Source organism: Ovis aries, chromosome 19, assembly GCF_016772045.2.
Source record: "Ovis aries strain OAR_USU_Benz2616 breed Rambouillet chromosome 19, ARS-UI_Ramb_v3.0, whole genome shotgun sequence".
NCBI classification, from domain to species: domain Eukaryota; kingdom Metazoa; phylum Chordata; class Mammalia; order Artiodactyla; family Bovidae; genus Ovis; species Ovis aries.
The window spans coordinates 12,926,956-13,215,313 of record NC_056072.1 but is presented as its reverse complement, the minus strand read 5'-3'; the positions used below and the strand labels follow the sequence as shown (position 1 = coordinate 13,215,313).

Below are 288,358 nucleotides of genomic sequence, written 5' to 3'. Positions count from 1 at the left end.
AGGAAGTGAGAGAAGCCCAGTCCTTATAACTCTGTGACCATCGCATCGTTTACCACATCCACAACAAAGCAAGCTCCAGATAGTCTGTTAAAATCCTGTGTGTTCTTTTATTAATCCATTCAAACATCACCTTGTATTCATTGCCTCAGTTCAGTTCAGTTCAGTGCCTCAGTCATGTCCGACTCTTTGTGACCCCACGAACCGCAGCACGCCAGTCCTCCCTGTCCAACACCAACTGCCGGAGTTTACCCAAACCCATGTCCATTGAGTGGGTGATGCCATCCAACCATCTCATCCTCTGTTGTCCCCTCTCTTCCTGCCCTGAGTCTTCCCCAGCATCAGGGACTTTTCAGATGAGTCAGCTCTTTGCATCAGGTGTTCAAAGTATTCGAGTTTCAGCTTCAACATCAGTCCTTCCGGTGAACACCCAGGACTGATCTTCTTTAGGATGAACTGGTTGGATCTACATGCAGTCCAAGGGACTCTCAAGACTCTTCTCCAGCACCACAGTTCAAAAGCATCAATTCCTCGGCACTCAGCTTTCTTTTTAGTCCAACTCTCATCATTCATACTTGACTACTGGAAAAACCTTAGCCTTGACTAGACAGACGTTTGTTGACAAAGTGAAGTCTCTGCTTTCTAATATGCTGTCTAGGTTGGTCATAACTTTCCTTCCAAGGAGTAAATGTCTTTTAATTTCACAGCTGCAATCACTATCAGCAGTGATTTTGGAGCCCAAGAAAATAGCCACTGTTTTCACTGTTTCCCATGAAGTGATGGGACCGGATGCCGTGATCTTAGTTTTCTGAATGTTGAGCTTTAAGCCAACTTTTTCACTCTCCTCTTTCACTTTCATCAAGAGGCTTTTTAGTTCTTCTTCACTTTTTGCCATAAAGGTGGTGTCATCTGTATACCTGAGGTTATTGATATTTCTCCCAGCAATCTTGATTCCAGCTTGGGCTTCTTCCAGCCCAGCGTTTCTCATGATGTACTCTGCGTATAAGTTAAATAAGCAGGGTGACAATATACAGCCTTGACGTACTCCTTTTCCTACTTGGAACCAGTCTGTTGTTCCATGTCCAGTTCTAACTGTTGCTTCCTGACCTGCATATAGGTTTCTCAAGATGCAAGTCAGGTGGTCTGGTATTCCCATCTCCTTCAGAATTTTCCAGTTTATTGTGATCCACACAGTCAAAGGCTTTGGCATAGTCAATAAAGCAAAAGTAGATTTTTTTTGGAACTCTCTTGCTTTTTTGATGATCCAGCGGATGTTGGCAATTTGATCTCTGATTCCCCTGCCTTTTCTAAAACCAGCTTGAACATCTGGAAGTTCACAGTTCATGTATTGCTGAAGCCTGGCTTGGAGAATTTTGAGCATTAGTTTACTAGTGTGTGAGATGAGTGCAATTGTGCGGTAGTTTGAGCATTCCTTGGCATTGCCTTTCTTTAGGATTGGAATGAAAACTGACCTTTTCCAGTCCTGTGGCCACTGCTGAGTTTTCCAAATTTGCTAGCATATTGAGTGCAGCACTTTCACAGCATCATCTTTCAGGATTTGAAATAGCTCAACTGGAATTCCATCACTTCCATTAGCTTTGTTCATAGTGATCCTTCCTAAGGCCCAATTGACTTCACACTCCAAGATATCTGGCTCTAGGTGAGTGATCACACCATTGTGATTATCTGGGTCGTGAAGATCTTTTTTGTACAGTTCTACTGTGTATTCTTGCCACCTCTTCTTAATATCTTCTGCTTCTGTTAGGTCCAGACCATTTCTGTCCTTAATCAAGCCCATCTTTGCATGAAATGTTCCCTTGATATCTCTAATTTTCTTGAAGAGATCTCTACTCTTTCCCATTCTGTTGTTTTCCTCTATTTCTTTGCACTGATCGCTGAGGAAGGCTTTCTTATCTCTCCTTGCTATTCTTTGGAACTCTGCATTCAGATGCTTATATCTTTCCTTCTCTCCTTTGCTTTTCACTTCTCTTCTTTTCACAGATGTTTGTAAGGCCTCCCCAGACAGCCATTTTGCTTTTTTGCACTTTTTTTCCATGGGGATGGTCTTGATCCCTGTCTCTTGTACAATGTCACGAACCTCCATCCATAGTTCATCAGGCACTCTATCTATCAGATCTAGTCCCTTAAATCTTTTTCTCACTTCCACTGTATAATCATAAGGGATTTGATTTAGGTCATACCTGAATGGTCTAGTGGTTTTCCCTACTTTCTTCATTTAAGTCTGAATTTGGCAGTAAGGAGTTCATGATCTGAGCCACAGTCAGCTCCCGGTCTTGTTTTGCTGACTGTGTAGAGCTTCTTCATCTTTGGCTGCAAAAAATATAATCAATCTGATTTCGGTGTTGACCATCTGGTGATGTCCATGTGTAGAGTCTTCTCTTGTGTTGTTGGAACAGGGTGTTTGCTATAACCAGTGCATTCTTTTGGCAGAACTCTATTAGTCTTTGCCCTGCTTCATTCCTCATTCCAAGGCCAAATTTGCCTGATACTCCAGGTGTTTCTTGACTTCCTACTTTTGCATTCCAGTCCGCTATAATGAAAAGGACATCTTTTGGGGATGTTAGTTCTAGAAAGTCTTGTAGGTCTTCATAGAACCATTCAACTTCAGCTTCTTCAGCATTACTGGTCAGGGCATAGACTTGGATTACTGTGATATTGAATTGTTAGCCTTGGAAATGAACAGAAATTATTTTGTCATTTTTGAGATTGCATCCAAGTACTGCATTTTGGACTCTTTTGTTGACTATGATGGCTACTCCATTTCTTCTAAGGGATTCTTGCCCACAGTAATAGATATAATGGTCATCTGAGTTAAATTCACCCATTTCAGTCCATGTTAGTTTGCTGATTCCTAGAATGTCAATGTTCACTCTTGCCATCTCCTGTTTGACCACTTACAATTTGCCTTGATTCATGGACCTAACATTCCAGGTTCCTATGCAATATTCCTCTTTACAGCATCAGACCTTGCTTCTATCACCAGTCCCATCCACAAGTGGGTATTTGTTTTTTGTTTTTGGGTTTTTTTTTTTTTTTGCTTTGGCTCCATCCCTTCATTCTTTCTGGAGTTATTTCTCTACTGATCTCCAGTAGCATATTGGGCACATAGCAACCTGGGGAGTTCCTACCTTGTGCCAGTGCTGGGTTACATTTAGGAACTAGACAGAGGAGGAGAGGCAGACAAGGTCTGGTTGGCAAGATATTCTTTATTTTTTGTGATGCCAGCTAACCAAAGGACTTGATGAAGTCATAAATTCTGGAGTGGGAAGCTTCTTCAGACATTATCTTTCCAGCTGGGGCCCAGTAAAATTAAACAGCTGGCCCAGAGCCTCACTGGTATTTGCTGAACTGAGATGAAAACCACCTTCCAACCTGGTTGGCTCCATGTGATAGATTATTAAAGGTGCGAAAGATCTGTAGACAATGACATTCTATAGGTCTCTTCATAGTAAGTTTCTGGAAACATGACTGCATGGGCTTCTTGACTTTTTCAGACTGAACAACTCACTGAACATCTATGTCAAGGGGAAGGGAATTACTCTCAGGGATCAGGAACCTCCCTGACCCTCTAGGCCAGCTGCATAGCCATGGCAGTAAGAGCCCCAGAAAGTGGTGGCTGGACAGCAGAAACTGTGAAGGGAGAATCTGGAAGTGCAAAAACCAGAGATAAAAGTCTCTAGTAACACCCATGGAATGTGGAGGAAAGAAGGAAAAGCAGCGGAAAGAAGGGATGGGAGCCCTTAAGTTTGTCACGCACTAAGGAGGAACTCTATTGGAACTACTGTGTTCACAGGTCCATGAGAAAGGAAGACATTGTTCCCAAAGGAAAAGCGTATCATTTTATATACTATAGATGAGGATGAGAAGCTTTCTCCTACCTCCTCAAGAGCTTCTGATCCACAGGGAATAAAGCAAGCGTGGACCTTTCAGAAGTAAATGGTAGACAGATTACATTTTTGAAAGAGAGAGAAAGTACATCTCACTCAATTTTCAGAAGTAAGGATTAGGAACCTGAGACTCTAGCATGTGCCGTTGACAGAAGAACACAGTCATTTGTTTGGCACTATTGCTAGTTCAGCCGCTGGAATGAACCAGCGTGGGAGCAGTGTGAGGGGGGTCAAAAGGAAGAGAAGCAAATCTGAAGGGAGAAGGATAGGGTTAAGACATAAAGAAATGGGAAGAACCAGGGTGGTGGATGGAGACCCAAAGAGAAAGAGAAGGAAGGAAAGGAACACACTCTCAAGAGAGACAAGTGAGATTTCAAAGGAAGAGCATGAAGATTCCTCATCTGCTGCGAAACCTCCCTGCCCCATCCCCAATAGCTGGCGAGTCCAAGAATTCTGGTTCTGCCGTTTCCCACTCAGATGAATCAAGCTCTCCAACCTAGCATCCACCCCACCACCACCTCCACCCCCATGAAATCATTAAAATCTCTATTTTCTTTAGCTGGTGTCCACATTACCAGACTTCTGCTGAAGCTTTCCTTTAGCTCTTGTGCCCAGAGAATATTGTAAAACTGTCTACCCTTCACACATTTCTAAGTTAACACCTATTCTTTTTCATCTTAAGATTAAATAACTGCAAAGGATAAAGTCTCCCAACATACATGTGTGAGCCTTAAATATATTTTTATCAAAGTGTTCTTGTTGCAGACTTATCTTTTTTAAAAAAAACTTATGTATTTATTTTGACTGCACTGGGTCTTTGCTGTTGCGTACATGCTTTCTGTAGTTGCAGTGAGTGGGAGCTACTCTCTAGAGGCGGCATGTGGCCTTCTCACTGTGCTGGTCTCTCTTGTTGCGGCGCGTGGGCTCTAGGCGTGTGGGCTTCAGTAGTAGGAACGTCTTTGTTTAGAGTGGAGGCTGGCCACATCCAACAGTCCTAGGGTAGGGCTGGCCACGCCAGAAAGACTAACCTTATGGGTCTTGCATTACCAGTTGACCTGGGGACTAAGTTCAACCATACAGGCTATGACACAATCAAGCATGCCTGTGTAAACTAACAAGAACTTTGAACAGTGGGCTTCCCTAGTTGATGATACTTCAAGTGTATTGTCACACAGCGATGTTCGGAGGGGAGCGTGCCCTAACTCCAGGCGGGATAGGATGGTGGAAGCTCATGTCTGTAGCCCTCCTGGGCTCTGCCCTATGCTTCTCTTCCTTTGGCTCATCTTAATCCGCATCCTTTCACTGCAGTAAACTGTAACCATGTGCATAATGACTTTCAATGAATTCTGTGAGTCTTTCTAGTCAATTATCAAGCTCCCTGGTGGTTTGGGAAACCTCTGAACTTGCAGTTGGTGTCAGAAGAGAGGATGGTCTTTGTGGAGACTATATCCTGTAAGCTTGTAGTTGGCCCTAAACTACTCACAAATATAAGACCCTGTAAGTAGAATTTCTGGGACTTTTGTGCATTTGCAAATTTGGTCAAGATGAATAAGATGGCCCCATAGAGATTGTCCCACATTATATTCCCACCAAGAACAGAGCAGAATTTTTTTGTTAAGAGGATGGGGAGAAAAAAATAACCCTACCATGGATTGTGAGAGAATAAAAAGTTATGGCGGGGCGCACCCTGGTAGACACCAGGGGGTTAAAGGCAAGGAAGTGGGGAGAGTATTCTCAGAGGTGTTTGAGGCAAGAGATGCGCAGGGGTTGAGGAAGTGGAGACAAATGGTGGCCGCATCAAGAGCAAAGCTGAACAGGACGTGATAGAGTCATGGGGCAGTAGAGTGTCATCTTCAGAACCGGGCACTCATGCTCCTGGGCGGAACCAGGGATTCCTGAGAGATGAAAGGATTCAAGATCCTCCGCTTCTGTATGTGTTGCTTCCTGATGTAAACTTGTCTGAAGAGGGAGCTTGCGATCTTCCACTTCTCCTTCTCCTAACTTACCATGAAACGTCTCACCTCTCACACATCCCAAACCCTCCAGAAGCTGAAGGCAAAAGCCACACCATCTCTTTGGACAGAGGCAAATTTTTTAGTACACAGCCCTACACACACATTCACACCTGTACAAAATGACACACTTACAAAGCTTATTAACCACAGCATGTTTGTCATCGCAAAGGTTTGGAACAACCTAGCTATTTCTCAGCAGAGTGCTAGTTGAACACATTTAAGATATATTTACCCAAGGTACAGGATGCTTGGGGCTGGTGCATGGGGATGATCCAGAGAGATGATATGGGGTGGGAGGTGGGAGAGGGGTTCAGGATTGGGAACTCATGTACACCCGTGGCTGATTCATGTCAATGTATGGCAAAACCAATACAGTATTGTAAAGCAAAATAAAGTAAAAATAAAAATTAAAAAAAAAGATTTTTTAGTCAGAAAAAAAGCGTGAAGAAGCATTTTATGTATTTATATGAAACCATCTATATACTGCTAAAGAGAACTGGTGTTTTCTGTCAATGTATAAAAAGTACTTACACTTTTTTTTTTTTTTGCAAATGCACAGAAAGATATCTCTGGAAAGATAACCAAGAATGTACTAATAGAGAGGGTAAATGGGTGACTGGAGAATGGGCTGGGAGAGAAGTTTTGACTCTATACCCTCTAATGCCTTTTGAATTTTAAGCATGAGACATTATCTACTAATAAATAATTTAACTTAAAATTTAAAAATAAAAACCAAAAATCCTTCTTCTTTGCATTCAGCTGTGGCTGACTCCTCCTCCCTTTTTTGGCTGGCTGCAAATGTCTGGAAGATATCCATCATCAAGTTAAGGAAGTTTCCTTTAATATCTGTTTTGCTAGGAGATGCTTTTTAAAAAATTAATGTAAGAATAGTATTGAATTTTGTCAGCATATAGTGAGGTAATGATATTTCCCCCCTTTAATCTCTGTACTGAATTGCAGTAATAGATATCTTACTGTTCAATCATCTATTTCTAGAATAAACCCACAATATATTATCCTTTCAATCCACTGCTGAGTTTAATTTGCTACTATTTTATTAGGATACTTTTTCATCCATATTCCTAAGTAAAATCAACCCATCTCCTTCTAATTCACTGATTTGGTATCAGATTTATGCAAGGTTCATAAATGCAGAGATGTCCATCTTTTTCTGTGCTGTAGAATAATTTATGTAATATGAAAATTCGCTGGTTCTGTTTAATTATTTAGCCCCAATTGCCTTGTTTAGGGTAGATCTTTGACTGCTTTTTCTTTTCAGGTTGTTTCATTTTTTCTTAAATCACTGTTATCATCTATATTGTTGTTGTTTAGTTGTTAAGTCATGTCTGACACTTTTGTGACCCCGTGGGCTGTAGCCCTCCAGGCTTCTCTGTCCATGGGATTTTCCAGGCAAGAATACTGGAGTGAGTTGCCATTTCCTTCTCCAGGGGATCTTTCCAACCCAGGGATCAAACCCTGGTCTCCTGTACTGGCAGGTTCTTTACTACTGAACCACCGGGGTGGAGGGGAGCCCGTTTATCATCCATACTGCCCTATAAACTATTCATGTGCTCTAGTTTTCCTTATTTATTCACATGAAGTTTCACATCATTGATGCATCCTTTAGGAAACTCTTCAAAAGGGTTTCCTTGGTGGCTCGGTGATAAAGAATCTGCCTGTCTATACAGGAGACACAGGTTCAATCTCTGATCTGGGAAGATCCCATAGGCCACAGAGCAGCTAAGCTGTGAGCCATAACTATTGAGCCTGTGCTCCAGAGCCTGGAAACTGCAACTCCTGAGTCCATGTGAAACCCACATGCCCTAGAGCCCTTGCTCTACAAGGAGGGAAGCCACCCAGATGAAAGGCCCGCTCTCTGCAGCTAGGGAAAAGCCCTCGCAGAAACGGAGACCCAGCACAGACAATAAATAAATAAATAAAATTATAAAGAAGAATACATTAAAAAAGAAAACTCTTCCATGTTTATAATTGTTTCTCTGTTGCTAATCCTAATGTGTGTGTGTGCGCTTTTCTTTCTAATATAATAATTTATAGTTTCCCTTTTTTTTTTTTTGGTACTTAGAGTAGGAATTATTTAGAAAAATGGACTTTAATCCCTATATGGTTCTGTTTATTTAAAAACCCCAAATAGGCAAAACTGATCTATGATGTTAGACATTAGTATATTGGCTAACTTTTGGAAGGAAGAGGATTGGGAGGGGAGATAATGAAGGCTTCTGGATCCTTGCTTGCATGCGTGCTGAGTTGCTTCAGTCATGTTCAACTGTTTGTGAGTCTATGGATGGTAGCCCACCAGGTTCCTCGGTCCATGGGATTCTCCAGGCAAGTATACTGGAGTGGGTTGCCATGCCCTCCTCCAGGAGATCTTCCCAACCAAGGGATCAAACCCACATCTCTTATGTCTCCTACATCGGTGGGTTCTTTACCACTAGCGCCGCCTGGGAAGCCCTTCTGGGTCCTTATTAGTTATCTATTTTATGTCTAATAGTGTGTATATGTCAGTGCCAATCTCCCAGTTTATTCCTTCCCCCGTACTCCCTGGTAACCATAAGTTTGTTTTCTACATCTGTGACTCAATTTCTGTTTTGTAAATAATTTCATTGGTACCATTTTTTTTAAGATTCCGCATACAAGTAATATCATATATTTGTCTTTCTCTGTCTGACTTACTTCATTTAGTATGATAACCTCTGGGTCCGTCCGTGTTGCTGCAGATGGGATTCCATTCTTGCTTGTGGCTGAGTAATATTTCATTGTATATGTGTACCACATCTTCTTTATCCGTTCCTCCTGTCAACGGACATTCAGGTTGCTTCCCTGTCTTGACTATTGTAAACAGTGCTTCAGTGACTACTGGGGAGCATGTATCCTTTTAGATGATGGTTTTCTCCGGATACATGCCCAGGGCTTCCCTGGGAGCTCAACTGGTAAAGAATCCACCTACAATGTGGGAAACCTAGGTTCAATCCCTGGGTTCAGAAGATCCCCTGGAGAAGGGAACGGCTACCCACTCCAGTATTCTAGCCTAGAGAATTCCATGGACTGTGTAGTCCATGAGGTCACCAAGAGTCAGACACAATTGAGCAACTTTCACTCATTCCCTCTGGATAGATGCCCAGGTCTTCCCCTTCTTATAAGGATGCCAGTCCTATAGGATTAGGGCCCCACCCTTATGACTTCATTGAACCTTTATCATCTCCTCATAGGCCCTATGTCCAAATACAGTCACATTGGAAATTAGGGATTCAAGATATGAATTTTCTGTGAGACTACAACTTGGTCCATGGCAGAGCTATCTGTTTTATGATTCGTACATTTCTCTTAATGTATGTTATACTTTAATTTTAAAAGTGTATTCAGTAAAGTGAAATGAATGAGAACATGATGAGGATTGGAAGTCCCATGCTCACAGCTGCTCTTGGAGACACAGGGACCACATAACCATCTTACACAGAGATGGGCCAGTGCTCATGGGCCATTGTGAAAAGCCCAGTCCAGTCTCCAGGTGTGGGCTCTTTGCCTGACTCCCTGCTGCAGGAAACATCACATCTTCAGTTCAGTTCAGTTCAGTCTCTCAGTCGTGTCCGACTCTTTGCGACCCCATGAATCGCAGCACACCAGGCCTCCTTGTCCATCACCAGCTCCCAGAGTTCACTCAGACTCATGTGCATTGAGTCAGTGATGCCATCCAGCCATCTCATCCTCTGTCGTCCCCTTCTCCTCCTGCCCACAATTCCTCCCAGCATCAGAGTCTTTTCCAATGAGTCAACTCTTCACATGAGGTGGCCAAAGTACTGGAGTTTCAGCTTTAGCATCATTCCTTCCAAAGAAATCCCAGGGCTAATCTCCTTCAGAATGGACTGGTTGGATCTCCTTGCAGTCCAAGGGACTCTCAGGAGTCTTCTCCAACACCACAGTTCAAAAGCATCAATTCTTTGGCACTTAGCCTTCTTCACAGTCCAACTCTCACATCCATACATGACCACAGGAAAAACCATAGCCTTGACTAGACGGACCTTAGTCGGCAAAGTAATGTCTCTGCTTTTCAATATGCTATCTAGATTGGTCATAATTTTTCTTCCAAGGAGTAAGCGTCTTTTAATTTCATGGCTGCAATCACCATCTGCAGTGATTTTGGAGCCCAAAAATATAAAGTCTGACACTGTTTCCACTGTTTCCCATCTATTTCCCATGAAGTGATGGGACCAGATGCCATGATCTTCGTTTTCTGAATGTTGAGCTTTAAGCCAACTTTTTCACTCTCCTCTTTCACTTTCATCAAGAGGCTTTTAGCTCCTCTTCACTTTTTGCCATAAGGGTGGTGTCATCTGTATATCTGAGGTTATTGATATTTCTCCCGGCAATCTTGATTCCAGCTTGTGTTTCTTCCAGTCCAGTGTTTCTCATGATGTACTCTGCATAGCAGTTAAATAGGCAGGGTGACAATATACAGCCTTGGCGTACTCCTTTTCCTATTTGGAACCAGTCTGTTGTTCCATGTCCAGTTCGAACTGTTGCTTCCTGACCTGCATACAGATTTCTCAAGAGGCAAGTCAGGTGGTCTGGTATTCCCATCTCTTTTAGAACCTTCCACAGTTTATTGTGATCCACACAGTCAAAGGCTTTGGCATAGTCAATAAAGCAGAAATAGATGTTTTTCTGAAACTCTCTTGCTTTTTCAATGATCCAGTGGATGTTGGCAATTTGATCTCTGATTCCTCTGCCTTTTCTAAAACCAGCTTGAACATCAGGAAGTTCATGGTTCACGTATTGCTGAAGCCTGGCTAGGAGAATTTTGAGCATTACTTTACTAGCATGTGAGACGAGTGCAATTGTGCTGTAGTTTGAGTATTCTTTGGCATTGCCTTTCTTTGGGATTGGAATGAAAACTGACCTTTTCCAGTTCTGTGGCCACTGCTGAGTTTTCCAAATTTGCTAGCATATTGAGTGCAGCACTTTCATAGCATCATCTTTCAGGATTTGAAAAAGCTCAACTGGAATTCCATCACCTTCATTAGCTTTGTTCGTAGTGATGCTTTCTAAGGCCCACTTGACTTCACATTCCAGGATGTCTGGCTGTAGATGAGTGATCACACCATCGTGATTATCTGGGTCGTGAAGATCTTTTTTGTACAGTTCTACTGTGTATTCTTGCCACCTCTTCTTAATATCTTCTGCTTCTGTTAGGTCCATACCATTTCTGTCCTTTATCGAGCCCATCTTTGCATGAAATGTTCCCTTAGTATCTCTAATTTTCTTGAAGAGATCTCTACTCTTTCCCATTCTGTTGTTTTCCTCTATTTCTTTGCACTGATCGCTCAAGAAGGCTTTCTTATGTCTTCTTGCTATTCTTTGGAACTCTGCATTCAGATGCTTATATCTTTCCTTTTCTCTCTCTTTTTTTTTTTTTGTCTCTCTTCTTTTCACAGCTGTTTGTAAGGCCTCCCCAGACAGCCATTTTGCATTTTTGCATGGGGATGGTCTTGATCCCTGTCTCCTGTACAATGTCACGAACCTCATTCCATAGTTCATCAGGCATTCTATCTTTCAGATCTAGTCCCTTAAACCTTTTTCTCACTTCTACTGTATAATCACAAGGGATTTGATTTAGGTCATTCCTGAATGGTCTAGCGGTTTTCCCTACTTTCTTCAATTTAAGTCTGAATTTGGTAATAAGGAGTTCATGATCTGAGCCACAGTCAGCTCCTGGTCTTGTTTTTGTTGACTGTATAGAGCTTCTCCATCTTTGGCTGCAAAGAATAGAATCAATCTGATTTCGGTGTTGACCATCTGGTGATGTCCATGTGTAGAGTCTTCTCTTGTGTTGTTGGAAGAGGGTGTTTGCTATGACCAGTGCATTTTCTTGGCAAAACTCTATTAGTCTTTGCCCTGCTTCATTCCTCATTCCAAGGCCAAATTTACCTGATACTCCAGGTGTTTCTTGACTTCCTACTTTTGCATTCCAGTCTCCTATAATGAAAAGGACATCTTTTTTGGATGTTAGTTCTAAAAGGTCTTATAGGTCTTCATAGAACCATTCAACTTCAGCTTCTTCAGCGTTACTGGTTGGGGCATAGACTTGGATTACTGTGATATTGAATGGTTTGCCTTGGAAACGAACAGAGATCATTCTGTCGTTTTTGAGATTGCATCACATCTTAGATTGTATCAAAATACTCACTGTCTGTGTGCAGAACCTGTGCATCACCTCCTCGGCAATTTCCTTGATCATTGAGCTGATGAGTCCATGAACAGGCTATGGTCTGTATTAGGGTGCGAGTGGCTGTTGGTAGAACAAAACACAGAGTATCCTTGGGGAGTCACAAATTTGTTAGGAGGTCACAAGGCAGCTAAAGTAGGGAGAGAGAAAGGAAAAAGAAAAAAAGACATCAGAAGTATTGTAAAATATCCAAGGGGAAAGATTTTTAAAGCACTATTTAGTTAATAACCTATGATTATATTGCACTTTGGTCATTATAATTTCCACTTTTTGAAATTTGTCAACATTCCCTCTGTGACCTAATGGTCAAAATTTGGGAATGTTTCATCCTAGCAGGAAAAAAGTGCATATTCACTCAGCAAATATTTAGTGAGAGCCTAAGCGGCCACTCACTGTTTCAGATTCTTAGGATGTTATCAGTGAACAAAATAAAGAGCCTTACCCTTGTGGAGCTTTCATTTAAGTGAGAAGACACAAGTGATAAGCAATACTCACGTAGAATAAACAAGTTATAAAGTCATATTACGTGTGCTATGGAAAGTGACCAATAGTTTCCAAAATAGTAGGATGGGGAATACAGGGTCGGGGCACAGATCACAATCTAATGTAGGGTGGTCAAGGCCCACTTGAAGCGTGAGGGTAGAGGAGGTGTGCATGTATGTGTGTGTGTGTGGGTGTGCACACTTCCTGAAAGGCTTTGTAGGGCTTTGCAGGACTTGGACCTTTAGTGAAGTGGGTTTGGATAGAAAGATGCCACAATCTCAGTTTTTCAGAAGTGACATTGATTACTTTATGTAGATTTGACTGTAGGGGAACAAGAGTGGAGGCCAGGAGGTGGTTAGGAGGTTATTGTTATTGTTCAGATGAGAAACGATGGTGGCTTGGATCAGGGTGGCAGCAGTAGAGATGAAGAGAACTAGTTGGATTGAGAATATGTTTTGGAAGTAGAGTCAATGGGGTTTCCTGACAGTTTGGTGCTAGAGAATCGCAGAGAGAAGTCCAGGACTGTGCCAGGGTTTCGGCTTGAGTGGCTTTCTAGAGCTGCCATTCACTGAGATGCGGAAGACTGTAGATGGATCGAGTTGGGAGCTGGAGATCCGGAACTCAATTTCTGAAATGCTAAATTTGAGATGTTTTGAGTAGCTAATCGGATCCATGAATATGGGATTTGGGAGAGAGGGCTGGGAATGAGATATAAATTTAGGAACTCTCAGTGAAGTGAAAGTGAAAGTGTTAGTCGCTCAGTCGTGTCTGACTCCTCATGACCCCGTGGACCATAGCCTACCAGGCTCCTCTGTCCATGGAATTCTCTGGGCAAGAATACTGGAGTGGGTTGCCATTTCCTTCTCCAGGGGAGCTTCCCTACTCAGGGAGTGAACCCAGGTCTCCCGCATTGCAGGCAGACTCCTTAGGGTCTGAGCCACCAGGGAAGCCCTCGGAACTGTCAGTAGGTGATTGGTATTTACAGCCGAGAGACTAGATACGGGTGCTTAGGGAACGAGTGTGGCTGGAGGGAAGAAGAGCCCAGGGAGTAAGCCGTGGGACACACACGTGGTAAATCTGGGAGGTGGAGGAACAGGCAAAGGACTGAGAAAGAGGTGCCAGTGGCATGTGAGGAATCAGAGGCAGGGGCCACGGAGGCCAAGAGTGGAAAGTGAAGCAAGGGGAGGCAATGTATTGCTTGTTTTGAGGTTATAATATTTACTGTATATTATTCATTGTTATTCAGATATTCTATATTCTTCATTTGTGTCTACTCTGTCAATTTCTGATATTTTAAATTTTGTCATAGAGACTGTGGGTTTGTCCATTTGCCCATGTATAGCTACCATCTTTGTTTTATATATTTCAGAACTTTAATGCTAGATGCAGAATGACTCACTTCTATAATTTTTCTACCTATTATTATTTTTTTGGTTTAAAATTTACAAAATCTCTATAGGTTTGATCTCCATTTAAAAGGTGTGTTGGAGCATGTCGTTGATTTACCGTGCTGCGTCAGTCTCAGTGAGCAGCATAGCGATTCAGTTACACAGATGCACATGTTCACCCCTTTTGAATTCTTCTCCCATGTAGATTCCTACAGAATATTGAGTAGAGTGCCCTGTGCTGTACAGTAGGTCCTTGCTGACTATCTCTTTCTATGCTGTCTAGTCGTGTGTGTGTGTTAGTCCCAGACTCCTAATTTATACCTCTCTCCATGTTTTCCCTTTGGTAATCATCAGTTTGTTTTCAAAATCTGTGAGTCTGTTTCTGTTTGGTAAATAAGTTGCCTTATGTAATTAAAAAAAAATTAAATTCCACATCTGAATGCTAGCATATGACATTTGTCTTTCTCTGTCCTCTACTTTTAAAATTTATTTAAAAGTAAATAAATTTTACTCTCTGTGTTGTTTTCGTTGAGGGGACTTAGAGTAAAATAGAAAATGCCACAATACTAAGGTCAGGGGAAGAAATGGGAGTAAGAGACGGAAGATGAGAGACAAGCAAAGAATAGATTTACGCCTGAGAAAAGCTGTAGTGATTAAAAGCCATCAGATGCAAGCTCCCCAAATATCGCCAGCACAGCCTGTTGCTAAGACAGTGCTAAACTGATTGCTCACTGTGGAAGGGAGAACACCAGCCCCACTGCAACGGGACTTTAGCTCTGACTCCAAGGGGCAAAGGCAAAGCTGGATCTCAATGAGAACTGAAAGTTTAATCAAAGCGGGTCTTCAAGTGTGATGCTTGATCAGGATTGGGTAAAAATCATGACTAATGGTTTATTTTTTTAATTTATTTATTTTAATTGGAGACTAATTAATTTACAATATTGTGAAGTTTTGTCACATAAATATTGACATGAGTCAGCCACGGGTGTACATGTGTTCCCCAACCTGAACCCCCTCCTACCTCCCTCCCCATCTACCCTCAGGGTCATCCCAGTGCACCAGCCCTGAGCACCCTGTCTCATGCATCGAAGCTGGACTGGAGATCTGTTTCACACATGACTAATGGTTTAGAATTGGTGGCAACAGTAAGGTGAGGACTTTGAGGTGAGAGATTCAAAGAATCTTAGGGAGTAAGCGGTCTGTTGATGGTTCTTATAGAGGCATTGCTGTGTCTTTTGAGAGGTTCATGTAATGAATGAACTTTCATGTTCCTTTCCTGAGAACCCTCCTGGCATAGCAGTTATACTAATGCATATGATGGAATACTAAAGTCATGTTGAAGAAGACAGAGAGCTCTGTGTGCATAGGGGACATGGGTGTGTGTTTGTTTCAGCTCCTGGACACAAAACCGAGCTGGGTCATTTCTCACAGTGGTGCAGACCTCCAACCCTCTGCCCTGACCACAGTAGGACTGCTCACTCTGGGCTCCCAAGGCTTTGAGTTGTCTTTCTAAGTAAGAAGTTAATGGTTCAACATCTCCTTAATGCTTGTAAAGTTTTTGCAGTCAATGGGACTGTGATTCCTAATGAGCAAAGTCAATTTAAATTGAAGAAAGCATAAGATTTGGACCAATAGTGCTCGTTGTTTATCTGCAATGGCTGTCCCAAAGGACATAATCTTTTGTCCATTACTGACAAATTAGATTTGGAATTTTCAACTCCCATTTTGTTCTCTTATGAGCTTAATGGCTGTGATTGTCCTGACATTCCATTTTTAGGAAGCAAAGATTTCCTGGTAAATGTGTCACTCTTCAGCTACCAAGCACAATTTACAGTATTCAACCTCATTCCCTTAGATTGCCTCACTACCCTGGGCATTGCTGAGAAAGACTCAGCTTAACAATGTGGATTTAATTTTCTTATTATGTTCTCTAAAAGAATCACCAAGGTCCTACAAAAGGCTTAAAGATGGTTTTAATTTGTCTCCCCATATTATATTAATCTTGATATTATTTTGCTCTTCGGCCTTATCATTTAACTAATTGAATAATTAAATACTAATTGAATAAAATGTACTGTCCAACGCATAGATAGGCATGACGCTTTTCATAATGAAAACTGTAGTCAGCATCATCCTCTCTGTAGTGGACATTGTCCCGGTCACACCCAGATGCCTCCACCTAGCCACTAGACACAACCCCAGAAGCTGGGAGTGTTGATGATTAATTGTTCACAACTGCTCCCTTCAGAGAGTCGCTCTGGCAGACAGGAGCTGTCTGGCCTGTGCTATTATACCCCCAGCCTGCCCAGGGCAGCCCACAGCCAATGAGTGATTGACATGGGTACAAAAGGCCAGCCCTCTTGCCTCAAGCTGGGACTAACTGCAATACAATTCATGCTTCATCTGGGCAGAAAAAGCCTCTGGTCTGTAGTGTGATCAGCCTTGACAGCCCCTGGGACCCTTTGTTCTGAGCAAAGCTGCTGGCCCCCAGGTTCCCACCACCAGCAGTTCCCATCCACTCCTGGACTTGAGCAACTCCCAAGATGGCATCCAGTAATTTGTTTCTGAACCCCAGAATTATAGACTTAAAAATGTGACCAACAGAGGTTGGGGATGTCAGTCTGAGGAAAAGAAATGTGAAGTTGCCAGAGGATGGTGACTAAGAATAACTCACTGCCTGCTCTCACATATTCTCGTGTACAGCTGGTGGGAGAGTAAACTGACTCAGTCATTGCTTCCTGGTGAAATGATCATAGCTTTTGACCTGGTTATTGCACGTCTCTAAATTTATTTTTAAGGTACTAGATGATTAATTAGGCAAAAAATCAGCTATATGGAGACCCATTTCAGTGTTATTTATAACAACAACAAAAAATTGGAGACAATCAGGAGCCCAAAAAAGGGGAATTATTGTGTATTCATGCAACACAACAGTATTTAGTTATCTAACCATATCCTTTATCATCACTCATGGTTTTTTGTGGACAGAGTGGAGACGGCTCATCTCTGCTCCGTGTCCATGTCTGGGCCCTCAGCTGGATAACTTAAAGGCTGGAATGATACGAAGTTCTGTTTGCTCTCACATTGGCGGATGCTGATAATCAGCTAGAGCCCAAGTGGGTATGTCAGCTGGAACAGTCACGTGTGGTTTTTCCATGCAGCTTGGACTTCCTCACAATGTGGAGTCTTGGTTCCAAGGTTGAAAAGAAAGGAGGAGAGCCAGGCAGCAGCCATATTGCATTTTATGACCTGCTGTGCAAATCACACAGCGTCATCTATGACACATTCTACTTACACAGCGATTACAAAAGCCTGGTGGGGTTGAGAAGAAGGAAACACAGGCCCCACCTCTTGATAGAGTCATGTCAGTGTCACACTGTAGAAGGAGCACGTGGGATGGGATATATAATATGCTGGTGCTGGCATCTATGGAAAGTACACTGTGACTGTAACCAATCACATCTTAATGTCTAATGGCATAGGGAAATGGTCACGATATGCTATGAAGTTAAAAAGATCAGATTCCAAGACAGTATGCACAGCATAATCCCACTGTGAAGGAAATCTGTATAGATGCAAGGTATTAACAATGGCTCCCACCAGAGATGAGATGAATTTAAATGGGTAACTGCATAAGCCGTTTGTTCAAGTGTGTGTGTGTGTGTGTGTGTGTGTCGGGGTAGGGTTGTTTACTGAAAGCATCTGTCCGTAGGCAGCTCCAGGGGCTTCCTTTGGAAGAGTTCTCTTTGGCCCCCAGAGTAGATCATTGGATTTGATAGTCAGGAAAAGCTATTTTTACTCAGTGATGCCTCTGGGTGTTCTTCCAGGAGGCCCTGGCCTGAGTCCAGTTTACTTGGCATTGATTCCCAGCAGCATGTGGCCCCAAGGACAAGGCATGAGTGAATTAAAGTTTAATTAAAGGTAAAAGTCCACTGTAGATGGGGCTGCCTGTTTCCTCTTGGGTCGTTAGTGCAGGCAGGTAATAATGAACCTCCCTCCTGGGCTTGTGTGTAATCAGTTTCCCCTGCACTTCTGTGGGACACCTTTCTTTTTCTCTTGCAAAGGGGATGAAAAGATGTTGAAAATATGGTAACGAAAACACAGAGAACCAGCGTGGACAGAGTCTGGGGTAGCAAATGCAAAATAGTTCCCAGGTTTATAATCAAATTTGTCCCCATGCCTTGCAGACTCCCTGTCCTGGGCCCCTCAAACAGCCATCTTTGAAAGACCAGATGGAAGGGGTTTCTTGGGGCCAGACCTGCCTCTCTTGGGTATCAAGAAGCACTTATCCAGATAACACCCCTGCTGCGGGTGTGGGCACAGAGAGGAGGGGGTGCACCCAGTTCGGTGGCTTTGGGTTTCCATGCAGAGCAGAGACAGTGTGGACTGGTCCAGGTCTCACAAACCCCCTAAAGTTGACTTAGTAAGAGGACCAGCAGGAGGGGCTACCTCATTGGGAAACAAAATCAAGAAAGAAGGAAAGGCACTTTGATAGGTACGTGGAACCCGGTATGGAAGGCGCCACAGAGATGCCATTCCAACTGCTGGGTGGTTGTTAGGCCCACTGCCAAGCTGAACTAACTGCTCAGAAAGGTCGCTGGACCCTCAGAAAGGCACCTTTTAGGTCAAGGGTTGTTCTGGTCACACTGGCTCTGGAACTCTCCGTGAGGCCCAGCAGCTCCTGGAGCCACAGTCTCCTCACCTGTGAAATGGGGCTCAGCTCACCTGCCTTACCTTGCTGGAGGCACCAGTGAGATGACGCCTGCCAGTTAGTCCTTGTCCTCGGAAAGGTGGGAGTTTATTGTGAGAATACGATAGAGCAATGAAGGAGACAGACTTTAATGGAAATTAGAAAAAGAAACCTTCATTGTACCAGGACTTAGAAGTGACTGAAACCGGACCCACGGAAGCTTCAGGGACCCCAACAAATGGAGTTAGCAGGCCTTCACCATGGCATTGTAATGATGCAAATAATCCATGATTACACTGGTGATAAAAATAGTGAAGTTCAGCAGCCATCAACTCTGCAGAGCACATGCGCGGACCTTTATGGAATCATCTCATTTACTCATTTGCTCCCTGTCACAACCCCGGGAGACATGTTCACCTTCCCTGTAGCCCCCCTGCCTAATGAGACTCATCATTTCTGTGCAGACAAAGCTTTGCTTGCCCGTTGCTCCTGCCCCTCTCAGGACTGCTAACCTGACTCCTTTCAGAAAGCCACAGTGCCTGATACTCACTGCTTGATCATTTCCCAGTTTCCCAACTCACGTTTCTCAGAGCAGGAACATCCCCAGTCTGCAGGGACCCGATGCTTGTACAGGTTTAGAGACATTCTTCGAGACAGGAAAAATTAAGCACACACATGCAGATCTGGGCTCAGGGGCCTAGAGGAGGCCTGGACAGGTGAGGGCCCGAGGCTTCAGTGCATGTGTTTCAGGGGGACTCAGCCTCTGCTCTAGCCTAGTGATGTTTTTTTGGTGGTTGGGTGGAGGGTGACATTCCATGGTACCAAACATGGCTGTTAAAAGGTGATGCCTTTGAGCACGGCCTCTCTCCCCAGCGGTTTCATCTCAATCAGAGAAAACTGGTCTTGGGGGCACCTGGCCATCTCTTCGTCTCATGTGCCCCTCTGTTCTTCATTCAGAAGTTGGACCTGAGAGAAGGAAATTGGGGCTAGGAACTAAGAGCCAGGCTCCCTGGAGACCTACAAGGGGAGATGCAGGCCTGGGTGCAGGGACCAAGCAGTAATTACATGTGCCTTGTGCTTTAGGTACGTGGCTTTCAGAGATCTCATGGGGATAAGAAATGGCTAGATCCACAAATGTGGGGGCACTTACGGGGCTCATGGGCCCATTGCCATATCACCTTTTTAAAACACGACCAAAACCTTTCCATTGTTCCTAACACTTCCCTCTGGTGATTTCCTTTAAAAAAGTACCTGAAGGTGGAAGATCTGAACAATTTAAAGCCCTCAACATGTAATTTTGTTAAAATGAAATTCATTCGCGTTTCATTCCAGAAAGTTATAGTGATTTACGCTTGCTCCAAGGAGGATACATCTCCCTCAGAAATCATGACTCCTATGTTCAATTTCACTCTGGTGGGAAATTATTCCCAACTAAAGCCTCTTTTTTAATCCTTGAAAGTGAGTTCCAGGAGGCCTGCTCATCTGCAGTCCAAAACAAGCCAGCCAGGTGACTGTGCCAAGGGAGGCATCTCCAGTGAATGGCCGAGCAGGTCACGTAGACATCACGACAAAGGGGAGTCAGTCCCAGGAGGGATATTTTCCTGTAGTTTTTAAACCAAAGTGTTTTTTTTTTTCCCCCTTGAGTGCCTGGAGCATTTGAGAGTTTAGCCAGTTTTGTATAACCTCTCCATTTCTTCTGACTTTCAGGTCTTTTCTCTAAAACAAACTCAAAGACAAGCAAAGGGATTCCCTTGTGTTAGATGGTGAAGAATCCACCTGCAATGCAGGAAACCCAGGTTCCATCCCTAGGTCAGGAAGATCCCCTGGAGAAGGGCATGGCCACCCACTCCAGGATTCTTGCCTGGGAAATCCCACAGACCAGGGAGCCTGGTGGGCTATAGTCCGTGGGGTTACACAGAGTCAGACACGACTGAGCAGCTGACACTACCACTGATGCGTGCTACGTGTGCTGAGTCGTGTCAGTCATGTCCCACTCTTTGCGATTCCATGGGCTGTTGCCCACCAGGTTCCCCTGTCCATGAGATTCTCTAGGCAAGAATCCTGGAGTGGGTGGCCATGCCCTTCTCCAGGGGCTGCAAGGGCTGGATTTAAATAGGCCAATAGCGTCATCTATTGGCCAAATGCAGGTACTGCAGCTACTATTCTTTTCCAACTTTACAAAGGGTTATCCCTGCCACACTGTAACAGAGAATTAGAAAGTGAAAAGCAGCGCTGTCTTCAGAGAATTACATTAACACCTGATTGTCTCCAAATACACTAGTTGAGGAGAGTGACGCATGGAGTGACAGGGATGTAGCTTGCGGAGGATGCCATCGTATACATATTTATCACATCTTCTTTACGCTGTCTGGAGAAGGAAAGGGCAACCCGCTGCAGTATTCTTGCTTGGGAAATCCCACGGACAGAGGAGCCTGGCAGGCGACAGTCCATGAGGTTGCAAAGAGTCGGACTCGACTTAGCGACTAAAAAGCAGCAGCTTTGTTCGTTCATCTATTGACGAACACTTAGAGTGCTTCCATATCTTGGCTGTTGTAAACTAAGCTGCAGCAAACATAGGTGTGCATATATCTTTTCAAATTAGTATTTTCATTTTCTTTGGATAAATATCCAGGAGTGAAATGGCTAGATTGAATGGTAGCTCTATTTTTAATTTTTTGAGGAAACTGCATACTGTTTTCCCTAGTGCCTGTACAAATTTACATTCCCACAGTGTATGAGGGTTCCCTTTTCTCCATACCCTCTCCAACACTGTTATTTCTTGTCTTTATGATAATAGCCATTCTAACAGGTATGAGGTGATATCCCACTGTGATTTTGATTTGCATTTCCCTGATAATTAGTGGTGCTAAACATCTTTGCATGTGTCTGTTGACCATCTCTGTGTCTATGGGAAAATATCTGGATCCTCTGCCCATTTCACAAATTCCATTGTTTGCTTTTGCTATTAAGTGGTTTAAATTCTTAACATATTTTGGATGTTAACTCCTTATTTGATATATGATTTGCAGATATCTTCTCTCACTCAGTAGGTTGCCTTTTCATTTTGTAGATGGCTTTCTTTTCTGCACAGAAGCTTTTTAATTTGGTGTAGTCCCACTTGTTTATATTCAATTTTGTTGCCTTTGCTTTTGGGGACAGATCCAAAAATTCTGTGAGTCTGTTTCTGTTTCATAAATAGATTTATCTGCATTGTATTTTAGATTCCATGTATAAGTGATATCAAATGGTGTTTTTCTCTGACTTCACTTAGTATGATCATCTCCATCCATGTTGCTGAAAATGGCATTATTTCATTCCTTTTATAACCAGCTAATATTCCATTGTGTATGTTAACCATCACATCTTTATCCACTTATCTGCTGATGGATGTGTGGGTTGTTTCCATGTCTTGGCTGTTGTAAATAGTGCTGCTATGAACTTAGAGGTGCGTGTATCTTTTTGAATTAGTTTTGTCTGGATATTTGCCCCAGAGTGGGATTGCTGGATCATATGGCAACCCTAGTTTTAGCTTTTTGAGGAACCTCCATACTGTTTTTCATAGTGGCTGCATGGTGATGCTCTCTTTATTACAGTATTCACTTTATTGCTGTGGGCTGGAACAGAACCACAATATCTCTGGAGGTATGCCTGCATTTGAAAGATGGGAAATATTAGGGGATATTTGTATCTGATGAAAAGGATACAGTTGGGTGGTACATATTTACAATGGAATATTACTCAGGCATTAAAAGGGACACATTTGAGTCAGTTCTAATGAGGTGGATGAATCTAGAGCCTACTATACAGAATGAAGTAAGTCAGAAAGAGGAAAACAAATATCACGTATTAACGCATCTCGGTGGAATCTGGAAACATGGCACTGATGAACATATTTGCAGGGCAGGGATAGAGAGGCAGACAGAGAGCAGACTTGTGAACACAGTTGGGGAAGGAGACAGTGGGGTAAACTGAGACAGCAGCATGGAAATTTAATTGCCATGTATAAAATAGCCAGTGGGAGTTTGCTGTATGATGTGGGATGGGGTGGGAGGTGGGAGGGAGGTTCAAGAGAGAGGGGACATACATATGCCTGTGGCTGATTCATGTTGATGTGTGGCAGAAACTAACACAATATTTTAAAGCAATTATCCTCCAATTAAAAATAAACGTTTTGTTTTAAAAGCAAAAAAAAAAAAAAGAGAGAGAGAGAGAGAAAAGGATCAAGTAGGGAGGGAGAAATTGATGATTCAGAAAAAGGAGGGTAATGACAGTGATAATTCATTGAGAAGAGGATGCAAATTGAGGGCTTAGTTTTAATGGGAGCAAGTACCCTTCATCCATTATAAACAGAAAAGAAGACAGAGAGTATACACCATTGCCTTAGATGAGAAAATTTGAAGATGGAAAAATGCAGGAGCTTCAGACACCTCAGTGAAGGACGAGGCAAAGCCTTCAGCTGTGTAAGATGGAGGGTGCGGATGAAGGGAAAGGGCGCGGAACCACTGTTTCCCTCCCACCGCCCCCAGCTGTCCTGTGTAGGTACGGAGCCAGGAGGGGAGTTTAATAAGGGTTGCATTTTGACAAATGAGTACAAAGGCAGGAGACAAGATCAAAGTATACAAGGGTATTTGCGAGGAGATAATTATAATGGTAAGCCAGGGAAGCTATGCTGCGTCATGAAGTCTGTGGGAATTACATGAGCGGATGTACAGAAGGTACTCAGAACTCTAGGTTACAAGTGTTGAAAAGAGGTTGGCCATTTTTCACTTTTGTTGCAAGGGAAGTGAGAGAATGAGGGACAATGCTTGGTTAAAATGTAGAAGTGCCGAAGGGTTTTTTGTTAGAGATGGTACATTTTCTGAAGTTATACCTCCCAACACCTCCCTGGGGAGATTCTCTGGTCAGATGCCCTCTTGTGATGCCATCCTCAACTCACCTAGAATCAAATCCCTGAACAAATTCCAGGCTGCCAATGAGCTCCCATTAGGCTTCCCTCGCTTGTGGAGGTGAGATCTGCCAGAGGCTCTCCAAGCGAGCATATTACTGATGGCTGATCTACCAAGTGAGTCGTGTTCTGGGTTCTTTAGGCCTAAGGCAGTGGCATCATTGAGGATGTCAGGGCTTTAAGGGAGCCCAGTCACTACTTTTCCCAGAGAAAGGTTGCTAGTGTTCAAGAGACCCTCTAAGTGGGTGTGACTCCAGTGGCCAGAGAGTCACACTCACCTGTGTGTTGGTCCAAGACAGAGGTTTAAACTGAGGGCACTATGTATTTATGGTGTGTGTGTTTGTGTGAAGTAGATGTAATGGTCATCTGAGTTAAATTCACCCCTTCCAGTCCATTTTAGTTCACTGATTCCTAAAATGTCGATGTTCACTCTTGCCATCTCCTGTTTGACCACTTCCAATTTGCCTTGACTCATGGACCTAACCCTGGAGAAGGAAAATGGCAACCCACTCCAGTACTCTTGCCTGGAAAATTCCATGGACGAAGGAGCCTGGTAGGCTACAGTCGATGGGATCGCAAAGAGTTGGACACGACTGAGCAACTTCACTTAGCTTCACTTCACTCTTGCCATCTCCTGTTTGACCACTTCCAATTTGCCTTGATTCATGGACCTAGCATTCCAGGTTCCTATGCAGTATTGGTGTTTACAGCATTAGACTTTACTTCCATCACCAGTCACATCCATAACTGGGTGTTGCTTCTGCTTTGGCTCCGTCTCTTCTTTCTCCACTGATCTCCAGTAGCATATTGGGCACCTACCCACCTGGGGAGTTCCTCTTTCAGTATCCTATCTTTTTGCCTTTTCATACTGTTAGTGGGGTTCTCAAGGCAAGAATACTGAAGTGGTTTGCCATTCCCTTCTCCAGTTTTGTCAGAACTCTCCACCACAACCCGTCCATCTTGGGTGGCCCTATATGGCATGGCTCAGAGTTACATTGAGCTAGACAAGGCTGTGGTCCATGTGATCAGGTTGGTTAGTTTTCTGTGATTGTGGTTTTCATTCTGTCTGCCCTCTGATGGAGAAGGATAAGAGGCTTATGGAAGCTTCCTGATGGGAGAGACTGACTGAGGGGGAAACTGGGTCTTGTTCTGATGGTTGGGGCCATGCTCAGTAAATCTTTAATCTGATTTTCTGTTGATGGGCAAGACTATGTTTCCTCCCTGTTGTTTGACCTGAGGCCAAACTGTGGTGGAGGTGATGAAGAGAATGGCGACCTCCTTCAAAAGGTCCCACGCAGGCACTGCACTCAGTGCCCCCGACCCTGCAGCAGGCCACCGCGGACCCACGCCTCTGCTGGAGACTCCTGCGTGCTCACGAGCAAGTCTGGGTCAGTCTCTTGTGTGTGTAAAACTCCAGATTGTTTCCCAACAGGTGACAATTTAGCAGAAGCCTTGGTTGTTTTCTAGCTTAATCATCCATTCTCTGGAGGCTATAAACAGATGTCTCTGTTTACATTTGAATTAAATTCCTTCTATTAACACTGGGATAGATAATAGGTGAGGTGGCTTTATACATCCCCAGGGCAAGACTATGAAAGCATTTTCTTATCTCTCCCAGGTAAAAGCAAACCAAAATATATTTCTATGGATTGCAATGATAAAAGATTGTTGGCTAGATCAATTTTTGCATAACATTTGAGGGATGACAAAATTAAACCTATCAGCTGATGCTTTAGTGATGCCTGCAACAACTTAAATCTTCTGTAATTTACAAACCGTCAAGAGTAAACAAGTTTTTTAAGTGGCCACAAGGGGGTGGTAAAGGACTGCATACTTGCTCTTACCATCTTCCTCTTGAAAGAGGAAGTTCAGTTCAGTTCAGTCACTCAGTTGTGTCCAACTCTTTGTGACCCTATGGACTGCAGCACGTCAGGCCTCCCTGTCCATCACCAACTCCCAGAGTTTACCCAAACTCATGTCCATCGGTGATGCCATCCAACTATCTCATCCTCTGTTGTCCCCTTCTTCTCCTGCCTTCAATCTTTCCCAGCATCAGGGTCCTTCCCAATGAGTCAGTTCTTTGCATCAGGTGGCCAAAGTATTGGAGTTTCAGCTTCAGCATCAGTCTTTCCAGTGAATATTCAGGACTGATTTCCTTTAGGATGGACTAGTTTGATCTTGCAGTCCAAGGGACTCTCAAGTCTTCTCCAACACCACAGTTCAAAAGCATCAATTCGTCAGCACTCAGCTTTCTTTATAGTCCACCTCTTACATCCATACATGACTACAGGAAAAACCAAAGCTTTGACTAGACAGACCTTTGTTGGCAAAGTAATGTCTCTGCTTTTTAACATGCTAAGTTGGTCATAGCTTTTCTTCCAAGGGGCAAGTAATTTCATGGCTGCAGTCACCATCTGCAGTGATTTTGGAGGCCCCTCAAAATAAAGTCTGTCACTGTTTCCCCATCTATTTGCCATGAAGTGATGGGACCGGATGCCGTGATCTTTGTTTTCTGCATGTTGAGCTTTAAGCCAACGTTTTCACTCTCCTCTTTCACTTTCATCAAGAGGCTTTTTAGCTCTTCTTCGCTTTCTGCTGTAAGTGTGGTGTCATCTGCATGTCTGAGGTTATTGATATTTTTCCCGGCAATCTTGATTCCAGTTTGGGCTTCTTCCAGCCCAGCATTTCTCATGATGTACTCTGCATAGCAGTTAAATAAGCAGGGTGACAGCATACAGCCTTGACGTACTCCTTTCCCAGTTTGGAACCAGTCTGTTGCTCCATGTCCTTACTTACGTAAAATCATTCCCTTGGTGCCCTATGGTGTTTCATTTCAACAGTCTTAATCCATCGAGTAGGCTGCTAGTGGTTCTCGTGGCTCTGAGTACCAGGTTAATGTTTTCTGCATTTTAACAAGTTAATAGCAGCTGGGCACTTGGAGTAGATGTCAGTGGCCAGGGAGTGGATGGCCCTTTCCCTGCTTCAAGCGTTAGGTGTGTGCTCAGTTGCATTCAGCTTGACTCTCTGCGACCCCAGGGACTGTAACCCGCCAGGCTGCTCGGTCCATGGGATTTCCCAGGCAAGAATGCTTGAGTGGGTTGCCATTTCCTCCTCCGGGGGAATCAACCCAGAATCCCTCAAGAGATTATACCATTCTTTAAATCCTTGGTGATGTTTTCCCCATGGAATCTGTCATGGGTGATGTGGATTAAAGTACTTTCTGATGTATCTCCACTCTCCAGACTGTATGCGGTTCCTTGCCCAGTAACTGAGGAGGTGGGCCTGGGGTCCTGATGATGGATGAAAGACACGTGGAGACAAACATAGTGGTTACAGCTAGCTTCCTTCCGGACCATCCTGTAGGCCCAGAGACCCTCCAGGCTAGAGCGGAGGGCTGCAGCAGAAGCCCAGCTTAGAGGACCAAGATTACTTAGATTTCTAGGAGGGGAATTTAGCTTTGAACTTTAGTCCCCTTTGTGCAAGGCTTCCCTGGTGGCTCAGATGGTAAAGTGTCTGCCTTCAGTGCAGGAGACTCAGGTTCAATTCCTGGGTCGGGAAGATCCTCTGGAGAAGGAAATGGCAACCCACTCCAGCACTCTTGCCTGGGTCACAAAGTTGGACACGACTGAGCGACTTCACTTTCACTTTCCCCTTTGTGCACTGAATGGTGTTTATCTCTATGTAATTGTTTTTTGCATGAAAAGAAGTCTGCAGGTTGTTCACTGGTTTGAGATGAAAGCACCACGATTCAGATCCTGCCCTCAGTTCACTGACAGATCTACTGCTCCCCCTGCTAGATTCAAAATCAGGCTGATGAGCTAACAGGCCACCTCACACTGGCATCCTCACTGCCAATGCCCAGTTTAAACTGCCCTTTAAGTTCTCCACAGAGACAGAGAGGGCTTCCCTTGTGGCTCAGTGGTAAAGAACCTGCCTGCCAATGCAGGAGATGCAGGAGACGTGGGTTTGATCCCTGGGTCAGGAAGAGCTCCTGGAGAAGGAAATGGCAAACCACTCAAAGGAGCCCGGCAGGCTACAGACCATGGGGTCACAAGAGTTGGATGACTTAAGTGACTAAACAGTAGACCAGAGAATCCCACAGGCCACCTGTCATCTGACACAACATGCCTGGATTGGGAACATCCAGGGACGGCGTGGTGTTCCCTCCTCTGCTGGCACTCGTGCCCCCATGAATGGTTTTCCAGGAGTGAAGAAATACGGCCTTCCTCCGGCTTAGGGCTTTTCTTTTTCCAAGCTTCCACTATCCAGATGAAAAGGGAGTTAAATGCCCATGTAGCCATGTGAAAGGAGCCATCAGTACTGAAGGCACCTTTACATGGGTTTACTCCTGCTTGACTCACTAGCCGATTCACTTGGCCCCCGTGATCCCAGACAGGCACAATGTGGCTTGTCAAGCAAGGGCAGCTGGTTGCTGTCCACCGTGAGTGAGAATTTTCTTAGGTTTTAGATACAGCAGGGCCTTGCCTGCCCCATTTCCTTCCCACGCCCAATTCTGCTTGGTGTGGGGAAACCTCACAGGCCCACTGAACAAGTCTGTGTAGGCAATCTAATGAGCTTGATTCTGCCTAAGCCCTAACTGCCCATTCCTTTCGCTGGAGCCCAGCTGGCGACAGAAGGCACACAGACGGCTGTTACCATTCTGTGCGTCTCAAGTTATTTTGGTTAAGTGTATCTGATCGGGACTAGGACTGTTCCTTCCCTAAGTTGAGAGCCACCCTCTTTCTAGGGTGGTTCAGAGAACAAACAGCTCTTGAGTTCCTGAACAGGAAGGGGGCACCCCCAACCCCCAGGTTTTCCTCTGCCTCCTGTGGGGCCAGGATCGAAGGGCAGAGGGCATTGTTGCTATAGCAGCAGTCTACTCAGGCTGTGCCTCAATCAACCAAAGGTCAATTTCCCATTGGCTTCACCGAAACCTCTACCGAGCGTAGAGGTTCAGGAACAAATCTATTAGTCCTCTATTCTCGATAGTTCAAAGTACAGACCACTAAAAATCTACAGATCACAACCTTCCCACAGAGGCACAAGGAGATGTCACTTGGCTTGGTATTTTAGCTGCATAGCCACGTCTGTAGGATGCACTCTCCCACCTGTTCCACAATACCACCTCGTCACTTTTGCAGACAAGTGTTGCAGCCCCTGAAGCAGACAAGAACACCGAGCTTTGCTCTTAGGTATCTCTAAGGCTCCCTGTCAGACAGCTTCCCCACTTCAGGCGACTTTGACTGCTTTCAGTAAAATTGTAGACGTGTAGCTATTCTATTGTATTGCTCAAAGACAAGGGTACACGATACTGTTCTTGCTCTAAGGATGAGGACTGCCCTATAGGTGACAAGTGCAAGCATGTATCTGGGGCTCACAGGCCAGAGGATCAGGCCAAGAGCTTATTTCTGGGCAAACAGTTTAATAAGCTTTCCCTGATCCGCCTGTGTTCCTGTTCAATCTCAACAGACAGTTCTTTTCCCTGCACCGCCTCAGACCTCCCTAGATGAAGCGATGCTTCAATGTGTTAATGTGTCTACTGTATTTTCTGTTTCCCCAGCACATCTCAATGTGAGATGGAATGGTTATAAATGTTACAGGTAGAAAAGCGAAGATTTCTCAAATTAGAAGATTCTCCCATGCCTCTGACCTTCCTGGTCAAATTGCTGTTTTTCAGGAATGAGCTTACCAAGTTTGGCACCGTTTCCTGGTGTACTTACTTCTCAATATTCCCAGTCTCTCCTGCTTAGAGGTAGGATGGGGTGAGAAAGTCACAAAACCTATCAAGTATCCTCCAGAGGTAAACTGTGGGGGCTGATTTTATTTTCCAAAAGCAGTACCATCAAAACAGGAGCAAGAATTCAGCGGGAATGGAATGTAGTGACATCTTCCACATCATTATCCCACTGCATGTAGCTTAAAAGCATGCGTCCATCCAACAGTTCCCTCCTTATCTGAGATTTCTCTTTCTGCACTTTGTTACCTGTGGTCCAAAACAAAATTAGATGGAAAATTCTAGGGATAAACAACTCATAGGTTTAATACTGGGCACCATTCTGGGCAGCAGGAGATGGAATCTCAACCTGCTCCGTCTGGGCAAGACCAGATTCCTCCCTTTCTCCAGCATACTCACATAGTATATGCTGTTTACCGGGTTTGATACTGTCTGCAGTTTCAGATATCCACTCAGGGTCTTGGAATAGATACTCCTTGGATAAAGGGGTGACTACTGTAGATGCATTTTTCTGTCTGGGCTAAATGGTTTTAAGGACACAACTTGTGAAAGTGTTAGTTGCTCAGTCCTTCCAACTCTTTGCGACTCTCTGGACTGCCTGCTAGGCTGTCTGTCTGTTGAATTCTCCAGGCAAGAATACTGGAGTGGGTAGCCATTCCCTTCTCCAGGGAATCTTCACAACCCAGGGATTGAAGCCGGGTCTCCTGCATTGCAGGTGGATTCTTTACCATCTGAGCCACAAGGTACGCCTCGTATAATTGAGCAAATGATGGCGGCTCAATAAAAAAGCAGAATTCTGGAACTCAAAGAGGATAAGCAGCAGCAACCTCCTAAGTAACAACCGTTAACTCTCTAATTTCTCACACTACTCCCAGTCCCCATGCACCGTCACCTATGGTTCTTCCTTCTGGTGAAACAAATACCAAACCAGGATTTAGTGAAAGAATATGACTTCTCTGGTTGGAAGCCCTTGGCTGCCACCCCAACTGTCACTTTCTGGCACTCTAGGCAAGTTAACCCCAACCCCAAACAATGTCTTTCTTCCATCTGTAGAGCAGTAGCACCACCCACCCACCCACACTTGCAAGGCAGCACCTCTGACTAAATTTATGTCAGGAACCTACTTTATTGTCTGGCAGTTAACAGACTTATGTTGGCATCCCAGTAATATAACCAATAAAAGAACCAAAAGAATTCTATGTGCCAATAAAGTTCAAACTATGTTTCTTCTCAACAATTTAACAGTACTTTCTGATAAATTCTTGGTTTTGACTGAGCTTATATTGTTTCTTCTCTTATTCTTAAGTCAGTTAGTAAAGAACAAAAATTACATATAACAAAGGTTCTCCTCTAGCTTTAAAAGCATCTGAAATTAATCAGAAAGAATAAACAAAATGAGAACGCCAATTATGAAAGACAAACTATAGGTGTACATTACTTGCATGGATGTGGGAGCCTAACTGACCACAAAAGGACTCATAGATATTTTTTTTATTGTTAAGCTGCAACATACATGGTTTAATACAACAAAAAATTTAATCAAGTGAAAAGTAATAAACTGAATAGACAAATAAACACTCAAAACAAAATCTTTTCCATTGGAAACATGTTAAGATGAATACGGGGTTTCATTACCATCTTACTGCAATTTTCTTATGTGTTACTAGCCTACATACCCCATGTTTTCTGTAATCATGCAGATGTGAATGGAAGCTTGAATGATTAAATAAATGAAAAGTCCATTTACTGCAGAGAATCATTTCACAAGGCAGCCAAACTGGGTCAGAGAACAAAATTATTCAAGAAATCCTCCACGTGTTTAGGTTCATTTTAGAATCCATGAACCTTAAGCTGTTCCTCCTTGACAATGCCAACCTGCAAAATAAAATTTAGCAGCATCACTAACATATAAATTCATTCCTAAGAAGACAGAGCAGTCATTAAAAAGTATCATTGTTAACAGGTCATTGCAACACTATTATTTGTGGCATGAACTGTTAATAAAAACTGAACACACATTTGAATATCATGACATGCCACAAAACATCCTCAGTGGACCCAGGAATGACCAGGTCATTCTAATGACAAAAAAAACCAGTACTCCTGTCTTCAAAATAAGCAGAATTAATGTGCTTCATCCACATGATTTTTTACTACAGAGAATAAAGTTATAATCCATGTCACCCTTAAATACAATGTCAGAAGCAATCTCAAGTCTGTACAGAAAGCACCCAATCACTCACCTCCAAGAGAAACTGGCAAATGTTTTTCCTTTGGTCACCTTGAAGCTGAATAACCTCTCCGTATTCCGGATGTTCAATCACAGTACCATTACAGGCAAATTTCTGAAGAAGTAGATTCAACATAACTGAATCAGATAACAGTGATATTTTATTTCCACCCTAAGATTACCTAGATGTTAATTAACAGTATGAACAGTTTCCTTGGGTCAAATCATTTTCATCCACACTGACAGTCAAGTAAAGGTGTGGACCATAATCCTACTTAGAGGTGTGCTTCAATAACTACATTTTAATCTCTTCTTCCTAACACCTTTACCTTTTTGAAAGCTTTCACAAGTTTCTTTTTGTCATAATCATCCGCAATGCCCTGGACAGTGGTCAGCGTCTTCCTGCCGTTCCGTTGCTGGATTCTTATATGAATGTAATCCTCAGTCCCTGCCGGGAGTAAGTCGTCACCCTTAGTTGCATCAGCAAAGGGGTCTGCAAAGGGAATACAGAAAAATCCAAAGCAGGAAAATATCTTTTAGTTAGTAATTTCCAGATATATGGTTCGCTACAATCTAGACACTCAGCAAAGAAGGTTCTAGTGCCTCTGCTTTTTTTCTGCAGGTGGGGATGCGGGGCGGGGGGAGGGGGCAGTCATAAGCGTAGGTCATTGCTGAAACCGCTAAGGTACTCTCACAAAACGAGATTTTTAAACAGGTATGCCCACCAATACCGGAAGAGAAAAACGCTTACAGGTGGATAATGTTATCGTTGAACATAATCCTGAGATTTTAAGACCTTAATTTTATAGCCACTATAAAAAATGTGCGTCATCTCGATTACATTCTGATGACAACAGAAAGATTCACAGATACTTCCTAGTCATTTAACAGTAACTCTGCCTGGGAAAAGATGCACATATCTCAATCAAGAGTGCTACACGAAGAGAACTGGACCACTACCCTGTAACAGATCAGAGGCCTGATCGGCCGCGTCTTCTACTAAATGCCCCCGAGAGCCGCTCACACAACAGCCCCGACCGCTAATGGACGCCGACACCCCGGCCCGGGCCGGCGTCCCCCTGGCCAGCAGCAGGGCAGGTCTGGGGGCGGCACAGGGTCGCAGAGGTGGCAGGAGGCAGAAGCGAGGCGCAGGCCGGGCCAGGAGCGGGCAGCGGGCGGCACAGGGTCCGCGGCCGGGGCTCCGGGGGCCGTCTTCAGGGAGGGGGTCGCCCGGGGCCCAGTCGCCATCTTCTGGGCGCCGAGACAAAGCCCCACTCGGGGTGCGGGGAGGGCGACCGGGGGCCCTGCGAGGCGGGGAGCGGGGGAGCGGCCCCGCCGGGGGCGGGCAGCGGCGGCTGGACAGCCGAGAGGCGCACGGAGGACGCGGCGGGCGGGAGGAGGCGGCGGGGCGACCCGCTCTTACCGAAAGATTGGAGGTTCTGGATAGTGGACATGCGATACTAGTGTGAGGCCGGTGTGGGGATAAAATTCCTGCGGGGCCCGCCCGGATCACCGTGTCAGGAGGCTGTAGTGGCGAAAAAACGGAAATAAATACGGAGACGCTTGGCCCCGGGGCTGGGATGCGGCTTGAGCGGCGGCGGCGGCGGCGGAAGCCGGGAGGAGGCAGGAAGAGGCGAAGGAGGAGGCGGAGGAAGAGGCGGCGGCAACGGATGCGAAGACGCGAAAGAAGAGGCGGCGCTGCAGCTTCTCCCACAAAATGGCCGACGGAGACTATTTAGCCGCGCCCGCCGCCCCTCCCACGTGACCCGCCCGCGCCGAGCACTCTGGGACTTGTAGTTTTCTCGAGGCAAGACAGTCCGGAAAGCCTGGAATGGGTGGGCTTCCGGGACCTCAATTCCCAGCAGGGTGTGCGCCCCCCAGCACCGGGTGGCTTGGGCAGGGAAGGGTTTAGCGAGCTGCCGATCTGTCTGGCTAGAACCCTCTTGTCTAGAGCTGTCCTCTCCGCTCTCTCGCACACTCTCCCTTGACTCGTCTTTTCTAGCCGTAGGGTGGCAGCCCGGAGGGGTCGGTGCTGGCGGGGCCAGGGGAGGGGAGGCGGATAATCTCCCATCAGTCACCCTCGAGGCCCTGGGTAATCTAAGTAAAATCGGGGTACAGGAGCCGAACAAGGCCCAAAGTCCCGGCTTTCGCTCATTACCTCCCTTCCCCATCTCCTGCCCCGTCCGGTTGTAGGAACCCTGTTAGTTCCTACCAAGGGTCGAGGTGGGGGCCTCCTACCCAGGATTGTGCTGTCCTCCGAGTGTCTACCACGGTGGTTCTCAAACTCTAGCGTACATCTCCCCCAGGGCTTAAAATACAGACTGATAGACACCCCGCAGCTTCAGTTTTAGGACGTCTGGGGAGTGACCCGAGAATTTGCGTATCTAACAAGCTGCCAGGATACGCTAATTCTACTGATCTGGAACCGCGCTTCAAAACCACTGCCCAGCTTCATTGAAGGCCTGGCATCCAGTGGGAGTCACATATATTCCCCAAGTCGACCGAATGCACCAGAAAATCAACCTGTCAGCTTAACACAGAACCTTGAACACGAAGGTTAATTGACAGAGTCAGACACCAGAACAGTAATATCTTCCTATCAAGCTATAAACAGAAAACAAACCTGAGACTATGGGAATGGGCTCACCCAGTCAGGTGCTTGATTGTAAAACTTGGTTGGCCTTCTGGAAGCAAAGAGATAGACTGAAAGTCAGGGATTCTTAACTTTGTTTTGTGCCATGGCAGTCTTGTGAAACCTACGGACCCATTCTCAGAATAATCCTTTTAAGTGCGTGAAATAAAAAATGTTGGATTACAAAGGAAATAATGTATTGAAATTAAAACCAATAGGTTGATAACATAGTATTGCTTCTTTACTAATGCCTTAATTGAGAAGATCTAGCAGCAGATCTCACAAAGCCTGGAATTTCGAAAAGGTGACAAATATTTTGAGATGTCTGTAGGCATCAGAAATGTAATATGAAAACAGTGACTTCTGCTAGTGCAGAGTTACAGATCCTTCAGATACTACGTTGATGTTGCCAGCATTCATAATGAAACAAAGGCTAACTTTTGTTTAGAGATTAGTGAAAATGTAGGTGGAGTCTTATTTTCCCTCTGGTTTTAGGAATCTACTCTCCACAGTTTTAGCTGTGGATGGACAATCTGCAGACCCCAGTTTTGGAACATGGATTTAATAATCTTTTGTGGTTAACTATGATAATAGTAAGTGGATAGTTTACTATCATAAAAAATAGTAGTGAGTGGATAATTTATTGAGTACATACTGTTTGCCTGTTGTGAGGTTTATACACAGTATATTAATCTTCATAGCCATTCTATAAAATAGTTGCTGCTGCTGCTGCTAAGTTGCTTCAGTCATGTTGGACTCTGTGCGATCCCAGAGATGGCAGCCCACCAGGCTCCCCCATCCCTGGGATTCTCCAGGGAAGAACACTGAAGTGGGTTGCCATTTCCTTCTCCAATGCATGAAAGTGAAAAGTGAAAGTGAAGTCACTCAGTCATGTCCGACTCTTAGCGACCCCATGGACTGCAGCCTACCAGACACCTCTGTCCATGGGATTTTCCAGGCAAGAGTACTGGAGTGGGTTGCCATTGCCTTCTCCATAATATAGTTATTCCTCTGGTTATACTCATGTAGAAATGGAGGCTTTCATGGGTTACATTATTTGCCTGAAGAATCAAATTGGCCACTCTCAGAAATCTGAACTACATTTTGGGGCGTTTAGTCCTGACTTAAATGAATGACACTTTTATTATCCAAACTAAAGTGTAAAGTGTTAAAACTGGTTCAAAAACAAGGAGAAGCAAACATTTTTTGTTGTTCATTTGTTGATTATTCCTACAGTGGCTTTCTAGTTTTGAACCTTTATCAGTGTGCTTTAAAGTAATTTTTAATACTTATTTGGATGAACTTTAAGAATAAACAAAATGTATAACCATTTCTGTTACTAGACATCTCAAACCATTTTATATTATGTTTTTTCTTAGAAGGAGCCAAAAGTGGTTCAGTCAAGGAAAAAAAAAAAACAAACATAGAGAAGTTAAAAAAGATCCAGAAATCTTGGGGTATTCATGGTCATTACCTGTGTCAGGAGAGCACATACTTTCTTGGACCTACTGTTTATATCAGAGATCCCCAGGAGGTCAGAAATCAAAGCCAACTATGAAAACAGGTCAAATACAATCGTGATGATAGTCACGATTCTGACTCTAGTCATCATTCTGACTTTGATTTTAGACCTGACCCGTCCAATACAGGAACCACTAACCACATGTGGCTATTGAACCCTTGCAGTGTAGCTACTGCAAATTGTGATGTGCTCTCGCTCTCTAAAGTACACATTTGGAAGACTTAAACTGTCTCAGTTTCACCTGTTTCTTTTTAGAATGTGGCTATTAGAAAATGTAATACTATATACGGCTCACATACTATTTCTATTGGACAGCACTGGTTTAGAGTGAAAGGATTTGACCTATATGTAAAGTTATAAAAGGGACAAATTAAAGCACTTAAAATCTATTATTTTTATTAATATCTCTAAACAACGTCAGCCTAGTTTAAGGTGATTAGTTTCTGCCTTATTTCCAAAGGGAGTTTAGATCAATTGCAGAAAACAGTAGTAGTGACTAAAGGAATCAGGGAAGATTTTTTTAAAAAAAATGTTAGACTAGTTGAGAATTAAAAGCCCCCAAAGCTAGTGAGAAACCTCAGATCTGGCTTTTAACTTCCTAATGGTTAAGACAAAGAGAAAATCAGCTAGAAAATCCGTACGCCTACAGGATGAAACCATACCAGCTGTGCAGGAGGAATGACTTTGTCTGGCTCTGAGCCACAGGCGGTGCTTTTCGTGGACTCTCATAAAGGGGACACTGTGAGGTGGTGGACAGGATCCCCAGTAGTCTGCCTACCAGGAAGACAATGGTGGATTTTATGCAGCCGCTTCTAACGTCAGCCAGTCATGAAGAGATGCTAACAGGTGAGGACCTCGGGTCCTTGTCCATCCAGAGGTCACTGATTGCAGCGGCCTCGTGATGATACGGCGCTCAGGTTTTCTGCTTCCGTGAGTGTAGCTCACCATCTGTCTCAGTTGCTGTGCTCTGAATTCAGCATCGCTGAGGTCACCCCTCCCACCAGCTGTTCCTGGCGACTCAACAAGAATCCTAATCCAGGCCGGTTCTTGAGAGATGTGGGACTCCTTATGTAGGAGGACCTAGACCTAGTGTCTAGGTCAGAAAAAGTCACTTTACAACCTCAGCTTATTATCGTGAACACTCGATTGTTATATTAGCAATGTGTGATACAAAGGAAATGCTTGAAAACATTATCAGTTAAGACATCTAATTCTTTTTTTTGTCACTGAAGATAGTAGGTTTGTGTTAGAGCAGAACTCACTATTATGAGTATTTGCATAGGCCAGAAATAAAATCACATCTCCAGAAACCTGCTTAACCTGCCGTGGGAACTTGAATGATAGATCATTGAAATTAATAGTAATAATCAAGGGCTATGCTATCATTAAAGAGAAGGGAATAGTAATTCGCTCAAAATGGCTAGCTTGTTATCTTCACTATTAAAAGATCCCTAATAATGTCAGAAAATACGTGTTTTGGGGAAGAATGAATTCAGCACTGAACAATACGTGTATGTCATCAACAGATTAGACATGAAAAATCAGTTAATGAAGGAAATGCTGAAACACTAGCGTCACTGGATTATTAAAGATTATGAAACATCTTTAAAATTCTGATATTATGGGCCTGAAATCCTATATTTTGGCAAAATAATATGCAAGAAGAAGACAGGCGTTTTTCAAAATGTTTAAAAACTCAGAAAGTTTACTCCCCTGGACAGTATTGATGACACACTCCAGAAATATTAAAACTCAAAGAAGAGAAAGATATAAATAAAAGAGCTCAGGTACAGAGGGAAATCAGTAAAGATTATGGTTATGTCTAAATCACATTGGTGTGTAATGAGGGTGAAATATTTTATGGGTGACTTTTAGAAGAATAGAAATGTCATGCTTTTTTCAATCCAACAAAAGGTAAGAAAATGTAGAAAAGAGCAGCAAGAAATCATATAGTAAATTTAAAAGACTAAATCATAATAAAGATGATAAAAGTAAATAATTACCGGCAATCACAAGCATGAATGTTATATTTTTCTGTTAACTAAGAATGGTTGCAAAAGTTTACCTAGTTGCTACTTATGATACATTTAAGGTCGAATGACAGAGACCGAAAAAGTTATTGCAAGCAACTGCTAGTTGAAAAGCAGCGTATAACAATATTACTATTGGGAAAAATGAATTCAAGAATTACATTAAGCAGGACAAAGAAGAATGGTTTATCTGGATCATAGTTATATTGGACCAAGAATATGAGTCACAAGCTTTTATATTCCTTACAACTTGGCAAAATGCATATGAGGCAAAAAAAAGAAAAATATTGAGAAATTGACGAACTTGCAGTCATAATGGAATACAGTAACATTTGTTTCAGAAACATATGTACGGTAAACAAAAATTAAGATATAGATGCATTTAGTATAGATATTATAATATATTATTATAATTATAATATTGGCACAATAGATAACATGTAAAACTTTGTACCCAGTGCAAAGCATACCAATTGTGTTAAAACCCCCAGGACACCCAAATGTCCATCAACTGATGAATGAATAAGCAACATTTGCTATATCCATAAATGGAATATATTCATCCAAAAAAGGAATGATACATGCTACAGTATGGATGAACTTTGAAAACATGAGGCCAAATGAAAGAAGCCAGTCACAGAAGACCACTTCCTGTGTGACCCCTCTTAGGTGAATTATCTAACATTGGCCAAGCTATGGAGACAGAAAGTGGATTAGTTGTTGCCTAGGACTGGGGATGTGTTTGAGGGGAAATGGGTAGTTGCAGCTACTGAATATGTAGTTCCTTTTCTGAGTTAACTAGAATCTTCTAAAATTGATTATTGTTGTTTGGTCACTGAGTCGTGTCTGACTCTGCAACCCATGGACTGCAGCGCACCCGGTTTCCTTGTCTTTCACTGTCTCCCGGAGTTTGCTCAAACTCCTATCCATTGAGTCAGTGATGCTATCCAACCATCTCATCCTCTGCTGCCTGCCTTCTCTTCCTACCCTTAATCTTTCCCAGAATTAGAGTGTTTTACAATGAATCGGCTCTTTGAATCAGGTGGCCAAAGTATTGGAGCTTCAGCATCAGTCCTTCCAATGAATATTCAGGGTTGATTTCCTTTAGAATTGACTGGTTTGATCTTCTTGTCGTCTAAGGGACTCTCGAGTCTTCTCCAGCACCACAGATCAAAAGCATCCGTTCTTCAGCGCCCAACTGATTATGATGATGGGTAACTTGTATGGGATGTGAATTATATCTCAATAAAATAGTGGTAGAAAAATAGGATAAAAACAAGTAAAAAAAGTTTCACTGATTCATTGTCAACGTAGTAAATAAAATATCAAATCAAGTCAGCACTATACCCAAAAGAATAGTATTAATCCAGATATGCCAAGATGACCAATCATAAGTAAGTATATTTTAATAATATACTTCAGAATTTAATATACAAACCTTTCTAAATAGAGAGTTTTGGCATCCTGTAGGAGCACAGAGAAATGTTCACCAGCCAGGAGCTGAGGAATTCTCCATACCTCAAGTCATTAACAAATCGAAATGACAGACTTACAAAACAGACTCAACCAAGACCATTCCCAAGAGTTGCCTTTTAGTCAGTAGGGTCAGAGGGACCTTGGGACATGGAGAAGGGGATTGGAGATCTGGTGATACTCAAATAGAATTGATGGAGACTTCCTGTCTCTCAGAGGAGATGAAACCCCTTAACAGCATGGGAAAGAAAAATGGACACCATAGTGGTAAGTCAGCTAGCTTTAAAAGAGCCTCTTTGGAAAGGTGCACGGTATCATTTCATTGAGCTTTAACTTGTGGGTACAGGCCCGATCTGAACTACCACACTGTGAAGAGACTGATCTCTCCCTTTCTCAATACATTGACCAAAGAAAGGACATGAGCTCAATGGTCATGTGAAGATGAAACAAACAAAAAAGATTTTAGTTGATTACCTGGCTCTGTTCTCCAAAGACACTGCCCCCTCCTGCCACTTAATGAGGGGAAAGCCAGGACCACAGCGTGGGAGTTAAGGCTGCATGTTATATGAGCTCATACAATTTCTGGAAGTGGCATAACACAGGTTATTGCTTCTTCTTTCAAGGATAGACCAGTGACCTTTCCAAGTCTCAAATTTATGCTGATGCTTTCACTGTAATAATAGCTTGCATGAATTCTTTTCTTAGTTCACTTTAATATGAGGGCAACTTAATCGATTGTATTACTCTTTTAACTGAGCCATTATATTTTTTTAATATTCAATATTCCCATATCATAATCTGCCCATCATGGTATGTAATCCTAGAACAACCATGTCCTTATGTCACGGGGCTCCCTAAAGCTCTGGTAACAGCTACACTGAGATATCAACCTGTGGCACCATGTCCTTATAAAATCTTATTTAATTGATATCATGCTGTTCATATTTTGTCAGTTTCTCAGGTCTAGGGTTTCAAGACTTTTGAGCTTAATCACCTTTATTGGAAACGTTTTCTTTCTTTAGTGAATTTACAAGGCTGGTGAAACAATCTCAGCCAAGATTCAGTTTCTTTCTTTATTCCTTTTTCTTTTTTGATAGGATTGTACCTCATCTAAGCAAAGAGAAAAGAAATATTCATGTGGCAATATAGTAATAGCTTGCGCCTACTAAGTGTGCAGTATGTACCAGGTTAGGGCTAAGTGCTTTCCACACAGTACTGTATTTTCCTTAGCCTCATTTTAAATTCTGGACCACAAGTCCCAAATGGGCATTCAGCGTCACAGTTCTTACGGCACTTACTCAGATGTTTTCCTCTTTCTCACTCTCTCCAGTGATGATTTCATACATCGGTCTTCTCAAACCTAAATTCCTTCCCCCATGTTCCTTTTCGTGCTTCCCTGGTGGCCCAGATGGTAACGTGTCTGTCTGCAGCTGACGACCTTGCTTGTATTTTACTAAGACTATAGAAGCAATCATATGGAAACAAACTCCAGCCACCAAATCTCCAAATCTCACTGCATTTGTCCCTGTGCTCTTTGCCTTGCCAGCTTGTTACACTGGTTGAGCATCCCTGTTTTCCTCTTTTGCACTTTCAAGGATGTTGCTCCTAGAAGTATCCACCTCTCCCTCTTGCATCTATAATGTCTCTCTCTATAGACTTAGTTCCACCAGGATGCAAATATGCTCTAGAATCATACGTCTTAATAGACGAAAACAAAAATTCCTTTGGCACATGTTCTTTTCTTGCCAGGACCCATTTCTCTCCTCTTCCAAAGAGTTGTCTAAGGTCACTGCCTCTGCTTGTTCATGATTCATCTCTCCTTAACTCCTCCGTACAGGCTTCCATCTCCACTGCTATGCTGAGATCATCCATGCCCAAGTGTGCTTGACCCCATATTGCCAACCCAGTGCTGTCTCACTGTTTCTGACTTGGTCCTCTTTGCAGCATTTGACAGCATGAACTACTCTTTTCTTCTCTTGGCTGCTAAGACTTCATCGTCTCTTGCTTTTCTTCCATATCATTATGCTATTTTCAACTGCTTTGCTGACTCCTTCTTTGCTCAAACTGTGTCAGTGTGTTTATTAAGATAAGAGGAAAAATCAGGAGATGGTATGTTGGGAGTCAAGGAAAGGGAGTGTGCATCCCAAAGGCTGGGTTATGGGTGGTTGTCACCCGCTGAGGACAGCTGAGCCCAGTAGACTGGCAACCTTCTAGCTGCATTCAGTGGCATCATGGTGTCAGGATGAGGGGACAGAACTGAAGTAGACGAGCTGACTATTTCCAAACAGTCATGTGACCAGGGAGGATCTCAGATCCCCTCCACTTAGGTTACACTGGTTATCATAAGCAACTGGCAAGGAGGGAATGCATTAGAACTTCCCCTTGAGCTCAAGAAAAACAGACATGGAGAGGAAGTTATTCTGCATCAAAAGCATCTGTAAAGAAGGGAAGCAAACATGGACAGTTATGTAAACAAAGCCATTCAGCTTTGAGAAGTGGATAGGACATGGAGAGGGGGTGAGGAAACAGATTAAATGAAATAAAATCTACTCAAGTTCAGCTCACCTCAATTCACTTTGAATATTAGGCATCTTTAATAATAATTCTTTTTTACAGAAACTTGAGCATTTGCAGAGCTGTCAGTGAAGCAATGAGTTGGGAGGGCAGTGTCATTGTTTCTTGGAGTGTAATTCCAAAATAAATAAAGGACCCCAGGCAGTGTAACAGACAGCATCCTCAATAGCATTTTTTTTCCTGGTAATTGACAAAAGGGGTTCCATGTGGCTTTTGCTTACAGATGAAAAAGAGTGAAGACCTTCACCCTCTTAGAAACAGCTGTGCATCTGTCAGAGATACCCAGTCGCAAACACTAAGTCTGGCTTTCCAAAGTAAACATGTTATTTTGTATGTAATTGCTATAATTAGCTGTAGGGACATCACTGACCCATTAGCAGGAAAAACAGATGGGATGAGATTTGTCTTCATGCCTGGGCTAGGATGTTGTGGAAATATTAGACATTGTTAGCCATAAACTCAGTCACCATGTTGCAGAGCTAGAATGCTCAGTTTAAACAGTGGAGGAAGTGGCTCAAGCAGTCCATGAAGGACCTCTCTCAGTTACTCGGGATGATCATTTCAGATGTCTTTCATGGTGGCTGACTGCAAAATGCAGAGACTGCAAAATCAGTTCATGTGAACATGTGGGCAAACTCCCCAAATCGATTCCCACATTTTCAGCTCCTGAAACTGCCACTGACCCAGCGGCCTTGGCGGGAAACCTGGGGACCTCGCCACTCCTTCCCTTCTCTCCACTCTGCTTGGTCTCTGAGTTGGCCTCCCGACGCAGGAACACCTGCTTTGAGCATCGTCTAGTGTCTTGGGCCACAGTGGGGCTAGAATTTTGATTAGGGACTAGAATTTTGTGAAATATTTGGATTTTGTAAGGGGAGTGGGGATTGGCATATGTATTCTTCACTTTTTTTAATTGAAGTACAGTTGATTTACAATGCTATGTTAGATTCAGGTGTACAACAAAGTAATTCAGTGATTCAAAGTGATTCACACACACATATATGTGTGTGTACAATATATATATTCTTTTTCAGATTCTTCTCCCTTATATATTATTATAAGAAATTGAGTATAGTTCCCTGTGCTATACAGTAGGTCCTTGTCGGTTAACTAGATTATATATACTAGTATAATCCCATACTCCTGCTAATTTATCCCTCTCCTCCTTTCCTCTTTGGTAACCATGATGTTGTTTTCTGTGAGTCTATCTCTATTTTGTAAATAAGTTGATTTGCATCATTTCTTTTAGATTCCACGTGTAAGTGATATCATATGAAAATAGTCTCTCTCTGTCTGACTTAGTATCATCATCTCTAGGTACATCCCTTTTGCTGCAAATGGTACTATTTCATTCTTTTTAGTGGCTGAGTAGTATTGTATATCTGTAGCATATTTTGTTTATTCGTCTCTCTGTCTGGGGACATTTAGGTTGCTCCCATGCCTTGGCTATTGTGAATAGTACTGCTATGAACATTGGGGTGCATATATATTTTCAAATTAGAGTCTTCTCCAGATATATGGCGTGTGTATTCTTAAAAAGGCACCTCAGGGGTCTCTGAGTCTCCTTTCCCCCATGTAGTTCAGAGCCTCAGGGTATAATACAGAGGCTCAAGATCATGGGGAATACAAGTTCTTTTGCTGCAGGAACAGGTTTTCCAAACCCCACATGCATCATTCAGTCAAAATAAAGGGACAAAAGGCACCATGAAGGAGCTTCGAGAGAACAAAAAAGAAAGAATGCAGACCAAGCCAGACCCATGGATCTGAGATGTTGCAGACACAGCTTTGACCCCTCTCCCTCCTGTCTCTGGGCAGTACAACTCTGCCCACTTCTGACTGTGCATCCTCCTCTAAAGGGCCCACCAACGTCATTAATTCTGTGTCTCATTTCCCTTCCTAGACTGCAAGCTTCCAGAGGGCAGGACTGTATCTTTTCTTTTCACCTGTCTAGTGCCACATTATCAGCCTGGCATGTTGCTGAATTCAGGGAGGGATGTGTGTTTATAATCTTCACACGGATATCTCCATCAGGATGCCCCAGAAGCACCTTAAACTCAAGGTGACTTGACTTGATCCTTGAATCAGGATTCTGCTCAACCTTGCGCTTCCATTTCTATATTGGTTGGTGGAATTCAGACACACAATCAGGGAGCTGATGTTTTCCAGCCTTCATAATACTTGACTGCTCAGTAGCCACAAACTCACATCTTCCTTTTTGATGTCCTTATTTCCTGGGTCAGGAGTTTCCTTCCACCTTTCTGACTGCTCTTCCTCTGCCAGTCCAATTCCACAGGGCCAGTTCCCTCAGTCCTAACCCATCCACAAGGGATGACGGCTTCCAGCTCCATTAAGGTCTCAACGGCTCTCTGATCTCTACCAGCCTGAGCTCTCCAGTTGTGGCTCCACTCACCTCTCAGACCTCACCACTTGGCCAACATCTGTCATCAAACATATCCACAAAGGAGCCTTCCTTCCCCATCCTCAGCTCAATGAATAGAACTTACTCTTCCAGCCAGAGGTCCGCGTGCATTGTTCACACTTCCATCTGTTTCACTACCCATATCCAGCCAATTCATAAATCCCGTTTTTGCTTCCAAAAACTTCTCCCTCACTGTCTTAATCTAATCTGTCTTGGTTCCTTCCTGAACTCTGTAGGAAGTCTCCTAATTTGTCTGTCTATAATCTCCTTGCCCTATACAATATATTCCTTACACTAAAAAAAAAAGCTATTAAACTCACAGATCTGCTCAGGTCACTTCCCACCTGAACTTTTCAGTGTCTCACCACAAATCATGGTTTAAAGACAAAATGCACCACATCAATCCAGACATGCAGATAAGTGATGTATATCTGAGTGGGATGACCTTAGGGAAGCACGCAGAATGCTCTGTATACAGATGAAGGAGTGGATCCTGTAACTAGGAGGGAAATGATACCGAACAGTGAGTCCCATGCTCTGTGCAGGTAGAGAATGGTCTCTGGGTGAGTTCCTTGGTCAGAACTTAGGACACTGAAACCCTGAGTTTTCAGTGCGGCCAAGGCATCAGAGAGGCCCTAAGAGTTGGCCAAGCAATTCTCTAGTCAAAGACAAGAAGTCAGGGCACAGTAGGAGACTGGTGCCATGTGGAGAGACTGCTATTAGTTGGAAAAAAGGCTTTTGAGGAACAGGAGCGTCTGAATTAGATTGCCACGTATGAAGTGATATACTGTGTGCCCCTGGCCCCTGACTTCTCCCCCATCCCCTGTCCTTGTCCTTCAGCGAGGTCTACTACAGGGCTGGTTGATCTCTTTGTTTTTGCTGTTGTTTCAAGTGTGAATGGTTGGGGGGGGGGGGGTTACATTTCCCTTCTGGGTCAACGCAGTATAAAACAGAGGCTTCTTTTCTCTTTCTGACTTCTTCACTCTGTACAAAATGCTCTGGGTTTATCCTCCTCGTTAGAATTGTCTCAAATGTGTTCCTTTTCATTGCTGAGTAATATTCCATTGTGTATATGTACCACAATTTCTTTATCCATTCATCTATTGATGGAGATGTGAGGGAGGTTCAAGAGAGAGGGGACATATGTATACCTATGGCTGATTCATATTGATGTATGGCAGAAACCAACACAGTATTGTAAAGCAATTGTCCTCTAATTAAAAATAAACAAATTAAGGAAAAAACAGAGGCTGCAACAGGGATGCAAGACCATTTTGATCTCCATAAGGCCAATTTCACAGGCTTTTGGGAAAGAGTTTGGGCTTTAAGGGAAATAAAATTGGGGGTTTGAAGCAGTATCGACTGGAACATAAATTTTTCCTGGCATGGAGCTTAGTCTTACCTCCAAACATCTGGGCTACACTAGGCTTCTCCTGGGCTGGGGAGGGGTCAGGACCCATCAGAGAGGACTTTTGAACCGAGCCTTCTCAAAGGATAGGTGAGGGTTTTCAAAGTCAGAGGGAGGCATTTCAGAGGATTGAATGTAATGTGGGAAGATGCAGAGTTGACAAGGGTCCTAGCTTGAGTGGTTTGTGAGCCACAGAGGGTAAATAGGGCCCTACCAGGCGCTGTGGTCCAGAGTTATGCACTATTACAGTCCAACTCTGACAATGCCTGGAACAGACTTTCCAACCACACTTAGATCTGTCTTTTAACATTAGCCAAGACAACCATTTTCCCCTGCAATCAAAGACAGAGTGGAGGCCAGGGGAGCAGAATCATAACTGCCTCAAATCAAGAAGTGGTAACTTATTCCTTTGTCATCAGACAGTTTAACAGTCGATGGGCACCAAGCTGACATCTGGCCAAGTGGCATCAGCAGAGCTGTTGTACCACAGACAGTCAGCGTTTCAACAGACCAGGGTCACTAAGAAGAATTGCTACTGGGCACAGAGAAAACAATAACAGTGTCATTTAAAGACAAAGAAGAACCTCAGTTCTGCCAGACCGATGACAGGAACTCATTCATTGCCAGGATGGTTCTACAAAGACCCAAATTACAAACAGGGTGGAAGCGCTGATTCACAGTCTGTTTTCAGCGGCAGAGCATTCATGACACATGGTCTGCATTTATCAGGACAAAGAATACTTGTCCAGATTTTCCCTTTTAAAGATAAAAAAATCTTTTTTTTTTTTTTTTCTGACTTCCCAGTGGGTTTGTTACGAAATGAATGAAATAACAGGGAAGAATAAATCAGAAGGGACAGGTTTGAAAGTGCAAATTATTGTCATTACCAGGAAGCAGGAAAGGGCATTTTGAAGGTAGCAGTGCGATAGAAAACACTGACCACCACCACTGCCTGCAGATAGCCCTTTCATCTTCAGTTAGGTAATTACCACATTGCTCAGTGAATGAGGACAGCAGTTACATACCGTTTCACCCTGTCACCTTGGCACCCAGCACCTCATGGTTGGGGCGCATCCTGTCTCTGGGCCAGCGTTGCTTCTTGTCTTTTTGATACATAGCACATGGAGGAGACGATCCCCAGGCGCCCAGCCCTGTCTGCCCCGAGCAAGTACAAAGCTGAGAACTTGCAAACTTGGTGGTACTGTGTAAGAGTCGCCAAAGGCATACTCCCCAGATTGCTCCAATGACAGCAGAGGACAGCGTCTCCTGGACTCATGGAAGATCTTGAGAGTAGGCAGGTGGGCAGAGGATGTTTCATGCACAAGCAGACTTCCTGGAGGCGCTCAGGTTGCTGGACTTGTAAACTCTGCTGCCCTTGCCTGGCTGGCTGGCTCTGGGCACTATGATATAAAGCAAGGCAGGGCTGCGTAGAGGAGGGGGCTGTTACCTGGTCCATCTGGCTCCATCCCAGCTCACCTGGCCCTCCAAGCAGAGATTTAACTTTGTCCACTTCAAAGAGCCCCAGGGATATGTGACTGGAAATCCCACTTCCTCAAGGCTGCCCACTGGGTTGTTTTCAGGCAACAGTAATCCAGTGTCTCCAGGAAGTTCAGTTAAGATGGCCGGATAGTGAATTGACATTTTCTTCCTTGGCTGGGGAGAGCAAAGGAAACAGATGAGACAGACAGAAAGCTTTTCCCCAGAGGGATGGAACAGCACTCATCCCAGGACTCAACCCATAGACTGGGGTTGTCTGTATTACCCCCTCCCCTCTGCCCTTCTTTCAGCTGCTCTTTAAGCACTGGGTTGCATTTTGAGCATAGCACTGTCCTTGACAGGGGACTGGTGATTTCCCCGGTTGGAAGGGAAATTTGAGTCATCAGAAGTTTACAAGGGGGACTTCCCTGGCAGTCCAGTGTTTAAGATTCTACGCTCCCAATGTAGGGGGCACAGGTTCGATCCCTGGTTGGGTAAGTAAGATCCCGCAAACTGCACAAAGGTTTTCTAACTAGTGGGTGGTCTCCAAACTTTTTGGGCCACACATCCCATCAGTAAAAACTGTTTGACAGTGCGTCCCCGAAGTATGTATGTTCATTTATAAATTATTACATGCACTTGCATCTATCCATGTATTTAACATTGGTAAAACTTCCACATAAAAATTGAGCTCAAGGATGAATATGTTCTTTCACCTGACTCCAGTGTGCCATCTCCTGTACCCCTTGTGCAATCTGTACCCCACTTTGGAAACTGCTTTCTAACGTTAGAATTCTCCCCAAGTTCTGTTTTTTTATGGGCAAAGGATGAAGGAGAGACATCCACTCAGAGAAAAGATGAGTCATGGCTGGGAACAGGGGTTTTGTTCAGAAGTCAGTGAAAAAAATGTCTTTTCAATGTCTTCCCTGCCTCATCATTGATGGCAGGAAGGAGTGAGTGATGGCACCCAAGAACTCTGTGGCAGCTCTTGACCAGCTTAGAGACAGTGCTTTAAGAGGCCAACTCAGAGTTACTGGTGTCTCACTGGGGCCTGCAGATTGTGAGCATCTGTGGATGCAGGAGCTTGTGCTTTTGGATTCTGGGCAGCCTGGGCCGTTTCACTGCCCCCTGAAGTTGCTCCACAGTCTTTAGAAAAGGGAGGCGAGTGAAGCAGAGGTTAGGGGGAGCCTCTTGCTCCTCCATCTTGGTGTTGAGATCCCTTCTGTACACTTCAGTGTCGGAAGGATGCTCACCCCCAGCCTTAGATGGGCATGAAGGTGCCTGTGGGGCACCATCTTCAGTTGAGTCGATTGGCTCAACCACAGACTGGAGGCAGGACCACCGTGGCCACAATAGGCGAACCAAATTTGTTTCAAGCACTGGCTCTGTGCCAAGCTCTGTGTGATTATGAACAGAACCCACTTCCTCAAGGGGCTTTCAGGTCAGTGCAGGAGAAAGATAATCACATATGTATATGCAGTGCAGGGAATGTCTTAGTTTGAGGCTTCCTCAAGGGAGATTCTGCATTGAGTAGTTAATCTGGGAGGTGACCCCAGGGTATATGCTGAGGGAGGGAGAAAGTGAGAGCGTGAAGGGAGAAAAAGTCACAAGAAAGCATCAATGAACAGGTTACCACTGTGGGGACCTGGACCTCAACCCTGCAGGGCACTCTCTGAGGGACTCTGTTGAGCAATGCTACTCAAAGTGTGGCCACAGGACTGAAAAAGGTCACTTTTCATTCCAGTCTCAAAGAAGGGCAATGCCAAAGAATGTGAACGGAGAACTTCCACATGTACAAACTGGGTTTAGAAAAGTCAGAAGAACCAGGGATCAAACTGCCAACTTTTGCTGGATCATGGGAAAAACAAGGGGATTCCAGAAAAACGTTTACTTCTGCTTCACTGACTACCCTAAATAAAGCCTTTGACTGTGTGGATCATAACAAACTGTGGAAAATTCTTAAAGAGATGGGAATACCAGACCACCTTACCTGTCTCCTGAGCGACCTGTATGAAGGTCAAGAAGCAACAGTTAGAACTGAATATGAAACAACTGACTGGTTCAAAATTGGGAAGGAGTACATCAAGGCTGTATATCGCCACCTTGCTTATTTAACTTACATGCAGAGTACATCATGCAAAATGCCAGGCTAGATGAATCACAAGCTAGAATCAAGATTTCTGGGAGAAATATCAACAACCTCAGATATGCAGATAATACCACTCTAATGGCAGAAAGTGAAGAGGAACTAAAGAGTCTCTTGATGAGGGTGAAAGAGGAGAGTGAAAAAGCTGACTTAAAACTCAACATTCAAAAACTAAGATCATGGCATCCATTCCCATCACTTCGCGGCAAATATATGGAGAAAAGGTGGAATCAGTGACAGGTTTTCTTTTCTTGGACTCTAGAATCACTGTGGACAGTGACTGCAGCCATGGAATTTTTAAAAGACGCTTGCTCTTTGGAAGAAAAGCTATGACAAACCTAGACAGCATATCAAAAAGCGGAGACATCACTTTGCTGACAAAGGTCTGTATAGTCAAAACTACGGTTTTTCCAGTAGTTATGTATGGACGTGAGAGCTGGTCTATAAAGAAGGCTGAGTGCTGAAGAATTGATGCTTTTGAATTGTGGTGCTGGAGAAGATTTTTGAGAGTCCTTTGGACTGCAAGGAGATCAAACCAATTAATCCTAAAGGAAATCAACCCTGAATATTCATCTGAAGGACTGGTGCTGAAGCTGAAGTAACTCAAAGTATGACCAGCAGCAGCAGCATTACTCAGGAGCTTATTAGAAATGTAGCATCATGGGTCCCGCCAGGCCTGCTGAATCAGAATTTGCACATTAAAGTTTGAGAAGCACTGCCTTTAATCTTTTATCTTTATCAAACATGATAACTTTGATATAAAACATATTTTTCTGTATTTCAGGACCTGATTCTACCAAACCTGATCCTTCTGAATAACTTCTTTGGGATTTTCAATGTTTGAAGTGCATATTAAAGTTTTTCCAGTCTCTTGAAAGCTCTTTAAAATGCAACACCATTTACCTGCACATTATCATAATTACAACTCAATTGCAGTGACAGAAGGCTCACGAAACCTACTGTTCTGTAAAATGCAAATTTTGTATGGGAAATACTTCCCCTGGGAGAAAATAAAGTGGCTGTCATTTGAAAACTTATTTTTAAAGGAATGTACCTAGTGCCTCCTGTACTTTAAAGTTTTGTCAAAAATTTCAAGGAATTAGAGGACCCTTTGTGAAAGATCAACATGTACACAGAAAGATACTTCAAAAATGTAACAGAAGTTCCATATTTAACAAAATGTCAAAGACAAGTAGTTCAGTAGTTGCTTATATACCCTTTATATTGGCCTGTGATTTTACTTTTGATATCCACTCGTCTTCATTTCATCACTAACACAAGGATTAACCTAAGGTTATAAAACTAACTTTTCACATAGTGTATCAGTTAGCTATTACTCCATAATAAACAACTCCCAAGCTCAGTGCTTTAAAGGAGCAATGATTTATTCTTGTTCTTATGTCTACATGTTGGCTGGGGTGGCTTTGATGACCTCCTGGGCTCAATAGGCTTGGCTAAAGGTTGGATCTGAATCTGTTCCTCGGGTCAGTGGGCTGCCTATGGCTTGTTCTCATTCAGTTCAGTTCAGTTCAGTTCAGTTCAGTTGCTTAGTCGTGTCCGACTCTTTGCGACCCCGTGAATCGCAGCACGCCAGGCCTCCCTGTCCATCACCAATTCCCGAAGTTCACTCAGACTCACGTCCATCGAGTCAGTGATGCCATCCAGCCATCTCATCCTCTGTCATCCCCTTCTCCTCCTGCCCTCAATCCCTCCCAGCATCAGGGTCTTTTCCAATGAGTCAACTCTTCACATGAGGTGGCCAAAGTACTGGAGTTTCAGCTTCAGCATCAGTCCTTCCAATGAACACCCAGGACTGATCTCCTTTAGGATGGACTGGTTGGATCTCCTTGCAGTCCAAGGCACTCTCAAGAGTCTTCTCCAACACCACAGTTCAAAAGCATCAATTCTTCAGTGCTCAGCTTTCTTCACAGTCCAACTCTCACATCTATACATGACCACTGGAAAAACCATAGCCTTGACTAGACAGACCTCTGTTGGCAAAGTAATGTCTCTGCTTTTCAATATGCTATCTAGGTTGGTCATAACTTTTCTTCCAAGGAGTAAGCGTCTTTTAATTTCATGGCTGCAATCACCATCTGCCGTGATTTTGGAGCCCCAAAAAATAAAGTCTGACACTGTTTCCACTGTTTCCCCATCTATTTCCTATGAAGTGATGGGACCAGATGCCATGATCTTAGTTTTCTGAATATTGAGCTGTAAGCCAACTTTTTCACTCTCCTCTTTCACTTTCATCAAGAGGCTTTTTAGTTCCTCATCACTTTCTGCCATAAGGGTGGTGTCATCTGCATATCTGAGGTTATTGATATTTCTCCCGGCAATCTTGATTCTGGCTTGTGCTTCTTCCAGCCCAACGTTTCTCATTATGTACTCTGCATATAAGTTAAATAAGCAATGTGACAATATACAGCCTTGACATACTCCTTTTCCTATTTGGAACCAGTCTGTTGTTCCATGTCATGTTCTCATAGTGAATGGCGAATATAAATGGACCAACCCAACTCCATAAACATATTTCAAGTCCCTTATGTAGCTCTTCTTCTATTAATAACATCTCATAAGCCAAAGCAAGTCACATGACCAAGTCCAAACCAAGGGTTCAATAATGCTATTGTCTGGATGTTTGTGTCCTCTCAAAATTCACATGTTGAAACCTAACCCCTGAGATGTGATATGAGGAGGTAAGGCCTCTGGGAGGTAATTAGCTCGGCTCCACTCTTTTGGCTGGGATTAGTGCCCTTTTAAAGGAGGCTCCAGTGAGAACCCTCTCCATGTGAGGACACATGAGAAGTCTGCGGCAGCCTTTCCCCACAACCAAATATGCTGGCACTCTGATCTTGGACTCTCGGCCTCCAGAGCTGTGGGAAATACATTTCTGTTGTTTATGAACTTCCCAGTCTTCGGTATTTTTGTTATAGCAGCCAGAGACGGAGAAGTGTGCTCCACCAACCAGAAGGCAAGTGACGTGGCCAAGCCCAGCTCCAGTGGGGTGAGGCAGTGCACTCCTCCCAGAGTTAGGGGGATAAGGGAGTGAATATTTGCAGAAAAATAATCTCTTCTACGATGAGTAGAGAAATTGAGGCACAGAATTTTGCAAAATAAAGCATTGGTGCTGATATGCAAATGTATTTCGTATTCCAAGAGAAAAAGGAGGACATTGAGGACCTATAGTTACCAAGCATTCTGCTGAGAATTTCCTTGTGTGTTACTTCATTGGACCTTTTATCTTTTAAAAAATATCTGTTTACTTATTTGTCTTGGTGGGTCTTCGTGGCCGCACACCAGCCTTCTCTAGGTGCAGTGAGAGGGGGCTATTCTTTGCTGCGGTGCACGGGCTTCTCACTGCGGTGGTTTTGCTTGTTGCGGAGCACGGGCTGTGGGCGTGGGCTCAGCGGTTGTGGTGCATAGCCGGCTTAGTTGCTCCATGGCACGCGGGATCTTCCTGGAGCAGGGATCAAACCAGTGTTGCCAGGTGGATTCTGAACCACTGGACCACCGGGGAAGCCCTTCACTGAACCTTTTAACAATGCCACGAGGAAGCTGTTTTAACTCCATTTTACAGATGAGGTGATAGGTCACCGGGCTGGTTTGTGGGATGTCAGAGAGTGGAGCTGTGTTTTCTGGCAGCCTTCAAATACTATGAATACTGGGTCACTTTTTTCTTTTTTTCCGGCATGGCAAATCAAGGTCTTCTTTCTTAGGGGAAAATACTATCTTTACTCTGTTCGTATTTATCCTGGATACAAGAAGAGCCGTAAATTTTCTATAAGTTTAGTTGCCTATCAAATTGTTGATTCAAACTGGTTCTCTTGAATACTTGGAGAATCAACACACATTGGCTGCTCAATACAAATTTTCTGGGCTTCTGGGTTAGGGTAGCCAAATGCTTGGGTAACAGGAGTGTGTCTGAACCCTCTTAGCTGTTTCCATGTCTTGCTGTCCTATGGGAATGTGGTTGGGGATGGGAGGCAGTGTAGAGAAGTCAGGAATTTTGGTCTGGAAATGCTGCCCAGAGAATATCTCAGAGGGTCTCCTGGTGTTGTTCTCCCTGCCGGCCCCATCTGAAATGCCCCACCAACCTAAGTGTTAACTTGTTGTGAATGTTTAGCAAATATTGTGCCAGGCACATTAATGGGAGCGTCGTTGTTGTTGTTCACTCACCTAGTCGTGTCCATTCTTTGCGACCCCATGGACTACAGCATGCCAGCCCTCCCTGTTGCTCACCTTTTCCTGATGTTTGCCCAAGTCCATGTCCATTGCATCAGTGATGGCATCCAGCCATCCCATCCTCTGATGCCCTCCTCTCCGTCTGCCCCCAATCCTTCCCAGCATCAGGGACTTTTCCAGTGAGTCATCTGTTCACATCAGATGACCAAAATACTGGAGTTTCAGCTTCAGCATCAGTCCTTCCAACACGTATTCAGGGTTGATTTCCTTTAGGATTGACTGGTTTGATGTCCTTGCTGTCCGTGGGAGCATAGAGGAAGTTAAACTGAGGATGGGAGGTGACTGGATTTATTCCCTGAATCTGTGTTTTTGCAGGGGATTGTGATGCCCACTCAAGCTTGAATACTGTTGTGTCAGCCTCTCGGGCAGAGAAGGCTCTCAGCTGCTGCTTTTTGTTTAAACCATAGTTGATTTGCAGTATTATGTTAGTGTCAGGTGAGTAGCTTCAGATCCTTTTCCATTATAGATTATTGCAAGATATTGAGTATAGTTCCCTGTGCTATACAACAAGTCCTTGTTGTTTATTTTATGTACAGTGATTTGCATCTGTTAATCCCAAACTCCTAATGTATCCCTCCCCACCTTCCCCCTCGGTAACCATAAATTTGGCTTCTATGTCTGTGAATCTGTTTCGTTGCTTAGCTGATTTGCATCATTTTCTTTGGACTCCACGTGTAAGTGACATCATATGACATTTGTGTCTCTTTGTCTGATTTACTTCACTCAGTGCGACCGTCTCTAGGTCCATCTGCTCTTTGCTGCTGTTTTATCCCCTCATTCATTGCAGTTTTGTTGTGGGCTCCTACGCCCATCCGGGGATAGGGGAGGCCAGCGTGTGCGCAGGCCAGCCTCAGAGGACCAACAGCTGCCTCTGAGCCTGTGAAAGGCTCTGAGAGAGTCCTGCCCTGCTTCCCACCCAGCCACACAGTCCCCGTGGAGGTGGGAGCGGCTTTTCCACAGGCGTCCAGGCTTCCCTCCAGGGTCTAACCCAGGGTTCTCAGACGCGGCACCACTGGCCTCTTGACTTGGATGACTCTTTGTTTGGGGAGCTCCGATCCTGTGCGCCGGAGGGTGTTTAGCAGCATCCCTGACCGCTGTTTACTGTGTGCATGTCCTGCCCCCAATAAGTTGTGACAATGTCCCCTGGGGCACAAGAATCACACTGCCCCTCCTCCTGCTTTGAGAACTGCTAGTCTTACTTGAGTGACCCCTCAGTAGAGGTGGTCCTGGGCAAGTCTGTTCTCAGGAAGACAAGCAGTGGAGAGGTGAGTGGTATAACCAGAAGGAACATGGGGTATGGGGCAACCATGGCTTTGAATCTTGGCCCTGCCAATGACTTGCCGTTGACTTCCCTACCCCTTCTTCATTCCCAGCCTTCTGTAACCCAAAACACCAAAACCCAAACAAAACCAAACAAAAATCACACACCCACAAACATTATTTTCATAAATGACTTTTACTTCTTTATCATTTTTCTTGACAGTATTTCTTGGCAATGTGCATATAACATGAAGGCAAGCATACTTTCAGAAGTCATCAAAGATATGGTCCTATTGGCCTGATTTTCTTAAACCTTTAAAATATTTTCATTTATAAAAATTAATCTAAATATAAATATTGACACTGAAGATCAAAATCACTTGATGACAAAATAATTCTTCTGGAACTATAACATATGCTTATGGATTTTAATAGTAAATTAAATCTTTGCACTTATTTGGCACAAGGAAACCTTTATAAAAATTCAAATGCCATAGAGCAGGCTTCTTCTTCTTCTTCTTTTTTTTTTTTGCAAGGCTTACACAGTACACATTTTTGTCAAGGAAAACTGAATATTTTAACACTGTAACACAACAGTAGTTGCTTTTCATGCCTCTTAAAGAAAACACTCTATTTGGAACTCAGATCTTTTTTGTTGTGTTTTAAAATTGTGTATTTGTTTGCTTTTAACCACACCAACAGAACAAAAAGCCAAAGATTTACTTTATTTCAAAGGACTCATTTCTGTTGGATAACACATACACAGCATCAGCAAGGAGTATTACTGGAAGATAGGTAGACCCCCATCAGGAATGGATCATAACACACATTTCAGCAGCAAGTCAGGTCTGGAAATGTGCACCGCAGCAAAAGAACATAGAAGTTGAAAACAACACAGAATGAGGTTTTGTCAGGCGTTCAAATTATACTTAGCTTAAAGGTCTGATTTTGGCAAATTAATCACTCTGGCCCTCAGTCTCCTCATCTGAAAAATGGGGATACCCACTGAATAGGGTTGCTATAAGGATTAGAATGAGAAGTCTATCACCTCCTTCAGAGCGGTCCCTTCATAAACATCAGTCATGCTATTCCTTTACTTCCCATCTTATACCTTCTTCCTCGGATTCAAATATACAAGGAGAAAATTTTTTAAAAGTTGCTAATACTCAATTAATTGAGTGAAATTCCAGTTCCATTAGCTTTTTAAACACACTCTGAACAGTCATGCGTTTGAGACCACACAAGGGGAGTTAGCTTCAACTCTTGCGTCTGTTGAATTCATAGCTTGTCCTTGCTTTATTCAGACATGCAAGTTTTCTCAGGGTGTTCCTTAACCATTTTTATCTTTAGGGTCATCTAACTACTTCAGCTGAATATTTACTGGGAGGTAAATTTTGGAGTACAGCATTTCCTTGTGTGGTTGTATTCTGCAATCATCCAGTTACCTAAAACCTCATTTAGACGTGGTCATTGCTAAACCACATCTTACTGATTCTGGACAATGCACTAAAGTTAAGCCAATGGTGGGCTTTCTCAGGCTCCTCTCTCCTTCAGAGCGGGGAGACTCTCAGCAAGTCCAAGGAAGAGCCCTGAACTCTTGATGAGACATTGTTTCAGACAGACCTGGGCATGGCACGGGTGAGTGAGAGCTTTCTGTCCTGTGGCTCCCGACTGTAAAGTGATGGGAGGAACTGGTGGTGTGGTGGGTGAGAAGCCAGCAGGAATGAGGCAGCTAGAGGGAGACTTTGACAGTTGAGGGCTCCCCAAGTTAGACAGTCCCTAGTGCTCACTACAGGGGCATTTCACTTTTCTCCTAAGCATTTGTGGGACAGACATGCCTGTGAGAGATGAATAAGAACTGATGACTTAAATGTTAATACCCTTCCCTTCGCTATCCCCTGACCCCAGCACTGTATTTTGGGACAAATTGTTGACATGTAATTCTAGTTGAATCAAAAGGGTAAAAATAAAATAAAGTCTTAAAGACAACACACAGTAGCAAAGTGAACAGGGAAAGGATGCATCTTGAGAACAGGGAGCTCTGCTGCTGGAAGCCAGCGTCTTGATTTTCTGTCTTGGGTTCCCCTGGGAGCCTAAGGCAGAGAGTAGGCAAGACCTTGGTGCTGACGTCTGGGTCTGCTTTCTGGCTGAGGTATCAGGACAGCCCTGTGCAGGGGTGCGCTGCGGCCTCCCCAGGCCCTCTCCTCAGGTGGAAATCCGTACAGTAATTAGATGGCTGTTGGGTCAAGGCACTGTCGTGTACGGCCGGAGGCAGTGGGTCACTGGCAGTGGAGTTCCATGGTGCTAATACATCACAGCAGACTCCAGGGTGGGCTCCTGAGGTGAGAAAATGAGCAGATGCAATCAGCCACTTGGTGAAAGCAAGGCGAGGCCATCAGCAACGTCGGCTGCTTTTTTATGTCATGAAAGGTATGCATGCCCATTGCCCAGTGGAACAGTTCACAGTACTCAAAAAGTGATGCATTTCTTACATGTACTTCTTAATCTATCTGAAATTCATTTTGGTATATGGAATAAGACAAACTGGTTCCCTTCCGACTACATCCCATTGGCTAATTTGCCAAGCACAGTTTTTTGTTTTTTGTTTTTTTTAAATTATCTATACCTTCTCTACTGGTTCCTAAGGTTTAAAAAAATCATAAAACAGATTTTCATATGTGCCTGTATCTATTTCTGAGCTTTCTAGTCTATTTCATTAATCATCAGTTTCTTTACAGTTTTTAATTTATTTAAAAATCTGGCAGAAAAACCATTTTAACGTTGCAAATTGCCCTTGTCTATTCATTCATATTTATTCCTAGATGAACTTTAGTTCCAAGAAAATCTCACTAAGAATTTTATGAGAATTGGATTAAACTATAAATTAATTTAGAAAGAAACGAATTTTTTGTGGGATTTTTAGTCATTATCTCAGTATTAAAGGTCTCGTTGCATTCCTGTAAAATTTATCTGGTAATTTATTATTTAAAGTACCCCTGCATTTAATTTGCTAATATTTTATTTAGCATGCCTCCCCTCTCTGAAGAAGCACTACTGGTGTGTGATTTGTATGTGTCTGTGTGTGTAAGTAAGCATGGAGATGTGTACACATTTACCAGCCCCATCAGGCTTTGGTTGTTGGGGTTTTAACAGTTTCAGAACGTGTGAGATTATTTTGAGGATTGGGGTCACAGAGGGTAGTTTTATACTTTCTACCTGTGGGAATTTATTGAGGCTTTCTTTGTAGTCGGTATAAAATCAGTTTTTATAAATGGCCCATTGATGTTTGTAAAGAAAGTGAAAGCTCTGTTAAGTATAAAGTTAGGTATGTTTTTTAGACATATTTATTAATTAAAGATTAATAATTACACTATTCCAAATTATCTAATTTGTACATATTTCTGGTGTACTGGGCTTCCAAGGGCTGATAAGAGAATTTTAAAGTCACTAACCATGGCACATTAAATTGCATTGTTTGCCAGTTCAAGAAAGGCTCGTGATTTCCTTTATTTTATCAATGTCTAAACATGCTCCCTCCCTGTTTCTTCTGTGTGCTTCCTGCCTTGGATACTACTTCGTTTGAAAGTAGCATTCCTGCCCTTTCTTTTTTGTTTCCATTTATTTAGCAAATATTGTCTATCCTTTCATTTTCAACCTTTCTGTGTTATTTAAAGTTAATTAATTAAAAAAAATAATTTATTGAGGTGAAATTCGCAAACATAAAATTAACCATTTAAAAATTAACAATTCAGGGGCATTTAGGACATTCTCAATGTTACATAGCCACCAGCTCAGTCAAGTTTCAAAACATACCCTCACTCTACAGTAAAACCTCTTATCCTTAAGCATTTCTTTCTATGCTCCCTCCTCAGAGCCCCAGCTGCTGCTGCTGCTGCTGCTGCTGCTAAGTCACTTCAGTCGTGTCCGACTCTGTGTGACCCCATAGACGGCAGCCCAACAGGCTCCCCCGCCCCTGGGATCCTCCAGGCAAGAACACGGGAGTGGGTTGCCATTTCCTTCTCAAGTGCGTGAAAGTGAAGCCACTCAGTCGTATCTGACTCTTAGCGACCCCATGGACTGCAGCCTACCAGGCTCCTCTGTCCATGGGATTTTCCAGGCAAGAGTACTGGAGTGGGGTGCCATTTCCTTCTCCAATGCATGAAAGTGAAAAGTGAAAGTGAAGTCACTCAGTTGTATCCGACTCTTTGCAACCCCATGGACTGCAGCCTACCAGGCTCCTCTGTCCATGGGATTTTCCAAGCAAGAGTACTGGAGTGGGGTGCCATTGCCTTCTCTGAGCCCCTGGCAACCACTTATCTATGGACGGTAATTTATTTATTGTTTTATTTTTAAAATAATTTTAAGAGAGGGGGACCTGGAGCTTTATTCTCTTTATTTTTTGTTTTATTGAACTATAGTTGATTTACAATGTTGTGTTAGTTTCAGGTGTAGAGCAAAGTGATTCAGGCATACAGGCGAGCTTCGGGCTCAGTCGCTCCAGTCGTGTCTGACTCTCTGCGACCCTATGGATTGTAGCTCGCCACGCTCCTCTGTCCATGGGATTCTCCAGGCAAGAATATTGGAGTGGGTTGCCATACCCTCCTCCAGGGGATCTTCCTGACCCAGGGATTGAACCCAAGTCATGTCTCCTGCGTTGGCAGGTGGGTTCTTTACCACTAGCACCGCCTCGGCAGCCCAGGTGCATGTATGTATATATATTTCAGGTTCTTTCCCCTTATAGGCTGAGTTCGGCTCCCTGTGCTCTACAGCAGGTCCCTCTTGGTTGTCTATTTTTATATAAACTAGTGTGTATATGTTAATCTCAAACTCCTAATTTATCCCTCTTCCCCACCTCTGACTTTCCCCTAAGGTAATTTATTTTTAACTGTCTTATTTATAACAGATTCCTCCCCTGGCCCTAGTGGTCTGCCCTTTTCGAGTAATAATGCATCTTTTTAGGTCTTTGCAGTAATGGCCAGGAGCCAGGTAATTGGACTTCGGAAGGTCGGGGTAATGGCTCGCCAGTGCAGTGAAGGCAGTGGGCAGCGCAGTTGCCATCTGGTGCCTAAGAGATGCAGTAACTTGTTATTCAAAAGAGCACGCCCTCCACTGTGCCATTTCCTGGTGTCCGTGTGCTCACGACACAGGGACAGTGCCGGGGGGGGGGGGGGCGGGGTGGATGGAAGGGAAGGGAGCAACGGGTGATGCATAAAAGGCGACCGAATAGGTTTGCCTGTGCTTCAGTCTTGTCACCAGCCATCTTCTGCCCCCTCAGCATCATCAGTATCCCAGGGACAGTTCAGCCGGATCTTTACCTCCCACGTAAGCAGCATCGAGCATTTGCAAAATTCTGAAGCGCGTGTTGGTATAATCCCTTAGCCCTCTTACATGATCTCCAGGTTTATGCAAAGTATCTATTATCCCTTCCTTTGCCACATTTATGGGCAGCTGCTGACTTTTTTGTAGGAACACAAGTATTTAATGGCTAACGAGAAATTTAAGGAAGAGTGAATATGAACCAAAAGCAGAATGAAAACTTGTACAGCTCAATCAGACCTTACATTTTGTCTACATGTTTTTATTTCTCTTATATTAAACCTGGTTCCGAAAAGGAGCTGGAGATATAGCTGAGAGAATGTATTCACATACCCAGGAGTTTAGCGATATAAGGAACCCTGTCATTTAACCAACAGACCATGAGATCATGCAGGAAGTTCTGACTGGGCATCTATAGAAAGAATGGCTGCAGAATGGAGGTGCCATCAATAGTGAAAGTAACTGGCATTAAGACAGAGATGACTTACTATCAAATCCTTGGGGGTGCTATTCCTTTCTTTAGTCCCGTTTGTTGAGGAGTCTTGGAGAATGAAGTTGCGGTTAAATGTTTTAATGGTGGTTGTTGAAGACGCCTCAATTTTTTCAGCTAAAAGGAAACACATAGGAATAAGTATCATCTGGAAGCTGGACTGATGGTTAAGGAAGAAGGAGCAGCTGTCCAGTCTACCAGATTTTTGTTCTAGACTTGGCATCTCATTCTGGGTCCATAGGTCTGACTGTGGAAACATTTTGTTCTGTTTATTTATTTTGGGGTAGATCAAATAAACCAAGGCATCATTCATTGGTGGCTTTCTGGCAAAAAGGTAGCTTGGAGATAATCCAATACAGTCTACTAACTCTTATTTGCAATTCTGAAATATAAAAGGCTCAAAAAAAAAAAAAAAAAAGGCAAATCTTTATCACTTTGGAGTCAAAACTGCCTAATGGCAAAACCTGACGTAAGCTGAGAAGTGGCCGTTTCAGGTCCTTGTCCCGCCCACAGAGCATGAGCATTCTCATACTTGGCTGCAGGGCTACTGATGTGTCTATCAGACGCTACGCGACACCACGGGGAGGGGGCTGTCAGGAAGCACACAGCACACAGACCGCATTACCTTTCTAATGTCCAAATGATTCTGAAACACATATAGACTCAAGGCTTTCAAAGTAAGAGCTAATGGATCTGCAGTACATTTTAATTGTTTGGGGCTCCGTGGAATATAAAGTAGGCATTCAGTAAATGTTTGTTAAACAATGAAGGGTAGAGCCAGGACTCAAACATGTATCCACCGACTTTCCACTCTTTTACTTTGTAGGTCTAAATTTTTAGTTTGGCATCCCCACTCTGTGGCTTCTGAATCCAGGGAGATGGTTGAAAACGACCAGTAGATAAGGGTGATGGGACTGGCATTACTGGAATCCCTCTAAGTTGGGTTAGATGCCCTGAGTTAGATGCTTTCGGTGTGTGCTCACATCTCCCTGATGGTCACCATCCCAGCCCACTCTGACAGCATCCTGCTGCAGGCACCACCACTCTCTCTTAGCCCATGAGTGATGGTCAGAAGTACCAGGGAGTCAATGTCCCTGCCTAAAATAACCTTCAAGCAAAGATGAGAGTTGAAAAACCTCATCTTCCTAATTCTTTGGGCAGGAAAGTATAAGATACAGTTAATACTGTCTCCCAGAAGTCCCCATCAGGGTTTAGCATCATTTGTACAAAGAAGCAAACTATTAATAGTAATCAAAGTACACTGTATTGGCTTAATTTCCTTCCCTGAATCATTTCTCTCTTCCCATATCCGTGTTTCTTGGAGTTACCTCCCACATCACATCCTTGTCCCAGGGTCTGCCTCTTGGAGGAATCCAGATCAAGACAGACTCTCCACAAGGCTAATTCAGGGTGAAAACACCTCATTAGATCTGGTCCTCAAACTCAGGTCTCTGAGTTACTCTAAGTGAATGAGTCAGGCTTGATTCTTGGGTGGCTCTGTGTTCTGATGTAAGCATACCTTTCACTGGCGGAGCAGGCAGTTTCCTCCTCTGCTGCCTCGATGTGTCTATGGTTTGTACCTATAAACAGAACACAGGCATCAGTACGCCTTTGTGAAGCCACAGGTGTTTTATCTTCTGCGTTTTCCAGGTCATGCGGTATTCCAGCAGATGGAGCGAGGGACAAACTCACCTGGTTCCTTTGCTTCTGGTTTCGTTTTCTGGTGAGGCGCCCACAGGGTGCTATGTTCAACCCTGCATTGGTCAGGGCTGAAATCCGGCTCTCAATATCAGAAATCTTAATGCAACAGAAAGACAGAATCAGTAGGCACAGTGTCCAGGAGGAGAGAATCTTTATTAGAAGTGTTATGAACCTATAGAAAACAAATCTGCTTTGATATGTGCTCATTCATTCATTCATTCAGCTTCTACCAGGCACGTCTCTACCTGGTACTGTAGTGAAGAAAATAAACCACGGATCCCTCTTTGTAAATTCAATTTTCCAGTTGTTAGCTCTAGAGCATGTCACCCCTGTCAGAGGTCCCTGAGGGATAAATGGAAGCCTGGGGCATGATGGGAACCCTGGCCCAGGGCCACCGGGCTCAGCATAGGGGTGGGGGTGCGGTCAAGGAGGGCTTCCCTGGGAGGCAACACGCTGTGAGTTTCGAAAGGCAAGTAGGAGCTGGAGATCCACCTTCCTTCTTCCATGACTCCGAGTTCAAAATCACAGTGCCAGGTCTTAGGTGGAGGCCCAGCAGCACCTGATTCAAGTCCGTTTCCTCTATGAAGAGGCCAAGTGGCTTTGAGAAACTCCCTCCAGTCTCTGGGCACCGGTTTCTTTCACTATAACATCGGAAGGTGAGAAGGAGCTCAGATTTCTTCTCCAACAATTTGTCTTAAGGTAGATACAGAGAACAAGAGTCCACTCAGTGCTAGGAAAGAATCCCCGTCCGTCCATGTCCCCAGGGGTGAAGAAGACATGGTCCCTGCTCTTAGAAAAGGGCATCACTGTGTGCCATCACCATGCCGAGTGCTTTAAATATGTGAACTCACTCATGCTTCGGTCATAATCCTGTGATGCAGGTACCGTCCTCTTGGTTTTACAGACGAGGAAACTGTGGCTCAGAGGGATGAGTGACACACCCAACATCTCACAGCAGCGCTCAGAATTAATGCCAGTGCCCACGCCCGCACCATGCTGCCCCATCCTCAGAGCCCTCTCGCCAAGACCTGGCATGGGGGACACTGGAGGAGGCAGGAGCAGGCCGGCAGACCTGAGGGAGGAGGCTATGGCGCAGCCTGAGTGTGCTGGGGCATCAGACCGGAGACCTGAAAGCAGGCCCAGCCCAATGTGTCGGCCTTCCACCCCGACGTCTTCACTGCCTTCCCTGTCAGTTGCTTAGTCGTGTCCAACTCTCTGTGACCCCATGGACTGTACCTGGCCAGGCTCCTCTGTCCATAGAATTCTCCAGGCAAGAGTACTGGAGTGATAGCTAGGACATGGAAGAAACCTAGATGTCCATCGGCAGATGAATGGATAAGAAAGCTGTGGTACCTATACACAATGGAATATTACTCAGCCATAAAAAAGAATGCATTTGAGTCAGTTCTTATGAGGTGGATGAAACTGGAGCCTATTATACAGAGTGAAGTAAGCCAGAAGAAAAAACACCAGTATAGTATATTAATGCATATGTATGGAATTTAGAAAGACGGTAACGATGATCCTATATGCGAGGCAGCAAAAGAGACACAGATGTAAAGAACAGACCGTTGGACTCTTTTGGGGAAGGCGAGGGTGGGATGATTTGAGAACAGCATTGAAACATGTATGTCACCACATGGGAAATAGATGACCAGTGCAAGTTCGATGCATGAAGCAGAGTGCTCAAAGCCAGTGCTCTGGGACAACCCTGGGGGATGGGCTGAGGAGGAAGGTGAGAGGGGAGTTCAGGATGGGGGGACACATGTGCACCCGTGGCTGATTCATGTCATTGTATGGCAAAAACCACCACAGTACTGTAAAGCAATTATCCTCCAATGTAAATAAATAAATAAATTAGGGAAAAAAAGAATATTGGAGTGGGTTGCCATTTCCTTCTCCAGGGGATCTTCCTAACCCAGGGACTGAACCTGGGAGTCTTGCATTGCAAGCAGATTCTACTATCTGAGCCACCTGGAAAGTCCATTGCCTCCCCTGTCCCTAAGCTATTTCATGCTGCGCAAGACAAATTCTAATTCCGTCATCATTTACGGAGGGCTTCTTTGGATGAAGCCTATGGGGAAAGCTGCTCTAGGAAATGCAGAGAGAAGGTCTGAAAGGGCGGCAGATATGGGAGATGCTTCCCCTATCCCGGCAGTCTTACTCAGAGAAGGAGGAGGAGGCAGCTAAAGGCCAGCACGGTGGCAGCTGGTCAAAGAGCACTAGTGAAGCTGCCCAGCAGCCAGTCCCCATCAGGGGCCACTGTGCAGCCCTTGTCCCTCCCTGCCCCCCAGATGCCTTCCTATTCTGATTCCTCAAATTTCACACTGAGGAGGGCATTCCCTTGGTTTAGAGACAAATAGATTGCTAATAAACTTGTCAGTCATTAGCAACTGGTGAGTGAGACGCCCACACTCTCTCCTGGAAGTGGTTTTGATGGAGAGATTTGCTCAGAGGGCTCTGCTCAGAGGGCTCCTCCCCTTGAAGACAGCAAGTTGCTGATCTCCTGATTTGCTGACTGCCAGGCTCTGGAATAAGAAGGGTTAATTTTTCCTGCTTTAGTCCATGGGCAAAGGATGAAGAAAGAGGAAATGAGATAGCTGAGGGTTGGTTTTGCCTGCATTTTATCTATCTATCTATCTGCCTATCTATCTATCATTTTCTGTCTAGTTGTGTTCCATTAATTCCTAAGACTGAATATCCAGGGACCCTTAACCTCACTCTTAACAGAAGGGGATGACCATTTCAGTTCTGAGTTTTCTGGGAGCCAAAGCAAAAAGATCAGTGTAGGACTCTGTATTCACAGATAAAGACCAAGTATTTAGGAGAACAGCTTTTCCTGGTATTAAGAGTTAAGAGAGACTTTTCCCAGGAATGCTTACAGAGGTGACCCTGCAGGACACAGTGGCCAGCTGTTCTTAGCACGCTGCCCCGTGGATGGTCCTGCAGTCTCCTTGAGCACCAGTCAAGCCTGTCCCAAAGGTAAACTCCAAGGTGAAAGCGTCCCCGGAATCTGACCTAATCTAAGAACATAATTCAGCATATCTACCCTCTAGGCCGGCTTCCCTGGTGGCTCAGAGGTTAAAGCGTCTGCCTGCAATGCGGGAGACCTGGGTTTAATCCCTGAGTTTGGGAAGATCCCCTGGAGAAGGAAATGGCTACCCACTCCAGTATTCTTGCCTGGAAAGCCCCAGGGACAGAGGAGCCTGGCAGGCTATAATCCATGGGGTTGCAAAGAGTCAGACACAACTGAGCTGCTAAACAACAACAAGGCACATTCAAACACATGGAAAATAGATATTTTGGATGCCAGGATTTTCTGCCATAAAACATGGCTCCAGTAATTTAAGCCTAGAAAAATTTGGAAGCACAAATAACTAATTATCCAATAAAACCCTCCCAGTCATCCATAAACAATATTACTTCCTGCCAAGCCATTTGAGAAATATTTGCTGCAAAATACACCCCCAGAAAACAAATGATTTGATTCTATTTTATATCACACTGACTATAAATTGATTAAATGTTGAGGGGCATTTGTGGGAAATGATTTTTGTTTGAGGTAATAAACAGTCAACAGGGTCATATGTGATGAGCCCATTCCCAGGCCATTCCTAGCACAGAACTGGTACCCTCCCATTCTCAAGAGTGCTTAATGGTATCAGCAGTTGTGATTTTTGACTCTTTAAAATAGAAATGTTTATTTAAAAATAATTATCACCCAAGACTGTTATCATCTCTGTCCAGAGATGGTTTCTACTGATGCCCATTCTCCAAAGGATGCAAGTTTTGAGATGCAGGGTCTACAGAAATATCAGTGAACCAGGGATCTACACTGAGCTTATGCTGCAGAGACCAGCATTTTTTGTGGGTCCCGGAATATGCATAGGTTCACAGACCCCAGTCTGAGAATCAGTTACTTAGTCCACAGTTGATTCTGATCCAGAATCAGAGGCCAAGAGGCTATCCATGAAAACTGCAAACAAGCATCTTCAGAAAGTTACAGATAATATAGTAGTTAGTTCTAAAACAGCCACATTGAAAATCATGCAAAATACTGGTCTAAGAATTCTACACTTCATTTTTAATTCATTTATTCCTCTCAATGTTATTGGGCCCCAAACCCATGTTAGGCACTAGACTTATGGTGTTAAGCTAGATAGCCAGAGTCTTGTTCTCAGGAAACTTTCAGTCTATCGTGGGGAACACTGGCATTAAATAGGTAATCAATAGTGTGATAAAGGTTAGGGAGGCTGGTCTTGGGGTGGGGTGGGAGCCTCTATAGCAAGGGTCAGAGGATTTGTCAAAGAGGAAGACGGCATAGGTTTGGAAGACAAATATTATCAAGGCTATAATTCAGGGAGAGGAGGGCTGTTCTTTGAAAAGGAGGATTTGGTGGCATCCTGGGAGGACCATCCTGCGAGGGCTTCCCTGGTGGCTCAGACGGTAAAGCACCTGTCTACAATGCGGGAGACCCTGGTTCGATCCCTGGGTTGGGAAGATCCCCTGGAGAGGGAAATGGCAATCCACTCCAAAACTATTGCCTGGAAGATCCTATGGACAGAGGAGCTGGGTAGGCTACAGGCCGTGGGGTCGCAAAGAGTTGGACATGACTGAGTGGCTTCACTTTCACTTCACTTTGAGAGGACCATGTCCACGAAGTCTGCTGGAGATGGCAGGAACGGACAGATACAAAGGCTTAGAGATGACTCTTGTGGGAGATGAGGCACGCCCTCTTTTTGCCTCTTTTTGGTGCAGAGGAGAGCTCTTACCTGGATCTCGGCGTGATGGACCTGGGCCGCTGCCGTGGCCACTTGGTCCTCCAGGTCCGCCAGCTCGGTCTCATCCGTGCCGCTGTGGATGCACCGGGCGGCATCCTCTAGCTCGCTCAGCTGGCCTTCAAGTCCGTACACAGTGCCTGCAGCCAGGTACACCTGCAGAGGAGGCATGGCCTTTGAGCTCAGGCCTGTGGGCCCGGGACTGGTGGGGCCCTTTCAGGGGATGCTACAATTCAGGGGAGTGAGAAAGAATTAGACTCAACGTTGGGAAAAAGAGACAGGGAATCCCCCATTTATAAACATTCTTTACACGTAAGTGGTAACATAAGGTCTTGCCACCCCCTCACTGTCAGCCACACCTCCTCTTCCCCCAACCTTTCCTGCAAGAAAAAATAGTTTGCAAATTCTAAAAATATGATAAAATTGTATAAAAATACATGATATAAGCTACATAAATGGTGAATTTGTCCAGCAACTGTAACAACCATAGTATCAAGACAGAGGAAACAAGGAGAAAAACTCATGATGCAGTTTTCCCAATAAAAATTTTGGTTCATTTTAGTAATTTAGTTTTCCCAATTTAGTAATTGGGAAAAATTCAGAGAACACAAAAGAGGTGAAATTAATTTAAAACAACCACAAATTTTGAGTGAATCCTCTCTGAACAGGTACTATTAGCCTGGTTGAATCAGGTTAAGGGAATGAAAAGGAACCTGAAATTTGTAATACTCTATTTCTGAGAAAATAGTATGATGTTGAGAAGCATGTACAATCTGTTTAATGTAAGACAGCTGGTAGCGAATCCGCCTGCAGTGCCGGAGACCTGGGTTTGATCTCTGGGTTGGGAAGATCCCCTGGAGAAGGGAAAGGCTGCCCACTCCAGTATTCTGGCCTGGAGAATTCCATGGATTGTATAGTCCATGAGGTCACAAAGAGTCGAACACGACTGAGTGATTTCCACTTTCACTTACACTGAAAATTAAAGAGAAAATAAGATAAAGTAATTTGAGGGAAAATTAAAGGAAAAATTACTTTGGCTTATGAGTTTATAACGTGATTCTCATAAAAGTGGGCAAAGACTCCAAGCTTCCGCTGCAGTGGGCATGGGATTGATTCTGGGCCAGGGGTCTAAGATCCTGGATCCTGCATACCACGTGGCGAGGCCAAAAAACAAAAACATAGGCAAACGGAAAAGAAATCGTTGGAATAATTCAGGCCAAGGGATGCCGGACAGGGTGAATGAAACAAATGCCCCTTCAGCCTACTTAACAAGGTGATGAAACAACGGACAACACAGGAACCAGATGTATCTAGAGAAGGTAATTAATTAAAGAGAGATTCATGAGGTTTAATCAATGCATATAAAGCTCTAAACATGGAGAAGGAAATGGCAGCCCACTCCAGTACTCTTGCCTGGAAAATCCCACGGATGGCAGAGCCTGGTAGGCTACTGTCCATGGGGTCGCAAAGAGTCGGACACGACTGAGCAACTTCACTTCACTTCACTTCAAACATGTAATCACAGTCATTTTGAGTTGATCTGAATGATATGCACCGCCCCGTCTTTAACGGTTCTTTTAACTTGAGGTAAAAATATAACAGAGTTAGGCAATCCGAGAGCCGTGCACGGGGATCACTTGCACTCAGTGATGCTGAGTGTTGACGAGGAGGGCAAAGAGCCCTGAGATAGTCCAGCTCAGTCAATTCCTTGGCATGATTCGTACATCTGTGTGAAAACTGGCAACTTGACAAAACTTTTCAGTGTGGAACGAAAGCAAGTGCAGGTGTGATGAAAGCAAATTTGACTGTGCACCGCCAGACACAACTAGCTGGGCTGTGGGAGCTTCCAGCGGTGACCGTCTGGCGTCACTCCGGGTGATTCCCCGCTCACACCGGGGTCATACACCGAATGTCTGCTGGCCACCGCCCTACTGCAGTGTTCCCTTCGTGTGATATTTCTTTATCACACGAGTATTAGAGAACTTCTGTTTCCAAGAGATCTTCACAGTTTAATACGGCCATATGTTCTTCATCTTCAAAATAAGAAAAACTTTATTTTTGTCCGAAGAAGAAAATGATGAATATTTCAAAGCTATTTGAGGGGAGAAAAAGCTGTGAGCTTGAAAAATTACAGACAGAGAGAGAGGAAAGAAGGAGGAGAAGAGGAAGAGGAGGAGGAGGGAGGGGGAGAGAGGAGAAAGATCAAAGAGAAGGCAACGACAGTTTGAGTTTGGATATTATATTTTTGGTACCCACACCCAATACGGTGAGTTTATTTTGATATGACCATTTAAAACATAAACTGAGAGCTTTTCACAATGAACCAAAATTTGTAATTATGATTTAAATAAAATGAAGAATTTCAGTGTCTCAGTGGTTAAACATGACTTGACATAAGGTCTCATAACCTTGATATTTCCAGAAACATGGAAAACTAAATGTCGTCATACCCTATGGCCATATCAAACTCAATAGCATCTTGTTGTTCTCTCGCCAACATAGTCATCCACCAACATTCCGTATTTTCTCTGCCAAGACAAAGCAATATGAAATTGCTCCAAGTCCACAGCAAGGCCAGGATGTTCATCTTTTACTCTGTGTTCCCTGAGAGCCTGCTTTCCCGGCACTAGTGGGGTGGGGAGGTTCCGCGGTTTGGCACTGACTTACAAGCACCTGAAGGATTAGAGGAGGGAGACGATGGTCATGATGGTGATGACGATCATCACAGGTATTTATTGAGCCAGGGGGCTGGTGCCAGATTTCATGCCTTTATCCACCCTGCCCTACAACGGTGTGCTCAGTCATGTCCAGCTCTTTGGGACCCCATGAACTGGAAGCCACCAGGCTCCGCTGTCCTTGGGATTTCCCAGGCAAGGATACTGGAGTGGGTTGCCATTTCCTCCTCTAGGGGATCTTCCCAACCCAGGGATCGATCCCCTGCTTCCCACATCTCCTGCATTGCAGGTGGATTCTTGACGACTGTGCCACTGGGGAATCTATGATTACCATGATACTTAATCTCTATTGGAATGTTATGACGATTTGCAGTTCAAACTTTGGCCTAATGGCACTAGGGTCACTGTGGTTACAGACAGACATGATACTGGCTCTGTGGCCAGGCTGAAATAACAAAAATTAGCATGCTATATAATGAAAATGTTATTCTACTCTTAAAAATAACCCATTTGAAAACTGTTAACTTGGTATTGCTTGCTTAATTATGGTGCACTTTTGGCAAGAAATATGGTTACCACATCTGAGCAATCTACATCCCCTCCAAACGCTAGTCACTGATGCCTGTGACCCCACTGACTGGCTCCTGGTTCAACAAGCCTTTCTTAAACCGTTCAATGGACAAGAATAAGTGTTTCATTAAGGAAGGACATTATGGTCAAAGCACCTAGGATATAGAACGTTAAACAGATTTCTTATTGTAGAACTTCTCAGAGTCTTTAATGTGCTAACATGTATCTCAATTTTCCTAGAAAGAGTTTATGGGTTTCTCAAGTCTGTTTGACCTTAGAGCATCTTGTTGGACTTGGCTTCCATGAAATACATGTTAGGGGACTAAGGTTAAACAGTAGCAGATAGGATTTCTTTTCTTGTTCTCTGAGAGCAGAGAGCTATGATCACTTCTAGAAGGTCTGCCTCACCTGTGCTGTGGGGGCTGTTCAAGGGCTTTGAGAAGGAAGATCAACCTCCTCTGCCTGGTCTTAGATTGTGGGGCAGAGTGGAGTACCCCATGGCTGCCCCACTGAGCCTGCTACCACTAATTGCATACTACAGAGTATTTGGTATTGCCAAAAGTTTTAGAGCAGAAGTAAAAAACTAAGATCATGGCACCCAGTCCCATCACGTCATGCCAAATAGATGGGGAAACACTGGAAACAATGACAGACTATTTTCTTGGGCTCCAAAATCACTGCAGATGGTTACTGTAGCCATGAAATTAAAAGATGGGTGCTCCTTGGAAGAAAAGCTATGCCCAACCTAGACAGCATATTAAAAAGCAGAGACATTACTTTGTCAACAAAAGTCCATCTAGTCAAGGCTATGGTTTTTCCAGTAGTCATGTATGGATGTGAGAGTTGGACTATAAAGAAAGCTGAGCACAGAAGAATTGATGCTTTTGAACTGTGGTGTTGGAGGAGACTCTTGAGAGTCCTTTGGACAGCCAGGAGATCAAGCCAGTCAATCCTAAAGGAAATCAACCCTGAATAGTCACTAGAAGGACTGAGGCTGAAGCTGAAGCTCCAATACTTTGGCCATCTGATGCAAAGAACTGACTTCATTGGAAAAGACCCTGATTCTGGGAAAGATTGAAGGCAGGAGGAGAAGGGGACAACAGAAGATGGCATCACCGACTCAATGGACATGAGTTTGAGCAAGCTCTGGGAGTTGCTGATGGACAAGGAAGTCTGGCATGCTGCAGTCCGTGGAGTCACAAAGAGCCCGACATGACTGAGCGACTGAACTGAACTGAAAAGGAAGTTGAGGCTGTTCCTCCACTGGGTCTGTGGCTGGGAATTATGGGGTACCCCCGGTGGTCTCTGTCAGAGGAAGATCTTTAGATGGGGGTGTAATGGTGAGGGAGCCCACTCACCCTGCCCCCTCACAGCCCTGCATAATCCCACAAGGTGGCCATGGTGGGTTCCCCCATTCACACCACAGGTTTGAGAATGGTCAAGCTGGTTATTCTCTGTTGATCCCTAGATCCATTTTCCATTCTTCTCTGCTCTGTTCTGTTCTCTGTGAGGCTGACTGATACAAACTTTACCATCAAGGATCCCTTGCTGGCAGGGATGGGTTTCGCCAATGAGAAGATCAAAGGCAGGAGGAGAAAGAAGTTGGAGCCTCCCCAGCCCCTTTCCTTCCTGGAGTCCATGGCAATAGCCCCCACTAGGGGGTGCTCTTCCAGGCTCCAGCTCTCCCGGGGCTATAATGGCCTGGGGGTGGTGGCTGCTTCCTCCTACTGCTACTCTCTGGGCACTGTAGCATCTCTTAACCTTACCCAGACCTGAGTCAATACTCTCTTCCTGAAACTCCTCTCCCAGCCAGAGCCCTACTGGTACAGTAGGACCCTGTGCTTCAGAGGTCCCCAGGCATTCAATCTGAGAAACTGAGTCTCCGCTGTGTGTGTGCAGGGAAGGCTGGCATTGGTCTGAGGTTCCGCCCACCTTTAGGTGAGACAGAGCTGACTTTAGAACCAGGCAGCAGGTTAGAAGTGTCAAAGTTAAGAGACAAAGGAAATTCTAAAATCTATGTGTTGTTGTTCAGTCATGTCCAGCTCTTTGCAACTTCATAGGCTGAAGCACGCTAGGCTCCCCTGTCTTTCACTACCTCCTGGAGTTTGCTCAGTCTCATGTCCATTGAGTTGGCGATGCCAGCTAACCATCTCATACTTTGCCACCCCCGTCTCCTTTTGCCTTTAATCTTTCCCAGCATCAGGGTCTTTTCCAATGAGCCCATGCCCTACTTCCCCCAATTAAGTGGATTAACAAGGCAGTTCATGAAACAGATTTCACATGTGGATGTGACATATTCCATTTTACGTAGCTCTGAAATCTTCCTAAGTCTACATAAAGGTGGACATTCTCTTGCAAATCTTCTCTTTTATCTCAGAGTCTTGGTCTGCAGAGGCCAGTGTTCAGAAAGCAGACCAAGTGTGGCCGTTTCTATTTCTGCTGGTCCCTGGGCTCCTTGGCACAAAGGAGAAAGGCAGCAGAGGATGAGAGCAGGAGCGCTCTTTAGAACACAGACAGACAGAAGCCCTGGCTTAATTAAATCAGCTGCACCCAGAGGCCAGCTTAAGAATCAGCTCTGCCCTTCTCCTGCTGCTCGACTGAATTCCATCCTGGAAACAGCAGAGCAAGCGACCTGCCCACAGCTCTGTGATCTGGGGAACTGAAGAGATAAAGAAAAAAATCATCCCTTCCATGACTCAAAGACCCACAGAATTCAAAGGAACACAGATGTAGTAATCTCTTTAGAGGTGAAATTTGAAAAGCTGGACGGGGTAGGGAAGGAGGCAGAAGTAGGCAGTTAACTCTTTGTGAACAAGAGAGGCATCTTAGAGGGTCCGTACAGGGAGCAGGGAGCTGTAACCCCCAGCCTTCCACTGTTGGCCTTTCTGACATCCTGAATCAGTGGCTAAGAGGATGAGTTTTGGACTCAAAGTGTTAATGCACCCACAAAAAGAAACATGATGTACAATAAAAGGATCTTACATATGAAAACTCTGCCAAGGCCATTGTATTTTTCAATACACTCCTTAGAGGAAAAGAACAAGGCATGCTGTCTTTGTTTTCAGTGTGCCATGGGGACTGGCCGTTGTCATTTAAATCTGGATTATTTCATGCATTGTAAGTTTTTTGACACCATACTTTGTAAAAAGAAAATTCATCCCTTCCTGGTTAACCACATCTTTAATCTTTTCAACTCTGTGTGTGCAGGATTAGGGCTACTTGAGGATGAACAGCACCTGAAAGCATTGTTACAGGCATGTTTAAAGAACAGAGACCTGCACATTAGAAGTAAAACAGTGCTTTTAAAAATGTACCATATTCATCTGATGTAGTCATGTATTGGGCTTCCCAGGTGGCGCTGGTGGTAAAGAGACCATGGGAGGGGCCAATGCAGGAAACATAAGAGCCTCAGGTTTGATCCCTGGGTTGGGAAGATCCCCTGGAGAAGGGCTTGGCAACCCACTCCAGTATTCTTGCCTGGAGCATCCCATGGATAGAGGAGCCTGGTGGGCCACAGTCCATAGGGTTGCCAAGAGTTGGACACGACTGAAGTGAATGAGCCCACAGGCATGCATGCAATCATGGATCAGATAAGCATTTCTCGGGCACCTCCTCTGTGTCAGGCGCAGGACCAAGGGCGAGGGCTACTGATAGGTAAGGCAGCAGGTCCAGTTCTGTGGGAATTTATATATCTGGTTTCCAACTTGGGCATGACCGTGCCATAGTCTTCTCTCATGCCCCCGCTAAGATTTGACAATGGCTGGAGACACTTTCGACTGTCAAATCTCGGAGGGTGCAGCTTCCAGCATTGGATGGGCAGAGACCATTGGATACTGCCAAACATCCTATCCTACAATGCACAGGACAGCCCCCACAACAAAGAATTATCTGACCCAGAATGTCATTGGTGCTGATCTAATGGAAGATATATGAGTGAACTGAAAGGGCCATGAAGTGAGGCAGACACATGCGTAGGTTTTATGGGAATCCAAAGGGAGAGAGTCTTCCACTTTTCAAGTAAAACTAATCTGGTTTTTATTTTTTTAACTTTGAGTCATTTAGATTTGTTGTTTCAACTTCTGGCAAAAAATCTTTCTAATAACATTTTCTGGTTTCTGAGAATGCCATTCATTACAGCATCTCCAAATTAGGGTTGATTCTGTGGGTGGAAAGATAGAATCACCTGACTGGCTTTGATATTGGGACTATGCCAATTGTGATGGTAATGGAAGGACAGAAAAATCCATTACAAGGAGACCTATCTGTGAAGCACAGCAGACCAGTTGCAGTAACCTAAGCCCTGTTGGCAACCACTGTTACTCTCTGCAGTGGCACTGGCAACATTCCACATGGATCCCCACGGATCCGTTATATAATTTCTGCTCACTGCCCTCCCCACTCTCAAGCTGGGGTGTGCTTTTTTTGTTCTAATAACTCAAACCTCTGCAGAAGACTACCTTTGAGCTACTTTGAAAGTGAAAGTGTTCGTCACTCAGTCGTGTCCTACTCTTTGGGGCCCTTTGGACGGTAGCCGGCCAGGCTCTGCTGTCCATGGGATTCTCCAGGCAAGAATACTGGAGTGGGTTGCCATGCCCTTCTCCAGGGGATCTTCTTGACCCAGGGATCGAACCTGGTCTCCCGCATTGCAGGAAGATTCTTTACTGTCTGAGTCACCAGGGAAGCAGACAGTTTGCCTGCATGCAGAGAGACTGAGGTGCCTGCTGGTTGTAGGAAGGGCGGGTTTCTTTGCCTTAGGTCAGGACAACTCTGAGATGCAACTCACACTCCCAGGTTTGGGCTTACTCGCTAAAGTCATAGCTTTGCTTGATTTCTTCCCTCTCTCTAGTCCCTTATAAATAAGTCTTCCCTGGGAGCACTTCCCTAATAAATCAGTTGCATAGGAATCCTCATCTCGGGGTCTGCTTGCGGGGAACCCAGTCTAAGACCCTTCTGAGAATATATATGCTACGGCAGTGGTGTGTCTGTGTCCTTGGCCTCTGCAGTGAGTTACGTCATCAGCTCCTCCTTCACACATGTGTGCCCTAAGCAGAGCACATCCACATTGCCTTACATTTTCCTCCAGGGAAGTCAGCTGCTCATCCAGTCTCGCTTGGTCTGTCCCAAGAGGAAATGTCCCCTTCTCTCCATCAGGAGGGACAGGCGGGAACTCCCAGGGCCCTGCAGACTCAGCGATCAACTCCTCCGTGGCGTTGATGACTTTCAGGACTTCTGTGGAGATGTTGCAGAGAGAAACAGCAGAATACTTCTGTTTGGTCCAATAACAGAAGGGGACAGAAGACAAGAGCAACATTAACAATGACATGGAAATTCTGCATCATCATGGTGCTCATCATGAGACTGATTCTGTCATAACACACACCAACATCAATGCGCTGAAGGAATGAGGATCTCTAAAATATCTATCCAGTCTGAGGGGACTGAGAGGAGGCCTGATGTGACTTGGCTGAGCTTCTGTGGCTCACAGTGAATTATTTCAGATTCTTAGGGAGAGAGGAAGGGGAGCCCAAGTGGAAGTTACTAGGTCCTTTGCCCACTGCTGATAGTTTCATATTCATCACCTCATTTTCTGGATAATATTCTCTTTCCTCAGCAGACCTTCAGTCACAGACTGTGTCAAACTACATTCATGATGTAGTCCAATGGGTCGCTTTGTGGACAGGGAGTGAGGAGGCCTGGGCTCTAGGTCTGGCTGCAGTCTCATCCAGAGATGGGACCTTGGTCAGGCTACTTCCCATTTCTGGAACTCAGCTGTGTCATCTGTTCACTGAGAGGATCGGAAAGAGTTTCTCTGCGGCCGCTTGGTAGCCACTGTGTTGTTAGCTCACCCACATCTATTCTCAAGCCCATTCCTCCTTGCCTTCCTTCACCACTGAGGCTGAACAAGAAATACACTCCATTTCCCAGCCTCCCCTGCAGCCAAGGGCAGTCATGTGACATGGTTCTGCCCAGTGAGCCTGCAGGGAAAGCCCATTGGGGTTTCTAGCAAAGCTTTTGTTTTCCTAATCAGGTGAACAGATGCAGATGCTTTCCTGCCCCTGCCTTGATCATAAGTGTGCAGTTAGGAAGTCAACATGAGTGAGGATGATATCAAAATGCTGAGTCAGGTGGATCAGAAAGACTGAAAGAGCCTGGCCCACATAGACCCTGGATCCGCTGTACTGCTGTGACTCTCCCTGCCTCTGAAAATGCATGAGAAAAATAATTCCCTGCCTGGTGGAACCCTTGTGGGCCAGATTTTCCATTATTTATGGTTGAACACATTTCTGACTGACACAATTCACTTCTAGTTTTTGTATTCATGACTCAAAGTTATAATCAGTCCAGATCTGGGCCAAGGTCTTTGATGGAGTGGAGGTGCTTCAGCCACAGAGAATCATCTGCATCTTTGAGTTCATCTGAACATATAGCACCAAGAAATAAGAAGGAGATCAATGTGGCTTGGCAGTTATGGTGTCCATCTATAATCAGTTTCACTTAGCCTATCACAGGGTTTGCAAACTGGAAATTCAAATACTGCCCATTTCCAGGAAAGCCTGGAATGTATTAATGCCTTTGGTACCTCTCAAGGTATCTATCTGATTCATATATCTGGACCAAATATTAATGATAGCTCTGGCTTGATCTTGCAAAGTTTGTTTTTCCAAGTAAATTCTACTACAGGTTTTATCTCACTAAAGGAGGTTTTCAGTGGTTCTGCAACTTCGCTAGGAAATCAAAGTGTCTAAGTGACAAGTCTGTGGCTGAGTTCACAGTCTAGAAGCTGGCTCTGGGCTCTGGCACATGGTCTCATACTAGAGTCTCACCCTGGCATCTATCAGCCACCCTAGGGTTAAGGCACATGTGCTCAGAGGGCAGCTCTCCAGTCAGTCTGTTCTATAATAGCTGCTTGACTCATCCAAGAGTTATGCTTCTTTTGGTTCAAGGGACTTCATTACATACCAAACAATCAGTCTGAGTTATCAGGAAAATGAGAGGGAGGGAAGGCAACGCAGATCCGCCAGACGAAGGGTAGGGTCCGAGGGAGACCAAGCCAACTTTTCACCTTAGGAAAGACTTGCAAAGGCTGTACTCCATTATCCAGAATCCTGTAACTCAATGTTTTAGAGATGACCTGGACCCACACTGTTTTGGCATGAAGTAACCACCATTGTTTGCTGAAGTCCATTTTAGAAAAGGCAACACTGTACATATGAAAACAGACTTGTTACCCTTCTCTGAATAGATAAAGCTTGTATTTAGAAAGCTTGCTCTTTATTTGGTGGAAGAGGTGCCTCTGTACATCTTTTGAGAAGAAAGACATGTAACTAAGGGATTCAGAAGAGAAGAGGTTAGATGGTAGCATGATGGAAGGGCAAGTAGGAACATTAACACACACCTCCCATTGGTCCTGGGTCATTAAAGGGCCAAGGACCTAAATGAGAAGGACATAAGAGGTGCTTAAACAGAGTTATCTGTGTCTTGACACCCACAGAATACACAATATCAAAGTGATGAGCTGGACATCAGGGTTGCGTGGTAGGCATTTTTCCTTTCCATCCATAAATAGCCTTGTTTATTCAATCATAGGAGTTGCCAGCTGGAAGCCAAATAGTGCCTAGAGGCATGTGGGTTTGTTTTTTTTTTCCCCTGATGAGAACGCTTTCTGTGAGATTTGCACCTCCCAGTTCTCTGCAGTCCCTGCCACTAACTCGTCTACATCTTTTATTGGGGGTTGGTGATGTGCTGACTCTACCCCAGGTGCTGGGAAGAAGCACTGAACAGTCGGTGAAGTCCCTGCCCCCATGGGGTGCCTTCAGCTCCACCCAGGTGACTTAACACGGTGACATACTTTCCTGACCCCCTGAAAGTATTTAGGTTTGTCATTAATTGAGAGTGAGCAGTCACTGGCAGTTGGTCTGTGGAGAGCACCAGAGTTTCGCTCACAAGGTCTGTGGTCCCATTCAGAAGGCAACTAGCCTCCAGCTCGGGAAGGGACTGAAAGAAAAAAATTACATGGAAACTGGACAAGATCACTCTGGTTGGTTGGTGTCCCAGTTCAGCTCTCTACTGGGAAACACAAACTGGAACCCATGAGCACTTGGAGGGAATTGATCCCATCTCTAGGAAATCGGATGTTTCTTGCCTGTTCTACAGGAGTGTTTCTGACTTGCTTAGACGTGAGCACAGGGCAACTACTGGGAGTGAAGATAAGCGGGATTTAATTAGCTGTGTGCTAGGAGCAGGGCACCCAGCCTCCTCATTCCTTAGTTAACTCACTAGCCCAAGAAGAGATTTGTCACAAGGCTCACACTGTCTTGTTATGTAAATGTCCTGTTCCCTGCTCAGTCTAGATTTAAAAGTCGAAAAGCACCGTCTACAATTGTGTGAAATAAAGCTATATTTAGCGCCGGACAGGGTTTTGTTCAGATGAAAAAGCTGGTGAGGATTCAGAGGTGCTGGCAGGGAGCCCTGTATGGGGGAGAAATGAAAATCTAAAGCAGCCTTCCTGCTTTATTGCTTACAGCCCCAGAGACACGAGCCGAATGGCACAAACAGAGCATGATCCCAGAGCCAGAGAGGGCTTTCTACGATGGCAGCTGACACTACTCCGCACTTTCATTGTAAGATGGATCAAATGTGACAGGTCCATGGTATCAGATAAGGGAGAGGGGAGAGTGTGAGAAAATCAGCTGACAGAATAGGGGCCACTGCAGAACAGGAAGGCTGGACTCAAAGACACTCATGGCCAAGGGCCCCACAGATGGCAGAATGAAAACGGCCAGTGTGGGAGAGTCGTAACCAAATTCAACCTTCTGGCGATCAAAGAAACACAAACAACAAATTTACTAAGTGCCAGGTAGATGCACGATTCCTTTCAAATGCTCCAGGTAGCCAATCCTGCTTTTCCAGGGTGCAACAGGGGCTTTCAGGTGTTGACCTGGCAGATATGTATTTCTTGTGAGGCACCGACACTCCCCAGTCTCTTGACCACATGCGGTCACCACTGAGAGCCTGGGTGTCCACCTCTAGGGTCCGGTTTGTGTCACAGCCCTTTGTGGAACACTGAATCCATAATATCAACTTCACAATCACCAGAGTATAACCAATAGTCGATGCTTGGGGTACAGAAGGTGATGAGAAACCTCCAGTGTTTCCTCCATCACTCACCAATGAGGCAATGAAACAAGTGTCCATCTCAACAAAGACTCAGCTTCCTGCTTGACCGTAACCAACAACAGGACCAGTTCAGACCTTTAAGGAGCCGATATACCACTCTGAGGTGGGAGCCCGCCCCAGTGGCCATGTCAATGGACTGGAGGAAGAAGACCATGTCAGGACCCAGTCTTAAATCCCACCTGGATCTTTTCTCTTCTCTCTGAGGACCGCAGGGCAGAGCAGACTCTGCCTTTACTTTTTGTCTCACTACCCACAAACTGATTTTTGCCTTTTCATACTGTTCATGGGGTTCTCAAGGCAAGAATACTGAAGTAGTTTGCCATTCCACTTCTCCAGTGGACCTCGTTTTGTCAGAGAAGACTCTTGGAGTGCGAGGGGAGCAAACCACTCAATCCTAAAGGAAATCAACCCTGAATATTCACTGGAAGGGCTGATGCTGAAGCTCATGCCCTTTTTCTTCCTATAAAAACATGTTTCTGGAACAAATTCTCCCTCCCTTCACTCTTCCTTATAAACAGTTTTCCAAAGACTCGCAGCATGTAAAGTGTCACCAGGCGGAGATTCTGAGTCTTTAGAATTCAAAAGAAGAAAATATCTCCATCCTAAACACTAGATATCCCTGCTTATTTGCAACCCTTGCAAATTCTCCTGAGAATGTTCCAGTATCGTCATTCATTTCAAAGCTTTGTGTTGGACAAAGAACTACAGACTCATTCCAAGCTGGGATAAGCATGCATGCTCCTTGCCAGAGTGGCCCAAGCTTGTGAACGTGTGGGCAGCAGGGGCTCCTTAGGTGCCTGGCTTAATAGAGAATAGGGTGGAATGTCGGAGGGCTAATCCCAGGTCCAGCTCCACCCTTGGGTGTGTGCGTGCACGTGTGTCTGCCAGTCTCAGCTGCACCAAATCAGATCCAGTGTCTGGCTGTGTGGTGAACTGGGATAGTGACAAAGGCCTGGGGCATCTATTCATGTGACCTGATGTAAGCCTTGATATGACAGCGCTTAATACAATGTGGGGAAAAAATGCTTTGAGGATTAAATGATATGTTCAGATTTCTGGGGCAGAAGAGGGAATTTCTTAGTTTCACTTCAGGGATGGTTCTGACATCTATCAGTTCAGTTCAGTCGCTCAGTTGTGTCCGACTCTTTGCCACCCGTGAATCACAGCACGCCAGGCCTCCCTGTCCATCACCAACTCCCGGAGTTCACTCAGACTCACATCCATCGAGTCGGTGATGCCATCCAGCCATCTCATCCTCTGTCATCCCCTTCTCCTCCTGCCCCCAATCCCTCCCAGCATCAGAGTCTTTTCCAATGAGTCAACTCTTCGCATGAGGTGGCCATAGTACTGGAGTTTCAGCTTTAAGATCAATCCTTCCAAAGACATCCCAGGGCTGATCTCCTTCAGAATGGACTGGTTGGATCTCCCTGCAGTCCAAGGGACTCAAGAGTTTTCTCCAACACCACAGTTCAAAAGCATCAATTCTTCATTGCTCAGCCTTCTTCACAGTCAAACTCTCACATCCATACATGACCACTGGAAAAACCATCTGACACCTATAATAAGCCCTAAACACGTAGAAGCTGAAGGGGCATTGATATTAGGGTTTTTGGGAGATTTAAAAGCGGGCAAAATGCTTTGAGGTCCATGGATCCATGACACATCAGCAAGGTCTTGCAACAGGCCTCCTTTATCCATTGGGCTCAGCAGGTGTGGCACTTAGGGCCCATCATTCTTTTAGGGGGCGCATGAAAATGTTTTACCTTCTTTGAAAATTGGAAGGAAAAATGAATTCTTAGGTCTCAGCATGTGTCTTAAATACATTTTGTTGTTGTTCAGTTGCTCAGTCGTGTCTGATTCCTTGCGACCCCATGGTGACTACAGCATGCCAGGCTTTCCTGTCCTTCACATCTCCTGGACTTTGCTCAAACTCATATCCATCGAGTCGGTGATGCCATCCAACCATCTCTTCCTCTGTAGTCCCCTTCTTTTCCTGCCTTCGATCTTGCCCAGCATCAGGGTCTTTTCCAGTGAAGTCAGTTCTTTGTATCAGGTGGCCAAAGTATTGGGGCTTCAGCTTCAGCATCAATCCTTCCCTTCCAGTGAATATTCAGGGTTGATTTCTTTTAGGATTGACTGGTTTGATCTCCTTGCTGCCCAAGGGACTCTCAAGCATTTTCTCCAACACCACAGTTTGAAGGTATCAACTCTTCAGTGCTAAGTGTTTTTTATTGTCCAGCTCTCACATCTGTACATGACCACTGGAAAAACCATAGCTTTGACTAGATGGCCCTTTGTTGGCAAAGCAATGTTTTTGCTTTTTAATATGCTATCTAGGTTTGTCATAGCTTTTCTTCTGAGGAGCAAGCGTCTTTTAATTTCATGGCTGCAATCACCATCTGCAGTGATTTTGGAGCCCCAGAAAATAAAGTCTGTCACTGTTTCCATTGTTTCCCCATCTATTTGCCATGAAGTGATGAGACTGGATGCCATGATCTTCGTTTTTTGAATGTTGAGTTTTAAGTCAGCTTTTTCACTCTCTTCTTTCACCTTCATCAAGAGGCTCTTTAATTCCTCTTAGCTTTCTGCCATAATGGTGGTATCATCTATATATCTGAGGTTATTAATATTTCTCCTGGCAATATTGATTCCAGTTTGTGATTCATCCAGCCCAGCATACGTAATACATAGTATTGATCTTTATACCAACATAGTTGTAAAATATGGTTTTCAATGTTTTTTTTGTGGAGGAAAGTGTTCACAAAGGCAGAAGTGCTCAGGCCCACAGAAGTCATCAGCTGGCTCTGGTCCTGCTGATCTGGAGCCTCTGTGGAGGCGTCTAGCAGGGCCGGTTCCTGGGGTGGATGTGGGCAGCAACAGCCTGGTGAAGGCCCTGAGCAGGCGGGCCCCTAGAGGAGGATCATGAACACGTGGGAGACCCTCGCCCTAGATTCCCGCACCTAATGGAGAGAGATAGTGGGAATGAGTGGGTGCGCTGGTCTTGTGGTTTCCTAGTGGAGATGGATCCTAAGGTGACCTCCTCACTGTGTACACACCAGGCCATGAGGCTTAGGAAATTCAGGTTACGCTGTATGACTTCGGGGATATAATCTCTCTGAGCCTCAGCTGTGAAATGGAGATAACACCATCCAGCTCAAGGGGTTTTCCAGAAGATGGAATCAGTCCGAACACAGAGCTGTCCACATCTACTCAAACCTCTCCCCCGTGCCCTGCTGGCTCAAGGTGGGCACATGACTGGTAAGGGCTAGTGGCTTAGACACCTTTTATTATGTACTGTGTTCTTGAAACAACTTTCCTTGCTTACTTGTCTTCTTTTTTTCTCAATACCTTTAAACATTATTTATTTGCTTATTTTAGCTGTGCTGGGTCTTCGTTGGTGCACGGGCTTTCTCTAGCTGTGGCGAGCGGGGGCTACTCTTTAGTTGTAGAGTGTTGGCTGCCCATTGTGCTGGCTTCTTTTGCTGTGGCTCCCAGGCTCTAGAGCACAGGCTCAGTGGTTGTGGCACACGGGCTTAGTTGCCCCGCAGCACCTGGCATCTTCCCAACCAGGCATCAAACTGGTGCCTCCCGCACTAGCATGCAGATTCTTAAGCACTGGACCACCACAGAAACCTTTACTTGGTGTTTCGAAAAAATGCTTTTTAAAACTTTTTTTTACCAAAAAAAAGTTATGCTTTGCTGCTGTTTCCCAATTTTTTTCTCTTGCTGAGTAAGAATATTTCTTTAAAAAGCTGCCATGCTGTAGCATTGTCTGCCCTCAGCATAATTTCATAAAGAAGAGATACCGTAACACCTGGAAGTGGAAGACGTAATATCAGAATACAGAACAGTCTGTCCTAAGAAGCAACAGGAGGCAACCTGCCACTGACACACACACGTGCGCAGGACCCTCTGTTTCCTGGTAGTGAGCACACGGAACCATGTGTGCTGACAGGCAAGAAAAACCAGGTACGCCATGGCCTAGCTGGGCAACTGAACAAGCCAGGCACTCAAACATCATCTGCTGTTTCCTATCATCACTAATTTAATTCAGGCCTTCAGGAGGCATCTGCTCTCTGCCAGGCACTGCCCTGGGCCCTGCAGGGGATGCAGAGTTGAGTAAGCATGGCCCCTGTCCTCAGGGGGGCAGAGACAGGAGATGGGTAGGAAGACCCCCAGCAGACAGCAGGAGATAAGTCCTATTCTACCCTGGGAGCCACAGGCTGAGACCTGTAGAGAGACAAGCAGGTTCCGTTAGCATGTGTCTTTGGAGTGTGTCTGGAAGCACTAGAAAGATGAGCAGGATACTTCCGGCTGAAGGGAGGAAAGACCTTGGAGATGAGGCGGCATGACGCGCACCGGGAATGGCACTGCAGTCCAGGGTGTGCAGAGGATGACTGATGGGAAAAGAGAGGGAGGCCTGGTCCCACAGCACCCTGAAGGCCAGGCTCAGCGGTTTGCATCTTGAACAGCTGGTGATTCGGCACCGTCGCAGGTTTCCGCTGCTGTTATCCAGAGCTGTCATTTTTGTTGTTTAGTCTCTCAGTCGTGTCCGACTCTGCGACCCTGTGGACTGCAGCACGCCAGGCTTCCCTGTCCTTCACCATCTCCTGGAGTTCACTCAAACTCATCCATTGAGGTGGTGATGCCATCTAACCATCTTGTCCTCTGTCATCCCCTTCTCCTCCTGCCTTCTATCGTTCCCAGCATCAGGCCCTTTTCCAATGAGTCAGCTCTTTGCATCAGAACTGAAGAATGAAGAGCTGTCATTTACTGAGTGCTTACTGCGTACCAGGCTCTGAGAGCCTCATTTAATCTAGGAACCTCCCTATGATGTAGGAACTATGACTACTCTGTCTTACAGATGAGGAACTGTGCTTAGAGAGGTGACGTGGTTTGCCCTGAAGGAGCCAAGACCCACACCCAGGTCTGCCCCATTTCAGAGCCTAAGTTTTTAACATGCCAACTTGAGAGGCTGAGGCTTTAGGAAGGTAATTCTGATTGCTAAAGGAAGGACAGACTTAGGGCCTGGGAGAATCAGAGGCAGAGATGAGCGTAGGACATGATTGCTGCAGCTTGACTCCCAGGTCGCAAGGGCTGAGGTGGGGCAGCTGCCGTGGGAAAAAATGGATGAAAGGTACGCTGTTCTGTCAGGAGAACGGGAAGAACGCTGTGGCCATGGAGCGAACAGGGACAGGGCGAGATGCTACTGCGCTTTCCAGCTGAGGGGTCTGGAAGAAACTCATGCCATTCAAGGAGATTTAAACATCGAGAGAGAGAAAATCTCATTAGACTTTTGAAATAAGGAAAAAAACATAATATTCCAAAGCTCCTTTCTCACAGCCCAGGAGACAGAGTGATTGCCAGGTGTCAAACTGGAATAACTCCCAAATCACTGATTCAGTCTATATTTTGAATCTAGCTATTTTTCTCTTTGCCTGTAGGGCATGCAGGATCCTAGTTCCCTGGCCAGGGATCAAACCCACAGCCCCTACATTGGAAGTGTAGAGTCTTAACCACTGAACCACCAGAGGGAAGTCCCTGAATCCAGTAATTCTGATGTCAAGACTTCTGTGCAGGTTTTTGGGGTAGGGGAACAGTCTTCGTAGTTGGCTTTAGTAAAAACAAGAACAGGGTACACAGGCGGGGCTCTCCAGTTTTCCTTTCAGCCCTGTGACAAATGGATGTTCTTTAAGGGGCGAGCAGGGGACTGTGGACATCTCAAATAACAGAAAAAAGCTTTAACAGAACCTTCTAAAGACATGTTGGCTCCCATGAAGGAATTACAGGCAGAGGAGAAAAGTCTTCAGTGTTCAGGTTGCGTAAAATGCATACAGGACCTCACCTTCTCTCCTGGGGTATCTTGCTCCTGAGAAAGCCCTTTGAGGGGAAGCGAGAATGAAGGAAGGATGCCAGCTCAGCGTTAATGTACGTCCCTGCTGTGCCGGGTCTGACCCCAGATTGTTCAAGGTTTCATGTAACCCTCACAACAACCTTACGTGGAGTTTGTTTTCATCCCATCTCGAGAGAGGAAGAAACCGCGGCTCAGGGAAGAAGACGCATGGCTGGGACTGGAGCCCAGAGACTCTGGTCTCTGAAGCCCACGCTCCTTCCCACCAGCCACACCACCTCCTCCACCAGCATAATTCCCGGGACGTAACAGACTGCAGAAAGTGACGGAAGAACAGAATCTAACTGAATAATGAAATCCATGAACAACAGAGAGACTGGCCTGCAGCCTCCACCAAGTGACACCAATCAGAATGAGCTTGTCGATTTGTATGTGCTGTGTGCTAAGTTGCTTCAGTTGTGTCCAACTCTTTGTGATCCTATTGTAGCCCACCAGGCTCCTCTATCCATGGGATTCTCCAGGCAAGCATACTGGAGTGGATTGTCATGCCTTCCTCCAGAGGATCTTCCTGACCCAGGGATCGAACCTGAGGTTCTTTACCACTAGCACCATCAGGAAAAAAATGAAAGTGATAGTCGCTCAGTGGTGTCTGACTCTTTGCGACACCATGGACTATACAGTCCATGGAGTTTCTCCAGGCCAGAATACTGGAGTGGGTAGCCTTTCCCTTCTCCAGGGATCTTCCCAATCCAGGGATCAGACCCAGGTGTCCCACACTGCAGGCAGATTCTTTACCAGCTGAGCCACAGGGAAGCCCATGTTGATTTGTACACCAGTGAGCAAGCCACACACCCAAACCTGAGATCTCCCGAGGGACCAGCTCCTGCTCTGAGCCTTGCTGAACCTACCTGAGGTGGAGCCTCCAGGGCAACCAGAGTGAACGAGAATGTGGTGTCTGAGGAAACCTGCTCCAAATGTGATCCAGACTTCGCAGCCTGCTCATTACTGTTCTGTCCCACGTCACAGGTGCTGCCTTGGCTCTCTGAAATGCTCCTATCAAACCACCAGAGCAAGCAAGGAAATTTGTCCAAATGCCCTGATTTCATGTATTTTTTTTCTTCCTCAAAGGTAAGAAAAGAAACTCCATATGTCATCCTAAATAGATGACAGAAATCTGTTAGAAAAATTCAGTGCAAATATGTTTCAGTTCTCATGAAACATAAGGCGCTCTGGCGATGCCTCTACCACCCGTCAAAATATATTCTCCATGAACAGACTCACGTCCCCAGAGAGTGACTTGATGAAAGAAGGTGACACAGAATTGTGGAAAGAAATTGGAGCACGGACCTAATAAATTAGCATGTGTAATCAACTTCGACATGAAATGTAACAGAGATTAGAGAATGGACCTCTAGGGGTGTTTGGGTTCTGAAATCATCTAGATTTTGATGGTCAAAGTTATATGTGAAAAAAGTAAGATTATTTTTGGTGGTGATGATTGAAATGAATTTTTAAAAGTCTGTTATTTGCACATTTAGTTTAGTTATGGAGCTAAACCCACTGGTCTGTATGTCTCTCCAAGTTATTTTCTCTCCCTTCCTGGGTGGAGTCCCTGTAGTCTGATGTAGGCACCTGAGCATGGCTGCTCCAGGACCTGGTGACGATGAGAGAGGAAGGGAACGCTGGGGCCACTGCCTTTGACCAAACCTGCCCGGGGCAAGTCTTCAGCAGCAGGACTCCCTCCCTGACTGTGGTACCCCTGGTCGTCGATCTCTTTCACTTTTTGCCCTCTGGCTGTTCTTCAGAAAATCAGTTCCTGATACTCACTGGAAACACTTCCCCGTGGCTATCGGTAAACAGGGTTCTGCCAGGGCGCGTGCTTGGCTCTGAAGTAGCCTGGTGACACAGGAAACCACCTTCCACGTTCACTTGGGAAGGAGGTGGCACCTGGCAACCAAGGGGATCTTCATAAATGATAGGATCCTCCTGCTGAAATCTTTCCAGGTTCTTCCTGTCTCACGCAGAACAGAAGCCGATATCCTCTGCACGGCCCACGTGGCTGGTTTGCTCTGGCCCCTACCTTCTCCTCATCTCTTTCCTTGGCTACGTTGCCCCAGCTACTCTTCATCTTTAGGCGGTTCCTTGAACTTGTCAAGGTCATTTCCACCTTAAGGCCTTGCACGTATTTGCCTGGAAAGCCTTTCCTTTAGATCTTTGCCTGACGTTTTTCTTCTTGTCCTTTGGGTTTCAGTGGAAAGCACAGTCAGTCAGAAAAGTCAGGACCTTCGAGGACACATCCTCCTCCCAGCTCTATTCACGACTGTCCTGCTGAATCTTCTCTTGGGCACCGGTAACTGTGCACAACATCCGCTGTGTGTGTTTACATACTTCTCAGCTGTCACCCCTCAACAGCAGGGAAATTCCACCAGAGCAGGGACCTTTCCTCGCCAGTCCCTACTGTATTATTCTAGCTCTTAGAATAGTTCAACAATTATTTGTTGAACAAATGGTAAATGAATAGGGATTCAAACTCTAGAACTTGTGCTACCGCTTCTCACGGGAAGTTGGCACCTTTTCCGTTGGTGTCTCCTGTACACAATGCTGGGCCTGCCAACCAGGGATGGCCATTCATTCCTTCGTTTGGGTGAACACTAAGGACCTTCCTCTCCTGCCACATCACGTCCTCCCAAAGAACAAGTGCACATATGTCTCAACACATTTATTAAAAATTGATCTCTGCCTGACCAGGGGTAAGAGGTGGGTGGGTGGTAAGTAGGAGATAAATCATGAGTTAAATTAAGAATATTCTAGACCATACTTCTGAACTAGTTCATTGCATCCTCTACTAATATCTCATAAGTTTAATTACTCTACCTTTAAAACAAAATGTACTATCGTAATAGGTCCTCTTTATTTTTCTAAAAATTTCTAAATTATTCTTTATTTTATCAGATGATTTTATGAATCCTTTTGAAAAGTTTAAAAACTTCTGGTTCAGATTTTTATTTGAATTACACTAAATGTCTATCCTCATTTTGGAAGAATTCTTCTTTGCATGGTCTTTCCTACCAGCAAACTGGTAGGTTTCTTAGAGATCTGCAGTTTTCTTGTGAAGTTTTAACTTCATTTTTTTTTCCTATTATGGATGGATTGTTGTTTAGTTGCTAAGTCATGTCCAATTCTTTTGTGACTCCATAGGCTGTAGCCCCCCCGGCTCCTCTGTCCAGGAGGATTTCCAAGCAAGAATACTGGAGTGGGTTGCCATTTCCTTCTCCAGGGGATCTTCCTAACCCAGGGATTAAACCTATGTCTCCTGCATTGGCAGGCGGATTCTTTACCATTGAGCCACCAGGGAATTTCTGTTTTATCTCCCCACCCCTCCAATCTAGTTTGAGATTCATATCTGTAAATCTTAGTTATGAAATGGGGAGTTCTCATGGAAACCCCAGAATCCCTTGAGCTGTGCTGTATATTGTGCTGAATGATCTGGATTCATGAATAGACCTGCTCCTACTAGAACCTTTTCTTTGAATAAGATGAATTTTTGTTTTGCATTCATTTGCATCAAATTTGCTATATTCTATTTTTTTAAATTGAAGTTGATTTACAATGTTGTGTGAGTTTCAGGTATACAGCACAGTGCTTCAGTTAAACATATCTATCTATCCTTTCTTGGGTTCTTTTTCATTATAGGTTATTACAAGATATTGAATATAGTTCCTTGTGCTATATCATAGGTCTGAATTGTTTGTCTATTTTATATTTAGAGCACAGAGTTGCTGTTTTCTTTTACAGGTTCTTTGTAACTCCGGTAAATGATTTTGATCTCTGATTTTACCCTGGGGATCCTTTATATTTCTCCACACAGTTTTCTCCCATTCTATGCAACAGCTATTTCAAACCCTCTCCACAATCCTGACAATCCAATTTCACCATCACCTCACTTTCAGAAGGCAAACTTGCCTTCCTAAGCCAAACCTGAGTTCTAAAGAGTAAATTTAATACATTTAGAAGTGAGAAAATGCAGAAACAAAGGAAAACAGTCAAGCAAGACAAAATAATAGTTTAGCCATTAAACAAAGTCAAAGACCTTTGGTTCCTCTCAAGGGCTATAGATAATTTTCTGAGCCATGTCCTTTGAGCTGTTTTGCAGACACTGAAACCCCCATCAGGTGGACCATGTTTTCTGCGTGCTGACCACCATCATGAAGGCCCCAGACAGGATGGAGTCAGAGGGTTGATGATGTTGATTCCCGATTACCTCACCAACAACCAATCAGAAGAACGTATATGAGCCAATCATGCACCCTGCAACCCTCTCCCTCACCTTGTCTTTGAAAACCTTTCCCTGAAAGCCAGCGGGAGTTCCCGCCTTTTGAGCATTAGCCATCCCCACTCTTGCTTAGAGCTCTGCAATAAACACTTTCTTTCACAACCCGGTGTCAGTGGGTTGGCTTTACTATGTATGTTGCTTCAATAAGTGGGGCAAGGGGTTTGGGGAGGCTTAGAACATAAAACAAATTTTGTTCATCTTCCTAAACATCAAATTTACCCACTTACTTATATCTGGACCATTCTGACTTTGCTGTTCCAATGCTGACACCCCGCCTGAGTTCTGGACCTCATCCCCTCCATTTTTCCAAAACTCCCTATTGTTGGACACTTAGGTTGCTCCAGAGTTTTCCTGATATAAAAGTATAACACTCAATGAACTGCACTGTGATATACCCTTGGCTGCTTGTCTAGTTATTCCTTAGGATAAATGATCGAAAGTCTATTTGCTGGATCAAAGGGTAAGCACACTTTGATTGCTTTGAGTTACCAAGTCAGCCGTGCTAATATGCGCTACTTTCTGTGCATTAGACTGCCAGGTCCTCTGAACTCTTACCAACATAACTTATCGTCCTTTTTAATCACTAATTTGTTAGGCAAGTGGCATTTCATTATTTCAATTTGCATTTTTATTGCTTGTCTGAACAAATGCTAAACTTTGCCCTGTTCGTGGCTGCCTTCCCATTGCCTCAGTGTGCTTCTGCTGAATGGGAAACATGAATGCATGTACAGAGCATATGCCAAGTTCTGGGCTGGGTGTTGCATTGAATACAGTTGAGATATAATGAAAATTGAATATTTTTTCATATGCTTATTGGTCATTTACCTTAATCTTTTTTGTTTTTGGTCAATTGTCTGCTTATGTAGACTGCCCTTTTATCTACTAGCATTATGAGACTATTAATTCTCAAGGGCTTAGCTCATCTTTTGCCTAGAAAGGAAGATGTTCTGCTGAAGTCCTCATGATCCAGGAGAGAACCCAGAACTCTCTTCCCAACCTCAAAGTCCCCTACCCCAAACACGGAGGACAAGAGTGTGGGGATGAAGGAGGCCAGTGACAACCCAGTGAGATGAAACTTCATCTGTTCAAGCACTGTGGATAAAAGCTGTAGCTCTAAGTGGTAAAGCTTCTATTTTTCCCTACAGCCAGTTGTTTAATAGAATCTTAGAAAAGAGGTGTTGATTCCTCAACAGGCATAAGGCCTACTGAGATCAGTGCAGCTTGTAAGATGCAAGTTAGGATTGAACCTTACATTCAAATTAGCACCAACTAAAGACGGAGACATGCTTCTCAAATCATGCTACCTCGAGTGAGAGACACTGAACCCTCATGTGGATGGTGAGCCGTTTTACAAGGATGAGACATGTGTGGACAGTTCTTGACTTTATGTCAACACTGTGATAGCCACAAGTGTTTCACAACACGTTAAGCTGCAGAGACCTTCAGCTCTGGGCTTTCTTAGACAACAGTCAATCTGTTTGCTTGACCACTGACCACGACTGTGTTTCTATGTGACTTGATATAATCAAGGAGGAGTGGCTGTGAGAAGATGTACAGATTTATCTCTTATTTGCAGAGAAAGGCACTTATTACTTTTTGCTCAGTACTTTGATGAGAACTATTTCATGAACCTGTGGATAGGGGAGATACCTGCTGGTCTGTGACTCCCTTGTGAAAATAAAACACAATGATTCAGTTACCTGTGATAATTAATAAACAAAGACATTTAAATAATGCCTTTAAGACATTGCGTGTATGGATTTGACTATAATGCAAGAAGTTACTAATCTGGGTCTTCAACACTCATTTTCCAAAAGTTTGACACACAGGACATCTTCTATCATATAAATAGTGTCATAAATGATGCTCATTTCAGGAAACAAAAATGTATTTAATTCATGACATGTCTAGAGCCATGACTCTTTGGAGCCAGAAGGGACCTTGGGGGTCTCTGCTCTAAGCCTGGGAGATAAGGGGTTTGTGGGAGATCCAGCCCCAGCAGGTAGCCTCCAAACTCCGGCCAGGAGTTCCTGGTCCTTCTTTGCATCCTGCCCTCAGGAACGTAGCACCTACATATCTAGAGGCAGATGGTTCTAGGAAGCACTTTAACCAGCCCTTTCTCCCATAACCACGGTTACCTGCCTAGTGGTGGAGGAGAGCAAATGCTCATTCCTGGGCTTGAAGGATCCCAAGGTATGGAAGGTTGACCACTGAGGTTCAATGGAACCAAGATGGCTTCAGTTAAAAATATAACCCCCTAGGAGTCCAGGTGTCTGGACTAACCCCAAGCTTTATAAGCTGGTTCTTCAGGTAGTTAAAACTCAGATGGCAGTGATCATCCTTAACTCATCCTCAGGCGTGGAACACCCAGCCAAACTGAATCATTTGTAGGGACCAGTTCTGTCTACAGCCAAGGGCTGACTCCCGTCCAGAAAAAGCCTATTTCTAAAATGGTTCCTCTGCTGCTGGACAAGACTGTGAAGCCCTAATTGCTACATGGGTTGTCATACTAAGGACACTGACCTGCCGCTGACGTCCCTGTGTTGATGGGAATATGCACATTATTCTGCTATGGACCCCATATTGCAGAATCCGCAGTAGAGGCAGGAGGGACGTGAAGTCTGGATGAGGCTCTGTCTGTGTGAGGGATGCTCTGGATCAGGCAGAGGCTGCTAGCCATCAGCTAGGCTTTTAGATTTCCCCACCGCTCAGTCACACACACTGCAGGGAGTGTTTGTGACCTGGGGGCTCCATGTGCTCTCTGGTTTGGTTACTGTCTCAGTCTGGTTTCCCCAGAAGCAGATCCCAAGACATGGCTTTGAGTGCTTGGAGTTTATTTGAGAAGGGGACCCAGGAGCAAGTGGAGGAGTGGAGAAGAGAGGGAGGGAAGGGAAGACAGCCCGCTTGAGCTGGTCCTCACTGCAGGTGCCCAGAGCAAGATCTACTGGGGAAGTCAGGCATTAGTGGGCAGCATACATCCCAGGGTCATTGCCCCAGTGGAGGCGAAGGAGCTGGAGGATCTATACTCTGTCAGTCACTGGATAGGGCTCTTTTCGGGGAGGGGAGCATGGCCTTGACTGTGCTTCTAGACCAGTGTCTAGAGTCTAGACGCTCCCAGCCTGCCTTCTGCACAGGAAGGGGCGCTCCTGCTGTGTCAGGGACCCCCACGCAGGTGGACCGTGGGCCAGTGCGCAGCAGCACGAGAAAGAGATGAGGCGAGCACTAACAGCTTCTGGAACAGTTTCTCTATCCCAGATCCACTCCCCAACCAAGCTGTGTGTGCGTCTGCATATGTGCACTGCGCAGACCAGCTGTGGTCGTATTACAAGGGAAGCCATATTTACTCTGATCCTGAAGGTGGGAGCCTGGGAGGTTCTGATGCAGTATTTCCCCATCCCATTCTTCAGAGCAAGACAAAGCACCGCATGTGGTTAGAGACCTCTGGCTTGACACAGCACGCACGGATGGGAAACAGGCACTAAGCTCTTCCTTCAGTGCTAGCACAGGGGTGTCATTTCACAGCAGTGAAGTTTCTTTTCCTTGAGGTTGTTAAAGGGGCTCTGAGGTTATTCCTGTTTGCTGGGCTCTGGCTTTGTCTTGCCCCTATGCTGTAAAATTCAGTTGTCTCAACTCTATAAGGGGGCATGGTTATACCCATTGTACAAATGAGGCCAACATGCATTTGACAGGGTCCTAGGGATAGATATAAAAACACATGGGCTTGTTGACATGCTGGGAGCAAGTTCAAGGGCCACAGGGCAGCTCCAGCCGCTGAGTGGAGAAAGGACTGGAGGGGCCACAGAGGGCAGCTAGGAGGCAGGTGTAGTGAGTAGACAAGAAAAGGCCTAGACGTAGAATCAAAGTCCAGGGTTTGAAAGCTGCATGGTTGCGTTTCACATGCTGTCTAACCCTGAAGCCTCTCTCTACACCCTTCTGATTCTAAACAACCTTCCATAGATGAACCTCTATTTCTGTTTTCCTTTAATTCTTGATGGAGAAAGATATATTAATTTTCTCTTTTGGTTTGCTATCTGTGTTTTTATATACACTGATTCGTGGTTGGTGGTGGGAAAGACTTTAACTTTGGGAAACTGAACCATTTGGGAGTTTGGATAAAAGCGACACCCCTAATTTCCTACTCAGCGAGGGCACAGGGCAAGGTGGAGGCAGGAAGGGTCAAAGTGCCCAGGACTTTCCTCTGTTTCCTATTCACATTCCGCCCAGAAGAGCCCAATACAGATGGGTGGCTGTGCCTCCAGAAGGTGAGGCTCGCAGTTGAATGGGGGCTGAATGTTCCGTACTCATCCCAGCCCAGCACCCCACTGGTACAGCGTGAGTTGGGGCCATGAGGCAGCAAAGTCAGTAGGATGTGGAGTCATCGTAAGAAATAACACACTATGCTTCAGTTGCCATCTGACTCTCAGCCCTAGCAGACAAAATGTGACTGTAATGGGGCATCGGTTCAAGCAACAGAGAGGATCAAAGCTCATAACCGTAGAGGAGGCAAGGGATTGGAGCCCACATCCCAGGGAAGGGCTGCTTGTGAAGGCCAGAATCTGCTCTCCACCCACAGAGAGGCCAGGGGAAAGACGGATACGCCATCCCCAGGCACAGGAACTGGCTGGTTTATGAGGGAGGATTCAGTGGTTATGGAGGATGGGCTGGGCATGAGTGAAAGGCAGAGTGTGAGGTGTTGGAAAGTTCAGGGGCTCAGCCACGAAGGACGGTGCAGACTGCTCTGTGGTGGTCCCTCCTGGGCTGGCCAGCCCCCTGCTTAGCACCCCAGCTTGGCTGCTGAGCAGATGAAGGGGGCTCATGGACTATATATATGGGTTACCGGCAGTCATTAGCTTAGAGAGCCTACTCTCAGAACAGGGTAAAAATGGATCCTAAGTACAAAGAATTCGAGATATTACCAGACAAGATCTAATCTGAGTTTCAGAAGCAGCAGCTTATGAAGGAAGGAGCCTGTGACTTGAGGCTCCAAGACTCACTAGCTGTGGGCCTCGAGTGAGGACCTTCACTAGTCTCAATTTCTCCCTCTGCAGCACCGGGCTGTGTCTGCCGCAAAGGTTTTACATTAAATGAACTAACACACGCAATGCACCAGACACATAGGAGACGCTGAACAAATGCTGGCTTCTCCCCTGCCACTGGAGGCAGCAGGGGTCAAGTCTAGGGTGGGCGACGGGAGGAGCTGTGGGGGGAACCCAGGCATGTCATGGAGGATGGTGGGAGAGAGGCTGGGATCCCCTTCTGCCAGAGGTAGGGTCTATTTTCTGTGGTTTTCACACCATGTCCCTTGGAACTCGGTGGCCTACTTGGGCTTGGAAGGAAGAGAGGACTGTGGGACTGAAGATCAAAGTGACTGGGGTTTTGGGGACCCCTCGGAGCAGCAGTGTTTGTATCTGATTAGAACCCTGGGGTTCCATATAAGGTTTGTTTGGGAAAGGTTCTAAGTAAGTCAAGCCCAGATCTGAAAACTACAGAGATAGTGACCTAGAAGGCAACTTTCAGTGCAAAGACTTTATACTATGACATGAAGCTTTAGCACTGGTAAAAGAGGGCTGGCTAGATGCCCTCATTCCACAGGAAACATTCCTTGGGGGGAGGGTGGTGTGAAATAACACGGCTCTTACCAGTAAGAGAGACTGTGGGTGCTACATTACAGACTCGAAAGACAGCAAGGGCTGTCTTGATGAAAGATGGGATATGAGAGGTCTTGGGAGATATCCAAGGACACGCGGGGCTGTTTTCCTGATTGAATAACTCTGCATTAATCAAGTCAAGTTTTCCTGGGCTCTCCCAAGTGCACAGGGATGGGCATTTTAGAGAGTGCTCTTTGGGTTCTCAGCAAATCTCAGCACAAATACAGAGCCTCACCCCAGCGGCAAGAGACCAGGCAGAGACTGGGCCATGTGCTGTGACTGCGCAGCCCTTACCTTCTTCAGCTCTTCCTGGACACTCTGGCTGTTGTCTTCAGAGGACAGACTTTCCTTCTGGTTCTCAGACTCAGTCTTGGGCTCGGATTCCTGATCCTCCCCAGAAGAAGTCTCCTTCTCACTCATTTTCCTTGCTAGCTCATACAGCCTGTTCCTCCGTTTCTCTTCTGTGGTGTCTGTGTCGGCCCGGGGATGCCGAGCCTCACTGCTGATGTCAATCTCTGGTAAATCACCCGGCACCTGAAGGAAAGCCAGAATCACGAGCTGAAGACCCTTTTTCTATAGCCATATTGTTCCCGATAATCTCCGGGTAAAGGTCAGTCCTTTACATCAGGCCTCCCTGATGGCTCAGCGGATAAAGAATCTGCCTGCAAGGCGGGAGACATAGGAAACGTGGGTTCAGTCCCTGAGTTGGGAAGATCCCCAGGAGAAAGAAATGACAACCCACTCCAGTATTCTTGCCTGGGAAATCCCATGAACAGAGGAGCCTTGTGGGCTCCAGTCCATGGGGTTGCAAGAGTCAGACATGATTTAGCGACTAAACCACCAAAGGTCAATGAAAATGAAGGTAAACTAAACCAGGAAAGTGAAGCTCTTGCTTGATCTGCTTTCCCTATGGATGAGCTCTTACTTTTTATTCTTACTTTCTCAAACATATGCATCTTAACACTTTGTTAAAACTTTAGGCAGAACCAATGCAATACTGTAAAGCAATTATCCTTCAATTAAAAAAAAAAAAAACTCTAGGCAGGTGAGCATCTGTAGTCAGAAAAGTGAATTCAGTGTTTTTCATTTGCAGAATACTTATCCAGTGGCTACTAGGGGCAACACTGTGCTGGTACTGAGGATGCAAGTCTGAGCAAACCTCCACCAGCTCCCAGTGGAAGAGACACTAAAACCCTGCTAAGTGCAGAGAAGCTGGGAGTTAGGGAAAGCTGGCTCGTGGAAGTGGCGTTTGAGTTGAGATTCAAAGTGCAGCAGTTACCCAGCTAAAAGGGAGAGAGGAAAGAACCGTATTCAGGACAGATCACAAAGATTTTGAGATGGTGTGAAGTTCTTGTGCACACGTAAGGAATACTATGCCACCTTCCCTTGATAGTCACACAATTACATCTCTGGCTCCTACCATCTCCTAGAGCTCCCTCCGTGAGCAGAGCCCTGACCGGGCCTGGGAAACTCCAGGAAGACATGGAAATCGTTAAGTCTCACTCTATTCTTCACCTCATGTTGGACAGACGTGTATGGAATTTTAACAAGATAACCCCCAGCATACCATCAGGGTCCACTGCACACAATATTAGCTTTTGAATTTCCTCTTTGAGTTGTTTTATCTGTTTAAAAGGCTTGGTGTTTCATGACTTTTATTCTTTATTGAAGAACTCCCCAAGAACAAAGAGAAAATGTACTAATTCTGTAAACAAAACTCCTTCCATCTTGCAATTATTATCTGGGTTCATTGGACCCTTTTATCAATCTAAGACACATGATGAGATTTTCATGATCTCATTTTACTTATCTTTGGAAATATTTTGCTGTTTTATCATCCCGGGAATTATCTTTCATCATTACTCATCAATTTTGCTTAAAAAGAGACTAGAATAACAAAAGAGAAAAATGGTATTACTTAGAAGGATGATTCAACATGGAAATAAATCATCACCATTTTGAGTCTGCTTTTAGCTCACTGTATACAGTTGGGAATTCAAAATTTTTCATAATGGCAAAGGAAAAAAACTGAGAGAACAACATTTCACAATTATTAGATGACTCATAAGATGAAGTTGGAGAGCAGCTCCACAGGCTCTAACGATGATGGAAGAAATTGGTTGTCTAAGTGAAATCTCAGACTAAGAGTCTTCAGATGACAGTGTCCTAAGTGAATTTTCTCAAACCCAAGAATCAATAAGTAAATAAAGAATCGATGAGTAAACAAAGAATCAATGCGTAAACAATGTATCTATCAGGATAAGAGAAAAGATGGTATTTTCATTCAGTTCATCATTTGACAGGAATGGCTTCATCACACAACATTTCGCAACAAGAATCTAGACCATCCTGTTCTGCTAAAAAGGTGTGGCAGATTCTTTATGAAATTCATGTATCAAATTTGCTTGATTCAGTTTATAATTGGACAAATGCTTAAGGGAGCTGTTTATATAAAGGCAATTAAAAGGAGACAGTTGAAGTGAAGTGAAGTCACTCAGTCGTGTCCGACTCTTAGCGACCTCATGGACTGTAGCCTACCAGGCTCCTCCCTCCATGGGATTCTCCAGGCAAGAGTACTGGTGTAGGTTGCCATTTCCTTCTCCAGGGGATCTTCCCGACCCAGGGATCAAACCCTGGTCTCCTGCATTCCAGGCAGACACTTTAACCTCTGAGCTGCCAGGGAAGTCCAGACAGATGATAGAAGTGGAAAAAAAAAATCACCGGACTGATAAACAGTGTCCCTTGGATGATGATTTTTTTTTCTGGCCCTGAGTAAGAATCAATGGTGAGGACTTCATGAGAGGTGGCTGATGCCCCCAGAATGCTTGAGAAGGAGGAATCCTATGGTCTTAGGACTTGGGGGGAGCTCCACGGGAAGAATGGTCTCTGAGCAGGTTCTTGAGAGATGAGGAGCATTTTAATATGTTGACATGGGATAGGCATTGTTGGTGAGGAAGCAGCAGGACGGTTAAGACCCAAGGTGCATGAAGCTGCTTGGCACAGTTAGAGGAATAAGGCTCAGAGGTGGAGAGCATGGGGAGCTTTGGGGTGTGGAGAAAACAGGCCTGGGTCAGACTGCAGAGGAGCAAGCGTCTGCCAGGTAGAGCTAGTGGTAAAGAACCCACCTGCCAGTGCAGGAGATGTAAGAGATGAGGGTTTGATCCCCGGGTTGGGAAGATCCCCTGGAGGAGGGCATGGCAACCCACTCCAGTATTCTTGCCTGGAGAATCCCATGGACAGAGGAGCCTGGCAGGCTACACTCCATGGGCTCACAGAGTTGGACACAAATGAAGCGACCTAGCACAGCACAGCAGGCGTCTAAGGAGTGAGCTTTACCTGTCAAGTATCTCCGGGCTCTTGGGTCTCCCCAGGCTGCTGGGTGGCACCAAGGGTACTCAGAAGCTGGCTCATGGAAGATCTTGGGTGTTCCTGGAAGGTGAGCACCCAGGAGCTCCCTAGAGTAGAAATGAGGTAGCTGACCAGGAGCTGCATGACAGGGTTGGAAGTGGGTGAAAGTGAGAGCCGAGGTGGGGTCTGAGGGAGAGATCCAGGGTTCTAACTGAGCACACAAGGGGCGGAGCCTTAGACACTGGCGGGATGCCCGGGCTGCGGGGGAGGGGGGGCAGTGCAGGGGATGACTTGATGAACAGGGGCCCCATCACTGAGAGATCTGCAATGACCAGGAACACTGCTCGGCTCTCAGAGGACACCAGAAGGCCCCTCACAACCCAAGATGGTGAAGGTGGAGAAAGTGGAGGGGTTGGATGACTGGTTATTTACTTTAAAAATACAGCTTTAAACAGAAAGTTGCAAGCAGCTAAGCGTCTGTTGGATTGGCTGGTTTTACGTTCCTGGCTCTTCAGAGTGGGGAGACTGATGAGGAAATTTAAGGGAAAAAGCTGCCTTTTCTTTGCACACTTATATTTAGTGTATGGAGTGCATGCGTACATGCTCAGTCGTGTCTGACGCTTTGTGACCTCATGCTCTGTAGCCCACCAGGCTCCCCCATCCCTGGGACTCTCCAGGCAAGAACACTGGAGTGGGTTGCCATTTCTTTCTCCAATGCATGAAAGTGAAAAGTGAAAGTGAAGTCGCTCAGTCGTGTCTGACTCTTCATGACCCCACAGACTGCAACCCATCAGGCTCCTCCGTCCATGGGATTTCCAGGCAAGAGTACTGGAGTAGGGTGCCATTGCCTTCTCCGCCTAATGTGGAGATTCTGGCTAAATAAGGATGATGTTATTGCTGTTCAGTTGCTAAGTTGTGTCTGACTCTTTTCGACCTCATGGACTGTAGCCAGGTTCCTTTGTCCTCCACTATCTCCCGGAGTTGGCTCAAATTTATGTTCATGGAGTTGGTGATGTTATCTAATCCTCTGCCACCCCCTTTTCCTTTTGCCATCAGTCTTCCCCTGCATCAGGGTCTTTTCCAGTGAGTTGGCTCTTCATATTAAATGGCCAAAGTACCAGAGCTTCAGCTTCAGCATCAGTCCTTCCAATAAATATTTGGGGTTGATTTCCTTTAATATTTGATCACTGGTTTGATTGCCTTGCAGTCCAAGGGAGTCTCGAGAGTCTTGTTCAGTACCACAATTCAAAAGCATCAGTTCTTCAGCACTCAGCCCTCTTTTTGGTCCAAATCTCACCTTCGTACATGACTACTGGGAAAATCATAGCTTTGACTGTATGGAACTTTGTTGGCAAAGTGATGTCTCTGCTTTTTAATATGCTGTCTAGGTTGGTCATAGCTTTTCTTCCAAGGAGCAAGCGTCTTTTAATTTTGTGGCTACAGTCACTGTCCCCAGTGATTTTGGAGCCCAAGAAAATAAAATCTGTCATTGCTTCCATATTTTCCCCTTCTATTTGCTGTGAAGTGATGGGACCAGATGCCATGATCTTAGTGTTTTGAATGTTGAGTTTCAAGCCATCTTTTCATTCTCCTCTTTCACCCTCATCAAGAGGCTCTTTAGTTCCCCTTCACTTTCTGCCATTAGATGGTATCATCTTCATATCTGAGATTATTGATATTTCTCCTGGAAATCTTGATTCCAGCTTGTGATTCATCCAGCCTGGCATTTCTCATAATGTTCTCTGCATACAAGTTAAATAAGCAGGGTGACAATATACAGCCTTGTTGTACTCCTTTCCCAATTTTGAATGAGTCAGTTGTTCTATGTCTGGTTCTAACTCTTGCTTCTTGACCTGCATACAGGCTTCTCAGGAGACAGGGAAGATGGGCTGGTACTCTCATCTCTTTAAGAATTCTCCACAGCTTGTTGTGATCCACACAGTCAAAGTGTAGTCAATGAAGCAGAAGTAGATGTTTCTCTGGAACTCTCTTGCTTTTTCTATTATCCAATGAATGTTTGCAATTTGATCTCTGTCTCTTCCAAACCCAGCTTGTTCGTCTAGAAGTTCTCGGTGCCTGTGCTAAGCCCAGCTTGAAAGATTTTGAGCATTACCTTGCTAGCATGTGAAATGAGTACAATTGTATGGTAAAATTTAAAATACCTGATGACAGAATACTCATTAAGATAGACTAGCATACCTTCTTTTCCAAGAGGTTCTCTGTGGTCTGCAAATTCTTTATACTAATCTTTAAATTTTTGTTTTTGTTTCATTGATACCCTAAAAAAAGCACATTGTGGGTTACCGGGCTAACCACCTTGCCACCGAGTGCTGCCAGGGGATTGCCATTCCTTTGATTTATGCTTCTGGTGGCGCTAACAGGTCTCTTACATTCACAGTATTTAAGTTTTAATGCAGCCATCCTCAAACCGGATACCCTCTGACAATTCTTGGGTAATCCATGAATTCCCAAGATCGAGAAACACAGAGGTGGACATAAATGGAGGCGATGGGGACGCGAGGGGTGGAGGAAGGAACTGGAGGGTTCCTGTGGCTGAGCACGGCCGTGTGGCGTGGGTGAACACTGCTCCGGGTGCTGCACTCACAGAAGCTCATTCCAGAGGCCCAGTCATTCCCTCTGTATCCCTGAGGACGCTAACATGAGTAGCCTGTCCAAGGTCACGTGGCTAGAGCGTGGCTGAGCTGAAGACGGCCTGACCCTAAAGGCCAAGCTCTTTGCATTCTTCCAGGATAAAGCTAGAAGCTCCACACTAACCCACACTCCTTGGAGGGAGACCAGATTGCAGAACCACAGAGCAGGGGAAGAACCCGAGATGCAAGGGATTTAACCTCTTGTTTCATAAGGGGAAATTATAAAGGGGTGAGGAGATCCTTTTTCTAGCGGCACTCTGGCGATGGGTACTCTCAGATTTTCTCAGTCCCCTTTCCTTCAGTCAGCCTAGTGGTCTGTCTTTATAGACCTTGGAATCCTGCCTGCCTTAGTTCAAAGCAGTTTTTCTCCACCTCAGCCTCATCACCATCATCATCCAGATTCCCCGCACGTTTTAAGGGAGGAAAGTCAATGTCTTCCAGGCTGGACAACCCCAGTCCTAGCATCACTTTCCCAGAGCTTGCCTTTCAACTGTCAGTCACTCGAGGTGGGGCGGTGGGAGCCTCTGGGTCTCCTCCCTCTTCTTCAAAGGAGCCCCGCTAAAGGATTACTCTCAGATGTCACATGTCCACACATCAGCCTTCACTGAAGATACCCGGGTGTCCTGGTGGCCCTCGTCAGCCCCTGACCTAAAAGTCAGAATTTCGGCAGCTTGCTTTTAGATATTATTTCGGTCAACTACAGAGGAAAGCCCCAACAGGCTAACTAACCCTAGAGACTCTTTACACAGCAAATGGCCGTGGTTCTACGTGCAAATTCCTTGGCATACACAGTGATCCCAAGTTCGAGAACAGCAGAAAGAGCCTGGGGCTGGCCGACTCCACCTATGTCCCGTTTCTTCTGCGGGTCTGGGAAAGCACTGTCTCTGGTGCCTTAAGGTGGAGGTTTATCCTCTCCCGATGTATTGATGTTAAGCCCAAAGTAGATTTATTCACATGCTGTACTCTGGTGAATAAGGCATTTTTAAAAATAACTGGTGTGATAAGAACAGTCATACCTACAAAAATATACGTCAAATCCTTGGTCAGCTTAAGAGGGTGGAAATGGGAAGGTAGAACCTGGAATTTTATCAGACTTAATACTGAAATACATCTGCCTGCCTCGAGGAGCACTCCTCCCCATGCAAGGGTCTGAGTTGGGCCAGTGGAGCCACACAGGGCGGCCCGGGCCTTGGGGACCAGTCTGGTGAAGGGGTTATGTGAGCTCAGCACCTGGATGTCAGCTGGAAGGCTCAATTTTAACTTTTATAGTTACAGGTCGGTTGTCCTGGTGTGATTCCCAAGCTGAGTCCTTCTTATTATAAAATTGACTTAAAAATAAACAAGAAAAATGAAAGTATTAGTCATCCAGTCGTGTCTGTCTCTGTGACCCCATGGACTGTAGCCCATCAGGCTCCTCTGTCCATGGAATTCTCCAGGCAAGAATACTGGAGTGAGTCATCATTTCCTCCTCCAGGAGAGTTTTCAGATGCAGGGATTGAACCCGAGTCTCCTGCATTACAGGCGGATTCTTTACCGTCAGAGGCACCAGGAAACCTCAATGAAATCTGGGACCCGGATCCCTCTTCCAGTGCCCAAATCCCTCTGATGGGTGGGCCATGCCCCTGGTCTGCTTTCCCTCTGGAATCTCCTGTCTGGCAGAATTAACTACGCCATTTGTTGAAATAGCAGCCATTTGCTCCCTGGAATTATGGCAATCCGTACAAAATACCCAGAAAACCATTAGCCTGGACTTCTCAGGTCAGTGTTTATATGAGGAATAGGCATGTAAGTCACAGTTATTTTCATACTGACTACATTGGCCTGTCACTTTGTGGAAACATCTTTTAGGAAGGAAGCAGCATTAACAGTGAACTTCATCTTTTTCTCTCTCTCTCTGACTCAGCATTGGAACTGGGTGTAGATTCAGTCACATGATCCTTGGATTTTGATAGCGATTCAGTACCTGGTTAGTAGTGCCAGCATGAGGGTCAGGATCTTAGAAGGGGCACGAAAGAGGCTCCTAAAGAACCATGTGCTGAACTTCAGGCCAGGGGTGGGGACAGTGGGGCTGAGGGCTGTTCCCGATCCCCGTCTTTTCATTGCCAAGGACCTGCTGCCTGCTGTGAGTGGGCTGGGTTCCAGCCCCCGCTGTATTGTTGATGCTTAGTCACTCATCACGTCTGACTCTTTGGGACCCCATAGACTGTAGCCCTCCAGGCTCCTCTGTCCATGGGATTCTCTAGGCAAGAACACTGGAGTGGGTTGCCATGCCCTCCTCCAGGGGATCTTCCCGACCCAGGGATAGAACTTGTGTCTCCTGCACTGGCAAGCAGATTTTTACCACTGAGCCACCTGGGAAGCAGTCCCCACTCTAGAGAGCGCTCAACATTTCCCTCATGGGGTGAGCACGCCTTTACTGCCACAAGGAAGTAAAGGCTTTAACTGACAGGGAGCCCCGCTATTTAATATCCACCCAAAGTAGGGCCATAATTTAACTACAGCAAAACAAAAGTCATCATTTTTGGTCCGTCCATCCTAAGTCCCTTCAGTTGTGTCCAACTCTTTGCGACCCCATGGACTGTAGCCCACCAGGCTCCTCTGTCCATGGGATTCTCCAGGCAAGAATACTGCAGTGGGTTGTCATTTCCTTAATATCCAACAGAGTCCTGGTTAAAAATGTAAAGCTTTGAGCACTTGTGTTCATGCACATTTCTCTTCCCCACTGAGGAGGAAACTTAATAATTCATCAGGGCCTGTGACACAAGAATGTTAAAGAAAAATCATTATATACAATAAATATCTCATTGCTTTCTAGACTTGTTCTCTGCAACCACCTAGTCATGGAGGCACCCAGAAATTCTCACTAACAAGGGGAATCACTTGACAGATCTTTGTCTAAGATTTTTCTTCTTTGCAGGGGGTATTTGATCATACAGTGCTCTGAACTGTTTCCAAGTTACGATCTGTACTTGCGGAGGCTGCTGTGGAGGTGGGAGTGAGAGGCATGAGGAACCGGCAGCCTTGTCTCAGAGCAGCTCTTTAAGTTTTCATGTAAAGGAAGGTTCCATGCTAACAAGCTATGAAAATCAACGGTGAAGAATTGGGGTGGAGAAGTGGGGACTCTCATCCTTTAGTCTGTGTATTGGAGGAAATTCAGATACAGTTTGAATTAGACCGAAGGGCTTGCTTGGGAGTGTTCTCTTAACACACCTCAGAGGTAGGTGGATCTGACAGGTGGCTCATTGTTCACAGGTGTGGGGGGTGCTGTCACTCCACAGCCAACATGCGTGGTCTTGCAAGATGTCTCAGAGTGCCTCTCTTTGAATTCAGAGCTGTACAGCACTCATGAACCAGGGCTCGGGGGAGGCAGCCATTCACTCCTTTACAGATCCCCCAACACGATCCAGGAGCAGCTCGGACCAGTAGAAGTCAGGTTATTCTGGCCCCTCATAGACCTGAGCTGACTGAGCTGTCCCTAGAGAGATGTACTGGCCCACACTGAGTGACACCGTGAGAAGCAGCCTCCAAAGTGTGTGTTCATTTGAAGCAGTTTATGGGGAGGGTGCTGTATTTATTCTGTGTTCTCTCCATAAGGACCCATGGGATAAATTTCTCTGGGATCTCAGCTCCAGGAGCAGCATCTTTTAAGGAATGGATTTATGATTCTAATATGACTTCCATGACTCAGAAAACTGCTCATAGTTTCCTGCAGATATAAGCTTAATTATCCAATAATGATCTGATGACAACAACGTTAGATCTTACCTCATGCTGTGTGCACGCTGTGCTTAGTTGCTAAGTTGTGTCCGACTCTTTTGCGACCCTTTGGACTATAGCCTGCCAGGCTCCTCTGGGATTTTTCAGGCAAAAACACTGGAGTGGGTTGACATGTTGTGACATTCCAACATGACACTTCCATGTTGGAATCTTCCCAACCCGGGGATCAAATGCACGTTTCTTGAGTCTCCTGCCTTGCAGGCAGACTCTTCACCACTGAGCCACCAGAGAAACACTTCTCACCTCCCATTATCCCCCAAAGTAAAGTACAGATGGACTAAAGAGCTAAATGTAAAATTCAAAACTATAAAGTATTAGAAAAAAAACAGGAAAACATTCTTGAAACCTTGGCGATTTAAAACTTTCTCAAACAAGACACAAAATTTAAAGGAAATGAAAATAACCGATAAGTTATTAGTAACAAAATGTTTTGCATGTAAAATATACTTAAAGTTAAGGTGAAAGTGATAGACAAGGGGAGAGTATTTTCAGTGTGTAACCATCAAAGAACAAAGATCTACAGTGCTTTAGAAAATAAAACTAATTTCTAAAAATCAAGAAGAAAAAGTCTGACAAAGTAATAGAAGAAACATATAAATGTGTCTTTCACAGAAGAAAAAAAATGCAAATAGCTGTAAATATAGGAAAAAATATTCAATTTCAGTAGTAACTATGTCAACTAAAAAGAAATACATTTTTTTCCTCACATAAAGTTGGCAACAATGTAACAGACTGACAACACCAAGTATTATTGACAGTATGAGAAAAATGTGCGCCACAGTGTGTGGCTCTGCAGACTGCTGGGAAGTTTGGAGAGTTTAATTTGGGGAGTACTCATTAAAATTAAAGATCCATTTCTCCCTCAAGTCAGCAAGTCTACTCCTGTACTTGTATAAAGAGGTTTGCACACTGGTGCTCTCTGCGGTAGTGTTTAAAACACCAAACACTGAAACAGTCTTGAATGTCCATCATTATAGGAACTATTGATTGTGGATTCCTCCCTGCCTTGGAACCCTGGGGAACTGGGGGGGTTGGGTGGGATGTTTGGAGCAACACTGGTAAAGCTCTTTTGTCATCAGCATGACTTACAAGTATCTGTGCCTGGTGCAAGGTGATCGGAGAAGGCAATGGCACCCCACTCCAGTCCTCTGGCCTGGAAAATCCCATGGACGGAGGAGCCTGGTGGGCTGCAGTCCATGGGGTCGCTAAGAGTCAGACACGACTGAGCGACTTCACTTTCACTTTTCACTTTCATGCATTGGAGAAGGAAATGGCAACCCACTCCAGTGTTCTTGCCTGAAGAATCCCAGGGACAGGGAAGCCTGGCGGGCTGCCGTCTATGGGGTCGCACAGAGTCGGACACGACTGAAGCGACTTAGCAGCAGCAGCAGCAGCAGCAGTGCAAGGTGATAACAAAAAGACTGACTTGGATTTGATTTATTATTGTTTTAAAATTCCCATCAGGCAATGCCCCCATATTGCTTGCATCCTGGACAAATTGCTCCCACTCCCGCACTCCCCGCTGGGGACCACTGGGATGCAGAGATCTGTGTGCTCCTACCTCTCCATCGCTTACTGTTAGGAAGAAGCGGTGGAAGAATAGAGGGAGTAGGATGCCGATTTTGCTGAAACACAGATACATTTACAGAATAATATTTCTAAATGTGCTATACATATATGATGCACAAAAACAACTGTAGCCATTTGGTGGGAGAGAGCAGGGATGTAGGGTTGTGGTCAAGGCAGACTATATCTGTGGTGGTGGTTTAGTCACTAAGCTGTGTCCCACTCTTGGAACCCCATGTGCTATAGCCCGCCACACTCCTCTGTCCATGGTATCTTCCAGGCAAGAATACTGGAGTGGGTTGCCATTTCCTTCTCCAGGGGATCCTCCCAACCCAGGGATCGAACTCAGGTCTCCTGCACTGCAGGCAGATTCTTTCCTGACTGAGCTGCCAGGGAAGCCCGCCTATATCTGTATGTTTTAATAACGTCTATGTTATTTATATATTTGCATATATACATATACTTATAAGTATGCGTGCGTACGTGCGTACTAAGTCACTTCAGTCGTGTCTGACTCTGCGACCCCATGGACTGTAGCCCGCCAGGCTCCTCTGTCCGTGGGGATTCTCCAGGCAAGAATACTGGAGTGGGTTGCCACGCCCTCCTCCAGGGACCTCCCCAACTCATGGATTGAACCTGCGTCTCGTGTGTCTCTGGCATCAGCAGGAGGGTTCTTTATCACTATGCCGTCTGGGAAGCCCTTATAAGTACACAAATAGTTAAAAAATATACATTTATATACCTTTTCTTTTTTAAGGGGCGAACTGCCTTAGTAAATTAAACAGAAGGGAGGACAGAGGAGGGCCAGGGTTTTGAAGTCCCCAGAAGTTCAATGCCATCGCCACCTAGTGGGGAGGAGAGGACACTGCCAGGGAGGCAGAGAGCGTCGGTCCTGCGTCCTTTCAGCGGGCCCTCGCCTTCTCCCTGTTGATGCCTCCTAAGACTTATCAGCAGAAGACAACTTACAAGTCACCTTAGAATAAATAGGGAACTTCAGGCACCTAGAGGTGATGGATAGGCTGCGTTTTATACCTGCATTTCAATCTCGCAGACAACCTCCAAGAATATCCCTTGAGGCAAGTCACCCAGAGTCCCTGGAAAACTGTCTCGACTTGAGCTAGATGATACTGAATCATAGTTGAACAGAATTTTATAAATTTTTCATTTATGATCATGACAAACTCACATGGCAGATTTGTAATGATCTTATTTCACAGGGGAGAAAGTGAGAGCCTGGACCAAATTTCTAAGTAATATATTAGGAGATCAGGCAGCACTGATGCTAAATTCTGTGACCTGAAGACCTCTGAGGTCACGACTACCTTAATGGGGGCCCCGGGATCAGGGACCTGGCTGACACATTTATAGAAGCTAATACATTTACTGTAGCAGATGCTGGTGATGTCCAGGGCTGTATCCCCTTGGACCTACATGAGTTGCCCACAGCTATGGGGGACAATTTCTGACCCACTGATGGTTTTCCACCTCAGATCCAATCTCTCTCTCCATCTGAGGGATTTCTCAGGCACCATTCATGCAAACCTGTGTATGACGTTTAGGCCCACCCTGGGTGGGGCCTGTCTCTACCGGTGGGAGATAGGAGACTGGGCAACTGCTGCCCATCTTCTGGAGGCAGAATTCTGAGCTGTGACCCACGTGGCTTCTCAGCAGGTCCCTGGTGGGATGGGGCCCCAGTGGCCTATGTTGTATCTTCACCGGCCTTTCTCATTTCTTGGTTTCACTCTTGGGTTTCCTGGGATTGCTTCTCTCAAAATCTACAACCAGATTTTTAACCCTAGACCTGCTTTTTGTGGAACCCCAACTGAGAATGCAAGATACGGTAGCTGGGTACTATTGGAGACGCAATGATGTTCAGAAAGTGGGTGTGGTTTCCCTAGGGGCCTAAAACACCGCGTTGGTAGTTATGTGAGTGGCAGTGATGCTGTGCCTACAGAAGACAGAGGCAGCCGGACAGACCTCTCATAGGCTCGCGGCTCCAAACGGCTCAAAAGGGCACGTGAACTTTCCAGGCTTCACCTGTGTCACTTTAGAAAACATGGCTATGGGGAGGCCTCCGTTGGCATCACAGAGTTTAATACTCAGTCCACGGTGATCCCTGTGGAAGAGATCACCATGGATGGCCAGGGAGAGGTGAGGGCAAGGTCACAGCATGATCTTAGACCCAGAGCTGGGGATGAGCGGGGTGTCTCCAGAGAATAGCAAGTTAATCTGGATGTGGGTCCACGAACTGCCTGACACTGTAAGTAAAAAAAGAGAGAGAGAGTGTGTGTGCAAAGAGGAGCGTTTTTCTAGAGAGAGACTCTGTAGCTTTAATCAGATTCTCTAAGGGGGTTCATGAGCTAAACCATGAGGGAGGAGGCACTGAGGACTCTCGAGATGGCTTATGATGGGAACCAAGAATCACAGAATGTTAGTAAACTGCACCCTCAGTTATGCAATCAAAACAACACTGACTGTGCCCTTGTTTGTGTTCTAGGAGAGAGCTCAGCTCTTTACAAACGTATCCACTCATCACAGCCATTCTCTGAAGTGGGTTGTAATATCCCCATTTGACAGATGAGGAAACTGAGACCGAAGAAGATGCCTTGTCCAAAGTCACACGGCTGGATTTGAACACAGGCAGGCTGATTCTAGATCCCATCCCCTTAACTCCATGCCAGGGGCCCTCAGACTTTAACACACAGCAGAATCACCAAGACAGCTTGGGCTCCATCCCCAGAATGTTGGATTCAGCAGCTCTGGGGCAGGGCCCAAGGATGTGCATTTCTAATAAGTTCCTAGGTGCTATGGTTGCGGCTGGTCTGTGGGCCACACTTTGCAAGCCCACTTTGAACTCTAAGCTCTCATCTCCAGAGAGGAGGGTATGCCTCCAAGAGTTGTGACCTGTGTCAGCGGCAAAACCAAGATAAGAAGTTGGGTCTGTGGATTCAGAATCCAGGACTCTCCATGCCACTCTTGCTTGGAGAGGGGCACAGCTTACTTAAAAATGAGTGGGTGCTTATGTGCACCCTGCTTTATTACCTGATGTGTGTCCAGCTCCAGAGGATGGCCACTGGGGGCAGGCAATTCCTTGCTTAGCTCCTCGGAGCCCCCCCGGGCCCTCCTCCACCTTCTGGCCCTCCGATCTGCAGCGTGGGGGGCCTCCTCAGGCTCGCTGCTGTCTGAGGTCTCCCTGCCAGCTGCCTGAAGGTTGAAGTTCACATCCAGCTCTCCCTGTAGGCGCATCTTCTCGGCTGCGGGGTTCCGGGGGGCCTTCCTCTGCAACCAGGACAGCCTGGCCCGGTGCCCAGCTTCCCGGGATGAGCCCACCGAGGAGGTCTCCGAGTCAGACCACATAGCCTCGGGGTTGGGCGAGGGCCCAGAGGAGGCAGAGGGGCCTTGCTCTGAGCCCGGAGCCTGTGCGGGCTGAGTCTGGGGTTCCCCGGGCAGAGCCCGGGGCTGCAGGCACAGCGTGCTCAAGGCCTCCCTCCAGTCAAAGTCCTCCTCGCTGTCAGAGCCCAGATCATCGTAGGCAGATGCCACGCTGGAGGCCGCCTCCAGGGCCTGAAATGTGCCGCTCTTAGGTTTGGGCAGCAGGCGGGTTGGGGGCAGAGCCCCATCCTTCAGGGCCATCCAGTTCCCATCAGGGCTCTGCAGAACTGGGGCCACAGCTGCGGGCAGGAGGGAGAGAAAAGCCAGAGAAGGACTGTCAGCACCTCAGAGCGAGGGGCCCCTCAGACAGCCCTCCTCCTCTGCGCCCCTCTTCCTAGAGCTCTTTCTGGTCTCCCCACCCAGAGTGGGCTCCTCCTTCCCTGAGTTGCTGTGACAGCCTTTCCGGTTCACTCCAGTATCCATCCTGGCTTCTGGCTGACCACGCACAGGGCTCCTCCCTGGTGACGGGGCCCTGTGGCAGGGGCTGGGTCTCAGTCATCCTGCACTGTCCCAAAGCCAGCTCGTGCGGAGGAAAGAGCAGAGGCTGGGAAGGCTGTAGGGATGCTGTGGGCTGAGTAAACCCGTCTCCAGCTCACACTGAGAAACTCAAGAGCAGGGGCTGCCCTCGGATCTTTCTTTCCCCACACTGAGCACACGTGGTGTGTATGCGGCAGGTGCTCAGTCAAGGTCTGGGAAGTGAGAATGTGTCTGGGGGGATATGAATTTGTCGAAGGCACTGTCAAGTCTGAAGACTGAAGGTGGGTTTACTCAGCGTCCCTACAGTTGACCTCAGCCGTGGACCAACAGGCTCCAGAGCCGGCCCTTTCCCTGAGGCATAAACAGAACCTCTGAAAATAGTCCAGGGACATTAACCTTCTGGGATGACCTCTGTGCCTCCTCTGTGGTACATTTCTGCTCTGCTGGGATGGAGCAGTGCCCCCAAGGAGTAATCTGCTTCCTGCGAAACAGATCAGACATCTTTGAAGACCTCTGGGGTTAGTCTGGACAGCTTAGCATGTCAAGGGCCGAGTGGTCCTCAGAAAAACCAGCTGTTTTCTACGCAAGTGCTTTCTGTTCTTTAAGTCTTCATCCTGAGAGGTGCATGGCGTTTTGAGCTGCGGGTGAAATCTTTTTTTGCGTGTGGTGTTGTTGAGCTAAATTTTGTGTTTTAATGCAATGATAAAATTACACATAGGTGCCTTAGTTTAGAGAAATTTATGCACAAAACATGTTTTGAAAACCAAGATCCTTTACAAATTTATTTGGAATGCTCATAAGCCAGCAGGAACTGTTTTGCGAAATGGACTGTCTGCTAGAAGTGCTTATGAAACCTCCTAAGTTTGTCAGTTTCTTAGTCTAAATTTTGAAATGCTCTTTCTTTGTTATTTGTTTGCTGTGGAGACACTTGTTAACATGAGTAATTGAAGAGTCCTGACGCTTGGGCCTGGGGGCCATATTAGCTGTGGTATCTTGGACGCTGAAATGAATGCTAGGTTGGATTCGTGTCCCTGGGAAAGTGAAAGTGTCTCAGTCATGTCCGACTCATTGTGACCCCATGGACTATACAGTCCATGGAATTCTCCAGGCCAGAATACTGGAGTGGGTAGCCTTTCCCTTCTCCAGGGGATCTTCCCAACCCAGGGATCGTACCCAGGTTTCCCACATTGCAGGTGGATTCTTTTCCAGCTGAGCCACCAGGTAAATCCAAGAATACTGGAGTGGGTAGCCTATCCCAACTCCAGGGGATCTTCCCGACCCAGGAATTGAACTGGGGTCTCCTGCCTTGCAGGCGGATTCTTTACCAACTGAGCTGTCTGGGAAGCCCTGGTGCTCCTGGCCTGCATATCATAAGACATCTGCTCCTAGTCCACACAGAACAGGCAGCTGAAGTGGGGCTGTGCAGCTAGGTGGGCTCTGAACCACCTGCCCCCTGCCTCACAGGTCTCAGCAAGCAAACTGCCCACATGGGAAGCATGCCCGCCTTATATACAGTGTGCTGTGTGAGAGACCTTGGTGGCCCCGCCGTCCCAGATGGGCACATCCCCACTCAGACTGATGGTAGGAGGGGCTGAGCAACCTCACGACAGCCAAGCAGCCTCCCAACAGCATTTCTGAACCCCGCAGAACAGTTACTTGTCTGGTCCAGCCTGTCCACGCTCTTCCAGCTGGGCAACGCCTCCTCCTCCCTCGGCTGCTGCTCCCTCGGCTGCCTTGATGCAGCCTCCAGCGAAGGGGTCCTTGGGGCATCTTCTCTGCTGAGTGAGAATGCAGACTGCGACCGCTGTGCAGAGAAAAGAGGGGAAGGGGTGACCTCATCAGGCACAGTTCCCAGGGGGACTGCCTTCCGATCTGTAGGCACCCCACCGCATGGAGATGACGCAGCTGATGGTAATGGCTTTTCTCATCTTGAGGTTCAGAAGCTTCACATCAGTACATCCTGCTGTGAAAGTATTAGCTGCTGTTGTGTCTGTCTACAATCCCATAGACTGTAGCCTGCCAGGCTTCTCTGTCCATGGAATTCTCCAGGCAAGAATACTGGAGTGGGTAGCCAGGTCCTTCTCAAGGGGATCTTTCTGACCCAGGGATTGAACCCAGGTCTCCTGCATTGCAGACAGATTCTTGACCGTCTCGGCCACCAGGGACGCTACATCACGCCATATAATGGCACAGATGGTTCCCCGTTTATTCCACTGCAAGTGGTCAGGCCTCCCGGAAAGCATCAGAGATGAAATCCGACAGAGCTGGTTCTTACAAGGCTCCTACCTACCCAGTCGTTCTTCCAGCTGAGATTTCTCAGGGCCAATTGTGTGTGATGAAAATAAAAGCATTTTCCCTTCGGAGACCTTCAAACCTGAGCGTCGCAGCAGTGCATGCAGAAATTTGTAGTACAGTGTAAGTGCGGTGACAGGTAAGCGAGCCAAGAGGGCCAGTCCGCAACCCCAGAGACTTTGCAACACATTCCCGTTTAGTTAAAATGAACTCTGACCTAAGGACAAGTGGTACAAATGACTGGCAAGAAACACGTTAGAACTGTATCATTTCTGTATGTTACAAACGTAACTTTGAGAATTTGTAGCTCAGATGTTCTATACAGGGAATTTCATCAAACAGAAAGAGACCAGTGTTTTCCATTGTCATTTAATGAGAGAATTCTCTTCTCTTGGGGATTTACTTTGCTCTTTTTATATGGGTGAAACGGAGGAAGGAAAGGGCCACGCCACAGAAAGCATCTCTGACTGTGGTATGAAGCAAAGTGTTCTGACTCCGGCCTTAGGCAGTTTGGCGCCACCTGCTGGCCAACAGCAACACTAACAGGCCCACTGCCTCCTCTCCTCGGGAGAAACGAATGGGCTTTCCTCCTCTCCCACCACAGACGCTGAGAGTAGGGGACAAACGGGGAGTGTATTTGGAGAGTTGTGGGCAGGGCCCCCAGGCAGCTGAGGCTGGCCTCGGGACTCATCTGTACCTGGGATCCGAGATTACTTCTGGCGCCACACCTTGACTGAGTGACTTAATTTCCTGAGAAGCAGAAACCTAATCTTGGCTCTAGCTCCCCAGGTGGTGCAGTGGTCAAGAATCCACCTGCCAGTGTAGGAGACGCGAATTTGATCTTTGCGTTGGGAGGATCCCCTGGATAAGGGAATGGCAGCCCACCCCAGTATTCTTGCCTGGAAGATACCATGGACAGAGGAGCCTGGTGGGCTGCAGTCCACGGGGTTGCAAAGAGTTGAATACAACTAAGTGAGCAATTAAGTGCACGCGCGCGCGCACACACACACACACACGCACACACACACACACAGAGTTTTGCTCTGCGCACAGTAAACGTATACTAAGTGGGAGCTTTAAAAAGCCGTTTGAGAATAACAGAGGAGAATAGCAAACACCAGCTGCAGGTGATATCTGGGTGAAAAAACAGCATCATGACTAGGGTTTGGGGAGAGGACAGTGCACTCTGTAGCCTCACCCAGAAGGATGGCTAACAGTCTGAGAAAAGAGGGCTGAGGACGGGCCCAGTATCCCCATAATCACAGGCCAGCCTGGGGCCCACAGCCCTCAGATACTGCACATCTGCACTCTGCTGGAGAGGGTGTTGCAGCCAGCTCTGGCCCAGAAAGAGTCGTAGGAAGCCTCTTTTACTTCTCCTCATGAGACCCTGAGGCTGATCCAGGAGGAAGAGGCATTTGCCGAACAAATACAGAGCCTTTCAAGCTGTGCGCCAAGGGTCACAACCTGACTCCTCTTTGATTACAGAAGAGAGTGCCACGGGCCTCCAGGCCTGCTGTTCTATGCAGCAGTCACAGGTTAATGCAGCCCAGGCGTGGAGGAGCTCTCCTCCTCTTACTGACCGGATAAGATTCTGTGTGCACTCAGTTTCCCCCTCTTATTGACTGGATAAGATTCTGTGTGCAATGAGTTCAAACAGGCCATGGCCTGTGGTTTGAAACCCCGTTCCTCAAGCTGGGCTGAGAGCCCTGCTGCTTTAATACTGTGTTATATGACACTATATTGCAACATCTGATTTTCTGCTGGTGTCCCCACTAGACTGCAAGCAACTGAAGGTAGTTAAAGGACAGTTAATGGTGATAGCTCCTGGCACAGTAACTGGTATAGAACTGGGAATCAGTGAATGTTTACTGTGGAGCGAATGACTTGACGTAGGCTCCGGGGTAGGTTTTTGGAAGCACCTGTTGATGGCGATGATCTTACTAACTTCTTGGATGACACTGGGGAGCAAGGGAAACAAAGAAGAAGCCCACTGTCATCCTCACTTATATCAGGGAGGGTGAGGTCTTACTTGGAGGAGAGCCAGGCTAACACTCATCAGGTGGTTTTTTGGCCCAGCGTCAGTTCCGTCATTCCGAGGGCATGGCAAGCACTGATCCTGTCTCTAGTGCCCTGAACTGCTCTGATACTTGACAACAACAAAGGTTTTCTTGGGGTTGGGTATTCAGGGAGCCATCTATAATTTTGGGAAATCCCTGACAGATGATGAGGGGCGGTCACAGAGGAGAGATCAAGGCTGACAGTCTGTTGACAGGTGAAGTTAGTAAAAATGAAGCAAAAAAATCCTTCCGTGTCAAACTGCCATCTATTCAGGGGGATACACCCTTCTTTTTAAAATCTGGCTGTGCCGTGTCTTAGTTGGGGCACGTAGGATCTAAATCCCTGGCCAGCGATTGAACCCATGTACCCTGCACTGGGAGCGTGGAGTCTTAGCCACTGGACGACCAGGGAGGTCCCAGTGGGACATACCTTTGATATGCCTCCCACCTTGGACTGGCAAGACCCCCCGCCCCTCTTCCGCGTAATCACACAGATTTTCCTGTCTCTGCTCCAGTCATATTCCAACTTGTCATCTTTTCCATGGACTGTGAGCGCCTTGAAGGTGGCCTTCTGGGTGTGACCCTCAGTCCCACGTTTGTGACCGGATTTGTAGGATTATAACACGGTTTGAAGAATAGCAAGAAGAGATAAGAAAGCCTTCCTCAGCGATCAATGCAAAGAAATAGAGGAAAACAACAGAATGGGAAAGACTAGAGATCTCTTGAAGAAAAGTAGAGATACCAAGGGACTATGTCATGCAAAGATGGGCTCGATAAAGGACAGAAATGGTATGGACCTAACAGAAGCAGAAGATATTAAGAAGAAGTGGCAAGAATACACAGAAGAACTGTACAAAAAAAATCTTCACGACCCAGATAATCATGATGGTGTGATCACTCACCTAGAGCCAGACATCCTGGAATGTGAAGTCAAGTGGGCCTAAGAAAGCATTACTACAAACAAAGCTAGTGGAGGTGATGGAATTCCAGTGGAGCTGTTTCAGATCCTGAAAGATGATGCTGTGAAAGTGCTGCACTCAATATGCCAGCAAATTTGGAAAACTCAGCAGTGGCCACAGGACTGGAAAAGGTCCGTTTTCATTCCAATCCCAAAGAAAGGTAATGCCAAAGAATGCTCAAACTACTGCACAATTCCACTCATCTCACACCCTAGTAAAGTAATGCTCAGAATTCTCCAAGTCAGGCTTCAACAATATGTGAACCATGAACTTCCAGATGTTCAAGCTGGTTTTAGAAAAGGCAGAGGAACCAGAGATCAAATTGCCAACATCCACTGGATCATGGAAAAAGCAAGAGAGTTCCAGAAAACATCTATTTCTGCTTTATTGACTATGCCAAAGCCTTTGACTGTGTGGATCACAATAAACTGTGGAAAATTCTGAGCGAGATGGGAATACCAGACCACCTGACCTGCCTCTTGAGAAACCTATATGCAGGTCAGGAAGCAAATTTGAGTGAACTCCGGGAGTTTGTGATGGACAGGGAGGTCTGGCGTGCTGCAATTCATGGGGTTGCAGAGTCAGACACGACTGAGCGACTGAACTGAACTGAACTGAACACGGTCTGACTCTAAGGAGCTGATGGCCTGTTGCCAGGTGCAGTATTCCTGCAGCCTCCCCTGAGCTGTTTTCTACACCGTGGCCTCTATTTTCCTATCTTCAAACTTCACACTATAAATCACAACATACATGTTTAAAAGAGAGAGGAAATGATAGCATTTCATTTTGCAGTGGCTCAAACAATGTTTTATTTCTGTATGTGTGTGTCTGTAAGAGGTGGCGGGGTTCCACTTCTATAGGACAAAAATGCTCCCTTACTTATAAAAGCCAAGATCAAAACAGGAAAAGTCTTTCTCTGGTCCCAAGAGGGAAGATGAGATCTATGTTTTTCATGAGTTAAGGATGCCAGGCTTTCATAATCTATTTCAGGCAAGCCACTGTTTCACACTAGGGGGAAAAAACTACACCCTGACAGTCACGAAAATCCCTAGAGAGCTGCCTCCAGCACATCTCAGGACACTGCTGGTCTGCTGTCTCCAGCCAGGGTGGAAAAGCCCCAGTTTTGAGACCTAGACCCAGTTTTGCCACAAGTTCATTGCAATAAACATATGGCCCAGAAGATGGCGCCACCACGACACTTTTACTTGCCAGTTGGTTCAACCTCCTTGCTCTTAGATGAAAGTGATGGGATCACTCAGTTAATTTATTTGCTCTGTTATCCTGGCTGGGCACTCTGTGCCCATCCTTTCACTCCCACTCACGGCGTCTGTTTTCCTTCCTCTTGCCCACCCTAGGGTCCATGGAAGAAACAAGGCTGGTGATGTCAGCAAGGGCCAGCCTGAGTTATAGTGTCTGCATGGTGGGTGGAGTCCACAGGTCCAGGAGTGTTATCATGACAGCAAGCCCTTGCAAAGATGGACTGAGAATTTCAAATGGGCCCCACCTCTTAACGCTTGGGGCATGAAAGTGTAGTATGTTGGGCAAGGGGTCCATGCCAGCTCCTCCTCCTGGGCGTCCCTGGTGGCTCAGAAGGTAAATAATTCGCCTGCAGTGCTGGAGACTTGGGTTTGATCCCTGGATCGGGAAGATCCCCTGGAGGAGGAAATGGCAACCCACTCCTGTATTCTTACCTGGAGAATTCCATGGACAGAGGAGCCCGGTGGGCTACAGTCCATGGGGTCACACAGAGTTGGACACGACTGAGCGATAACACTTTCACTTTCATTCTAAGCCTCAGGGATCAGTGCGATGCCAAGCACACAGAGTGCACTCAGTAAGTATCAGTCACAATAGCAGCATTTATTAAGCTCTGCCACTGAGCCAGGACAACTCCATTCCCTCACTCTGTCTGACTGGGGACACACGAGTGACCTGCGGCAGCTTGGACCAACTTGCCCACACAAATGGTCGGTGAGGGGCAGAGGCAGGGCTTGACCTTGGGTCTGTCTGGCTCCAGGGTGATGCTCTGCTCTGCCCTCTTGGTGCTGCACCTGACACCCTTTCCTGAAAGCCTGGGGACAACGCACTCCTGGCTAACAAGCCTCAACCCAGCAGGACGTGCCATCCAATCCAGCTGGTTCTGAAGCTTTAGACAAAACTCATGGGGTGATTATGAGTTACTTTTGTTAAAGCTTCCTCTGCAGTCACTGGTCCCCCGTGTGGGCAGCAGCATCCTGCCTTCCTTATGTCTCTTGCGATGGTATATGGTTGCTATGACTGCAGTGATTATCATCATTACCAACAGGGCAGACTCCCTGGGGCTTCAAATAGTCTCTGTTTTCAAGGAGCCCATATCAGGGATGAACAGAGAGTGAAAGTTTTTAGTATCAAGGGTTTGTGGGCAAAGGGGTCAACGACAGTGTTCAAATGAATAACAGCTGAGACATAGCTTTGCTTTGTATTTCTGGGGTCAGGCACATCCATTAAATTCAATCCAATAATTATAACAGTAATGAAAAATCTTCAGGTCTATACTATAGTCATTTAAAGGACAGAGCAAAATGTAAGGGGGGAAAATGACAAAACCACAAAGAGAAATGGGTGAAGAAAATAGAAAAGGATGGAGAAGAGACAGAGAAAGTCAGACAGAGACACAGCTCAGTCGCTGGGCACACCGCATGCCCAGCCTCTGCCCTCTTCATTGTTATCGTTAGGGTCACCATATGAATACAGACGCGCGCCCAAGGAGACAGGCGCTAAATGAATGATAACCCCTGCCCTGGTGCCTGTTAGGATATTGCATCTTTAGGCTTTGAAAATCAAGACTGCACTGACCCCCTTCCCAGCGGAGAGCCACACAATCAGAGAGGAAATTAAAAAGAGGGACGATCACACTGAATTTTCTTTCAAGAGAACAGATAAGAAGTCCTGTCTGACTGGAGATGGATTAAGTTTGGGTTTTGCAGTTAAGCCTGAGGACGGAGTCCTACAGTGTTACGGGGTTCTGCATAGTTACCCCCGGAGCCAGAGTATCCACATCTGTGGAGGACTGAGGACACAGGAGGGAGCACTGCCAGGAAGCCAGGGGCTCAGGAGGCCAGTGGCTCAGGTGGAAGCACTGCCAGGAGGCCAGGGGCTCAGGAGGCCTGGGGCTCAGGAGGCCTGAGGACACAGGAGGGAGCACTACCAGGAGGCCAGTGGTTCAGGTGGGAGCACTGCCAGGAGGCCAGTGGTTCAGGTGGGAGCACTGCCAGGAGGCCAGTGGCTCAGGGCCCTCCGTGTCTGCAGCTCAGGGTCCCTCCTCAAGATGCCACAAAAGGGTCATCCTTCAGCCCCCAGCCTCTGCCCACCGGCCCCCCCCCCCCCCCCCCCCCACACACACACCATCCCCACTGCTGCAGATGGCATGATCTCATTCTCCTTTATCCTGCCTTTCCAGTTTTAAGTTGCCTCTGTGTGTTGCCCGGTCCTCTCCCCCATGCTATGACTTGGGTCCCTGCAGCTGACGGAACACAAGTCCTGCCAGCCAGCCCTGCTCCTTTTCTTGCTGAATCTCCACACCCAGGACCCAGCCTCTATCCTCTACCCAACATGCGCCCTCGCTGGGGAAGGAGGAACACACACCAAAGGACTTTACGGGCTCAGTGACCCTCCCCAGCCGCAACAGGCCCGGACCCTTGGGTCACTGGACAGACGCTGTGCTCCGTGACTGGGGAGAAGGAACAAAAAGGTCTGCCCACATTCCGATGCCCCATCCACGGGCCGCTGTGGCCTCAGAAGGCAGCGGTCACTCTCTCACAGTGCTCGGTTTCCCTACAGCAAGTACTCAGGTTATGAGAACACACACGGCCCTAGGAAAGCCATTCTTTCCACGGGACTCAGTGCAGCTCTTTTCAGAATGAACTGTAAAAAGCTTGCTGACAGTGTTATTTTTCCTAAACTGGTCTCTGTGTAAAAACCCACCTCCATGTGTAAGAGAACAGGCCTCCTGGCCCCCACCCCTTGCTGCCTGGCGGGCACATGTGCTGACTACAGATGTTAGGCGTGGCGGCCCCGTTTCTACAGGGAGAATGGTTCTGAGCCTCACACAGCAGGGTCCCTGTAGGGGTAGGCCGGGGCGGCATAGGGGCTCACCCAGAAGGTGGCGGAAGCTTGGGGGCCCCGCGGGGCGGCTGTGGTCCCCGTGTCAGCTGCCTCTGCACCGCAGCTCTGGGGCTGCGGCCACTCCGGCTCGTCTTCCACGCGCTGCTCACTTTTGCTCTTCTGTTTCCTTATGATCTGGGGAGGAGGCAGGTGACAAAGGGGACACATTATTGGAGAGACTTCCAGCGCTATGTGGTGTAACGGGGATCATCTTTGGGAAATTTTTAGCCACGGAAAAGCTTAGCTTCAACGGAATACCAGCCAGTTTCAGACCCACCTTGTGATAAAACAGCACAACCAAAGCTTTGAACATTCTACAGCACTTTACAGTTTGGAAGCAGTCCTCTTATGATGCTGGCAGCCTTTTCTGTTAAGGGCCTACTGTGTGCCAGTCTCTGTGCTCGACACCATGTAGTACAAGGCCTTCCCTGGTGGCTCAGATGGTAAAGAATCTGCCTGCAGTGCAGGAGGGCAGGTTCAGTCCCTGGGTCAGGAAGATCCGCTGGAGAGGGAAATAGAAACCCACTCCAATGTTCTTGCCTAGAGAGTTCCATGGACAGAGGAGACTGGCAGGCTGCAGTCCATGGGGTCGCTTGACGTCATATATGCTCTGTGTTTGACACCATATATGCTTTACATCATTTAATTGTCAGAAGAACTCTAAGAGCTACCTACTATGCTGCTGCTGCTGCTAAATCACTTCAGTCGTGTCCGACTCTGTGCGACCCCCACAGATGGCAGCCCACTAGGCTCCCCCGTCCCTGGGATTCTCCAGGCAAGAACACTGGAGTGGGTTGCCATTTCCTTCTCCAATGCATGAAAGTGAAAAGTGAAAGTGAAGTCGCTCAGTCATGTCTGACTCTTAGCGACCCCATGGACTGCAGCCTACCAGGCTCCTCCGTCCATGGGATTTTCCAGGCAAGAGTACTGGAGTGGGGTGCCACCGCCTTCTCCGAACCTACTATAGTTCCCCCTAATTTACAGATGCAGTTTATCTCAGAGGTCATCAGTTAAGGACACACAGCTCATCAACAGTGGAGCTGGATCTCAAGCCCAGAGTCTCCGGCTGTACACCCTGACTTTAGGAAGAGTCTGAAAGCCCTAAGGTGGGGGCAGATACCACGTGTCATGAAGGAAGGCTTCAGTTTGTCTGCACCGCTTGCTATGCTGGGCACGGCCACTTGGGTTTAATAAGTCCATTTGTACAGAGATCTCTGGGCCAGGTTCCTGGCTCCTCACCCCTCAATCCCTAGCTCAATCCCTAAGGGCAAGCAAGTTCACACTGCTTATTTGTCTCAGTGCAATGCAACCCCCCTGCCTTAGCCCCAAAGTACAATGGCAAGAGTGAGAAGGAACAAGACAAATGGTGCCCAAGACAGCAGCGGTACCCTCCGCGGCTCTTCCGCCCACCGAAGGCCCTGGTCTGGACCAGCGTGGCCCGTTGCAGCCGTGTGGTTGCCAGGGCGCACCTACCTTCTGCAGGATGGTTGTGGCCAGCTCCTCAGTCAGCTCTTCCTTGTGGTCCCGCAGGTAACTGGCCTCATTCTGCTTGTCCTGCAGAGGGAAGAAGAGAAGGTTGTGAGCTGTGGGTGTGTTGGGGGGACTTGGCAATCGATTTCTTGGGAGTCCTGACCGCAAATGCAGGGGGAGGATGGGCTCAGTTCAAGGATGGTTACATGACGATGGCGTCCCCACAAGCTGCGCTTTCTCTCGGCAGCCAGGACACCACCCACACCACCTTCCAGACAGACACTGTGGGGGGTGGGGGCATACCAGGCTGTCCCCATAGGCTTCTGCTTTGGAGATGGCTTCCTCGATGGCCTCTTCAGCCACCCGTAGGGCGACAGCCAATGTGTCCATCATGCTGTGTCCTGGACAGGAAACAGAGCAGAGACCACTTCTAAAAGGCAAGGACAAGTGAAAGGTCCTTGTGTCAAAGTCATGAGCTGACTAGCACGAGGCTAGGCCATAGTCCTCTTGTGCCCTGGCACTAAGGACAGCTCCAAACACACAAAGAGGCTTAAAGACGACGGACAAAGGGATTAACACAGCAGTTCTTCACCTACCTTCTCCGATGAAGATTATGCTTTGTTTTGTGCATGTACTGTATCATTTGTAATGATAGGCAGGAAAACTGAAATCTTATAAGGGCGGTGCTCATGGTTTAATGCAAATACAAAATCCACAAAAGAATTTTTTAGATTCTAAGCCCATACTAGCAATAGCGTTGGCCCACCTTGCCCAGCTCGACCACCTGCTGGGCCACAGACCAAGCATCTCGGTTTAACAACGTAGTGTTGCAGATGAACAGCGAGGGGACTCAGCCACACGCAGACCATCCAGGCTGCCACATAACACTGTTAGAGCTGAGACTCGAATTCAGGACTCTCCGTCTCCAAATCCCGTGATTTTTAACCGCAAAAGTGAGATAAATACAAACTAACATGATTTTTAAAAATAAAGCTATCATATATCTAGTGAATGTATTTTTTGCATATGGCAACAGACAGGAGGAAGTGTCCTTACACCAAAGGACTTCCCCAGGGGACAGAATTCTCTCTGGAGTCAAGTTCTTGGAAGCGTTCTGCTTCCTGGAGGTACTAGATTTTTACCTCTTACTTGAAAGTGAGAATTTCTATCATTCCTCTTAGTTCACCCCAGAAGCCCAACTCACACCAGGCATAAGATCAGAGGTCTGCAGGGGCTGGTTGCCTACGTCTCCTCTTCCCCTTCTCAACCTCCTGTTTCCATCTATAATCTGCTAGTCAGGCATTATTGAACACGTGCAAATCTCCTGAAAGCTGCCTCGGATGCTTTGTAGAATGAGATAAGGTGTAAATATATCAATTCATTAGTTAATCAGTCCCTAAGCTGGATCATGGAAAAAGCAAGAGAGTTCCAGAAAAGATCTATTTCTGCTTTATTGACTATGCCAAAGCCTTTGACTGTGTGGATCACAATAAACTGTGGAAAATTCTGAGAGAGATGGGAATACCAGACCACCTGACCTGCCTCTTGAGAAATCTGTATGCAGGTCAGGAAGCAACAGTTAGAACTGGACATGGAACAACAGACTGGTTCCAAATAGGAAAAGGAGTACGCCAAGGCTGTGTATTGTCACCCTGCTTATTTAACTTCTATGCAGAGTACATCATGAGAAATGCTGGACTGGAAGAAACACAAGCTGGAATCAAGATTGCTGGGAGAAATATCAATAACCTCAGATATGCAGATGACACCACCCTTATGGCAGAAAGTGAAGAGGAACTAATAAGCCTCTTGATGAAAGTGAAAGAGGAGAGTGAAAAAGTTGGCTTAAAGCTCAACATTCAGAAAACGAAGATCATGGCATCCGGTCCCATCACTCCATGGGAAATAGATGGGGAAACAGTGGAAACAGTGTCAGACTTTATTTTGGGGGGCTCCAAAATCACTGCAGATGGTGACTGCAGCCATGAAATTAAAAGACGCTTACTCCTTGGAAGAAAAGTTATGACCAACCTAGACAGTATATTCAAAAGCAGAGACATTACTTTGCCAACTAAGGTCCGTCTAGTCAAGGCTATGGTTTTTCCTGTGGTCATGTATGGATGTGAGAGTTGGGCTGTGAAGAAGACTGAGCGCTGAAGAATTGATGCTTTTGAACTGTGGTGTTGGAGAAGACTCTTGACAGTCCCTTGGACTGCAAGGAGATCCAAACAGTCCATTCTGAAGGAGATCAGCCCTGGGATTTCTTTGGAAGGAATGATGCTAAAGCTGAAACTCTAGTACTTTGGCCACCTCATTTGAGGAGTTGACTCATTGGAAAAGACCCTGATGCTGGGAGGGATTGTGGGCAGGAGGAGAAGGGGACGACCGAGGATGAGATGGCTGGATGGCATCACTGACTCAATGGATGGGAGTCTGAGTGAACTCCGGGAGTTGGTGATGGACAGGGAGGCCTGGCGTGCTGCGATTCATGGGGTCGCAAAGAGTCAGACATGACTGAGCGACTGAAATGAACTGAACTGAACTGAAATTAAAATACTTAATTCAAGCTTCTTAGGCTCCTGAAGACACACATGTGGACAGAAAGTGGCATTTGGCAAACATAATAAATCTCCCAAACCAACCCGAACATATATGCTATGCATACTAAGTCACTTCAGTCGTGTCCAACTTTTTGCGACCCCATAGACTATAGCCCGCCAGGCTCCTCTGTCCGTGGGATTCTCCAGGCAAGAGTACTGGAGTGGGTTGCCGTTCCCTTAAACTCCTGGGCATCTTCCTGACCCAGGGATCGAACCAGCATCTCTTATGTCTCCTGGGTTAGCAGGCAGGTTCTTAACCACTAGCACCACCTGGGAAGCCCAAACCAATCCAGTTAAAGTCAAAGCCGTCTAGCCAGGCAGCTGATGAGGACATTGCAAGCTGGCTGTGAGTCCTGACAGAGACACGCCTAGGGTTCAGCACCCCTCAAGTGTGGTTGAGTGAGGATGCGGTTTCCCCAGTGTTTCTATCAGAAGAGTATTAAAGTTAAGTTGTCACCACACTCAGGGCTCCCTGGAGACAGACACCATATCTCCCATCTCTCTTCTTTAAGATACCAGGCAATGCATTTTTCACAGAAGTGGTGCCCTACAAATTCTTGTTGATTCAAAGTGCACCATGACCTCCCCAGCTCTAGGCTCGGAGGGCCCCAGTGATGCCCCAGTAAACACCAGCTGAGTCCACACTCTCCGATCAGACACATATGTAAGAGCTAAGAAGGGCGTGGAGATCCTATAATGGGGACAGTCACCAGCTTCCATAGAGCCCTGGAAGGAAGGAGCGTGGAGATGTTAGGCTCTGGAGGCCACATTTAAGATTTTGGCAAGAGGTGGAGTGGAGCACTGAAGATGCTTGGTCCGAAAGTGAAGGTTTGCGTCAGTTTCAGAGATAAGTGGTGGGGTGTGGAGGGAGGGTAAGAGGGCAGAGGGAGGGTAAGAGGGCAGAGGCAGAGTGGCCGAAGTTTAGAGGACCAGTTAGGCCGAGGGATGGTTACTTCTGTGTGTCAACTTGGTAAAGCTATAGCTGCTGCTGCTGCTAAGTCGCTTCAGTCGTGTCTGACTCTGCAACCCCACAGACGGCAGGCCACCAGACTCCCCCGTCCCTGGGATTCTCCAGGCAAGAACACTGGAGTGGGATGCCATTTACACCAGCTGTTTAATCAAACACTAACCCAGGTGTTGCTATGACGATTTCTGTAGGTGTGGTTCACATTGTGGTCACAGTAGTTGACTTTAGGTAAAGGATATCACCCTTGAAAATATCAGTAGGCCCCATCCCATCACTTGGAAGGCCTTAAGAGCAAAAACAGAGGCTTCCCAGAGAAGAAATCCTGCCTTAAGACTTGAGGATTAACTCCTAATACAGTTTCTGGGCTGCTGACCTATTCTATAGATTTGGGGCTTGCCAGGCCCCACAACTGTGTGACCCAAGTCCTTGAAATGAGCGTCTTTGTATGTGTGCGTGTGTGGTACGTATTCATATCCTATTGGTTCTGTTACTCTGGAGAACCCTGGCTGATTTAAATGGTCACTGAAATTAATATTTATATACGAATGTTGAGGGCAGGAAGGGGCTCAGGCCCTAGACCTTGGAACAGAAAGAAAAGAACAGGATTGCAAACAGAACTTGGGTGACTGGGTGGAAGTGGGGACAGGGATTGAGGGAAAGGTTAAGTCTTGATGGTGGACTTAACTGGCTGAGGAGCTTGATTAGGATACGCTGAGGGTCTACAGCTATTCAGGATCCCTGGAGGAGTTACAGCTCCTGATGGTCAAGCATCAGAACTCTGAGTCTAGAACTCGGGCTGAAGTGAGAGTTAGGCATTCAGACAGAGGTGCGCCACGGTCACGTGTCAACCCAGGGAGAAGATTCAAGCAGGAAGGATGAGAGAGGACCAGACTTTCATGAGAAGGTGCTCAGGGAGAGAATAGGGTGAGAGCAGAAGCTGTGAGGGGCACACCACAGAACCAGGGGGACTAGGAGGCACCGGTTCCCAACACCCAGCACTTCTGGGAAGCGGCTGCAGTGTTGGAGGAGGTTTTATTTGTAATTAGAAGTTGGTGTTGCTTTTAATCTCTGTTCTAAGGGAACGATTATATTGGTATAAAAAGTTAAAGTCAATCCATAAATGGTACATTCTTTCTAAGAATATTTCAATATGAATCACACAAGTGAGTTTGTTGATTGTTATATTCTAACTCCAGAAAAACACACACTCTAAAAGTGAAGTGAAGGTTGCTCAGTCATGTCCAACTCTTTGCAACCCCCACAGACTGTAGCCAGCCAACCTCTTCTGTTCATGGAATTCTCCAGGCAAGAATATTGGGGTGGGTTGCCACTCCCTTTTTGATGGGATCTTCCCGACCCAGGGCCTGAACTCAGGTCTCTTGCATTGCAGGCAGATTCTTTACTGTCTGGGCCACCGGGGAAGCCAGAAACACACACTAGTTGATCATTAAGTATCTTGAGGCTGGTAGGGAATGCACTTCTCTAGGTTACATCTTAGATATATTCAACTATTTGATGATGGATTCACACGGATGGCAATAAAAGAAGACCCAGGGAGATGCTCACACACAATAACAGAGTTCCATCAGTGGTCCCAATGCAATGAGGGACCTGACGATCTGAAGGCGTTTCCAGTCCTCCAACCTCCCATTAGGCGTAAACCCATGAGCAGCCTTACCTTCTGACTGCCTATAAAATGTCGAGTCACTGCCTGAAACACTTCCTTCGTTCTCCAGGTTTGCCTCAAAAAAGTTTCCTCCTGAGAGAGAAAGAGAGAGAGGATATGAGATTACCCAAGGTGTCCAGTGGGCCTGGAGCACTGTGCCACTGCATCGGCAGACCACCACCACCCACTGTGATTGCTTGCCTCGCAGATAGGCTTAGGGAATCCCTGGGTTTTTAGGCAATACATTTAGGAAATTACTGGGTTCCACAATAAGCTATAGATTTTGACCAGTCACATTTTTTTCTTCCTCATATTAATTCCTCATGTAGCATCGCTTCCACCCCCCAACTTTCTTCCAGAGCCTTCTTTGGAGGCAGTGTGGAATCAGACATGGAACGAAAGATTGAAGTCTGAGAGATACGAGGTCATTTCCTGGATCTGCAAGGGGCTAGTTGCGTAACCTTGATCAAGTTACTTAACCACTCAAACACTTGGTCTCCTTACTAGAAAAACTGTGATAATGACAGAATTCTCCTCGTGATGCGTGAGGAGACACTGAATGCCTGGTCTTTAGCTACTGTCCATGGCATCAATCCACACGGTTGCCTTTAGCCAGTGAGTTAACTCTCATTAGCAGTCAGGGGAAAGAAACCCAGAGCAAAACAAAGTAAGCCTCAGCATTTGCTCTTTTAAGGCCCACTGCCTCTTCTCTGGTCTTCTGTCTGTTGAATGCACACTCTAGTGTCTTAGTTCCAGGCTGGAAAGTGCAGTTGGCTAAGCCCTTTTTCAGTTGGGGATTTACCATCTGTATTCACATATTAACTCATCAAATGAGACGTTTGAAGGTGTGAGGTCTGTGTCATGGCTCTTTCCTTTTAAAATTACTGTATTGTATCCCCAGTGCCCTCGACAGCATGGAGATAGCAGGAGCTCAAAAAAAATTCTTGAATTGGATGCTGGAGGAAAACACTGATAGAAGCAAGAGAATAAATGTGTGTCTACATGTCTTAGCTCACAAGGGGGAAATGCTATTGATTCCAAGTCAAACTAAGCAGTGGATCTTTGATACGAATAATACAGCCTGTGCTTCCCTGGACGGGCTGCACGGGGCTCTGGTGTGGGAACTCTGAGGGTGACTGGCATAGGTTCCAGCCGCGGGGGCAGTGGGACGTGATCTCTGTGGGACAGGGCATTAGTGTGTGGCCTGCCAGTGACTCTGTCCGACCACGCACCATTGTCTGTGTTTGTGTTTTTTGACCAGCCTTTCAAAAGAGCCGAAGTCACTTATTCTAGCTCTGTGACCACAGGAAGTGACTTTATCTTCCCGTGTCTCTATCTCCTCATTCATAAAATAAGCCTTTAGGACAAGTCACCACCTCAGTTCTCAGACTACACAGCGAAGTGCAGATATCTCACTTTGGCTTGGCTGTATCCAGCGTCCATCCATTCATCAAGCAAATGTTCCATGGGGACCTACCCAGCGTTCATTCATTCATCAAGCAAATGTTCCATGGGGACCCAGGAGATGCTTGTCCCTGGGCTGGATGTTAGCGTGACTGGTGAGCAAAGCCAGAAAACTTCGCTGCCCTGACCAGTAGCGCATGAGAATTCAATAACCAAAGATTTATATAAACAGACATAAAGCTATAGATATGTTGAATGCTATGACTGGGTGGTTCACACAATAGGGCAAGTGTTCAGCAGGGAAGACTGACCGGTCAAAGGGGTGTGAGGGGGGGAGGAGCTCCAGGGCAGAGCAAACAGCTCGTATGGGGACAGGCGGTGGGGACAGCAGGGTGCACCTGAAGAGCTGAAGCAGAGGCTGTGTGGCAGGCTGGGTGAGATGGGCTAGGGGCAGACCATGCAGGTCATGGTGCCAACATCAGTGTTCTGATCTTTGTCCCAACTAGAAGCCACTTGAAGCCAGTAAAGGCTGCAGAGGGATGATCTGGTCAGGTGTATGCTTGTAAAGGTGCACGCCGGCTGCTGTGTGAGGACTGCTTGGAAGCGGGAGAGGGTGGGTGTCTAGAGAGGAAGTGGGGAGTGCAGCCCGTGCTATGGAGTGTCCCTGTGATGAGAAAGAGGGTGGCAGGGCAGAAGCAGAGGAGAATGTGCCGTCCAGGAAGGGCGTAGGAGACAGGAGAGAATGGCGTGATCTCAGATCAACAGGGAGGAACCAGTTAAGAGAGAGGCTGAAAGGCAAGATGGAAGGGCTGAGTGACCTTGAGCCCTTCGTGGAAAGTGACAGAGACTAGATGTGGAGGTGTACTGGTACACGGTCTGCCCCGTGAAGGAGGTGGCGAGGCTGTGTCCTGAGACAACACGGAGGGCGGTGGGGAGTGTGAGGAAGGGGGCGATCTGAGAACATCCTTGGGAAACTGCGCCGACCAGGACAGGCTCTGGGTTTGCATTATCATAAACTTTCTCGCACAATGACTCTCCCTGGGTCCCTTTACATTCATAGGTGGGAGCGTCTGTGTATCGTTTAGAATGATGGGATTTTTCCAAGGGCACAAAGCGACTGAACTGTTCTGGAACCTGAACTCAGCAGCCAGACACCAAGTCAGAGCTTTCATGAGCTGGAGGAACCTCCGACTCCACACAGCTCAGTGTTTTTAAGAGTCAGTGTTTGTCTGTCAAATCCCTGGTAAAGGATGTCATAGACCCTTCCCAGAATCATATCAAAAATAGATATATCATACTAATAAATAGAAGTAGGATTTGTTTTCCCCATTTTATCTAAAACTAAATAAACGAGCTTCCCTGGTGGCTCAGTGGTAAAGAATCTGCCTGCCCGTGCAGGAGACGCAGGAGACATGGGTTTGATTCCTGGATCAAGAAGATCCTCTGGAGGAGGAAATAGCAACCCACTCCAGTATTCTTGCCTGGGAAATTCCACAGACAGAAGAGCGTGGTGAGCTATAGTCCATGGGGCCGCAAAAGAGTCAGACACAACTTAGCAACTAAACTACAACAACTCAGTAAACATATATGTTTATCAAATTGTCTAGGGATTGAGTATATTCATAAGGGCTACTTTCATCTTACAATAGGTGTTTTTGTTTTTTTCCCCCTTTTGGTTGCACAGCATGCAGGATCTTAGGCATGGATGATCTCCTTGGCAGTGAGAGTATGCACTGGGGAACTCTCAAGAATAAATGTTAAAGATATCATGCTGAGGGACCTCCCTGGCGGCCCAGTGGGTTAGACTGTCTTCCAATGCAGGGGGTGCGGGTTTGATCCCTGTTTGGGGAGCTAAGACCTCGCATGCCTCATGGCCAAAAAACCAAAACATTACAACAGAAACAGTATTTTAACAAATTCAATAAAGACTTTAAAAATGGTTCACATGAAAATAAAACTTTAGAAAAAGTCATGCTCAATCTATCAGGTAAATCACATTGAGCATGCATTCCCATTGGACATTATATTTTTTATAAATCTATTTACTTATTTCTCTGACTTCTCTACTGCAAAGTTGGCTCTGAGACGGCCAGGTTTTGCCCATCTTGTCACCCCCAGGTTTTTAACCAGGCACTCACTAAATGTTTACTGGACTTCCCTTTAGGTCCGATGATTAAGACTCCATGCTTTCAATGTAGAAGACACAGGTTTCATCCCTGGTCAGAGAACTAGGTCCCACATGCCTTGCGGCCTTCTAAAAATGTTTACTGAAGGTATGAATACATCTAGGATTTATCTGATAAAACAAATGGGTCATCATTTAGGCCTAATCTGGTCACCAGGGCTTGGGACAGTTGGTCATGCAAGGGTGCATGTGATGGGTGATCTGCAAGATTCTGTGAACTCAATGAATTTTCAATGGACTGATTGCTTTTATGGCAAACTATACTGGTCCATGCAGTGGAGCCGTTCCATAGATAAAAGGAATTTTCTGCTGAGAGTCCTGGAACAGAGCACCGGTCTTACACCCTGTAGATTATGTTTTGACAGTCAATATTCTAGAGACCCTCAGGTGGAGCTGCAGATGGAACCATCTTATTCAGAACCTCCAACTGAGGTTCTCAAGGCTTGGCTGCATCTTAAAATAACCTGGAGAGCTTTTTAAAAAGTATCTGTACTGGGCCCACCTCCAGAGATTTGGAAGTAATTGGCTGGGGGTGGAAAATGACTCTGGTGCTGCCAGTTTCTTTTTCAGTTCCCGAGGTGATTCTAAAGTGTAGTCAGGCTTGAGGATGGCAGATGACGAGCACATTAAGGTGTTGGGTGGTAGGTAGGAGCTGATGCTGATGACTCCACAGTCATCTAATATAACCAGGAAGCCACTCACACACTGGGAGATTTCTCCAAACTTGAGGTATATGCAACTCAATTTTCTAGGTGGTAGGTAGAACCAACCTCACCGTTTTATGATCACGACTTTACAGATTTGAGTACCATCTCGTAAACTATCTCCTGCCTGCTTGTCTTCTTATTGATCAGAAGGAGATCTTAGTTTAAATGGAGATACAGATCAAATCAAAGTAACTGATTCCAGTACTTCTATGAAATGTCCTGGTACCTACAAAGTGCTTTTAAGCCTGAATTGTGCAATACTGAGGACCTAAAAGGTATCAGCCACTGGACCACACTTTTGAAACACAGAGATAAAGGAAGCTATAGCCTCTGCCAGGTCCAGCAGGAGAGCAGCTTTGTAAACCATCCCCGAATGCAATGTGGTAAGTGGGGTGATTAAGGCCCAGATGAAAGAAGTGGCGAATCACAGAGGCTTCAGGACCTAAACTTGCTTCAATAGTGGCAGAGTTATTCCCAGCAAATGATTTGCCTTTGAAAATAACACTTGAACATTTCAAAGCCTCTGGCTGGCCCACTTGGAATTCGCGTCCCCCAGCTCCATCTGTGGGGCCCAAGGGAGAAGCAGGACAAGATCGCAATTGTGCTCTGTTTATAGGATTCTCCAAATGTGTTGGCTCCACCCCTCCTGCTCATTTTGCACGAAGCAGTAGAGAACACCCTTGAGATTTGAATGTGGTGACATGTAAGACAGAACACGAAGCAGAACTGAGGATGAACAAGAAAGAAAAATGGGATGCAAATGATGAGCCAGTGCAACTCTGGAACTTTCTTGACATATCTCTTTGGGCTGAAACCCTACTGTTAACATGATTACTTTTAAGCTTCGTTTCTTTTCTTTTGGTCTTTGTTCCTTGAGAAATGTTTTTAGAAAAATCAGCAAAGAGAAGATGAAAAATAATATGTGGAAGTCTTCAGCCCTGCTCTCTCAGCTACAGGCTTCCTGAGTGGTTTGAACGACACAGTAACAGCTACCACAAAGGCCCTAATGATTCTCCGTGTTTAATGCTTCCACTCTATTTCCCGCTCATCTCAGTGGCTGGCATATTTTTAGATAAGACACAACCAAAGTCTTTATTGACAGCACAGCAATGTAAAATAACGATGATGAAAAAGCTCCAAATGAGATGGTATTTTTCTTCCCTCTTTCTCACAGATAAAAAGCGTTTACCTGTGTCAGCAAAGTTATGGAAAAATCTGCTTCAAGACAGAAAAAACAGCCTTCTGTGGGGAAGACATGCTGTTCATATTCTGATAACCATTTCTTTCCACTGGCTGGTCTATTAGGAGTAAATAAATCCTATCTGTCTGTTTATCCTATTTATCCTTCCTTCCAAGGTGTTCCTCCTTCCTGGGAGGAAGCTGAGACTTTTCTGACTGTCCCATGACATCAAATTCTGGGTCTGGTTGGTACAAAATTTTGGGGTAGGATGGAAGCGGGCGGGGCACATATCCTCTGCTAGGGAACAGACCTAGTCTACATGACCAAACAAAGATGACTTTCCAGTGTTTTAATCTTTAGGGGAAAATGGTCAGGGATCTTTCATTCCTAGGGATTTGGAATGAAAATGTCCACAGTGTGCAGAAACACTTCGGTCCTCCCAGCTGCTCACATAGCCAGCCCAGTGGAGATGCCAGAATCACAGGACTTAAAACTTAGAAATTATGGGACTTCTCAGGTGGTCCAGTGATTAAGAATCAGCCTTCCAAACCATCACAATACTGTAAAGTAGCCTCCAATTAAAATTAACTAATTAATTAAAAAAAGAATCCACCTTCCAGTGCAGGGTACATGGGTTCAATACCTGGCTGGGGAATGAACACCATGTGCCTGAACTATGCGTCCATGTGCTCCGGAGCGCGAGGGCTGAGAGCATGCCACAACCAAGACCGACTCAGTCAAACAAATACATTTTTTTTTTTATAGTAAATGAATATTTTTTAAAAACTTAGAATCTTTGGTATATGCCCTTGTATTTCCGCTCCTTATTAGAGTCAGGTATTTAAGCCACTTTCTGTGTCCCAAGTGAGTAGGTCATAGTGTATGGGGCCTCCAAGCCAGGCCTCCTTCTATCCCACCAGCCCCCCAAGGACCCCTAGGATGGCAGGCAGCCAGCATACCCACGATGTCAAAGCAGACTCCGCTCTCCAGCCGGTGTTTCCTGTACAAGTTCTTCAAGACCTTGGCGCTGCCAAAGCGTTTGAAGCGACTCTTCACGTTATTGTAGAACCATTCCAGAGACTGGGTCCTGAGAACCCTGAGGATAACACAGAAAATCAGAATTAAAGGAGAGAATTAGGAAACAAGGAATTGCAAAAGCTGCCACAATACTTTGCAAGCTCCTTCCGTCAAGACAGAGCTTTTTTCTCTGCTCCATGGATCTGGGCTGGCCCAGTGACTTGCTCTGACCACAGAGACTGGTGGAAGTGATGCTGTGCAAGTCCAGAGCCTGCCAGCTTCCTCTCTTGCTGCTCCTGGACCGCCCTGCAACTCACTGCCATGTGAACAAGCCCAAAATAGCCCTTGGGATGACGAGAGACACTCGGCCTGATCACCCTTCTTGCCCCAGCCAATAGCCTGGACAGGAGAGCGAGGCCACTGACTACCAGCTGACTGGAGATGCATGAGTGAGTCTAAGTAAGACAAGCAGGAGAACCGTGCGTCTGAGTCCATCCGAACAGCAAGCTGATAAATACTTGCTATTTGAAGCCACTGGCTGACACATCTGTTTAGTAGCTAGCAGGCTTTATATTTGGTATTCTTACTGCATTAACAACATTTCTAGTTCAGCTTGGGAAGATAAAAGAGCGCAAGTGAGACCCTGGGCTCTATGGCAAAATTCTGCAGCCTCTTACTCATTCAGCCTGAAGCACCGCGGGAAAGAGGTTTCCTGGTCAGAGCTATCACACTTGGTATAAAAAGCTGACGCGATTCTTCTCTTTATTGCCTGACGAGAACAAGTTGCTGAACCCCTCCCATTTTAAGAATAGCTTTTGTTATTTTTCTTATTATGAATGGAAATAATGCATAAACTCATTTTAAAAGCTCAGAGAAGCAAGATGAATATAAATGCTTCTAATTCAGTGGAGGAACAAGCACTGTTTAGCTGCCCTTCTTCCCCAGATGCCAGTGAAATGTGAGAAGATGTCCAAAGGGAAAGAGATTTGTAGAAATGAAGAGTGGAGCATGGAGGAGAATCAGAGATTCTGACAGATTTCTGGAAAGTTCTAAGTGAGCGATAGCATAAAGGGAACAGAGAATGTTGTCCTGCATAACAGTCAGAAGGACTGGGACTCACAGACCGCGAGGTCAGATTTAATGTTGATTGGTGAATACTCATTGGTACAAAAGAATGGAATCTGCACAATATGGCCTGCCAGTACAGGAGACATAAGAGACGCGAGTTCGATCCCTGGGTCAGGAAGATCCCCTGGAGGAGGGCATGGCGACCCACTCCAGTATTCTTGCTTGGGGAATCCCATGGACAGAGGAGCCCGGCAGACTACAGTTTATATGGTCACAAAGCGTCAGACAAGACTGAGTGACTGAACCCACATGCACACAGCAGTATGGGTGGCCTGGGAGGGCACCATGCTGAGGGAAACGAGTCAGACAGAGAAAGACAAATGCTGTATGGTATCACTTACAGGTGGAAGCAAAAAAAAAGACAATCAACTAGTGAATAAAACTAAAAAGAAGCTAGCTGACTCAGAGAAAAAACAAAGTTGGTTGGTGCAGAGAGCAGGACTGGATGATGAGACAGCTCTCACAAAGCTAGTCTAGTCGCTGTGTTGATGGTGAGGGCTCTGGGCCTCCATCCTTGTTCCCAGACTGACACTTGGTCCAAAGACGCTTGGCTCTAGTCAAAAATGGAAAGCGGTTCTCTAATAAAACGGAACAATCTGCTTGAGGGGGTTACCACCTGGCAGTAAAGCCCTCCTTGTTCAGCACTGGGGGAGCCCCACCTGCCGGCCTTCCAGACACCATGCATGTACCCCAGAGCCAAGCCTGCCAGCTCCACAAACTCGGAGCTCTCTGCACCAATGTCCCCTCCTTGGGAGGCCCTCCCAGACCCCCCTAAAAACCACCACCACCGTGTCAACACGTCTATCCTCTTCCTCCCATTTTCTCTCCCCAAATTTCTAGGGTGCGTCTCTGTACCTGATGTTTGAAGGTGAAGTCGCTCAGTCGTGTCCGACTCTTTGCGACCCTGTGGACTGTAGCCTACCGGGCTCCTCCGTCCATGGGATTCTCCAGGCAAGAATACTGGAGTGGGTTGCCATTCCAGGGGATCTTCCTGACCCAGGGATTGAACCCAGGTCTCCCGCATTGGAGGCAGATGCTTTAACCTCTGAGCCACCAGGGATAATTATTATTTATAAGACAATCAGTATATTAATATGCTAATTAATAATTATAAAATTGTTCATTATCTATTTTCTATTTCCAGCAGAACATACGCTCATGGAAAATGGGCTTTTTTCCCACTGCAGAGTACATAATAGACACTCAATAAAATCCTGTGACGGAGGGACAGTTTCAAATCTATTTTTCCACTTAATATTCCTGATGGACTTTAATGTTATTGAAGAGTCTTCCCCACAGCATTTTTAGTAGCCCCAGAATTCACCACAGTATGAACATAGCAGGTTTTAAGTCACTAGTCTCTTGTCTCTAGACATTGAATTTGCCCGTTTCATTTGCTATCAACAGCAATTCTGTGATGCATATGTTGGCAGCTAAATGATCAACATATCTACAGTTGTGGGTTCTCGAAGTAGAATTGCTGGGTTCAAACATGTCGGTCTTTCAGAAAGCTTGTACCAATGTCACTCTTCATCTGCAGTGTGAGATTCTGAAGTCTTCAAATTGGGGTGAGGTGTGAACCCCAAGAAACCCCCGAAGGAGTGGCCAGTTTTTCCATGGAAAAGCCCATGTCTGAACCCCAAGTAAAGCACAGGAAGCAAGACAAAAGGGCAGAGAACAAGCATCATCGCCTCCACTCTGGCTTGGTAGACAAGATAGCAAACAGAGGCTCGTCTTCCCTGAGGGAGGGAGGCAGCTGTAAATGGCAGAATGTACCAAAGGTGTCATCCTTTTACATAAAACTGCACTATATCATCAGTATCATTACTATTAACAAAATGAACACCATTATGTGAGAGCTTGCTCTATGTTGGGCACCGTGCCAAAAACTTCCCTTGAATCACTATGAAATCTTCATGGGCGCTATTGGCCCAGACCCTGACATTTATTGCCCATTGGTTATAAGCAAATTACTTAATCCCCTAAGCCTCATGGGATCCTTCAGCTCCACCATCTCCCACCTCTCCCTACTCCAGTCAGTAACTTCTTGCCTGTTTGCTGGATGCCAGCCCCTGACTGCCAGCTGTTGTCCTGTACTACTGTACTTTTCAAGGTGGTTGTTGTCATTCAGTTGTGTTTGACTCTTTGTGACCCCATGGACTGCAGTGTGCCAGGCTTCCCTGTCCTTCACTATCTCCCAGAGTTTGCACAAACTCATGTCCGTTGAGTTGGCGATGCCCTATATGGTAATACTAACAATACTTTCTGTGCTTATTTTTTTAAATGCATTATTTGTATTAAAAGTAGTTTTTTTCTTTTTTGATTAAAAATGTATTTGGCTGCATTGGGACTTAGTTGCAGCAAGTGAGGTCTTCATCGCATCCTGGAAGATCTCTCATTGCAGTGCATAGACTCTCTAGTTGTGGTGCACAGGCTCAGTGGTTGTGGCATGCAGGCTTTGTTGCTTCATGGCACATGGGATCTTAGTCCCCAGACCAGGGATCAAACCTGAGTGCCCTGCATTGCAAGGCAGATTCTTAACCATTGGCCCAGCAGGGAAGTCCCTTGTGTGAAAAGTATTATAAACCTATTACAGTACAGTACTATTAGAGCCAATTGTGTTAGCTGTACCTAGGCTAACTTTGTTGGAGCAAACTGGACTTACGATCACACTCTCAGAATGGAACTTGTTCTTACATAGGGGATTTACTGTACTTCAAGTGCATCATAGGATGAGCTCTCCGTTCCCTGGTTATACCAAAACTGTATAGCATTTAGAAACACTTTGATGAGACAGAAACTGGAATGCCTCTGCTTGCTTGCTCAAGTCAGAGAGGGCAATCAGGGCACTGCCTGGGCTGCTGGAAGGTGGGAGGATGAGAGGTACTGAATCCTTAGAGAATGACCAGCAAACCTACAGCCTCATTTGGAGACGAGAAAGCTTTTCCATAGAACCGATGCATTTTAGATTATGTTTTGACTTCGAGTTAATGTGGAGAGCTTCTCTGGAAGCCCCAGGGAATGCTCAGTCATGATTACCTTCATTTGCTATTACTGCTTTTATTTCACTTATTTTAAAATTCACGGCTCAGAGGAAACTCACAGGATACGCACGGTTCATGGGGCAGAGGCATGGGGAGAAGGCTGTGGGGACACCCACACCCAGGATGGACCGGCTGAGTGCTGCAGGGTCCCAGCCCACTCTCACATCTCCAGCTGCCTCCTGAACAGAGGCAGCTTCAGGCAAGCGCAGATGAGAAGGGAAGAGCCCGGTGTCAGGTCCCACTGGGACAAGACGCGTCTGTGCACGAGTTCCTTCATGTGTCCACTCACTTGTTCTTTCATTCCTCACTGCTTATGAGTGCTCTGCGTGCAGGCACGAGGCTGCCATATGCTGCCAGGTGTGGGAAGCGACAAAACCGATGAAGCTCGTACCCAGCAGTGCCGTCAGACTAGACTCTTCAGTGAGTGCCAGAGGCACCATGCCATGGGACCAAGAGGCAAGCCACAGGCATCTCCAGAATGGCTGACAGGCACTGGGTTCTGTGTCATTCCCGCAGAGGTGTGAGAACAGAGTCTGTCCTGCTTTATGGCTCAGGCGTTATTTTCTGGACTTAAAACACTGACGTATAGTTGATGAATAACAGTGTGTTAGTTTCAGATGTACAGCAAAGCGTTTCAGTGGTAAACACATGCACACATATAAATATATATGTATATTATTTTTAAGATTCTTGTTCACTATGATTTATTACAAAATATTCAGAGCAGTTCCCTGTGCTATACAGTAGATCCTTGTTATCTGTTTTATGTGTATTAGTGAGTATCTGTTAATCCCAAATTCCTAATATAGTCCGCTCCCTCTCCTTTCCCCTTTGGTAGCCGTAAGTTTGCTTTCTATGAGTCTGTTTCTGTTTTGTAAATAAGTTCTTTTGTATCACATTTTAGATTCCACACGTAAGCTATATCATGTGATAGTTGTCTTGCTCTGCCTGACTTACTTCACCTCGTATGATAATCTCTAGGTCCATGCATGTTGCTCCTGATGGACTTGCTTCGTTCTTTTTTATGACTAAGCAGGATTCCATTGTTCCACACCTTCCGACACAGACCACATCTTTTTTATCCGTACATCTGTTGATGGGCATTTAGGTTGCTTCCATGTCTTGCCTATTGTGGATAGGGCTGCTATGAACACTGGGCTGCATGTATCTTTTTGAATTGGAGTTTTCATCTTTTCCAGATATACCAGGCATTTCCTTTAATGACCCCCAAACTGCCCCTTCTCACTGCAGTAAACACAGGAGAGGTGCCTTAGGAAGGACAGGGAGCCATAGTGCTGATGATGAGACTTGTGGTGAAAAACTTTCCAAGCTGGAACTGTACAGAGGGACCCTGCTTATTTCCCTGGCTTATTTTTTAAATGATCCCAATTTGTCCCTAAGGATGACCATACAAAAGTTCTTAGTCCTGGGCAGTTTCACAATCTAACCCTGATAATTTCTCTCAACACTGCTGCTGCTGCTAAGTCACTTTAGTCGTGTCCTACTCTGTGCGACCCCATAGACGGCAGCCCACTAGGCTCCTCTGTCCCTGGGATTCTCCAGGCAAGAATACTGGACTGGGTTGCCATTTCTTTCTCCAATGCATGAAAGTGAAAAGTGAAAGTGAAGTCGCTCAGTCGTGCCCGACTCTTACCGACCCCATGGACTGCAGCCTACCAGGCTCCTCTGTCCATGGGATTTTCCAGGCAAGAGTACTGGAGTGGGTTGCCATTGCCTTCTCCCCTCTCAACACTAAAGCTTTAAAAATGTCAACAGCCAAGCCTTCAAAATTCACCAATCACAACATAGTGAGAATTGATGACATTTAGTCCTTGGAACTGCAGTTGGTTTGTCTGTAAAATGATGGTCACCCAGGATGCAGGAAGAGGGTCAGGTTTGGGGGAAGATGGTGAGTTCAGTCGGGACACCTATATGTGGGGTGCCCCCATCCCCAGGTGGCAGTGCCTGGTGTTCACTGGGTGTGCTGGTCTGTAGATGGGAATCTGGACTAGAACAATGGATTTGGTAGTCTTTGGTCCACAGGCAGCACTGAAACCAAAACTTGGGGTTAAGGGAGGTATAAATAATCACTATCTCTATTTTACAGAGAAAATGGAAACAAGTAACTTGCTAGTCACTGACTGAACTAAGAGCAAATCCGGGAATAGACTGTAGACCTCATTATTGGGTCAGAGCCTTGACATCTGCTTGGCTTATTTTCCTTCCAGAACCTCTAGTTAGCATTCTTACTGCAAATGATGGCTTTTGCTTCAAAGTTTAAGCAAATAGGAAGCCCCAGGGATCAAGAATTCAGACAGAAATGTAAAATCATTATCATTCCCCCCCCCCCCACCACAAAACAACCTACTTATCATTCTGTGGATACTAAACACTTCAAGTCACTTGTTTGCATAAGCAGTTTGCTAATTTTTTTCTGTGACATGAATAAACTTATACGCATGGTGCATTCTCGTCAGAAGACAGACTGGAAATTACATCACAAGAGCAGCACTGAAATTACAACCCCAGGAATGCCAGACTGATTTCAGCTCATTAGACAAAATAACAGGATTGTGAAGAGGAAGGAACTGCCTACGCCAGAACTGCTGGGATCCTGCTGCGGGTGATGAAGCCAGGCCGCCCTGGCCTTCAGGTCCGGCTGGGCAGGTGCCGTGCACACCGATGGGGGAGGGTCTATGGATCCCCCTACCTCCTGCGCAGTCCTCAGACCAGCTGTGTGGGCACCGTACGGAGCCTCGATAAAAATGGCACTCCCAGCCCTCTGGAATCAAACGGCACTTTAGCAAGATTCCCAGGTGGTTACTAGGTCCACCAAAGCTTAATAAGCACTGGCCCAGTGAAATTAGCTGGGCGTTTTCTGAGTCCACATATGGTTTTTGTTTTGTTGTTACTCTTGACCACAATCCACTTAGGTAGGACAAGCTGTCTCTCTCAACAGCTGACTTGCCTCCCTCCTTCCTATTTTCCTGAGCTTCCCTGGTGGTTCAGACAGTAAAGAATCCACCTGCAATGCAAGAGACCCAGGTTTGATCCCGGAGTTGGGAAGATCCCCTGGAGGAAGGCAAGGCAACCCACCCCAGTATTCTTGCCTGGAGAATTCCATGGACAGAGGAACCTGGTGGGTTACAGTCAATGGGATCTCAAAGAGTCAGACATGACTGAGTGACTACCACTTCCACTTGCTTTTCCTGCTTTCCAAGGGAAAAGAACTGAACTGGGTGATAAAAAGTTTGGAAGAGGAATAGAATAATTACAATGGTACTCCCAATTTCAAGTGCTTTCACTACAGAAATAAATAAAACGCCAGAAATACTGATGAGCCAAGTTCAAATCATTATATAAAGCAAAGTTGCCCAAACAAACTATAACAGTCTAAATTGATAATGATGAACTAACATTACTTTGTGGGTAAGAATTAAGAAGCACAGCAATTAAAACCCATTACCAACTCAAGAGGACCCTGATGATGTGTGGATAACAAAGCATCTCTCCTAAAAACTGTAGGCACAACCATGATCTGTGAGCTGTGCCTCACAGAATACAGACTGAGAAGATTCAGCACCAACAACACACTGAATGGACATAAAAGAGAGAAAACTCTAGGTCTTTCAAACAGACAGACTCTAATACAGGCAATTGATTACATAGATGACGAAACCACTGAGACTCCCAAGAGAGGATGGTGAGGCATGCCAGAGGCTAGCAGCGGCGAAGCTGCCACCACCCCAGGGCCAGAAGGGCCAGGGAAGAGGTGGGATTGCTGGGAGGAGCATCCTGGAGCCAGGAGGTGGGACCACAAAGGAGATGCGGCTGCTGCAGAGATGCTGCCCGAGGCAGAGACACTGATGCACCATTTCCCTCTTCCTCCCACTTCCTTCACTCCTTTCAGGGAGTGAGGAAATAGTCATTAAACTAAGTTCTGTTATAAAAAGACCATTAGAGAAAACTCTAAGAAAGTAAAAATCAAAGAGCCAGCCCTCCTCCTATATAGACCACAATATAGGATCAGGACCAGTAACTGACATCAACGTGGACCTCGGCGGCTTGTCACATGTCTTCTAAGACTGCAGCTGTCCAGGGACAGACGTCCCTGCGTGACAGTGTGCACTCTTACTCCTGCCCGTGGAGGCCCGGGGAGCCCAGAACTTTGCGGCCAGGTCTGCCACCCTGCTGATGGCAGCTGCCCCCAGGGAGCACTTGAGGAAAGGACAAGAGAAAGTCTTGCCGCCAGAATCACTCGGACCTCCTCTGCTGCGTGTGTGTCGCTCAGTCATGTCCAACTCTTTACGTCCCCATGAACTGTAGACCGCCAGGCTCCTTGGTCCGTAGGATTCTCTAGGCAAGAATACTGGAGAGGGCGGCCGTTCCCCTTCTCCGGGTGATATTCTCAACCCAGGGATCAAACCCGGGTCTCCTGTGGGGAAGCCCCTCTCCTCTGCTGAGTGAGACTCAACTCTTAGGAATCATGATTTCTAAGTAAACTCCTGGGATACAATGTCCCTAAAATAAATTCAAAGTATGATCACTCAAATTACTAGAAAAGCCAAACAAAAACCCGCACTGAACAAGCAAACCTTTTTTCTCCCCTAAATCTGATCCTTGGCTATTTTACCTAACAGAAGTTTTTCTTCCCTCCCAGATGCAGAGGAGATAATAAATATTTCATCAGATTTTTCTAAAGATTAAATGATATAATACATGGGAGGCACCCAGCACAGTATCCTGCCCAGTGTAAATCTTCAGGATGTGCTATTTTTTTTTTATTATCATCAATATTATTATTTTCTTTTAAGCCCTCTGCATTTTTTTGGGGGGGGGGCAGGATATGAGTATAATCAATAGATAAAGAGTAAAAGTATATTTGTTAGGAAATGTGTTCAATTTTTACATTTCATCTTAAGCAAAAGGTTAGACTTAGAGGTTAGGGTGGTTCTTAACCATTAGCAGTTCTTAAACTTAAAACCTAGCTTGCTGGGCCTGACTTCAGAGGTTCTGATTTGTTTGGTCTGGGGGGGCCCCCACTATGAGCATCCCTGACGACGTGCAGGTGATGTGAGGCTGCTGTTCCGAGGTCCACACGTTGAGAGTCACTGAGCCTGAGGATAGATCTGGCCTGTGGTAAAGAACACAGGATGATATTACTGATTCCGAGCCGTGGGGAAAACAACAGAATGACAGGCAGGTGTTTGGAAAATAAGACTCCTTCAGCCCTGACAGCACGAAGGCCCTTGAGCACGGAGTCAGAGCAATCAGTTTCAAGAAGTCAAGAGACGCTGAGAGACTCGGTGGAGAACGGCCCTCACACTGGGAACCCTGAGCGTGTCACTGGGAATCTGCAGACAGTCATGGCCAGGAGGCTGCAAGTGTCATGCTCAGTTGATACGTGCCAGTTGCCATTAACGTGAAGTGTCCTGCTAAGGGTGGGGAGCTGGAGGCGACAGACAGCAGCAGGGAAAGCCTGGGAGAGCAGTGAGGGAGCGTGTCTGTGTGTGACGCCCCCACAGCTGCTCCTGGGCCCGCTCTGCACAACTCCTCCAGGTCGCACAGTGGCTAACAGGAGATGGACAAGGAAATGGGCTGAAGGAGAGAATAAAGGGGTGGATTTTGAAGATTTTCTTTTCAGTTTTAATATTTTTTATTGAAGTATAGTTGACTTACAATGTTGTGTTAGTTTCTGCAAAGTAATTCAGTGATCCATTTATATACATTCTTTTTTAAAAATATTCTTTCCCATTATGGCTTATCATAAGATATTGAATATAGTTCTCTGTGCTTTGAAGCAGGGCCTTGCTCTTTATCCATTCTATACACAAAAGCTTACATCTGATAACCCCAATATCCCACTCCATCCCTCCCCCAGTGCTTTCCCTTTAGCGGCCACAAGTCTCCGTGAGTCTGTTTCTGTTTTGTAAATGCATTCACTTGTGTCGTATTTTAGGTCCCACGTGTAGGTGATATCACATGGTATTTGTCTCTATTTTTTTTTTTTTGTATTTGTTTATTTGTGGCTGTGCTGAGTCTAGCTGTGGTGATCAGGGGCTGCTCTGTAGGTGTGGTTCACGGGCTTCTCATTGCAGGGGCTCCCCTTGTTGTGGAGCACAGGCTCCAGGAGGCTCAGCCTTCAGTAGCTGCAGCTCCCAGGCTCTAGAGCCAGAGGCTCAATAGTTACGGGGCACGGGCTTGGTTGCTCCTCGGCATGTGGGATCTTCCCGGATCAGGGATCAAACCTGTGTCTCCTGCATTGGCAGACAAGAATTCTTCACCAATGAGCCACCGAGGAAGCGCTGTCTTTCTCTTTCTGACTTACCTCATTTAGCATCGTAATCTATAGTTGCATCCATGTCGCTGCAAATGGCATTGTCTCATTCTTTCTTAAGGCAGAATAGTATTCCACTGCGCATTTGTACCACATCTTCCTCATCCATGCCTCAGTCGATGGACATGAAGGCTGGTTTCATGTCTTGACTATTGGGAATAGTGCTGCTATGAACGTAGGGGTGCATGTATTGTTTTGATTTATAGTTTTGTCTAAATATGTGCCCAGGAGTGGGATTGCTGGATCATATGGTAATTCTATTTTTCGATTTCTGAGGAACGTCCATACTGTTTTCCTCATTGGCTGCACCAACTCATATTCCCAACAACGGTGTAGGAGGGTTCCCTTTTCTCCACACCCTCTCCGGCATTTGTTAACTGCAGCCTTTTTTTTTGTTTTTTGTTTACTCGTTTGTCTTTTTGTGCACTGGGTCTCTGTTGCTGCTTGAGGGCTTTGTCTAGTTGCGGCGAGCAGGGGCGACTCTGCTGTAACGCGTGGGCTTCCTGATGCACTGGCTTCTCTCGTTTCGGAGCATGGCTCTAGGCCTACAAGCTTTCGTAGCTGTGGCCCTCAGGCTCAGTAAGTGGTATACAGGCGCAGTTGCCCCATGGCATGAGGAAGCTTCCTGAACCAGGGATTGAACCCATATGCCCCTGCATGAGCAGGCAGATTCTAGTCCACTGTACCACCAGACAAGTCCTCTAGACTTTTAAACAATGGCCATTCGACTGCTGTGAGGTGGTACCTTGAAAATATTATTAGTGAGAGTGCTTCTTCCATTAAGGCCAGGAAAGTAAAATTATAAATAGTTGTGCTTGTTATTTAAATAAAATATATAAACTTACAATAACACTGTGAGTGTAACATACATGCTTTTCAGCTTTTCACTATTTTTTCAGATATTTTAATATGCCAGAAAAATTATCATTAAAATACACAAGAATATTACATAGGGGGAGAATTATTTCCTTTTGTCTCAGTCTCCAGTCAGAGGCATTCACTATTAATAGACCCTGTCTTTAGTCAGAATTTTTGCATTTCGACAGCAAATATTTTATAACCACTATAAATGGAATATAACCTTTAAAAACTGTGAATGAGTATATGGTACACCTGTAACTTCTATCACATTATATATCAACGATACTTCAGTGTAAACACTTATATTTTATTCTTTATGAACTTTTGCATTAATTTTGCTTTTTAAACATACTGTTATTTAAATATTTACCTTAATTACTTGGCTTTGATCACGCCCTTAAATTTTGCACCCAAGGTGAATGCCTTGCTTGCCGCACCCTAACTCGGCCCTGAGAGGGCAGCTCCATGCTGGCACTTTGACAGTAGGTTCTGTGGTGGCAGATGAGTGCCAGGAGGGGACACAGCTGTGTCCCCACATACAGATGACCCCAGGAGGAGAGGGTGGTGCCTGGAGAGTACAGTGGTGGTACCCAGGGGAGTGTGGTGATGAATACAGCACCCAGAATACACTAAGGATGAGGACCCGCTGGGCAGAAAGTGGAAAAACACCCATGGATGTCACGGGCTAGTTGTTGAGACTTGTGCCCTTAAGAGATTCCCATGAATCCATAGGTGTGGGGTGGGGAGAGGAGTTTTGGAGGAGGCTAGGGTCCTGCATTAGTAATTAGGGATAAAAACCAATGAAGCCCCATCACCCAAGAAAGTAAGTGTTAGTTGCTTAGTCATGTCCAACTCTTTGGAACCCCATGGAATGTAGCTCGCCAGGCTCCTCTGTCCATGGAATTCTCCAGGCAAGAATACTGGAGTCATTCCCTTCTCCAGGGGATCTTCCCGACCCAGGGATCCAACCCGGGTCTCTTATATTGCAGGTGGATTCTGTACCACCCGAACCAGGGAAGCCCAGGAAGGTCTAAATAAGAAGACGCTTCTGAGACGGTCTGGAGGCAGATGTGTCAGGGCAGGCTCAGTTGCTCCAGGACTTTCCAGCTATCGTTCATAGGTCTTGGGCACAGCGGCTCTTCTTTGCAGCCACTCTGGCCTCCCAACTGTCTGTCCCTACCTGTCCCTCAGGAAGCTCTCCTCAGACTCGACGCCCCTGGCACTGACCTGGCCCTGCACTCTTCCATCTCTCTGGCATCTCCGTGGCTCTCGGCTCCACCCTTACGCTTGATTCATTCCTCTCTGGTTCAGCGAGTTGGAATGATACTCAACCAGGCAGTTATTAAGCCTGGGGGATGGAGAACGAAATGGTTTCTTTTAGCGTTGGCTGTTTGGAGGCAGGAATAAATGTCATTGGAATGCGGCTTTTCTTTTGCTCTCTTAATTGTAAAGCTGATTGGGACTTAGACATCTTTCACTTGTCAGAATCAACCTGAAGTAAGAGAATTTAACTGCATTTATTTGAGGAGCCACTGCTCTGGCTCTAGCTACAGAAATCTGCACTGTGAACCATGCGGGCCGAGAAGGGAAATTTCACATCCGTCCCGTGCTGCTTTGCGTGAACTAGGAACCAAGACAGCAGAGAAAAGGCAGTCAGCACACGTGGATTCCTGCCCCAGTCACATCACTCTATGTGTGGTCTGGGAGACACGTTTATCTTTCTGCATCTCACCTCCTGCACCCTCAGAATACAAATGATCACAGCTTCCTTCAGCCAAACTTTCAGGGACGCATAGTTGCACTGGGTCTCGCTTCACCTCCCACATCCTGACACACGGAAGTATGCCAGCTTTGCTCTGATAACATCTTCAGATTTGTATTTAAAAAAAGTGTGTAATTTCCTTTTTGGCTTATTGTTAACATAAATGTTGCTATTACTCAAACTGATGAATAAGCCAAAAAAAGAAATGACATTTCTTTTGGGCTTCCTAGGTGATGCTAGTGGTAAATAATCTGCCTGTCAATGCAGGAGATGCAAGAGACTTGGGTTCGATTCCTGGGTCAGGAAGATCCCTTGGAGGAGGGCCTGGCAACCCACTCCAGTATTCTTGCCTGGAGAATCCCTGTGGGCAGAGGAGCTTGGCGGGCTACAGGCCATGGGGTCACAAAGAGCAGGACACGACTGAGCGACTTACCACATATGTGACATTATGCCATATAGTGAGGTGTCTTTAAGTTCAAAGGTGGTTGTTGGGACAAGAAGATGATCTATCTGCTTACTGTTTGTATTAACCAATTCTGGACTTAGCTATAATGAACATACAATGTACTACTATGAAAATGAAGAGGCGAGGACTTTGTTATATTAAGTGGCTGGTTAAAGATAATGCAAAACGTCACTGTGTGTTTACAGTAGATTGTAGTTGCTGGGGCTGCCTTGCACTTGCCAGGATCCGTCACTTGTTGAGAGCCTACCGCACACCTGGCATGGGGCCAGGTCTTTTTAGTCCTCAAAATTAAATGATGAGACAAGTATTCTTTTGCGAAAACGAAGGCTAGATAGCTGGTCAACAGTGAAGCCAATATGCGCTCTTGTTTTTTGCTTGTTAATTTTCCTGAAGTAAAAAATTTAATAGATGTCTCACAGAGTTTAAAATGTATCTCCTGCTCACCCATGATCACCATCCATCCAGTTCAGGGGCAGACAATGCTATCAGTTTCTTGTCACCTAGGCACACACAAGACAGTACTCCCTAAAATACTCACCTCTGCTTTTTCTCTGTACAAATGGTAGTATAGTACCCCTTTGCACTGTTCCAGAGGAACACATCTGGTGATCATCCCATATCATAAACATAAAGCCTCCTTATTCCTGTTTCGGGGTGTACTATATTTTATTTGGGCTTCCCTGATAGCTCAGTTGGTAAAGAAACCGCCTGCAATACAGGAGACCCTGGTTCGATTCCTGGGCTGGGAAGATCCGCTGGAGAAGGGATAGGTGACCCACTCCAGTATTCTTGGGCTGCCCTTGTGGCTCAGGTGGTAAAGAATCCACCTGCAATGTGGGAGACCTGGGTTCGATCCCTGGGCTGGGAAGATCCCCTGGAGAAGGGAACGGCTACCCACTCCAGTATTCTGGCCTGGAGAATTCCATGGACTGTGTATCCATGGGGTCACTTTCACTTTCGCTCTATTTTATTTGGGGCTTTCCAGGTGGCGCTAGTGGTAAAGAAACCTGCTTGCCAGTGCAGGAGACCTGGGTTCGATCCCTGGGTCAGGAGATCCCCTGGAGGAGGGCATGGAAATACCTCCAGTATTCTTGCCTGGAGAATCCCCATGGACAGAGAAGCCTGCCGGGCTACTGTCCATAGGGTCGCACAGAGCTGGACACGACTGAAGCAACTTAGCAGGCATATTTTACCTGTGCCTAATTGATTGGCATTTAAAACATTTCCTAATTTGCTTTCACATCATTGTGGCAGAGAATGGCCTTCATACACAGACACACACACACACACACACACACACACACATATGAAGGGAGCAGAGTATTTGTTAGGAAAAAACTGGGGAATCTTCCTCCTAATGGGTCTAGGCAGGATTTTGAATGATGTGCTACCCGCTTACCGTGAAGCAGTAGGCAGACTATTGGGCAAGTCATCATACCAGCTCCCATCTGTGTGTGTGAGTGCATGCTCCAGAATATTCATGAGGACGCAGGGCACTCTGCTTACAGCGCACCATTCTTGATAAAGCACTTACTTAGCAAAGGATCTACAGATAAACCAAGGGTGCTGAGGAAGGGAAGAAACTGGTTCTGTTTTGCCCACTGCCAAATAACTGCAGCCTCTGGAAGTGTGTCTTCCTTCCAGACAAATGCAGGTGCACAAAATTCTGTTTACACTCTCCTGGAACGAACTGCATCAGAAATGGGTTCTCTCCACATACGTGGGGCGCATAAATGCAGACTTTGAAAAGGCACAAGCCTCACCCACTCTTTTTCGTGCAAAAATCAATGGCCACCTCTTACAAAAATGGAAACTCATTTACATTCAGCAAATCAAAGAAGTTAATGTACTTCAAGTTAATTCAAATGTAAATCTAAAAAAAAAAAAAAGGCTGCTGTTGTCCTTTGACTTGAAAAGTAAGTTGAAATCATACAGTGGTTTCCCACGGGGCCAGATGCAAGCCAGTTGTTGAGACTGGTCAGTTGGGGGTTGAAAGTGCGAGGAGCTCCGACTTGAAGGGAGCACCATCATGAGCTCAGATCAGAGTTGGCAGGGCTGCTGGGAGAGATGAGAGCAGATAGGAACCGCAGGGTTCTCTCACAATTGTGGCTGAGTTCCTCCAGTCACATTTCCCTTCTCCTCGAGGTGTCAAGCTCCTCTTGGACAAGGTCCGCATCACCCGCACTGTTGATGCTGTTGATAGCATCCCTAATCCCCTTTCCGGTGTCCCAGTGTGAGCAGAAGGGACATCCCCGGGGGTTCTGTGGTGTGCCCAGGCCTCTGCAAATTTCTCTTGACAGGGATACTCAGGAGGCTCTGGGCGCCACGCTGCAAGATGTATTCTTCAGGAGTGGAAATTATGCGCAGTTGCTACCAATCCCCATCTCCAGGGTGGGAGCCTGGCCAAAGATCTTGCATGTGTAGGTGTGGGGAGGGGGATATTTTATTTTAGCATCATCCACCATGGTGGACTTCAGAGCTCCTCCATCTGCAAAGAGCCAAAAATATCTCTCCAGAGATGCTGTGAATACATTTCCTAAATTGCCTTTTGAGGGGGCTTTCAACAAAATGCTCCTCAAAACTGAAACCACTGACCAGGATTCAACTAAGCACCCCAGAATGCACCAGATTTTTGAGTTCCTTGAGAGCATCATAGTACAGAGCCAGCCTGTGGAGCCAGCCTGCCTGGTTTAACTCCTGACTCCTCCACTTCCTAGCAAGTGCTGGCTAAGTTCCCTGACCTCTCTTTCCCTGTTTCTACATCTGTAAAATGGGTGCAATATATCTGCCTTATGGAGTTATAAGGAGAACTGAGTGCTCAGCACAGTAATTCAGTACAGAATAAGCTCTCTGGAGATGTCCCTGGCAGTCCAGGGGGTGGGACTTTGCCTTCCAGTGCAGAGGGTGCAGGTTTGATCCCTGGTTGGGGGCTTGGATGCCACATGTCTCGTGGCCAAAAAGTAAGGATGTGGAAGAGAGACAATACTGTAACAAATTCAATAAACACTTTAAAAAATGGTCCACATTAAAAAAAATCTTTTAAAAAATGATACAAATAAACGAATATAACAGAAAGAGACTCACAGACTTAGAGAAGGAACTTATGCTTGCCTGTACACACTGCTTTATTTAAAATGGATAACCAACAGTGACCTACTGTACAGCACATGGAACTCTGCTCAATGTTATGTGGCACCTGGATGTGAGGGGAGTTTGGGGGAGAATGAACACATGTGTATGTATGGCTGAGTCCCTTCACTGTCCTCCTGAAACTATAACATTGTTAACTGGCTATACACCAATACAAAAAAAAAGTTTTAAAAAATCTTTAAAGAAAGAATAAGCTCTCAATAATGCTTCCCTAGTGGTTCAGATGGTAAAGCATCTGCCTACCATGCGGGAGATCCAGATTTGATCCCTGGGTTGGGAAGGTCCTCTGGAGAAAGCAGTGGCACCCCACTCCAGTACTCTTGCCTGGAAAATCCCACGGAGGGAGGAGCGTGGTAGGCTGTAGTGCATGGGGTCACAAAGAATCGGACATGACTGAGCGACTTCACTTTCACTTTCAATGCTAGCTCTTATACAGAAAAATAATTTCCCTTTTCCACTGGCTTATTTTGGTGGTGCTTGTGGGATCTGTTTGCAGAGGCAGTGACTCAAGGCCCAGCCTCTGGAGAAGCTGGGAGCCTCCATGGCAACAGATGAGCCTTTTCTCCGCGTTCTGGCAGGGCCACTGACTCCAAGTCACAGTCATGCGGAAAACAGGGAGTCAGGACGATGGCTGGAGTGCCTTGCTCTACCCAAACAGTGCACAGGGGGCCTTGCCAAGCCGCACAGATGCCGCCTCCCAGAGCGCCCGGGTTTTTCTCACAGTTGTCGCTTTGCCTGGCAAAGAGAGCTTTTACCTTTCAAATATATTGATGGCTTCTGCCCTGTTCTCTCAGCCCGACTGCACTGAGGTGGGGGCTCTGGGAGAATCTGCTGGGCTGCACCCCACTTCCCAGGCTGCCTACACCCAGCAGCTCACCTCAGGCCGGTCCAGACAGCCCTCTATTCAGTTCTTGCCGTGAAATCACACTGAAATTCTGGGCTGGGCTGGCCAGCCCTGTGGCCAGAGGTCACGCAGACTCGGTACACTCTTTGCTTCTGCTGGGCACTTTTTGAGGATTTTGTTGGAGGGGAGCGGGACTTACAGGGTCAGAGGCACTTGCAGAGACCTTCCCACTGGTTTGTCATGCTCTCTTTGTCATGAGCTCAATGTGACTCCATCCTCACATTGCCTGCTCGCTAAGATGCTTCAGTTGTGTGGGACTCTGTGACCTCATGAACTGTCACCCGCCAGGCTTCTCTGTCCATGGGATTCTCCAGGCAAAAATACTGGCGAGGGTTAGCATGCCCTCCTCCAGGGGATCTTCCCAGCCCAGGGGTCAAACCCTCGTCTCTTACATCTCCTGCATTGAGAGGTGAGTTCTTTACCACTAGCAGAGTCCCCCTCATTCCTGGGCGGATTCAGGCCTGAGAGGCACATCTTAAGTCAGAAGAGAGACATGGGAAAGACACCAGCCTTGAGGTCCAGAGAGCGAGGTTCCCTGTTCCCCTCTGTCACGCAGTGGCCGTGTGACCAGGCTCAGATCATGTCCCTTCTCTGATATTAGTTTTCTTACCTGAGGCGCTCCATGGGAACATGAGCCCAACCTTCAAGCTGGGACATGCATTTAGGGTTTGACTGCCATGTGGGGTGTATCCAAAGGATACATGGATACAACATGTGGAGGCCAACCTTTGAAGGGTCAGTGATCACAGATGTTGTCCAAGGGTTGGAGTCTGTGTGTGTGTGTTGGGGGACTGGGAAGGCGGAGAGGGGTGGGGTGCTGTGTTGTACAGCCCCTGTGTGTGAGAGAGAAGGGGGAAAGCGTGCATGTCAGAGGCCCAGGGAGAGGCACGGTGGATGTCACTTCTGTGTGTGAGAGAAGGAAGGTGGGGAGAGAAGAGGGCGGGGAAAGAGGAGGAGGGCCTGTGAAGAATTCAAGAGCGTACTGCAAGTGCATATGAGGAAAAGGGAATGGGGAGAGAGAGAACAAGGAAGAGAGGAGAGGTGTGTGTTGGGGGGGCAACTTGATCAGTGGCTGGACTGTACACACAGCTCCTGCCTACACAGCTCTTGAAAACCTCCCCACGCTCCCCAGAGAAACTCTATCGGGGTCTTTAGGGAATTCTCTTCTCCAGCTGACTCCAGAGCAAGGCTGGATTCTCTCAGTCTGAGGGCAGAGGATCAGGAGGTCCCCCAGGGTCCCACTCCTCTCATCAGGGCCTGATTTCTGGATCTGGGTACCTGAAAGTCTGGCTCTGTGCTGGGGAAAACAATCCCCACTGGGTGCTGGGATGCCTCAGAGCAGCACAGCCTGTGTAGGCAGCAGCTAGAAGCTAGCTCACCCTCTCTGCACAGAGAATGAGGATGCCAAGCTCTGTTTACAGCTCCAGGCCTGGTGACGTCATCCCAGAAGGGATGTGAGGAAGGAGGAGTCAGGCTCTATCCCTGTGAGGACTACTCCAGTTTGGAGGAGGTGCGAGGTCAGTTTGGGAAATCATGAAAAGAGCCCGTAGTGGAAATCTCCCTTTCAGAGTCTGGCATCCATTCATCCTCTTCCTGATAAAACAGTACCCCAAATATTTGGGGAGCTGCCTCTCCCCACTCCTTTTCATGGAGTTGACCTTGGCCCCAGGAGTGGGTCTGGCTTGAATCAGGTGTCTTCCCCTGCCTCAGCCACAGTGATTAGATCGGGGAGGGACAGGTGAACACACCTCAGGCCAGTGCGAGCCATGCCTAGGACTTTGTTCAACACTTGCAAGATGGGTGATTTCTAAGGATGTGTGACTGAGAGACGAGAGGATTAGAGTTCCAGGTGTCACCTTGCGATTGTGACAAATGCGAATCTGCAGCCCACCAGCAGAAAGCGACGGAAAGGAAAGAGACAGTCCCGAAGGCACAGTTTAGACTCTGGATCCAGCAGCGCCTGAAGCCACATTACCCTTGAACATCTCTGATTACATAGCAGATGCATTCCCTTTTCTTGAAGCCGAGTTGGGTTGGGTTGTGACCCATGGCTGACACAGAAGGGAATGGGATTCCCAGCCCCCTACTGAGAATCCACAATGTACTGGGCAGGTACAGTGACCGGTGCTGGGGGAGGAAGTGACGCAGCACGAGGCTCCTGTCCCTAGAGGCACTCAGTCACTTGGGAAGGCAGACGTCTGGACAAGCCAGCACCCCAGCGACACATATCCACGTGCCTCCAAGGAGAGGCGCTGACAGCCTTAATACAGAGCCGAGATGGGCAGGCCAGTGGGGGACAGAGGAGCCGGGACATGGGGTTGTCACTGGGTAAAAAACACCAGCTTTAGAGATGGAAGGACTGAGACCTAGTTCCAATACCACCTCTCCAAGTCTCCATTTATTCACCTGCAAAAGGGGGAGTCTTATCTCCTAGTTTCGTTGTAAGAATTAGAACATTTAATCAGCCACGAAAGACGTATTTGTTGAGCACCTATTATGTGCCAGAAACTGTGGACAATATGGTGTGCCAAACAGAGAGGGAGCTTATATTCCAGTGGGGAAAGCATCCAAACAAGAGCCTACAGATTTCCCTGGTGGTCCAGTAGTGAAGAACCCACCTGCCAATGCAGAGAACATGAGTTCAATCCCTAGTCCAGGAAGATCTCACATGCAGCAGAGCAACGAAGCCTGGCAGCCACCAACTGCTGAGCCTGTGAGCCTAGAGCCCGTGCCCCGCAACAAGAGAAGCCACCGCAATGAGAGGCCCACGCGCCGTAATGAAGAGTAGCCCCCGCTTACTACAGCTCGAGACAAAAGTGTTCAGGCAGCAGTGAAGACCCAGCATAGTCAAAACAAACAAACAATAGAGCCTAGAACGCGTGAGCAGGACAGGGAAGGGCATGGATGGGACAGGAATATCAACAACACAAACGCTTCTTGACGACCATCTGTGGACTGTGAGGGGAGGTCTGGAAGCAGAATAGGAGGGCAGCATTCCAGGTGGGGCGAGACCCCCATTACGAAGAGAGAGGGAGGGAAGGAGGTGGGAGGTGGGAGGGCAGGTGGCACCAACCCTGTGGGCCTCTGTGGGATGCTTGGTTCTGTCTTTATCTTAAGAGCAAAAGAAAACATGGATGGGTTGCTTCTGGATAATTAGGAGTTCAAAGCAAATTACTGCGCTGGTTTTGCGTTCACCTGCAATGTCGTTGGGCTTCCCAGGTGGCGCTAGTGGTAAAGAACCCTCCTGCCAATGCAAGAGACGTAAGAGGCGTGGGTTCGATTCCTGGGTCAAGAAGGGATGGGAGAGAGCACAGCAACCCACTCCAGTATTCTTGCCTGGAGAATCCCATGGACAGAGGAGCCTGGCGGGCTGCAGTCCATAGGGCACAACTGAAGTGACTGAGCTCACACGCACGCAATGCTGTTATGGCCAAGCTGAGAAGACAGATTAGGAGAGAAGCAACCTGTGCTAAGCTCAGGGCATCTCGCCTGCATTAAATCAGTGTTGTGACAGCAAGGGAGGGAGCAACAGCAGTGTTATCCCCAGCCTGGGCAGGAGCTGCCAGCGAGGAACCGCAGACTTGCTTCCACTGTCCCCCGGGAGGGCCAGAGGGCCCAGGCTCAGGACTCCATTCCATGCTGGGGAGTCATCACTAACTACAAAGCCGATGCATCAAGGGGCCCGGACCTCCTGGGACACGAAGCCCGTTAAGCAGACTAAGCTTCCTGCCGGCGCATCCTTAGATGCCCAGACTTGCCTCTGGGAGCTGGAGGTGGTGTCCTCTGCTCCCAGGTAAGCAGAGTGGGACAGTGGAAAGATGCTGGGCTTCAAAATAAAATAAGCTGGGTTCCCAATCCAGGCTCAGTGCCTTGTCAATCACATGACTTTGAGCAGGTCTCTCAGCCCATCTCCTACCCTGTGTAGACTTCTTTAAAAAAGGATCTTTATTTTCATTATTTCCTTGGCTATGCCAAGTGTCAGCTGCAGCACCTGGGACCTTCTATCTTCATTTTGGCATGAGAGATCTTTAGTTGCAGCATATACACTCTTAGTTAGCACGTAAGATCTATTTCCCTGACCAAGGATTGAACCTGAGCCCCCTGTGTTGGGAGCGTGGAGTCTTAGCCACAAGGGAAGTCCCTCCTACCCTGGAAACTGAGGCTAAGGCTTGCCTTGGAGGCTTCTGGGGATTTGTGAATTTAAGGCAGACAACATGCCTCCTGCTCAGGAAGTGGGTTATGACTTTCACTTCTCTTCTCCAGTCCTTCTTGGGGTTCTGGGTGACCAGCCTGAGCCACATGTGACAAGACAGATCCAGGACTGCCGCAGGCGCTGCTGGAAGCATCCCAGGGTAGAACGTCTGAGCTGCCGTAAGGACTTACCTATGTAAATAAAACTCCCCTGGGAGAGGGGTCAGGAGCTATGCCCACCCCAGATGGCACGTGGTGAACTCCTTTCACAGTCTTTCCTGGAAGCTGGCTGTGATCAAGGGGGAGACAAAGGAGAGCCCAGGAGGGGTGCAAAGCCTCTAGTGGGGAGGACACTTTTGGAGGCTTTGGGAGTGCTGAACATGGATGGGCAGCAAAGGCCCCATTCAGGGTCTCTGAATCAACAGTTAGTGGCCATGAGCATTTGCAGCAACATGGAGGGACCTAGAGGTGATCATCTAAGAGGGGTGAGTCAGACAGAGAAAGACAAGCATCATATGATATCACTCGCATGTGGAATCTAAGAAATGATACTATGAACTTATTTGTAAAACAGAAACAGACTTAGAAAACAAACTTCTGGTTACCAAAGGGGAGGTGGGGGAGAGATGATTTAGGATTTGGAGATTAAAAGATAACACCATGCATGCTTGCTCAGCCGCGTCTGACCCTTTGTGACCCCATGGACTGTAGCCCGCCAGGCTCCTCTGTCCATGGGATTCTCCAGGCAACAATACTGGAGTGGGCTGCCATTTCCTGTTCCAAGGGGTCTCCCTGACTCCGGGACTGAACCCACATCTCCTGTATCTTCTGCACTGGCAAGTCCACTGCACCACCTAGGAAGCCCCGAAACATTGTATATGTGTGTGTGTGTGTGATTTTTTACTTTGAATACACACACACATACCTGTGTATGTGGGCTTCCCTGGTGGCTCAGTGATAAAGAATCTGCCTGCCAACGCAGGAGACACTGTTCGATCCCTGGGTCTGGAAGATCCCCTGGAGAAGGAAATGGCTACCCACTCCAGTTTTCTTGCCTGGACAATCCTTTGGACGGAGGAGCCCGGTGGGCTACAGTCCATTGGGTCGCAAAAAAGTTGAACATGACTGAGTGACTAAGCAACAACAAATACATGTGTGTATATATATATATATAGGAGCTTCCCTGGTGGCTCATGTGGTAAAAAGATACACGTTACTATCTATAAAATAGATAAACAACAAGGACCTACTGTATAGCACAGGGAACTTTATTCAGCATCTTGTAATAATGTATAATGGAAGAGAATCTGAACACTGCATACGTATATGTATGACCGAATCACTTTGTGGTACACCTGAAATTAACACAGTATTGTAAATCGGTTATCAGGGGTTCAATAACAATACGTAAATAAATCAATAAAGACAACAACTGCAACAGCAGAAGCGTTAGCGGTAGTTTCAAAACTTCAAGGAAAGGAGACCTGGCGCCCCTGGCCCCTCTGTGCGGCCGTCTGTGGCCGTGCCACGTCCTGAGAACAGCAGAGAGTAGCAGGTGGGGGAGGCAGCGTGAACAGGGCACAAGAGACATGGCAAGAACAGAGTCCACGTCAAGGCCTACAGAGTCTCAGATGAGCCACTGATAGCTTTGCAAATGCATTTGACTGTGTCTCTGTGCAACGCCATCTCTTTCCAGGCAAATTCAATCCTTGGCCTGTTACCAGGGTGAGACTGGAAGGTACAGCGTTCCCTGGGCAATGTCAGCATGCAATCTTCCTTCTGGGAGCTTCCGGGAAGAGGAGAAACAATCAAGCAGAGCCTTCATCTTGTCTGAACTCCCTCTGCTCTACTCAGCCCTCGGTGCCGCTCAGAATCCTGCAGTCTAATTTGTAGATCAAGCGTGTTGTTGGATGTGAGAATTAGAAGTGACGACCGAAATGCCCCGCACCATGATGCTAATACTCATTAAACCATCCCTGTCTATTATTTCAGAGAAAATACATGCTCACTAAGAACACACTTAGCGACTGTCTGCGAAAATACACTCCTAGTGACTTAAATCAAACATGGGGAGGCCTGGGCTGTCCTTGAATTGTCACATGGCTATGAAAACCACAGTTGCCGAGAAATACTATATTCTTTCCCTCTAAAATGGGTTGGGGGGGCTTCCGTGGTGGTCCAGTGATTAAGAATCTGCTTTCCAACACAAGAGACATGAGTTCGATCCCTGGTGGGGGAACTAAGATCCCACATGCTGCAGGGTAACTAAGCCTGTACATTGTAAGCAGAGAAGCCCATGTACCACAGTGAGAACCGCATACACCACAACTAGAGAAAACCCACGTGCTCGATGAAGACCCAGCACAGTCAAAAACAAACAAACAAAAAAAAGTGCTTGCACCGGAAGGAAAGATTTTACCACAATGAAGCATCTGGACTGGGAAGCCTGAACTCCGGGGTCTCACCTTAATAGACAGACCCTCCTCTAACCTGGCCTCTTGTTGGTGGCTGTCCCCTTCATTGGCCCAGTTGGGGAGAGCCCTTGGAGACCTGGCTGGAGGGCCTCACCAAGACCTGGATGAAGGCTCCAGAGCTGCAAAGGGGAGGTGAACACAGAGGGGACCTTCGACTGGATCAGCTCCAGTGAAGGTCCACCCGACTCCACAGGGCAGGTGCCACGCGTACTAGCTTACCTGGGAGCCCACTAGCTTACCTGAGCTTCACACCTGGGAAGCCATGACTGAAAGGAAAAAGAGGAGCCCTCTTTAGTGCTTCCAGAAGGCTTGTCTCTTCTCCACCTGAGTGTCTGAGCATTGACATGGCACCTATGTAAACCTCCAGAGACCCGCCATGCTAGAATACAACTCAACACTGCATGTCCTCCACAGACATCAGACAGGAAGCCTGCATAAGGGAGGTGGGACGCTGCCACAAAGCAGTGGATGGCGTAGGTGCCACATAGATGTCACCCTGTGGCCTTTCATTTCTGAAATGGCTCTGGGCAGAGAAGTGTGTACGCTGGCAGGTTTGGTAGATGATGAGTTAAAAATGAATGAAGCTGGTCAGCTGAGTTAGATTTTCATCTCCTAAACTTGAAAGCCTACACTGTAATACTTATAGATGGCTTGCTCTTGGAGACTAGAAACCCCTCTTCAGCAGATATGGTGACAGGACAATTCTGGCTGGTCTGTAAGAAGAATGGGCTCGCTCCACCACCTTCAGCCTCATGCCCCACCCAGGTATGGACTTGTCATATGCAAAGGCAGATTCCTCTTTCCCCCAACCATCTTGGGGAGTTATACTGCTGTCTGAGTCCAGGCTCAAGACGCTGCCTGAATCACCGTCCTTCACTACACTAGCAAATTTCAGCACTGAGCATCTGGTCAGCTCCTCACTGGCCCACCCCTGGGCACTCTGAGGAAGTGTTGCAGAGGTCCTGAATCCCTGTCAACCTCTCAGGAGGGGCCCAGAAAAGGTCAGGGATTTTGCACAAGGTTTCAAAGCTTGCCAAGCAAGAAAACAGTCTGATTAGAAATAAAGCTGAGTATATTGATTTTTCTTGATGAAGTTTTGAATGCAACAACATTCAGGGCACGTTTTTCAGCATCCAGTAACACCATACGAGGTAGTTATTAATAAAGCCGAGAGAGAGAGAGAGATTGTCCCAAGGTCAAAAATAAAAGCGTGGAGAGAGCACTTTAATATTATCATCAGAGGTGCATACAGTGTCGGAAGTGACTTTCCTTGACCTTGTCCCGTGGAAACAGATTCACAGGCTCTCACACACTCCTTGGACTGAAGATCCTGAATGTAATTTTAGAGAGGAAAATAGAAATTGAGAGAAAGTGGTTTTTAGCAAAGCAAGTGCAAGTCTGCATAAATGCTGCCAAGGCCTCTATAATACAATAAGCCCAGAAACATCCAACAAAGAGAGAAGCATTTCCTTTGGAACTAAGGTATAAAAGCTTTATGATTACATACATTCCTGAGACTCATAAAAATTCTGTCTCACAACTCCTTTTAGTTTGTTTGTCTTTAGCTCTTGTTAGAGTTGATTTTTTTTTTTTTTTTTTTAGTCACAAACAAGTCTAATAACCACATCTAGTATTTTGGCATACTCCTAGTATATCAAACGGCTTCCCTGGTGGTTCAGATGATAAAGAATTGGCCTGCAATGCAGAGGACCTGGGTTTGATCCCTGGGTCAGGAAGATCCCCTGGAGAAGGGAATGGTTACCCACTCTAGTATTCTTGCCAGAGAATCTCCAGGGCAGAGGAACCTAGCGGGCTGCAGTCCATGAGGTCGCAAAGAGTCGGACACAACTGAGCAACTAAGCACGCATGTACTAGGATAACGAAGACCAAAATTTTCCTGCTATGTGAATACACCCAGTCTCAGGCCCAGGAGCATCTCCGAGTCTTAAGAACCTGCACAGAAAGCTACTAAGCTCAAAGATGGCTTTCACTGAGCTTCCAGAGAAAAAGGACGATGTCGTAACAACTTCTGTAAACATTAGTTTCTTCAGCTATGAAATTGGAATATTGGCTCCACATACCTCATGGGTGGCTGAGAGGTTAAAACAAGCAAAAAATGCTTCTTAAATTTAATAAGCCTGGCTGCATCCTTCTTGATGACCTAGACTCTAGTTTGGGTTCAGGCATCGAGATGCTCTCAGCCACAGGATGAGCCACAGGATGCCCTCTGGTCCCCCGGCTCCCACCTCAGGGCCACGCACTGCCTCTGGGTGCTCTCTCAGCCCCAGTCCCAACTCTGTACGGTTATGGTTGGGACCTTCCTGTCTTCTGTGTTGGACTCTGAGCTCCTACAGGGCAGGGGCCTCTTCCTGTTGTTCTTGGAGACACCCTTCTACACTCCAGCCAGTGCTATGCTGGGCAGGCTTGTTCCAGCTGGGGGCAGCTGACTGTGGGCACCTCTCCCTCACTAAGCATTCAGCGATAATCTGGTAGCTCAACGACACATATGGTGGGGATATTTACACTATGGGAATTGACAAGTGCTACAAATCAAGCTCTTTTTCTTTTTATCCCTGGAGAGCCACCTGTCAAAAACTTACCAGGATACTACTGACCCCTAGCCAGTGCTCTTGCCTCATCCTTTTAACCTGACACATTCATGCTGGACAAACACTCTCCACAACAGAACCAAAACCTAGTGTGTCATGACACCCTCCCTTTAAAAAAAAAGAGTATTTATTTATTTATTTGGCTGCACCAGGTCTTAGCTGCAGCATGTGGGATCTAGTTCCCTGACCAGGGATTGAACCTGGGCCCCCTACATTGGAGACACGGATTCGGAGCACCAGGGAAGTCCCTACACCCTCCCTTCTTGAAACCTATGTACTCTCAGTTCTATGATCTACTTGCCTGGCCTGTTCCCCAGTGATGGCAGCAATAACCACTGTAATCAGAGCTAACACCTACTGGGACTTACTCTGGCTGGCTGCTGGCAGATGCCTCTCAGTGAGTCCTGTCCACGGGGCTGTGAGGCTGGCACTATGTTACGCTCATCTGACCCAGGAGGAAAGCGAGGCTTTGGAGCCTTGTCCATGGGCAGGTGGAGCCAACATCAGATCCCAAGCCAACTTGTCCACGTCCCCCGCCCCGATCACAGCCATGCTGGGTCACTCGCCCTGCTACCTTCCCGTGGCCCCTCTCCCCACGGTCACATCTCTGTGCGTGTCCAGCCCTAGTCACTGTGGTTCTATTTTCACCCACGTGGCAATGATATGAAGAGATCTTGTTGATTAAGCTCTGAGGCCCCTTATGATTTCCCTAATAGCCCCCAGTTTCATCCCTGGCTGGGGGACTGGGGCTGGCTCCCTGGTCCCCACTGTAGGGGGGCCTCTGAATGTCAACCAGCCTCAGAGCCCACCCTGCTACATTCTTCCTTTTGGATTGAGGCTCCCAGGGGCCACAGCTGTCCACATCGCTTCTCTGAACCTGGCCTTGGGAACATTCACTGGGGGTCCACTGCAGGGGGCATAGGGCTGCCTTGTCTATTACTCCCAGCACTTCCCTACACCCGCAAAAGCTTGATTTGATGGATAACAGACCAGGGAATGGAGAGCTAAGAAGGGGCCAAGCCAGAGTTTCAGTCAGGCGTGCACGATGGCATTTAAAAACATATATTTTATTTATTTGTTTGGCTGTGTTGGGTCTTAGTTGTGGCACGTGAGCCTCCCTGGTGGCATGTGAGATCTTTAGTTGTGTTGTGACATTCAGACTCTTCGTTGTGGCATGTAGGGTTGAGTTCCCTGACCAGGGATCGAACCCAGGCCCCTGCATTGGGAGCGAGGAGTCTTAGCCACTGGGAAGACCAACAGGGAAGCCCTAGGGCTGGCATTCTTTCCATAACACCAGAGATCCTGAGCGTAAGGCAGGGGACAGGCTTCTGGGTGGCCAGGGGATTCAATTTCCACTGCCATCTCCCAGCCCCTGGCCCACAGAGCAGCAGGCCCTGCCCTGATAACCCTCTAGGCGGGCCCTGCAGCTTCTTTTCCTGTCCCAGGGCCTGGTGAGTGGGACCATACTGTGGGTTGAGCTATATCCCCTCCGGGGCTGGGGAGGGCCTGCCCAGGGCATGAAATCCCCCCGGCCACGTAGTTCTCATCCCTCGAAAGGTGGCCTCCACTCAGTGAAAAGCAAGTGGTTAACTCTGCGTAAAGGTGGTCGCTAAGTTAAGGGCAGTTCAGGTGACTCTGTGTGTGCGCTAAGATGTCCAACTGTTTGCAGCCCCATGGACTATAGCCCTCCAGGCTCCTCTGTCCGTGGGACTCTCCAGGCAAGAATACTGGAGTGGGTTGCTGTGACCTCAGGGGATCTTCCCGACCCAAGGATGATGGAACCTGTGTCTCTTAAGCCTCATACATTGGCAGGCAGGCTCTTTACCACTAGCACCACCTGGGACGCCCAGTTCAGGTAACTGGGGAAACACATTCATCCCTTCTGAGTCGTGGTGGACACCCTGGTTTGATTGGACCTTTTTAATTTTTATTTTAAAAATTTCTGACCTCCATGGTTTCCATTGAGAAATCTGTTGTCACCTGAATCGATCTTCCCTTATAAAAAATATATTATGTCTGGCTGCTTTCAAGATCTTAAATTTTTTCTTTAGTTTTGAAAAGTTTGATTTTTATGTGTCCTGGTGTGGATCTGAATGTATTTGGGTTTCCAAGTCGTGTGTTTATTTTTCGGGGCTTCAAGGACATCGTCTGGCAATATTCTCAGAGAACGACCTTTTCTCCTCAAAATCAGCCAGTGAATTTATTTGGTTTTTATTTCCCTTGAGTACTACCCACAAGCCTTATCCAGCAGCTTCTAATTTTCTCCACTCATGCTTACAAAAATCCTCTCCTGCAATAAAAAGTGTAGCTGGAATACTTTTATGAGTGTGGTGAGAAGTGATGGCCTCGTCACAGGAGGCGCCGTTCTCTGGCACACCCGCCGGGGCTCAGCATGGCTTCCCCGCTGAACCACCAGAGCCGGAGCCATTAGAGCTAGGGGCTGTGGGCTGCAGATGGTTATAGGGAAAACAATTTAAAGTTTCCTAACCATGGGACAGGCACCATGGTGGGCACAAATCTTCTTCTCTCTAATCCTTTAGCAACCTGCCCAGTGTCATAAATTCCCATTTTTCAGATGAGGAAAATGATGCTCAAAGATGCTAATAGCACCTGGCTGATAGCCACACAGCTGTTAAGTGCCAGAGCCAGTGTAAATGTGCCAATAAATTTTAAAAATTATTTTAGGCAGCATGGCTTACTTGTTGTAAAGTGCACTGATCTTAAGTGTCACAGAGAATGTTTACATGTGTGTACACGCATAAGACCACTTAGTTAACACAGAGCATTGTATTAATAATCACTCCAGATGGCTTGCTGGGTGATTAATAATCACTCTGGATGGCTCCCATTCAGCAACCCCTCCTGCCCCCATCACCATCATAGGTCAGTCTGACCATTTCAGAACTCTCCATGAATGGGATCATCCAGTGCGTGCCACCTGTATCTGTCTTCCTTGGCTCAACATCACATGGTGTTCACCCATGGTGCTGCAGGTATCAATAGGCTCCTCTTCTTCATTGCTGTGTAGTATTTTATTATATGACTACATCACAATTTTTATATTCATTCTCTGCTGATAGACTTTGGGGTGGTTTCTAGTTTGGAGGCATTACAAAGAAAGCTGCTGTATCTTTGTGCACGTGTTTTCTGGACACTTACAAAGTCAACGGAGACACCCCTTGCCCCAGTTCCATCACGTGGCAGGAAGTTGCCATTCTGTTCTATTTTGTTTGTTTGCTTTCGCTATAGAAATTATGCTTCCCTTATTTTAAGCCATAGGCGATTCAGGAAGGAAGAATCTTACTGACTTCTCTGAGCAAATTTGTAAAGTTCTCTCCAAGCAGTTTTTGATTCTGTTCGGTAGGTAGAATAGGGAAAAGGAGTCCAAAATGGCGGTGGCTAAAAGACAAGGAAGGGAAAAGCCCGCGAAAAGAGAACAGAGGAAGGTCAAAGGAAGGTCCGAGGACCTGAGTGGGGACTTCAGGGAGAACAGCACTCCTGACTAAGCCCAATTTGCATAGGGCAGGCCCGGGAGAAGAAAAAAACATATAAAAAGAGGAGGAGCCAAAGGGCTTGCTCTCTCTACCCTCCCCCCATAAAATAGAGCTGTAACACTAATTTGTCTACGAGCTATAACACGGTCCGTTCGAGACCTGAGAGCTATAACACGGTCTGTCCAAGACCCGAGAGCTGTGACACGCCGAGGGCTTTAATGTCCGTCACTCCAAATCTTCATTGTGACGAGACAAAGAACCGAGGAGCATCCACTTGCCTGACAATTCCTTCCCGCTGAAACCTTGGAAGTGAGGTGAGAGGGGATCAGTTTTACCTCTTCAGGAGACACGTACACCCTCATACCTCCGCACACTTTTTATCATTTCACACTCTGTTGCTTTACACATTCAGATTCCCAGCATCAACCACCGACTACCCTACTTGACCAAAATAATGCCCTTCCTGCCTCAGCCATACCTGTTCTGCTGTCCCCAAAGACATACTGTTTCACGACCCTTCAGTGCTTTACCCTTCCTCTCTGCCAAATTCCATCCTTCTTTCAAATCCCTGCTTAAATGAAGCCTTCCTTTTTTCTTTCTGGCAAGCTAACAGAATTGTAAATTGATGGGGACATAAATTCTAAATAAATAAACCTACTATACACACACTGTATTTATATGAGAATATACAACAAATTTCGTTTTGTGCTGAAGGCAATTTTTAAACATACAGGACACAATTTAATACACAGGGCATTTTTAAAAGGTGAGAAACAAATTACTTCCATTTGATAATGACCTAATGACCGTGACATAGGCTACCTACTGAATGGTATAGTCTTTTCCCAAAAGTTAAGACATAAGAGCTGAATTGATTAGAAGCAATGCAAAACTGTTAGCGCTTTAAGATTGTAACTAAAAGGCACAGCTGACAAAGATTTCTTAAAGGTATTCAGTTTATTTAGAATTCGTTACACTTCCTCAGTGTACAAGGCCATTCATTCCTAGATGTCTCTTGAAGAATCTCAGTTTAGAGGTTAAGCAAAACACCTGAAGGACACAGTCCCAGAAAATGCAGATGTCTTTATGGGGTTTAATTCTGATGAGGCTTTGGAAGCTACTTAATTGGGGAACTGGGGGATGCTGCCCCCAGAACAATTCTTTAGGAAAAAAAAAGAAATCCTCTTTTTTTAATTGTCTCACATCCTACTTCTAGGGGTGTAAACTATAAGCCTCTCCAGTTCTTTCCTTACCAGTGAATTCCTAAATACTCCCCTGACAGGGCTGCCATTGAATTACAGAGACCATAATATTCTCTGATGCTTTTACAGTGATTCCGAGAGCAATTCACACCTCAGGCGGGATTCCTAAGAATCCTTCTGACAGTTCAGCTTATACATTCCAGGGCGAAGCAGCCCATTTATATGGTAAATGCGTTGGCCCTCCCATCAGGCGATGCTGAATTAGTTTGCCTTCCTTAGGCCACTTGTTCCTGCTCTCAAATGAGAAGTCAAGAAATTTAGCAGCAGTCGCTTTTGGTCTTGATTTTAAGAGCTGTTTGTAGTCTTCAGAAATGAATACAGCATCATCTGCTATATTGGTTCCTGCTAAACGTAACTGTCTTCATACTGAATACTGCTTTGTCCAAGTTTTAGGGCTTAATTTTCCAGGATCTTTCGAAGAGCTTACGTTTTGTCAGGTCTCTACCAAGTGAAACAGATGTTCCTCACTGTCTGTCCCTCTCTTATGCTGCACTATCAGACCCTTCTTTTCATTTCTCAAACTGACTTTCTGTGGACTGTTCTGAGGGAACTTCCAGTGTTTAACCACTAGGCTTATCCTGGGCTTTCCAGGTAGCTCAGTGCTAAAGAATCCATCTGCCAATGCAGGAGATGCAGGAGTAGGTGGGGAAGATAGATCCCTGGGTAGGGAAGATCCCCTGAAAGAGGAAATGGTGACCCGCTCCAGTATTCTTGTCTGAAAAATCCCGTGAACAGAGGATGGGTCCATGGGGTTGTAAAGAGTCAGACACGACTGAAGGAGCATGCAGGCTCTTCCGGGGCTTGCGTATGTACTGTATGCATATCTGTGCTTTAAAAATAAAAAGAGCAAGGTTCCTTCTTCCCTCATGGTTGGGGGGACATAGTCCTGTAAAGAATGCATACCCTGGAGTCAAAGATTTGGTTCTGGATCCTGCTCCCACCCCTATTGGAACAGTAAGATGCCTTGGTAAGCTCAGCATCTACAACTTTAACAGGAGGTGCTATTCACCTCGCAGGACCATACAGGGGAGAGTGCTGGCATCTAATTAACGTTCTTTTCTGGAAATCCACTCTCTACTGCCTGCAGCCTAGATTCAGCCTTACCTTGCCCAAGCTTTCCCGTCTGCCCACTGCTCACCCTTTCCTTTGTCCAGCCTGCCTTTGCTTCCTTGTCCTCCCCTGCCAAACTCCTACCCCATGAAAACCCAGCTCAGGCAACCCTTCCTTTGGGATACCCGTCCTGCTGTTGCTCTAACCACAGTCCCCCTTGGAGGACCTCATGGCCTCCAGCAGAGCACTGTCCACTCACAGCTGCTCAAGTAGTACTGAGATCTGTGTGACTCTTTAACCTTGGCCAGTAACACAGGCCTGGGTGCTTGCTGATGGAAAGAACCAGTGCCTCTGCTTGCTTATCAGAGAAATTTCAGAAAGATAAAAATTTCTGGCTAAGATTCAGTACGTTCATTACCCTATCATGGCCCGGGTTTAATCCCTGGTCAAGAAACTTGAGATCCTGCAAGCTGCAGTCAAAAACAAACAAAGGAAAAAAAATGCCAAAAGATCAAAATTTCAGGCTGGCCTCTTCCCCATAATAACTGTCCTGCAACTTATGCAAGGAGGCTTCAGGAAGAAAAGAAAAAAGGGACGTTACAAACAAAAGGCATACCAAGAACTTGTACCAAAAAATTGTACGACAAACATCGAAAGTGGACAGGTGAACAAACAGTGCTCCAGAAAATCAGTGATGGATGGTAAAGAGCTGATTGCTTCAGCACAGGCCTCCTGTGTGGGCTGAACCCAGTAAGCGTTTATGGAAGAAATAAATGCAAAATACTCTATGTGTCTGTGTACATTTCCAGGAACAAGGAGACGCTGTCTTACATAACCAGGTAAAGTGATCAATTTCAGGAAGTTTAAAATGAACTCAATACTATTCCACCACCATCCAAACGGTGTCAACTGTCCCAGTGTCCTCCATAGCCACGTTCCTCATCTCAAAAGTTGATCAAGGGTTAGGCATGCCACTTGGTTTTCATTTCTTGTTAGTCTTTGAACATTTCCTCAGTTTCTTTTTTCTTTCATGACATCAACATTTTGAAGACTTCAGGCCAGTTATTTTGCATAATACCACTCCATGTGCCTTTTGCGTTTCCTCAAGATGAGATTTATTCTGAAATCTCAAAGGGTAGACTTGTCTCTCACGGTACATAAATGGAACTTAATCACCAACACTCCTCAATTTTTTTTTCCTTTAATTTTTTCAGTCTAGTCAAGAGCTGTGTCAATTGTAAAACTTTTCCACTGAACAGCCCTGGCTAAGATGGGATTTTCCAAGTACGCAGTCACTTTCTTTGACTTGCTGCAACATAGCGTGTAATAACATTGCAAGAGCTCCTTATTCAAAATGAACTACATAACATTGGCACACAGTGCTGCCAACACAGATAATTATTCCATTGCACTCAGGTGCCTATGTCGCAAATACTCCACAAAGTGTACATACAGGATAAATGCTCTCCATTCAAAAAAGGGAAATACTTCTTTCACTAAGAAACCGCCGCATAGATAATTTTTAATATAAGAATTTACCCATGCTAACGCACATGATTTTAAATGTCTCCTCATGTTCTGTCAAGTAGAATGTGTCCTAATTTACTTCTTCTGTTCTATTGTTGGACATGTAGATTATTAGTAATCCAGGATGTCTCATTTTTCACTGAAAAATGTTCTGTATTAAAAATATTCCATTGCCTCTTTAGGTAAAGGTTTTAGAAATTACAGGGTAAAAGGACTTGAACATGCTAATGGCTATTGATATATGTTGGTAAAAGGTTATGCCCATTTTGACTTCAGCAGCGATGGATGAGAGTGCCTGTTTCAATCTACCCTTGTCAACACTGAGGAGAATGCAGAAAAACAAACATTAATTTAATAAGAAAAAAAGCTACTTGAAGTGTAAATGTCTATTCCCTTGCTTTCTAGTGAGGTTCAACATTTCTCCATATAATTGTTAACCTGCGAATGTCCTCATCTCATAGTGGTAATTTTTTAATATCTTATCTCCTGTAGGGATATTGCAAACCCACTGGGATATCTCTAAAACATACTGTGGAGTTTATACTAAAAGGGCAGCATGCTAATTTATGAATCATGTGGATTGTGTGAACATCAAACATTAAGTGATCAGATAGAAGTAAAGGGTATTTGACAGACGGGGAAAAGAAATGAAGGCTTAAACTGTCTCAGAAAAACCAAAGCCAATGCCACACGGGTAATAAGGACATATGTTTTGATTTCAGTTCCAATGGTAATTTTTCTCTCTCATTCCCTGAAAACAATCTCCCCAGTTGGTCTGCATTAAAGGTAATAGCACAAAACAACAAAAATCAGAGGGAGCGTTTTTTATAACGAAGCAAAGAACTAAGAGGCCAGCTTGTTTCCAAGGAAAGTAGGAAAGAGATTCCTGAATCAATTCGACACCAAATGATAACGGCAGTCCTGTGCTTCTAGGCCCTGCAGAGGATCTTAAATGCAACCACTATATGTCCTTATTTATAACGTTTGACTGCATCTCTGCAGTAAATAGTCAGGAAGGGAGATTTATACGTAATTAGAAAATGACAAAGAGAATGATTCCATAGTATCCTATTGTTAGGTAGTTAGAATATGGAAAAGACAGACAACATTCCTGGCTAACCCAGTTTACATAGGGCAGGCCCGGGGGTGGGGAGGGGGACATATAAAAAGAGGAGTCAGAGGGCTCTCTCCCCCTCTCCCTGTCCCCCCCACTCCCACCCCCGCACGCTGGGGCTCTCCTCTCTTCGCGTCTTTGGATCGACATGCCCTCACGCCTCGAGGATGAGGATGGATTTTCCTGTTTTTATCTAAATAAAATAGAGCTGTAACATGGAGCTGCAACACTGATTTGTCTAAGAGCCATAACACGGTCCGTTCGAGACCCGAGAGCTGTGACACGCCGAGGGCTTTAACGTCCGCCACTCAAAATCTTTGTTGTGATGAGACAGAACAGAGGAGCATACACTCGCCTGACACTATTAGCTATATAACTTCTAAAATAAGTAATCCATCATTCATTGTTATTAATCTCCCAAAGCTAAACATTTTAAACTAACGTACATTTTAATTCGAGTCACACCTGTAGAACCACACCATGGACAGGCCCGGGGTGCTTGATACAGCCATTCGCTTCTCATGCTGCTGCTGGTACTGCTGCTAAGTCACTTCAGTCGTGTCTGACTCTATGTGACCCCAGAGACGGCAGCCCACCAGGCTCCCCCGTCCCTGGGATTCTCCAGGCAAGGACGCTGGAGCGGCTCGCTTCTCATGCAGTCGGTTAATAGCACCACACAAAGGCCTACTCTCCACTCCTCGTGCTTTAATTTTCTGAGCGCAGGGCTTTTTACTATTATAATTATTCATGGTTCCGTAGTATCTCAAGAACCATATGCCTATGGTAGCTACTGGATAAACAGCTAGAAATCAAACCAGTGCACCCCAAATGGGCTTAATTTACACAGGAAAGAAAAAGTATGTCAAGGGCAATGGAGAGTAAACTGTGGGTCTGAAAAGTGGTCATCGCCACAGCTTCACAGAGCTGCTATCCACTGTTTTATTGGGATTTCACACAATATAAATACAGGTGTTCATCACGTAATTTGACATATACAGTGTTTTAAAATCCAATTGCTTGATTATGAATATGCTGAAAGAATATCCCAGTAATACCCTAAGTAAATCATTTCTAAACCAAGACATGAATTTCAGATTGCATGAGAGGCAGAGAAGCTGATGGTCAAAGCAGATGGAGCACAAAGTGACCCCAGACACCATCTCCCGGCAAGACGCTGGCTTTTGCCAGGCATTTAAAGTCTAAACAGTCCATTGTAAAATAACTGCTTTTGTTTCAAGAAACTGGGCAGATTTTAAAAACTGTCATTTACCTGAAATTTTTCACATTTGATTCAAATCAAAATATTCCTAAGTGTTTCCCGTGATGAATTTGGCAGTGCATCCTGTATCAGGCTGAGGGGTTATACAGCTTGTTAACTACTACTGTTACTGTTAAGTCACTTCAATTGTGTCCGACTCTGTGCAACCCATAGACATCAGCCCACCAGGCTCCCCTGTCCCTGGGATTCTCCAGGCAAGAACACTGGAGTGGGTTACCATTTCCTTCTCCAATGCATGAAAGTGAAAAGTGAAAGTGAAGTCGCTCAGTCGTGTCCGACTCTTAGTGACCCCATGGACTGCAGCCCACCAGGCTCCTCCGTCCATGGGATTTTCCAGGCAAGAGTACTGGAATGGCTGATACATAAATAAACTTTTCTAGGGAAACCGTCAAAATGTAAAAGACTGTCAGCCCACAGGCCATATACACCTGAGGCACTCTGACTTCTCTATCAAATTGAGCCTTAGAAAAATTTCAAGAAGCAAAACCTGTCCCATGGATCTTGGACTTCTTTCCTGGACTGGTTCCAGTGATGGACTTAAATAATATGGAAAAATAGGAAATGAGCTCAACTTTTCCATCTTTTTTGATTTGGGACAATATTCATCCCAAGACTTCTGGAGATATCCCCACAAGACATCATCACAAGATTAACCCAGCACAGTTCCCAACTTCTCCCTAACATCATCTTCCTTCATGCTCTGATTAAAGAAGTTTGGGTGTGTTCTATCTGCATCAGACACACCAAATGTAGAAAACTCCTCAGTAACCCTCCCTTTCCTTAAAAAAAAAAAAAATGCCGACCACTCAACCACTGGTGGCCCCGCTTGGCTGAAGGAAGACGGTGCCACCGTGAGCTGAGACCCTGAGGGTGCACTCGGCCACTCACCTCGCCTGCTGGCAGACACAGCAGACCCACACCTTCTCGTGCTTCTGGTAGGAGCAGCAACTCTTGCAGACGTTGAACTTGCAGTCCCCACACCGGCGCTTGGTGTTGACGAGGAAGGTGAAGGGCGAGCAGCAGCGTATACAGCAGTGCTCCAGGAACTTCTGGTGCCTGGAGAGGATGCTGCACTTGCTGCCTTCCTCATCCAGCCTCTGCTTCATCTCGCTGGGGCCCGGAGGGCAGGGGGCGGGGAGGGGGAATGAGGAGAAGAAAGACAGCAATCAGCTCAGGGGCTCCCTCCCCAAAGCACCCCACCCTGGCCCCCTGTCTGCCAAGCAACCACGTAGGATCTTCCTGTAAAACTGTACAACTCAGGAAGTCCAATGGCTTGACATACTATCCAGAGAGGAACCCTAATGGTGGGTTAATTGTGTGTTCTTCTACGTGTCATATTTTCTATAAGAAAGCACAAAATCTTACTACTTATATTTCAGACACCAGATTGAAATATAAGTTATTATAAAACTAAGCACATTAAAAAAGAACCCTTTAGCTTAATTAATGCCTTTTTAAAGGAGCAGAAGATCATTTATGTTAAAACATTAATCCTCACAACAGCCCTGCTGGGAATATGATAAATGCAATCCTGGCCCTCAATATCCCTGGAAAACAAGCACCGAGGATTTTAAAAGCTTTCAAATCAATGTAAGTCAATAAAGATTCTCTGGGTGATGGGCTAATCCTAAACACTGGTGACTCGAGAGCTCGATAAACGTTAACTCCCTTTTTCCAAAGAGCTCATGGGTCCTCTGGGCACACAACTGGTCAGTGCGTGCAGCATTGCAAAGCTGCACACACTGTTTTCTCTATACTCTGAGAAGCAAAGGAGAACCCTGAAAGATAAGGAATCCCCCAAACACACTGAGATACCCAGGATAAACCTGACCGGAAGTAACCAAGTTATTCTGACTTGAAAGGTTTTGAATTTGTTTTTTTTTCTGTTCAAAGATGGACACCACAGGCAGGAACAGAACATAATTATATTTTTCCATACCCATTTTGTGATCACACAGTTCATCCCAGATGAATCTATGATGTAAGTACATCATGCTAAGTTGCTTCAGTCATGTCTGACTCTTGCAACCCCACAGACTATAGCCCTTCAAGCTCCTCTGTCTATGGGATTCTCCAGGCAAGAATACTGGAGTGGATTGCCATTTCCTCGTCCAGGGGATATTCCTGACCCAGGGATCAAACCCGTGTCTCTTATATCTGCAGTGGCAGGCAGGTTCTCTATTACTAGCGCCTCCTGAAATATGGTGTATGTAGCAAATATTTTCCTTCATTTTGCAATTGTTTTTTCAACTTTTCATATGGTGTGTCTCATCATTTAGAAGCGTTTACTTTTTCTGTAGTTAAATCTGGCAGTCTTTTCTTCTATGGCTTCTAAATTTTACGTCTTGCTTATTACTTCTCCCACCCTCTACCAACCACTTATCTACTTTCTATTTCTACAAATTTGCCTATTCTGGCTATTTCATATAAATGGAATCATACCATATGTGTTCAAAGTTCATCCATGTTATAGTGTGTATCAGAATTTCATTCCTTTTTACTGTCAAGGAATATTCTACTTACAGATATACCATATTTTACTTATCTGTTCATCGACTAATAAACATTGGGGTTGTTTCTACTTTTTGCCTATTTTGAATAATGCTGCTATCAACATTCATGGGCAAGTTTTTGTGTGGACATATATTTTCAACCCCAGGAGTACAATTACTGGGTCAAATGGTAATGTTAAATGATTAAACTTTCAAGAAACCACCAGACAGTTTGGTCGTTTGGCTGCTCCTCCTTACATCCTACTGGCAACCCATGAGGGTTCTGATTTTTCTGCATCCTCATCAACACTTGTTACTGTCTGCCTTTTTTATGACAGCCATCCCAGGAGGTTTGAAGTGGTATCTGTGCTTCTGATTTGTATTTCCCCAATGAGGAATAATATTAAGCATCTTTTCATGTACTTACTGGCCACTTGCATATATTCTTTGGAGAAAAGTCCATTCAAATCTTTCACCCATTTTAAAATTAGAATATTTGTCTTTTTCATTGCTGTGTTATAAGAGTTCTTTATATATCCTGGATACAAGTCCCTTATCAGATATATGATTTGCAAGTATTTTCCCTTTTTTATATTAGGATTTTCAGGTGTTTTTAGTACAAAGAAGGGCTGCGCTAGCTCATCGCAGGCTGCTACTAGAATTGGAAATCTACGTATGGTTTTATAATCTAATTTTTCACTTGACAACAAAACACCGTAAACATCATTCCATGAAAATTCAAAGAGTATTTACAGCTTTAGCTTTCAGGTGCCCTGGGCTGGCTTACACAGCTGCCAGTACATGCACAGGCTTACTACTCTGCATTGCAATGTCCAATACCCATTTGTAGCTTGAGCACTGGAAGGGGAGAGAGACTACATAAGGCCTGCTGCTGATTCTACAGGGTAAAATATTATATAAGTATACTTGGCTGAATGGGGGCTTCCCAGGTGGCTCAGCGGTAAAGCATTCTCCTGCCAATGCAGGAGATGCAGGGGACCTCGGTTCAAGCCCTGAGTTGGAAAGATCCCCTGGAGGAGGGCATGGCAACCCAGTCCAATAGTCTTGCCTGGAAAATCCCAAGGACAGAGGAGCCTGGTGGGCTACAGTCCATGGGCTCATAAAAGAGTCGGACATGACTGAAATGACTTAGCATGCATAGTTGGCTGAATACAATATTTACAGGGAAACAGGACGGAAGGTTTTTCCTTAAGGCATGATGATATTGTTATCCGGTCCCTCAGATTTAAAACAGAAGATGAGCTAAGTTATCAACACTGTAAACAATATAGGAACAGCCTCAGCAACTGACTTTCTTCTATTGACATTTCAAAGACACTAAATTAAATGTGATAAAACATCCAGGAAAGAAAGTCTTTGGGGATCAAAAAAAAAAAAAAAAAGGGAAAAACTGTGAACTCAACGCACAAGATCACTTGAGCTTTATGAGTTTTGATTCCTAATATACAAAATACCAATGGCATTTTAAGAAAATCACTGAGAGTCTAATAATAAAATTTACCAACTCCTCCAAAGTTTGTCCCTAAGCAAATCGAGGATTTTTAATCACAGACTTGGAGGAGGAAATAAGGATGCCCTTCTTCTGGATCACCTCTCCCTTCTCAGATTCTACTACCCTATAGGACCTCCTGGCAGAAGTCCTTAAAGAGAATTGTATGGGATAACCTACAGTGACTGACTGCAGGATCAACCAAGAATCACAAGACCAGGTATCTGCACCGAGATGTCCTGGGAGGGAGCAGGCTCCCAAATGGTCAGCCACGCTGGAAACAGTGATGGGTTTCGTCACAGGCAAGGGTGCAGAGCTGAGCTCAGTTACTACCAAAGACCCTTCCAACGTTTCTGAGCCTCTACCTTCTGAGCAGCAACAGTAATTCCTACTTCATGGAGTTGCCAGATATTTCAAATGAGAAAAGCGACAGTAAGCAAATAGTGCTTATTCATTTGGATCAGCAGTAGTCTCAGTGCACGTAACATTTGCTCACACTTGCTTCTGTGTGAAGAAGGCATGGTGACAGTATCTGGGCAGGAAGGCTCAATGTGTGTTTGTTGCTTGAGCGCTGAGTGTGCGTGTGAAGTAGTATCTTAACTGTGGTTTCGGGTTTTTTTGTTTGTTTTACTTTTTAGCATCTGAGATCTTAGTTCCCCAACTAGGAATCAAACCCGCATCCCCTGCAGTGAAAACGTGGAGTCTTAACCACAGGACTGCCAGGGAAGTACCTAGCCTCTTCTTAATACATCACTCTGGGACGGATATATGAAAAGCTGTCAACATTTCACGGTTTCTGGACCCACTGCCATGCCATTTCTGACTCTCACCACATGCTGAGACTGCATGCAGGCTCAGTGGGGCTAGAGTGTCATAACTTAGCAGCATCTACCGTGGGCATAGCAGGGAGAAGTGAGGGCATATGCGTCACTTGTTTGCTATCAGAAAGACAGTAATTCTGCCCATAGCCACAAGTCTCCATGTTACAGGCACTATTATCTAGATTGCCAACTATCCACTCAATTCACACTCACTGAGTAGCTATAATACTATCCTGATGTGTGCAGGCCAAGTCACTTCAGCTGTTTCCGACTCTTTGTGACCCTGTGGACTCGAGCCTGCCAGGCTCCTCTGTCCAGGTGAGAATTCTGGAGTGGGTTGCCGTGCCCTTATCCCAGGGGATCTTCCTGACCCAGGGATTGGACCTGCATCTCCCGTGACTCCTGCATTGCAAGCAGATTCTTTATGGCGCAGCCACCAGGAAGCCCATAGTACTGTTCTAGGCACTAGGGATAAAAAGACATAGGTCGCTCCCTTTCATGAAACATGTATCAAAGTAGGGATTCAAATGATTAAAAACTAAAGAAAATATAAAACAATTATAAGTTGTAAGATATTCAATAACAGAATAGGCAGGACTGAGGACGACATGGCAACCTACTTTAGACTGGGTGCTGACAGACGTCCTCTCTGGGGAGGTGACATTTTAGTTGAGAAGGGGCTAATCCAAGAGAAAAAAACAGCAGAGGAAAGAGCTTAATGTTGGAGAAAGGGGAGGGAAGATAAGACACAGCCCCTGGAAGAGTGTCTGGATTTTATCCTGCGTGCAGTGGGAGGTTAATGAGGGCGGTGAGCAGGAACAGAGCAGGATCCACTCTTCATTGTAAGAGCAGCTTCTGTTATCCTAAGGTGGACTTTTCGACAGCCGTGCGAGGAAGCCTGGAGGGCAGTGCAGTCATCTAGGTAGATGGGTGAGGTCTGGGCCAGGATAGGAGACAGAGAGGGTTGGGCAGAGGCTTGGCACACGTGCTGAAGGATCCGATACAGAGGTGGAGGGAAAGGATGAACCAAGAACCAGTCTCAGCTTTCCAGCTTTTGCAGCAAGTGAAGCCACTTATGGATCAAGGGGAGATGACGATGATGGAAGCATGTTTTAGTGAAAACTGTGAGGCATTTAAGGGGATTTGCCACGTGGACAACTGATAGGTATTTGTGCATCTCAGAGGATGGATCTGGGCCAGCTGTGTAAGTTTGGGAATCATCTTCACACACATCTCCATAAATACGGGAATGGATGAGCCACCCTACGGGAGACAGGGCATCAAGCAGAAAACAAGAGGGCCTAGAAACAAGCCAGGGATACCCCAAATGTTTAAATTCAGGCTGAAACATTGACAAGGTGAAGCCAGACAAAGAGACTGAGAAAGACACCAAAGGAAGATGTTTCAGAGAGGGAATGACTGGCTGTGTCTGCCATGAGGGTAGAGGAGGGTCCACCGGATCTGGGAACATGGAGGTCAAGGGGGGCCCCGACAAAAGCAGTTCCACTGCGGGGGGTGGGGGGGGGGGGCGGGGGTGGGGGGGCAGGAGTCGCTGTCATGGGCTGCAGAGTGAACAGGAGGTGAAGCAGTGAATCAGTCACTGAGTACCTCTGCCAGTAATGTCATAAATGCTTTTAAGAGCCAGGCTCCAGAGGGTGAACCCAATTGATAGGATAATAACAGTCATGGTCATTTAAAAGTATGTTTTGCTTTTAATATGTCATGGGTAATCTCCCTCTCACTGTGTAATTTCAGGCAGAATCATTCTGCTGCCCCCTGACGGTGTTATCAAAATTCATTCAAGGTTAATAGAGTTCAGCATATCGCAGTACAGAAAATAAACACTTAAAAGATTCCCTCTGGACGGTAGAGTTAATAGACACACACCAGGTACATGGTGATTACCAGCTCTGCAAGGAAGCAGACCATTTTAAACCAGAACTTTCAATGGTCCCTTTAGCCCCATAAACCAGAGCATCAGGTTTCATATAAGCATTGTCTGTAAGGAGTTGTGGGAGCCCCATCAACCTGAATTTCTGCAGGCAGCTTAGTAAACGGTGGCTGTTGGGGGTGCTGAGGTGTGTTGCCTCTTTTCCTAATGGCTACAAGATACTCAGCTCTTCTAAACCTCTTTCTTTCTTTCTTCTTTGTCAAAGAAGGATAGCAGCAGTATCCTGAAATGTCTGTTGCAGAAGTTAATGAGAAAAATGTAACTGAGTTGACCAGTAGGTGCCTAAAAAGTAAATGTGACTCCACAGAAGTCTGGTATTATTTCAGTTCAAACCAGCTAAGCTTCTGCCCCACAGCAGGTGCTTAGAAAAGGCTCCCACTTCTCCACTGGATCTTCTTCTTCTTTTTTTTTTTTTTTAAATATTTATTTATTTGGTTGCACCTGGTTTTAGCTGCAGCTCTCAGGTTCTTTCTTTCTTTCTTTTTTTTTAATTGCAGCATTCAATATCTTTAGTTGTGGCATGTAGGATCTAGTTTCCTGACCAGGGATCGAACCCGGCCTCCTGCATTTGGAAGGGCAGAGTCTTAGCCACTGGACCCCAAGGAAGTCCCATCTTCCGGAATATTTGAATAAAGGTCATTTGTCAGAAATCAGCTAGCCCGCACCAGGTCAGGAAACTAGATAATTTGACTGAAATGGTTTAGACAAAAGATTAATGTCTCCAGTCACTTTTAAAAAGAACTAATGATTTTTAATTATTTTTTGTTTCCCAAGGAGGTGAGGGTTGGGATGGTTAAAACCTTCCTGTATCTTGACACATTTTTGCTGGTTACCATCACCATATTAAAAAAAAATAATGATATTGAAAAATGTGGGGTTACTGAAAAGAGTCATAGTTTATATTTAACATCTTTAGCCTATAATCTATGAAGGAATTTACCATCACAATTCAGAAAAAAATGTAAAATGAATGTACATTTATATAAACCATCTCTGTGGAATCCACTAACGTAAGTTAAAAGAATGGAAACAGACAGTAAGCTCTATGTTTCATAAAATGAGGGAATTCCCACATCCCCCTAGTTTCAAAATAGACTATGGAAGACGCTTACAGACTTTCATTTGCAATCTGGAGGGAAGATGGTGAAATCAGACACATCCGTCCTGACCTTGAGCAGATAGAGTTATTGAAAAATAAACGAAGGCACCCTGGGGGCATTATAATTCTTTTCTCAAAAAGAAGAATGGCCAGGTCACCAGAGAAGCTGAGACCTTCACGCTCTGGACTCACGTCAATATCACAGCATATCAGAGTTTCATTACAAACCCAGGCTGGCTGGGAGCATGTGAAAAAGGAAAGCCAAAGGGCATCCAGCTTGCAAGAGGGTCTCACCTCCATGGTGGTAGGCTTGTCAGATCAGATGGGAAATGTCTGGGAGAAACATCCCCACCTGAAGCTGCTTACTGACCCAGCTCACTTACATTCCAGGATCGTCCCCTCACCTCCAAACAGCCCCAGCTGTGTCTGCCCTCCTAAACCTCATGATGACTTGCGGCAGGACCCTCCTGCGTCTTCACAGAGCCAGTTTTTCACTCATTATCTACACAACTCAGGAAAGTAGGGAGGGTAATCATACTTTCCACCTCCTCGAATCAGCCTTAGTGCATGAAACAGAAGACCCTCCGATTAATAGCTATGAATGACTTCTCTCAAGCTGTAGCCCAGGAAGAATGGTGGTGCAAGGGCTGAGAATCAGGGAGGCTGAGAGACAATGTTCTAGATATTAATACAAAATAAATAATAGAAAATAAAGCAAGCTCTCCTTTCCACCAAACTTGCCTCTTTATTGGCTTTAGAGCCACCTGGGCCCACTTTTGCTAACAGAGTTTGGCTCCCAAAGTGAGGCTACGCTCTCGTGATATCTGGCTCCCGGGAGTTTTCCTTAGTAGAGTTGCTGCCATCATGATGTCCTGGGATCGCCGTGAGAAGCCCCCTGCTCGTGGTTCGCTGACCCCAGGAGAAGGATTTAGAGGGACATTCCCAGCAGCGGCTGAAACCAATTCAGGGATTCTCCCTGTTTCTTCTATGCTGGACACTGAATGCCAATGGCATGTGAGCTTATCCTTGGAGGGACGGAAAGACGCCTCTGGACGAGCTGACGAGCTCCAAGACCAAGTAAGTCCACCGGTGTCCCCCTGGCTAACTTCTTTTTTGAGCATGAAGTGCTATTTGGGCTTTCTGCCAACTGGTTCCGACGTGTGTCTGATGTTGAAGCCTGTTTATGAGCACTGAGTGTCCTTTGAGCGTTTCTGCCATTGGTTCTGACATGCTTTTGATGTTGAGGGCCATTGTGAGGACGGGTTGCTATTTGGGCCTTTTGCCCATTGGTTCTGACTTGTGTCTACCCCTGGTTTGTGACTATGAGATGCTATCTGGGTGTTTTTGTGAGTCAGTTCTGACATGTCTACCTAGAGGACCCTTTGTGTTGGGGAAGTGTTTATTTGGGACTCCATGTTGGTCATTGTTTGGGGGGATTTACGACAGTCCTGTCTTCTGGTGTGTGTGTGTGTGTGTATTCCATTTGTGTGATTAGTATTCTCGTTCCCTTTTGTAAACTGGGAAATTCAGGTTCAATTCATTAAGAAAAGTTTACCTACACAACTATGACTACGAAAAAGAAAGATTTAAAACAAGCAAACAAATAAAAACATTGGGTGGCCAGCAGTATTCTTCAGACTCCAGAGAAAACTGGTTAAGATAAAACTCTTTTGAAACTCCCAAACTGGTTCTTTTTGCATATGTAGTTAGAGACAGCTAGTTTGATAAAATATTGTTTTCAGAATTCTGACCCGAGAGAACAAAAATATGGCTAGGAGAATGTTTGACGTTAACTCTTAACATGTGCTTGAGATAACAGACACAGCCCACTCTTCCCAAGACTTCAGTCTTGGGTTAATTAGTAGAACTTTGAAAGATGTCTGGGTAATATACCCACATTTTATACCACATTGAGAAATTGTGTTATGAGAAAAATGTATGTTATAGGTTATGGAGTATGTTCTTAACTTTGCCTATCAGAGAATGCCGATATAACACATAGTTCAATGACTTGTTTCTTGGTTTTGTTAAGATATTTTAAAGGTTAAAAATTGTAATATGTAAAAATGATAAGGGAAGCATTTTAGTGTGTAAAGCAAGTAGGCTATGTGTTGGTGAGAGAAGGTATAAAAAAACTAACGTATTTTTGCTAAGGAATAAACAATAATTTTAGCTTCAGCTGGTTCCGGATGAGAAAAAAGGGACAAGTTAATATGGAGAAAGCGATAAAAGATTTATATATAAAAAAAGAAACTGAGAAAAGAACTTTGCACTTTAAGGTAAAGATAGATTGAATTTAATTAGACAAATCAATTTTGCTATTACTAAATTGATATAAGACTGAGTTTGGGTTTCTCTCTGTTAAGAGAACAAAGGTTTTCTAAATGAATGAGGATTATTTGGTATATTGAATTATATGGAAAACATAGTCAAATGATAAACATTCTTAAGTTTTATTGTATGGGTAAATAGCATTAATATAAATGTTCTAGAAGTTCTACGGTGTTTCTAAAGTTAGACTATGTTCTGGTATGATGTTGTCAGTCGTATTTCTAGTTGCAAATTGTGAAGCTGTCATGGAGTATAACTTAGCCACTTATGATGTGTGGCACTGTTGGCTTTAAGTCTGATGCTTGAAACACATGTACAACGTGTGTGTGACAATGGGGTATAATTGATAAAACGTATAGGCTATCAAATGTTTCCCCATCAGCATACCTCTGTACTGGTTTGTTACATCTGATCAGTTTTCTCCCAGTGTGAATAACCAAGTCAATACATAATATAAACAAACAGTAAGCCTAGCACCGAGGGACATGAAAGACCCAGAGCAGGCAACTGAAGCACTCTGGCCATGTTGAAAAAATATATTGATTATCAGTGCTTTCTATGGAAAGGTGTGCTATTAAAAGGGGAAAATGATGAAATAAATTTTCACATATTGAGGCACGGGGAAGTCATCCTGGCTTATATATGATTTAATGTGACATTTAGGCTAACCAAAACAGGCTGTTTGTGGCCTATTAGAAAAACATCTATTTCTGCTTTATTGACTATGCCAAAGCCTTTGACTGTGTGGATCACAATAAACTGTGGAAAGTTCTGAAAGACATGGGAATACCAGACCACCTGACCTGCCTCTTGAGAAACCTATATGCAGGTCAGGAAGCAACAGTTCGAACTGGACATGGAACAACAGACTGGTTCCAAATAGGAAAAGGAGTACGTCAAAGCTGTATATTGTCACCCTGCTTATTTAACTTATATGCAGAGTACATCATGAGAAACGCTGGGCTGGAAGAAGCACAAGCTGGAATCAAGATTGCCAGGAGAAATATCAATCACCTCAGATATGCAGATGACACCACCCTTATGGCAGAAAGTGAAGAGGAACTAAAAGCCTCTTGATGAAAGTGAAAGAAGAGTGAGCAAGTTGGCTTAAAGCTCAACATTCAGAAAACGAAGATCATGGCATCCGGTCCCATCACTTCATGGGAAATAGATGGGGAAACAGTGGAAACAGTGTCAGACTTTATTTTTCTGGGCTCCAAAATCACTGCAGATGGTGACTGCAGCCATGAAATTAAAAGACACTTACTCCTTGGAAGAAAAGTTATGACCAACCTAAACAGCATATTGAAAAGCAGAGACATTACTTTGCCAACAAAGGTCTGTCTAGTCAAGGCTATGGTTTTTCCTGTGGTCATGTATGGATGTGAGAGTTGGACTGTGAAGAAGGCTGAGCACTGAAGAATTGATGCTTTTGAACTGTGGTGTTGGAGAAGACTCTTGAGAGTCCCTTGGACTGCAAGGAGATCCAACCAGTCCATTCTAAAGGAGATCAGTTCTGGGTGTTCATTGGAAGGATTGATGCTGAAGCTGAAACTCCACTACTTTGGCCACCTCATGCGAAGAGTTGACTCATTGGAAAAGTCCCTGATGCTGGGAGGGATTGGGGGCAGGAGGAGAAGGGGACAACAGAGGATGAGATGGCTGGAAGGCATCACCAACTCGATGGATGTGAGTCTGAGTGAACTCCGGGAGTTGTGAGGGACAGGTAGGCCTGGCATGCTGTGATTCATGGGGTCGCAAAGAGTCGGACACGACTGAGCAACTGAACTGAACTGAAACATAAATTGTTTATCTGCTTTAACCATTCTGGGGGAAATAACACATTCAGAGAATAATCCAAAACTGCATCTTGATTGTTATCCTCATTGTAATATGTCTACCAATTTTCACATGTTTATCCAGGTACTATGACAAAGTAATCAGAGAGAGAGGTGTTTTCATAATACAAAATACTGATGCTAAGCTTGAAACTCAAGATTATTTCCAACTCTGTGTCCATTCCCCAAATTAGGCAGGACTATGCCCCACTTTGGCAGGAAGGATCCACAGCAATTGTTGCCCTATTCCCTCAAAGATTTGGGGAAAACTTGGAACAGTCATGGAACGAACACCAAGTTCCTCTGCAAAGTTTATGATTACCCTCTCTGTCCAACACTTTATTCCCTTTCTGGTTCTGCACCTGTCCCTCCTCAAGACTGAGGAGTATCAAAGAAAAGGTGGGTTTGAAATGGAGCGGGACCCTATGGTCCTTCCCCTCCATGTTCTCTGTTTGCTTTTTGTCTATGGAAAAACTTAAGCCAAAGAATAAGTTTAATCAGAGAAGTGAGAAAATGCAAAACCAAAGCAAAGCAGTCAAGATTCAATACTAATAGTTTAGTCATTAAGCAAAGTTAGGAACCTTTAGTTCCTTCTCAAAGGCTATAGATGTGTATCTAAGTCATATCCTTTGAGCTGTACTGTGGATACTGAAACCCCCACCAGGTGGAGGACATTAAGTACATGATGACCAGCCTGTAGCCACGGCATAAGCTGCCGCTTGAGTCTGCACCCTGGCCCAACCCCCCCGCCAACCCGTTCGCTGGCCTCCAAAAGAAAGCAAACTTCCCTTTCCAACAACTTGGGCTCTTTCCTGGCTTTTGAGTGGTAAGTTGTTGAATTCCATGTTTGGTAACAGTATGTACTATATTTTGATATTTTTGAAGCCATTAGTAGGTTAACCTGACCTATCCAGGCTCACTGACCATTGTGTGCTGGGCAGATTCACAAGATAGCTGCGCCTGCTGTGTACACTGGACAGAGGAGCGTAACTGAAGTGAGACAGACCGGAAATGGGGTGACCATGTGGAAGTGCTAATCCATGTACCTCCAGATCTCACCATGTCATGAAATATGTATGAGAAAATATATACAAAGTAAAGAGGCTGGTAACATCATTACTAGACCACATCTATAAGTCCTGATTTCAGATAGTTTCACTCATTAATATGGCTTCATTTCATTAACTCACGGGCTTCATAAGTAAGTATTTATACATCTGAATGTGAAGTAAGTTTATGGAAATAAAAAACCACTTTTATATCTTTACATGTTAGGAACTAGCCTGAGGTTTTATTTTTCAGATGGTTCCCTTTACTTAGATTTTAAGTCGCTGCACGAGGATGCCTTAAGGCTGTAGCTTTTGAGAGTTCTCATTTTATGTATTTAATTGTTTTTTTGCCTAAAAGCGCTCTAACATTGGAGTGGGGATTGTTTATCTTCCCCATGCCCCAGAATGTCTACTTTCTTGCTTTTAGTTCTGTCAGTAAAGGTTGGTTCATTAAACAAAAAAGGGAGAGCACTCTAGACAGAAACTGCAACCGCCTTCAGCTGCTGCGGCGCTTTGCCTCCCCTGAGCGTAATCACAGGAGGCCTGGGCACACACGGTGGGGGTGACACTGTCTCTGCAAGGAGCAGGAGGAGGGGGTAAGCTCACGGCCTGGCTATGATCTTGGGGCTACATTAAGGTCAGACATGTGTTAATTTTCTCCCATTCTCAGAAGTCTAAGACACTAAACCCAGAAAAAAAAAAAAAAACAAACAAACCCAAACCATGATTGATAGCAAGTGTGGAATTGCAGAGAAGGAGGGACAGAAGGAGGTAAGGGAAGATAACCACTCTTCTGTCCTTCCTCGCTGACCGAACACTGGCTTTGAGCTGAGCCACTGCCTCCTAGAATCAAGACCGGGCTTCCCAGCACCCCTGGCGGCTACATGGGGCTGTGTGACTAAGTTCTGGCCCATGAGATAAAACTGGAAGGACATGTGGTACACAGGGCGCTCAGAGGAGCTCACTCAGCCAGGAGGGGTCTCTGTGGTTTTCTGCGATTCCTCCCCATCTCACTCTGTGTTCATGGCGGCATAAGCTCTAGCCGCCAACTCCATCTGTGATTTGACCGTGGGAACCTATGTGGATCAAAAACAAAGGCTCCTGGGTCCTCATGATGTGGGGGGGGGCCACCACACTGGTTCTGATCCCACCCCTGCATTTCTTCTATGTGAGAAAGAAACACCCTGTTTCAGCACTGTGTATCTATTGGTCTTTTGGGTTTTTCCCTTATAGACAGATTGACCTGACTCTGAGAAAGGAGGGCAGGGCCAGGTGTCAAGCAGAGTGAGGGCCAAGTAAGAACAGGGAGGGGAGGCTGAGTGATGAGGCTGAGAGTGGCAGGACTCTGGGCGGGTCAGAAGGAAAAGGAAAGCAGGATGACGCAAGTCCAGAGCAAAGACCACGCATCGCCAAGGTGGTGGCAGGCCCAGGGGAAGGATGTCAGCTTGAAGTCACCCCACTGGGCTGGGGACCCAAGACAAAGCTCAGTGTTGTATGTAGAAACAGGCCAAACCCACCACCGCGTGGGGCTGGCTGTGAGGATGGTCTAAAAGTGACCCAGACAGATGGGCAGCTTTGTTTGCAAGAGCCTCTGATACCTCCTAGCTCACCGTTCACAAGGGGCTGCTCTGTCCTCCGCCTGGAACCAGAGGGAAGCATGGCGGCCTGTCTATCAGGACCATCACTTCATGGGCCTCTGGGGTCTGTCACTGGTCATTGTTACTTGTCACCTCTCTGACTCACTCCTTCTAGAATGTGCAGGGTGGCCAGGGTTCCTCTGCCCTGATTCTCCTCCCCTCCAGGCACTGGGTGCCAGAGGTATTTCCACCATCACCTTGGCAGCCACTTCCTGAGGCCAGCTTCCCGTGAGTCCCTGGTGGCCAAACTCCTCACGTCTTTGCACTCCTTTTTTCCCTTGGCCTTGCCGTCCAGCAGAATTCCCAGAAACCCCCATGTCTGTTCTTCAAAACAACCAACACTGTGCCTTTCCCTGCCTGGACATACAGCTCCCTTGACTGGTTTGCCCTTAAATGGCTGGCAATCTTCCCAGGACTCTTCTCCTTTGCTTCCTAGTTTCCAGGATAATGTTCCCTTTCCTATACTCATCCTCCCTTAGATGAAGAAACGAGAATCATCTTTATTGAGAAAGTGCCGTGTGAAGAGCACAGGCCTGGCATCAGGAAGCCCAGGAGAGAATCCTGAGCCAGTATTTCAGCTTTCTGACCTCAGTTTTACTCCTCTGTAACGTGGGGCCAATAATGTCCACCTCACAGAATTATTGCAAGGTCTAGAAATACACATTCATAGCACCTGTACATCATGGGCATGTGATAAAATCACTTGCCATTTTTTAAAATCACTGTAATGATATTTGTAGCATCAGTATGACCTCTTAATGGGACACCTGAGAAAGGCAGTTTTTCTAGGACATGGCATCTCCGGTCATGTGAAGGATTTTTGATCTCAGGAGACAGTCCTGTCGATCCAGAAGACCTATGTCCCCTGGAAGCCCATCTCAGGTTGTGTCTCAGCAGGGCTACTCAGGAAGCCCTGGGCCATCCTCCACCGTGGTGACCTTGCACAGGACAAGGGTCCAGCTGGCTCCACACGGGGGCTGTGCAGCTCTGAGCTCCCATCTGCGTGACACCACAGCTCGTGACCCTGCTGGAAGCCTCACCCCAGCAAGGAGCCCCTGTGTTGCTATTTCTTCCCCTTCCATCCCACCCTTCCATCCCCTTGGCTTCCCTACAGTGAGTCCTGCCACCCCACTCCCAGTCCTGGGACCAGGGCAGGCAGCAGGAGCTTCCAGCAAGGAGACAGAAAAGGCTCAGGAAGCAGACTGACTGGGCGGAGTCTCCGCTGGAAACATCTGCCCACGTCTGCATCCCTGCAGGCCGCCAGCTCCTCTCTGAGCACAGGGAAATGAGAAGATGAGAGGCAAAACCGACCACAGAGAATCTGAAATTCTCTCCACTGCTCACTCCCTTAATAATACTGCGGGGGGCGGGTGTTGATTGGAATAAGAGTGTTTTCTGGCTGTGGAACTGTCAGACCTCCTGAGGTTGAGCGTCCGCGTGGAGAGCTGTGATGTCAGCTGTCCTGCAGGGTCTGGCTGTAATTACCAACACCGCTGAAGAGCTCTCTTCCCAGCTCTGCTTCCAACCCATGCGCCTTTGTGCCTGAGCCGTCTCTTCATTCTGGAGTCACAGCGACAGTCCATTCCCTACCTAACCCCCCTTCCTACTGCACTCCCCTGTTTATCTACAGAGAAAACTGGGGCCGAAGTGGGGACTCAAAGCCTGGCTAAGCCAGAGAGCAGGGTCTGAAATTGAACACACAAAAGACCACTTGGGAAAGAAGGACAGTGTTAGTTTCATGGCCTGCAGAGCCTTCAGATACACATTTCTGTTTCAGTAATAGGATAAAACGTGTGTCCTGAGGCCTATGTCTAAATTTACCGAATAAGCTCTCCCCTGTTGACATTTCCATCCTTTGCTTTTGTAAATGAATCTTACATAATTTATATGGCCCTTTATTACGCATACATGGAGATGCTACCTGGTGCCATATAATATCCTAAATGCAAGGTGATTCAGACATAAAAGGAGAGAGTCATGAGGTATTTAATAGGGAGCAAGAGAGCTCTACGTGAAGGCCCTTCTGAGGGTGAAACAGCAAGGCGAGCTGGAAAAGTCTAAAATGGCATTTTTGAGGACCTGTGTGATGGTTAATCTTAGATGGCAACTTGCTGGGTCACAGGGTACCCAGATACTTGGTAAAACACATCTTGATGTCACTATCAAAGTACTTTTTAGAACATCTGAATCAGTAGCCTTTAGGTAATGTAGATTCCATAGTGTAGGGGGAGTAGGCCTCATCCAATTAGTTGGGTTTATTTTTAATTTTTATTTTACATTGGGGTATAGTTGATTTAAAATGTTGTGTTAGTTTCAGTTGTCCAGCAAAGTGATTCAGTTATTCATATACATATATCTATTCTTCAGATTCTTTTCCCTTCTATTTCATTCCCTTATATATTACAGAGTATTGAATAGAGTTCCCTGTGCCAATCAGTAGGTCCTTGTTGATTATCTGTTTTATGTATAATAAGTGTGTCTACATTAATCAGTTGGATTTTTTAACAAAAAGACTGACCTTCCATGAAGGAGAGGGGGTTCTGCTAGTAGACTGCCTTTGGAGTTGAGCTGTGACGCTTCCCTGGGTCTCCAGCCTGCCAGCCGATGCTGCAGCTCAGCTCAGTTCAGTTCAGTCGCTCAGTTGCGTCCGACTCTTTGCGACCCCATGAATCGCAGCACACCAGGCCTCCCTGTCCATCACCATCTCCTGGAGTTCACTCAGACTCACGTCCATTGAGTCAGTGATGCCATCCAGCCATCTCATCCTCAGTCGTCCCCTTCTCCTCCTGCCCCCAATCCCTCCCACCATCAGAGTCTTTTCCAATGAATCAACTCTTCAAATGAGGTGGCCAAAGTAGTGGAGTTTCAGCTTTAGCATCAGTCCTTCCAAAGAAATCCCAGGGTTGATCTCCTTCAGAATGGACTGGTTGGATCTCCTTGCAGTCCAAGGGACTCTCAAGAGTCTTCTCCAACACCACAGTTCAAAAGCATCAATTCTTCAGTGCTCAGCCTTCTTCACAGTCCAACTCTCACATCCATACACGACTACTGGAAAAACCATAGCCTTGACTAGACAGACCTTAGTCAGCAAAGGTCTCTGCTTTTGAATATACTATCTAGGTTGGTCATAACTTTTCTTCCCAGGAGTAAGCGTCTTTTAATTTCATGGCTGCAGTCACCATCTGCAGTGATTTTGGAGCCCCCCAAAATAAAGTCTGACACTGTTTCCACTGTTTCCCCATCTATTTCCCATTGAAGTGATGGGACCGGATGCCATGATCTTCATTTTCTGAATGTTGAGCTTTAAGCCAACTTTTTCACTCTCCTCTTTCACTTTCATCAAGAGGCTTTTAGTTCCTCTTCACTTTCTGCCATAAGGGTGGTGTCATCTGCATAGCTGAGGTTATTGATATATCTCCCATCAATCTTGATTCCAGCTTGTGTTTCTTCCAGTCCAGCGTTTCTCATGATGTACTCTGCATAGAAGTTAAATAAGCAGGGTGACAATATACAGCCTTGACGGACTCCTTTTCCTATTTGGAACCAGTCTGTTGTTCCATGTCCAGTTCTAACTGTTGCTTCCTGACCTGCATATAGGTTTCTCAAGAGGCAGGCCAGGTGGTCTGGTATTCCCATCTCTTTCAGAATTTTCCACAGTTTATTGTGATCCACACAGTCAAAGGCTTGGCATAGTCGATAAAGCAGAAATAGATGTTTTTCTGGAACTCTCTTGCTTTTTCCATGATCCAGTGGATGTTGACAATTTGGCCTCTGGTTCCTCTGCCTTTTCGAAAACCAGCTTGAACATCAGGGAGTTCACGGTTCACGTATTGCTGAAGCCTGGCTTGGGGAATTTTGAGCATTACTTTACTAGCAAGTGAGATGAGTGCAATTGTGCAGTAGTTTGAGCATTCTTTGGCATTGCCTTTCTTTGGAATTGGAATGAAAACTGACCTTTTCCAGTCCTGTGGCCACTGCTGAGTTTTCCAAATTTGCTGACATATTGAGTGCAGCACTTTCACAGCATCATCTTTCAGGATTTGAAACAGCTCAACTGGAATTCCATCACCTCCACTAGCTTTGTTTGTAGTGATGCTTTCTAAGGCCCACTTGACTTCACATTCCAAATCTGCAGCCCGCCCTGCAGATTTTCTATTTACCAAGCCCCTATAGTTATGTGAGTCTCTTCCTTAAAATCTCTCTTTCTCTACACACACACACACACACACACACAACACGCACACTACACATCATTCTGGTCCTGTTCCTCTGGAGAACCTGTCCTCCTATGGCAAGGAGTCATGTTAGGCTTCCTATGCACCTTACCATCATGAGCAGAAGGAGAAATCAAGGTCCGTGCAGGTTGAACTTAACCTTCTCTCGTCTCAGAGTCAATGAGGGATTGAGAGAGGGTTTGAACCCAGGTCAGGAGCACTAAAGGGAACAGGACACCTAGGCTAGGCTGGGAGGATTCCTGTACCTTTGCCTCTCTATCCCTTGCCTCCCTTGAGGGTCCCCTGTTTTAAAAATGGCTCTCTATGAATGTTTTTGAAACATGTAAACAAATGCAGAATCAGAGGACAGCCTGCTCAGCAGCTCATAGAGGAACGCTGGCTGGCCAAGGCCTCAGGGCTATTATCTCAAGATGAATTGTCCCCTGACAGCTGATCAGGTCTGTTTTGAAACTGCTTTCTCCATGGCTGGATGCATTAGCTTGAGACAGAATTCTGCCAAAAATAGAGGCTGCCGCTGTCTCCAAGTGACCCAGAAGGGTACACCAATATGAGTTATTTCTCCAAAGCAAACAGATTTTCCTGAAACATGTGCTGAGGCTGTACACACACGCAGAGGAGAAACTGGCTGTCCCATGTACACATTCCCCACTCCACTCATACGTAAGGGAGACCACCGTGGTGATTTTCCACTCGACCACACAGCTGTTCTCATGACTCAGATAGAACCCACAGTGACTGCAGATGCTAGACAGTGCCTGCTGCACATGTGCAGCACTCTGGGGTCACCCTGTTAGTCTTGAAACTGATGGGGTAGGTGATTCATGTTTAACAGGAAACCTAGGAAGGGTGGGTGCTCAGTCACATCTCCCTCAGGCGAATTCGTGGATGTCATCTCATGGGGGCCTCAGATTTAACCTATTTCAGATTGTTGCTCTGTCCCTGCAAAGCTGCTCTCACGCCAGGCTTGCTGATCTCAGTGAAGGTCTCCTCCATCTTTCCCAGCTGCTAAAGCCACAGAGATCTTCTTGATCTGGCTCCTCCTTACGTAGCAGTCAGCCCAGGTTCTATACATTTGTGATCCTAAGCAGAAAATAATCTGACATCTATCTTCTTGTCTCCATCTTTGCCGTCACCACCCACGCCCAGTCCAATCCAGTCTCATCTCCCCTGGGACCAGGGCAACAGCTTCTTTCTGAACTGAAGACACTTTCTAATCTTCCCGACTTCCATCTCTAAACTACAGCAAAGGAGGACCCTTTAAAAATGAAAATCTGATTGGGTCACCCACCTGCTTAACATATGTTCACAGATTTCAGTTTTTCTCAAGATATACTAGGAGCCCACATGGCCTGTGTGCCTCCAAACACACCCCCTCCCCTGATGCTCTAAACATACCACCTGTTCAATTTCTGGCTTTTCTTTGAAAATGCCTTGGTCTTGCCTTTTCTGAGGCTTTTCCATATGATCTCTCATCCTGAAAGCTCCTCTAGCCAGTGTTCACTCAGCCCAAGTCCATTCACTCTTCGCCATTTCCCCACTGAAGGCCTTCCCTTATCCTTCAGAGTGAGCTAAGTCTTATTGTAATTCTCTCGCATAGCACTTTTCTCCTTGACAGACGTTTCACAATTTCTAATTATAAATATGTATGTGCATTATATTTTAGTGTATTTGGTTTGTTTCACCACTATAGACTCAACTGCAAAGGAGATTTGCAAAGTATTGCATGATATTACACATACTGTGTTGCAAAATATGGTAGATACTCAGCAGATGAGCACGACATGTGTCCAACACAAGCGGCATGCTCAAACCTGGGCCCTTAGGCATGAGGAGCTACACTGCTATGCTCCCATCACAAAATATTTCATTTTGATGCCCATGAAGTCAAATCATATTGTTTCAAATCGCTTGCCTATGAAGCCTGTTTTCTACATTTTAATACTCTCATCTGTATCATTTTGAAAACCATGATTGTTCTGACTTATTAATTTCATGCATCTGCTTTGACATTGGAGCCATGAGCAAAGAGAGGGTGTACTGGCCAATGAGGCCAGAGAATAAACATGCTTAATTATAGAAATAACACCTGATGATCAAATGAGGTCTCAGATATAAACAAGTGTTATTTCATGCATTGAATAAGTATTGACATGGTACTGACTTTCTCATAGCACCGTGTCAGGTACTATGGGTCACAGAGGTGCCTTAGTAAGAAGGAGCCTGCGATGTACAGGAGCAGATGAACTGGGAAGACCCAAAACAAGAGGGGGAGTAGGAAGAAGCAGGATGTGGATGACCTGGCTTGAGCCCAGCACAAGGCGGATAGCCCACAGTGGAGCTCTGACCCTCCAGCAGGGGTCCCCTGCCTCCAGGCTGCAAACTGGTACTTGCTGTCAGATCAGCGGTGGCATTAGATTAGGAGTAAAGTGGGGGAGATGGTTTCAGGATGACTCAAGCACATTACATTTATTGAGCCTGAAACCATCTCCCCCACCCCCGGTCATGGAAAAATTGTCTTCCGTGAAACTGGTCCTGGTGCCAAAAAAGGTTGCAGACCATTGCCCTATAGCACAGACCCCTTTCATCTTGTCCCAGCATTATGCACAGAGGGTGCAAACCCTTCCGGGGCATTGCAGATTTCTTTCTGGCAAGGCTCCTGCTTTGCAGCTCAAAGTTCTATCAAATAGACACTTTTTAACATTTCGATGGTTCCTTTGGTTAGTGTCAGACCCTCAGGTAAAGGTTAAAGAGGATAGTACTTTAAGAGTTCAGAAGAGAAGAGAAAGTTTAGGAACTCAGAGCCAGACACGCCTGCTCTGAAATCCACTGAGCTGAATCATGCTCATGGACACCTAAGGGGTTTCAAGAGGCAGAGCTCTAGGACAGGTGTAAGCTCTCTGACATTGTCTGGGAATTTTTGCATGATAATAAAACATGTCCAAAGGGAAAGATGGCAGATGGGAAGAGGAGGGAGTTCATAGACGTCACAGTCAGACTTCAGCTGCATCAGCTATGCCGCAGTTACCTGGCCCTGGGCGAATTATTCAAGTTTAAACCCCTTCAAGCCTTAGTTGTGGTGGAGGGTCAGAAGAGCAGTATGAATTGTACCACGTGGCCAGAGGTGTGAGCTTCTCAGAAACAGAAGAATACAAGATTCTCAGTACTAAACTAGTGCGGTCCTGTCTTGGTGGGCTCCAAAATCACAGCAGATGGCGACTGCAGCCATGAAACTAAAGGATGCTTACTCCTTGGAAGAAAAGTTATGACCAACCTAGGTAGCATATTCAAAAGCAGAGACATTACTTTGCCAACAAAGGTCCATCTAGTCAAGGCAGTGGTCATGTATGGATGTGAGAGCTGGACTATAAAGAAAGCTGAGCACTGAAGAATTGATACTTTTGAACTGTGGTGTTGGAGAAGACTCTTGAGAGTCTCTTGGACTGCAAGGCGATCCAACCAGTCCATCCTAAAGGAGATCAGTCCTAGGTGTTCATTGGAAGGACTGATGCTGAAGCTGAAACTCCAATACTTTGGCCACCTCATGCGAAGAGTTGATTCATTGGAAAAGACCCTGATGCTGGGAGGGATTGGGGGCAGGAGGAGAAGGGGACGACCGAGGATGAGATGGCTGGATGGCATCACCGACTCGATGGACATGAGTTTGAGTAAACTCTGGGAGTTGGTGATGGACAGGGAGGCCTGACGTGCTGCAGTTCATGGGGTCGCAAAGAGTTGGACATGACTGAGCGACTGAACTGAACTGTCTTGGTGGAGGAGGCATCTTCATTCACATCAGGGTGTGCCAAAGATGTGAGGAGGAAGAGCATGTAAGAGCAAGCCACAAAGGTATAGAATCTCCAAACAGTGTTAGAATGGAGAAAAGTGCATTAGGAAAGCCAGGCCGCCATGCTTTCTCCACAGCGATCATTGTAAGTCAGTGTGTTAAATAGTCAATGCTTCAAGCAGACCAATCTCTTAAGCCTGGTCTCCAGCTCTAAAGCTGTTCTGAATCAGTGAAACCCTGAGTCCAGAGTTTCAACCTGTGCACAAGCAGGTCTTCAGTGACCCTATCATTTCTGGGGATGCCCCAGGAGGTTCTCACTCATAAGCCTGTTTTCTTCCTTTGGTCCCGCTGTCACCTGGAGATGTCCACACTCCGCACAGTTCTTGAAGGCGCCTCACGGGCTGCCACTCAAGAGAGAGATCACCAGCTTCCACGCAGAGCAAGACAAACATGCGGGGACAGGTTGCTGCCTTATTTCTTCCGAATGGGTTGTTCTCCACTGTTACTTTGAATGTTGTTTCTTTCTCACCTTCTCTGCCTTGTTCCAGTTTGTCATCCTCTTTCTGATTCTACTCTTGCTGCACCTTCTTTAGCTTCCAAATGCCATTTACCTGCCCGAACTGACTATGTATCAGTTAAGTAAGTCAGCTGGATGACTTACATGGATTAACTGAAAAACAGAGGTGACATTTTATCAGCTAGTAATTGCTAGAGTTTAGTTTCATGGTGCTCATGAAAGAAATACCTATCTAAAGGTCTTCCCTGGTGGCTCAGGTGGTAAAAATCTGCCTGCAGTGGAGGAGACCTGGGTTCAATCCTTGGGTCAGGAAGATCCCCTGGAGAAGGGAATGGCAACCCATTTCAGTATTCTTGCCTGGAAAATTCCATGGACAGAGGAGCCTGGCAGGCTACAGTCCATAAGGTCACAAAGAGTTGGACACAACTGACTGAGCTTGCATTGATATATGGATATAAATACATATATACATGTAAATATAGATATTTCTTCTAATAGTTTATGGCTATTGATTGGCTTTAATATATGGCCTGGAATGGCTTTAATTTCCCTCTGTGGGCTTCCCTGGTGGCTCAGATGGTTAAGAGTCTGCCTGCAACTCAGAAGACAGGGGTTCAGCTGCTGGGTAAGGATGATCTGGAGAAGGAAATGGCAACTCACTACAGCATTCTTGCCTGGAGAATCCCACGGGCAGAGGAGCCTGGCAGGCTACATACAGTCCATGGGGTCGCAGAGTTGGACATGACCGAGTGACTAACACATACACACACACACACACACACACACACTCTCTCTCTCTCTCTCTCTCTCTCTCTCTCTCTCTCTCTCTCTCTTTCTCTCTCTCCTTCCGCTCACCTGGTCTCATCTCTGCCTGTCATGAAGCACATTCTTATGTCCCTGAGGCAGAAGGGTATGGCTTCTGTTGCTTTTGCTTATAGGCCCTTAGAGTGGTAGGGTAATAATGGAGTCCAGTTTCAAAATCATCTCCTTAAAATGAAATTTGAAATGGGCAGAGGGGAGCACTCTCCGCCGTAGGTCAACCACCCTTGTGTTTCCATGCTGCAGATTCTCAGCTTTTGTCAACACTGATCAAATGCCTTTGACATGCTTGGCCTCATGCCAGAAGAATAAGGTGCCATTTGTCCCTGTGAGGAGGAACACGTACACTAGCCACAGGCTGCAGGATTTCCTAGATGGTTTATTACTGCACCCCCAGCAGCGCGTGCTGTGTGAGCTCCGAGGACCTGGGATCACCTGCCATGGGACTCCCGAAGCCAAAAACCTAGCGTTCTCCCCAACTCCTCTTTCTCTGATCCATGATGTCCAATCAGTCACTATCGCCTTTTGGATCTGCCCTGGAATACCTCTTGAATCTGCTCATTTCTCTCCATTGCCACAGCCAACATGCTGGTCCAAGTCACCTACTGCAGTCACCTCTTGTCAGTCTACGCCAGCTCTGCTGCCTGTCATGGGGACAGCCAGGATGATCTTTCAGATATGCTGATATGATAAGTCACCTCCAGCCTTAAAATCTTATGATGTCTGGCCTTCTCACTCCTAAACCCAGCACCTGGCCCAGAGCCTGCCACAAGAAGGTGTTGAGCAGTGTTTGTTAAATGACTGACTTCAGCTGTAGTTATCATGAGGTTATTCTCTCACTCTGAATGTGAAAGCACTCAATGTTTCCTACCATTTCTTTATGAGACAAGAACCCAGTAAGAAAAGCAAAGTAACCTCCACTCTAAGTGGATAATATCACTGGCAGCTGCACTTTTCCAGAGGGAGAAACTTGAGTGAGAAGAAAATCTCTCAGTATGGGATTATGCCAAGTTATTATTGTTTTATGGAACTGTCTCAAAGAGTTTCCACATCCTTTACCATTTAAGAAACTGTGTCTGAAGGCCTCTGTCCATTAAGCATACATCACTTTCTCATTGTGAGTCTACAGGCAAGCACTTTCACAATTCTTACCAAAAGTCTGTATCAACCTTATTACTATCTATTTAATATTTTTCTTTTAAGCACCTCACCTACAAAATCTTAAATACCATCATTTTGACTAATTCTCAGCCTTCATATCCATGAAATCCTGGACTAGATATGTATTTTAATTTTTTTATAATATACATTAAAACAAAAACATAACTATTAATAGAAACAGTGTTTAGTCCCGCACCACCCACATTCATCTGGACTACCAGACACAGTCCACACGCTATGTACTTTGGGAAACGCTCCTACAAGAAATTTACGGAAAACATGACCGAAATGCAGAAGCTTCTCATGTGTCCCAGACGTTCAGAACCAGGGTAGGAGGAAGGAGAAGGTAACCTTCCATGTTTCTAACCTAGAGCACTGTTAGAAAAAATGAACCAGCGTATATCATGTCTACCTGGAAAACCGCGCAGGATACCTCCCATCACGGCTGCGGCCTGCGCACGGCCATCTGTGGGGGTGACCGGCCACACGAGGGAGACAGTATGACGGTCTTATCAGTTTCTTGGTTTATAATCTGGTTTTCACCTCACAAAATGAAGACTCACAAAACATTAAGGAAGGAGAAGAAAGCAACACGCAAACCATCAAGTCAAGTCCCACAGGTATCTCCAGGGTGAGAGTGTGTAAGGGCACACTGAGACTGCCCTGGGGGCCAGTGACACGGCCTTGGGTCCAGTTTCATGCATGATTGGCGAGATCCAGGGGCCATCTGCACGGGCTTTCTACTTGACTCTCTGACTTTGGAACTTAAGACACAAGTCAGCCATGCCCTGGGAAGGAAGGAGCCTTTTCTGGGATGCGCAGATGTTGTTTGTGGCATAGCTTCTACAGGGAAATGTCAATAGCAACTTACTTGGAAACACTCAGAATCATCGTTATGGGTGATAATATTTCAGATTGCAGTAAGCAAGTGGTACACACTTATTTATAACATTTATAAGTTTACACCTGTAAGTTCTTTTTGCTTTTTAAAATTCTGTGTCTTTGACATTCCACGTTGTTTATACTTGAAGTCAAGTCAGTTAAATTTATACTTTGTTAAAAACACTGATATAAAAGAAGTGTTTATGCTTTAAGTTATTACTCAAAATCATCTTTTCAATTATTAAGTTAAAAGCAGGCAGATTCAGGATTCAAAATTATGTCATTATTATTTTATATTGGAGTACAATTGATAAACAATATTGTATTAGTTTCAGGAGTACAGCAAAGTGCTTCAGTTATGCATATACACACATCTACTGGTTTTCAGATTGTTACAGAATAGTGAGCAGAGTTCCCCGTGCTATACAGTAGGTCCTTGTTGGTTATCTACTTTAAATAAAGTAGTGTATATATGTCAACCCCAAATTCCCAATTTATCCCTTCTGCCTTTCCCCTTTGGTCACCATAAGTTTGTTTCCTAAGTCTGTGAGTCTGTCTCTGTTTTGTAAATAACCTCATTTGTATCACTTTTTTTTTTTTTTTTAGATTCTGCGTATAAGCAGAATGTCCTGTCCTATGTCACCAGACATTCATTTTTCTCTGACTCACTTCTCTTAGTAGGATAATCTCTCAGTCCATCCATGGCGCTTTCCTTCTTTTTAATGGCTGAATAATATTCCATTGTATATATGCACCACATCTTTATTCAATCTGTTGATGGACATTTAAGACTGCTTCCATGTCTTGACTATTGCAGTGAACATTAGGATGCACGTATCAGTTTATGTACAGAAGTGAGATTGCTCAGCCATACGCTAGTTCAATTCTTCTTAAGAAACTCCATACCATTCTTCATAGTGGCTGTACCAATTTACATCCCCACCAGCAATGTAGGCGGATTCCCTCTTCTCCACATCCTCTCCAGCATTTATTATACTTTCGATGCTGGCCATTCTGACTGATGTTAAGTGATATTTCATGGAAGTTTTCATTTGCATTTCTCTAATAGCAATGTTGAGCATCTTTGCATGTGCTCTTGACCATCTGTATGTCTTCTTTGTTGAAATGTCTATTTAGTTCTTCAGCTTGTTTTCTTTTTTTTTTTTTGATTGGGTTTTTTTTTTTATATTGAGTTGCATGAGCTGTTTGCAAACTTTGAAAATTAATCCCTTGTCAGTCTCATCATTTGCAAATATTTTCTCTCATTCTGTAGGTTGTCTTTTCATTTTGTCTATGGTTTCCTTTGCTGTGCAAAGGCTTTTGAGTTTAATTGGGTCTTATTTGTTTATTTTTGTCTTCAGTTCCATTACTTTAGGAGATGGATCGAAAAAGATATTGCTGCAATTTATGTCAGAGTATTCTGCTTATGTTTTACTCTGAGAGTTTTATAGTATCAGATCTTACATTTAGGTCTTTAATCCATTTTGAGTTTATTTTGGTGTCTGATGTTAAAGAATGTTCTAATTTTATTCTTTTTTTACATGCAGCTGTCCACTTTTCCCAGTACCCAAGATGATGTCATAATTTAACTGAAATCATGGTAAAGGGAGTAACTGGAAGGTTGACAGTCTTTGAAGACTAAGTTAATTAGCACTAAGTGGAATAAAAATCTTATAACCCAAAGGGCCAGGCCTGTTGCACCCACCCCTCTCGTGCCCTGAAATGCTGGGGTAACTGCATCTGCCTACAGATGCTTTATTGTCCCCCCATACTCACTGTCTGCTCATCTGCTCTTAGTGGGAAGACAGAGCAGATTTGGTGGAAAGAGGAAGTCGTTTGCTCTCAATTGTTTCTGTTTTCTTACTGGATTAAAAAAAGACTTAATTTTAAAAAGCCATTAGAATAACAGAGATCAAAATGTTAAGTGTTTTTCTTTAGCTAGCAAGTAGCCCTTACTCTCTTTAAAGTGGAAGTTGCTCATCTCCAAAGAGGGGCAAAGATTAGACTAATGTGACTTAGCCTTAATTTCTCTATTAAAACAATCAGTAAAGGAGGAAAACTTTGAGTGGTGGCTGGCTGACTTTTACGGCCAATTTACTTCCAGTTGAAATTTCAATTATTGGTTCATTATTAATAAGTAACCATGTCTGGGGAGAAGGCAATGGCACCCCACTCCAGTACTCTTGCCTGAAAAATCCCATGGGCGGAGGAGCCTGGTAGGCTGCAGTCCATGGGGTCGCTAAGAGTCGGACACGACTGAGCGACTTCACTTTCACTTTTCACTTTCATGCACTGGAGAAGGAAATGGCAAGCCACTCCAGTGTTCTTGCCTGGAGAATCCCAGGGACGGGGGAGCCTGGTGGGCTGCCGTCTATGGGGTCGCACAGAGTCAGACACGACTGAAGCGACTCAGCAGCAGCAGCAGCAGCAGCAGCAGCAGCAGAAGCAACTATGTCTGGGAGGATGGGGCTCCTCTATTAATAAAACATCAACTTTATTTCTTAGTTCAAAATACATAAATAATGTTTGTCATCAGACCAAAAAAGAAAAGGTTTAATTAGCTGAGAGTGAGGAGGTGATGGGTGAAGAGGGCTGTAGAGTGAGGACGAGGCAAGAATAATGGGCATCGTGGAGAGTGGAGACTGGCTAGGAAAGTGATGGAAGAACGAGAGCATCGTGGCGCCTTTCCCGCCACCCACTCCCAGCTGCTCAGGTGCAAGGGGAGGTTCAGAGGGAGACTGGAATCTCCCAGGTGAGAACAGGTGAAGGAACAAGAGCAAAAGAGCTGAAGGTGAATGCAAAGAAAAGGACTGACTCATGGAGTCCAAGCTAAGTAAAGGTGAAGTCAGGACAGGAGGGGGCCTCAACAGTGAAAAAACAAAAGTCACTAGATGCCAGGGATGAAGAATTATGGACAAGGGGTCACGACAAGACAGAAAGCAGTGATTGGAGACTAGGATGCTTGAGGTCAAGAGTTCAAAGTCTGGGCAATGATGAGGATGATGAGGACTAGAGAAGGGCCAGGGACGGGAAGATGAATGGAAGGCAGAGAACTGAGAGACTAAGATGCTGTCTGGGTCACTGAAGGGGAGCTGAAATCAGCAAAGAGAAGTAGAAGGGTCACGGGAGTATTGAGTGAGACTAAGACGGATGTCCAGGTAATAAAAGGTAGTGAGAATGAGGGGGACTGGCATACTGCTGATAGATGGCTGGAACAAGGATGGGTGGTGGGTATTACATTCACATGGAAGTGCTTCAAAGGACCCAAGGTTCTGGTCTGGAGCAGTCCCAGAATTACAATGGGGAAGGGAAGCAACAGCCACAGTGTGAAAAAAGCTCTGGGGTAGCGGGGTCTCTGGGGGAGGGGCAGACTTCAGGGCAAGAGCCATGGCAGCTTTCAGAGGCTGAGGGACAGGCTGGCTCTGCTGATGATGGGGGCAGGGCTGGGGTGGTAGAGGCGGAGGCAGAAAAGAGACTGCACTGCACTGCATGGGGGAGATTCCACAGACCGAGGAGGCTTTGCACATGAACATGGACATGACCATGAGGCAGATGCAGGATGATAAGAGGCTTGATGGGATGGGTCCTGGAGACCTCTTTGGGGAGAGAGAATCAGAAGGTCTAAACTGGTCTCTTGGGCTAACCGTGATGGCAACGGTGGGTGGTAGCTGCGGTTAGGCAACAATGGCCTGGTCTTTCGTGAGGCATAGAAAATTTGCTCAGCTTCTCCCAGCCGCCGTGTAGAGCTGAACTTCCCTGCTGGAGCGAGTGGCCCTTCCATTAGGTGACATTCACTTTGGAAGGTTGACCTGGCACACGTTTACTAAGCCCCTTTTGTGTGCCTCACACTATCCTAGGCACGTGGACTATGTCCACGTGACAGAAGAGCAAAGGAGACAAAGATTTCCGCTGCCAGGCACTTACGTTCCTTATATTACATGATGAATACATAAGTTATAGACAGATGGTGATAATTACTATGGGAAAAAAGTAGACCAGGGGTGCTGGTGGGAGCCTGTGTATTAAATAGGTGGTCAGAGTGAGAAGGTGACATCCGAGCAACGACTTGAAGGCAGTACAGGGAGGAACATGGCAGGCAGAGGGAGCACCAGTGCCTGATCTGAGTGTGGGAAGCCTTGCCCGGTGTGCTGGAGGAACAACAAGAGAACAAGGTGCCTAGGGAAAAGTGAGTGAAGGGGAGAGAGGTAGGAAGATAGCAAAAATAGTTCGATAAATTTTATCAGTAAACAAGAGATTTACAGAGAAAGAATCACGTTTACAGTTCATTTCTCATTCACCTTGGGACAGTGACCAAGTCATCTTACCTCTCTGAATTCTGAGTTTTTTCCTCTAGAAATGGGAAGTAGGAGCAGAGAACTAAGTTTCCATCTGGTTCTAAAACCTAAGCCTCAATGTAACAGGGACATATATCCTGAGGACAACTGGTTATAGGAGTTTGTCTTTAGAAGCTTGCTGAGACTGAAGCTTAGACAGACCAGTCTTCATACAGTTTGCCATTTGGCTGCAAGGTTTGTATTTTATAACCTATTATCCTCAAAGATGGCACCCCACTCCAGTACTCTTGCCTGGAAAATCCCATGGATGGAGGAGCCTGGTAGGCTGCAGTCCATGGGGTCGCTGAGGGTCGGACACAACTGAGCGACTTCCCTTTCACTTTTTACTTTCATGCTTTGGAGAAGGAAATGGTAACCCATTCCAGTGTTCTTGCCTGGAGAATCCCAGGGACGGGGGAGCCTGGTGGGCTGCCAGAGTTGGACAGACTGAAGCGACTCAGCAGTAGCAGCAGCAGCAGCAGCAGCAGCAGCAGCGACATTTACTCAGAGTCCACTAGAGGGCAGCCCTGCACTTAGAACTGGGAAAAGGTCTGCCACCTAGCAATCTGACTGTGTCACCTACTGGGCCATGATGACTAGAACCATCAGAATGAATAACAAGACACTCTGAAAGCGTTCAGCCATGTTTCAGCTTTTCAACGTTTCTTTGGTCACAGGATGTGGCCTTACATCATAGACATACCAGAAGGCAGCGTTTCCTGGCACCTAATTCTAAATTAAATTTCTCATAGGTTGTTTATATTGGGGAATCAAGGGACATAAAGGTTCTGTCCTCAAACATTTTGTAAAGAACGTGTCCTCATTCATGTCCATTAGGGAGCTCTATTTCTTTCTCTCGCACCCTTTATCACAATCTGTAACAAATGACTTTACGTATCTATTCCTGTGTTTACTTGCTAATTGTCTGCCCCACTAGAACATAACCTCCAGAAGGGCAGGGCCCAGCCCTCCTACAGAGTCCAGTAGCAGGCTGTTGGCTATTTGTTGAATAAATAGATAATTGGAATAAGTCAAGCGTCATGGTGATCATAGCAGGAGAGGCCTCAGGAACTAAAATTAGTAGAGTCAAAATAGTCAAGCATTATAAACTGAATAATTTGTGACGGAAAATATTCCTAATCAGTAACTCATATTACTTAAACTTTAGGATTAAAATCCATGTTATACAGCAAAGAAGACTGTACACATATACACATATGCCGAAGGAGGCATTTTTGACCAAGGAAACCAATACTACCTTTTCTTTGTTTTAGATTTTCTTCTATTGCAGGACTATTTCACATTTTCCTGACGATGTTTAGCTAAGGGCACCATATACTGCATGGGCACTGGGAGGGATAAAGAAACCGGATCATGGGAAGACTGAAATGTAATCCAGGCCCACCTTTTCAAATATCAGAAACCTGTATTTCAGGTTTATATTTAGCAATGTTATTTGGTTATGGATTAAGCCTTGTCTGAAGTAAAATTTCAAAAGGATTGCTGAAGAAACAAGTTTCTATGATTGCTTTAGATTTTAAATATTTCTAATCTTTGGTTAAACACTTGCTACCCATTCATCATCACAATAAGTGCTCTTCCATACTACTCTAGACGACTCAAACTTATGGAAAATGGAACTATGAGTTTGACATTACTGGGTAAGTAATCCTGAGGAGTTTTTGCCAAAATACCACTTTATATTTTTCCTTCAAAAGCTAGGAAATGGTTTTAAGATTCCATTTTCAGAGGAAACAAGGTCTAGTCATTAGGATCATCATTTAAGCAACAAGAAAGTGGAGCTGAAGTTACTGAAAAACTGGAAAAATGTAGTCTCTAGAGCAGATCCTAAAAAGACACCTCTCTTTCTTTAAAATATATAGTTTTAAAGATGAATAATAAAATTACTAAATTTTCATGAAAATATTTTGTGTCATTCCCAAGAGACTTGGCAGTCCCTGGACTTCTGAAATGCGATCGTTAGCAATTATTGTTGTTTAACACAATAGAGGCCATCGAGTGTTTGTAAATAGTGCTTAACTGAAGCTGTAAGTGGCTCCTTTCATACTTTCCTTTGGTAATAAACCTGACCATTCGATTCACAACAATGTCAAGCAATATTAGGGGATCAAACCTATCTGTGAGCTCAGTTGTTCAGTCGTGTCTGGCTCTTGGCAACCCCAGGGACTGTAGCCCACCAGGCTCTTCTGTCCATGGGATTCTCCAGGCAGGAAAACTAGAATGGGCTGCCATGCTCTCTTCCAGGGGGGCCTTCCCAACCCAGGGATCAAACTTGCATCTCCCGCACTGCAGGCAGATTCTTTACCCACTGAGTCATCTGGGAAGCCCCAAGCCTATCTATAGGGTCCAGGGTCCACTTTCTCGTCCTACACAAACATATATGACACCACCAACAGGCATGGGTGTTGCTGCCAAGACAGATAGTGATGGACGTGACAGACCCACAAAATCTGGTTCAATTCTCAAGACCAACCTACTAAGTTTTCTCAGATACTCTTGTCCACACTACTCTCTACAGAACTGATTACTTTCACCCTGTGCTGTATGTAACTTTACTAAGTAGTGTTCTGATGCCATTAAGCCTGTCGTTCTGTTAAGCATTTTATACGCAACCTTTCATTTAACACTCTCCAAAGATAGGTCTGGCCCCTAGTTGATAGATGAGTTAACTAAAGTATGTAATTATAATCATGTGTTTTTTTAATCCTTGTGTTCTCCACCCTAGCTACTTTTAGTCAACCTAGGTATATTTTCCCCAAGCTCCTCATATGTGCCAAAGTCTTCTACCCCAGCCCCTGGCTGGCAGATACTGGGTCCCACAAGTAGAACACATCCATTTGCTGATACGTGGTGGCCTCCAGTGTCAAATCAGTCATTAGATGTATGTCTTGTAAGCAATATACATTCCTGTGACTGAGGAAAGATAGTCAGATAAAATCGTCTCTTCAGGAACTTGGCAGTGTTTCAGACCTAGCCTCTGGGCTGTTCCTGAAAATGATTCAAAACATCTCAAAGAGAGGATCAGATCACAGTGTCATCAGGAGAGGCCTCTCTGCACCCTGACCCCAACAACAGAAACAGCTAGGAGGCAGCATCTTATTTTGACAAAGAACCAGGTTCCCCAAACCTCCCTTGATTATGGAAACTAAAAATAGAACTCAGAAAAGTGAAGGATGCAAGGAGGAAAAAACCTGATACCAAATGATAAAGTATGAATGTTGGGAAAGGTTCTGAAAACAGCCAAGACAGCAGAATGTTAGAGACAAACAAAGGCAGAAGTTAGGTCCCAGGAGAGGAATCCCACGGTATCCAGTCATCGTTTTGTGTGAAATCAAAAGCAAGTTTTGAGGAAACTCCCCGAAGGTCCAGGGGTTAGGACTCGACACTTTCACTGTGGGAGGCCCAGGTTCACTCCCTGGTTGGGGAACTAAGATACCCCTTCCCACGGCCCCCCCACCATGTGTATACACAGAATTTGACCTTAAAGATTCTCTATTTTTCTAGCCTCAATCATGGGCTGATTTCAAACGGAGATAGTAACGTGATCATGTTTGGTTTAGGAGAAGAGATTTTTCTGGAGCCAGAAAAGCCATATTGTATATTAAAAGTTTTAACTTAAAATTCTAGGGCACTTATAGTCTTTGAAATAAAAATGTATGACCACCCACCTGGGAGCCTCAATACACAGTAATGAAGTGCAAAGTAATGCCCCAAATATACATTGCTGTTTCAACACCTGTGGCTGATTCATGTCAATGTATGGCAAAAATCACCACAATATTGTAATTAGCTTCCAATTAAAATAAATAAATTAATTTTTTAAAAAAGGATAACCAAAAAGCCAGCCAGAGCCAGGTTAACTAGGTTAACAGTGAGTATCATGTCGAACAACAAGTATTGACTCAAGGACATTCATGAGGTGAGGTCAGAGCGGGCACCAGCGCCCACGGGCCTTGAGAGTCTTTGTCAGGAGATTTTCTGCTTGCAATGGGAGGCCACCAGTGGGTTCTGAACAAAGAAGAACATATGTTCTCTCAGAATCTGTAGTGCCCCCAGCCCCCCGCCCATGACTCAACGTACTCATTCTAGTTACTGCCTTTCTTCTCTGGAACATTGCCCTTGGCCTTACAGAAGTCCCTTTGCCCAGGAGCCATACTCACTGAACACAGGTCAGACCCTGGTTCATATCTGACTAGCATGAGGTCGAGGAGATTGCAAGATGCCAGCCTTGTGCCTTAAAGTGAGGCAACTCTGGTACGACTCATGCCCCAGAGCCCCCATGGGATCAGGCTGACACCCAGTCCAGCTGAGTCCTCACTCTTCCATGCCTCAGCCTGAGCTGGACATCGGCTTCTTCCAAGAGCACCCCTTCCCCCCAACAAATCATGGGCACTGAAATCCCTGCCTTGGGCTCTGCTTTCTAGAGAACTGGTCTTAAGCAGCATAATGACCTTTCTCCTCCATAACCTGTGCCACAGTTGGAATTTTACACTTCCTTCTGTGCTGCTTTGCCTGATTTTTGCCTTCCCACTGGACTGTGAACTCCTGTGTTCACTTTTTTTTTTTTCTGTTTTAACTTATATTTCCCATGGACAGAGGAGCCTCGTAGGCTACAGTCCATGGGGTCACAAAGAGCTGGACACGACTGAGTGACTTCACAGACAGCTTAGATTTATTTTGTGTGTGGTGAGTTGAACACTGTTTACAGCTTTGAAGTTATTTGTCTCTTCTGTCAAATGTTTTTGTCTCTTATTTTTCTAGAAAATGTATCCGTGATTTAGTCAAAATACTGGAAATTAAGACTACATCTTTTTTTAATTTTATTTTTAATCGGAGGATCTTTGTTTACTTTTGTTTCCTCAGCACCAGCCACAGTGATCTTCATCCACCAAAAGCTTTACAGATCTTGTGAAAATCCTTTTCACCACTGACATTGATTTTCATTATGAAAATATGGCACTAATGCTAATTAGAGAAGACAAAGTATTTTAGTGGTGGTTGTGTTCACTGGAAAAAATATAATCAATTGCCCACTTACTTGCCATTTAAAAATTACCTATTAAATGCCATGAAATCCAATGTTGCCTTCATCTTCCAGTAGAATGTGCGGCAAAAGGTTGTTCATCTGACCATATTGGGCAAGCTAGTTACTTAGTATTAATTACTAAATCCTGCAAATCCCCAAAGAGACAAACTCATCAAAAATCTGGGTTGAGTTCACCACAAACGGTATATGAAAAATTTAGACTTTAAGTATTGGATAGCTACTGAGTTTGTTTTCGTACAGCAGTCAACACTAATGTCAAATGAACCCATAGGCCAGTTCTATGAAGAACCTTTCTCTCCCCCTGTGTAATTTCCTCCTATTTTACACCTTTTTTAAAAAATGGGGATAATAAGCAGCTCCGGCATCAAACATCATGTCAAAAGTGGGGAAATGCTACAAAGTGAAAGTGAAAGTCGCTCAGTCGCGTCCGACTCTTTGCAACACTATGGACTATATAGTCCATGGAATTCTCCAGGCCAGAATACTGGAATGGGTAGCCATTCCCTTCTTCAGGGAATCTTCCCAACCCAGGGACTGAACCCAGGTCTCCCACATAGCAGGAGGATTCTTTACCAGCTGAGCCACCAGGGAAGCCCAAAATGCGGCAACTTAGGACATAAAAGAGGCTGGAGATTTAGGTAACATATGTGAGGATTCTGGTAACATTTTTAAAAAATCAATAGAGTTCAATAAAACACAAAGCTATAAAGCGTTTTTTTTCTTTCAGATTAATGCCTTTGACAAGATTATGGAGTACCCACTTAAAGATTAGAGGCTAAACACAAATACAGTGATGTGATGCTGGAGCTGGAATTGATTTCTTGGTGATCTCTAAGAATCAGCACATGGCCAGGCTTGTGCCAAATTTCTGGGAAGACTATTTATGTCAACACAAACATATAGCATAGAGAAATCATAAATTCTAGGTGGAACACAGAGTCCACAGTAATTTTTACAACCTAAGAGAGACAAGATCTATTTAGTCAGAGAGGGCTGCAGCTCACTTTGCAAAGCCCCAAGGCCACCTAATGGCAGGCAGATAAGACAGACTGCTGTGAGACTTCAGCCAAACCTCACAGAGCAGGCACCCCCAAAGCCACAGAGCACATCATCCACTTATAACATCGTATCAGAGTGAAATGCTGCCTGTTCAGTGCCTTTACATCAGCACCCTTATCTAGGCAAAATCAAACCTAGAGATAACCATTCTCAATATTTAGCAATACTCCCTCCAGAACTTCTAAAACCAACACAAAAATCACACACACACACACACACACACACGCATGCATTTGATTATCTTTACTTTCAAAATCTCAAGACAGTCCAACAGAATCATGTTACTCCTTAGTTGAAATGGGAGATAAAATCAAGACTTGCAGAGCCTGAACTTTTTTCTTCTGGTTCAAAAGAGGTGTCTCACCAGTGGAATAGAGCTCTAGTGCTGCTGTGAAGGGAAGGGTCCATTCTTCCATTTCTTTTCCTACTTTCTGTTTTTTTTTTTAACCTTTTATTTCATATTGGAATATAGCCAATTAGCAGTGCTGTGATAGTTTCAGATGGACAGCAGAGCGACTCAGTCATATACCTAGACATGGATCCATTCTCCTGCAAACTGCCCTCCTATCTAGGCTGCCCCACAACAATGAGCAGAATTCCCTGTGCTATACAATATGTCCTTGTTGCTTATCCGTTTTAAATATACCATTCTGCCATTTCTGAAGGAAAAACAGGGGAGGAAAGAGAAGTAACTGGAAGGCTAGTGACAAGTCCTGAGGTCTGCACAACACACATCTCTGTTTCCTAATCCATTCAGGTGAGCTTCAATTTCTTCCGTGAAAGGGTAATCAGAACACATGCCTATGTCCAAAAAGTAGACAGGATATTCAAAACTAAAATATCAGAATAACAAAAATCTGATTCAGGTTTGATACTTTTATTTTATGTTTTATTTTTAAATTTTCTTTTCCCCCAAGCATGCTGCAAGACATAGACTGGCGATTCAATTTTACATGATAGTATACATGTTAGAATCATTGTGTCTCTTTCCTGCCAATATGGTGCTGTATTGGTGTTTTCTTTCCTTACTTCACATAATCGGCTCCAGTTTCATCCATCTCATCAGAACTGATTCAAATGCTGAGTAATACAGTGGTACCACATTTCTTATCCCATCTGCTGATGGACATCTCCATGTCCTAAACAGTGCCAAAATTACTACCTCTTTCAATTCGTTTGTGTAATAGATTGGGATTGCTGGGTCATAAGGTAGTTCTATTTGCAAATCCATATTTATTTCAAACTGTCTTGTGAGTCATTAAGTCTTGCTTTATGTTGCAGACATGAGATACTGGTGTGAACGATGTTGAGCATAGTCCCAGAAATGCAGTTCTTTGATATTGGGTCCTTCTGAGGTGATTAATTGCTTGTAGGAGATTAGCAATTTTGTTGTGCAGAAGCTTTTAATTTTAATTAGACCCCATTTGTTGCTTTTATTTCCAGAATTCTGGGAGGTGGATCATAGAGGATCCTGCTGTGATTTATGTCTGAGTTTTATAGTTTCTGATCTTACATTTAGATCTTTAATCCGTAATATGATAAATTCTTTGCAAGAACCTCCGACCTTGTTAAAATTCACTCCATTGTATATTCTTCATCCTTGCAGACAGTACCATACTGTCTTGATGACTGTGGCTTTGTAGTAGAGCCTGAAGTCAGGCAAGTTGATTCCTCCAGTTCCATTCTTCTTTCTCAAGATTGCTTTTGGCTATTCGAGGTTTTGAACTTCCTACAAAATCTTGAAAACTCATTTCTCCATCTATTAGTGTCCTCTTTGATCTTTCATCAGTGTTTATAGTTTTATATATCCTCTCTTTCGTTGAATGGTGAATGGAATTGTTTCATTAATTTTGGGCACATTTCTGATATCCCAATGCTATTATTGCCTGCCTAATACTCACAGTTTTATGAAATCACTTCAAAGGTGGCAACAGCAAAGTCAGATAACGTGCGTTAGTCTCAGTTTCTCCCCACTGATGCCAAATTTGGGAGCGATTTTCTTCATCTCTAAATTCTCCACCATGAGGTAGGGAGGCAGGGAAAGGAATTCAAATCGGGGTAGTTTACCAATGTTCTTTTTTATTCAGGCAGATAGGTAGGGAAAAGTGAAAATGTATGGTCATTAGGAGCACCTAGAGGAGATGGGAGTTTTGTCTTATCAGAGTTTAGGTCAGACCCAGGTGTTCTGCATTGCAGGCAGATTCTTCACTGTCTGAGCCACCAGGGAAGCCCAGGTTAAAGTAAACAGTATATATAAATATTACTATATGTAAGATGCTATAGTTACTCTAAAACAGTTTAAAATGTTAGCTTTTGAAATTTTTATCAGCTTTCCCTACCTGGCATGTGAAGATTTCTGATTACAACAATTATGCTTGTGATGGGTGTTAAGATTTTCTATTTCTTCCTGGTTCAGTTTTGGAAAATTGTACTTTCTAAGATTTGTCCATTTCTTCGTTGTCCATTTTATTGGCATAAACTGCATAGTAGTCTCTGTCCTTTGTACTAACTGTTGCCAGCTAATTTATTGATGACCTCTTTTAAAATGAGAAAACTGAGCCTCAGAGAAATTATGCCTCTAGTTCAAGTTCATGCACTTGAAGCTGTTTATAACATTAACGGAGGGATTGCCCCTGCGGACCTACCCTTCACTGTAACCACCAGGTAACTAATGTGGAGGGACCACATTAGAAGACTCCGTGGCCCTGTGACTTTTGATGGGTTCAGTGGTTGGGGAACCCGCGCAGGGGACAGAGGGAGACAGGGAGGTGTATTTTCAGGGTCAGGACATTGCTGTCCCCCCAGCTCCTTCTCCTGAGGACTGGTTTCATCGCCTAACCAGTAGTCACAGTACCTGTGAGGGTATCCCGTCATCCCAGGCTTGCCTTCAGACTTCTGGTCTCTATCCTCCCTTAATCCCAGACTGGGGCCCACCCACAATGGTGACTGGGTACTATATAATGTCATTGGGGTTTCCCTAGAGCTCAGTCCTTTATAAATAGGCCTTTTTGTTAACCCTTCCTCAAACTGCCCTAATTTGAGCGCACTGTTTATTTCCTGGTGGGATCCAAAGTGACGCCTGTACAATTCACATGCTCCAAGAATGTAGAGTCTGTGTCTTCAAGAAACTTTTTTTCTGAGAGTTAGAGCATGCTCAGTCACTCAGTCATGTCTGACTCTTTGCAACCTGACTCTTTGCAACCCTGTGGGCTGCAGCCCGCCGGGCTCCTCTGTCCATGGGATTTCCCAGGCAAGAATACTGGAGTGGGTCACCATTTTCTTATCCAGGGAGAGAGGTAGAGCAGAAGAAAACAAATTTAGTAGTCTTTCAGTGTTTTCAAAAGCCCAGTACCTGTATTCCCCCTTTTCTGGGTAACTTCACAAGTATTCTTGCTAAAACTCAGAGTGCCTTCCCCTAGTTTCCAAAGCTTCTAGGCTTAAGCCTGGTTGTCTTGGACAGTCAGTCAGCAACAGACACACTCTGAACAGCCAAGGAAAGCCCTCTTATTAGAGTTCTTCAGAAAGGCTAGTTCTCAGGAGCCAGAGAGGAGACAGAGCACACTGGGGTGAGCGTACCTTGAAATCCTGTAATTGTCCAACTGCCTGCCTGCTGTGTCTGCAGGGCAGACGTCTCTGTGACAACCACCCGTGTCACCTCTCTACTGCCCTATTCTCTCAGCCAACACAGAAGCGACTTGAATTTTTACTTTTACAAGGGTGCATTTCACTGCAACACTGAAGGAACAAAACTGGATTCGACTGATATCAACGAAATACAATAGCACTTAAATCTGTATCAGTCTGCTTGAATTTGAAATGTTTTGTTTTCACATGTTATGATGGTCCATGTTAATTACATGTCAACTTGGTGAGGCAACAGTCTCTAGTTATTCAAACATTAACCTAGCTGTCACTGTGAAGGTATTTTGTAGATGTAAGTTCAGTAATCAGTTGACTTTAAGTAAGGGAGATTATCTTAGATAATCTGGGGTGGACTTAATTCAATCAGTTGAAAGGCCTTAGCAGCAGAACTGAAGCTTCCCTGAGAAAGGAGAAATTCTGCCTGTGGACAGGAGGTTCGGCTCAGGCCTGAGGGTTTCAGCCTGCCCTTCATGATGATCCACCATTGGGGTTTTGGACTTGCCTATCCAGCTCTTACAATCATGTTCTAGGTCTTTGCGATAAAGATTTATCCCGTATTGTTACTGTTTCTCCACTTGACCCTGGCTGATATACATATCTACTAGGAAGAATAAACAGTTGAGATTCTAAAACCATTCTTAACTGCTATAATTAAGTAAACAAAAAGTTGATTCAGGGAAAAGGGAGGAGGAGACAAAATAGCAAATCATTAAGTGCTCCAAATGGGAAAATTGCAAAGTTTAAATGAACAGAAATCACATTTAGTTCATAAAATGTTTTATGTACTTTAATGCAATTCAGAGTTATGTGGCATTTATAAAATGGTCTTAAGGAATGTATAAGAATTCTTTCAAAATAAGTTCATTCCAATCCCAAAGAAAGGCAATGCCAAAGAATGCTCAAACTATGACACAATTGCCCTCATCTCACACGCTAGCAAAGTAATGCTCAAAATTCTCCAAGCCAGGCTTCAGCAGTACATGAACCGTGAACTTCCAGATGTTCAAGCTGGCTTTAGAAAAGGCAGAGAAACCAGAGATCAAATCGCCAACATCCACTGGATCATCGGAAAAGCAAGAGAGTTCCAGAAAAACATCTATTTCTGCTATATTGACTATGCCAAGCCTTTGACTGTGTGGATCATAATAAACTGTGGAAAATTCTGAAAGAGGTGGGAATACCAGACCACCTGGCCTGCCTCTTGAGAAATCTGTCTGCAGGTCAGGAAGCAACAGTTAGAACTGGACATGGAACAACAGACTGGTTCCAAATAGGAAAAGGAGTCCGTCAAGGCTGTATATTGTCACCCTGCTTATTTAACTTATATGCAGAGTATATCATGAGAAACACTGGGCTGGAAGAAGCACAAGCTGGAATCAAGATTGCTGGGAGAAATATCAATAACCTCAGATATGCAGACTGTTACCATCTTTGTGGCAGAAAGCAAAGAAGAACTAAAGAGCCTCTTGCTGAAAGTGAAAGAGGAGAGTGAAAAAGTTGGCTTAAAGCTCAACATTCAGAAAACGAAGATCATGGCATCCAGTCTCATCACTTCATGGCAAATAGATGGGGAAACAGTGGAAACAGTGTCAGACTTTATTTTGGGGGCTCAAAATCACTGCAGATGGTGACTGCAGCCATGAAATTAAAAGACGCTTACTCTTTGGAAGGAAAGTTATGACCAACCTAGACAGCATATTAAAAAGCAGAGACATTACTTTGCCAACAAAGGTCCATCTAGTCAACGCTATGGTTTTTCCAGTAGTCATGTATGGGTGTGAGTGTTGGACTATAAAGAAAGCTGAGCACCGAAGAATTGATGCTTTTGAACTGTGGTGTTGAAGACTCTTGAGAGTGCCTTGGACTGCAAGGAGATCCAACCAGTCTATCCTAAAGGAGATCAGTCCTGGGTCTGATTGGAAGGACTGATGTTGAAGCTGAAACTCCAATTCTTTGGCCACCTGATGTGAAGAGCTGACTCATTGGAAAAGACCGTGATGCTGGAAAAGATTGAAGGCAGGTGGAGAAGGGGATGACAGAGGATGAGATGGTTGGATGGCATCACCAACTCAATGGACATGCATTTGGGTAAACTCCGGGAGCTGGTGATGGACAGGGATGGCCTGGCATGCTGCCATCCATGAGGTCTCAAAGAGTCGGACGTGACTGAGCGACTAAACTGAACTGAACTGAGAGGCTTCTGGGATCCAAACTATGTATAGAAACAGTGTTAAATCCAATTGAGTCATAATACTAATAAATTCAAAAGAACAAAATTTAATATGCAACGTGTTCACTTGAGGGACTTATGGGAAAACATGAAGAAAATATTATGAAGAATGATTTCCACTAAACTCGTATTTAAAATACCAAATTGTTACCCTGTACCTCAAAGTAGCTGAAAATATGAGTTTTATTATAAAGCTAGAGTGTCTCAAAGGATATGGTATTAAAACATTGTGAGTTTGCAAACTGACTTTTTATTACCACATCTAGTAAGTATACCAGTCCTCTTTTTGCAAAACTAAAAATATCTCTGTATCAAAATGACTTGAAAATACTCATTCTTGGCATGATTCTCCAAGCAGTTACACTGATCAGATATATACAGAGTAAATGAAGATTATAAGAAAAGCTTATTCACACATTGTCATCTCCCATAAAAACTATGATGAACGTCTACAGCAGTCTAAAGTATCCTCCAAAGCAGTACACAATTCCAAGTTATTCTTGGACCAGTTTCATGACAATTTCTTGAAAAAACAGCTCTTCTGGATGATGTTTTTTACCTGCAGCCTTGCCCTGAGGCAAGGGTTTCGTAAGCAGCACCCCAGGCATGCCTCAGAGTAATCCTGTCATTAGTTTCACATCCAAACAACACTTTGCCATGAGCAAAATTCAACCTGCATCCAGTTTTAAAGTGGGGAGCCGAAGACTTTGAATTATCTACAACTCAATAGTTGTTAATAACAGAAAAGACTCAGAGAATAAAGAAGTTGTCTCCTCTCACTTTCAAGCTAGAATCACAAATGCAGCTGTGAGGAGCCCCATGCTGCACAGTCTTTGTTAAATGGTCCACTGTGTAAGATCTTTTACTGTTTCATCTGGAATTCACACCAGCAATTTCTTAGCAGCTATGGTGGTTCAGTGGTTAAAAAAAAAAAAAAATCTGCCTGCCAATGCAGGAGATGTGAGTTCAATCCCTGGGTCAGGAATATCCTCTGGAGAAGGAAATGGCAAGCCACTCCAGTATTTTTGCCTGGGAATTGCCATGGACGGAGGAGCCTGGTGGGCTATAGTCCATGGGGTCACAAAGAGCTGGACACAACTTAGCAACTAAACCACCTGCAGCCATCTTATGTATACCACTGAAAAACTCTTCATACTACTTAAAATACTCTGGAAACAGTTGTTTTGTTTTGTTTGTTTTTTAAGTTTTTTCTCTAAAGTGAAATGAACAGAACAGAACCCAAGTTGTTCATAATGGTAGTTAAGAGCTACAAATTCATCAGGGAGAAGCCAGCTATAGGAGGATGAAAATGAGTATTTTGTCATTTTGAACGTGCCAGGTGGCACACTCGGGTGAAATGTCAGGCTCTGGCACAAGAAAGGAATTTAAATGCACAGCTAAAGAAGAAATCTATAACAATGAGAGCTGCTCAGCACCACATACTGCTCCAGATGGAAGATAGTAAAGTATTTTAAAACCACATTTTAAAATTAGCAATAGCATGTAATTGCCTAGACATACAGACTTTCTGGACTTAGTCTCAATCTTAAACATAAAATAACTGATCTTTGAAGATGTATATTTCTAGTAAATAATATGAAGATGTAGGTTTCCAGTACACAATATGAGGATTGATTGGTAAAATAAGCAGTTAACGATGAACAGATGAGATCACGTGGGAAAACAGTACTTTTAATATTTGTTGTTCAGTCACTAAGTCGTGTCTGACTCTTTGCTATCCCATAAACTGCAGTGTGTCAGGCTCCTCTGTTCTTCAGTATCTCCTGGAGTTTGCTCAAACTCATGTCCATTGCATCGGTGATGTTATCCAACCATCTAATATCTCTGTCAATCCCTCCTCCTGCCCTCTTTCCCAGCACCAAGGTCTTTTATACACACACACACACACACACACACACACACACACACACACACACACACACACAAAATTATGGACATATGTAGAACACCAAACTTCTAGTATCTTTGATTCTACAGCTAAGCTTTATGTTTTTAATGTTGTCATGTTTTTATACCTAAACACCAACACACAAGATAGTGCTTAAGGAAGCAAGGTGCCATCTCTGCATTCATGTAATCAATTTAATTCCAAAAAGTTCCCCCAAAACCCCCAGCTGTTTCATTCATCTCTGTCTCAACAGTATCTTGCACAGTGCAAGATACTCAATAGAAAAAATGGCTGGATGAATGAATTAATGCACACATTTATGAATAAACAAGGTGGATGGATAAAAAGAGACCTGACATGCCTAACTGAAAATGAAGTGAAAATTCTCCCCCCATTTTCCACTCTCATACTTCCTCAGCAGTCTTGATGAATTGCCCAAGGCTCACCCCTCCCATCAAGCCACCCCTGCACCTTTCCCAACCCTGCTGGAGAGAGGGGGTGAAAACTGACATTGCCAGGCAGTTCATATGTGTGGTCTCATTTAGTCTGCACAACTGGCGAATCAGGCACATACCACGCGTTTAACAGATAAGGAGACTGAGGTTCTCAGGAGTGACATGCCCGGGCACTGGCTGCTGAGAGTGTGCTGCAGGTGAGTTCAAATCCAGGCCTTTTCTGACACAAAGTATGTGCTTTTTCTGTTCACATTTGTATGGCACTGAGGTGCTATGAGGTCTCTTTCTATAAGGGATTATCTAAGTATTTGCACATAAGTGTATTAATCTACCTTGGCTCATCTTATGCATATGTCCTCTTAGAAGACTGAAGTATAACTTTATAATATGAAACTAAATTGAAAAAAATCAATCCTCCATAATTCTACCATTCTAACACAGAAGTTGTTTCTAAGGCAAATGATTTTGGCTTCTGTAACTGAGCATCTTAGCCAGAAATGGCTGGCAGACACTCTTCCATCTTCCTACACAGTGAGTCTAAGTCACGGCCACAGTCAACAATTTTAGGGTTTTAAAGCATGAGGCGTGATCCAAGACTTAGGAATGCTTTTGGCCCCTCCTCCTGGGACGGGGATGTCCTGGGTAGGGGAGTGCTCTGGGACAGTGTCTCCTGCAGAGGTACCTGCATCTGACCCCCTAACCCCTCCTTTTGGAGGGCAGCTGAGGCTCTTCTTAGAGAAGATGTGTCTCCTGATAAGCACACAGCATCCCTTCCCCCACGTTAGAAAGGGCTTTACAGGTGCTCCATTCCCATCCCTTCACTGAACAAGTGAAAAAGCTCTCACTCAGAGAACACAAACACAATTAGTGTTTCTGGGTTCTTCCCACCTCTGTTTTCCAGCAGATTGACAGGCAATTTTATTCCTTTTACTAGTCAGTTCCTTAAACAATGAAAATGAAGGTTTACAGAGTGACAACAACCACCAGAGGTTCAGGATTTTATACACAGTAACCATTGGCATTAACCAGGGATGACCACATGTCAGTGATTCCTAGAGGTTTCACGTGCACAGTCCTGCTTGACTCTCATAACCACTCTGAGACTGGCATTATTACAGCCATCTTACAGATGGGTAAACTGAGGCTCTGAGAAATGAAGTTACTTGTTTAAGGCCATGCTGCTGCTGCTAAGTCGCTTCAGTCGTGTCCGACTCTGTGCGACCCCAGAGACTGCAGCCCATCAGGCTCCTCTGTCCCTGGGATTCTTCAGGCAAGAACACTGGAGTGGGTTGCTATTTCCTTCTCCAATGCATGAAAGTGAAAAGTGAAAGTGAAGTCGCTCAGTCATGTCCGACTCTTAGCGACCCCATGGACTACAGCCCACCAGGCTCCTCCGTCCATGGGATTTTCCAGGCAAGAGTACTGGAGTGGGGTGACATTGCCTTCTCCATGTTTAAGGCCATATAACTAAAAAATGGTGAGTCGAGAGTTTGAACCCCAATGAATAAGGAGCTTAGACGTCATGGGCGTGTTCTACTACCCTGATCATAACTAGCCTCATGAAGTCTTCCAAGAAAGTCTGCATTCTCCGTTCATGCAGCAGAATCACACAATGAACATCTAAACCCTGATACTCCATCCCAATGCCCTTATGCCTTGGGCCTATCTGAAACGTTTGCCTTTAGTTCCTTTTAATGCCCCACTTTCTGATCTAACAGGTCTACTACAAGACATGCGGCTGACTGCTATAAGGAGAATTAAGTATCTCCCAGCAGAATAGGAAAGTGTGCCTGACTGAAGGAGCTGATTCAGAACCTAGGCATGATGCAATAGGACTGAAAGATATAGCTTCGTGACCCTCTGACACTACACATCTCTGCTAGAAATGGGGGGATTCATTCAAAGCCCACCTCTAATCCTCCAGAGAGTGAGGCCAGGAAACGAGGGCGTTGTGGCTGGTCTTGTCCTCCTGTGCCAGTGTCTGACCCTTGGACCCTCAACTGTCCAGATGCAACACTTTCCTTTCCTGCCTGGACTCCCAGAAGCCCAGAGGAAAATGGGCTGGAGAGGCAGGAATCTCCAGTGACTCCCTTGAGAGGAATGTCAGCTGACCCCCTCTTGCATTTCCACTGTTATTTCCCTTTGCCAGCTCTTCTGGAGGGACTGCGGTGACATCCGTAAACCACTTCAAATCCTTCCTGGAGTGAGACTGAAGTGTACATGAATAGAACAGTTACTGTCAGGGAGATGTGTGTGGATTCCTTTACTCTTTGGGTCTCCTAGTATCATTTCCCCTCTACCTACAAGAACCATTCTAGGTTCTACAGGGGGAAAAAAAAAAAAAACCTTGAGAAAAACTGTCGGGAAAACAACACATGTGGGAAACTAGATCCTTGATTTCAGTCCTGAACACAATGTTCTAAGGTTTTTTTTTTTCTTAAAGCTAGGTTTCCTTCCAGAATTCAACTTGCACAGGTCTGCCAGATAAACATTATGGTCTGAAACAGTAGTTAGGGAAATGTTTGTATGCTTGGATTTGAATGAGAAGGGGAAACTGCTGTGGATGAGAGATTGCACTCAGCATGACATTAAAAGCACAGCAACAATCAAAGTGACACCTCTCCTCCCCAGGAGGTTCCTGCCTGCTCAGCCCACCCTTCACAAGGGGGAAGGCATCGTTTTCCAGGAGGAAGATACAATCCACCACTGGCTTCCTAAGAAATGCAATTGTTTGAAACCAGTGCTGACGAATGTGACTTATGTAAGCTCACATGTAAGGCAACGTCAGCCTCTGTCTTGATTCCCTCGCTAGCAACCTGTTATGGCTAAACCACCACATGGTACCCGAGAATACTCAATTTTTTTAAGTGATAATTTTGCCAAAAGAAACACAAGTGTGTGCGGTGCCAGTACATACACTGAGACATAAGCTATCGCTCCTCTGCAAAGCTGGATGGATTTCTTAAAAATTCTGTTTGGTGGATGAAGGAAGGAAAGCAAGTCAACCACTTAATGAACTACATATGATTAGGGAAATAAAGGAAATGCTATCACTAAACTTGGCCTCCCTAAGTAACATGAAATAATTGCTTTATTATCAGGGTTCATGCCTTTTACAAGAGGGTCGCAGGAATAAGCGCTCAGTGAGAACCGATCCCCACTTTTGACATGATGAACTTTTGGTAACAAGATCGGGGGTGCAGGAAAGAGTGGAGGCAGGAGAGGAACACTGAACAGACTGACCATCCACCAACTTCCCTCCCTTCCCCCGACCAATCACACGACAATCTTGGGACAGTGTGGTTTTTGCAAAGCTCTCTAGGTGATTTTAATGTTCCACTGGGACTCAAGAGTACTGTTCTAGGTCATCCATAGAGCTAAGATGAGGGGGCTGGAGTTTTAATACACTGGACTTCCCGGGTGGTGCTAGTGGTAAAGAACCTGCAGGAGACATATGAGACCCGGGTTTGATCCCTGGGTCGGGAAGATCCCCTGGAGCAGGAAATGGCAACCCACTCCAGTATTATTGCCTGGAGAATCCCATGGACAGAGGAGCCTGGCAGGCTACAGTCCGTGGGGGTCATACAGAGTCAGACACGACTGCAGCAACTTAGCACACATGCACACGGAAATCACATCAAGTTTTTAAAGTTATTAAAAGAGCTTTAGATCAGGGATATAAATCTAAACCACTGGCAGATTAAATGGGGCTATCTGTGACAAAACTACCTTGTTCTTCTGTCACCTGAAGAAAGGAGACCCATATGGCCACTGTTCCTCAATCAATATTTCCAAAGTGCATTAAAAGGTTATCATTAATAACCAGTCTCTCTATGCTAAAGCACTTCCAGAAGGAGGATTTCTGCTAAGAGCACTAAACCTGAAAACTAAAGGTATAATTGGCAATGGTCTAATGAAATGGCAAGATTTTGATGACTCCACTGCTTTTACTCATTTTAGATTTATGTCATTTAGCCCAATATAATCAACAGCTACTAAGAAAATAAGTGAAAATGGATGATAAACGGCATATATGGTAAATTAAGTATGGCCACCAGTCTTCTGCATGTACTTTCATTAAGAGTTGAGTCTACTGGAGTTAGCATGTAATTCAGCAATTCCACTCCTGGACACATATCAGGAGAAAACTCTAATTTGAAAAGAGGCATGCACCCCAGTGCTCACAGCAGCACAATTCACAATGGCCAAAACGTGGAGGCAACCTAAGTGTCCATCTCCAGATGGCTGGATAAAGAAGATACGGGGTGTGTGTGTGTGTGTGTGTGTGTGTGTACACACCACAGACACAATGGAATACTACTCAGCCATAAAAAGAATGAAATAATACCTTTTGCAACAACATAGATAGACATAGAGATTATCATACTAAGTGAAGCAAATCAGAGAAAGACAAATATCATATGACATCACTTATAAGGGAAGTCTAAAAAAAGATATATATTTATAAAACAGAAACAGACTCAGACTCTAAAAACAAAGTTATGCTTCCAAAGGGAAAAGCAGGTAGAGGGGGGATAAATTAGCAATTTGGAATTAACAGATAAAAACTACTATATATAAAATAAACAACAAGGCCCTACTATAGAGCACAGGGAACTATACTCAGTATCCTGTAATAAACCATAATGGAAAAGAATATGAAAAATAATATACATGTATGTAGACACATATGTATATAACTGAATCGCTTTGCTATACACCAGAAACTAACACAACACTGTAAGTCAACTGTACTTCAATTAAAAAATTAAACTAAAAAAAGAGTTGGGGGGGGTCTATTATTCTAACCCTGATCGTTTATTTCAAGAGCTCTTGCAGCTTCTGCTCATGCTTTCCTTAAAATCCAGAGACTCCCCCACTGTAAAGAAGCTCAGGATGAAAGACCAAATAGGGATAAGAAGCCTAGGTGTCCCAGCTGAAACCAGCCATGGTACTGAAGTGACAGAGAGGTGAAATCAAATAATTGTGTCATCCTGGAATTCATAACAGTGAAGAAATGAAAAGTGAAAGTGACAGCTGCTTAGTCGTGTCCAACTCTTTGAGACTCCATGGACTGTAACCTGCCAGCTCCTCTGTCCATGGAATTCTCCAGGCAAGAACACTGGAGTGGTGGCTGGTCTCTTCTCCAGGAGATCTTCCCAACCTAAGGACTGAACCCAGGTCTCCTGCATTGCATGCAGACTCTTTACCATCTGAGCCGCCAGGGAAGCCCAAAGAAATGAAAATCTGGGAATAGTTAAATGCATAAAAGGACCTCACGAAACTGTGCTTTTCCTAAAACACTGTGGAAAAATGTGTATTATCAAAAGGTCAAGCCCATGAAGAAAGGGGAAGAAATCTTAACCAGTGTGGCTATATGAAAAATTCTCTGGTTCATTCTTTCATCTACTCATTCACACACACACACAGCCACCTACCCACCCACCCACCAAAGGTCCATCTAGTTAAAGCTGTGGTTTTTCCAATAGTCATGTATGGATGTAAGAGTAAGACATAAGAGTTGGATCATAAAGAAAGCTGAGCACTGAAGAATTGATGCTTTTGAACTGTGGTGTTGGAGAAGACTCTTGAGAGTCCCTTGGACTGCAAGGAGATCAAACCAGTCCATCCTAAAGGAAATCAGTCCTGAATATTCATTAGAAGGACTGATGCTGAAGCTGAAGCTCCAATACTTTGGCCACCTGATGTGAAGAACTGACTCGTTGGGAAAGACCCTGATGCTGGAAAAGATTGAAGGCAGGAGGAGAAGGGGATGACAGAGGATGAGATGGTTGGATGGCATCACCGACTCAATCGACCTGAGTTTGAATAAGCTCCAAGCATTGGTGATGGACAGGGAAGCCTGGCGTGTTGCAGTCCATGGGATTGCAAAGAGTTGGTCATGACTAAGCGACTGAACTGAACTCATTCACACAAACAAACAAACATGGAAAATCGGCCACGGGCAAAGTGTTATATGCTAATGAGGTCATATTTTTAAAAGCACAAGCTAAAAGTGAAAAACCCCATATTTTTGAAAAGTATATACTAAAAGGTTTTTAATGGCCAAGGATTATAAGAATATTTATAGAAAAGTTCAGAATGAGCTAAGACATTCAAAAGAAATGGTGTCTAAAATTATGTTCCAGGGCAATAGAAATAAGAAACAAAATGTGGTATTTCTTGGAGCAGATGGTATATTGCTATTTAGCAGATGCTAGTGGGAAATTCAGAGCTCTTCAATGTCTTTTTTTCTTCCATCTTCTCCACTGAAGATACTATTTTCCAGTTAAAATAAGAAACTGGAACCCCAGACAAGAGACAAAATTAGTTAAAATGAAAAAAAAAAAAAAGACACAGGTGCCTTATTTACACTGACCTCAAGTTGCCCACCTTCAGGAGGCAAATCACATCCCAGGGTCCAGAAAGAACTTGCAAAGCAACCACTGTTAGTAGTCTCTGAGGACAGGCATCAAAAGCTGTGAATCAGGTTAAATGACTCCACTTTTCAAATGAGAGAAGAAGGTGGATTCTGTTTAAATATAAAGCTTGAAACCAGTGCCTGCTAACATTCTAGAAAGACAGCTAATGAAATAGGTGGCTAAAGAGCACTGGGAGAAAAAGTCAAAGACATTTGGCTAAGTCCTTCTTCATTTGTTATTTTAAGTTTATTTCCACATTTATTATTCGTTTCATTTTTGGCTGTGCTGGATCTTCGTCGCTGCATGCGGGCTTTCTCTGGTTGCAGTGAGTGGGGCCACTCTGTTTGTGGTGTGAGGACTTCTCATTATGGCGGCTTCTCTTGGTGCAGGGCGTGGGCTGTAGGGTGCACAGGCTCAGGAGCTGCAGCCCATGGGCTCTGGAGTATGGGCTCAGCAGTCGTGGTGCCTGGGCCTAGTTGCCCCATGGCCTGGGGAGTCTTCCTAGACCAGGGATCGAACCCACGTCCTCCACATTGGCAGGCAGAGTCTTAACCACTGAGCCACCGGGGAAGTCCAGTCATATGTTTTTAGACAAGATAGACAGACAGAAAGGAACTGTATCTTCTTTTGAATGTCTCAAAGCATCTCAAACTCATCCAAAAGCAAATTCATGAATGTCTCCCTACAAACCTGACTTTCTTTATTCCCTTTCTCAGTGAAGGTATTGTGTGCATTCAGGGAACTTGATAGTTACTCTTGAAAAGTTTCCTCCGTGACCTCTCACCAAAACCTGCCAATTTTATATTGAAATAGCTCTCTGCACATGTAAGGTATCATTTTTGGTTGTTAGTCTTCTGAAGTATACCTTTTATCTCTGGCTACTTTTGAGATCTTCTGTTCGTTTTTTGCTGGTCTGCAGCTTCCCTAAATGAGCCTAGGTATAGATTTATTTTTGGTGTCCTGCTTGGGAATGCTGGGCTTCATGAACATCTTGATTGGAGCTTTTCATCTCTTCCAATGTTGCCTCTAACCTATTCTTTAACCTTAGTAACAACACTGCTTTGCTGCTAAATTTATTATCTCAGTTTCTGTGGGTCAGGAACTGAGGGTTTTAGCTGAGGCCTCTGCTCAGGATCTCATAAGGCTGAAAGCAAAGTGCTGGTCAGCTATATTCTCAAGGTGATTGCACTTAACTTTTTTATTATTATTAAATTTGAGGGTCTTTACGTTTCAATGAGTTTAACAAATTCACATTGACTGGGATAATAAATTTGATCTTCTTGTGTCGTTTTATCTTGTGCTTCTTGCTGCTCCATTGTCCCTCCTACCCCTCCACCCCAATATCTTTTTCTTTAGGGATCAAAACTTCCTTTGATTTTATTTTCCTCTTTCTGTGGTCATCCAGAAGTAATATGTAGTCTCTTAAAACTTTCAAGCAATGACTTGCATATTTTTAAACCATTTAATATTCCTCTCCCTATCCCCATAAAGAAAAAAACAGAATCTAAAGATATGTCCATGTGACTTTCTCGCTTCTTTTTTTCCCCCATCAAGTAAAACAATCATAACCTTTATATTCTGATTATTAATGCTTTATATACTTTTTTCTTGCTGAAGAATTATTTCTTATGTCACATTAAGTTGTACAATCATAAGAACAATTTTTTAACATTAACTCAAATTTTAAAGATTTAATTACTCACCATTTATTTTATATTTCATTTTCCCTTAATCTGGGGTTTGATGAGTTTCTTAATTGTCTGAACAATTTTAAGTAATTTTGAGTTCTTGCATGTCAGAGAGGTCCTTTGGTTTGAGAGTGGAATGTGCCCCCCGTCCCCGAGTTTCAGGTTTGTTGATGGAATAGCTATTATTTCAACAGGCATTTGGAAGGAGGCTAAATGCATATGGATACTTGTGATTTCTTGAGCCAAAGACATATTCTTAAGGTAGCCAATGAAAACATATAAACCACCAGTGATCCCTGCCTAGCTGCAGACCTTACCCACATCCTTTAACTTCTCTGAGCTCCTCCTTCCTGGATAGGAAGGAGGCTTGTCCAGACCCCCTCAATCACTCTTCCAGGTGTTCCAGTCAACATTTTATGGAGCTCATACAAATGCCAATATTTAATGAACACCATAAAAGCAGAAGAATTAATTTCCAGCAAAATATTAATTAAGTCTACTATGTGTTTAAAGTTTCAGGGTTACATAATGATAGACAATAAATACAAAAATAAGTGTTTCTCTCAGTGCCCTGGTTAGAAGAAAAAGTAGAAACTCATAAATAATATTTCATTCACATATATGTACAACCACATTATTTTCGAGTGTCGGGAAAAAGAAATATACTTTTGATGAACCCTCAGTATTCATTCAGCAGCATCAAACAAGCAATTATGATATTTATGAACGGTTTTTAGGATCCACTTAAAAATGTCTCACTAGGTTTTATATTGACATGGTTCAAAAGTTAGAAAATATAGAAAAATTTACTCTTAATTTTGATTTTTGCTACCCAATTCCCATCCTCTCAAAGTTCTGTATCCTTCCAAAGATATTTCATACATATACAGAGTATCTCTCCTTCCCTTCTCCTCCCTTTCCCTTCTTTCCCTATTTCTCTCTGTCTCTATTCTATTTTTTGCTTTTAAAAAATTTTTTGTCCCTTTTAAATTGTATTATTGTATTGAAATTGTATTATTTCCATTTTCCTGAGGCTTATTTTTTACTTAATGTATCTTGGAGATCTTTGTACATTAGTATAAATGCTTCCTCAGTCTTTTTTTAAAGAAATAACTACCAGCATTCCATTGTCTGGATATACCATGATTTGTTTTCTCAGTAACTTATTGGTGTATATTTTAAGCAATGTTACAGTTATAACCCCAAACATACGTCACTTCAAACATGTATGAAGTATATCTCTAGGATAATTCTTAGAAATGAAATCACTAGGTCACGAACTATATACAGTTGTAATGATGAGAGTTACGCCCATGTTGCTCTCCATAAAGGAAATAATTTATGCTCCAACCCAGGAATATATGAGCCTATTGGAGCAAGATTTTTAATAGTTCCAAAGCATGTTACAGGGGACTTTCAAATTCCTATTCCCAATTTGTTTTGATTTGGTTTTGTGGGATTATTTGGAACAGGAGTATGAGTCAGATGAGTTCTGGTTTTTGTCCCAAATGATACTGGTTCTCTTTTCCTGGAGAATTTCATGGACTATATAGTCCATGGGGTTGCAAATAATCGGACATGACTGAGCAACTTTCACTTTCTTTTCCCCAAAGCCCATGAATACGACAAACACACACTGTTGCTATAAAGATTCACAAATTTAGACATACTGAAACGACCAGGATCCATCACATTTGAGTGTCTCTACAAAGCCCATATAAATACTAAACTGCATTGCCACAACAAGAGCGAGCGGGTAAACTCTTGGCCCTATGAATCAATGTCTAATGAGAATTGATTTAACAGGCTCCGGGGGACCTTATCTTATTGCTAATAAAAGAAATCCCATCTGGCCCTTCCCTACACTGCCTAGATATTAAATAGGGCTTATGATGATTAAGCACCAGAAAAGTTAATTAAGAGGTAATTCCAGGGGAATGCACAGATCTCAGAGGGCAATGGTCTTCTACCGGGCAACTTAAGGAAAGGAGCCAGGGGACCAGCTACTGGACTTCGAGCACCAGGCAGAAGCCTCGCAACACACAGGGTCATGCTGGCCAGAGCCCACCCCCAGGGCAGCCATCCTTAGCTGAGGGCTTCCTCCCACACTGAAAGGATGCCCACTTCCACTCCAACCCTAAAGACCTGCTCCAAGAACAGGACCTCCCCCGGGTGAAAGGGACATGAAACCATGATGAGGTATTTCCGTTTGTTTTTCCTCCCTGGATGGGGCCACTGCAAAACTTTTATAATATTAAACAGAAGGACAGGATTTATTAAAAAATGTAGAACAAAGGAGGATGTCATATATTGTGGTCAGCCATCAAACAATTATGTCCCAAGTTTAATAAGTTTATGTCATCCAAATCTGAATAAATCCCATCCATATTCCTAAAGCATTATCTTTAAACACATTCTCAGTCAAGGGTGCCCTAGATACCTCCTAGAACGCAAGAGTCAAGGTCATTAGAACAAAAAGTCTGTTCACAGCAGCTCCATCACCGTATCCACAGCAGGAAACCTGCTCCAGAGCAAACAAGCACCTCATTTAATTTTCAAAAGATGATTTGTCTTTGTTGATTAAATTGATATACCTAAGATACAAAACAAATTATCTAATTCCTGTTTCTATAAAATCCAGACATCTGGCATGTCGGGCCTGAAATGAACAACACTAATTCCTAGGAGATATGTAACACGTGAGGCTTTCAGCAGGGTTCAGAGAGCACACTTTTTATTCTGGCACCAAGTCTCAAGGGCTCATTGTTTCTTAGAAGGTCCGTGGTGGTCCCTTCTGCCTTTCAGTCCTGACACACAGTGAATTCAAAGGAAACTCGAGTGATGTGGCTCTCTTCTGTTACTCTGACCAGTACTTAACACAGGTTTCCTATTCTGAAAGCACCAGAGAGGTACTAAGTCCATTGGGCTGTTAACATTGTTAGGTCTGACGTGGAACTCAGCTGTCTATTTGCTTAACTGACTATAAACAGAGGTCCTTTGCCAAACAGTGCTTGCCATAAAGAACTCCACATGGGGCGCATTCACTTGGATGCTGTCCACAAATTTCAGGAACAAACATGAATCGTACCACAGTGAGCAAGCAAAACTGGCACGACCCTCTGGAAACCAGCTCGGTGGTGTGGCTCAGTGGCCTGGGAAGGTTTTATTTCACATATTTAAGTTGGCCATCCTATTTTTAGGGATAGGTTTTAAGGATAAAAAGACTGGATGCTGTTGCTGCTGCTAAGTCGCTTCAGTCGTGTCCTACTCTGTGAGACCCCATAGACGGCAGCCCACCAGGCTCCCCCGTCCCTGGGATTCTCCAGGCAAGAACACTGGAGTGGGTTGCCATTCCCTTCTCCAATGCATGAAAGTGAAAGTGAAGTCACTCAGTCGTATCCGACTCTTAACAACCCCATGGACTGCAGTCTACCAGGCTCCTCCGTCCATGGGATTTTCCAGGCAAGAGTACTGGAATGGGGTGCCGTTGTCTTCTCCGAAAGACTGGAGAAGATGACAAAATTTCACAAAATACAGAGATGCTCCCTGTGCCATTCTTTATATTATAAAAATCATAAACCCAAATATCCAGTAATCAAGGCATGGTTAACTAGATTAAGACACATTCATATGATTTTACATGATGTGATATGAAATGATGTGATATTACAATATAGTTGGGCTTCCCTGGTGGCTCAGATGACAAAGAATCCGCCTGCAGTGTGGGAGACCTGGGTTCGATCCCTGAGTTAGGAAGATCCCCTGGAGAAGGGAATGGCTACCCACTCCAGTATTCCTGCCTGGAGAATTCCATGGACAGAGGAGCCTGGTGGGCTACAGTCCATGGGATTGCAAAGAAACGGACATGACTAAGTGACTTTCTCTTCATGGTATAAAATAGCCTTATATAATGACACAGGACACTGCTTAATATAATATTAAGCAGGAGGGAACTATGTACACAGAATGCCAGTTTGCTCTATAAAAACCTGTCTACTGGATGCACACATGCACACGGTTTTGTAAGGCTGCATTTCCCTCATAACAGCACCTCTCACACTAAACTGCCAGGGTACTTTTCTGTTTTGCTTCCCATCCTTCTTTCCCTGGTTCTTGTGCACCTCCGATTCCTCTGATTGTTGGCAGGCCTGGAACACAGAAGCACCAAGTGGCCCACATCACAGAGACAGGTGTGTCTCTGAGGATAAAGAGTAGGAGTGTGTCTGAACCCCAGGCCAGGGGCTTCCCCCTGGCCTGAGATGTTGTCAAGGGGATGCCTGGCACAGAAAAGGCACTCTGGATGTTCACACACCCTTCCTTCTTGAAAGTTTGGAGACAAAGATGTGAGCAAAATGCATTGAATCCCTGACTAGAAACCCTGGTGAAGAGAGAATGTCTAAGACCCTGACTTGTAAGAAAAGAAGATTGTTTTCCAATAGGGATAATATTCCAGTCATAAGCAACACCCTTTCTGTGGTCCTGGCAAGCAAGCATCTTGCCCCAAGAATGCTGAAGGCAGCTCTGTCTATGGAAGACTAACACACCAGAGTCAGACTGTTGTTATTAGGGGAGTGGATAGGTTCATGCACCGGATTTAAACTGTGGCTGAAAAAGGAAGCTTCAGGATGAGTGGACCAGAACCCAGCCATGTTGTCATGCCGAGCAGTGACCGGCAAAAGGAAAGGGCAAGAACAAAGAACAGTCTGATCTGTGATGACCTTTTCAAATTATATGTTGATCCCTTAAGCTACACTGTTCCTTCTTAATGGTGGAAGTCAAGAAAATTTGACAGAAGGAACTGCAAGACTAGTTTCTCCTTTACATTTTGCTCTTTGGCCTTGTGCAAAGTGCTGACGTCTTAATCTTTTTGAATTTTGGTTTCCTCTAGATGTATGCCCAAGAGTGGGATTGTTGGATCATATGGCAGTTCTAGATTCAGTTTTTTAGGGAAGCTCTATAGTGTTCTCCACTGTGGCTATAACCGTTTACATTCCCACCACCTTTTCTCCACACCCTCTCCAGCATTTATCGTTTGTAGACTTTGATGGTGGCCGCTCTGACTAGTATGAATTGATACCTCATTGTAATTTTGATTTGCATTTCTCTAATAATTAGTGATATTGAGCATCTTTTCATGTGCTTTTTTTTTTTTTTTTTTTGGTCATCTGTATGTCATCTTTGGAGAAAAACCTATTTAGATCTTCAGCCCATTTTTGACTAGGCTGGTTTTCTGTTTATATTGAGCTGCATAAGCTGCTTATATATTTTGAAGATTAATCCCTTGTCAGTTGCTTCACTTACAAATATTTTCTCCCATTCTGTGAGTTGTCTTTTCAGTTTATTATTTTCTTTGCTGTGCAAAAGTTTTTTGAGTTTAATGAGGTCCTGTTTGTTTATTCTTGTTTTTATTCATTACCCGGGCAGGTAGGCCCAAACAGATGCTGCAGTTTGTTGGTGTTCTGCCTGTATTCCTCTAAGAGTTTTATAGATTCTAGCCTTACGTTTAAATCTTTAGCCCATTTTGAGTTTATTTCTGTGTCTGATGTTAGAGAACGTTCTAATTTCATTCTTTTACATGTACCTGTTCAGTTTTCCCGGCACCATTTATTGAAGAGAGTGTCTTTTCTCCACTGTATATTCTTGCCCCCTTTGTTGTAGATTAACTGACCATAGGTACATTGGTTTTAGTTCTGGGCTTTGTATCCTGTTCCACTGATGTATATTTCTGTTTCTGCGCCAGTACCATAGTGTTTCGATGATTGGAGTTTTGCAGTATATCCTAAAGTCAGGGGCCCTGATTCCTACAACTGATTCCTGATTCTTTCTCAGGATTGCTTTGGCTATTCAGGGTCTTTTGTGTTTCCATACAAATTTAAAAATTTTTTTGTACTAGTTCTGTGAAAAATGCCATTCATAATTTAATAGGAATTACAAAGAATCTGTAGGTTTCCTTGGGTAGTATAGTCATTTTGACAGTCGTGATTCTTCTAATCCAAGAACGTGGTATATCTTTCCCTCTGTGTCATCTTCAATTTCTTTCATCCGTGTCTTACAATTTTCAGAGGACAAGTCCACTGTCTCCTTAGGTAGGTGTATTCCTAGGTATTCTTTTTCTAGGTGATGATAAATGTGATTGCTTCCTTAATTCCTCTTTCTGGTCTTTTGTTGTTATTGTATAGAAATGCAAGAGATTTTTGTGTATTAGTTTTGTATCCTGCAACTTAACTGAATTCACTGATGAGCTCTAGTAGTTTTCTGGTAGCCTCTTTTGGATTTTCAATGTATAATATCATGTCATCTGGCTTATTTTAAATGATGATGAGTTGCATTTAAGCAATGCAGTGAGTTTAAATATTCCTGTGAAACTAATTATGGAGGGGAGGGAAGGTGTAGATCTCCTGACATTTAACTGAATATTTAACTACACTGGAAAACAAAACCTAAACAAGAGACACACTGCCACGATTGAGGAAACAGGATGAGACTGCCAGTGTTCATTTGCTGTGTTGCTTTACATAACATGCTTAACTCCTGGAGACTTAATGCTTTGTTGATAAAACAAGCAGGTTATACTTGAATTCAGGACTGATTTTTAAGTTTCACTTTAGCTCTAAAATTCCATCATCTATCTTGGGATATTCTTTCTCAATTTCAAAGTTTGATACTGTCAGTTCTAGGACAGGGTTCCCATAGTTAAAGGGCAGGCATGAAGAACAGATCAAGTTTTTCTGACCAGAGGCATCCTCCGCCATTCTCAATAACAACAGCAGTTCAGCAGAATCTCCTCTGTGTCGGGTGATACTGTGAGCACATCAGCAGCACTACAGCCTTTCATGGCAGATTAGAGCAGAGTGAAGGGGCTCAGGGGTGGGGACTGGCCTGTGTGATTCACGAAGCAGCAGCCTGGGAGGGAGGCCCGCCATACTATGGGTCTGTGACACGCAAGACTTTGGAAACCACTTCCATGGCAGAAACATGCCTCCAGGAGAAAGCAAACACTCTGAGTGGTTGCACCTAAGGCCAGTTAGTCCTGCTAGGGTGGCTGTGTATATTCAGAACTTCCACCTCTATTTAAAAGTTTCCCCTTTGTGTTTATTCTGTCAAAGCAGAAAAGTGTGACTTTCGCAAAACTCACTCATCTGCCCACTGGCCCGTTTTCTACTTCATACAGAAATGCTTTGTTTCTATAATCAGAAAGAAACCAGAAAGCCTGCGGGGAAACAGAAATACACAGAACCACCATCCCAAAGAAAAGGCATCAGAGTTTCTGAGTCTAAAGAAAAAACAAAACAAAACCATCCTGTCAGCCGAGAGTCTTCTCTGGCACAGCAGGTCAACACACAAGTGAATGTACAAATGGAGAGAGACATCAAAGTTCTAAATAATTAAGCATTAGCTACAAAACAAACACAAGCATTTCTATTCTGCCTGTAGAAAATCATCTAATAGCAAAACAAGGGGAAAGTCTCTTGCTTTAGGAAAAGCTAAACCATAAAAACCATTTGAAATTACTAAATAGATATGAATGTTTAAAGAGAACTTTATTTAATTGATGAACCAGATACACCAGCCTAGAATAAGGCACGGACAGACCTCACCCTGAGTTCTCATGAGTCTTTACCATGCTCCCCGGGGCTGTCCACGGGGCTTCCCATCTGCTAGTTCATTTCACCTCCCCACATTCCAGGCAATGGCACCCCACTCCAGTGCTCTTGCCTGGAAAATCCCATGGACGGAGGAGCCTGGTGGGCTGCAGCCATGGGGTCGCTAAGAGTCAGACACAACTGAGCGACTTCACTTTCACTCTTCACTGTCATGCACTGGAGAAGGAAATGGCAACCCACTCCAGTGTTCTTGCCTGGAGAATCCCAGGGACGGGGGAGCCTGATGGGCTGCCATCTATGGGGTCACACAGAGTCAGACACAACTGAAGCGACTTAGCAGCAGCAGCAGCATTCCAGGCAGATATGGGCTTCCCTTGTGGCTCAGCTGGTAAAGAATACACCTGCCAACTAAGAAGACTTGGGTTCGATCCCTGGGTCAGGAAGAGGAAGAAGAAGAGAAAGCCCAGGACCTGCAGAGACGGGACTCAAAGATGTAGCGCAGGGAGGCAGACAGCCCACAGCCACGGGAGGGCATCTGGCAGGAGCGCCCAGGTAGGCTCCAGCTCTGGGGAGGAGGGCAGTGGGGCAGGGGAACATGCAGGTAGGCTCTGGGAGGCAACACAAAGCCAAGTCCCTCCAACTAGGCCACCTTGGGGAGTGAGGAAGCCCAGGCTCCGGGCATGTGCATACCTGACATGGAATGGGGCAAAATCACAGCCCAGGCTGTGCAGGGAATGGACCCTGGTGGGTGTGAGGTGCTTAGCCAGGAAGATGGAAAAGGTAAGCTGAGCAGGGCAAGGTGGGAGCTGACTATGGATAACTGTCACAGATACGGGGGCTGACCACACACACAGGAACTTTGGGGGCAACCTGACGGAGGCCAGCGATACATCATTCTAGTATTAACTCCAGAAGTGGCTGGAATCACAGATCACGCCACCTCCTAAGATCACCACACCTGGAAACCCAGGATCCGGCTAGATATATAGGAACCAGGTACTCTGAGTAGCCTCAGGCCTAGGGGATAAGAATCAGTCAGAGAAGGAGGCTTGGGTCCTAGGTCCCCACACACGCATAGCTGATGCACGATAGGAGCCCATGAGTCAGGCCAGCAGGGGGTGAACTGCAGGACTTCCTCTGAGGCCCAGCTCCTCTGGGAATTTAAGGCATCAGTCAGATATCCAGCAAAGGGATCTCAAGGCTGGAGCAGAAATCTCCCATCTCAAAGAAGGCACTCATTAAGAGTTATTCTGAGAGAGAGAGTGGTTCACAAATTTCCTTCACAATGATATCAGCTTAGAAACTGGTCCAGGAGATGGGCCTACTTTCTTTTTTCCCTCTATCTTCACTGACATTTATTTTTTGGAAGTATAGTTGATTTACAATGTTGTGTTAATTTCTGCTGAACAGTAAAGTGATTCGAATACACACACACACACACACACACACACACACACACAGAGGCATATACATATATACTCTTTTTTAATACTCGTTTCCACTATAGTTTATCACAGGATATTGAATATGGTTCCCTGTGCTATACAGGAGGACCTTGCTGTTTATCCATTCTATATATAATAGTTTGCGTCTGCTAACCCCAACCTCCCAATCCCTTGACAACCACAAATCTGCTCTCTCTATCCAGGAGTGTTTCTGTTCTGTGGGTAAGCTCATTTGTGTCATATTTTAGATTCCACATGTAAGCGGTATCATATGATACCTGTGTTTTCCTGCGTCTTACTTCGCTTAATATGATGATCATTCCATTGTAGACTCGTATCACATCTCCTTTATCTGTTCATATGCTGATGGACATTTAGGTGGCTTCCGTGTCTTGGCTATTGTGAATAGTGCTGCCATGAATATAGGGGGGTGCATGTATCTCTTTGAATTACAGTTTCGTCTGGGTATACGCCCAGGAGTGGGGTTGCTGGATCATACGGTAATTCTACTTTCAGTTTTCTGAGGAACCTCCATACTGTTTTCCATAGTAGCTGCACCAACCTAACATTGCTCCCAACAGTACAGGAGGATTTGTATATAGCATATTTTCTTCAGGGGCTGAGTAAGGAGATGAAGGCGAGGGACAAGGCCCCCAAGGCAGGGGCCTGTTTTCAGGAACTGTAGAAGGTCAGGGGTTCAAGGATGCTGTCATTCCAAGAGCACAGGGTGAAGGTGAAACCCTGATTCCCATACAGCCCATTTGTGTTCACCAACTCTGCATTTCAGGCCATTTCTGGCTAACTGTTTGTGGCTATGCCTGAATTCCCGCGGCTGAAGGAAGCTGCCTTCACAATAGCTGCGGACACATTCCTTCTTACTCGCTTCCAAGTCCTGAATTCTGTGCACACCAAATGCCAGACAAATGCTTTCTGGAGCCAGAGATCTGAGGAATGAAAGTCCAGCCAGGAATTCGCACCACAAAAGCTTTATCAGAGCCCAGCAGCGTTGAGCCTCTAACGTTGGGAGTGGAAAAGTAAATAATAGCAGGAACTTTGAGCTACAAAAGCAGTCTAGAATATTGTTATTAAAGAACATGGGATTATAGGGAGGAAGTATCCAGAACTGACAGATTAGTAACTGTACATCTTGAAGGGTGACAAATTAAAAAGAGCATCAGTATGATTCTTTTTCTATGTTATAAGCACATCTGCAGCATCTAGCGAATTTAAGATCCTTGAACTCTCTTGGCCATTCTTAAAAGCAGGCCCCCACAGGCAAATATGTGATAACTTACGGTTTTATGGTGCCAGAGACATTATATGAATCATGAATATGAGGCTGTCCTAAGGCCACTTCATTATTTCAAAAGTCTTGACATAGACTTACTTCGTCAACCATTAATTCCAAAGAAATATCAAAGGATTTATTCTCTCCTGAGATGTGCAAACTCTCCGTGGTGAGTATGGCATGATCATAATGTGCTGTCCTTTCAAACTGCACAATAAAGCCAATACCAGGCAATCATTCTGAGATCACCTTCACATGGCAGATATGACAGTTCTCCACAGCAAAGGCCAGTGCACAGTGAGGTAGTGAAGACTTCCACTGGACCTTTCAGATACCTATAAGCCTCGTATAGAGAAGGACTAGCCTTAAACAAAATCGGGGAAGAAAGCTTACTTTCTACTCCTATAAATTCCAAATTGCTTAACACAGCATTCCCAAACTGGTGTTGGCCAATAAAAATACAATGTGAGCTCTGTCTCTCTCTCTCTCTCTCTCTCTCTCTCTCTCATATAATATATATATATGGTCTTCTAGTAGTCATAGTTTTAAAAGTAGAAAAGAAACAGGTGAACTTAATTTTATTATACATCTGACTTGGGCTGCAAAATCACTGCAGATGGTGACTGCAGCCATGAAATTAAAAGGCGCTTGCTCCTTGGAAGGAAAGCTATGATAAACCTAGACAACATATTCGGAGAAGGCAATGGTACCCCACTCCAGTACTCTTGCCTGGAAAATCCCATGGATGGAGGAGCCTGGTGGGCTGCAGTCCACAAGGTTGCTAAGAGTCAGACATGACTTAGCAACTTCACTTTCACTTTTCACTTTCATGCATTGGAGAAGGAAATGGCAACCCACTCCAGTGTTCTTGACTGGAGAATCCCATGGACAGAGGAGCCTGGTGGGCTGCCATGTATGGGGTTGCATAGAGTCGAACACAACTGAAGCGACTTAGCAGCAGCAGCAGATAACATATTAAAGAGGAGAGACAAAAACTTTAAAGTTTGGGGAAAAAAAAAGGCAGCGACATCACTTTGCTAACAAAGGTCCATATAATCAAAGCTATGGTTTTTCCAGTAGTCATGTACTGATGCAAGAGCTAGACCATAAAGTAGGCTGAGTGCTGAAGAACCGATGCTTTCAAACTGTGGTGCTGGAGAAAACTCTTGAGAGTCCCTTGGACAGCCAGGAGATCAAACCAGACAATCTTAAAGGAAATCAATCCTGAATATTCATTGGAAGGACTGATGCTGAAGCTCCAATACTTTGGCTACCTGATGCAAAGAGCTGACTCATTGGAAAAGACCCTGATGCTAGGAAAGAGCGAAAGCAAAAGGAGAAGAGAGTGGCAGAGAACGACATGGTTGGATAACATCACTGATTCAATGGACCTGAATTTGAGCAAACTGCAATAGACAGGGAAGCCTGGCATACTGCAGTCCATGGGGTTGCAAAGAGTCGGACATGACTTAATGACTGAGTAACAACAAAACATTTTACTTAAAATGTAATTTTAGTTTCATTTCAATGTGTTTTCAATATAAAATTATTAATGAGACAGTTTACATTCTTTTTCAAACTAGAGCTTTGAAATCCAGAGTGTCTTTCACATCTAGACTATACTTAACATTTGGATAAGCCAAAACATTAAGTGGCTAGTAACTAGTGTAATGCCCCAGCTACACTTCCCCATATCCTGACTTAAACCCTACTAGGTTCCCATCCCTGGGAATGTTACCCCAGGTTCTAGGAAGTACAGGTACCAGATTTTCTAAGGCAGCCCTAATCTCACCCCTTCTGTCCCCGTAGCGCCTGGGTCACCTTCTTTTCAGTACCAAGGCAGTGTGCTGTCCTAGTTCTGGGGAGGCACTGTCTAGGTTTGATTCTACCTTTCACTGTGTACAACCTGGGCCAGCTTTTAATTTCTTTTTAGACACTCATTTTGGAAATGGGTAGACGTAGTGCTTCTCCCAGAGTTTGCTGGGAGTGAGAAGAGGTCATATTCCTGGAACACCACACACTATTCCACATGATTAGCTGTGGTGCAGAAAGAACTGTTGGCAAAGCAGTCACTTCGCCCACTGCCCCCCACCACAGCTCCTGATTGGGTTGAGGAAATATGTCATTTTTTCCATCCTGATGGCATCCCTGGCAAAGGGAATAGGCTCAGATGGCAAAGAATCTGCTGCAATGCGGGAGACCTGGGTCAGGAAGATCCCCTGGAGGGGGGTCTGGCAACCCACTCCAGTATCCTTGCCTGGAGAACCCCATGGACAGAGGAGCCTGGAGGGCTACAGTCCGTGGGGTCGCAGAGAGTCAGACATGACAGAGTGAGTAACACACAGGATGCTCCCTGCTGCCCAGACCTTTGTCTCAATCCACTTTAAAAATCCTGTCTGTCTGCCAGGATCAAATCAAATGCACCTCTCCTTCAGGACGCCCTTCCTTTCTCCTACCCCCACCTCCAAGATGAAAGTATTCCCATGGGTCTGTTTTTCTCAGTCTGCCTAGCATCCTAATTATTCATATCAGACTTAGTTCACCTTCTGGACTTTTCCTCAGGGGTTAAGGCACTTACTAATTTTGTGAACCTTTCTCTCCCTCCCCTCCCCTTTCATCCCCCTCACATTTCCCCAGGAGGCTTCTGACATTCAGTATATGATTTTGAAGCAAATGAATGGATATCCAATAGCTTTGATTTAATACATGTGACCTTTTCATTATTAAAAGTATCATTGCTAAGTAAAAAGGCGATTTAAAAAATCTGTGCAGTCCCTTATAGCTTTGAGATTGATACTCTTTACTCTACTCATGTCCCACTCCTGAGGTCCCCACACCTGCCCTCCACAAGCCTTCAAGACCGCTCCCGGTGTCTCTGAGGTGCTGGGCCTTCCCCGTCAAAAGGTGACTCAAACAGAGCTGTGTCTGACCTTCCACTCCACCACAGAGTGCTTTCGGCTCTGTCATTTCGGAGCCCTGCCAGGTGACTGGCCAGTCAACCTGATCCGGCAGTGCAGAGGAAGGAATCCTGCCTTGCAGCAGCCCCTCTCTGAGACAGCAGATGCATCACCTGGACAGGTGACTGCCACAGCATTCCTGCAGCATCTCAGGGGCTACACGGGGCAGTGAGGAAGTGCAGGACAGATGCACTCTGGGAATGCAGAGTTATTTCATAAACCACGGGGCCTGTGCATTCCAACTGAGCGAAGACGAGGCAGTCTGACCTCCAGCTTCAAAGAAGGACATGACCAGGAGTGTTTGTTAATTCATTCCATAAATTTAAATGTCCAGACTAGGGACCCTGAGAGCGAGGGGGGTTTACTTTTTGAAAATGAAACTTCTTGAAAAATTAAATTCGTGTGATAAAATTTTAATTTGTTTAAAATGAATTTTGAATGAAGAAAGATCACTAACTCATTTCATTAAAAGCTCTGTGTTCTTTCTATTGAATAAAATCGTAATTGAACCTTAAAGGGGTTTCTGTATAACAGACTAGAAACACAAAGCTTTTCTAATTGAGGGAGATGCTCTGCTTTCCTGCAGTGGGCCTTCCACACGCCCTGGCAGCTTTTAGCTGCTTTCTCACAACACTTAGATCTGACTCTTGGGGGATGGATGATTGCCCTCACACCCTGTCACTGAGGTGCAGGGAGGGTGCAGGCTGTGTCAGCAAGTGAGTGACAGAAACAGGTCTCCGAGTGCATCAATCCTCTTCTTAACACAGGCCAAAGGAGGAGGAGTTTACATACCGTAGCTGCTGGGCTGCAGGCACTGAGCCTCTCAGAGAAAGACTGGACGGGAAGTGCCCTGCCACTCACGCTCCATCCTCCCCTCCCTTCCTTCCCCCGGCCTGGCCTTGCCTGAGCCCGGCAGTCCTTGGCAGGCAGAAGCACACTCTCAGTTCAGCAAACCCTGACAATTAACGGCCAGTCGCATTACGGGAAACCATTTCATCAAATCTAACCCCTGCTTCCCCACAGACCAAGTCCATTAGAGCAGCAGCAGATCCTTGGAAGTTATCCAGATGCTAACTAGCTTCTGGCCAGCACATTTTAAGTGAGAAATTTTAAACGCTGTGGCTATCTCATAAACATCTCAGTCTGAACACCAGAGTGCCATGCAATTAACACTCATTTTTAAAGCCACTTTGTAAACATGCCTGACAATATAAAATCACAGAATATAAATTATGATCCTACTGTAAGTCAGGAGATTCCACAGGTGTCTTATACTAATGAGATGGCAGAAGACCAGGAGCTGAGGGTCCAGGCCAGGATCTACCCATTAACAGCGTGTTCACCTCACGGGCCTCCTTCTACAGCTGTAAAGTCTCAAGGGTCGGGGCATAAAGTCAAGGTCCCTTTCAGCTCCCAGAAACTGTATTAGTCAAAGTCATACTAGGCTATGCGGCTATAACAAATAAACCCCAAGGCCTCAGTGACTTATCTCACCAAAAGTTTCTTTGCAGCACAAAGTTCCCTGCTGGTCATCAGAAACTCCCCTCCACCCAGTGTTTTGGAGGTCAGGCTCCCTCCAGCTAACAATGAGGTAAACAGTGGTAGGAGGACCTTTAAGGTCCACGTCTGTGTGACCCCAGAGCATGCTCTGGGTACACGCTGCACACAGGGAGTGCCCTTTATGTCTGCACCTCCCCAGGCTCCTCTGTGGCCCTGACCAGCAAGGAAGTTGCTGTGGCCAGTGAGTTCCAGATGGCAGACTTAACACATGGTGGTCTTTCCGCCTTCCCAAGACTTATTTAAAATGACAGCAAGGAAATACAAATGTAATTGATTCATAAAAGTAAACAGAAAAGGAGGAGACCAATCAGCCACCTACAGATTTCAGTGAAGTTCTGAAAGAGGAAGCAGCGAACACCATTTTCAATCATAATGACTATTGATTTTCAACAGTAATGTCAACCTCTGAATAAAACAAGAAAGGCTCAAATTGATGTTTGCAGAACAGCACCTGAATGGCCTCAACCTTGAATACATAAGAATAAAGGTACCGCGTGGACAGATGTGAGATGAAGAAAGTGGAAGGGGTGGTTGACAGAGGTAGGAACATCATATGAATACTCGTGCTGCCAGACCAAGGAAGGAGGGTGAACACGCATGGAACAAGACAGGGTTTCTGTGTACTATTTGTTTGAAAGATGACCAATAGAAAACCAAACCACAGATAACAAGCAAGAAACCAAAGGTAAAGTACTCTAAGTAAGTAAGCAAAGTCCCCACTATTCAGAGCAGAGAAATGAAAGACTACCTAAAATTGATACATCAAAAAATAGCAACATACCCACATGTTTTAACTTTACAGATTTAAATTTAAGGCCTTACAGGATTAAGGACAAAACTGATTAAACACGGAGCAGAGGACTGGCGCTTTTCATCTCAAAGTGTTCTTTCCCATTTTGGTTTTTACTATTTGCATGAAATCATCTGACGAAAGACAAGGAATAAAATGAATCAAGTATAGTGTGTGTTTTTGACACATTTACCTGATTCATCTAGACCCCAAGCACCTGGAGGAAGGAGCAGGGTCAACCTGTCTTTTGTTCCCTCATGTGCTCTATCCATAGCTTTAATACTATGGTGTGTCCTGGAAAAGGAAATCAACACTGTATTCAAGTTGTACGTAAGTGCCCTGTCCCCTGTCTGCTGCTGCACGTCCGCAGTTCTCAGGCCTGCCCAGTCCTCTGTCTTCCCCCAAATTGTCCTACTATACATACAGTCTTTAATGGGTTTAAACGTTCGATACACCACATCCCCAGTGCTTCAAGCATATGGTTTCAGTGATACAGGGCCCACGGAGTCACGTTATATAGGAAGACCCCTGACTGTGTATATACGCAGGAGCTGATACACCCACTGGTGGTGTGACTGCTCATTAGAGGGTATGGTGGAGAGTGGGAGACGGGAGTCTCCTATCTGCACCGAAGAACAGTTTTGAAAAGGCTTGATCCAATCTATATAATTCAGAGAAAGTGGGAAACAGACTCCTGGCTCTATCCCAGATAACTGTGTGATTCTGAGGAAGCTCTGTAACCTCTCTGTGCTTTGGTGCCTTCATGTACATGGGGACCCTCCTCACGGGAACTTCTATGAGGAATCAATAATAACGAAACAATGATGGATAATAATAAAGGAAACTGCAGTGCGCCCAGACTGCCCCATTCCTTCCAGCTATCTTTCCCTGAGCGTATTTCAGTGACCTAATGGTGTTGAACTCTTCAGCCCTGCCTGCTCTGTCTCACCATCTTGTGTTCTGAGGGCATTTAATTCACACTTTCACCACCTATATATTCACCACACTTTATGTCAGCACTGAAGAACAGATCATTAGAAACACTGTGTGGCCTCTACCCCTGAGACCTACCCTCACAAAAAGCTAACCAGAGAAACTGGGTAAGTAAAGAACAGCTGTCCACGAGAAAAGAAACACAATTCAATTTGAAACCTTAGAAGAAAAATATTCTATTCTGAATGCTATGCTCATTGCCGCAAAAATGAAAGATTTCAAAAACACCTTCTGTATCATAGCTTCCAAGACTCTTCCACGTCTCCTAAACCCAGGCAATGCAGAGAGGCAAGGAAAGGCTTGCCCACTGCAGTGCTTCTGAGCCTGGATTTCCCACGTGTGGTTCAAACTCAGGATACTGCTTGGACTTTGTTCCACCACTGCTCTCTCCCCGGCTCCCTCCCTTCCAGCTTCTCTGGAAACACAAAGGCGCATTCCGGAATCAGAAGCTGACGTCTGTTGTTGCCTCCCCCTGTTTGATGTCACCCCAGAGAGCAGCCCAGCTCCCTCCCTCGCCCCCTTCAAGACCACAGAGGTCTTCCCTGAGCAGCCCATGCACAGAGAGGCCCCTGCCCATCCCCGGCCAGTCTCTGCCCCCATTTCTCCGCTTCATTCTTTTTCGTGGCTCTTATCACCTAATACATACAAGTATATTTTTATTTATTCACATCTTCTCTCTCTGCCCTCCCTCTAGGGCAGCACTAGCCAATTGAAATATAATGTGAGACATGTTTAATTTCAAATTTTCTAGTACCCAAACTAAAAAAGAAGTAAACATAAGCAGGGAAAATTAATTTTAATGTTTCTTCTTTAACCTCATGTATCCAAAATTTGGTGTTTCAAAATGTAGTCAATATGAAAATTATTAATGAGATAGCTTACATTTTTTTGGTACTAAAATTTGGAGATCTGGTGTGTATGTTACAGTTATAGTGCATGTCAATTCAGACTCGCCCCATTATAAGTGCACAAAGCCATATGTGGTTGATGGCTATAGTATGGGTAGTATACTCTGAAATATAAACTCCATGGGGTGAAGGCTTGTTTGGGTCACTATTAATGTACCCAACAGCTAGAACAGTGCCTGGCACATGGGATTTTTTAAGTATAGTTGATTTATAATGTTGCATTAATTTCTGCTGCATAGCAAAGTGACTCAGTTATACACACACACACACACACACATACATCTTCCTTTTTAAGTATTCTTTTCCATTATGGTTTATCATAGTATATTGAATATAATTCTCTGTGCTATATAGTAGGACCTTGTTTATCCATTCCACATACAAGAGTTTATACCTGCTAACCCCAACCTCCCATCCCACCCAACTCCCCTCCCCCTCGGGCAACCACAAGTCTGTTCTTGTGAAAGTTTGAGAGTCTGTTTCTGTTTTGTAGACAGGCTCATTTGTCTCATATTTTTGATTCCACATACAAGTGATGTCATATGGTATTTGTCTTTCTGACTTCCTTCAATTAGTATGATAATTTCCAGTTGCATCCATGTGGTTGCAAATGGCATTCTTTCATTTTTTAAAATATTACATTATATATATGTACCACATTGCATTTATCCACTCATCTGTCAATAGAGATTCCACTTGTTTGCATATTTTGGCTATTTTGAATAGTATTGCTAGGAACACAGAGGTGCTTGTATCATTTTGGATTGAGTTTTGTCTGGATATATTCCAGGAGTGGGATTGCTGGACATACGGTAATTCTATTCTTAGTTTTCTGAGAATACTACTCTCCACAGTGGCTTGAGCAACTTACATTCCCCAACAGTGCAAGAGAGGTCCCTTTCTTCCACATCCTCTCCAGCATTTGTTATCTGTAGACTTTCTAGTGATGGTCATTCTGACGAGTGTGAGGTGATACACACTGTAGTTTTGATTTGCATTTCTCTAATAATTAGCAGTGTTGAGCATCTTTTCAAGTGCCTATTGGCCATTTATATTATTTCTTTGGAGAAATGTCTATTAATGCCTTCTGCTCATTTTTCAATTGAGTTGTTTTTTTTTGTTGTTGTTGTTGAGTTGTATGAGCTATTTGTATATTTTGGAAGTATACACCTGTCAGTCACATCACTGGCAAATATTTTCTCCTATTCTGTAGGTTGTCTTCATTTTGTTTATGGTTTCCTTTGCTGTGGAAAAGCTTGTAAGTTTGGTTAGGTCCCATTTGTTTATTTGTGTTTTTATTTCTATTGCCTTGGGAGACTGACCTAAGAAAACAGTGGTATGATTTATGTCAGAGAATGTTTTGCATATGATCTCTTCTAGGAATCTTATGTACCATATCTTATATTTAAGTCTTTAAGTCACTTTGAATTTATTTTGTGTATAGTGTGAGGGTATGTTCTAATTTCAGTTTATATGTGGCTACCCAACTTTCCCAACTCTACTTGCTGAAGAGACTGTCTTTTTCCCATTGTATATTCTTGCTTCCTTTGTTAAAGATTAGTTAACCAGAGGTCTGTGGGTTTATTTCTTGGCTCTCTAGTCTCAGAATTCCATTGATTCATAGTCTGTTTCTGTGGCACATGGGTTTTAAATCAACTGACTATTTAACATATTTCTTGTCTTCCGTCTAACAAGCACCTATTGAATAGATACAATATGGGAAAGAAAACATGGTAGAAATAAAGTTACTTGCACGAGGGTGCTTACAAGAAATGGGGGTTACTCTTCTACAGAAACAGAAAGACTGAGAAACTCCAAGGGCAAAAGGAAACAACCCACGTCAATTTAAAGCAGAGTGGGAAAGGGCATGATTCGAACTGTAATGGGGCACCAGCCTGGAGAAGTAGAGAGAGGATCATAGAGAAAGTTACTGCAAAAACTGGGATGAAGAGTCGTGAAAGCTGGATTGGAAAGGGGTCGGGAGAAATGCTGAGGAGGCAGAAATAACAAGGTCTGGCCCCAGCCTGCATGAGAACCAAGTTAGGGAGGAATTATAAAGACAGGTTTTGGGCTCAATGGCCAAGGAAGGAGATAGTACCGTGACAAACCTGTGAGATCCTGAGAGATAAGGGGTTTGTGGGGCTCTACCTGGTGGGCCAGTATTGAAGATTTCACCTTCTAATGCAGGGCATACGAGTGTGATCCCTGGTTGGGGAACTAAGATCCCACATGCCTTGCAGCCAAAAAAAAAAAAAACAACCCAAAACATAAAACAGAAATAATATTGTAATAAATTCAATAAAAACTTTAAAAAAATGATCCACATCAAAAAAAAAAAAAAGAAACCTTAAAAAAATTCAAACATAAAAACAGGTTTATGGAGGACAGGAGCTCATGAGGGCTTGCCATCAGGTTCTAACACACAAACTCCAGCACATGACCGCATTTCCATCACTCTGACTTCTTCCAAATTTAGGCAGCACAGTACTTCCAAGAACATCCCACGAGAAAATATCAACTGCAGAGGAGTCAGAGGACCCCCTCTCTGGGTGTCAGTTTTCCCTTCTATAAAATGAGGGGGCAAGGGTGAGCCAGGTATTCCCATCCCAGTGTGGAGATCACTCTCCTTGAACCAGGTCTTCAGAGCTTTCTTTCTGTGCCATGGTAGCTGAGAGCTCTAACAGAAGAGTGTACAGCTATGAGTCTAATTCTCCCATTTATATAGCACTTTGGTTATTTTTCAAGAGTACCTGGACAAGAAAATAAAAGCCAGGAGCAAGCTCAAAGCAGCTACTGTCATCACAAACTCCACCCATTCTACAGCTAATGTACAGCTAACGTACAGCTAATGTACAGCTAACGTACCAGGTGAACAGCCAGACAACAATGTTGACTGCCAGTGTGAACAGTCACATTTCCGAGCTGACATTGTGATGCTCAGCAGTGAGGCTAGTCAGCCTGACTACAGAGGGAAGGACATTCTTTTTACATGTGTTTACATGATATAAACACTTTGGACACAGGACTGACAGCAAGGAACCTCAGGAAGCCTGTTTCACTTGTCCACACATGGTTCAATGTACCCAGGTGCAAAATAGCATCTCACCTAAGACGCTCTTCCTCTTTTTTTCGGAGATTGAAGTCTCGCTGGACCACCTGGAGAACATGCTCTGTTTCATCGTCGGTCAGACCAGACAGGTCCAGCTTCCTCCCCATGATTTAACACCAAACACAGATGACAAGACAAGACCTGAGAAATCAAAGGAGAGACCACAAATTGAGGGCAAGAAAAAAGTTCTCCATGGATAAAATCAACCAATGTTGTTATTAAACAGAATTCAACAGTGTTTATATAAGGTGGTTTCCTGCTCTGCTCCCATACTCAGCAAATATTTAGAGACAACTTCAGCAAGGCTGCAGAGAAAAAGAGACGGTAACTGATCATCAACACTGTTATTTATCCCAGTTCTTAAATTAGGAAAAAAAAAACGATAAATTATTCTTTTCAATAAAATGAGGTGTACATGAGATCTGCTGTAAATTTCTGCAAAACGCCAAAACACAATATCCAAAACTTCTCAAGTTCTGTGATTTGAAGTCTCAAATTATAAATATTACACATAGTTGCAAGATAAAAATCATACTTTAAAAAATATCCTCTATATCTCCTGAAGCTTTTATCACATGACTAAAATACAAACTAGAAACTGGCAAACTCTCTTCTGGAAAAAAAAAAAAAGTAAAATAATACTTTTAGACATTTTCTTAGCACCAGAAAATATATTTCAAAGAAACACCTCCCCAGAGGTGCATACCTAAAAGTTATGGGAAACCACATTTTAAAAAATAATAATTTTTAGTGAATGGTTGCACCCAATGGTAAAATTAAATAAATAATTCCAGAAAAGTGCCCAGCATTGAAGGGCATCACAAACATAAATTCAAACATTCTCCACAAAAATATCTGTGGAACCAATGCAGCAAGATTTCAAAAGCATTATTCCATACCATAACCAAGTGAGTTTTATCTAAGCAATGTAAGGTGGTTCAGCATTCAAAAATCAATCAGAGTAACCCACTACATTAGTAGAATAAAAGGGAAAAATTACCCGATCATTTCAAAAAATACAGAAGAAGCATTTGACAAACTTCAGTGCCCATTCATGACAGAAACCCTCTGAAAACTAAGACTAGAGAATATTCCCTCCATCATATAAAAGGCATTAAAAAAATAAAAACAACAAAAACCTAGAATTAGCATCAAATTCAGTGATGAAAGACTGGCTGTTTCCCCCTAAGATCAGGAAAAAGGCAAGAATGCCCACTCTTACCACCTCTGCTCAGCACTGAATGTCTTTATTATAAAGCTACATTCATCAAAACTGAGTGGTATTGGTATACACGTAGGTGTAACGGTTGTCTAGTAACAGAGCATCACAGATGAGGTGGCTTAGATAACAGAAATGTATTTTCTCCCAGTCTTAAAGGCTAGAAGTCTGAGATCAGGGTGTTGGCAGGGTTGACTTCTCCTGAAGTCCATCTCCGTGATTTACAGATGGTCATCTTCTGCCTGTTTCTTCCCATGGAGTTCCCTCTGTGCACACCTATGTCTTAATTTTTCCTTCTTATAAGGATTACCAGTTGCATTGGATTAGGGTCCACTCTAATACCATCATTTTAACTTAACTGCCACTTTAGATATTCTGTCTCCAAATACAGTAAAAATCTGAGATGTTCAGGTTAGGACTCACTCCAACATATGAATTTGTCTTGGCTTGCAACTCTTCACCCTTTGCACCCCCTCCCCCAGATACCACGTCCTTCTCACTTGTACATTACAATCACTTCATCCCAACAGCCACAAAAGTCTTAACCTATTCCAGCATCAACTCAAAGTCCAAAATCTCATCTCATTACCCATCTCCATTAGGTATAGGTGATTCATCCTGAGGCAAAAATCCTTCCCCCTTGTGAACCTGTGGAAGCACACAAGTTATCTGCTATCAGAGCAGAGTAGTGGGGCGGGCATTGGAGAAAGAGTCCATTCTAGCGGGGAGAGGCTAGAAAGGAGAAAGAAGGCTTAGATCTCAAGCAAGTCTGAAAGCAGGGCAAATTCCATTAGGTTTTTTTTATTATTATTATTAAGTTATATTTGACATACTATACTATATTAGTTTCAGCTGTACCACACAGTGATTCGATATTTTTATACATTATGAAATAATCACCACAAGAAGTCCGGTTACCATCCAAAGTTGTTACAGTATTATTGACTATATTCCCCATGTGTCCTTTTTTCATGCCTGATCTATTATTTGTTTATTTTTAATATCTTTATCCCTATGTGTACTTTACATTCCCGTGACTTCTTTATTTTATAATTGGAGGTTAAGCCGATTCACCTGTTATCTCCAACCCCTCTCCTTCAGCAACCACCAGTTTGTTCCCTATATTTATGAGTCTCCTTCTGTTTCGTTTGTTTAAGGCTCAAGGATAGCTCTCTTTGGCTGTGTGCTCTATCCTCCGAGTGCAGCAGGGCTGGGGCTCACCCCCTCGGCCCTGGGTGTAGCCGCAGCAGCGTGGCCCACTCTCAGGAACTGAGGAGGGACAGCGCCCTCCCCAGGCCATGGTGGCAGTGACGCCCCTGCAGACCTCTGTTTTGTCTTCAGGATCATTCTTCCCTTTTCCTGATGGATGATGCATGTTGGTAGCCAGATAGCTCTGCTGGCCCATCCTGTAGCCTCTCAGAAGTCCAGCAGCCTTCCCTCAGTTATCCTGTCTCTATTTAGTTTAAGCTGGCAGTGCTTCCTGTTGATGTAAATTCTCCAAAACATTGTCAGCTTCCCATGCAGTTCTCAGGGGGCCAAGCCATCAGACAGGAGGACCCTCTACAGATCTGTCCTGGGTAACAGAGTCTCTGTTTCCGGTTTCTGCTGCCATCATAACTGGATCTGTGAGCCACAGTCTAATCTCATAAGCAAGTGGTTGTCCAGTCACACCCTGCTTGCTCTCTATAGACAGACTTTCTCATTTTTGCAGTATGGGTATACTGAGAATTTTCCAAATCTGCAAGTTCTGGTTCCTTTTGTGGAACAATTCTGTCTTCAATTTACCACTCTCCTCTCACATCTCATTCTAGCAGCAAGCATAAACCAGTCTTTAATACTTATTTTAGAATTCTCAGGTAACTATCCGAGTCCATAGTCACTGACACGTTCTACTTTACATAAAACACTGGAACACTATTAGACAAAATTCTCTGCCACTTTATAACCAAGAATGCCTTTCCTTCAGTTTCCAATTATATATTTCTCATTACTTTCTGAAAGCTCAGCAGACACCGCTAACATTCATATTTCTATCAACTTTTTGTTCATGATGATATATGCGTTCTCTAGTATAAGAGACGCTTTCTCTCCACTTCTCCTCTTTTCTTCCTAAGTCCTCACTATAATCGCCTTTAACATTCATATTTCTACTAACAGCAGGTCAATTGTGAGCTGCTGGGTCAGAGGTTAAAGCGTCTGCCTGCAATGTGGGAGACCCGGGTTTGATCCCTGGGTTGGGAAGATCCCCTGGAGAAGGAAATGGCAAACCACTCCAGTACTCTTGCCTGGAGAATCCCATGGAGGGAAGAGCCTGGTAGGCTACAGTCCATGGGGTCACAAAGAGTCGGACACAGCTGAGCTACTTCACTTTCTTTCTTTCTTTCTTTCTACTAACAGGCTCCTAAGGGAAACCTAGACTTTTTCTAACATGCAGCTCAAAACTCTACCATGCTCTACCCTTATCCAGTTCTGAAGTCACTTCCACATTTTTATACAGAAGAAGAAACAGACATGGCAGATACATATATACAAAGATGCTGATTTCATTGGTGGTTATAGAATTGCAGTTAAAACCATATTTCATACACACCAAAACTGTCTTTATCTAGTGTTGCCAGGAGGTGGGACAATTTTGATACAGTGAGTACAAACTGGTACAGTCTCTTTGTAACACAATTAGGCCTCATTTTCAAAATTGCAGATGCATGTACCTCAGCATTTCTGTAGGTATACTTCTCAGACATCATCTTGCAAATATGCACCAACAGACAGGAATTGGGTTGAATCATATGAAATAAAAGGGAACCTATAAAAACTCCTATTTCACATAGCTCCTCCTAACAGAAGAACATTAGTAACAGTAACATTCAAAAGAGCAAAAAATATAAATATGTAAAACCTGTAAACCACCTCAAACAATCATAAACAGGAAGAAGGATAAACAAATAGTGTAGATGCTTGTTTCATACCAATGGAATACTGCACTGCAGTGAAAACATCCGAAAGGTATATGGGGGCGGGGGAGAAGGGGACGACCAAGGATGAGATGGCTGGATGGCATCACTGACTCGATGGACGCGAGTCTGAGTGAACTCCGGGAGCTGGTGATGGACAGGGAGGCCTGGCGTGCTGCAATTCATGGGGTCGCAAAGAGTCGGACACGACTGAGCAACTGAACTGAACTGAAAGGTATATTCCACATCCATGAATCTCTAATAAAACGTGCTGCTGAGACCGACAAGCCACATGTATACGCACGTACAGCATGCAAACTGTATGACTCATCTTTACATAAAGTTCAAAAGCACAGAAAACCAAGAATACATGTATTTATTTTTAAGAATGAATGTGATAAAACAATACAGAACAAAATGGGCCCTCTGTGAAGGAGAGAGAAGATCTGGCCAGGGATAATCACATGTGGGTGGGAAGAGAGCCTGGAGCACCTGCTGGTCTGAGGAAGTGAATCAGGAATAAAACCCCACCGCTGGGCTGCTCAAGAAAGGGGAGGCTTCTTAGCTGCCATCTTCTAGTCTTCCGATGAGCAGGAAGAAACACATCAGGAAGCACAGGGAAAATGCAGACTGACTTCTCCCTTTAAAACACCTCATTAAAGGTGATAACGGCACTTTGGAGTCTCCCAGAAGGTGATAAGTCTGTCCCCTTCACTTCACCGGCTTTTGGGTTCTGAGAATTCAAAGTGAGATTCTAAGATGCCCAGTTTGGACAAGACAGAAGTGGCAGCTTTGATCATATCAAATCTAAGTGATCAGGACTCAAGAGGCATAAATGGTTTCTGTAGAGAAATAAACAAAGTAGCTGTAAATGGATAAGACAGAGAATAATGAGAAACCCTTTGGGGGAAATAGTAAAAGCGTCTTCCCTTTTTTACAGTAAACACAATTAGATTTCCTGCATCATAGGAGAAAGAACATCAGTAGGGCTGGAAAAGCCTCAGTGTCCATGAGTCAGAGGTCACATAGGTTTGACTCTTTCATTTATAGATGGGAGAGTGTAAGCCCAGAGGGAAATGATTTCTCAGACACAAAACTGGTTCAGATGCTCTGACTTTCAGACCTGGTCCTCCCACTCCTGGATTTCTCTGGTTTATACTCAAATATGAAGGTAGCAGAGAGAATACATTTTAAAAGTTAGTAATGAGAAAATTAATAAACTTCTAAGATTTAATTACATCACCATTTCCCTAACATGTATTTCTCAGGTCACTGTTCCTGTTCTGAGTGTTCTGAGAAAGGAGAGCTCAGAGATGAAATAAAACTAGAGAGGAGTACCTCACACTGTATTGCCCTCTTGGGGAGGCACAGTGCATATAAGCTTATCAGAGCCTCTATGAAGTCTGTCACTGAAAAGCCAGTCCGTGTTTAACTCTGTATTTATCAAATGCATGTGTCTGCAGATATCTCTTTCTTTAATAACAGCTGCCTCTTCACATCCAAAGAAATGAGTATTTGAGAATTATTGCTGTAAGTCCATCCCATGATGACAAACGACAGTAGCTACTGGAATATAATTACTGAATTGATTTAGCTGGGGTTTTTAAAATGCAATTATCATAGGAAAGTACAGAGGTATATGAGCTTTGGAAGAAGCTGAGGACTTAAAAAGGAAAGCAGATGGATACAGTTTTACACATAGAAAACCAAAATAATGGTAGAATTGTCTACACGGTTCCTGAACAGAACAGCTAGAGGGAGGATCCAGATAATTCTATAGGAAAGTAGGTAGCACAAACCTCAAGTGGAAAACAAAACAAAACAGACATTCCAAGGATATGGAATACAGACACAAAGGGAGGTTCATCACGGAGGGTCAGTGTCTACACAAGTGACATTCTAGAAAGGGGCCTCGAACTCTGTGTGTGTGTGTGTGTGTGTGTGTGATGCACCTGATACACGCAGAGAGGCAAAGAGATTAACCTGGAATATCCAAAGTCCTAAAAACCACATAGGGTAAATACTGCTGGGGCTACCCTCTTTGACCATCACTGGATCTTGACTAGAGCTGAAGAGAAATTTCTTACTTCCACAAAGGAATCAAAATGTTCGGGCTGTCCCATTTAAGACTCCTGTTATCAGGTGGTAAAACACAAAGAAAAGGAAAGAACTTGGCCTGGGAAGGAAAGAACGAAAAGCACAAGTGGTCTGAGATGTACTTGCATTGCAACTTCAGTGCAGTAAGTGGCGCTTGGGCTGTGGAACTCACTTTCATCCCTTCACCTTCGAGGGTGTTGTCCCTGCCACGAGTAGCCCCCTCTCTGGGACTCATTCTTTACCTGTACACAGGAAAGGCCCAGGGAAGACACGGTCACACCAACAGGGCGTAGTTGATTGGACCAGGGGTGTTTCATCTCTCTCCTGGGAATGATATTAACAGGAGGGAGAAAAAGGAATAGACAAATAGCGAATAAATTATGGTAGATAACTTTCCAAATGTGATGAAAAGTGCTGTTCGTCTTCTAATTCAGGACGCTCCACAAACTCTTCATTGTTGTTTAGTTGCTAAGTCATGTCGGACTCTCTTGCAGCTCCGTACACTATAGCCTGTCAGGTTCCTCTGTCTATGGGGTTTCTCAGGCAAGAATGCCGGAGTGGGTGGCCATCTCCTTTTCCTCCGACCCAGGGGTCAAAGCTGTGCCTCCTGCACTAGCAGGTGGATTCTTTACCACCGAGCCAGCTGGGAAACTCCAACAAATGCTACGCAGGAAAAATTCAAAGAATGCACATCTAGACATATCATAGTCAACCAAAAGTCAAATAAAATGCAGAATCTTGATGGTAACAAGAGGAAAATGATTCATCACACACCAAGGATCTTCAGTAAGATCAACTGCTGACTTCTTATCAGGAATCACTGAGGTCAAAAGGCAGAGAGGTGATATATTCAAAGAACTGAAAGAAAAGGATTATTATCCAAGAATTCTGTATCCAGAAAAGTATCCTTCAAAAATTAAGGATAAATTAAGACAAGACATTCCAGATGAGCAAAAATGGAGAGATCTTACCACCAACTGACCTGCTTTACAAGAAATACTAAAGGAAGTCTATTCAGCAAAGACTGACAGAATTAAAAAAAAGAAATGGACAATTCAGCAATATTAGAGATTTCCATATCAACCTTCAATAATAGAGCAATTAGCAAAACATCAGCAAGGACATAGAAAAGTTAACCCATATTATAATCTACGTAGCTCTTACAGACATCTACAGAACACTCTACATGACGGCAGAACATTCATTCTTAAGTACACGTGGAATATTCTCCAGATAGACCATACATTAGGCTGTAAAATAAATCTCAATACATTTAAAGGAATTGAATAATATGAAATATATTCTCTAATTACAATGGAAGGAAATTAGAAATTAATAACAGAAATTTGGTATATTCACATGTATATGGAAATTAAACAATGTACAAAAATAAATAATCAAGGGGTCAAGAGAAATAAGAAAATACCTTGAGATAAATGAAAACACATATACCAAAACTTATGGAATGCAGCTAAAGTAGTGCTTAAGGGTAAATTCTAGATATAAACACCTATATTAAAAAGCAACCATGACAAATCTATAACCTCATCTTCCACCTTAAAAGCTTTTTAAAAAAGAAAAGCAAACTGAACCCAAGTAAGCAGAAGGAAGTAAATAATAAAGACCAGAGAGGAAACCAATGGAATAGAAAAACAATACAGAGAAAATAAAATCCAAAGTCAGCTCTTTGAAAAGATCAACAAAATTGACAAATCTTTGGCAAGACTGATCAAGAAAAAAAACATAAGATTCAAATTACTAAAACCAAGAATGAAAGAGGGCCATCAATACTGACCTTACAAAAATAAGAAGGATTAGAAAGGAATTAGAAAGGAATACTGTGAACAGTTGTATGCCAGAAATTTAGATAACCTAGATGAAATGAAAAAAAAAAATTCTAGACAGCTCACCAAAACTGACTCAAGAAGAAATAGAAATTATGTATAGATCTATACCTAGTAAAGAGACTGAATTAATAATACAAGTGTCCACAAAGAAAATCAAACATTAAAAAAAGAAAAATTAACACCAACCCTTCCCCAAAAGTAGAATAGGAGGAAATACTTCTTAATCCATCTTAAGAAGCCAGTATTATCCTGATACAAAAAGCAAACAAGGATATCACAATAAAATAAACCTATAAACCAATATCCCTTATGAATACAGATGAAAAAATCCTCAACAACATATTAGCAAACAAGATCCAGCACCTACCAAAAAGGATTAGGTACACCATAACAAAGAAGGGTTTATAGCACAAATGCAAGGTTGGTTGAACATGTGAAAATCAATCAATGTAATGTAGCATGTTAATAGAGTATAAAGGGCAAAGATCCCATAATCTTCTTAATAAATACAGAAAAGTATTTGATAATATCCAATACCCCTTCTGATACAGGAATAGAAGGGAGCTTTCTTTTTTAAATTAAGTTTTATTGGAAAATAGATGAGTTACAATGTTGTGTTTCTGCTGTAGAGCAAGGTGAATCAGTTATACATACACCTATATCCATTCTTTTTTAGATTATTTTCCTATATAGGTCATTACGGAGTATTGAGTAGAGTTCCCTGTGACACATGGCATGTTGTTAGCTACCTATTTTATGTATAGTAGTGTGTATATGTAACTCCCAGTCTCCCAGTTTATTCCTCCATCCCCGCTTCCCCTTGGTAACCATATGTATGTTTTCTCCAGCTGTGACTCTTATTTCTGTTCTGTAAATAAGCTCATTTGCACCATTATCCTAGATTCCACATATAACCTACCTCATGTGATATTTGGCTCTCCCTGTCTGACTTACTTCACTCAGTATGACAGTCTCTAGGTTCATCCATGTTGCTGCACATGGCGTTATTTCATTCTTTTTTATAGGTGAGTAATATTTCATTGCATATATTACCACATCTTCTTTGTTCACCCCTCCATCGACGGACATTTAGATTGCTATGACCTGGCTGTTGTAAACAGTGCTGCAGTGAACACTGGGGTACATGTATCTTTTTGAATCCTGGTTTTCTCTAGATATACGCCTAGGAGTGGGGTTGCTGGATCATATGGTAGTTCTGTGTTTAGTTTTCTAGGGTGCCTCCATATGCCCTTCACAGTGTCTGCATCAACCTATATTCCCACCAACTGTATGGGAAGGTTCCCTTTTCCCTGCATCCCCTTCACTGTTTATTGTTCATAGATTTTTAGATGATGGCTGTTCTGACTGGTGTGAGGTAATACACTGTAGTTTTGATGTGCATTTCTCTAAGAATTAGAGATGTTGAGCATCTTTCCCTGTGCTTCGTAGCCATCTGCATGTCCTTGGAGAAATGTCTATGTAGATCTTCCACCCGTTTTTTTGATTGGATTGTTTCTTTTTTAATATTGAACCGCATGAGCTGTCTGTATATTTTGGAGATTAATCCCTTGCCAGTTGCTTCATAGAAGGGAACTTTCTTGGATTAAGGCTGTCTGCAAAAAACTCACAGCCAGCATCACACTTAATGTGAATGAATAGAAGCTTTCCCCTCAAATGTCATGAATACAAGATTGTCACTCTTACCACTTCTATTCAGTATAGTACTAGAGGTTCTAGCCAGGTCAATTAGGCAAGAAAAAGAACTAAAAAGCATCTAAATTAGGAAGGAGATTGGGACCATAACTATTCAGAGAAAACATAGTTCCATATTGAAAATTCAGAGGAATACACATACACAAAACCAACTAAAACCAAAAAACTGAGATCCGCACACTTGCAAGATACAAGATCAATATACACAAATCAACATGTATCTTTTCAAATTATGGCTTTCTCTGGATTCCCAGGAATGGGACTGCCGGATCATATGGTAGCTCTAAGTTTAGCTTTCTAAGGAACCTGCGTACTGTTCTCCATAGTGGCTGTACCAGTTTACTTTCCCACCAACAGTGTAAGAGGGAACCCATGACTTCCTGTAGTCTGAATGCCATCACTCTGAGACTGCCAGGCACCAGCTCCCACAAGCCTGACGAGATCCATCTGAACCATTGACCCTCCTGATACCTCATGGAGGCTCCAAGTTGATGCTATTTTAGGCAAAACTTCCTTCCCCATCAAACAGAATTAACATTATAATTTTATTTTTGGCAAATGAGAGCAGTTCTAGAAGTTGAAAATTAGTGGGAGGTTGGAAGATCTCATTATCCTCCTCCATTTGAGATTTGATGGTGTTTTCTACCTATTGGATCTTGATGGAAACTTCTTCAGAGGTAAGTATGGTAAAAGTGCGGGAGCTACTTTGATAGCCTCTGCTAACAGCAGGTATTGGGAGATGTTTCAGATGGTATTAGATGGATACACACATACCTACCAGCTGCTGAGCACAGAGTGGATGGAGTTAGCAGGAGAGAAGGGGACATAAAATGGAAATCTAAATCAGCGGTTCTCAACTGAGTACCCTATAACTGCCTCCCAGGAGATAATCAGCAAGGTCTGGGCAGATTTTTAGTTGTTTCTAATGGGAGTATGCTACTGGCATCTAGTGGGTAGTGGCCAGGGGTTGCTACTAAACATCCAATAATGCACAGGACAGCTCTCGGCAACAGAGAATTATCTATTCCAAAATGTCAATAATGCCAAGGCTGAGAAAACCTGATCTAAAGTGAAAGCTGCACAGCGGCCAGTTCTTCCTGTGTGCTTCCCAGTAGCCCAGGTATGCTCCGCGAGTTCACAAGGCGGGCTTCACTATTGCCTCCACACTGAAATTACACCATTGGTTCTCAGGCTTCGGGCTCAGATGGAAACTAAATCACTGCCTCTCCTGGGTCTCCAGCTCCCTATCTTTGGATTTGTGAGCCTATATAATCATGTGATCCAATTTCTTTTAATAAATTTTTTATGTGATACATATGTACACACACACACACACACACACACACACACATCCTATTGGTTCTGCTTTTCTGGAAACTCTGGCGAATATAGACACATATTCACATTACATGTTATTGGCAAATAAAATGACCTGGTTTATATACCTCGATTGCATTTTTCTGTCCTCATCTGCAATGACCAAACTGATAGGTCTGTAGAAGAGCTCAGTGCATTTCTCTGCCATCTTGAGTTAGAGCAGTGCCTACCATCCCCTACTTTTGTTTCCTGAGCCTTTGGTCACAGTGGCAGCCCTGTGATGCCTCTCTTGCCTTTTGGACTTTTTGGTCTGTCTGCTTCCCATCCTTTGGGTATTTTCATGTTGATCCCCTGCACAGAGGACAGCTAATGAACACTTGATAAAAATACACAGCTCTTCAGCCCACTAAGAATTTCCTTTTCAGTTTCAACTAGATAATGATGCTCTCTGCTTCCTCTGTTATATAAAATCTGGTAGATTTCTTCTGACTGTAATAAAAGTGTGTCAAGATAGGAGTTGGCGACTGGCTGCATTTCAAACTTGAGCACATAAGACTGAAAAAATGGACATTAAAGCTTCACTAATTCAGACTTCATCAATTCCAAATTTGTGATCACACAGTACGCTAAAATGTACTATTCTCAAAACAAAGGGATTGAGACAAAATTTATAGTAGGTGAGAAAAGGAGAATATTTACCTTCTAAAGAGAGCAAATTATTATCAAGTACTTACTTAGAAGTATCAATTTATATCTAAACAGCACAATTACAGTGAAAGCAAATAACAGCTGCAGAGCCTGGGTCTGTAGTAGGCAAACCTCAGAGGGTTACACTGGAACTTAATCTCAGGACATGGGTTGAGCACTGTGTACACCTTCACTGAGTAGAGGCTGGGACAACTAGAGATAAAGGACAACCAGACACAAAGTGGTGAGGGCTACCTCAGGAATAAGCCGGGAGCCATTGCCCCAAGATTGGGGAAGAGAGAGGGCAGGAGCCAGACATGAAGAGACTTCTGGCGTTGGTCTTGTCTGGGCCCTGGCCAGGACGGGCAAGGGTTGGTAGGTATCCAGGCTGAGGGAGGCTTCCCTTGGCGACATGCTTGCATTGGTTCAGCATGTCTGCTGCAGGGCTGCAGGTGGCATCTGTGAAGCCGTGTTAAAGAGCGTCAACTTCTCCTGAGGGCCCTGGGGGTCACTGCAGAGTCCTAAATAAGTGAGCAACCTGAGATCCACCATTTGGGCTCAGCAGTAAAGAATCTGTCTGCAGTGCAGGAGACCCAGTTTGATCCCTGGAGCAGGAAGCTCACCTGGAGGAAAGCATGGCAACCCACTGCAGTACTTTTGCCTGGAGAATCCCATGGACAGAGGAGCCTGGCGGGCTACAGTCCATGGAGTCACACGGAGTCGGACACGACTGAAGTGGCTAAGCAGCAGCAGCAGGGTCACTTAGGATGGGAAGCTGGGGTGGACGTGGACAGGCACAGAGGCAGGCAGCTGAGGCCACTGTCGTGCTCTAGGTGGGAGCTCAAAGTTGAGAAGAAAACAGAGACGATGACTCAAAGCTGCCTATTTACTCCTAGGTTAAACTTTTTCCTCTCGGAAAATATTCAGGCAGGTCAATGTTCAACTCCCAGTGGGCAGCTCCTTCCCTCTCCCTCCTTCCCAAGATGGCATCTGGCAGAAGGGGCAGGCTCTACTGTTCTAGGCAATAAAGACAAGTACACACAGCCTTTCTAGGCTGGGCCCTGCCATGGGGGTTCATCGGGCAGCTGGACTATAACTACCTAAAGGGAGACCAGTCTTCTCTGTCCTTTGTCACAAGTGGCACGCTCAGTGGTTACTCATGAGTTGATGGCATTGGTTTGTTGATTGATCTGTTGCTGTTCAGTTGCTAAGCCATGTCTGACTCTTTGTGACCCCGTGAACTGCAGCACACCAGGCCTCCCTGCCTTTCACTGTCTCCCGGAATTTGCTCAAACTCATGTCCATTTAGTCGGTGGTGCTGTCTAACCATCTCATCCTCTGTCACCCCCTTCTCCTCCTGCCCTCGATCTTTCCCAGCATCAGGGTCTTTACCTCCTTCTATCAGGAGGCCAAAGTTTTGGAGCTTCAGCATCAATCTTTCCAATGAATATTTAGGGTTGATTTTCTTTAGGACTGACTGGTTTGATCTCCTTAGAGACCAAAGAGTCTTCTCCAGCACAATTTGAAAGCATCACTTCTTCAGCGTTCAGCCTTTTTTATGGTCCAGCTCTTACCTCCATACATGACTACTGGAAAAAACCATTGCTTTGACTATAAGGACCTTTGTTGGCAAAGTAATGTCGCTGCTTATAAATATACTGTCTAGGTTTGTCATAGCTTTTCTTCCAAGAAGCAAGCATCTTTTAATTTTGTGGCTGCATTCACCATCTGCAGTGGTTTTGGAGCCCAAGAAAATAAAATCTGCCACTGTATCCACTTTTTCCCATCTATTTGCCATGAAGTGACAGGACCAGAAGCCATGATCTTAGTTGGCTTAAAACTCAACATTCAGATTGATTTGAGAGCAGCCTATGAAAAAGAACCCTTGCCAAATCTCACCAGGTCCTGCCACAAGTGGCGCTAGTAAGTGCCAGCTATTTTGTGCCAGATTAAGATTATCCAAAATGCTTACTCAGTGTCTAAAACTCAATAAAGGACTTTGAAACTCAAAGATATAGTCTATACATGAATGAACAATGGCCTCAATATGCGAAAGAAAGACAAAGAAATGGAGATAACATCTTAAAAGAATTTGGGTTTTGAAGCTGACACGTGGAAACATACGTGTATGCAGCTCTCAGCCATTTTCTGTCATCATCCAGTTTCAAGAGGGGCCCAGAGCAAGAGACAGCTCTGCCGCAAGGCCAGGCAGTACTGCCAGAGGCTGTCTCTTGGTTTATGCAGGACCCAGCAGATCCGATGGCATCCAAGTGCCTACAGCAAACAGAGATGCCATCCAGGGCCTCAGGGAAGCTCGAGGAGGAGCACCACAAAGGCTCTCAAGGGTGTCAGAGCAGAGCGCCTCCCTCCTCCACAGGTAACTGGTCTCCGTTTGAGAATTAGCTCCTGGGGGCTACCGGGCCCTGGTATTGAGTGCCTAACTACAGGACATCAAGTGACCATGTGCCCAGGAGAAGCTAGCTTTGAGCCTCTTGTTAGGCTCTGCATGAACAGTATGGACCCACTGTCAAGTGGAAATGCTATATAAGAAATCAGGCCCAGTCAGTTCCAGAAGGTTTAAGTTGCATGAGCGGGTAACTCAGACTTCTCCCCATCTCCTGTGTCTGCTGCTTTGTTGCCGCTCTCTCAGTCCATACGTACATCCTCACAGGAAGTTCTTGATGATCAACCAACATAAGAGGAAAAGCCTCAGTCTAGATTCGTGCATGATTCTGTAAAGCATCACTGACACCAACCGGAAGTGGACAGCTGTGGTGTTACAGCCCCACTCTCGGTGGCTCTGAAAGATAGCAGTGAGGATCATCCCGCTGGTGGACAGGATTTCAAGCCATGTCTTGATCTTCCACTTTGTCTGGACCATGAGACATCTGGAAGAATGGGCCTGACATCAACTCACGGACAGTAACCAACAGAATGGCAGCATAGGAGAGAACAGAATTGGGAGATCAGTGACAAGGAGGTCTGAGGAAGGGGGGTGTGGAGACCTTTCTGAGGACCCGAGTGTGATGTCATTTGAATACCTCTGCAGAAGTTCTCAGTCGTCAGGTAAGGAAGGCTATTCCCCTGTGTTTATTCAGTGAGTCCTTGTACGCCATGAACGTGGCAGGAGGGTCCAACAATGTGGCTACCCGTGGGTACAGTTGCACAGACTTCCTCTTTGCAGGCCTAATCTGCCTGTCGCCAATGTCTGGGGACACATCTTCCTGACAGCAAACCAGTGCTGAGCCCCGCCCCTGGATGTGGAGGGGAGGAATCCAGCCAACCGCCGGCTGGCAGTGATTACAGTAGGCCTTTCGTCATGGACTGGGCAGTGAGTCCTTCCTGGACTACATATGTACGTACTTCCAATCTCTGCCTGAACCTTTACCCATCACTTGCAGAATACTTGGGGGTCACAGCTCCACCCCCCCCCAGCATGTTGTGATTGACCAAGAAACTCATTTACAGCATATGAAGCTTGGCCATGGACTTACATCCATGGAACCCACTCATCTCCCTGGTGTACCACATCACCTGGTGAGCTCGAGGGAAGACCTACCGATGACTTTTGGTCCACCAGCTTTCTACCTCTGAACTAGATGGTCTTCAAAACACCTCTCTGATCTGATCTTTTTGGATGCTGTGGTGTCTGCAATGACCCAGGGCCCAAGTGGAATAAATAGGTTTCTTTCTTCTTTTTTGAAGCCTCAAGATAGTGAAAGTTGAAATAAATGTTTGAACTGGACTGCAGTGTACATTTTTCAAAATGAAAATAGTTTCAAACAGAAACACTTACAATGAAATATTGTGCTCAGCTAGTAGGCCTTTCAAACTGTGGTTATAGTCAAAGATAAACAAGCAATAACATTAAAAAGAGATTTGATCCTAGATAATGTCCTATTGGATAGATTAAAAAAGAGGAGAGCAAAGTTGCTCTAGGCAAAAAAATTTTTTTAAAAAGCAGAAGGAAAAGAAATCTACAATTCAACACCATGGCAGGAGGGAAATTGTTTAATGATCTTTAACATTAGCCTGCTCCATGGTGAGTTTCACCAACCCAGCTATACTTCAGTAATATGTCTTCCCATCTACAGGAGGTTCAGACACATATACTTCTTTTTAATTAAAGTTGGATACTTCAAAGATAATTAAAGGTGTGTTTTAGAAATCTATAGACAAGATTACAGAACTCTAAAGCAGAAGATAACCCAGACGCTACTGCTTTATTTTAAGTAAAGTGGTTCAGCGATTGAGCAGGATGTCAGGGAAGGTAGTTGAGCACTGAGTAGTAATGCCCATGGGTATTTAATTCAAATTGAATAGAAATGGAAAATGAATTGTCTTCATTTTTAAAATTTTTATTGAAATATAGTTGATTTACAATGTTGTATTAATTTCTGTTGTATAGCAAAGTGACTTAGTTATACATACCTTCTTTTTCATATTCTTTTCCATTATGGTTTATCACAGGATAGTGAATATAATTCCCTGTATATGTAGTTGGAGAAGGCAATGGCACCCCACTCCAGTACTCTTGCCTGGAAAATCCCATGGATGGAGGAGCCTGGTAGGCTGCCGTCCATGGGGTCACTAAGAGTCAGACACGACTGAGGGACTTGACTTTCCCTTTTCACTTTCATGCACTAGAGAAGGAAATGGCAACCCACTCCAGTGTTCTTGCCTGGAGAATCCCAGGGATGGGGGAGCCTGGTGGGCTGCCGTCTATGGGGTCGCAGAGAGTCGGACGTGACTGAAGCGACTTAGCAGCAGCAGCATATGTAGTAGGACCTTGTTTGTCCATTCTATGCATCCTAGTTTGCATTTGCCAGTCACAAACTTCCAGTCCTTCGCTCCTCTACCCATCTCCCCCTTGGCAGTCACAAATCTATTCTCCATGTCTATGAGTCTGTTTCATAGATAAATTTATTTGTGTCATATTTTAGATTCCTCATATAAGTGATATGGTATTTGTCTTTTAGGTTGTTTCTATGTCCTGGCCATTGTAATTAGTGCTGATTCAAACAGAGAGGTGCGTGTATCTTTCTGAGTTACAGTTCTGTCCGGATATTCGCCCAGGCGTGGGGTTGCTGGATCATATGCCAACTCTAGTATTTTGAGAAACCTCCATGCTGTTCTTCATAGTGGATGCACCAATTTACATTCCCACCAACAGTATAAGAGGGTCCCCTTTTCTCCACATCCTCCCAGCCAAACTGTCTTCATTTTTTTCTCAAAAATCCAAAGGTAATGCACTAAAAGTATAGTGGAAATACCCTAAAATGTGGCCAGTGGAATTTGCTATAGTCTCTGCCCACTGATTCTAAAGTCAGCAAGCACTGCTTGGTGCCGATATGGACCCAGAGAAATGCCAAAGGAGAAACCAGAAATAAAGCATGTGGCCCTGCTCTAAATTTCCACAGCCAGGGATGGGACATGGGGTCTCCAACAACTTGTACCCCTTCAACCTGGTCTGGCAGGGCCCTTTTCCTGAGCCATCTCTTTACCGTCTCTTGCTTCTGGACCCTCGATTCTGCAAAACACTTACTGAAGGGCCCAGTCAGGCACTCATCAGTAAGAACCTCTAACCGCTGTCTGCCCACCTCATTCTTTTTCCTCTAGAGCTTTTGTTTTGTTTTCAGTACCTCAAATTCCCATTTATGGACATTTGAAAGATCTGATAATATCATAGAAAAAATTAATCACCTGACATCATCAAACAAGTACAACCAGTGCTAACCCACTGGTTCATTTAAGTCTCATTTCCCCCCCTCTTTGTAAGGTCTGTTGTCATTTATCTCTTATTATACAGAGAAGTATGCTATACGTCCATTTCCGCTAAACTCTTTAATCTCCAGTATTTTTTTTTTTTCATGTTAGCAAGATGACTTTCAAGTCTCACTCCTAATGGCTCCATTATATTGTATCAAGTGGATATACCTGTTGACCTGTTCCTAGTGGTGAACCTCTGGGTTAATTTCAATTCTAGACTACCTCATAGAAAACGACGATAAACATCTTTGTGCATAAAGGGTTTTCCACATTAAGGATTTTTCCCCCTTCAGCTAGATTCCCAGAAATAAAATGACTACGTTTAAGGTTAATAATATTAAGGCTCCTGAAACACGTTTTCAGGCATCTAGGTGAAGAACAACAACAAAATAGTGAGGCCATGTGAATGGCAAAATTGGCAGATGCCAACAGGCCTACCACTGAAAAGTCTCAATGGGGGCACCACTTTATGTTAAAATTGTGTCTGTGCCTCAGAACAGAGAAGAGAGGTGAACTGGTGGACAGGGCTGAAATAACTCAAATGCAGCACTGAGAAAGAAAGAAAAACATGGAACAGAGATTAAAGGACAGAGGTGATGCAGGAGAAAGATTCCGCATATCTAATTAGAGTTCCAGGAGCAGAGAATGAGGAAAAGCAATATTCAAAGAAATAATGACTGAGAACTTTCCAGAACATGAACTAGACATCAATTCTCACATGAATGAAGTCCAGAAAATCCTGAGGGAGATAATTAAAAAGAAGCATGAAACTCAGAACAACGAATACACAGAAAAGGAACTCGAACCACCCATAATGAAAAGATAGATTAGTGCAAAATAGCAATAATCAGATCGCTAGATAAATTCTTAAAATGAACCAATGAAAACTGGAAGACAAGTGGAATTATACTGTCAACAAGTTGCTTACATTGTGGAAAAAATAAAGATGGAGTTTTTAAAAAGGCTGACTAAAACACCAGACAGTGTTAACATATAAGTTTTGCAGAGTGATCAGAGTTTTAAGGAGAAAGTCCTTGAATTGCTCAGGAGGACAGAATGACTGATTCAGTTTGTATTTTGTTAAGGTAAATATATATGCTAAAATTACCATATAATAAATACAAGTAAATAGAAATAGTGTAAAGCTTTTGACTATGGAGATGAGGGAAATGTGATGTGGGGTAGGAAAGAGAATCTAAATTAATACAAGAAGCAATTAGATAAAATAACCAAGTATATTGAAAGTGGGACAATGAAAGCAATCAAGAGAACAAAGTAAAATGGTAAATCCAAATATATTAATAGTAGCATTGTAAATGAACATAACTTTCACGTTAAAACTTAGAGATTGGAAAAATAAAGCAAACTGTATTGCTTTATGCTCTTTATAACTGTTTCTGTTTATATAACTGACATAAAAATGTATAGAACTGTTGATGGTGAAAGGATAAGAAAATGATAAGAAAGGCAAGTACTAAGTAAAAGAATGTTGGTATAGCTCTATTAGAAACGGGTCTATTTTTAATGATTTATTTTTTATTGAAGTATAGTTGATTTACAGGGTTCCAGGTAAAGAGGAAAGTGATTCAGTTTCACACACACACACGTATATATTTTTTCAGGTTCTGGTTTATTACAAGATACTGAGTATAGTTCCCTGTGATATACAGTAGATCTTGTTATTTTGGTAGTGTGTATCTGTTAATCCCGAAGGTCCTAATTCATCCCCCCCACCCCCCGCAAGTATCCCCCTTGGTCACCATAAATTTGTTTTCTATGTCTATGAGTCTATTTCTGTTCTTGAAATAAGTTCATTTGTTTCATTTTTTTTGGATTCCACATATAAGTGATATTATATGATATTTGTTCTTTTCAGATCTAGAAACAAGAACATTGCTAGAGATTAAGAGGGTTGTTTCATAATGACATATGCGTGACTGACCAGGAAAAAGTTAAACTATAATGCATCTAATAACATAATACTTCAAAAAATACAAAGCAAAAACTGAAAAAGCATAAGATTAAACTGAAAATTTCTCTGTATTTCTCCCTCAGTAACTGACTAATCAAACTTCAAAAAAATGAGTAATGAAGATGGAAGATTTGAATACCATAATTAACTAGTTTAAGCTAATGAAAATATATGGATTACTGCAAACCAATAACTTCATGGAAATCTAGAACACTTGTGAAAACTATGTACCAGGCCACGAAACAAGTCTCAACAAATTTCAAAGAATTGGAATCACATAGATCATATCCTCTAATCATTATTAAAACAGAAAATATTTAAACTAGAAAAAAATTTTAAATAAAAAATAGAAAAAAATTTAAAATGTTATCTAAAATAGAAAATTAAAGTAGATATTATTAAAAATGTTAAACTAGAATAAAGATAGAATTAAAAAATAATGCTTACAGGTTCTGGAAATTAAAAGATAAGTTGAAATAAAAGCTTACAAATAAGTCATAACCCAAAGAAAAAGATCATCGTGAAAATGTTAAAAATCTATGTGTGAACAGTAATAAAACACTGCATATGAGAACATGTGGAATACAAATATGGCTAAAGCAATACTTGGAAATTGATTGTGCTAAACGCATACATGTAAAAGAAGAAAAGCTGGAATTAAATGAGTAATCATGTACATTTAAGAGATGAGAAAAAGAATGAAGCAAAGAAAGTATAAGGAAGGTAATAAGGATGAGACAGAGAATAAATAAAATGAAAAATAATGACACAGGTGAGAAGTTCCTTCTTTGTAAAGTCTGAAAAGAGCCTGTAACAACCCTGGTGAGATGGACCAGGTGGCATCACCCCACGGGGGCTTAGAAGGCACTTGAGAGTGGTGCCCCAGGAGAGCCCCCGCCTTCCTGAGAAGTGTTCTTGACAACGTGCAAGGCACATCTCCATGCCTCCTCCCCATGCACCCCAACTTGATCTCACTTCTTCTGGCACCTCTTCCATCTTCCAACCATCTCCCAAATTTGCCAAAAGTGATGTTTGGTTCTCTCATTTTCGTTATTGCTTTTGGATCATTTATGGAAGAGAAGGGGAAATATTAGCATTACTTCAGCATCCACCACCAGCACCAGTCTGAGGGGAGGGGAACTGAGGCATAAAGCAGGGGTGGTGGCAGTGGAAAGAAGAAGCCTCAGGTACCTGGAAGCTGTGGGAGGAAGGATTCAGATCTGGGAGCGCAGAGGATGGGGGGGGTGGGGGTGGCACGCACCCAGACTGCAAGATCTGCCGTCCTGGGAGAGGCACCCAACCTTCACTGAACCGTGGGTGGAGCTGAAAGACCCACTGACGGATTTCTAGTAGGTTATCAACAAGGATTCCATTAAAACAGCATTTAAAACTCTTCTTCTAATTAGCCATAAAAGAAAGAGATGAATCTCAAATACTCTGCTTACATGTCATTCTAGTAAATCAAAGTCCCTAATGATCAATAAATTGCTTTTCAAAGAAAGCAAAACAACAAAACCACATTTATATAATACAAACACAAAAACAGAACCTGCCAGATTCTCAGAGGCTGAGCTACGCAGATAAAAGTAAAATGATGATTGAGACAAAGGTTTTCACAGGGAGGTTAGGAAGAGCTTTGGGGCTGGAAGCACTGTTTATACAGATTGGACTATCTTCAGGAAAAAAAAAAAATTATGTAAAGGGGCTTGGGTCATTTTTCTTTTTTCCAGGAATATCCAGGCTTCCAAGCCTAGGAAATGACCCACTATACTTTTGGTAGTTAAATTTCATACCAAAAAGGGAGAACTATATAGGATAACAATCATCTGAGCTGTGAGTCAGTGTGGGATTATTTGGAGACTTTGGCAAACAGCCACACTAGATCCTAGGAACATGGATCTAGAGGGGGCCATGACCTCTGTCTTGTAGGCAACCGCCTTCCCCCCTCTCACCTTCTTGAGTTCTTCTCCCAAGTGTCTGCTCAGTGAGATTAAACTGTCAGCCCACAGGATGGATTTGTGCATCCCAGCTGCAGATCACATATCTGTGACATCAGTGGCATTACGCTGTAAATCATAGCCACAAAAGGACTTTCCATGGAGTGGGTTTCTTTTCTCAGCTGATGATATATAAACATACACCAAAAAATTTAACTCATATTTACCTAGGGAAGGTAATGGCGGCAAATAACACACGGTTGAATACAACCCCAAAGCGGTTTTCAAACAGCATTTATTTTAGGCAGTTTCATCAACCTCTTTTGACTCTCTCTACACAAACGCAGAATCGATTCTCAGAGTTAAGTCTGAAGTGAGCGAGGTCTCCGGCAGTAAAGTAACCAGCCCGTCCCCAAATAAATCTGTCTTTGAGCCTTTTCCTCAAGAACCGCCTGGTGGTTTCAGGCTGTTCTGGTCTTACGGTCACTAGTAACCGATCACATAAGGTCATTAGCAACATGGTGTTAATGGTACATTATTATCTCAGGCTTACCAACCAAGGTCTTTTTAAAGAGGAGATGAAGGCTAGAGCGCCTGCCCTGTGGGGAGAGGCCAAGAGCTGGACGGAGCTGCTTTTCTGGTTGTCAAACGCTCGCCCCGTTTTGTAGACTGCCCCGAATAATGGAACTGCAAAAACCACTCACCTTTTAAACTTGTCTCCTAAGCCAAGTAAATATTTACATGATGTTTATGACTTAGATACTTAATCATTTATGTGATGCAGGATTCTCAATGAAAAGGTAAAAAAGAACCCTGAGATTTCTAAATGAACTTGGTATCTATATACACTACAAACACATACTTTCCAGTTTAGCATCTTTGTTCCTACTTCTCTAGTAGTATTATTATTTCCTTAAAGTGACAGATGCTATCATACGCACTGCTAGGGATGTTTAAGTGAGTAGAACCATTTGGGGAGCAATTTGGCGGCAGATAGTCAAGTTTATATATAAATATGTAATATACGTATATTACATATATATTATCGATAATGACCCTTCAGCTCTACTTTTGGGCATACATTCTCAATTTCTTCGGTGCGCATGAGTACATTTCAAAGATATTTACTGTACACGAAGAAATACAGAAACAAGCTAAAATTCACCATGGAGGAGACAGATTTGTAAAATACGGTATTTTCAGATGGTGGAATGATGTTTAATAGTTAAAAAATATGAACATAATCTGTATAAAACAATCCGATTGTTCTCTCAAAAACACTTTAAGAGATAATGCGAGATTCTTTCACAGAGAGTAAAAGAAACCACCCTTATGGAAAATTCTATAGCAAAGTGGGCTATGAATAAACATGGAAGTATATTCTGTCCCACTAGAAAAGAAAAGCAAAGTAAAAATAAGATTCTTTTTTTCCCTTTGCCTATAAAATTAACAAAGCTGATGAATAATTACATCTCTCACTAACAAGGCCTGGGGATCTGGCCCACTCAGACACTACCAGTAGCAACACAAGTTTATATACTTTCCTGGAGGGTCATTTGGCAGTATGTATCAAATATCTAAAGAAAAGTAAGTAAATTTTGACAAAATGATTCATCCTAAGAAAACAAAAATGCATGCAAAGATTAGGCTATAATTAAAAAGCATAAAGTGCTTAATGTTTTAAAAGAATGTTGACTAAATTACAGTACACAGATGAAATGGATTATTAAGAGGATAAAAATAATGACACAGAAGAATAATCATTGACATCAATGCTGCTCACATTTTGTTGAGTTAAAAATATTCTCATTTGTGTTTAAAAGAATTATATTTATCTGATCCTTATTATTCAAGGATCTTTGGTACCACAGAGGAGTTACTTGGAGTAAACCCACTTAAGATGGGGACCAAAATTTCAGACTAAATAATGAGAAATAAAATAGCTTGATTAGCACTATATTTGAAGAAAAAGAAACAAGAGAACACGCTTTCATTTTCTATTTTACCAAATTGTGATAATAGTATTTTTCATAGGAAGTGATATTTAGGATAGATCCTAAAAGTCATCTGAAGCCTAGAGGATCAAGAATAGCCAAGACAATTTTGAAGAAAAAGGCTAAGAAGGGAAGATATGTTGTAAAACTTTAATAATTAAATGAAAGTGATATTAGCTCAGGAATCACAGAAAGATTAATAGAACAGAGTTAAGAAAAAGATCTGAAAAAAAAACAAAACACAACAAAATTGGTATATGGCAGAGATGGCAACAAAATAAATGAGAAAATAGCTAAATATTCAGTGATCATGTGGTAATGGTTTTCAACATGGAAAACATTAGATCCCTGCCTCACACAGTAGAGAAATATAACCATCAAATGAGTTTTAAGATCTAAAAGTTATATTTACTAAAAAATGGTGATGCATAGAAAAGAAACTTGGGAATCAAAACATTTTTAAGAGCTCTCTAAGGGAAATGCAAAAGAAAAGCAGTGAAATACATTGCATGCTTATCAAATTAACCAGAATTAAAACATCTAATTAATGTCAGGCATAGCCAAAGATACAGGCATACAAAGAGCTCCAGGACAGTGTTGGTGGGAGTGTGATACAGCAGCTCTGAAGGGCAACTTACAAAACCTCGAAGGGCTGAAGTAGCAGCCAGAAGGTTATGCAAGGATATCCTATCACCCAGCTACTCAGCTCCTAGGGATATACACCTTAGACACACTCCTGTACATTTCTACAAGAGCCTATCAAGAATGTTCCCTGCAATACTTTTGACACTAGCAAAAGGGAATTTCTCAAGTTGTGGTAAGCAGGGGCTAGTCGCTAGGTGTGGCGCGCAGGCTTCTTGTTGAGGTGGCTTCTCTTGTTGCAGGGCGCGGGCTCTAGGGGGCACGGGCTTCAGTAGTCGCGGCACAAGGCTCTAGAGCACAGGTTCAGTAGGTGTGGGGCACGGGCTTAGTTGCTCTGTGGCATGTGGGAGCTTCTGGGATCAGCGATTGAACCTGTGTCTCCTGTATTGACAGGCAGATTCTTTACCACTGAGCCACCAAGGAAACCTATAATTTTTTATAATGTATATTTGTGGCTTTTTATATTTATTTTTATTTATTTGGCTGCACCAGGTCTTAGCTTTGGCACATGGGATCTTTAATTGTGGCATGCAGGGTCTTTAGCTGTGGCATGTAGGATCTAGTTCCCTGACCAGGGATCGAATCCAGGACTGCTGCATTGGGAGCACGGGGTCTTAACCACTGGACCACCAAGAGAGTCCCTGTTAATTGTTTTAATTTTTAATACATCATTTTATTAAAGGATGGACACAAATAGTCCTCTATGCATTTCTCCCTTCCACCTTCAATCCTCCAGGTAAACATGGAGTTCTTCTGAGAGCATCTTTTTTTTTTAATAAATGAAGTATAATAGATTTACACTGTTGTATTCATTTCAGGTGTATAGCAGAGTGATTCAGTTATACAGACATATACACACACACAAATATGAAAGTGAAGTGAAGTGAAGTCTCTCAGTCGTGTCTGACTCTTTGTGACCCCATAGACTGTAACCTACCAGGCTCCTCTGTCCATGGGATTTTCCAGGCAATAATACTGGAATGGATTGCCATTTCCTTCTCTAGGGGATCTTCCCAACCTAGGGCTCGAACCCAGGTCTCCCACATTGTAGACAGATGCTTTACCATCTGAGCCACCAGGAAAGTCAAATATATATATATATATATTCATACATATATATATTCATACACACAGACATATATATATATATATTCCTTTTCAGATTCTTTTCCATTACAGGTTATGACAGGTATTGAATATAGTTCCCTGGGCTATACAGTAGTAGGTCCTTGCTATTTATCTATTTTATATACAGTAGTATGTATCTGTTAATCCTAAATTCCTAATTTATCTTCCCTCGCAGTTTCCCTTTTGGTAACTGTAAGTTTGGGTTTTTACATCTGTGAGTCTTATTTCCGTGTACATAAAATTTTAAACACAAAATAAGACTACACATTCTGACAGGCACACACTAAGCCTCAGTGTTACAGGCTGTATGGACTCAGCTCCAAATCCCCATCCTTCACTGTGTGGATTTCCCCCTCACTCAGCAGAGAAGTTTCTATTTATGGCAATCCCATACTTGGATTCAAGAAGCTACTACAAGAAGCTCTAACAAGAAGTTACAACCTGCTATACCAGGGGCCAGAGAGGGCAGGAGAATTATGCAAGACTCCTCTCACCCTGCAGAGGGTACAACTCAGTGAGGGAAGCTGTCTGAGAGACTGGCTCTCAGTCCTCACTCTGGCTCACACAGTGTGAAGGCTGAAGAGTCTTCGCAATAAAATGGGAACATCACTCTCCTCCTGTTTGGGACAGTAAGTGAATACATACACAGTGTCCAGCATACGCAAACACTCCACATCTCAGCAATCAAAGGCACAGCAGGCATCCCATGAACAAGGTCTTCTGAGTAGAGTCTCAGTCACACTGATGGTGAAAAGGCAGTGGATGGGAGGAGGGTGCTAAACGGGTGCCCCTAGCCCTCTCTGCAGCTGGACCCAACGCGCCCAGCCCCAGGGGGTTCCCCTGTGACTTGACCCCTCCCTGTGGAACACAGGGCACTTTTTCTAGCAGCAGTTTGGTTACATTCAGGCCTATTGATTCTTCCGAGCTCACCATAGACAGTGCTCTGTCAAGAGAGCTATCTGACTCAAGTTAAAGAACTCCTTATCTCACACCCTTGGAAGAATTCTGGGGTGAAATGAGACCAAAAGGATCACAACGCACCTAAGTTAGCTTTCTGATTGACCCCTTTAGAATTCCAAGGACATACTGCAGCTTCATAGTACTAAAGAGAAGGCAACAGTGTCTCAGGTCCACTCACTTCCAACACATAGCTGCCTCTAACCCACAAGTTACCCTTCTCAAAAGCTGGGAAGGCGTCTACTCAAAGACTTAGTAACAGGCACCAGAGAGGAGGCCTGTCTGCCAGACAGAGGAAAAACCACAGTGTTTGTAAGTCACTTTTGGAGATCCTGAGGAATTTTATTCCTGGGACTCCTTCGCGAGGATTTCGGAAAGGATGGCGGGTATGTCAGTTACCCCGCCAATGTGGCGCCACCATGCGGCAACAGCACAAACAGCTCCTGATTCATTCACCAAATTTTAACTTTGAGGAATTCAAAATACTTCTATTTTCATATGTCAAATGAATTCACTCATATCTTTTCTTCATTCATATTTTATTATCACTATTTTGGATTTGCATTAGTCAAATACGCTCTGTGAATAAACCGTCCTCAGCATCAGCACTGTTATATGTGGGGTTGGGGTTGGGTTTGTTACATCACCCAAGAACTGATAATCAGATTGTCCGGGGACAACCAGATCAGATTCCACCCAGATCTTAAGACCAAATTCTTCCTTCGAGTTTTTTGGACTAGCTTAGGTATAATTACCTTTGGTTTGCATACATTAAAAAAAAAAAGGAGGTGAAAACCATTGAGCGGTTTTGAAACTAAAATGACGGCTTTGCAACTAAAATGATAATAATAGGAATAAAAAACAAAACTGATCCGACAAACCTAAGCAGGATGGTGGTTTACCTTCAGGGGAAGGGGACTGATAGTTTCTGCAGGGGATAATCTGGAAGCTGGGAATATTCTAGGTCTTACTCTGGGCACTTGTTACACAGGTGTGTTCAGTTTGTGAAAATCTTCAGATCTGTGCAGTTTTCTGAGATGATAGTATCCCGGAAAGGTCTGACGATTCAGTCCACTCTCCCTACCTTGCCTTTGAGACAAACACAATAATAACCAGGAAGGCAAAATGAGGGGCATGCCTAGTTCTCCACGAGGCGCTTCAGTCTGTGTATGAATTGCTGTAAGGGCCATGGCCTCAGACGAGCTCTCCTTCTGTCCCTCTGGACAGGGAGGAAGGAGACAGGACACAATCAATACCACTGTTAGCTTAAATTGCTGAGGGTGGTTAACAGTTGACTTTTTCAGATCCTGGAGCAGACCATTCCCCCTCCGCCTCCACACACAACACCTAGACCACGAAGAGACTCCTGCCACAGAGATACACACCATCTCCACAGAAACAGCCCCCCGCCCTCACACACATGCTTCGCCCCACCCCAGGCTCAACTCCCGACTCCAGACACATCCCCCAGACCCACAGAGGGCAGCCAGCTTTCAGCCCATAGAGACAAACCACAGACATGGTGGATGGGGTTGGGGAGGGAGGGGTGATGGAGGTTGGCTAATGAGGCAAGAGGGGGAATTAGCGACAGGAAGATGGAAAGTAGTATTTTCAAAGTCTTAAACTGAATTTGTTAGGAAACAAGGATTTTTAGACCTATGAATACAGTCCCAAAGTCGCTGGGAAATGTATTTAAATCACCCCCATTTCCATCTACAGCTCAGACCCTCTTGGACTGTCTTTTATTCTCAGATCTATCAGGTACCCTGAACCCCAGCGGCTTTGGGAAGTGGGGGGCAGAGTTATTCCATTGTATAGATTTTAAAAGTTGAGGCTCCAAGATGTTTGTCAGATATCACAAAGCTACCTACGTGGTCATCTTATCCCTGAGATGGGGCAAGGGAGACTGAGTTGGAGGGACAGGGTAATAATGTCAACAGAGAAGGGGTGACCCTCTCCCGGACCCAAAGCTCTGAGAACCGCCCACACAGCCCCACCAGAGCTGTGTAGCGATATTTACATACGTTCTGAGACTAGGCTCCGCCTTCCCCTGGCAAAGTGGGAAACATCCAGATCAAGGGGTAGGGACTGAAGCGAGCAGAAATAATCCAGACGTAAAGCATTTTCTAAGAGCAGATGGGAGCCCAGCACAGAGCCTGCAGCTTCTGTTAGGAAGTCCCGGGACCCAGACTGGTGTGTGCAGTTCGAGTCTCTTAGATACTTACCCTGGGGATAGGGTTTATTTGGGAGAAGGAAACGGAACACGGCTGACCCTAGCAGGGGAATTTTCAGGCACCCAGCAAATTCCGCTACTGCGGGGTCGGGGGTCGTAAGTAAATTAAGTTACGGGGAACAGAGGGGATGCTGCTAATGCTGCAGGTCCCTGGGTTTCCAACACGGGACCGCTCTGCACTCCCCATAGGCCCTCCTCGGCTACCTCCTAACCTCTAAAGGATACCTTAGAATTGGCTCCTGACTTCTCCAAAAGCAGCGGAGTTGGAGGGGAGGGAGCAGGAAGGAGAAGGGGGTGGGGAGTGAAGCTGAAGTGAGCACCCCCAGACCTGCAACAGCCAACCCTCCCCAAGCAGTCCGAGAACCCTGCCAGACTCCTATCGACTCCGGTTCTTAGACTGTGCACTGGCCATGACCTTGAGCAAGTCCCCGATTAGTCCCATTTTACAGAAATTAAGAGTGGGAAGAATCAAGTCGGCCACGCTGGGCTGCTCCCGGCGCTTACCTGATGGTTTAAGGAGCGTAGTGGGTGAGCGGTGAACCGCAGCCCAAGAGCTACGTGGCCAGTGGAATCGCAAACCTCGAAGGAAATGCAGAGCTGAGCTCCGACCCGGCAGCAGGAAAAAGGTGGTCCCGATTCTGTGACGACCCCCTAGCAAGTTTGATGGCCCCCCATGCCCCTCCGCAGAGGTTGACTGGCCGTGCCCGGGGGCCCTGGCTCAGGACACCCACGGGGTGTACTACGGGGACATGAGAAACACCTCCATACACCCACCCCCGAAGTTGCGGCAACATAAGGAGCAGAATGGTGCAAAGCTGCCAGAGAGGAGGGGACGGTACTCACACGGGGTGGCCGGGCTAGAGTAGGTACGTGACCGGGGTCATCGATGGCCTCCGGGCTCAGGCCACGGCGCTTTGGGATGCCTGGGGCACCTGCCGCAGCGCACCGCGTGGATTAGGACGCTGCGAGCAGCACGGCAGGGGCGCGGGTCTGTTGGCGTGGCAGATCTGAGCTGCAGCGCCGCCGCGGGGGCTCGGCCGCCAGAACCGCAGCCGCAGCAGGAGCCCAGAGCAGGGGCGGGAGGCGTGAGCGCAGCGGCGGTAGCGGGTGCGAGGGAGGCGCCCGCGCCGCAGGCAGCGAGGGCCAGCGGGGCCGCAGCCCCAGCCGACACCTGCTGGCCGGGCCGATAGCCAATCAGAGGCGCCGGGAGCGGGGGCGCGTGCGGGGCACCAGGCGGGAGGGGGCGCGTGCTCGCGCCTGCGCCGGGGCCGGGGTGCCTGCCCAGCGGGCTGCTCAGGCCCTCCTCCCGGCACGCAGGCGGCACGCGCCGGAGGGGCGGGGCGGGGCGCAGCAGGAGGCGGGGCTCGGGTAGCGCTGGGGTCGGAGCCGCGTGCCCCTCGCTCGCCAGCTCAGTGCGGTGTTGGGGCCTCGGCCACAGAGTTCCCAGACAGACCCCAGGTCATTCCCAACCGTGAAGTAAGAGTTTTCCTGCCCCTACAGCCCGGGCGACCAGACCCTCCCTGACCTCCGAGTGACTGGTCACCTGAATCCCGGCCCGGCGTGGCTTCCAGAGTGTGGGCGCCCTCCCTTCCCAGCCGGCGGGTCCCCAAAGACAGCTCTTCCTCACTTCACAGGGCCCGGGTATTGAAAGTCACCGTGGTGACCCATCCCCTGGTCTGGGTTCCTTTCGTTTTTTCCTGAATTTACTGCGCTAGCGACGCTCCTTCGTTCAACACGCATTGACTGGTCTGACGCTTGGCACTCTGAGCCAAGCCTTTTGCGTTCCCAAATGCCCCAAAGCCCGATTGCTGCCAGTGAGGACTGCATTTGGGCTCCTGCCTGGAGTTCCAGATGCTGGAAGAAAGACTGGGAGTTGAAAGGTTCCCCTCCAGGCCAGGGCTTCGTTGCTTTTGCATCCATTAGGGCACAGGACCCGGAATCTTTCTAAGACGGACTGCCTCAGCGCCAACAACTCGGCACATTATGAATTTTCGCTGCAGGACGGAAGTCGCAGCGAAAGACCTTTATTCTGACAAAGTAGAATAAAGCTACATGGGTGATTCCTAAAACCTTGGGAATCTTTTCTCAGGACCATGGATTGAGCCTGTTCTCTCTGTGTAAATTTGCGCAGTAGAAACGGACGGCTCATTTGCTGACCTGTGTGCAGCAGCCCCCCCAAAACACCTGTAAGAAGGGAACTTGGAAGGTAGAGTTGTTTTCTCTAAAGATCTGGTTTCCTCTCTCAAACCGATTTTATTTACCCACAAACTAGTAAAGTGAAAGAAAGTTTGTGTTTTGTTTCTGTTTTATTTACATTCAATTTTAATTTTACGTATCTGTTCTTAATTAGCGTTGGCAGTGGTACGAAAATTTAATGGTGCAAATGAATACAAAGTTAACAAGGGTGATCTCTCTGTCACCCTTATCCCCCAGCCTCTCAATTTCTCTTCCTGGCGGCAGCCATTGCTGTCTCCTTCCTGAGTACCCTCCTAGAGAGAATCTACAACCAAATGAATTTCTCTAATGTTCTTATTTTTGCCTTTTGTTGTATAAAATGGTAGGTCTAACTACAGGTGAAGATGAATTCAGGAGCTCTCAAGTGATGTCAGAAGTAGAACTGGAATCTCAGCCCCTACTCTTAATTCCTCTCTCCCTCCTCCTTTTCTCTCTGCTTCCCACTGTGGGCTTCATTTTTAAGCTGACTTACTCCATGGTGGCCCTGGACAGCTTCAGTCTTTTCTTCTCAGTGGTCAGAATTCAAGAAGGAGGCAGTCTTTTCTTTCCCAGAGTGCACATTAAACCACCCACGAAGACTCATTTGCCCTGTTTCAGTCATGCTTTACCCCTTGAATAGTCTGGGACTTGGATATTCTGCTTGTTTGCCTGGGGGATTCTGACTGTTGGCAGAGACAATGAGATGGACATTGTGTTGGGAGTAAATTTGCTGGTATGTTTGCAGGTGGTTCATGACTGGTCACTGGTCAGCCACATGTTAATACTCATCTTCATTTATGTGCAGACATTGTGAAGACCTCTGCTTCTGCAGCTGGATCCCAGGCCAGCAGGGTAAAGTTTAGCATGTAGAATGTGAAAGCATTACTCTCCACATATGGCCTGCCAGTGGCCGTGTCATGACAGAATGGGGGCTGGCTTCAAAGGTTATTTGACGTCATACAAGTGTTTGCAAAACTGACCTAATATGTAAATCCACCTCTTTACAGACTGTTTCAGAATCAAGGTCCTAACCTCTTCCCTAAGTTATAAACATTTTAAAAGAAAGATAAATAAGTATGGAATAGTTCAGTGATTTGGGTAAGGTCACAAATAAAACAGGAAGAAAGTACGGATGGATATCCAGAGACATTATGAGTGAGAAAGAGCCCCAGTTCCCTATCTGTTGCCCTTTGGGGCTTCCCTGGTGGCTCAGACGGTAAATAGTGAAAGTTGCTCAGTCGTGTCCGACTCTTTGTGACTCCATGGACTGTACCGTCCATGGAATTCTCCAGGCTAGGATACTGGAGTGGGTAGCCTTTCCCTTCTCCAGGAGATCTTTCCAACCCAGGGATCAAACCCAGGTCTCCCACATTGCAGGCGGATTCTTTACCAGCTGAGCCACAAGGGAAGCAATCTGCTCACAATTCCAGGAGACCCAGGTTCGATCCCTGGGTCAGGAATATCCCCTGGAAAAGGGAAGAGCAACCCACTCCAGTATTCTTGCCTGGAGAGTTCCATCGGCAGAGGAGCCTGGTGGACTACAGTCCGTGGAGAGGCGAAGAGTCGGACAGGACTGAGCAACTAACGCTTCACTTTCAGGTCAGAAACAGGCATGGCTTTAGTTCTTCACCAGAGCAGAGCTCTTGTTGATCTTTTAAAAGCACTCCCCAGGAAAGGTTTGGCATTTGAAGATGATTTGGCTAACAATGAACTGATAACAAGATGACCTGAAATGCTACCTCCTTGATGAGTCCATCCTGAGCTGTCATCCAGCAAAACTTTTACCAGCAAACTTTCCACCAATGTCTATCTCTTCTTTTGCCCCTCACGGCTCAGCAGCCATGCTTGCTTTTCCATTTTCTGCATGATCTTGACCACTGTAAGAGTTTTAATGGATCCTTCCTTTATCAAGAAGAGCTCGTTGAGTTTTGTGCAAAGGAAATGTGTTGCATCTTCTTTTAAAATGTGAATCAGACAGTCCATTTCTTAGCCATAAGATTGATGAGTTTATACTGGCAGGAAAGGACATATCTCAGGAAGATTCTGGGTAGAATTAAAAGAATCCCAAGTCCAGGGTGCCAGTCTGACCTTACCATTTGCTGTCTGTGAGCTTGGGCAAGTTACTTAACTGCTGAATCCCAGATTTCTACCTGTAGAGTAGAGTGTAATCCTCTCCAGTGCCCTTAATTGTTATTAATTGATATAAGATTGTTATTAATTGACACAGTGTATATAAAATTGCACATGATGAGATTTAATATATGTTAGTTATCTAAAAATTATAATTATTAAGCTGGGTAAAAATTAGCTTGTAAGGGAAATTTCTGTGCTGTTTTGTGGCATTCTCTGGCGTAGAAATGGAGAACCCTTCACCTACTACTTCCCTATCAGCCAAAGCATGCTATCTGATTTTCCAAAAAATGTATCTCTCCCTCTTTAATGCCACTTAGACCTTGTTAGGTAATATTCAGTTCAGTTCAGTTCAGTCGCTCAGTCGTGTCCAACTCTTTACGACCCCATGAATCACAGCACGCCAGGCCTCCCTGTCCATCACCAACTCCCGGAGTTCACCCAGACTCACGTCCATCGAGTCAGTGATGCCAGCCATCTCACCCTCTGTCGTCCCCTTCTCCTGCCCCCAATTCCTCCCAGCATCAGAGTCTTTTCTAATGAGTCAGCTCTTCGCATGAGGTGGCCAAAGTACTGGAGTTTCAGCTTTAGCATCATCCCTTCCAAAGAAATCCCAGGGCTGATCTCCTTTAGGATGGACGGGTTGGATCTCCTTGCAGTCCAAGGGACTCTCAAGAGTCTTCTCCAACACCACAGTTCAAAAGCATCAATTCTTCGGCACTCAGCTCTTCCCAACTAGACTGGAGATACATTGAGATTGGGACCATGTCACATCTTTGCTTCCTCTGGGCACCTGGAACATTTGACACATAACATTTGACAAAGGACTTGTATCTAGAATATGTAAAGAGCTCTCAACATTTGGCAATATAAACCCGCAAATAATCCAATTTTAAAATGGGCAAAAGACATCAAGATATTAGTATATGTAGTTGGCAAATATGCACATGAAGAGATGCTCGACATCATTAGCAATTAGGAAACTGTAAAGTAGAGCTGTATAAGATATCACTACATACCTATCAGAATAGTGAAAGTGAAAGTTACTCAGTCGTGTCCGACTCTGCATAGTCCATGGAATTCTCCAGGCCAGAATACCGGAGTGGGCAGCCTTTCCCTTCTCCAGGGGATCTTCCCAACCCAGGGATCGAACCCAGGTCTCCCACATTGCAGGTGAATTCTTTACCAGCTGCGCCAAAAGGGAAGCCCAAGAATACTGGAGTGGGTAGCCTATCCCTTCTCCAGCAGATCTTCCCAACCCAGGAATCAAATCAGAGTCTCCCACATTGCAGGCGGATTCTTTACCAACTGAGCGATGAGAGAAGCCCCACCTATCAGAATGGGTAAGATTAAAAAACAGTGACACCTAATGCTGGGGGAAAAGACAGAGAAATCGTATCACTTAGGCACTGCTGGTTGGAATGTAAAATGGTACAACCACTCTGGAAAAGAGTTCGGCTATTTGTTTTAAAACTAAAATCAGTGGAGGAGGAAATGGCAACCCACTCTAGTATTCTTGCCTGGGAAATCCCGTGGACAGAGGAGCCAGGTGGGCATCAGTCCATGGAGTCACAGAGAGTCAGACCTGACTAAGCACCCGTGCACACACACAGCCAACTTAATCTTGGGACAGAGCCCCCCTTGCCTGCTGGCTTGCCTCTCTCACAATCATGCTATATTAATAAATCTACATCTTGCCTATCAAAGAAAAAACGAACCTAAAATCAGACCTATCATAGAACCCAGTACCTTCACCTTGGGCATTTATCCTAGAGAAGTGAAAACTTATATTCACACAGAAGCTTACACAAACCAAGCCACACGGGACCAGCCCTCAACAGGCCCACCCTGAGATACCAAGAGAGGAGAGTACCGTGCGGCACATCTAGTTTGTTTGTTGAATGAGGGAATAAGATGGACCTGGCTGGGCTAAGGATACACTCACATCTTTCAGCAACTCAAGGCAGGTGAAAAACTTCAAACTGGAAATATTGAATTTTCTGTTCTTCAGTGATGAATTAGAAAAATAAAAAAACATATGGCTAAATGTATATCTTGAGTTATGAAACATCTCCATACTGGACTAAATAGAAATAGAAATGCAGAGAAAAGAATTTGTTTCTAGTACAGTTTTTTCTTTTTTTAGAACTATTTCCTTTTTTTTTGGAACAGTTAATGTTTTATTATACAGCTATTTGTTTGCTACTAAACAACAGCTTTTAAAAAGCTTTGCTGCTTTCTGTAGTCAAGTTGATTCCATCTTAGAAGGACAATGTAGATGTAATAATAGAAAATTTGTCATTCACTGACTAGGGCATCTAATAAGGGATCCTGATGCTGCTGATAGGTACTGATAATAACAGTATTATTTTACAGGCATATATGATGATTACTGAGTTACAAAGTCTTGATTTGTGATTCTCTCCTGTTAGGATTTTTCTTACTATAAATTGGATCCCTAAGAGGAAGCCCAGAGTTGGTTATAACTTCTATAGCCAAATCAGATACACTGTTTCTCTGAATCCCAAATCAGTTCAGATCCTTGGCAGCTGACTCAGCCTGCAGCTAAGCTAAGGATTAATAAAATTAGCAGTAATACCCACAAATTTAGCCTGGGCCCTCTCTGTGTGAGCGTGCATCTCCTTCATAACAATGCTCAAACCCTGAGGGTTGGTTTAATTGTCTTGATCTTATTCACTGAGACTTAGCAATAAGGTTGCTATTGACATGGCAAAGGCAGGCATTACCAAAGAAAAGGACATAGATGAAGCCGCCCTCTTTCCCTCTGCCTGATCCTCCCTACCCTGCTCTGCATTTTCTTTATTCCATAGGACTTGTCACCCTTTAACACACTATTAACTCACTTTTTCTGTTTCCTGTTTATCGTTTGCCTTCCCCTTCTGGAATGTAAGCTATAGGAGGACAGAGCTCTTTGCTTTGTTCTCAAATAACTCCAAGTGCTCTAGACAGAGCGGAACACAAGGAAAGTGCTGGATAAATATGTACTGAATGAACAAAGATGCCAGGGAAAATTTACACTACATTCACAATTCAAAACTGTTCAGAGACTTCTATGCATGCTGAATATTCATACCGATGTATGTTAATCAGGTGACCTGAATTTTCACGTATTTTAAAGTTCCTTCCAGAAGTGAAGAATCTGTAGGCTGATTGCTGTGCTGGAAGGTGTTTCTGGTCTCAGCACTCCCCCTTCCACCAGCATCACCACCACCTTTAAGAAAGAGCCCAGAGGCTTCTGGCTCCAGGAGACAGAAGCGTGGATCCTCCTAGGAACAGAAACATTTCTAAGGGCGAGGGAAGAGAGGACTTAACGTAGGGGAGCTCCTACTCTGTAGGAAGAGAGGGAAAAAAGCAGCACTCTCTCTTGCAGAAGGGGAAGAGAGTAATTTGGAAGGAATGTGAATACCCTGGAAAAACACTGTTTGACTCTCCCAAGGATCTCAGGCTGAATCTTTTCTTGGTCCTTTCAGAAATGTGGGAGGGTGGTGAGAAAATGGAAATGAAAGCGCATTTGAGATGGACCCTGCTGCATCCAGAAGCTAGTAGAGCTGAACCCCTGAGAACTGAATACAAATGGACAACCGCCAAACCGTATATGATAACAGGACTCTGACCCCTGACTTCTCCAGCAACCAGCACGGGAAGACAGACCACGACTTCGGTAGCAGTCAGTCCTCAGTGAGCTTCATCCATGGCTACCAGCTTTCTTATTTTTTAGCCCCTGTTTCCAATTAGTTCAGTTCAGTCACTCAGTCATGGCCGACTCTTTGTGACCCTACGGACTGCAGCACGCCAGGCCTCCTTGTCCATCACCAACTCCCGGAACGAGCTCAGACTCATGTCCATCAAGTTGGTGATGCCACCCAACCATTTCATCCTCTGTCATCCCCTTCTCCTCCTGCCCTCAATCTTTCCCAGCATCAGGGTCTTTTCCACTGAGTCAGTTCTTCACATCAGGCGGCCAAAGTACTGGAACTTCAGCTTCAGCATCAGTCCTTCCAATGAATATTTGGGATTGATTTCCTTTAGGATGGACTGGTTGGATCTCCTTGCAGTCCAAGGGACTCTCAAGAGTTTTCTCCAACACCACAGTTCAAAAGCATCAATTCTTTGGTGCTCAGCTTTGCTTATAGTCCAACTCTCACATCCACACATGACTACTGGAAAAACCATAGCTTTGACTAGATGGACCTTTGTCAACAAAGTGATGTCTCTGCTTTTTAATATGCTGTATATATTTGTCATAACTTTTTTCCAAGGAGCAGGCGTCTTTTAATTTCATGGCTGCAGTCACCATCTGCAGTGATTTTGGAGCCCAAGAAAATAAAGTCTCTCACTGTTTCCACTGTTTCCCCATCTATTTACCATGAAGTTATGGGACCAGATGCCATGATCTTAGCTTTTTGAATGTTGAATTTTAAGCCAGCTTTTTCACTCTCCTCTTTCAGTTTCATCAAGAGGTTCTTTAGTTCCTCCTTACTCTCTGCCCTAAGGGTGTGTCATCTGCATATCTGAGATTATTGATATTTTCCCCAGCAATTTTGACTCCAGTTTGTGCTTCATTCAGCCCAGCAATTCATATGATGTACTCTGCATCTAAGGTAAATAAGCAGGGTGACAATATACAGCCTTGATGTACTCCTTTCCCACTTTGGAACCAGTCTGTTGTCCCATGTCCACCTCTAACTGTTGCTTCTTGATCTGGATACAGATTTCTCAGGAGGGAGGAAAGGTGGTCTGGTATTCCCACCTCTTGAAGAATTTTCCAGTTTGTTGTGATCCACACAAAGGCTTTAGCATAGTCAATGAAGCAGGAGCAGAAGTTTTTCTAGAATTCTCTTGCTTTTTCTATGATCTGAAGGATGTTGGCAATTTTATCTCTGGGTCCTTTACCTTTCTAAATCCAGCTTGAACATCTGGGATTTCTCAGTTCACGTGCTGTTAAAGACTAGTTTGGAGAATTTTGAGCATTACTTTGCTAGCATATGAGATGAGTGTAATTGTGCAGTAGTTTGAACATTCTTTGGCATTGCCTTTCTTGGGACTGGAATGAAAACTGACCTTTCCAATTAAAGTGAAGTCGCTCAGTTGTGTCCGACTCTTTGCCACCCCATGGACTGTAGCCTACAATGCTCCTCCATCCATGGGATTATCCAGGCAAGAGTACTAGAGTGGGTTGCCATTTCCTTTTCCAGAGAGAAACCCAAATATGCACCCAAACGAATCATACAGGCTGCCCTGCTCTTAGTTAACCCACTTTCAGCGTCCCCATGCCAACAGCCACTAATCAGACTGAAGACTTCCCGTTTTCTCATTATAAAGCTTTCCTAGTCCCCTATTTGTCTTTAAATTTCTCCCAACCACAAGCTCTAAATAAAAAACTTCTATTTGTTCTCATTTGGTGGTCTTCGTTTATTTCCACAGTTTTCCTAAAGCTCCCACCCAGGCATTCTGCATTGCTCATCAGTACAGACCCCAACCTTCAGCTAGGCTCAATACCCACAGGGGTTGCTTGTGGCTTGTCATGTTCTCACCAATTGCAAGACAGCCCTGTGTCTGAATCCTGCCATCTCTGTTGAGTTCATTGGTGCCTAGGTTTTGTTAGTGGTCCCCATTTGTTTGCCTTCCTTGGTGGAATCAGGTCATTCTTTTCCAACCCATGTCGCTCTCTTTGGTGGTTCTATTTTGCATTGTGTCGTCCTAAAGTGTCCCAAGAATATGAAGAAGAATCACAGTGTAGAACACACACATAGGGCCTGTAAACTTAAATTTGTGGTTCTCAGCAAACCAGAGTCCAGTTAAACAAATTTTGCCAAGTTACAAACAAAACTAGTTGGATTCCTCTTCTAGAGCATTTGCTTGTTCTGTGAGCTTGGCATTTATCCCAAGAGAATGTTCTCTCTGGTTTTCCACCTGTGGTCAAAGGCAGCCAACCGTCAGGCGGGGGTTGGGGTGGGGGGTCTAACAGGTGCACACGCACCGCTTGGACTCACTGTTGCTGCTCTCAAAGGATCATTTAAGTCGCAGTCCTCTCCCCCTCCTCCAGAAGACGCTCCTCCTTTCTGCTGAACTCTTGTTACAGTCCTAATTTTTGTACCTATTGTTCTAAGTAGCGTGACTTCATGATGATTTACATTTTCAGTAGCCACCCTGGGAACACTTGGCTTGAACAAAATTGTTCATTTGAGAGACATCTTAGAAAATAAAGGACTAGGATTTCTCAGTTTTAATGGGCAGTATTTTTTCATGCAGAGGCCTCCAAATGAAATTCTGATCCAAAAGTTGCCTCACTGAAAGATGCTTTGACCAAAGCTAAAAGCAATTTGACAAACTTAATCAACAACAAACTAGATTTGTTTCCTGAATAAAATCTCCCACTCTGTCCTCCAGTTGCTTCCTGGTATCCAGCTCTCCCGCCTCCCCCTTATCCTTCTCCTCCCTCTTCATTCCCTTGTCCAGACCCCCTCCCTTTTCCTAGCAACTCTCCTAAAACCCCGTATACCTATTGCTTCTAAAGCTTCATCCCTCCCATGAGTCAGGTATGCCTTGGACCTGAGCTGAATTAACAGTTATAATTCAGAATTTCCCTAATCCAGACAAGGCCAGCTGCTATTTGTAGAATTTAGACTGCCTTTGGATACGTATGTCTCAGGGTTACTTGAACTATGCTAACTTGTACACATGTTGGTTTAAATCTCATATGCTCGATCCTGGATGGCAAAACCTGAATGAACTAATGCAGAAAAGGATTTGCAGAGTCCCTCTGTTGACAATAAACTCAAAAGTCAAAAGAAAGTGAAGTCGCTCAGTCGTGTCTGACTCTTTTTGACCCCATGGACTGTAGCCTACCAGGCTCCTCCATCCATGGGATTTTCCAGGCAAGAATACTGGAGTGGGTTGCCATTTCAAAAGAGCCATACCCAAAGCATTCTCAATAAAATTCAAGTAGATGATAATTTAGTCATGCACACAGAGAAAATATGAAACTGTAAGAGATTATGGCCATACAATCTACTCCCTCGGGGACACACCAGTTATCCCCCTATGATCTGGTAACTGGAAGACCCATGCCTTTCGAAATTGCTGACCCTGCTAGCGCAGAGGTGGCAAAATGTTGCAAGGGACTCATGCACTCAATCTTATCATCAACACGTTAAACCTACCTTCCTGCAACATCTTCCTACACAGCCTCAGCCTCCTCATGATCTGAAACCAGGAGATTTCATGTATTAGGAGAGACATCAGAGAAAACCTACTCTTGAGCTTCACTGGAAAGGACCTCATCAGGTACTGTAACAACAAATACAGCAGTGAAACTCCAAGAAGTCAGCCTTAATTCAGAATTCCAGATAGCTGACAAGCTGGCAGCCTGTTCTAATAAGGGACCTTACCTTTAGGATTCTCAGAAATCCTCTACTCACAGCCAACCTTTGGAAGTAAACAGTTGACGTAGGACCTTTGGAATATGCGGATGACTTAGGATAGTAGACAGCTTCTGCCCAGGGTATGGTGCTAAGACTCCAGACTAATTCCTATCTTGTTATTCATCTATTTGTTTAGTCTTCTCATTTTCTACCTGGTTGTTGTCCATCCCTCCTGGCCCCTTTTCTCTCCTCTTTATTACAATTTGTAGATCAAAGCACACTTTCTAACACCCGGATAGTCACCACTAACCTGAATCTTACTGGCTGCTGTATATTTCATCCATCACCATGATCATCATGATAAAAACCTCTGGACAATTCCAGTCTCATCGAGCCAGATCATAGGGAATCATGGCCAATGGCCTTTGCATCTACATAATGAAATGAACTTAAATAAATCAACATGTGAATTTGGTAGTGTTCTCTCTTGAAGAAAAAGAACCAGTTATTACAGTTGGTTCTACATTTGCATTCAGCAACCTTTATGGAATGATGAGCCAGCTATTTGTCACCTGGAAGAGATTCACAGAGATCTAAACCTGTAACTCAGTCACTGATCTCCTGTTGCCAACAGCTGCTTTTCTCCTGGATTTCCACGTGCCCCCTACTGGGTACCACTTCCCTTGCAACCAGGATTCTGATCTTGTTTTCCCCAGACTAATACCTCAAGCTCTTCAGGACTTGTCTATACAGGAAGACCCTAATTCGATATATCACCAACTTAGAAAATTCCAGCTCAGATGCAGGTTCCCAAATGAGCCTACCCTTGATGATTCAAGCATTCCAACTGGGGAGATTACTGACTAATTGTTTATGTGAACAATCAGAGCAGTGTTCCCAATGGTGTGAATCATTCAAGTAGAAAGTACTCGAAGAAGCTTATTAACTTTGGCAGAAGTTATTAGCATCACCATCTCCATCCTAAATGAAATACAGACTGATCTTAACTCATTGGCACAAGTTAGTGATGAACAGTTGCACAGCTCTAGATTTCTTGTTGGCTAGTCACGGAGGCATCTGTGCCATTGCTAACACTTCTTGCTCTACTTAGATTAATGAAACAGGCAAAGCAGAACAGGCGATACAGTGCCTTCAGAAAAAAACTACTGGCTTTTTTCATGGCCAGTGGGATTCATTCACTTGGCCTAGGTTGGGCAGTTGGGTTCTTGGTTCTAAGACATCTTATCTTATAGGGACTGTTAATTATTCTTGTCTTTGTCAGAGATCATGATACTGGCCTAAGGCATTTTATCCAGGATCATAACTGGATAAATTGCTCTCTTGCCAGCAAATCACGATGCTACAACAACAAAAAGGTCAGGATGATCTTACAATACAGTTGACCGTGGAGACAATCGAACAATTGCCAAACAGTGACCCTCTGGATACGCAGCCTTTCCTGAAATTGGTCTGAACATCATGCGAGTGAAAGGACAACCAAAAGGGGGACTGAGAGGCTGAATAGACAAATGGATAATGACTGGTGCAGTAAATAGGACAGTAGAATATTGACTTATAACCCTGCAGCAGCCAGTTTGGGGAATGAAAACACAAACTCTATAGCAAATGGCATAGAACAATTAGCACTAAACTGATAATTGCCACCTTTTCTATTTTTTGCTCAAGCTTCCAACCGAGGACCAACCAGAGAAAGCCAAATATGCTTTCCAAACCAACCACATCGTGTTCCCACTTCTAGTTAGCCTGCAGCCAGATTTCCTATGCCAGTAAAACCTTCAGTCAGCACATTCTTAAAGCTTTCCTTTTTTTGCTTTTAGCATGAAGCTTTTCTATACTCTAGCCTGCCTTGATTCTACCAAACACTGGTGATGGTGGATTCTTATTTACATGGTCTCAACTTATTTCCACAGCCCCATCTGGAATTCTAGAAAGAGACAGCCTCACTCGGATCTCATCTGGCAACACAGAGCAGCTGCTGCCAAATAGAAATGGAGCTGTGGCAGACTGAAGGTGAGAAAGAGCAGGAGGTGGCACCCTGGTCCTCCCTTGGCTCTTATCCAGGAGAGAAGGAATTCATAGATCTCTATATTCTCCCTGTGAAAGAGTATGGAAGGTAGCAGGAGTTGAGAGCTAGCAAGCTTGTAGAGGCCACTGCTGGGAGGGACTGGACAATACTGCTGCAGCGGATATGAGGTGGTTTGCCGCAGGACCTGATGCAGGATTTGTCTGAAATTCAGAAGATCAGTGATGACCTTAAGAGCCAGAGTGGGGTTCAGTCATCAAGGGAAAGACCCCAGATCCTCACCATGCCACAAATACTGATTAGTTAGTTGTTGTATAACAAATCATCTCAGCTGGGTACTGGCAGGATTTGTCTCTCTCCTACTCATTCCTCTCTCTTATCCTCCTGGTCACCTCTGTCTACTTCCTCCCTCTCCTCTTCCCTGTATAACTCTGTAAATACCTCTGAGCGGTCCAGACTATAGAGCGCACATAAGGAAGTGACTACTGGCTAGGTTGCTCTCTCCTCTTTTGATCTCACCGCATCTCATTCCAGTTACCTCTAACTACCCCCTCCATCTTCTCTTCTCCTTGTAACTCAGTGAACCTCTCTGAGTGTCCCTCAATGTGGAGAAACTTTACATCTTTAACCTAGATGTTTTATCATTGGTGCTGTATAGATGGAGAAGTCTAGAGGCTACTGTAAAAATAAAACTGAAAACCAGAAGCAGGAGGCTTAAATCCAAAGCCTGAAAACATTAGAGAACTCTTGAATTCAGGGAACATTAAGCAATAGGAGCTCATCAAATGCCTTCATACCTACACCGAAACCAAGCTCCACCCAAGGGCCAACAAGTTCCAAAACAAGACATACCACGCAAATTCTCCAGCAACACAGGAACACTCCCCTGAGCTTCAATATACAGGCAGCTCAAAATTATCCCAAAACCTTTGATGTCTCATAACCCATTACGGGTCATTCCGCTGCACTCCAGAGAGAAGAAACCCAGCTCCACCCACCAAAACTCCAACACAAGCCTCCCTAACCAGGAAACCTTGACAAGCCACTGATAGAACCCCACCCAAAGTGAGGAAGCTCCATAATAAAGAGAACTCCACAAATTACCAGAATATAAAAAGGCCACCCCAAACTCAGCAATATAACCAAGATGAAGAGACAGAGGAATACTCAGCAGGTAAAGGAACAGGAGAGTTGCCCACCAAACCAAACAAAAGAGGAAGAAGTAGGGAATCTACCGGAGAAGGAATTCCGAATATTGATAGTGAAAATGATCCAAAATCTTGAAATCAAAATGGAATCACAGATAAATAGCCTAGAGACAAGGATTGAGAAGATGCAAGAAAGGTTTAACAAGGACCTAGAAGAAATAAAAAAGAGTCAAAATATAATGAATAATGCAATAAATGAGATCAGAAACACTCTGGAGGCAACAAATAGTAGAATAACGGAGGCAGAAGATAGGATTAGTGAAATAGAAGATAGAATGGTAGAAATAAATGAATCAGAGAGGAAACAACAAAAACGAATTAAAAGAAATGAGGACAATCTCAGAGACCTCCAGGACAATATGAAACACTCCAACATTCGAATTATAGGAGTCCCAGAAGAAGAAGACAGAAAGAAAGATCATGAGAAAATCCTTGAGGAGATAATAGTTGAAAACTTCCCTAAAATGGGGAAGGAAATAATCACCCAAGTCCAAGAAACACAGAGAGTTCCAAATAGGATAAACCCAAGGCAAAACACCCCAAGACACATATTAATCAAATTAACAAAGATCAAACACAAAGAACAAATATTAAAAGCAGCAAGGGAAAAACAACAAATAACACACAAGGGGATTCCCATAAGGATAACAGCTGATCTTTCAATAGAAACTCTTCAGGCCAGGAGGGAATGGCAAGACATACTTAAAGTGATGAAAGATAATAACCTACAGCCCAGATTACTGTACCCAGCAAGGATCTCATTCAAATACGAAGGAGAAATCAAAAGCTTTACAGACAAGCAAAAGCTGAGAGAATTCAGCACCACCAAACCAGCTCTCCAACAAATTCTAAAGGATATTCTCTAGACAGGAAAACAATAAAGTAAATGGTAACAGGATCATACTTATCAATAATTACCTTAAATGTAAATGGGTTGAACGCCCCAACCAAAAGACAAAGACTGGCCGAATGGATACAAAACAAGACCCCTCTATATGCTGCCTACAAGAGACCCACCTCAAAACAAGGGACACATACAGACTGAAAGTGAAGGGCTGGAAAAAGATATACCGCGCAAATAGAGACCAAAAGAAAGCAGGAGTGGCAATACTCATATCCGATAAAATAGACTTTAAAACAAAGGCTGTGAAAAGAGACAAAGAAGGCCACTACATAATGATCAAAGGAACAATCCAAGAAGAAGATATAACAATTATAAATATATATGTACCCAATATAGGAGCACTGCAATATGTAAGACAAATGCTAACAAGTATGAAAGGGAAATCAACAATAACACAATAATAGTGGGAGACTTTAATACCCCACTCACACCGATGGACAGATCAACTAAACAGAAAATTAACAAAGAAATGCAAACTTTAAATGATACATTAGATCAGTTAGACCTAATTGATATCT

At 44.7% G+C, this 288,358-nt stretch overlaps 2 protein-coding genes across 4 annotated transcripts; both read right to left on the bottom strand.

Annotated features, from left to right (window-relative positions):
* Nucleotides 1-30,877: 30,877 nt before the first annotated feature.
* EIF1B (eukaryotic translation initiation factor 1B) lies at nt 30,878-33,342 on the bottom strand. Its single transcript, XM_004018240.5, has 4 exons — nt 33,055-33,342; nt 31,961-32,124; nt 31,645-31,746; nt 30,878-31,276 (listed from the first exon to the last, which is right to left on the bottom strand). Exons 1-4 carry the CDS (start codon nt 33,083-33,085, stop codon nt 31,232-31,234), a joined length of 342 nt encoding a protein of 113 aa, XP_004018289.1. The 5' UTR covers nt 33,086-33,342; the 3' UTR covers nt 30,878-31,231.
* A 21,648-nt stretch (nt 33,343-54,990) lies between these two features.
* On the bottom strand, nt 54,991-273,151 carry MYRIP (myosin VIIA and Rab interacting protein). Of its 3 annotated transcripts, none has more exons than XM_027958035.2 (17): nt 272,799-273,151; nt 243,487-243,630; nt 170,791-171,012; nt 133,193-133,329; nt 126,770-126,850; nt 121,828-121,925; nt 121,528-121,608; nt 120,046-120,189; nt 112,260-112,407; nt 109,737-110,365; nt 95,647-95,886; nt 75,415-75,609; nt 67,093-67,254; nt 62,312-62,416; nt 62,139-62,199; nt 60,618-60,736; nt 54,991-57,150 (listed from the first exon to the last, which is right to left on the bottom strand). In XM_027958035.2, exons 2-17 carry the CDS (start codon nt 243,594-243,596, stop codon nt 57,118-57,120), a joined length of 2,565 nt encoding a protein of 854 aa, XP_027813836.2. In that variant the 5' UTR covers nt 243,597-243,630; nt 272,799-273,151; the 3' UTR covers nt 54,991-57,117. The 3 variants fall into 3 exon arrangements, with proteins under 3 accessions (XP_027813836.2, XP_042092465.1, XP_060258077.1); XM_042236531.2 differs by lacking the exon at nt 272,799-273,151 and adding an exon at nt 272,460-272,719; XM_060402094.1 differs by lacking the exon at nt 272,799-273,151 and adding an exon at nt 255,947-256,144.
* Between the last annotated feature and the right edge of the window lie 15,207 nt (nt 273,152-288,358).

Excerpts from the sequence above, each read along its gene's own strand:
- EIF1B (XM_004018240.5), bottom strand. The coding sequence starts at position 33,085 with ATGTCCACTATCCAGAACCTCCAATCTTTCG. Across the intron at positions 31,747-31,960 it reads TTGTGAAAGCTTTCAAAAAG|AAATTTGCCTGTAATGGTAC; the intron begins GTAAAGGTGTTA and ends CTACTTCTTCAG. Across the intron at positions 31,277-31,644 it reads TTTGCCAGTTTCTCTTGGAG|GTTGGCATTGTCAAGGAGGA; the intron begins GTGAGTGATTGG and ends TTTATTTTGCAG.
- MYRIP (XM_027958035.2), bottom strand. The coding sequence starts at position 243,596 with ATGGGGAGGAAGCTGGACCTGTCTGGTCTGACCGACGATGAAACAGAG. Across the intron at positions 62,200-62,311 it reads ACCAGAAGCAAAGGAACCAG|GTACAAACCATAGACACATC; the intron begins GTGAGTTTGTCC and ends TTCTGTTTATAG. Across the intron at positions 57,151-60,617 it reads GCACCCCCAAGGATTTGATA|GAGCCCACCCTGGAGTCTGC; the intron begins GTAAGTCATCTC and ends TTCTCACCTCAG.